Genomic DNA, 288,358 nt, shown 5'->3' on the forward strand with positions numbered 1-288,358 from the left:
GTGCCTGCCGCCTTGGCCGTCCTTGGGGCGTAGTTCAGTGGCCTCCAGAAATGTGTTAAATGCCCGCCCCTCAGGCTGAAGCTTTCAAGATAGGCAACAGGCCTCTTACACAGAAACACTGGGCACAGTTCAGTCCCGGCCTCGGTGCTGGGCCCTGGGGCGTTAGCCTGATGAGTCCTGGAGAGCCCTTGAAGGTCTGCTTCTCAGATGCTATAGCCTCGTGGGTCTCGGGGACGCAGGCGCACTGGCTTTCCAAGCTAGATGGTTTTTGGGGGTTCATCTCTCAGGTGTAGGTCTTAAAAGTTGGGGTGCCCGACGTGGAGGTCAAAGCCTCACTGAGGGAGAAGCTGGGAGCCGTCAGTCCCCAGCCCACCCCTGACCGTGGGTCGCTGTGCCAGGAGTGGGGTTTAAGGTGAGCGCGCGTCTCGGCCTCTCCTACCCGTTCTGATGTGGGTTTTGTTCACCAGATTCTAAGAGTCGCTTTGCTAGTTCCTGGATTTCTTTCAGAGGAAATTGTTCTGTGTGTAGCTGTAGATTCAGGGTGTCTACGGGATGCGGGTGAGCTCAGGGTCCTCCTGTGTCACCATCTTGAACCGGAACCCCTTGTAGCTCTTCTGTCTTTGATTCAAAACATTAACAGGTCATCCAAAAGAGTGAGAAGCAGATCACCAGGAATGAGCTCTGAAGGGCTGGAAAGAATTCCCCACTCCTCCCCTCCCCTCCCCCATCACCTATTATTGGGCTTGCACGTGTTTGGCAATCAGTGAACGTTGCTGAAAGGAAGAGTCAAGCTGAGATGTGCAGGTAAAGTGGGGACATTCAGGTTGACAGGCTTACACTGAGAGATGCTGCTCCTGAGTTCTTTTGGGAACAGACACCTAGAAGCAGGTGTGCCCTCGTCTTGAGAATCCTTCAAACACCGCAGATGCAAAGCAGAAAAAAAGAGTAATTCTGAGTTCCTGGAGTGCTGGTGGTTGAATTCACCCACCTTCTGCAGGGCCCACCAGAGGAGCTGAGGTGCTTCCCTCACTGAGCCTCTGTTCACTGACACTCCTGCCTCAGGTCTTTGCACGTGTACTGCCTGGAACACATCTGCTCCCATCTGCGCCTGTCAAATTTCTCTTCATCCATTAGACAGCGGCAACAATTTGACTTTCCTGGATGCTCCTGATTTAGACTGAATTCTTTGGTTGTACTCTCTCAGAGGACCCTCCACTCTTCCTTCACAGCACTTACCACGTTTTGTAACGACGCACGCTGTGTTACGGACAGCATGTTGCCCTGGCAGTGCAGGGAACAAACTGGACCTCAGTGCTCAGTGTGGCACCTGGTACAAGTAGGGGCTCAGTGCAGACCTGCTATTGGGGGTGGGGAGGGGGGAGGGACAGATAGTCTTTTCTTTTTAAAAATGAGTGGTTTGACCTTAGGACTTCTGTCTAAACTCCATTTAAAGGCAGTAAAGATTGAAATATACAAGTTCTCACAAAGACCACAATTAAGAAATGAAAGTTATCCTTTTCTAGTGACATAAATTTATAGGGGAGCTAAAGAGAGAAACTATATGGGTTACCAAAAACAGCCACCAATTTGAGATCTGGTCATAATACTTAAACTGCAATGAGAATAGGTCCTCAGTCTATTTTTATGAAATTTATCCCCACTCTGAAGTGGCAGTGTGTACAAAGGTAACAGAGCTTGTGATAGTTTACAGAAATATTTGTTACAACATGCATATTATGAAGTGCTTCAAACATATACATATTAAGTTTCATGCTGAATAAATAATCCCCCCAATTTTATTTTTACATAAAAATATAATATTGCACTCTTAACAAGACCAGTCATTTTGCATATTTTCTCTTTAGATAAATGATGAAATTCAGCCTTAAAAAGAAAAAAAGATTGAGTAGCAACCTTATTCTAATAAGGGACTAATGTAAAGTTCTCAGTAGAAAAATGAAAGACAATAGCTGCGATTTTTTTGTTTTAAACAAAGCAAATCACTTCAACGTGAATAGGAATAGTCTCATCTCTGCACCTATTTGGACCTCAGAATTAATAGGTGGTCTGTGCAAACCATGATCTCAGTGCAGCCGTGAAGTGTTCTTACCTATGTATGCAACTGAAGGTTACAAGCATACGTAGCCACTTGCTTCCTCTTGTATTTACCTTGACAGCAGAGACTTTGCAATTGTATTTTATACAGTTTTTAAGCGGAATGTTTTAGAAAGTCTGGAAGTTACAAAAGTAGTTCTGTAAACACCATATGAATTAAATGTCCATAACAAACACGCAAGTAATTCTTAGGCAGGAATACATCTTTTTATCTCATGGTAACATTACTGAGCTTATTTTACAGTGTTTTCAAAGCCAATAAAGCAGCACCCCAAGTAAAAATAGAGCCATAATATCATGATAGACTATTCCAGGATTTTTAGGAATTCTGTCTTTATCATGTGTAAGTTTGCTGTGGAGTACACAGATTTTTCTATTGTTCCTAGAATTCTCAAGTGGTATAGGTTAGTAGAAACAGTGGAAACTGCTTCCTAAAAGAATTATTCTGCCTCCTGTTTAAAACAAAGTAAGCTGTGTCCTTTTCTTTTGTAATTCTGTTTTGGGGAAGAAAACTCCTCCTGCATATTAGATTAAATGCCTTAACTGGACTGCATTATTAATATCTGTGCAAACTTTTTCTGAAATGGAGGCTTTCTATTGCAAATTGTTAAGTATTCAATGCTCTGTAAATGGCAGATATTAAAAGAATTATCATTGTGTTTAAATCTTAGTGGCTCAACTAAGGATATTCCATATCTAGTGTTATGGATTTTAAGTAGGATTTTTATGAAGAAACAGAATGTGTCTGAAAATAAAAGATACTTGTGTTGTTGTTTGTGACTGTCAAAAAGTCTGGTTCTACTTTGAGCTAAGAAGGCAACAGGCAAAAACTGCCTAACACTGAGATTCAAATATTCAGATATTCCAAAAAATGGTGCAGAGGCACCTACTGAATTTCATACTTCTCAAAGAAAGCAATGATTAAGTCCTGAATTCTTTATCCTTATCTTTCCTTTTTTGGGGGTAGTGGAGTGGGTGTGTTATCTTGGCAGAAAACTTTTAAAATATAATCTTCAGAGCATTTTATACAAACAGCTAACCAATTTAAATTCCACTGGCTTTTTTGGAGTAATAGAAAATAGAAAGTAATAGAAAACAGAAATAGAGAGATGCTCATCTTTTCTTTAGAATCCTCTATGGAAAAAAAACTTTAAGAATATGATTTTAATTTACTGTGCCAGACTTCAACCTTGTTGGTTAGTGCATACTGACACACCCTCCAGGTTATTACTAAACAAAACTTTCCTCTCAGGACCTTGTGAGGCTGCAGAATTTTGTGCAGATGAATAGACTTTATCATTACTTGGATGGTTTGTTTGGTCATCCATTTCTTCGGGTTTGACCTCCTGTAACTGGCGAAGTCAGCAAATCTAGCTTGGAGTTAAAGTGCCTTGCAGAATGCGAGGTTCTCCTCACTCATCCAGCTGCATAGCTGCTGAGGAAGGAATAGAACATTGGCTGTTTCAGGCGCGGCTGGTCCTTCCGACACCAGGCGATCACGGTCCCATCACTGTTTGCGGTGTACAAATGGTGGCCATCGCAGGAAAATGTAAGGCTGTGAAAAAAAAATCCCATTTGTATATTGTGTCTCTGAAAAGTGTATCAGCATATTGGTGATCATATGGAAATCAGTGTAAGGGGGTTAAGATATCTTTACTGGAGCACAGAGACAAACAAAATGACGGCCTACAACTCATTGGTTTTGACTGTAATTCTAATATAGTTTACTTGCTCTGCTGGCATGTTTGTCAAGCTCCTTCTAACCAAGTGATACAGACTAAACCAGGACCAAAAGGATCGGTACGTTCTGTTCCTTCTTTGCATATTTTCTTTTCCCTTCTTGTTTAGCCTGATTACTTAAACAACAAATACTTGGGTATAGGAAACTTTGAAAAATACAGCAGTACTACATTTTCTCTCTATAGAAATAAATGGTGATTATTTTATGGAGGGATTTTATTTCCCTGAAAGGGGAAAGGGTAAAAAATGTAACATTAATGCATAATTAATTTAGGTTCATTAAACTTTACATTTAGTGGATTAAAAATAAGTTTATTTTAATAAAGTAGAATTTGAATCACTTCCTTCCAATTGAGTGTTTAAAGTCAAATTTGTTGACAGAGCACAGGGTAACTGGTTGTTTAGCAGTCCTGTCAAGCACACTCCTGTAGCCATCAATCACCATTATGGGATTTTCCATAAGGAAAGGGAAAAAATCCATCACTTCTGCAGTTCAAGAGGCCTTCCCTGGCGCGAGCCCAGCATGCCTGCCTGTGGGACTGTGAGCTCCTGACCCAGATTCTGAGCTCCATGAAGACAAGCACTTTGCCTCCTCTTGCCACCGGGCCCCGGACATCCTGGGCTTCGATAAATGGCCGGCTGTTTATAATGACTCTCATTACGCACTTCTGTACCTCTGTGTGCTTTACTGTCTCTCCAACAAAACAGCCTCAGAGTATGTTATGAAGAAAAGAAGAGGTGAGGGAGGTTTTACCTTACAATAGGCTTATTTGATTTAGGAAATGTAATTTCCCGCACAGGCTTTAGGTCCCAAGTACTCCATAACCTGGAGGAAGAAAAAAGTCATTATCTAATTATGCAAACTAACGTTCCCTTCCCTAAAAATTGAACCTACGTGTTTACTTGTTAAAAATCATCTGGAAGGAAACACAATAAACGATTAACAGTAGTTACTTCTGGCAGTTTGCCCAGGTGGGTGGGGAGAAAGGAAACCTAACTGTATATTTTCATATTGTTACTCTTTCATAGTTGACAAATAATATAAAATTTCAAAAATGTACTAAAGCTATCTTTACTATTTATAAATAAAACAAAGAACTGAAGAACCGATATCCGAAGGTGATTTTAAATCTCTAAATATTAGATATTACTATGTTTAGGTAGTAAAAACTAATTTTTGAAACTTCTGTGCCCTCATAAACAAAAGTACACAAAGAAATAAAAAACTCCTCTTACCTTACAATTCCATTTTCTAATCCCCCAGCAATCACGTTGATAGATATCCCCTCAGGCTGGTTAGAGAAAGCCACGGAACAAATGATCTCTCTGCAGTGGACATGTCCAACGAGGTCCCCGTTCACTGTCCAGAGTCTGAGGTCACTGCCCCCGCCAGCTAAAACGCCACAGTCACCCGCAGGTCACCAGGCTGTGGGTGTCACAGAGCCCCCTACACTGGGCCCCAGAAGGGCACCCCTGAGGGCCTAGCTTGTTTGTTTTAGTGATGAAGTTTATAGGCAACTCACGACTGAGGACGGTATAAATGGAACTACTGCATTGTAAGTCACACAGAGTTGGCATATTTATCTAGAGATGATGACCAGTGAAGAAAATGAAAATAAAAAATTAAGCTACAAGGTAGAGCAACAATGTAAATTAACCATGAATCTTTCTGTAGTCATAATATTTCAGCATACAAACTGCCAAATCTGAATTTGAAAGTACCTAGAAAGCTAAACAATCTCCAAAAAGAGAAGAAAATATTCTGTGAAACTATCTATAAGAAGTGACTTCCGGAACTTCTGAAGAAAAAAAATGTTACAGTAAAAGCTGAGTTAAAAACTAATTCTTAAAAAAAAAAGAAAGCTAATTCTTCAGAATGTCTAAGATTGACTCTTACAAATCAATGTCTTATTAAACGAACTTTTTTTCCTTTCAAAGACCATGAGTAACCAAACTTTTTGTAGTTTTCCAGGGGGTGGAGGAGGCACTAATTGCTTTAATATCCTCTATAAACTCGGGCTGTGGTTTGGGGCCTCATGGTGATGTGTCCAGCCTTCTCTGGAGAAATATTCTCATACTGATAAGACAGAGGTTAAGAGGCATGATAAAGTTTGGATGACATAGTGTGTTACTACACTTAATTTTATCTCTCCATTAGAACTAACAGAAAAGCAGAGAATGTGTTTCTCTCTTTATTAAGGAAATGAAAAGATTTTATAGCAAAGAAATAAATATTGGAAATACTTCTTTACCTAAAGGTATGCGAAAGACCTTCAAATGTCACCAACCGAAATGCCTAGTGTGTTGCAGTATCATTCACAGTAGCCAAAAGGTGGGAACAACCCAAATGTGTATCAAGAGATGAATGGATAAACAAAAATGTGGTATATCTATACGATGGAATATTGTTTAGCCACAAAAAGTAATGAAGTTCTGATACAGGCACCAACACGGATAAACCTTGAAAGTGGTACGCTAAGTGAAATAACCCAGACACAAAAGGACAAATACTGTATGATTCCACTTATATAAAATATCTAGAATAGGCAAATTCACAGAGATAGAAAGTCGAATAGAGGTTACCAGGATCTGTTGGGGAGGGAGGAGTGGGAGTTACGGTTACAGAGTTTCTGTTCAGGGTGATGAAAAAGTTTTTGAAATGGACAGTGGTGATGGTTGCACAACATTGTGAACGTAATAATGCCACTGAATTGTATTCTTTAAAACGGTTTAAATGGCAGCTTGTATGTTAAATATATTTTACCACACACATAAACACACACACATACACACACAAAGATTAAAAAATGCCCAGTGGTCTACTTCCCATTGTAGAATATCGATTAGGAGAGATTATCCAAATAAAGCATCAAGATATAGGAGACTCTGGGACTTCCCTGGTGGCTCAGTGGTTAAGAATCCGCCTGCCAATGCAGGGGACACGGGTTCGATCCCTGGTCCGGGGAGATCCCACATGCCGCCGAGCAGCTAAGCCCGTGTGCCACAACTACTGAGCCTGCGCTCTAGAGCCTGCGAGCCACAACTACTGATCCCACGTGCCACAACTACTGAAGCCCGTGCGCCTAGAGCCCGTGTGCTGCGACAAGAGAAGCCACCGTAATGAGAAGCCCGCACACCGCAATGAAGAGTAGCCCCTGCTCACCCCAAGTAGAGAAAGCCCGCGTGCAGCAACAAAGATCCAACACAGCCAAAAATAAATAAATTAAAAAAAAAAAAGATATAGGAGACTCAATATGCTAAAGAAATACAATTGTTGATGATAAACTCATCTTTTACGTAAGTAGAGATTTCACTCTTTCTTTTGTATTTAATATCTAATAAAGATTTTAAAAAATATATAAAGTAACCAGATGTGTACTAGTAAGGTCAGAAGGCTTATTAAAGTCATTGGATACATATCCATAAAAGATATGGATGTAGGGGTTGGTAACTGTAAGACACAGCTACTGCATGGCTTAGTTCTTCAAAATAAAAAATCTAAATGTGGTCCTCAACTCTGAAGTATGGTATGGAACTTAATAGGCAAAGAGTTACCCTAGCAGATTGCCCAGAAACTTGGTCTACCACAAAACCAAGTAAACACTCATCTGCCTAAGATTATAAATATATATTAAAAAAAAAAATCGAGGCCCTTACCCAATACCGGATTGCTTTCATGTATAATTTAACATATCAACTAAAAGTCAGAAAGTTGGGCATTCCTGAAAAAATCTTTATTCTTCCTATACATCTTCATCAAAATTAAAAGACATTGGAGAACTACCCCCTACTCTGAATCTTAGAATATTATATTAACTTCAGAGTACCACTGGCAACACAGGAAAAGGCTATGAACCCTAGTTGAAATGCATATATTTTGATATAGTGGCAGAATGATTTAAAAAAATACAGAAACCATCTACTATAATATTTACATAGTTTAATAAATTTTACATCTTATCACTATAACAACCACATCCCATAATAAGCCCTGGGAAATTAGGATCAGGAGGAGTGAGTTTGCCAGTGTTATCTTCAGCCCCAATACAGAAATGTTTGAGATTATATATGTGTATACATACACATATACATATATTATATATACATATACATACACATGCATATATATTTATTTCTCTTAAATTTTGATTTTAAAGTTACTTGGATGGTTCTCATTGAAGTGTCAAGACTTTTGGTAGGCTACATCTGATAACTTTCTTCCCTTCCTGGACTATAAGAATAGGAGAATGAAATATATTCTGGATCACTAAACATAAATTTGTCCTCTCTTTTAAAAAATCATTATTCTTATTATGCTCTCTATATGCCACATGCTCTTTATGAGTACCCTTCTATATGCATTGAGAGGCCTCAAACAAGTTGAGAAGGCCTTTTTGTTCAAAGTGGAAAGAAAGTTCTAGCCATTACTCTATTCTACTGTGCGCACTACCTAGGGGCACCTGAACACCCTACTAGTGAGCTGGTAATTGTAAGCAAAAGTAATCTGGTTTCTTGTTCCCATATGACTAGCTAATATAATATCACAGATATAATAAATCACTACTGGCAGCAGGAAAGTATTAACTTTACAAAATTCAGTTCCCTCGGGATCAGTCCTAACTTCCAAATGTTGCCAAAACAAGAAAGTAGAGAACTCTATATAAATAATCATTATATGATTCCCCCAAATTCCCTCTTGATGTGACATACTAAAAGCCACTAATGTACAAATCAAGGAAGAACAATCAGCAAAGTCATCAATCATCTGCCCACACTTATATTACCAAAGTCAACTATTTAAGATCTTTCCCCTTAGTTATGCTGATTAGGAAATAAAAATGTTTTCATGACATTATTTTATGACTAGGGGTGAAGACTGGCAAATACTTCACATCTGAAATCTTGAAGCATGACTGAAGATGTTACTTTTCTTGAATACAAGCATGAATGAGTGTTTTGTAAAAACAAGAGCTTTATCGTGGTATAGTACAAAAATAAATATTCGGACTTTGTCCCAGGTCCCTGGCATAGAGCTCCTAAAACCCTTGTTAATTTACTGTCTTTTTTATGCTAATGAGATGACTCCTGGGGGGAGGCCCAGACAGCTTCAGGATGGGAACTGCTCACCCGAAAAACCAACCCCAAGTTAGAACTTACAGCACCTCCCACTTCCAGGGAAGGGAGAGGGGCTGGAGGTTGAGCTCAGTTCCTACTGGCCAATGATTGAATCTACCTTGCCTACAGAATGGAACCTTAGAAAAACTCCTAAACAACAGGGGGAGGAGAGTTTCCAAGTTGATGAGCACACTGACGTGCCAGGAGGGTGGACAGACCCTGTGACCTCACCCTACCTACCTTTTCTTCTGGCTGTTCACGTCTATCCTTTGTAATGAACCATAGTAGTAAGTACAGTGTTTTACTGAGTTTTGTGAGTCATTCGAGAGAATTATCAAACCTGGTGGGGGGTCTTGGGACTCCCAAATTTGCTAACTTCAACTAGTTAGTGTCAGAATTGAATTGCACTGTTGGACACCCAGTTGGTGTCACAGAATTGGAGAACTGTTTAGTGTCTGGAAAGACCACACATTTGGTGTCAGGAAAAAACAAACAATATGAAAAATGCAAGCAAAGGATAAAAGACCACCCATTGTAGATGTGTCAAAGATATCTGTACTGAGTGGACAAAAAGAAACAGTTTTTCAAAGGATCCTTTCAATTAATGGAAATGCAAACAGAAAATTTATGAGCTTTTCAACAGTTCTTTCCCACTGGATGCATCAAGTTTTTTAATATGTATACATGAAAAAACAAAAACTAAAAGCCAGACCTTTGATTAGGAGATATATCTTTGTCATGTAAATTTTGGGCAAATTATACTTCCATTATTATTTTATACTACCCTCTCACAGGAACTACAAGACACATGTAGGAAGTTGATCATCTGCTGATGCTTTTCATTTAGTCAGGAGGGAGGTAGCAAAGTCAGTAGTTAAAAAGCAGAAGCAAAAAAGGATGGAAAAACAAAACCAAAGGAAATTCAGATAATTATGTAACAGTAATTTGCTTAACTTACATGTGCTCAAATGCAATCTTACATATATCTGAAAAAAAGTTAAATTATGACAATACTAACTTTTGCATAAGTAGATGCCTAAACTGATGAACTCAATCTTCAACCTTACTGGTTTTTTTTTTGGCCTCGCTGTGCGGCATGGCGGATCTTAGTTCCCTGACTAGGGATCGAGCCCATGACCCCTGCATCGGGAGTGTGGAGTCTTAACACACATACATGCTATCCCCTAAGCATACAGATCTGGCAGGGGCCTGAGAGATGGAATGCAACCGTTGCACCTGTGATGTAACCAGCTGGCTGAATGCACTGCGACTGCAGCCACCCTGTGCTTTGGTTTTGGGGCCAGCTCACCTGAGTCACACACGGTGGCAATGTCACCTGTAGTCTCACTGGCAGAGACGGCTGTGACAGGGCTTTTGTGTCCCGCCAGACTTTGTACGTAGCACAACCTGAAACACCAAAGACATGAATTTGCATATGATCATTACATATAATTATATTCTCTTATTTGTATAATTCTTTTCCTCGGTGTATATGTATCTACTATTTATAAGGCATTCCTGACTATATTCCTAACTGATTGTTTAATTCAATAAGATTACAAAGGTAAAGTCTGTATTTCATGCTTAAAGCTATTATGATATAAAGATATTATTTTAGTGCATCTATTTCTCACAGTGAGAACTGAAACATTAAAAGTAGCTATTTTAGAGTTGGAGATTTCTGTACCTGTTTAAATCCCATATGATGCAGGTTCCATCTCTGCTCACACTTATCATTATACTGTATGGTTTGCAGACAAACAAGCTGGTTATCTCTTCTGTGTGCCCATAGAGATGTATCTGAGACTCCATTTCTATCTCTGAAGGCTAAAATTAAAAACATAAGTAAAGTATAAGACAAAAACCATGACGAAAGGTATCCTAGTGTCGTATCCCAAAAATAAAAACAACCCAAGTGATTCAAACATTCTTCTCAAACATCTCATTTTTCAATCTAGTTCAACTTTTTCTAAAGAGTAAAACTAATTAAACATTAAAAAATTTTTAATTGACCATAATTTCATCAACAAATAAGCTTTTCATTTTTGTCTCTTCTTTTCCAGTCTTTAGCCAAATACATATGTATTTTATAGCTGTGATTATTGCCATACAAATAACTCCCTGTTTTGTATACATTCTCCCATAAGCATTTTCCATTTTTGACAGTGTCTTCAAAATGATTTTTAAGTGTTATAATACTCTATACAGTTAGTATACCATAATTTACTTGAGCATCCTTTTTAAAAAAAAAAATTAATTAATTAATTTATTTATTTGGGCTGCGTTGGGTCTTTGTTGCCGCACGCGGGCTTTCTCTAGTTGCGGTGAGTGGGGGCTACTCTTCATTGCGGAGCACGGGCTCTAGGCGCACGGGCTTCAGTAGCTGTGGCACACAGGCTCAGTAGTTGTGGCTCGTGAGCTCTAGAGCGCAGGCTCAGTAGTTGTGGCGCACGGGCTTAGTTGCTCCGCGGCATGTGGGATCTTCCTGCACCAGGGCTCGAACCCGTGTCCCCTTCCTTGGCAGGTGGATTCTTAACTACTGCACCACCAGGGAAGCCCCCTTGAGCATCCTTTATGATAGGCATTTAAAATTGTTTCAAATTTTTTCAAAATTATAGATGTCATAATTAAATCCTTCATGTATATAAGTTTTGTTCCTCCTCTAAATCATTTCTTTAGAATTTCCAGGATCCTACTAGTGGATCAGTGAATATTAATAATTTTACAGTTCTTGAGTGTACTTTTCAAAGGCTTTGTACCAACTCATGATGCCACCAATGGCGATGTATTACTCATCAATTGTTGTGGACTGATTTTCTAAATCAAACATTGCAAACTGATGTTCCAAGTTCCACATGGCTCACAGACACCAGATGTCCACACAGGGTCTAACCTTTGTTTTCATTAGGGTAGCAGTTTATTGTCATAAAGTATTTCAATACAAAGAATATAGAAAAGTAGAAAGAAAGTATAATAAAAAGCTGTATACTGACCACTCAGTTAAACTAATCCTAACATTTTATAAGATCAGCTTATTTTTTAAATAAAGAAAACATTAAACATTACATAGTCTGTGTACTGTTTTACATCCTATTTCTTCTCTCTTGTCAGAAGTTACTATTATCCTGAATTTTGTATTTGTTTCCCATGTATGTAGAATTTATGTTCTACTATATGTTACTATAAGGATTGTATTGTTTTCCATGTTGCTAAGCTTTATATATATGGTATTAATTATTCTTTAGGTATCTGCTGCATCTTGCCTTTTTGATCACCACTGCTTTTGAAACATATCTGTGTTGAGTTATTAGCTGCAGCTCATCTATTTCAAGTGCTTTATTTTTCACATAAAAATACCTATTTTATTCTTAAAGACTCAGATGACCAGGCAATACCAGGCTTACAGTTCCCCTTGGAACCACGGGCTTGAGCTGTGTGGCAGTGGCTTCTGTTTAGCTAGGGCATGTGGCCTTCAGCTGCACACAACCACAGCAAACAGATGGCTCTGAACAAGGGCACGAGTTCTGCTTCTTCTCCGTGACCTTCCCCGCAGGGCCAGGAGCCTGCAGGGCCACAGGGATGTGCCAGCGCCCTTGCAGACCATTCTTCAGGGTCCCTGGGACCAAGGAATTCCTTGCCCCAAAAGGCCTGAGCTCCTTCCTTCTCTGCCTGAACTCTGCAGCATTTCAGTTTGTGACTCAATTCCCATTCTAAATCTTTGAAAATTTCCCGAGTTTTAAACAGCAATCAAGGTTGCTTTAACTTGAATTTCTCTTATTGTAACTAAGTTTAACTTTTTCACATATTCATTTTCTTATCTGTAAATTTGTGTGCTTGGTTTTGTGTATTTGTTACTACATTAGAAAAATTATGTGAAGGAATTCCTCTATTTGTGGAATAGAATGCAAGTACCTTTCTTGTTTCTTCTGCTGGATGACCTGGATCCTCATGCCAGGCTAGGGACGCCTTACCCAAACTCAAGTCTTGAGGATCCTGGACAACCCAGGGAATTCCAATCCAGGCTGTAATTCCAGGCAAGAGTTGGTCCTATCTGACTCATCCTTACTCTTAGGGACCAGCCTTTTGGACAAGGGCCTCCTTGGGACTCCCCAGCTTGCTCTGTCCCTTGTTGTTGTTTTCTATTCCTCTCACAAGAGGCTGTCCAAGGACAGGGTCAATATTCTAGGATTGACAAATGCCCTCAAGGCTAAAGCTCCCTCCTTGCTTATTAAAAAAAAAGAAAAAAATATATATATTTGTATATATATGTGTGTGTGTGTGTGTGTATTTTTTTTTTTTACTTCATGATCATGAATAATATTTATGGGGTAAACACAAGATAGGTACCCTGTAGTGGTTATTGAAATTTTATAGACTTTGCACTTTAAAATGATTACAAGAGTTAGTGTTACTAGATGATTCCCTGATGGATCAGAAAATAATTTCCATGGGTAGAACAGGAATCTTGTGCTGGCTTACTTCTTCATAAAATGTTCTTGAATGGTGTAATACTACCTCGGATAAACTGCATATATATTCTCCTACCACCATCAATTTAGAGAATAGAAATACAGGTGTTCACTTATATGAAGATGATGTGGCCACACTATTTAATTAGTGAAAAAATGACTCAAGACCAACTATTTTAAAATCAGTTATCACTTTTAGAAGACATTCTTCTCTAATACTGTATATAAATGGCTTATAGATAACAATTCCCTATAACCAACTAACGTATTCGTCATGACACATGTAGAATGCATTTTAGCAGACTATCTTCGGATAGTCAACAGAAACTCACAATGCTCAAAGTTATATATGCTTCACTAGCTCAGGAAAGTACTTCATAGGATTCCCTTGAAAATATTTTCAGACAACAATTATTTTGGTCATATCCTACATGGTGCTACATGGGAGGTGGTCTTTCGTATGTGTCAAGGCCAACACAAACGAGAGCATAAATACTTTTAGAATCATGGCATTCAATGGGTTGGGAGAACAGAAGCTAGTAAACATGAGGTGTTTCCTGCCAACCTCACAGGCATAGGGTCACATCTGCAGCTTTGGGGACCCCAAAATGATGAGACGGTCCCCAGTAAAAAGCAACAACAACATCTACAAAAACCCAAGTAACCTTCTCTCAGATCAAACAATGATAAAACCACACAGCTAAGATACAATTTTGGACATGGTTTAAATAGTAACTGTTAATCTCATGACTTGATTAACTAATACTATTAATACTTAGGAGAAAAAGAAAACCCTTACAAATAAATTGAAAAAATCCATTTTCAGACAAATACAGAACTGAGGAAAGGTAAGCAACCTAAGAATTCACAATAACTTCAAACTAAAAGAAGCATGTGTCTTGCTGTATTCAAATGATAATAGCTACATCTTTGATCTATTTCAAAGCTATGTTGTGCAAAATGACTCCTATACCGAGTACAGCTTAATCTTTTTTTTTTTTTTAACCAATACTGTATACTGTGCTAGCGTATAATTAAAATTTTAAATTATAGGAGGAATGGAAGTAAGGAAAACTAAGAGCAAGGCTGTTCATAGTGTTGGGAAAAGCAAGAGGAAATAAAAAACAAAAGATGAAGCTAGTTTTTAAATAGGTGTCTATGATGGTGCAAATGATCTGAGTGTACAAGCAGACAACTGCTCTAGCAGCAGAGATTAGAATATATTTGTAGAAAAAAGGAAACAGGGTGAGCTCAGAAGGTGAAAGGCAATGGCAGTGGTAAATATTAGAGACGTTATAAAATAACATCCGCTTTAGGCCTTGGGGAGTAAAAAGGAGAAAACAGAAGACATTCCAAAAGTGAAGGCGCCTCTCTGCTCAGACTCCTTAGCATTCTTATTGTGGCCTGTGTATAAGAAGACCCTCACCTCACTCTACTGTTCCTGCCCTGAATTTGGCACTCCTCCCAGCATGTTATACTCTAAACTACACATAAAATTATCTGCCATCCCCCAAACTACCATGCCTTTGTTTCCATGTGTTGGTTTACTTTGCTACAATACTCTTTCCTCTTTTCTCCACTTAGTAAAATGGTCCTTTAAGATCTAGCTCATGTGTAACTTTTCAGGCTTCCTGACATCTGGTTGGTCCCACTTCTGGCTCTTCTAAGCTGTGTGTGAATCTTTCTTAGAGCACAACCTCACTGTCCTGCAGTAACCTGTACATGCTGACCTCCTGACACAGAGCCCTCACCACGGCCGGCCTGTATCACTACAGCGCCTCTGAAATGGTACCCTCCCCTCCAGCCTCACACTCCTTTTAAGCGATTCTCCTTGTAGGCGCTACAGTGATGGCCTTAAAATGCTGACTGGATCATATCACTCCTGCTTCAAACATTTTAATGACTCCTTAGACTAAGAGACAGAAACAATATTATGATCACATTTATACCCCAAGGATCGTGGCAAAGAACCTTAACAAGGGCTTAAAAGGGAATAAACTTGGACAGAAAAGTAAGGAACTGAGCATCACCCTATGCTAGAAATACAGGTTTCACCCAGTAAAACATGTTTTATAAAATGATACAGAAAATTATAATTAAAAAAAAGCACAGGGGCTTCCCTGGTGGCGCAGTGGTTGAGAATCCGCCTGCCAATGCGGGAGACACGGGTTCGAGCCCTGGTCTGGGAAGATCCCACATGCCGCAGAGCAACTAGGCCCAGGAGCCACAACTACTGAGCCTGCGCGTCTGGAGCCTGTGCTCCGCAACAAGAGAGGCCGCGACAGTAAGAGGCCCGCACACCGCGATGAAGAGTGGCCCCCGCTTGCCGCAACTAGAGAAAGCCCTGGCACAGAAACGAAGACCCAACACAGCCAAAAATGAAAATAAATTTTTAAAAAAGCACAGAGCACATTTTAGACTAGAATGATAATCACTAAGTTATCACCCTAAATTTGCCACTAATGCTCAACAGCACCACAGACAGCTGATTCAAGAAAGGAATGACAGACCTACAGTGGAAATGCCTCTTAGGAATTGGTCCTTTAATTAACTACTAAAATACTGTAGGTTTAATCTCTTAATAAAGTAAGTACTGTTACTGCAAAAAAAAAAAAAAAGAAAGAAATTACAGTCGATTAAAAGAAGTATTGCATAATGTCTTCTTCACTAGAGTGTTTTAATAATTTAACTCTCAAATCCAAAGGATTCAGTGAATGAAAAAATTTCTTCTAGTAAGTGGTAGAAATCAAGACTGGCTACTTGGATTTTTCTGTCATTTAATTTACCCAGAGGGCATAGGAATGTTGAACATTAGGAGTTCTGTACTTCCAACTTTTATAGAATCTTGTGGGATACTTGTAAGCACTCAGGTTTATACCGAGAATGAAAGCAAGCAAGCAAGCATCAAAATGCCATGAAAAAGCCTAAACTCAAAACAGATCATAACTCAAAATACTGTCTGTCTCTGACCTTTACAGTTATTTTCAAAATTTTTGTGATCTTAATAAACCTAAAATTAAAGAGTTAGACACGTGACCTTTTACATTTTAACAGCTTATGTGAAGAGATTAAAGTACAAAAGATTAAAGTACAAAAAATTTAATCTTATACCAAATTTATACTTCATAAAGGGTTTCTTCCCCTCACTGACATGAAAATCCCACAAAACGCGCCCAGGACCTACCGTGCCGCTCATGAATCTGTTTGTGTAGGCTGTGATGACGCCACATTTGCTCCCAGTAAACAGTTGGCAACTGTCCGGTACCCAAGCACAACTAGTCACCTAGAGAAAGGACAAATCAAAGATTATCATGTTTAAAAAGCATAAGAAATGCTTCTATTTTTCTGACAATTTTAAAAAAAATATATGATCACAAAATTTAAGGTAAACATTTTACTTGAAATGATTAGAATGGTGTAAGATATAATAATATTCTGTAACTTTAAGCTATCTAAAAGCTGTTTCCAAGTTAAAATGTATTACAATGCATTGTCTATGATTTTACATTTTTCTGTGTACACACACACACACACACACACACAAATACACGTAGGGCCATTTGTTCCTCAGAAACTTAAACACAATGATTCAGGATTGACTAGATCCAAGGTTGAGAGGGTGTGTGTGTGTGTGTGTGTGTGTGTGTGTGTGTGTGTGTGTGTGACAGAGAGAGAGAGAGAGAGAGAGAGAGAGATGCATTTACCTGATTTTTACTTTTCTTTTTTTTTTTTTTCTTTTTCTGTCTTTGGTAGGGAAACAGAGTATATATAAATAGAGGTACTGCTTCTAACAGTTCTAAAGATTGCTAGATAGGAGAAGAAAGAAAGATAAACGTGGAGAAAAAAATCTGGGATTATTCCTTGGGGATTATAAACCCTTGAGTCCCAACCATGGAGACACTATTCAAGGTCGGCTCACCTCTTTGCTCGGCCTGACAGTCTTCCTCTGGCACTAGCTGACCCCCAGCACCACGCCCCCAGCAGCTGTCCCCAGCCGCTCTGCCCCCTCTCCAGTCCCACCTCTCCCGGTCGGTCGGCTGCTCAGCAATACCCACATACTTCACTTCACTTCCCTAAGAAGACGGCGATCATCAGCCACAGACCTCATCCCTTTCCCTCCTTCGGGCCTCAAAATGTCTCGGCGTCACCTCCTGATTTAGAGAAGCCCCTCTGTTTTTAAGGCCAGCCCCACCCCACCCCAGTGTTTCTCAAACAACTGTCAGAATTTCAAACTGTCATTTGCTGGCTTCTTCCCCTGGCCCTGCAAACGTGTTCAAGTGTCTGCTACCTTGAAAGGTGACTTGCTTTGAGCCTGACTCTTCTTAACTCTCAATATATCTTCAGAGTCCATTGGATCTAATTTTATTTTTTGAGTTTCTTTCTTGAATAGTTCTATTTGTAAAGATTGATATTTCATAATTTTTATTCTTTCTTAGAGGTCTTCCAAAGAGCAAAAAGAAAATGTACCTATTTCCTATATGTAGAATAAAACTCATGCTGTCTTGCAATTACCATATGGGTTGACTGAACTCTTTTATAAACCTAAGTTACATTTTTAGGATTTCAATAATCTCATTTTTTTCTCTATTTTGAAACACTTTGCTATTTCATCATTCTAGGAATTATTTCATCTCTACTCTTCAATTATTCCCAACTATGCTAAAACAAAACAAACAAAATAAGAAAATGGAAGAATAATGGATCTCCCAGAAGGATGATGTAAAATGTGAAATAAATTGTCATCTTTTTTTAATAAATTTATTTATTTACTTATTCATTTATTTATTTTTGGCTGCGTTGGGTCCTTGTTGCTGCACGCGGGCTTTCTCTAGCTGTGGTGAGCGGGGGCTACTCTTTGTTGCAGTGCGCGGGCTTCTCGTTGCGGTGGCTTCTCTTGTTGCGGAGCACGGGCTCTAGGCGCATGGGCTTCAGTAGTTATGGCACGCGGGCTCAGTAGTTGTGGCTCACGGGCTCTAGAGCGCAGGCTCAGTAGTTGTGGCGCATGGGCTTAGTTGCTCTGCAGCATGTGGGATCTTCCCGGACCAGGGCTTGAACCCGTGTCCCCTGCATTGGCAGGTGGATTCTTAACCACAGCCCCACCAGGGAAGTCCCTAAATTGTCATCTTTTGGTTTTCTTATTGCATTGTCAAAAGAATGTTGTCATCTTTTGAGAAAGTATAAAAGAAGACCAAAGACACCATTTCTGTAGTCTACTTTCAGCTGTCATCGAACACAGTTGGAAATTGAGAATTTTTCATTTTCCAGCAATAATGGAAAAGAGAAGAAAATTGACAGGAACATGTTTCACAATTATGAGATCAATCAGAAGATAAAGGCTAAGAGACAGCAGGACTCTAATCTGTAAGGATGATGATGAAATTGATCAGATAAGTGAAATCTCAGAGTGTGAGTCTTCATATGATAATACCCTGGACAAATTTTCTCAAACTAAACAACCAATGAGTGAACAGCATATTTCTAAGAACAAAATGAAATATGGTATTCTTATCTAGTTAGTTAGGCACTTGACCGGAAGTACTTTATCACACCGTGTTTGGTAGAAATCTGGATCATCCTGTTTTGCTAAAAGGACTTAATGAGAGTATTTTTTCATCTTTAATGATGTTTCTGTGCCCAACTTTACAAGATAGAAATAATTTTTCAGTGCTTAAATTCTTATTAAAATTTATAATAAGGTTGTTTTTCACTGTCCTTTATTCTTACTTTTGTTAGTTTACTGGTAAGCCAGATGACAAAAGGCAGTGACCTTTCTTTCCAGGCATATTGAAGGTTAAGCAAACAAACCATTGCTCTCCTTTCTTTCACTGCCAAAAATTCCCCAAAAGTAGCTTACTCCATCTTTAAAGTGCTCAGGGAATGGTGACGAATGTTAGGACTATATGAATAGGCACCAGGTGCTATGTAGGTAACGGAAGTCAGAAAACAGTAAAAGAACTTCCTATGGAAAGACAGTCAAAGAAAGAAGGTTTAACATACAATTTAGTACCGGAAAAAGTTATGGCAGTACTGTGTGTGTGTGTGTGTGTGTTTGTGTGTGTACATGATGTTTTATAGTTTACAAAGTACTTTCAGAAACACTGGAGACATTTTTAACAACAGCTTTATGAGAGAGTGGTGGGAGTATGACTAGCCCAGTTTTAGAGAAGAGGAAAGAAACTCAAGTTGGGTAAGGTTAAATTACTTGCCAAAGGCTACATAGTAAATAACAGAGCTGGACACTAACACAGATCACAGAGCTACAGTTAGCCCCAAGGCTCTTTCTACCATGTTGTGATGCCTAAATACCCAGTTCATTTAGAAAAAACCAGGTATAGAAGATGGCACTCTGGTTATTGAAAATGACATAGTAAAGGGACTTCCCTGGTGGTGCCGTGATTAAGAATCTGCCTGCCAACACAGGGGACACGGGTTCGAGCCCTGGTCCAGGAAGATCCCACATGCCGCGGAGCAGCTAAGCCGTGCGCCACAACTACCGAGCCTGTGCTCTAGAGCCCGTGAGCCACAACTACTGAGCCCGCGTGCCACGACTACTGAAGTCCATGCGGCTAGAGCCCGTGCTCCGCAACAAGAGAAGCCACCGCAATGAGAAGCCTGTGCAACGAAGAGTAGCCCCCGCTCACCGCAACTAGAGAAAGCCCGTGCGCAGCAACAAAGACCCAACGCAGCTGTAGAGAGAGAAAGAGAGAGAGAAAGAACGAGAAAGGAAGGAAGAAAGAAGAAAGAAAGAAAGAAAGAAAGAAAGAAAGAAAGGAAGAAAGAAAGAAAGAAAATGACACAGTAACAAAAGGTAAGTGGACACTGAGAAGAAAGCAATGCTGATTTTGTTCCAATACTGAGCCATGAGCTGATGCTGCCTCAACAAGAGACTGGGTAGAGGACAAACTCTGGGGACACAGAACAGCGGCAGTTAGGGAGTCTGTCAGCACTGTAAACAAGCATACATCCAGCATCACCAGCTCCTGGACTGACTGCAGGATATTAAAGACTGGCTGCCATCAGTCTGACTCCTTTTTAAAGCATTATATTTAATTATTATTGTAAAGCACTTCATAAAAATGTTTACCTGATACTGCTGTGAACTTTGTATAAAGTTAATTGGAGGCTCGCTTTGTTTACTCTTCAACCTTAAAATGTTATCAGCGTATCCCCAGCTCAGGATGGCGGACCACTGAATGTCAGTACTGTTCATGCTTCTCACACCTCAAGAAGGAGAAATAAAAGCATCAGTTGCCACTGCTCAGTTATTATTGGACAGCCGGCCACAGTGGCAGGTTAAAGGCTCAAGTTCACACAGCAGAACACGGTCATTCCAGTGCAAAATCATCTTTATATCCATAAGATGAACCGAATTGTGTTAGTTTTATTCCTTTAAGGCTAATGGGATTCTAAGGGTGGAACTGTATTCTTTTTCACCTGTGGTGTTTTGGTTTGGATTTATATGACTTAGTACTAAAATTTCTGTTAAGAAATTTTTATAAAAGACAATGATAATCAAGCTTCCTCTATTCATGTTCTGTGACACCTTACTTTTAACAATAAATATGAACGAGAAAATGTTTCAAAAAACTTAGATACCCTGTTGAAAAATCAATACGGACAACTAGTAATACCAGAAAGGGGCCATTGCTAGAGCAGAAGCAACCCTGAGAAGGGATAATTTAATCCTCTCAACCGCAAGGACTGCACGGGAGACCTTCGTTTAACAAGGTTCTGTTCTTTTCTCATTGGACCCGTAACATTGTATTATGTCCTTTTGGGATAAAGATCTGGACCTCCTGACATCAACGTTTCTCATAATCTACGCCTTGTTGGCACATTGACTAGGGCAAATGCGGCATAAATGCTATAGCTGGTGCTGCCCTGGAAACTTAGAAGCTTTGAGTTCCTTACGGAGACAGAATGTGAGTACCTAGCATAATACCCAGCATATAAAGCAATAAAACAAATAAATATTTGTTGAATGAATCAACAGCACACTGAAAATGTAATTCACAGATTTCTTTTTGTTTTGTTGAGTATAATCCCAAATGTGGACATCACTTTTGCAATAAAGAAATTGGGATATCCTTGTTAAATATAAACTCCTCTCTACGTAAGCTGCTGTGGAAAGGAACCACACTTCATGAGCCTCGGGACCTTGCAGATTCCACCATAAAGCCTGGCATGTAGTAGGAACTCAGTAACTGTTCCTGGTTTCTCATTCCAGCAACACAAGAGGCACCATATTTTTTAAAAAAGAAAAATAAACTTCTGCTTTATCTATTTGAACAGTGGATCTTAAACAGGAGTTTGCAAGAAAATGGCTTTTGTAGCATGCACAGGCCTAGACTCAAGCCCCAGAGATTCTGAAGCAGTATGTCTCCAATGGGACCCAACCAAGTTTCAATATATTTTGAAAAAAAGTACCTCAGGCAATTTTGAGGCATTGTCAGTTCTCAAGTAATTGGCCTATACTGGGCTAAAGATCATGAAAACCATGGCAGTTTCGTTGCTATATTGTATTATGCATATATAACTAAGCAAAATGACACAGTTATTTGATATAACAGTGCTTAACACACATGACCTTCCATCTGCCAGGTGCACTCCCAGTCATTCAAGGCCTCTCTGAAACGCCCCCGTGGACGGTCCCGCGCTGGGTACAGCAGTGAACACTCACACAGCCCCTGGCCCCAGGGTGCTAACTGTCCGATGGGCATGCATTTATTAAGCACTTAGAATGAGTCCCGCGCTGTGTTAATCGTTCCTTATATTATTTCATTTAATCCTTACAGTGAACTACCCTGTGAGATAAGTCCTTTCATTTACTCCCATTTTATAGATTAAAAGCCAGGATTCCAAAAGTGTAAGTCATTTTCTCAAGGTCACACAGGTATTAGGCAGCAGAACTGGGACACAAATTCAGGCACCGTGCCGCCCGAGGCCATGGCTATAACTTGTGTGATACCACTTCCCTGGACACACCTAGATTCTGATAAATCCTAAACACGTTCTATGAGGAAATAAAGTGTAATTTGAACGAACACAGCTATTAAGGGCCACTAAGGGCTTGTGACTGAAGTGGCACAAATAAGACAGGTTAGCAATTATACTGGACATATTTAAGTCCCATCATTAGCAGGATAATACCAGCCCTTTCTCTCTGCTCTAAAGAGAGAAACTTCAATCCACCCAAATTAATTTTTTAAAGATAAATTATTCACGCATTTTGGTACTTTAAGTATTATTAGTAGTAAATTACTCGTGACATACCTCATAGCTAATTGTAGCATACTAGTGAGAATAAACTACTGATATGACAGCGATGATCAAACAGATTTTACCTTCTCCTCCTAGTTCACTAAACTTAGATAAAATGGTACGCAGCCTCTTTTAGTACCGACAACTATAAAGGCAATCAATCATTCACTTCATGACAGAATGAAGAGTGAGTGTAAAAGAACTGCGGCCCAGCCAGCACACTGAATCCCTTTAGGTGGCCGATGTTTGGCATGGGTCCTGGCATCCCTGCACTGCGGTGCTCCATGGGGGGGAGGCCATGTGGACCACGTGGACCACAGAGCACAGTGCACAGAACGCAAGGTTCGACACTAGCCGCGCGCAATGCTAAGACGTGTCTGGCCCACAGGCGGGCTTCCGGGCAAATCTGCACACACCTGATACGAACAGATGGGTGCCCTCAGTCATTCATTTTAGTGCTTAAAGCCCATGCCTAGGACGCAGGAACAGTTCTTTCGCATTAAGTAAAACGGTTAATTTGGGAGGACGGAGGGATTACTTGAGCGGAAAATGTCACTAGTTTTCCAGGGTGTAGGTGACATTTAGAAATATGAAGAGGGCCTCTACTGACAGCACTTTTCCATGTGTTGCTTTCAGTGAGTCAGTGCACAGAGAGGTGAGAAAAACATTGCTTTCCAGACATACATATTTTTAAAACCTGTTTTCAAGGCTATCATGACTTCCTTGTTTTGTTTTAATCTCATGACTGTCTCTTCTGAGGTACTAGATTTGCTGGTCAAATAAGTCTGTCTATTCTGGAATTCAAGAGTCTCAAAGTGTACATTTATATAAAACTGTTAATGTTTTCATTTTGTGAGACATTTATTCTTGTCTCCTTCAACACTTCCTCTCATTTCAAATGACATTGCATTTAGTTCCCATTTTTTTCATGTACTGTTTTAATTCCTACGTTGCATTAAATGAACACAAATTTGAGTTTAGTTTTTCACCAAGGACTCAGAAAACCTAGAAATAAAACAAAATATCAGCACAGATGAGAGGAAACATTCAACTCTCACGAAAGATACACCTAGGATGATTTTCATGTTTGATTTTACCTTGTTCTTTGCTGTACGTCATCAGAAGACAGAAATTTCGGGACAAACCGCAGATTGCTCTAGTGGGCAGAGCCTGGAGAGAACCAAATCTTTCTCCGTGGGGCTGGCTGAAGCAGACCACAGGTACTGGGGCACTTGGGGAACCGACATACTCCCCCCATTTCAAGCCTTTTATCCATGACAAAGGACTCTACAACCGAGGAAAGTAAAAAGTACAATTTTAAAAAAGGTAGTAAATATAGAATCACTTCTAATTTAAACTCCAAACAGAGTAAGAGAAAGCAGCCTGATTATAAGCCCTTTGTGGGCAAGAATTATTTTATAATTTTTTACTTCCCCCGTGCTTAGCATATGGAAATATGTGTTCCTGGTTGCTAGACACGGTGATGAACAAGACAGATGAAGTCCCAGTGCCCGTGGAGCTGTCTGATAGCGGGGAAGCAGGGCAGACAACAACTAGACAAATACATACACAAGATGTCAGCTGGTGCAAGCGCTACGAAGAAAGTCAAAGAAGGGGAAGAAGACCGAGAGTGACAGAGCTGCCCGTTTAGATGCGGGGGTCGGGGAAGACTGCCTGCGGAGATCATGTCTGAGCAGACACCTGAGTGAAATGAGAGAGCAAACTGGGGTTCTATCTGGGGACAGGGCACGCCAGGCGGAGGGAACAGCCAGTGCGAAGGTCCTGGGGTGGGAAGGAGGCAGGTCGGTACGCGTTCCCACTGCAAACAGACATACTGCTCAGGTCCTTCATACTCACCAACTTGAATTAGTTAATGAGCAATAAGCATAGTGGCAAATTAAATGACATTTATTACTTTTCAGGGATGTACTGTTATTTTGACATGTTAAAGTAATAGATTCTAGTTAAAAATAATGACCCTGGTAATGACAATGACTAAAATGATTTGTAAGGCTTCAAAAGCATTTGAGTTTCGTTGACAAGTAAACACAAAACAAAAAATACAGCTTTCAACTATGAAACACAACACTGGTGATCTGGGTTCAGCAAAACTACACTGTCTCTCATATTGATGTTTTAAAATTTAAATTTCAATTTTACTAGTTGTATAAGTTTTGTTTGTATTTACCATGCAAATTTGATATATATGAGCTCTGAGCATAAAGAACTTACATTCAGTGTTCTATTTGTGTTCTACATTTAGTATATTTAAGAAACATCATTATAAGAAATGACTATCAAAGCAAGATCTGTAAAAAGCATTTTCTCTTAAAGTGGCTCACAGATGACTGCAGTTTGACATCTGTGCTTTACTTTATCTCCAAGTCCTTCACAACCTCTTTCCTTTGCCTTTTCATTTTCTGCGATTTCCTTCTGCAAACCTTTGTAACACTTTACAATTCACAATCTTCCATCTTTGCTGCTTTTACAATGAAGAATTTAGTTGAGGATTAGAATCCATTTTACTCTTAAGGCTTGCTTGCTTTATTTTTCTATTTCAGAGTAAAAATTATACCTACTTCCCATTTTAAGAGGCAATACTTCTTATCATTACAATCTGGAGGGGCCAAAAAAACATGTCCGATTTCCCCCTTAATTGTAAGCCCAAACATTCACACTTCTGGCCAGCACCTCTGGCGGAAAATGATAACCAGGACCACGCTAGGCATGTTTGCACTGGCACAGCCATGCTCAGACTCTTCTCGGGTCCTGGATGGTTCCTTTCCTCTCATTTGCAATGCCTGTTATGTCACTGCCTGGTGAGGCTCTCCCCAGTAATGACCCTCAGGGAGGTTACAATCTGACCTGAGCTCCCAAAGTACTCTCTTCATAGCACTAACGCAGCATTTCCCATACACAGAACGTAATGCAGGCATCCGTGTTCACTGGCTGGCACTCACCTTCAGGCCGGGACCATGCTACTCATTTCCCTGCCCCTAGAGCCTGGGAGGGGACCTGACGGCTCAGGAGTTGAGCCAGTTTTTGCTGAATTCTATTGAAATCCAAATGACATACCGGATAGGGAACTTCCTTGACCTGTTCTCTGGTTTCTCTGAAAGCAAACTGCACTAACAACCCCACGGCAGCAGGAAGCTCCCCTTCGATGTTGAGCTTGGAGCCAGGTCTGCTCGCATGGGCCCACTGGAACAGCTGACGAGGGGTCTGGCCGTAGGTTTTTATCATGGTTTCCAGTGCTCGTCTCTGAACTGCATCTTCAACTGCAGAGACATCCATTCCAAAATATGTCTGAAGAATAAAAGAAAACGAGAGGTATGTAAAAAGCAAGACTTGGCGATAACACTGAAGGGGAAAACAACAACTTGTTTTATTCTCTAGGCAATGGTTTACTCTTCTCTGTTTCAAACGAAAAGGATTTTAAAATGTTTTTGAACAGGTTAACAATCATTAATAATCTCAATGAGATCAGAATAGGAATGATCAATGCTTCTGAATGGATGAATGAAAATAATGTACCTTGATTGGTGCTAATTAGGTATGTTTATAAAATTAATTTTTAATTTAAGAGAATATCATATAAGACTTCATTTATCTGCACAGCAAAGGAATCCATCAACAAAATGAAAAGACAACCTACTGAATGAGAGAAATTGCTTGCAAATCATATATCTGATAAAGGGTTAATATCCAAAATCTATAAAGAACTTACACAACTCAGTAGCAAACAAACCCATCTAATTAAAAAGGGGCTGCACTGTTGGTGGGAATGTAAATTGATACAGCCACTATGGAGAACAGTATGGAGGCTCCTTAAAAACTAAAATAGAGCTACCATACGACCCAGCAATCCCACTCCTGGGCATATACCCTGAGAAAACCATAATTCAAAAAGAGTCATGTACCACAATGTTCCTTGCAGCACTATTTACAATAGCCAGGACATGGAAGCAACCTAAGTGTCCATCGACAGACAAATGGATAAAGAAGATGTGGCACATATATACCATGGAATATTACTCAGCCATAAAAAGAGACAAAACTGAGTTATTTTTAGCAAGGTGGATGGACCTAGAGACTGTCATACCGAGTGAAGTAAGTCAGAAAGAGAGAAACAAATACCATATGCTAACACATACATATGGAATCTAAAAAAAAAAAATGGTTCTGAAGCACCTAGGGGCAGGACAGGAATAAAGATGCAGCCGTAGAGAATGGACTTGAGGACACGGGGAGGGGGAAGGGTAAGCTGGGATGAAGTGAGAGAGTAGCATTGACATATATACACTACCAAATGTAAAACAGATAGCTAGTGGGAAGCAGCAGCATAGCACAGGGAGATCAGCTCGTGCTTTGTGACCACCTAGAGGGGTGGGATAGGGATGGGGAGGGTGGGAGAGAGACGCAAGAGGGAGGGGATATGGGGATATATGTATACATATAGCTGATTCACTTTGTTATACAGCAGCAACTAACACAACAATGTAAAGCAATTATACTCCAATAAAGATGTTAAAAAAATAATGGGAAAAATTACGGAACTTTTCTGCAAAGGAATATTATAAATAAATAAATAAAGGAATATAATAAATTAAAAAAAAATGGTGTGGGGGGCAGAGGACCTGAATAGACATTTTTCCAAAAAAGACATACAGACGGCCAACAGGTATATGAAAAGATGCTCAGCATCACTAATCATCAGGAAAATGCAAATAAAACCACAATGAAATATCAGCTCACACCTGTGAGAATGGCTAGTATCAAAAAGACAAGAGATAACAACCGTTGGCGAGGATGTAGAGAAAAGGAAGCCCCTCTGCACTGTTGGTGGGAATGTAAATTGGTGCAGCCACTGTGGAGAACAGTATGGAGGTGCCTCAGAAAACTAAAAATAGAGCTACCATATGATCCAGCATTTCCACTTCTGGGTATTTCGAAAACACTAATTTGAAAAGATACATGCACCCCTATGTTCATTACCGCCTTATTTATAATAGCCAGGACATGGAAGCACCCTAAGCATGCACCAATGGAATGGATGGAGACGATGTGGTAAATACATGCCATGGAATTATTACTCAGCCATAAGAAAGAATGAAATCTTGTCACAACACGGGTGGACCTTGAAGGTATGATGCTAAGTGAAACAAGTCAGACAGAGAGAGACAAATACCATACAAATAAGTGTGATCTCATGTATATGTGGAATCTAAACAAACAAAAGACCAAGCTCATAAGATTGGTGGTTGCCAAAGGTAGGGGGTGGGCAAACGGGTGAAGGGAGCCAAAGGTACAAACTTCCAGTTATAAAGCAAACAAGTCCTGGGATGTAACGTACAGCATGGTGACTGCAGTTAATAACATTGTACTGCAGATCTGCAAGTTCCTAAGGGAATAAATCTTAAAAGTCTTCATCCCAAGAAAAAAAATATTTGTAACTTCGTATGGGGTGGATGGTAACTAGACTTCCTGTGGTGATCATTTTGCAGATGATCGAAAATCAGTACGCTGTATACTGGAAACTAATATAATGTATGCCAATTATACCTCAAATTAAAAAAAAAAAAAGAAAAACTAAATGAGGTTTTTCTTTGGTCTTGTCTTTCAGTGAGAGTTGATGAAAAATGATCAGGTTTTTCAATTCAGTTGACCCAAAATAGCTTCTGCAAGCAGGTTAGTAGGTGGCTCTATTTTTTCTGTGGCTGCCTGTCAGATATTGGTCAGAAAACTAGAGTCAGGGAATTGGGCAAAATCATTTCAGGTGGTCAACAAAATCGAAAGAGACAAGAGAATGCAGCTACATGGCAACACGAAGACTGAAGAAAACTAGGGGAACCTGCCCCACCTCAATTTCTCAATTCCTAAAAATGAGAACTAGAAGTTCAAAACCATCTGTGTCTGCCTGAAATTACGTGATATCCAAATGCCCTTTTGTTCTTTGATGTGAATATGCTCAAAGAAAGAGTCTGATTCCTCTCAAGGCACAATGGCTGGTGTCACAGGATGACTTTGTGTCGCTACCCCATCTTGAAGATGTCTAAGAATATCAACTATTGAGATGGATTTTCTTACATACAGAGACATTAGTAAGGAACCTAGATTTTTGTAGGTCTATATCTCTTCTCCTGTCTGGGCTGAAGAATCAGGATTCTAAACACCAGCATCACTGAAACCCAAGCAAAGTCTTTGTGATTTCCATCCTGTGAGCTCAAGAGCCACTCATCCATGCTTTATTTATCCTTGGAGAGGATTAATTGAATTCTGATTCCCTCTCTCTGTGTTTGCTTTGCAGGTTTCCACATATATTGCTGAACCTGACTAGAACCTGGCAGTGAGAAGGCTGTAATGTGATGTATATCCTTCCAGCCTCCCTCAGCCAACCAGGCAAAGCTGTCAATGCAGGAAGCAGGACAGCTTCACCTCCCCGGCAAGGGGCAGAAGACTGGATGAGAAACAAAGTCAAGGTATTCCATCTTCAACCAAAACACTGCAGAGAGGTTGGCACACTTAATGTTCCACGCGACTGGTGTCCTCCATGCTGTCACCTTTCTTAGGACATGAAGCTAGAGAGAAAGGGGGTTAGGGCAATAATCAGTCTAGACACGGAGTAAAAATTCAGGATTCGTCACTGTTCTTTTCTTTCCCACCTAGTGTTCATACATATATATAAAAAGACTTCATGTGTAATACTAAATTATTGAAAAAGTCATGTGTCCAAAGTGATACATAGGAAAAGGTATATAAAAATGAAATTGCGATAGAATGTTGGTAGGTAGCTTAACAGACCATTATTTAGGTTCTAATGAGAACTGTAAGTGGATCTGAAAGAGCAGCGGTGAAAATTGCAAGCTTTTTAACGTGAAGGGTGTTGTTGCACTTTTCTTCTGAGTGTTAGAGTCAGATGGAGAGTGGTGTGCACTAACTTTATTATTTTTAAAGCTAGCAGTCAGTAGCTGGGTATAGATCTGTCATGCTTGTGCATCTCGCTTGTGTAATTTAGCTTTTAGCACTGAATCAGTCAGCAAATTTCATTTTTATATCTGCATAGAACATCTCTATAAATACCAAAAAAAAGTTTCAAAGATTCTTCAGAAGTTAATCTTCAGCATCCACTCCCCTCGCCACCACCCTCGCACGACCACAAGGGCTCAAACACCTGTTATAAACGCTTATCTAAGCAGGTCATTCCTAATGGTTGCTGGATTTAATATAGTCGAAAATTCAAATGAAGAATGGAATAATCCGATATCCAGGACTCTTAAAATTTACTTTAAATTAGTACTTCTTTACATTCTGTGGTATCAGTTTCTAGTGAACCCCATATACTGGTGAATGACGAATTAAGATCAAAAGGCATTTTTACATTCCTTTTAAAATATTTTTTCTATTTTTTTAAATTAATGAATGAATTAATTTATTTTTGGCTGCATTGGGTCTTCGTTGCTGTGCACAGGCTTTCTCTAGTTGTGGCGAGCGGGGGCTACTCTTTGTTGCAGTGTGCAGGCTTCTCATTGCGGTGGCTTCTCTTGTTGTGGAGCACGGGCTCTAGACACATGGGCTTCAGTAGTTGTGGCACGTGGGCTCAGTAGTTGTGGCCCACGGGCTCTAGAGCGCGGGCTCAGTAGTTGTGGCCCACGGGCTCTAGAGCGCAGGCTCAGTAGTTGTGGTGCACGGGCTTAGCTGCTCCACGGCATGTGGGATCTTCCCGGGCCAGGGCTCGAACCCGTGTCCCCTACAATGGCAGGCGGATTCTTAACCACTGCACCACCAGGGAAGCCCCTACATTCCTTTTTAAAAAGTTAACATTTATTTGCACTTAACTGGATGGCAGACATTACCCTGCATGCATTTTCTTAATTTATGAGGCTGGTATTATTGTTCACATTTTACAAATTTGTACATTAAGGTACAGAGAAGTTAAGGTCACACTGCAGGTCACACAGTAAGTGGCAGAGTCACAGAGTAAGGATTTGAACTCAATTGTGGATTTAGAGACTGTGTGCTTAATTGTGACACTTGGTTTTGTCCTATGAATTACTAAATTTCTAGAACAGGACTTCCCTGGTGGTCCAGTGGTTAAGACTCCACGCTTCTACTGCAGGGCGCACGGGTTAGACCCCTGGTCAGGGAACTAAGATCCCACATGCCGCGTGGCGCAGCAAAATAAATAAATAAATTGTATTTTAAATTTCTAGAACAATGGTATAAACTCTATCCTTTTTAAAGCTCTAAAGTCTCAAAGAATTAATGAAAAAAATTCTAGTAAGATGAGAATTAAATGGTATATTTCAGCATGCAGATACTTCTAATGTGAATTTTAAATGAGAACAATTGAAAATTTGTGCCAGTATTATAGGCACAGAGTATATTGAGGTTAATGTCCAAATTCTTAATTGCTTTTAAAGTTACATTTTACATCAAATATGAACAAAGTGTAAAAATTACACCTCAGTCTTTAAAACTTATAAAAATTTTATATACATTTTTATAGAGGTATATTTTACATACAATAAAACGATACAGATTTTTATAGTACCATCCCATGCAACCATCATGCAAATCAAGGTATAGAGCAATTCCATCACCCCAGAAAGTTCCCGGGTGCGCCTGTGGCAGTCACTACTCTACTCCCCAGAGGCAATTAGGTTGGAAAGTATCTTAAAGAAATAAAGAACCGTCTTTAAGATAAATTCCCCATGATTTCTACTACTAAGACATTAATTTTCCTTGCTCTTGAATATCATGTAAACGGAGTGGATCATACAGAGTGTACTCTTATGAAAGGCGTCTTTCATTCAGCATAAAATGTTTTGGAGATTCATCCATGCTATCCCATACATCTGAAATCCATTCCTCTTCACTGCTGAGTAGTATTCCACCTACCCAATACCTGGAATTGTTAGTCTTTTTACTTTCAGTCATTCTCAGGGATATAAAGTGGTAACTCATTGTGGCTTTAATTTGCGTTTCCCTGATGACTAAAGATGCCAGCACCTTTATCATTTGCTTACTGGCCATTCATATATGTTCCCTCCCTATGTGAATCTTATTCACCTTTGTATCCCCAGAGCCTAGCAAAATAAATGTTTCCTGAATAGATAGATATATTTTTTAAAAAGGTAGACTATCTAACAACATTAAAAAATATATGTTAAAGTGTAACTATTCTGCTTCTAGGAATTTATCTTGAAGAAGTAAAGAGGTACATAAAGAAATAATCTGAGGAATATTAATTTTAATAGCAAATGCATACTAACTAAATATCCAACAATAGGGGACTGGTTAAATAAATTATTGGATAGCCATACTTTGGGATAAGTAGTATTAATATTATATAAATGGAGTGATACATATGTATAGATAAAAGTCTAGAAGGTGGTTTGATATTTATCTTTGGATGATGATATCAAAGTTGATTTTTAAATTTCTTCCTTTTGCGGTCTGTATCTTATACATTTTTCTAACAAGGCACAAATATTGCTCGTGCAATAAGGAAAAATGAGGTCATTTAAAAAATAGAACATGTATTGATATACAGGACAGTATGCAGAAAAGAGTTACACGGCAGGCCTGAACTGCTCTCCTTGGGATGGCGTGCCTGCAAATGTGGTCCTTGGCTGGTGTCTGGGAACACGGATTTCAAGAGAGTTCCCACCTTCTCTACCTGGTAAGAGTGGCTCACTGCACCCAAACTATACAAACAGTGTGGTGTATACTGAATATCTGTTTCCTTCTGGACGCCTGGAATTTCAGGACTTGTGAGAAAGAGGGTGCCTACATGACCAGTCCTTAATAAAAACGCTGGCACTGCATCCCTCATGAGCTTCCCTGGTAGACAACATCACACATGCTGTCACAATTTGTTTCTGGAGGAAGTGAGTGAGTCCCTTTTGATTCACTGGGAGAAGTCTCTTGGAAGCTTGTGCCTGGTTTCCTCCAGCTTTGCCCGGTGCATCTTTTCCTTTTGCTGATTTTGCTTTGTACCCTTCACTGTAATAAACCTTAGCTGTAATTACAGCTATATGCTGAGTTGTTAAGTCCTCATCCAACCTGGGGATGGTCTTGGGGAACCCCTGATAGATAGTATCTTAGTTATTCTTAAAGAGGTGAAATATAAAACCTGAAAAATCTTGGGCAAGTTTAGTGTCTTTGTCAATTCTCTTTGATAACTTGGGTATTGTAAAGAAAGTCTAACCTTCTACCTTATATAAATGCAGAGTTTGAAAAGAGTCACTTACAGCAGGATGAAAAACATTGATGGCTTGGACAGAGGCCTTCCCTTTTTGCTTATACCCGAATACCAAGTCGATCCACTGACAGATGTTCTGGGACACGTAGTCAGACTCTAGAGCCTGTCTATGGATGAGGATAAAAAGACGAGGATCGTTACGTGCCCAAGGCGGGAGGTTGACGTGATTCACCCGTTCACCATTCTGGCGTACACCAAAATCGAAACCTAAAAGAGAAGATTAATGTCAATGTTTATCTCCCCCAGAGCATGCTTCCTTTGGCCCACTGAGCAGATTGTACGAGTTCACAGAAACAGCTACTGTGTGCTATAACCTGGAGAAGGAGCAGCGAGGGGATAGTAACACCGTTGCTCACCTGCTGACTTACCCCTCACAGAGCTACATGGATTAACGCTATCTATCCTAACTGAATCTGAGATCTTTCAACTTTACCCTTCCACCACTTTATATCATATTGAAAAACAAGCAGAAAATCATTGCCCACTAACTCCAATGTTCCAGTTATCAAATCTTCAAATGCACTGAGTGAGAAAATATCTGAATTGTAAACCTGATTAAAATAAAGTGAAGGCTTTTGTATAAGTGTTTCAGAATAATTGGTGTTAACATATAATAAATTCAAGACTACTTATATGTAGTAAGGATTAGCACTCTGTAGTTTAAAAACTCAACGAATACAAAGTATACACATTCCTAGAATGAACTGTCTTAGTCTATTAATTTTATGGTAAATCTATAGGTCTGTTCTGATTTCATTTCCATTAAGCATTCCTGTGGACAACAAAATTATACTAACACACTAAGAGGGTTCTTCTGCGATGTAAATAAGGTGTTATCTAATTGCCTCATTAGTCTGCTAGTGTAAACAAAAATCTCAGAAGTGTTTCTTTAAAAAATTGTCCTAAAGGAAATGTTACCTTTGAACAGAAATTTTTTTTGTGCTACCTTTATTTTTTTTATGGGCAGAAAATCCGAACACCGTAGCAGAATCCAAATTTAAAAAGACCTCTTAAAAGCTAATTATGTTCCATGTAAAATTAAGTTGCTGTCTGCCTACTTCTTGATCTTGTGAAAACAGTTAGAAGGATCTTCACTAATTTTGGAAGTACTCTGAAATGATATGATATAAAATATAAACTAAGGGCTTATATAAAATTAATACGGGGTGGGGGTGAGGGTCACCTCAAAAATCCCAGCAGTCATCCGACAGACAGCTGCAGGGTGACAGCGTTAGGATGTACTGGCTGAGCGCCTCCATACTCTATGTGGCGGCTTCAGGGGAAGCAGCAGAGATTTACTGGTTGAGCAATGGTGATGAGGCATCTCAGGGCTGAGCTAGGAGGGGTTGAGCCGCAGGGAGTCTCTGTGAACTCAAATCATTCCCAACTTTTTGGTGCTCTGGGGACACATCACAGAGGTAGACACTGTTCACCCAGAGCAGATGCCTGGAGGTACCATGAGAGGCCTATAGGAATGCTCATAGGAAATAGCAGGATGTATGCTATAGCAAGTTATCGTTTCCAAAAATGGCTAGCTGTAACAACACTTGCTGTTGTGCGTGCTTTTCTAGAACCTTGCTGCTCCCCTATCAAGTGGCAAAGCCTATGCTCCTTCCTTTTGAATGTGGGCAGGCACTTGTGACTACCTCACAAGCAGAATGCAGTGTAAGTGCCACCGTGTGACTTCCAAGGCTAGGCTGGGAAAGGCCATGCAGCTTCTGCTCATCTCTCTAGGGACACTTGCCTTTGGAACCCTGAGCTGCCAAGTAGGGTGTCCGAGGCCGCCATGCTGTGAGGAAGTCCACACTAGTCCACGTGGAGAAACCACATGGAAAACCATGGACACTACCTGAAGAGAGAGATGCCCACCAGCCCCGCGCTGCTCTGCTCCCCTGGATGTTCCAGCGCCAGCCAATCTGAATGCACAAGAGACCCTGAGCCAAAACCACAAAAACCACTTGGCTGAGCTGTCCCTGACTTTCTGACCTGCAAAAGCTGTGATGGATAATACATTGAATGTTGTTCTGAGTCACTAAGTATTGGGGTTATTCGTTATGCAGCCATAGGTAACAGGAACATACATATAAGAAACCACAGAGGAATGTGGTTTTTGGACAGAGAAATGAGTCCCTGATTGAAAGCCACAAGGCAGGTACCCCCAACTGCAGGTGCTGATATTTCACTGAGGCATTTCCCACTTGGGCAACACTATGAAGCTTGCTCCAGGTAATTAGCAGCACAGATTTATCTAAATAACGGATTCTCTAAATAACTCCAGAGAGGCCAGTTAATATAGGAAACAATTCTGAAGTAATTTGTCCAACATTAACCTCTCTAAAGATATAACTCTCAATTTCATGTACTTCCTAAAGGTCACATAAAAATATGAAATTAAGTAATGTAGGAAAATGACCCAAAGATACCCTGTAAAGGATTAACTGATCTTACATTAAGGAACAGGTAAGATTACCAAGATTGTTGGTCACTGGCATCACAGAAAATCTGATTTTATCTTCTAGAATTCCTTTTCATTATTAGATAACTCTAGTTAGAGTGTTTTATTTCTAACTTGGTCATTCCTCATAAAATCATTGAGATTTTGGTTAATTTACATTGTTCTTTATAAATTCATGACTCTTTTTCTATAATCAGCATATTATAACTTTTGTAATCAGAGAAAACAATAAAGCAAGTTCTGTAACAGAATTAAAATACACGTTTACAAATACTTTTTAATAGTTAAAAGTTACAGTTTTCCAGATATACCTAGTCCTACAAAATATTTAACATCCTCAAGCTCACTTGGAAATAACATTATATACTAATAAGTAAAGGTATTTCTCTTATTTGGGGACTCAAATTTTAGGACTTACAAAAGGTATTTTTATTTTTGGAAAATTATAAAGTAAGTACAAACACTCAGAAATTTAAATTAGAAACGATTAACTGTTATACCTTCACGGTTAACTAAGAATTCTGGAAGATAGAAAAACTCTGGAATAAGTTCTTTCACGTCAGTCATGGACTCAAAAGAGGAGAGACGCCAGGTTGTGTTTGTAGAATGAAAAGTTCTGTCTGGGATGTCAAAACTCTGATCTGAAAAGAAATACAAATAACACACTTAAGACACAAAGACTTGATTCCATTTGAAACTTGTTACAATTAATTCACTTTTACTACTTCAAAAAGATTAAAATGATGTTTACTTTGTCCACAGTTTAAAAGAGATCATTTGTGTTCTTGAAAATAAATATTTCTCTACACAATTTGCGACTGCATTATGTTATTTTTTTAAAGCAACTATTTAGGCTTTCCTTGGAATGAACCTGAGAAGTATTCTTTTTTTTTTTTTAAAATCTATATATAGAATTTCATAGTCACTTGAATCTACTGTTTTGTTTTGTTTTTTTTTTTTAATTTTATAGCTACTTTATTTATTTATTTATTTAGTTTTGGCTGTGTTGGGTCTTCGGTTCGTGCGAGGGCTTTCTCTAGTTGCGGCAAGCGGGGGCCACTCTTCATCGCGGTGCGGGGACCGCTCTTCATCGCGGTGCGCGGGCCTTTCACTATCGCGGCCCCTCCCGTTGCGGGGCGCAGGCTCAGTAGTTGTGGCTCACGGGCCCAGCTGCTCCGTGGCATGTGGGATCTTCCCAGACCAGGGCTCGTGTCCCCGTGTCCCCTGCATTAGCAGGCAGATTCTCAACCACTGCGCCACCAGGGAAGCCCCATTATGTTATTTTTAATCGGTATTATGCTTTCATAGTACATATAACTAGATAAATGTATATCACTTATTTGTTTAATTGATTACTGTCTGCCCAAGTAGAATGAAAGTTCCATAAAAGCAGAGACCTGGGATATCAACCATACCGAGCACATTCTAGGAATTGGATAATCATTAATTTATTGAATGAAAGAATAAGGAAGGAAAATTAAAGTTCAAATAGGCAAAATAAGTTTTTTCCCCCATCAAGAAGCAAGATTATTTCTTTATCTCTTTTCTTCTCTCTTTTCTTTTTTTTTTGGGGGGGGAGGGGCATTGCTTTTTAGATGTTCTAACTCTAACCTAAAAAATTTAGTAAAATTTCCTATGAATGAAAATAAAACTAAGAATACTTCCTCCTTTGTTAAGTTTGTCTGGCGAACACTACTAATAATCAAGAACTGAGCTTTGACCCTGTCTTTTCTGTCAACAGCTACCAGACTTTCCATCCTAGAATATGAAATGATACCTAAAGACCAGCCCGCGAAAACAGCAGCAGCGTGGATGCTTCTTCGGAACCATGCTGTACCATCCAAAACTCCTCTCAACTTGCTGAAATTTGAACACATCTTTCTATCTGGAGACTGTTACAGACGAATTTCAGCATCAAGCAAGGCACGATTTTTAAAAAATATGCTAAATCTTCCCCAAGCCTGACCTGCTTTGCCGAGCAACATTTTCTGTTACTACTTTCTCATCTGTTCTGTTGAGTCAGCATTGGCTGGGCACTAAATAAAATCTGGGGAGAAATTAGGTTTATAAATCTTTCTTTTTTTCTCAGAAAGTAGGGAGGGCCACTTAAAGAAATATTTACTAACTCACGCAGGAGAAAAAGTTATTAATCTAAGTGGAATCCAGAAAAATTAAAAGGCAGTTCTGTGAGGCTATGATGGAATCACAGCATCTACAGTAGAGACTACAGAACTGTGGAACAGGAGAAGCACACTGAGGTTTCTGTTTGGATTTCTAAATTCTCTGCAGTTTCTTAATAAAAAAAAAAGTGTACTACATTTCCTATAATTTAGAACATGTATGAACTCAACTGGTAGTTGTTAACCTAGCACTTTTGTCCCCCGGGGGACACTTGGCAATGCCTAGAGACATTTGTGGTTCTCACGGCTGGGTGGGAGGGGATGCCACTAGCATCTAGTAGGTAGGGGCCAGGGATACTGCTAAACGTCCTACAATGCACAGGACAGTCACCATAACAAAGAATTATGTAGCTCAAAATGACTACAGTGCCAAGGTGAGAAACCCTGGACTAAATGAGAAGTCTAGAAATAAATTAAAAAGCCATCACACATCATTTAAAATTAATCAGAAGAAACTGAATGGGGACTTAGGTTGTCCCTGTTGTCTTTTTTTTTTTTTAATCATTCTTAAATACACAATGAGGAAAACCTAGCATAATAGCTGATTGGGAGTTTTGTATTACTATATCCTTGGGCTACATGAAAAGAACCAGAGGGCAGTAACAGTTCTGTTATACACTGCAGTCATCCCAAACCACATCTGAAATATTCTTTTTTATTCTGACTGCCACCTTTTTAATAAGAGCATTCACAAATCAGAACATCTCCAGAAAGATGAGCAGAGCAGTGACAGGTTTGGAAACCAGAGCAAACACAGCTTAAATATGAGTTTTTAAACGCTTTACTAAGTACAGAACTGTCTTATTTTTGTATTCCTTGCAGCAGCTGGGATAAGGCCTTGCATATAGGAGGCTCTCAACTGGATGTCAAATTAACTAAGGATAATTAGCCTGGGAATAAACAAGAGTGAGAGGAGAAGGGGGGACAGGGCAGTAATGTTCAAATATTTGAACAGCTGTCATACAGAACATTTGTTTTGTGTACAGACAGAGGGACAAATATAAGAAAGCCCCTTTTATAGACCAAGTAGTCTACAGTCTATAAAATTCATTCCTCCAAGAGGCTGCATATGAGTATAAATATATACAGAAGTTCAAGAAGGGTTGAGTAAATGAACGGATAATGATTCCATAAATGATTCTGGGCACCAGGAGGAACAACTACAGGACTAGTACCACGGTTCTCACTGGAAACTGATACGTGAGTGTGTCCCTGTTTGCACGCAAAGCAGTAACTTCGTCTCTATCTAGGTCATCCTCAGGCCTGAGGGCTGCCACTGAAAATGCCGAGGTAGAAGATTAACTAGACAGTTACTATGGTGAAGGTGGCAGTGTGGCTCTCCTATAACCACTTACAACTCACTCAATTGTCAGAACAACTGACAATAACATATTCCCCTTTAGGGGCCAAAGATAACTTAGGTGATCTCAAATAATTATTAAGTTGAACATTTTAAAAAAGTGAATTGCATACACTTTAAAAGGGTAAAAAGGGTAAATTTTACACTATATGAATGACATTAATTTTTAAAAAGTGAATTGCACTTTTATAAACTTAGACATGTTCAATGTGAAGCTAAAATGTAAGACATTAGCAAGATCATGTGGCTTACTGCTGGTTTCTTTTTTTTTTTCTAACATCATTATTGGAGTATAATTGCTTTACAATGTTGTGTTAGTTTCTGCTGTATAACAAAGTGAGTCAGCTATATGTATACATATATCCCCATATCTCCTCCCTCCCACCCTCCCTATCCCACCCCTCTAGGTGGTCACAAAGCACTGAGCTGATCTCCCTGTGCTATGCGGCTGCTTCCCACTAGCTATCTATTTTACATTTGGTAGTGTATATATGTCCATGTCACTCTCTCACTTCATTCTGGCTTACCCTTCCCCCTCCCCGTGTCCTCAAGTCCATTCTCTACATCTGTGTCTTTATTCCTGTCCTGCCCCTTGGTTCTTCATAACCATTTTTCTTTTCTTTTTTTTTTTTAGATTCCATATATATGTGTTAGTATATGGTATTTGTTTTTCTCTTTCTGCTTTACTTCACTCTGTATGACAGACTCTAGGTCCATCCACCTCACTACGAATAACTCGATTTCGTTTCTTTTTATGGCTGAGTAATATTCCATTGTATATATGTGCCACATCTTCTTTATCCATTCACCTGTCAATGGACACTTAGGTTGCTTCCATGTCCTGGCTATTGTAAATAGTGCTGCAATGAACATGGTGGTACATGACTCTTTTTGAATTATGGTTTTCTCAGGGTATATGCCCAGTAGTGGGATTGCTGGGTCATATGGTAGTTCTATTTTTAGTTTCTTAAGGAACCTCTATACTGTTCTCCATAGTGGCTGTATCAATTTACATTCCCACCAACAGAGCAAGAGGGTTCCCTTTTCTCCACACCCTCTCCAGCATTTATTGTTTGCAGATTTTTTGATGATGGCCATTCTGACTGGTGTGAGGTGATACCTCATTGTGGTTTTGATTTGCATTTCTCTAATGATTAGTGATGTTGAGCATCCTCTCATGTGTTTGTTGGCAATCTGTATATCTTCTTTGGAGAAATGTCTGTTTAGGTCTTCCGTCCATTTTTGGATTGGGTTGTTTGTTTTTTTGATATTGAGCTGCATGAGCTGCTTGTAAATTTTGGAGATTAATCCTTTGTCAGTTGCTTCATTTGCAAATATTTTCTCCCATTCTGAGGGTTGTCTTTTCATCTTGTTTATGGTTTCCTTTGCTGTGCAAAAGCTTTTAAGTTTCATTAGGTCCCATTTGTTTATTTTTGTTTTTACTTCTATTTCTCTAGGAGGTGGGTCGAAAAGGATCTTGCTGTGATTTATGTCATAGAGTGTTCTGCCTATGTTTTCCTCTAAGAGTTTTATAGTGTCTGGCCTTACATTTAGGTCTTTAATCCATTTTGAGTTTATTTTTGTGTATGGTGTTAGGGAGTGTTCTAATTTCATTCTTTTACATGTAGCTGTCCAGTTTTCCCAGCACCACTTATTGAAGAGGCTGTCTTTTCTCCATTGTATACTCTTGCCTCCTTTATCAAAGATAAGGTGACCATATCTGCGTGGGTTTATCTCTGGGCTTTCTATCCTGTTCCACTGATCTATATTTCTGTTTTTGTGCAGTACCATACTGTCTTGATTACTGTAGCTTTGTAGTATAGTCTGAAGTCCGGGAGCCTGATTCCTCCAGCTTCGTTTTTCTTTCTCAAGACTGCTTTGGCTGTTTGGGGTCTTTTGTGTCTCCTTACAAATTGTGCAGTTTTTTTGTTGTAGTTCTGTGAAAAATGCTATTGGTAGTTTAATAGGGATTGCACTGAATCTGTAGATTGCTTTGGGTAGTACAGTCATTTTCACAATGTTGATTCTTCCAATCCAAGAATTTCTCTGCATCTGTTTGTATCATCTTTAATTTCTTTCATCAGTGTTTTATAGTTTTCTTCATACAGGTCTTTTGCCTCCTTAGGTAGGTTTATTCCTCGGTATTTTATTCTTTTTGTTGCAATGGTAAATGGGAGTGTTTCCTTAATTCCTCTTTCAGACTTTTCATCATTAGTGAATAGGAATGCAAGAGATTTCTGTGCATCAATTTTGTATCCTGCTACTTTACTAAATTCATTGATTAGCTCTAGTAGTTTTCTGGTAGCATCTTTAGGATTCTCTATGTATAGTATCATGTCATCTGCAAACAGTGACAGTTTTACCTCTTCTTTTCCAATTTGGATTCCTTTTATTTCTTTTTCTTCTCTCATTGCTGTGGCTAAAACTTCCAAAACTATGTTGAATAATAGCGGTGAGAGAGGGCAACCTTTTCTTGTTCCTGATTTTAGAGGAAATGATTTCAGTCTTTCACCATTGAGAATGATGTTGGCTGTGGGTTTGTCATATATGACCTTTATTATGTTGAGGTAAGTTCCCTCTATGCCTACTTTCTGGAGAGTTATTATCATAAATGGGTGTTGAATTTTGTCAAAAGCTTTTTCTGCATCTATTGAGATGATGATATGGTTTTTATCCTTCAATTTGTTAATATGGTGTATCACATTGATTGATTTGCGTATACTGAAGAATCCTTGCATTCCTGGGATAAACCCCACTTGATCATGGTGTATGATCCTTTTAATGTGCTGTTGGATTCTGTTTGCTAGTATTTTGTTGAGGATTTTTGCATCTATGTTCATCAGTGATATTGGCCTGTAGTTTTCTTTCTTTGTGACATCTTTGTCTGGTTTTGGTATCAGGGTGATGGTGGCCTTGTAGAATGAGCTGGGGAGTGTTCCTCCCTCTGCTATATTTTGGAAGAGTTTGAGAATGACAGGTGTTAGCTTTTCTCTAAATGTTTGATAGAATTCGCCTGTGAAGCCATCTGGTCCTGGGCTTTTGTTTGTTGGAAGATGTTTAATCAGTTTCAATTTCAGTGCTTGTGATTGGTCTGTTTATATTTTCCATTTCTTCCTGGTTCAGTCTCGGAAGGTTGTCCTTTTCTAAGAATTTGTCCATTTCTTCCAGGTTGTCCATTTTATTGGCATAGAGTTGCTTGTAGTAATCTCTCATGATTCCTTTGTACTTCCGCAGTGTCAGTTGTTACTTCTCCTTTTTCATTTCTAATTTGGTTTGAGTCTTCTCCCTTTTTTTCTTGATGAGTCTGGCTAATGGTTATCAATTTTGTTTATCTTATCAAAGAACCAGCTTTTAGTTTTATTGAACTTTGCTATTGTTTCCTTCAGTTCTTTTTCATTTATTTCTGATCTGATCTTTGATTTCTTTCTTTCTGCTAACTTTGGGGTTTTTTTTGTTATTCTTTCTCTAATTGCCTTAGATGTAAGGTTAGGTTGTTTACTTGAGATTTTTCTGGTTTCTTGAGGTAGTATTGTATTACTATAACCTTCCCTCTTAGAACTGCTTTTACTGCATCCCAGAGGTTTTGGGTCGTCGTGTTTTCATTGTCATTTGCTTCTAGGTATTTTTTGATTTCTTCAGCGATCTCTTGGTTATTTAGTAGTGTATTGTTTAGTCTCCATGTGTTTGTATTTTTTACAGTTTTTTTCCTGTAATTGATATCTAGTCTCATAGCATTGTGGTAGGAAAAGATACTTGATATAATTTCAATTGTCTGAAATTTACCAAGGCTTGATTTGTGACCCAAGATATGGTCTATCCTGGAGAATGTCCCGTGAGCACTTGAGAAGAAAGTGTATTCTGTTGTTTTTGGATGGAATGTCCTATAAATATCAATTAAGTCATTCTTGTTTAATATGTCATTTAAAGCTTGTGTTTCCTTATTTATTTTCATTTTGGATGCTCTGTCCATTGGTGAAAGCAGGGTGTTAAAGTCCCCTACTATGATTGTGTTACTGTCGATTTCCCCTTTTATGGCTGTTAGCATTTGCCTTACGTATTGAGGTGCTCCTGTGGTAGGTTTCTTCCCAGGTATTTTACTCTTTTTGTTGCAGTGGTAAATGGGAGTGTTTCCTTAATTTCTCTTTCAGATTTTTCATCATTAGTGTATAGGAATGCAAGACATTTCTGTGCATTAATTTTGTATCCTGCTACTTTACTAAATTCATTGATTAGCTCTAGTAGTTTTCTGGAAGCATCTTTAGGATTTTCTATGTATAGTATCATGTCATCTGCAAACAGTGACAGTTTTACCTCTTCTTTTCCAATTTGGATTCCTTTTATTTCTTTTTCTTCTCTGATTGCTGTGGCTAAAACTTCCAAAACTATGTTGAATAATAGCATATGTCTTTTGGTTGGAGCATTTAATCCATTTACATTTAAGGTAGTTATTGATATGTATGCTCCATTTTCTTAATCGTTTTGGGTTTGTTTTTGTAGGTCTTTTCCTTCTCTTGTGTTTCCTGCCTAGATAAGTCCCTTTAGCATTTGTTGTAAAGCTGGTTTGGTGGTGCTGAATTCTCTTAACTTTTGTTGTCTGTAAAGGTTTTAATTTCTCCATCGAATCTGAATGAGATCCTTGCCAGGTAGACTAATCTTGGTTGTAGGTTTTTCCCTTTCATAACTTTAACTATGTCCTGCCACTCCCTTCTGGCTTGCAGAGTTTCTGCTGAAAGATCAGCTGTTAACCTTATGGGGATTCCCTTGTTTGTATGTTATTTGTTGCTTTTCCCTTGCTGCTTTTAATATTTTTTCTTTGTATTTAATTTTTGATAGTTTGATTAATATATGTCTCGGTGTGTTTCTCTTTGGGTTTATCCTGTACGGTACTCTCTGTGCTTCCTGGACTTGACTGACTATTTCCTTTCCCATGTTAGGGAAGTTTTTGACTATAATCTCTTCAAATATTTTCTCAGACCCTTTCTTTTTCTCTTCTTCTTCTGGGACCCCTATAATTTGAATGTTGGTGCGTTTAATGTTGTCCCAGAGGTCTCTGAGACTGTCCTCAATTCTTTCCATTCTTTTTTCTTTATTCTGCTCCCTGGCAGTTATTTCCACCATTTTATCTTCCAGCTCACTTATCTGTTCTTCTGCCTCAGTTATTCTGCTATTGATTCCTTGTAGAGTTATTTTTAATTTCAGTAATTGTGTTGTTCATCACCATTTGTTTGCCCTTTAGTTCTTCTACATCCTTGTTAAATGTTTCTTGTATTTTCTCTATTCTGTTTCTGAGATTTTGGATCATCTTTACTACCATTACTCTGAATTCTTTTTCAGGTAGGTTGCCTATTTTGTCCTCATTTATTTGGTCTTGTAGGTTTTTACCTTGCTCCTTTGTCTGTAACATATTTTTTTGTCGTTTATTTCTTTTTCTTTTTCTTTTTTTTTTTTGATGGGTGGTGCTGTATTCCTGTCTTACTGGTTGTTTGGCCTGAGACGTCCAGCACTGGAGTTTGCAGGCCGTTGGATAGAGCTGTGTCTTGGTGATGAGATGAGGACTTCTGGGAGGCCTCACTCTGATTAATATTCCCTGGGGTCTGAGGTTCTCTGTTAGTCCTGTGGCTACCACAGGAGCTCGGGCCTGACCTCCGGCCTGGGAACCAAGATCCCGCAAGCTTTGTGGCACAGTGAAAAAAAAAAAAAAAGAAAGAAAGAAAGAAAAAAAAGAGCAGTACAATATCAAAGAATAAAATACAAAATAAAAGTAGAAAGATAAAAAATATATCAGGAAAAATAAAACTATAATTGAATCAACTGCAACAAGGCAAAATAAAACCACAACAAGAAAAAGAAAAAAAAAGGGGGGGGGGTGGGAATAAGCTAAAAGGAGAGAATGATAACAAAGTATAAAGAATAAAATAAAATTAGAAAAATAAAAGATTTAGGAAAAATAAAAATATAAAAGAATCAACAACAATGAATCAACAAAACAGAACCCCAATCTAAAAGAGGAAAAAAAAAACAAAACTGTTGGCTATAGGGGTGGGGTTTAGGAGAGGGGTGGAACTTAGGCAAAGGCGGGGTTCAGCGTGGCACAGGACCTAGGCGGGTGACGTTTCATCGTGGGGCGGGGCCTAGGTGGGGCGACATTCAAGTGTGGGGCGGGGCCTCTGCTTAGGACCTGCACAAGGGGAGAGGCAGCGCGTGGAAAGAAGGGTCTCTGGAGTGTGGAGTTCCGGGGTTTGGAGGTAAGGCCCTGCCTGAGGGTGTGTGGGTGGGGTTTAGGCCCAGCACGTTGGAGGGGGTCTCCGAGTGCAGAGGTGGGGCCCCGGGTGGGGGGCAGGGGCGGTGCTTGGGCTCTGCCCGGCAGGAGGGAGGCTCTGAGGGCAGAGGATTAGGCCCTGGAGCCCAACAGGCTCCCCTGGTGCCTGAGTGGACAGGGAAAGCGCTGGCCCCGTTCCCCTCCGTTCCTTCGTGCCCCTCCCCCACCATGTGCCCCAGGGCCTCCCCCGTCACCTCCGGACCCCTCACCGTGTGTGGGTCCCGCTGGGTGTAGGCACTCCTCCCCTCCCCCAGCCGCCCCTCAGGGGTGCCGGTCCCGGAGATCCAGCCTTTACTTTTGCTCCCCCTTCCCTCCCTCCCACTCCCTCAGGACCCGCGCGGCTGGAGGGGGCCTCACTGGGCAGAGGATCAAGCCTGAGATCTCAGTAGGTTCCTGGGGGTCCAAGTGGGCAGGGGAAACCTGGCCATGCTCCCTTTTGATCCTCTGCCCTCCCAGTGGTTCCCCAATTTCCCCCTTCGGGTCTGGGATCCCTTCCCCTCAGGGGCACCAGTCCCGTCCCGCCTCCACTTCTCCTCCCCCTTCACTCCCCCTGCACCCCACGTCCTACCCGGTCGCTGGGGGTTCCTCCCGTCCCCTTAGGTGTCCGCAGTCCCCCACTGGGGCCTGGTAGGTGCCCTAGTTGTGCGGAGACACGAATTCCACGTCCTCCTAGTACCACTGCTGGTTTCTTGAAGAGAATTTTGTTGCGGGAATATATACAATTCTTTTTCCTATGGTTTGATTAGTTTCAGTATGTTCTCAGGACGTCAGTCAAGTGTTTTATCCCCGATGACCAATCTGACCTTTGAGGTAGTTATGAAACAACCCTTACCTTGATAGGCTAAAAACATCTTTGTGAACGGAGGCATCCTGACCAGGAAGTGGAGCACGGTGCCGCTGTTGGAGTAGTGGGAACCGTAGTGGTAGGGCTGCACCGGCGGCATCGGGTCGTCTTCCCGGGCTCCTTTGTGGTACTCCTCCTCCAGGTACTGAAGGACACAGGGACCAGAACTCGTGACAGTGAGCTCCAGGCAGAGCTGGAGCCGCCTCACTTGTCTTCTTTCCCATCCTTCTCTGCTGCCCGTTAGATGCCATTCTCCATGGCTTGCCCTCGGCCCTCCTGAGTGTCCGGGGGTCTGGTGCCCCACTAAGGCCTGACCACGCACCGTGTGCACGTTCACCCTCTCATTTGCTCATAGAGAACCCACCTGTTCTGTACCCCACCTCCCAGCCCCCTGGCTCCCAACTAATACGTAAATCTAAACTGATAATAATATCAGTTTAGATAATATATATCTAATATATCTCAACTGATCAAGGGCTCAATAAATAAGAGCTGCCACTCTCACTAGAGATGTCTGTGTCTTAAGAGGGTTTCAAGCTGTAATGCTACATTCTTTAGAGAAATGCTTCTCTAGCAGAGGAACTGCAATAGAAATGTAAAACCTGTATCATATTATTGGAATTCTTTAATATAACATGTTATAGCTGTTTTGCAGTGGAGTTACACAGAAATAACGAAGACTGTGGTGATTTTTCAACTACTCCTGTCTTCCCATCATAAAGTAAGAAGCTCAACCAAATTTTTAATATCTGTCACTATTTTCATCTCCTGTAGCTTCTGTCTCTAATAACAAAGTCAGGTGACAGTGAATTTTCTGGAGTCACTTCTCTTGGATTCCCATAGCACTGCTGCATTTTTAGCTGCAGAAGAATCAAGCATTGACAGTTATAAAATGCTTGGATGGACCTTTCTGGAACTTTGACATAAGATAACGTGGTGAATATGAGAAAACTGCTTCAGCTGCTCCTACCTTGATACTGTTGTGAAGAATGTAACATATGACTAATGGGTTTTTAAAAATCTCCAGCAGGATTCCATTAATATTAATTTCACAGAAATGGGTAATTAATTTCTATTTTTAAACTTTACAATCCAGTATTTTTTGTTCATAAACCTGTGCACAATTTGCTGAGATGAATAATAAGGGATTATGGTACAGTATAAATATATTGATATTATTATATATAACACTAGGGGATACAAATAGCAGGTCCCTGGAAATCTTTGTGATTTTTATAAGGAATATAATTATTTATATATTTGAACATTGCAACGGATTATGAGCTTCCAATTTATGTAACAGTAAGTGTATTTCTTTTTCTGGGCAAAGTGCTTTCAGAGAATTAAGACAGAGAATAATATTTAAAATCACATGATGATTTCCAGTTGTCTGTCAATCAAAGCACAAGGAAGTGGGAAACAGAAAAATCAATACTATACGTTTAAAATTAGGTAAAACAGTCTGTAAAACAAAAATCCAGTTTTTACTTATCAAAATACATGAGGAAAAACTAAACCTACCTTGTATGTGTCCACGTAACGATCTTCTTTTTCTTTGTACTGCACAGCTATGGGCTTGGAGAGATTTCTACAAAGGAAGAGATGATGGAAAACATCGAAGTATGCTGATACTGTCAGGATTAAGCTGCCTTAGATGTTTACAAGTAAGTAAGTGGTCAACAAAATACTCAGCCCTTGGTTTAGCGCTTACACATGTTGCTTTGCAATTAAGTCACAATTATGATTTCATAACCTATGAAGATAGAATTTTTCTAAACAGATGCGTACCATTATTAGGAATTCCTGACTTATGAGTAACCTACACAAGAAGAGCTGCTGTTCTCCCTCCCTTCTCTGGTTCCTCTACTTCCTCCAAATCATAACTGATGCTGCCCATGGCAGCTGATTCCTACCAAGCCCTGGAAGTTCCTGCCCCCATTTCCAGATTCTATACCCAGCTCGGCAAGGAAGAGTGAAGGGCAGTTTGGACAGGAGATATGATCATGAGGAGATGTTATGTAATTACTAGGTTAGTGAAAACTGAAGAAACAACACATGCTTAAAATGACCACCCTGAGATCTGGAGTGCGAGTACTGACAGAAACATTTTGTTAGCTAATTCGCGGAGAGTGACTGACACCATGTGCACAGTGTAGCAAACGTGTGCACGCGTGTGCATGTCTGTGCTGGTGTTCACACTGTATCAGGGAGGGAAGAGAACTCAAGGATGAATCTCCACTTTCACAAGCTACAGAGTCAAGCAGCATCTCTGTGAGGCCCAGGAAAGAGCAAGAGAACAAGATCCAACGAGGAAGGGCAGGCTTCTCCGGCGGAGGTGCCATCTGGTCTGGCACCGGGATGGGACCACCTGGAGTTTCAACATCTGGCACCACAACGAGATCAACATCAAGATTTGCTCAAGTTTCAGTTAAGTCAAACCAGGTCTGCTTAGCCAGATGCTGATATATCTATTTTTTGGGAAAATTATTTCCTAGGGATATTAAAATTAGTGATAGCAAACACATTAATTTCATTTTTGAGACTTTGATAATCCTAAAAACTTTGTTAAAAAGTAAAGACAGTTTTATAGCATAGATACAAATTCACCTCAATATAGGAGAAATCATATTCAAGATCCTGGCATGCAATTTTTTTCTAAACAGTGTAAGTAGTTTTTTGGAACACAGGTAATACTGTTGTGGTTGGAAAATCAGAAGTTACTGATGAGCGAATAGAATAAACCAAAAATCAACCACAGTACTACTACTCACAATATATCTGGAAGGGTACATACCTTTCCAGATGCTCTCTCCTTATTTGTGTATGTATAATTACTTTTTAAATAAAAATCTCCCCCTCCCCCATAATATACATTTCTACAATATCATTCTTTTTTTTAAAAATATAAATTTATTTATTTATTTATTTTTGGCTGTTTTGGGTCTTTGTTACTGCGCGTGGGCTTTCTCTAGTTACGTTGAGCGGGGGCTACTCTTTGTTACGGTGTGCGGGCTTCTCATTGCGGTGGCTTCTCTTATTGCGGAGCACGGGCTCTAGACATGCGGGCTTCAGTAGTTGTGCCTTGCGGGCTCTAGAGCGCAGGCTCAGTAGTTGTGGCGCATGGGCTCAGTAGTTGTGGTGCACGGGCTTAGTTGCTCCACAGCATGTGGGATCTTCCCGGACCACGGCTTGAACCCGTGTCCCCTGCATTGGCAGGCGGATTCTTAACCACTGCGCTACCAGGGAAGCCCTCAGTAGTGTAAAAATTTTAATGTACATTAGCAGTGTATAAAAATGTCTAAAAGCTAAATAATGTGCCATTTGCTCATTTTTAAATTGACAAATACATTAAATTGAATCTGATTTCTTGAAAACTGTCTGAACTAGGCCTAGTTCAGACTAGGCCTAACTATTCAGCAGTTATAATTAAAATATTCTAATACACTAAGTAGTATATTGGCAGTCAATTTTTCTTTAAACTACATAGATAATTTTTTAATTGAAGTGTAACGGACATATAACACTATATTAGTTTCAGGTGTCCAACATAACGATTCGATATTTATATGTTCAATATTACAAAATGATCACCACAGTAAGTCTAGGTACCAGCCATCACCACACGTAGTTACAGGACTTTTCTTGTTGTGCTGAGAACTTTTAAGATTTACTCTCTCAGCAACTTTCAATCATGTAATGCAGTGTTATTAGCTAAGGTCATCGCGCTGTGCGTTGCATCCCAGGGCTCATTTCATAACTGGCAGTCTGTACCTTTTGACTCCCTTCACCTATTTTGCCACAATCCCACCCCCCCAATGCTTCTGGCAACCACCGATCTGTTCTCTGTATCAATGAGGTTTTCTGTTTGTTCCGTTTTTGTTTTGTTTTTATTTTTAGATTCCACATACAAGTGAGATCATACTTATTTGTATGGTATTTGTCTTTGACTGACTTGTTTCACTTAGCATAATGCCCTCAAGGTCCATCCATGCTGTCACAAGATTTCATTCTCTTTTATGGATAAATAGTATCCCATCGTGTGTGTGTGACATTTTATGTATCCATTCATCCACAGATGGACACTTAGGTTGTTTCTGTATCTTGGCTACTATAAATAATGCTGCAGTGAACATGGGGGTGCAGATATCTTTTCAAGTTAGTGTTTTCATTTCCTCTGGATAAATACCCAGAAGTAGAATGGCTGGATCATATGACAGATCTATTTTTAGTTTTTTAAGGAACCTCCATATTGTTCTCCACAGTGGCTGCACCAATTTACATTCCCACCAACAGTACACAGGGTCTCTTTTCTCTATATCCTCGCCAACAGTTGTTATTTCTTGACTTTTTGATCCTAGCCAGATAATGTTATTTAAAACTAAAGAAACAGAATATTTCCTCATCAACTAGGGCTATTTGGTTACTCTAAAAGGCAACTCATTCAGGAACGGCAGGATAAAAGCTTAATTCTTTTCCTTAGTTGTCAAATTTCAAAAGCAAGGAATTGGTGCCCTACCCAACAGTGACCAGTGAGTTTAGTTTTGCTTTGTTTTGGGGGCCTTTAAAAAGTGCCATTGTTAACTTAAGTATTATTTAAATTCAAATGTGTTCAATCAACTGTAGTCATTATTCTTTCTGATGCTCAGATTGTCCTATCTTTGGCAGTGAGAGCCACTTCAAGTTGGCTCCTAAGTCTTTTATTTTTTGTAACTGTGGTAAAAAAAAACGCACATCACAAAACTTACCATCCTAACCATCCTCAAGTACCTAGTTCAGTGGTGTTAACAATATCCACATTGTTGTGCAATAGGTCTCTAAAACTCTTTCATTTTGTAAAGTTGAAACTCTACACCTGCTGAGCAACAACCCCCTATATCCACCCCCTCTCCTCCTGTCGCCCACACCCACCATTCCACTCTGTCTCTCTGAGTTGACTGCCCTAGACAACTCATGAAGAGGAATCACACAGTATTTGTCTTCTGTGGCTGGCTCATTCCATTTAGCACAACGTCCCCAGGGCTCATCCATGTGACAGGACTTCCCTCCTTCTTAAGGTTGAATAATATTCCTCTGTATGTATGCACCTCATTTTCCCCATCCATTGATCCACAGACAGACACCTGGGCTGCCTCCACCTCCTGGCCACTGCGAATAAAGCTGCAATGAACATGGTGTGCAAATATGGCTCCCGAGTCCTTCTGACAAGACTATAGTAATTTCCTTGCTCTCTGACACAACAAAATATCGTGGGCTCATCTTGTGTGTTTTCTTCTAATAAATGCAGAAGAAATGAGAGAATAGGAAATCACCATTCTGTAACCCCTAGTGAAATAATAGACTTGAACAATAATCATCAGTGAAAGAAACAAGTTCAACGGGAGGCTGAACCCACGGACCAGCCTGAGCATCCTTAGAGTGGGATATCACAGGCCTCCTGATATGGGGCAATATAAAGTCCACACCATCTCCTCTAGAGGATTCTTGCCAAAAAAAGTTGAATCTGAATCTAAGCAAGCCTTTAGAAGTAATTTGCAGTCTCTAGGAAGTACAGAGGCTAGAGGAAAAAGCTAAATGCTAATATGGAATGGGGGACATCCTACAAGATAAATGACTTATTTTTGTTTTAAAAACAAGTCAATGTTAGGAAGAAAGAAAGAGAAAAATACATACAGAAAAATAAGGGCTGTTCTAGATGTTATGTCTTTAGACACAAAGCAACCAAAGGTGACAGTGGGCCTGACTCAAACAAATCAACTATAGAAAGACACCTCTGATGTAATCAGGGGACATTTGAAAACAGACTGGATATTAGATGATACCATGAAATTACTGTTGATTTTCTTAGATATGATAACGGCACTGAGGTTATGAAAGAAAATGTTCCACTTTTTTCTTAAGAGATGTGTACTAAAGATCATACGAATGACATAAAAGATTTGTGTGGTTCATCTTAAGAAGAAAAAAAAAAGATGACGTAAGTTTGGCAAAAATCTTGATAATTGTTGAGCTGGGGTCATGGTCATATGGGGCTCATTATACATTCATTCTATTTTTGTGCATGTTTGAAAATTCTCACAATAAGAACTTCAGTAAAATAAATACAGCATATTGACAAAGCCAAAAAGTGATGATGTCTTTAGTTACCTGTACACTGATGGATCGCTGAGGTCAAGGGTCTCACTAACGTAGTCAGCTAGGATAAACGGGAACACTGGATACTGCATGAGATCATTAAAGGATCGGCCGGCATGTTTGTTTAAGTGAGTCAAATATTCAAAATTGGTAATTTGTCCAGTATACCATAAATTTGTCAGAGCAGTGATATTGCCATATTCCAGAAGATTAGGGAGGTTATTTGTTAGTATACTGTGGTACACATCGTCACGAACCTATAAGGGAAGGAGAGAAAAAAACCCAGATTTTATTTTTAGGTTTGACATTTTCCTCCAAAGAATCCATGACATTATAGGCATGTTACTAATCTCAAGTCCTCCAAGAAAATACTTTTTGCCCAATAACATTGACTGGTCGGGAACTGAGATTCAAATCCACGTCTTCCTCCAAAGGTTGGGCTATTTATTTATTTATTGAAGTGTAGTTGATTAACAATATTATATTAGTTTTAGGTGTACAACATAGTGCTTCAATTTTTTTATAAATTATTCTCCATTTAAAGTTGTTATAAAATGTTGGCTTCATTCCTTGTGCTGTACCATATACCCTTGTAACTTATTTATTTTGTACAAAATAGTTTGTACCTCTTAATCCTCTTCCCTTATCTTGCTCCTCCCCCTTCTCTCTCCCCACTGGTACCACTAGTTTGTTCTCCATATCTATGAGTCTATTTCTTTTTTTTTTATATTCATTCACTTGTGGCTCTTAACCACTATGTTTTGCAGCTGGAGAAATCAGTAAGAAACTAAGAAGTCTGTATAGAGAAGTCACTTATATACAGACCCTAAGAAAAAAAATCAATAAAGGAAAATGAAGAGTCTTCATCTAAATAAATGCAACATGATGTAGTAGAAAGAGCATAGTTTTCTGACAGACAGAACTGGTCTTTTTTCTTGCTTAAACTCTTTGTGTTACAGTTATCATACCTGTAGTATGAGGGTAATAATATTTATTTCCTGAGAATGAAATAAACTATCCTATGTAAAACAGAATACTTGATTTTCACTACTGATTGAAAACTAGTATATAAACTCTTTTTTCAGAGAGGCACAAAAGTTCTGTCACAGAAAAAAGGTATTCTGATTTCTTCTAAAGCAATTAAATGATAATTGATAATAAATGGAAAAAAACAGACGAGCCAGGCCTTTGCTAAAAACAAATTTGAATTACCCCTCTTAAATGTGTATATGCTTTAGGCATAGGAAGGTGAGCCATGGATGTGGATAATCAAAGATGAGACTAAAAGTGAATGAGAAGAATGATCTTGGTTATGGAATAAGCAAGATTACAGGGTGTTTAAGAACCTAAACCTGAAGATCAGTTTCACAACAATGTGAATACACTTAACACAACTGAACTGTACGCTTAAAAATGGTTAAGATGGCAACTTTTATGTTATGTATTTTTTATGATAATTAAAAAAAAAAGAATCGGTTCAAGGCAAAAACAAAAACTAAACTTATATTCTAAATCTGGAGGTTACAATATGGAGGTTCCTTAAAAAACTAAAAATAGAACTACCATGTGACCCAGCAATCCCACTACTGGACATATACCCAGAGAAAACCATAATTCAAAAAGACACATGCACCCCAATGTTCACTGCAGCACTATTTACAATAGCCAGGACATGAAAGCAACCTACATGTCCATCAAGAGAAGAATGGATAAAGAAGATGTGGTACATATATACAATGGAATACTACTCAGCCATAAAAAGGAATGAAATTGGGTCATTTGTAGAGACATGGATGGACCTAGAGACTGTCATACAGAGTGAAGTAAGTCAGAAAGAGAAAAACAAATATCATATATTAATGCATATATGTGGAATCTGAAAAAACTGGTATAGACGATCTTATTTACAAAGCAGAGATAGAGACACAGACGTAGAGAACAAACGTACGGATACCAAGGGGGAAGGGTGGGGGTGGGATGAATTGGGAGATTGGGATTGACATATAAACACAATTGATACTATGTATAAAATAGATAACTAATGAGAACCTACAGTATAGCACAGGGAACTCTACTCAGTGCTCTGTGGTGACCTAAATGGAAGGAAATCCAAAAAAGAGGGGATATAGGTATACATATAGCTGATTCACTTTGCTGTACAGTAGAAACTAACACAACATTGTAAAGCAACTATACGCCAATAAAAATTTTAAAAAAATAAATCTGAAGGTTGCCTACTGCTGAAGCTAAGGTTGGTGGAAGAGAATTTATGACAGTTTGCAGACTAACCTCTGCAAGAAAAAGGAAACATTTATTCATTCTACAAATATTTATTGAGCACCTATATACCAGCATGTTTAAGGTGCTAAAGCTGAAGCACTTAACAAAACAAAGTCCTTATAGTCTATTGGGGAGACACTGTTGGATGCTTTTAAGTGCTGTGAGAAAAACAGAGCAAAGCAAAGGAGGTAAGGGATGCTTGGGGGTAGCAGTGAGGCAGGGGTTGCCGTTTTATTTAGCGTAATGAGGGACGTCTCTCTGATGAGGAGACATTTGATCAGGGAACCTGACAACAGTGAGGGGTGAGTAATGTGGTTCCAAGAGGAAAAGCGCTCCAGGCAGCATGCTAGGGAGCAGTAGTGCCAAGGCCCTGAGGCATCAGTGTGTCTGCTAGAGTCAAGGTAAACAAGGTCTCCACAGATGGATTAGAGAGAGTGAAGGATAGAATGTTAGAAGGTAAGGTCAGAGAGATAAGGAAGTGCCAGATTATTCAACACTGTAAGGTCTTTGCCTTTAATGGAGTGACACAGAAAGTGGTCGGAGGGTTTTGAGCAGAGGAATGGCACGATCTGACACACTTCAGCTGCTGTGTTGAGAACAGTCTGAAAGAAGAGGGAGTATGGAAGCAGGGAGGCCAGTTAGGAGGCTAGTGTAATGATTTATGCAAGAGGTGGCAGTGGCTTGGACCAGGATGGTAGCAGTGGAAGCAGTCAGATTCTGGATGTATTCTGAGGGGTGAGCCAACAGAACTTACTGATAGAGTAGATGTAGTAGATGAAAGAATAAGAGGAGTTGAGGATAATCCCCAGGTTTTTGACCTGGCCAATCAGAAACACTGGAGTTGCCATTTACTGAGATGGGGAAAACTGCAAAGAGATTTTGCGGGGGAGATTAGAAGTTCAGTTTTGTCCGTGTAAAATTTGAGATGCCAATTAGACTCCCAAGTGGAGATGCCAAGTAGAAACTTAAATATTTGAGTGGGCATCCAGGGAAGAGGTTTGGTGGTGATATAAATCTGTAAATTGTTATAACACAGATAGTGTTTAAAGTCACAAGATGGGATGAGAAGAGAAGAGGTCTGGAGGGTGAGCCCTGGGAATTCCTTAGCGTTCCAGTGGTTAGGACTCGGCGCTTTCACTGCCATGGCCTGGGTTCAATTCCTGGATGTTCAATCCCTGGTCCGGGAACTAAGATCCTGAGAACCGTGCACTGCGACCAAAAAATTTAAAAAATAAAAAATAAAATGAAGAGTGAGCACCGAGATGCCCAGAGGAAGCATCTGCAAACAAGACTGAGGAGGAATGGCTGGTGAGCTGAAAGGAGAACTAAGAAAGTGATAACTCAGAAGCCCAGTGAGGAAGGTTTTTTATTTTTCCTTTCTTTAAAGAAAGAGAGAATAATCAGCTGTGTCAAATGCTGCTGAGGAGTCAAGTAAGATGAAGACTAAGAAATATGACCATAGGGTTTAGCAACACGGAGGTCACTGGTGATGCTAGCCAGAGAAGTTACAGGCGGAGTGGTGAGAAGAAGATCTGCCTGGAGCATTTCCAAAGAGAACCGGAGGGGAGGAATTGGAAGCAGCAAGCATTCACAGTTTCTTCCAAGAGGTTTTCTATAAAGGCTAGCAGACACATAGTAGCTGAAAGGATGTGGCGGTCAAAAAAGGGTTTGCCAAAAATGGAATCTACTATCAAGGTTAAACTACTTTCAGGTTGGTTATACATTCGTTCATTTGCTTTTTACAGATACTGTCACTCTGGAGAATGATAATTTAGTACAGTTTTGGAGGACAAAAATAATCCTAATATAACTAAGTATTTACTTTAATCAGTACTAAGAAATAAGGCAATTTTTATTTGATTTCAGAAACAAAGTTTAAATAAGTTAAAACTTCATTTAATCAGTATGAGTGTAGTTACACTGATCCATGATCGCTTTGAAAAAGTATATGTATTAATAAAGGCAAATTTACCTTGGTGTTATCAAATGCCAACAGGAGTGTTCTGCCATTTGTTAAAAAGATTTCTACTGCATTATCTCTCAATTGCCACCAACGCTTGTGAACTTCTTTAATTTCTTCATATGTCCAGGAAAATGATGCTGGTTCCAATTCTCCCTGAAGGCTCTAAAGACAAAGGAAATAACATGAAAGTATTTGCTCTACATGAAACAGAAATAATTGTTTTAATTTTAGATGGTTAAAAACTATCAAAATGCAATAGAAAGTCTTCCTTTTGCGGCAAAATGGCAGATAAGATTCTCTGAAAATCCTCCCACTACTAAACACTGCAAAATGCTGGATTAAAAAATCTAAGAAAAAAATTTAAATATACTTCTTTTAAACTTTTTTAGTAGGCTGTATTTTTTTAGAGCAGTTTTAGGTTTATAAAATTGAGCAGATAGCATGGCGTTCCAATGTATAGCTTCTCCGCACTCAGTTTCCCTACTGTGAACATCTTGTTCTCACGCGGTGCATGTGCTACAACTGATGAGCCACTATTGAATAGGTTATTCTTAACTAAAGTCCATAGTTTAATCTTGGTGTTGTATAGTTCAATGGGTTTTGACAAATGTTTAATGACATGTATCCACCATTATAGTATCATGCAGACTAGTCTCACTGCCCTAAAATTCCCTTCTGTTCCATCTGGCAGCCACTGATCTTTTTATTGTCTCCACTGTTTTCCTTTTTCCAGAATGTCATATGGTTGGAATCATACAGTATGTAGACTTTTCAGACCGATTTCTTTTACTAAGCAAATATTCTTTTAAATGTATAGTTGAGCTTGCAAGAAAGTAAGGGAAATGAAATCTCCAGGAGTCAAAAATAAAGAGAAATTTGAAAAACAGCTGTAAGGAGGAAGTGACACTTTGGCCTGCTCTATGTGTGCTTTACTATTGTACTGGGTCCCAACTCATTTCTAGAAGTAGAGACAAGAAATATATTACAAAGTAAATAAAATATTTTAATGAAAACATAATATTCTCATTCTTAAAACCAAAATCCTCCCTGTTTAGCTTCGACATTCAACATGAATTCAAGTTAATAAACATTAATTAAGCATCTACAGGCAAGGTGCTCTGCTAAGTGGTCTGCATAAAATAAATCTATGTATGATAAAAAGGGGGAACAAGATATTTGCACCCACTTTTAAAAGGCAAGATAGAAAATGTCATACAGGAAGTAAGAAAAAATGCTACAAAAGGACAGAGAAAAGAAGAAGCCTTCAATCTATTAAAAAGCAAGGGTCTTTTTAGAGTTTTACAGGTGGAATATGTAACCTTTTGGATCCAGAAAAAAAGCTGGTTCATGTATCAACTATTAAAATTCTTTGGTTGCTGAAAAGATACATCTTGAAAAATAACATAACTATATTTTTACTAGCTGGGATAAATACTGTAGTAATTGCTATATGAATCATGAAATAATGCCTACTCAATTTTCGGGGGCTATATTAAATTAATTATTTTTTAACATGATTTGCTTTACAACCAAATTTTATGTTTTCACTCATTAATTTCTTTGAATCAAATATGTATTCACCATTAAACCATACATAATCTTATTTACTTACATCCTTAGCAGTTTGTAGCTTTAGAAGTTCTGAAACAAAAAGCCTTACTTCTCCTGTTACAGGGCTCTCAAAACAATATTTTAACGGCATGTAAATGAATTCAAATGGATAAAATGCTTTTCTATACAAAAATGTGAATTGAGTCTTTTTTGTTATTTTCTGATTGATATCAGTATTTCCAGAAGAATAAAAATCATGACTACTGAGCTATGTGAATATCAGGATTACTTAAGTTATTCAGTTAGACAACATTTTTCTTTCTTTTTGAAGGCAAATGTACATGATAGTAAACGGGGAGTGGCAGGGAGTTTGTTGCTACTGAGGACAGTAGTGAGAAATCGAGTGGACATACACAGAAATAACAGGAGCACTTTAGAATATGACTCATAATACTCACGGCTCTGTGAATCAGACCATGAGCCAGAGGGGATGGCATGGTCTTCTTTTTAAAATTATCTTTAAAAAAAAATTGGAATTCAGACAAATTTACACAGAGTGCAACAATTAATGAACTCTAACAGTTCTACAAGCTCTCTGGTTGTATTAAATTTATACATTTTGGGAATTTGTCTAGATTCATACAAATGTAAACTTAAGCCTCTACTCACGGAACTTTCAACTGTGTCAGAAGCGTTATCTTCCACAAAATACATTCCACATTTACCTGCAGAAAATAATTGGTATGAGTTTAAAAACGTATATGCACTATTACCTTATATGGTTAAAGCCATGCCTCTGGAGTCAGTTGGACTGAATTTGAATCCCAGAACCCAGAACGAGTTCCTAATACTCAATAAATACTTTTGAAGAGCATCCATGAGATCTTAGGCAAGTTGCTTAACCTCTTTGTACTTTAGCCTCATTATAAAGAGAAGAGGGAGGACTCTATTTCACAGGGTTACTGTGGGAATTAAATTAGAATACATGTAAAATGTTTATTAACAGTGTCTGCCACTTCGTGTTAAAAGGTTTAGGCTATTAATTATTACCAGTATTCTTCTTAGGTTACTAGCATATTACTTTGCTTTATTTTGTCATACATTAACTGAAGTCAAGTTATCAACTAAATTTTCTAGCAAAAGAGGAACCCTTAATTATTTTGCTGACTTAAACACTCAATAGGGCAGAAAAGGCCTTACAAGATACTTCCCCAATTTTTCCTGCTTGATAGGCTGTTGTTAATGCATGTCCCTACGTCATCGTCATGTATCCACACAGTAGAAACTTCCCTGGGGCTCTGCAGTGGGTGCTGGTCACCTTGAGCACTGGCACGGCTGGCTCGGAGAAAGGCACCATCTCCACCCTCGTGACCATGGGGCTCAGCCCTGGCAAGCTCGAAACTCTGCCTGTCAGGCCTTCGGGGCTATAGCTTTAGCCAACTGCAGTGACTCTCAAATTTGAGGGTGCATCAGAATCTCTGCAGGGTTCATAAAAATGCAGATCGCTGGGCCCCACCCACAGAGTTTCAGATTCAGCAGGTCTGGGCTGGGGCCTGAGAATGCGTATTTCTTAGAAGTTCCTATGTGATGCCGATGCTCCTGATTTGGGGACCGCGCTTGGAGAACAACCGGCCCACAGTGTACAAACTGGTTCTTTAAGGGAATAGAGACTAGAGTGATAAAACCGTATTCCTTCACGTCTCGAGGAAAAAATTTCTCGCCAAATGTTAACTATCCATGGATCGACAGCCTTGGCCTTTCTCTCAGAAGTACAATAGAGAATATAAATTATGAACATTCTCAAGGTGGATATATTTCATATGCATAGGGGTATCTGTTAAAACAGTAGGCTTGTAAGTATACCAATAATTCTTTACTTTAAAAATAAAAATTGATATATAATAAAAGGAATGATTAAATATAAAAATGTATACTCATGAAGAAAGTCAATTTTATAAAAAAATGCTGTTCATGTGCTTTTCAGAGAATAAGATTGTCATTTTTCACATTCATGAGTCATACACATTATATACAGTGTTAAGGCAAAATAACCTGTAAGAAAGAGGTTATCTGTTATAGAAAGTTCATCTCATTTAATGGTAGTGTGTCAAAACAATGCTTCAAATTATCTAAGAATAAAATAGGCAGGGTGAATATGTGTAAATACCTGCAAAATGTGACTTACCTAACAACAATTCACCAGCTGTCTCTCTAGATGGTGCGACGCTGATACATCTTCGATTCACTCTGTCAAAACACATTTAAAATTACTATGATTAAATGTTTTGACCGATTTCAGAGAGTAAAAGCTTTATTTTATCATAGAAGATTTCAGCAAAGCAGACTAGAGTTTCAAAAGCATAAAACATCTTGTTAAAATCCACATGAAAATATCTCATTTTTTGACATTATAATAGAGGAGAAAATAGCTGAAACTTTTAGAAAAGGTGAATAATCCCAACACTCTTATGCAGAATACAGGGATTCCGTTATTTAAAAGAGACTTCAATGTTTTATATTTTCCAGTAAATAAGCAAACATTGGTTCATGGCTCTGATATTTCAAACACAGAAAAGAAGCTTAGCATTCTAGGAAAAAGGGGGGCTTCAGAGTCAGAAAAGTTCCTCTATTCTTTAGTCAAGTCAATTATCTTTGAGTCTCGCAGTTTTTTATCTATACAATGGGCATCATAACAACCTCGACCACAACAATAATGATAAGACTATCAATAGTTACCATACTGACCCACTGAATAGTGCTATGACTTATCTTCCTCATGTAACAGATGAGGAAACTGAGACAGAGAGAGGCTAAGATCAGATGGCTAGTAAGAGGAGGAACTAGGATTTGAACCTTTAATCAATACACTAGATTGCCTCTTGCGATGCCACCAGCAGCGCTATCTATTTCACAGAGCTGTTAGAAAAATCAACTACAAAAATATATGCATGCAACCAAGGGCCAGAGCATGATGGCTGAAGTCCAATGAATCCTCCCTAACAAAAATGTCTGTTCCTTTTGGATTCTGGCCATTCAGCTTTGTCTTCTCTTTGAGCCATGTTTGGGATCTTTCCCCAAACCACGGCATTATCTAAATAAATATTATCTAAAATAAATATTACATAAGCGCAACAATAGACTATTAAAGTCTTTAACACTTTCAACAAAACAGAAAATGTCTTATGGATTCAAATTTACCTTATAGACTCACTTGCAGCTTTGTCCTTTACAGTAGAAGAGAAAGAAGAATGAGTTTTGTCTTCAAATAGGTAAGAGAGTGGTGGTTTGACCACATCTGCTGAGGAAAAAAGGACATTATTATCTTTGTGTAATGCCCATAGTTAATCTGCTATATTTACATGTTGAGTCAAGAAGCCACTATCACCTTCTGATTTTTGTCTATCCCTAAGGAGATACTTATTTGGAATAGTTAAGTAACATCTCTGTAAGCGCCTTCTCTCTCGATTTGGCCCTTCTGTTGGATCCAACTGCCATGAAGTTGGATAGTAGATGGGGTCATACCAGACTGCTCTGCAAGTGAAAAGAAAAGATTTTAAGTGGTAACCTGAAGTATTTGCAGTTTGAAAAAAAAAATTATAGAAACTGAATAAATAAATCAAAATTTATCTATGCAATTGAAAAATCCCAACCAGTTATATAATTAGACTAGGCTATGCATACACATTGTACAAAAGAGTAACATTAAAAAAAAAAGTATCCCTCTGCTCTGGAGTCCCTGTGTCCCTGCCTCGAGGCAAGCGCTGCTACCAATTTCTTGTATCTATTAAATTTTAAAAAAGATATAGCATGACTACTATGTATGCTTTAGCAATATATTAGACTTAGTATGGTTAACTAAAGAAAAAAATCAATTTTCCAAATTAATTTTCTTCATTTCCCATTTTGCCTATTATCTAATATAACAAATAAAATGAGTTCACTTTTGTAGTAATCACATTTCTTAAAATGTTTTAAAGTAAATTAATATTTTAAATGAAAGGAAATAGTAGAACCATATTAAATACATTTTTAGAAATAGATAAGAGAAAAAAAAATTACCCTTAATCCCACTACCCCAAACATACCAAAATACTGGTAGTGATTACTTTCTTTCAGTTTTTAAAATTGCAGTTAAAATTATGTATACACATTTCTATATCCTGCCTTTTTTCACTGAACACAGTATAGTCTTTATTATTACCATTGTAAATGGCTAATGTTATACTGAGTGGATGCATAATAATGTATTTAACTCTATTACTATTATTATATATTTAAGTTGTTTCCAATTCACTCATTAACAAATAATGCAGAGATGAAAACCTTTATGCTTATTGCTTTTCCGTATTTTGAATATTTTCCTTAGGACAGAATCACTAAAACAGGATAACTGGAACTGGAAATAAAATGTTTGTAGGGATCCTGACACATGTCAAAGTGTTCAATGCCACCAAACCTCTGACCAAGGGCTAAGATACATTTCTTCCTGCTGTGGAGATTAGCACCTAAAAAAACTTTTTTTTGTAACATAAAAGGTAAAATATGGTAACTAAAGGTTTTAAATCAGCTTCTAGCAATAGTCAATATTTTCCCATCTGTTTATTAATTCTATTTGTCTTATGTGAAGAGTATATTCATGTCTTTTGCTTATTCAAACTTTTGGGACCTTGATATTTTATTTTCAAATCTTTATGCATTTTTAAAACCATATCTACTACCCAAAGCAATCTACAGATTCAATGCAATCCCTATCAAACTACCACTGGCATTTTTCACAGAACTAGAACAAAAAATTTCACAATTTGTATGGAGACACAAAAGACCCCGAATAGCCAAAGCAATCTTGAGAACGAAAAATGGAGCTGGAGGAATCAGGCTCCCTGACTTCAGACTATATTACAAAGCTACAGTAATCAAGACAGTTTGGTACTGGCACAAAAACAGAAATATAGATCAATGGAACAGGATAGAAAGCCCAGAGATAAACCCACGCACCTACGGTCACCTTATCTTTGATAAAGGAGGCAAGCATATACAGTGGAGAAAAGACAGCCTCTTCAATAAGTGGTGCTGGGAAAATTGGACAGGTACATGCAAAAGTATGAAATAAGAACACTCCCTAACACCATACACAAAAATAAACTCAAAATGGATTAAAGACCTAAGTGTAAAGCCAGACACTATCAAACTCTTAGAGGAAAACATAGGCAGAACAGTCTATGACATAAATCACAGCAAGATCCTTTTTGACCCAGCTCCTACAGAAATGGAAATAAAAACACAAATAAACAAATGGGACCTAATGAAACTTAAAAGCTTTTGCACAGCAAAGGAAACCATAAACAAGACCAAAAGACAACCCTCAGAATGGGAGAAAATATTTGCAAATGAAGCAACTGACAAAGGATTAATCTCCAAGATTTACAAGCAGCTCATGCAGCTCAATAACAAAACAACAAACAACCCAATCCAAAAATGGGCAGAAGACCTAAATAGACATTTCTCCAAAGAAGATATACAGATGGCCAACAGACACATGAAAGAATGCTCAACATCATTAATCATTAGAGAAATGCAAATCAAAACTACAATGAGGTATCATCTCACACCGGTCAGAATGGCCATCATCAAAAAATCTACAAACAATAAATGCTGGAGAGGGTGTGGAGAAAAGGGAACACTCTTGCACTGTTGGTGGGAATGTAAATTGATACAGCCACTATGGAGAACAGTATGGAGGTTCCTTAAAAAACTACAAATAGAACTACCATACAACCCAGCAATCCCACTACTGGGCATATATCCTGAGAAAACCATAGTTCAAAAAGAGTCATGTACCAAAATGTTCACTGCAGCTCTACTTACAATAGCCAGGACATGGAAGCAACCTAAGTGTCCATCATCGGATGAATGGATAAATAAGATGTGGCACATATATACAATGGAATATTACTCAGCCATAAAAAGAAATGAAATGGAGGTATTTGTAATGAGGTGGATGGAGTTAGAGTCTGTCATACAGAGTGAAGTAAGTCAGAAAGAGAAAAACAAATACAGTATGCTAACACATATATATGGAATCTAAGGAAAAAAAAAAAGGTCATGAAGAACCTAGTGGCAAGATGGGAATAAAGACACAGACCTACTAAAGAATGGACTTGAGGATATGGGGAGGGGGAGGGGTGAGATGTGACAGGGTGAGAGAGTGTCACGGACATATATACACTACCAAATGTAAAATAGATAGCTAGTGGGAAGCAGCCACATAGCACAGGGAGATCAGCTCGGTGCTTTGTGACCGCCTGGGGGGGTGGGATGGGGAGGGTGGGAGGGAGGGAGATGCGGGAGGGAGGAGATATGGGAACATGTGTATATGTGTAGCTGATTCACTTTGTTATAAAGCAGAAACTAACACACCATTGTGAAGCAATTATACTTCAATAAAGATGTTTAAAAAATAAAAAAATAAAAAAAAATAAAACCATAAACATGTTAACTCTGTGAAATACTTGCTAAAAATAAACCTTGATGTTTTGTTGTGGTTATGCTTGTTAAATACACTGGAAAATGTGAAGGTCAAAGCCATTCATTTCTTCTTTGTAGTTTCTTCAATTGTGTTTGATCTTAAGAAAGTTATCTGTCCATCACCATTGATAAATATCCTATTTTCTTCTACTTTGTAAACTTTTTGAGTTTTGTTCATTCATTCACCTGGAATTTGCTTTAGTGTATAATGATTAGTGTATAATGTTTAGTGCCTCGAAGTCATACTAATCATTTATCTTAATGAAATTCAGAGAATAATACTTTAATTTCCCTCTTTTCCTTATTTGTGATGCATCTTTTTAACTGTGTTATTAAAGTCTTAACTAGAAAAAGGTCTATTTCCCAACTATCCTGTTTCAGTGATTTCTCTATTCTTTTGCAAAGATCATATTTTAAAATGAAAGCCGATATATAGATTTTTCTCTCTGGAAGAGCTAATGCCTCTCCCTCTCATTATTTTTTCTCTCCCTAAAAATTAAAAAAAAATATTCTCATAGGATTATTCTTCAAGATGAAATAAATCACAAATGAGTAAACAAAACATATTTAAACTAATGAGATAATGTAATGAATCTTTACTCTGGAGTGAAAATAACACCAATATATAAAAATTCATGCTTACCTGTCATGCGTCAGTTGTTGAATAAGCTCCTGCCAATGTCTGCTGGCACTCAGGTCCACTTTATACATTCCTCTGATGTGCTGGATCACCTTTTTTCTCTCAATTCCTTGGGAAAGAGACACTGCCTGGGTGATATCCGCAGCTATTTTAGATATATCCTTTGATTTTGAATCAAGACGCTGAAAGAGACTAAACAAACAAGATGCCCATAAGTTAAGCATACGTGGAACATTAAATGTATATCAAAACATGATACTTTAAAACTAACAGTATATGTGAAATCTAATGGGTTCCTAAAAAGACACAGCTTTTAGAACACATAAAATCCTACCTTTGCTGATTATTATTAACTGTTTTCTGCCAGTTGGCTTTATTCACATGTTCTTCAGTTTCATATTTCTTTTGTTCCTAAAAGATATGGATAATAATATATTATATAAAACTTATTATTTATCATTTAACACTGGCACAGAGCCCAACAAACTAAATTTAAAACAAAGTTAACAAAGGAAAAAAATATTGTCCCCACGAGACCAAGATATTAAGATACATTAACCACTTAAATAATGCTATAACTCCCCTTTGTTTCCACACAATCTGGGTCAGAGACATTAGGGTGGAATAGTTAACTAGGGTTGCCAAACCCGATGGGTGTGCGTAGTTGCTTGCTTCCTTATTTTGCCTTTTCATTAAAGAACCCAGAACTTAAGGTTGATGATTCAACTTGCTTGTCACTACTAAAATCTTTCCTTCCCTGAAAGCTAGTGATAATGGATGAGCATGACCACAGAGAATAAAAGGCTCCTTAAAACAGGCCTATTTGTTCTCTCATAGTAAAAAAGCAATATAAAGTAAAAAAAAGAAAAAAAATCAAATTCATTATCAATGGTACTCTATAATAAAAAAAACACTTTCAATCATTCTTTAGTTATATTCAATGGGATATCCTAAGAAAATTGTTTCTTATGCTTTCACTGACTCACCTCTTTAATCACTTTAATAAGGTCTGATTTTGTCGATGCACTGGGGGGGATGCACTTATGACCACATAACTTTAAAGCACTCATAAGCAGCTCTGCTGTGTCTCGTTCTTCCGCAGTCAATTCATCTTCATGATTATGTATCAACTCTGACAAATACAAAACTAACTTGGCTCCATGCTTTAAAAAAAAAAGTAACAATTTTTTTTAATTAAAAAAATTTTTAAAGTCATAAAGAATTTTTATTTCTTACATTTAAATTATTTAACAGTAAGTTAAATTACATTGCTAGATTTATTTGGTTGGATCTGGTTTAAATAAATCAGCTAAAAAAGACATTTTGGAAACAACTGAAGAAATTGTCAAACGATTATGTGTTGGGTAATATGATGACATTAGGGTACATGTTAATTTTGTTAGGTATAATAATGTTGTTATGGTTACATAAAAAATGTCTTTTGAAAAATGTCATGATTACCATAATTTACTTTAAAATACTTCAGAAAAAGAAATGATGTTAATATGATAAAAATTATTAACAATTGTTAGATCTATGTGATGGTCATATAGTATTCATACGGTATTCATACAGTATTCACTAGTCTCCATTTTTCTTAGTATGCTTGAAAATTTTCATTGTAAAAGGTAAAAAAAAAAAAGAGAGGAAAAGAAAGGAAGAAAAGAAGGAAAGGAAGGAAGGAAGGAGGGGGAGGGAGGAAGAAAAGAGGAAGGAAAGAAAAGAAGGAAAGAAGGAAAAAAGCAAGCACACAACCTTTTGGGGAAAGAATTTTGGAGAGGATTTGCTAAAGGAATACAGAAAATAAGCCTGGGATAAAGAAAAATAATTCTTAGTTCTTCTCATAGAACTGAACTGGAAGGAAAACTTTCCTTTAAACCTTAAGGTAAGAGGATTATGCATGATTATTCTTTCTCCTTTAATTTCTGCCTGGGAGAATAAACGTTGGAGAAAATTCCAGAACAAAAATGTATCTTTGGATCTGTTTGTAAGCATTCACTATTCCCTAGGGAGAACAAAAGGTGAAAAACTCTAAACCAATAAGATGTCATCACACAGTTCTGTGCATGTCCAGAGAAGGGTTGGTTTAGGCCAATCTTCTATGAACAGACCCTATAAACAAAATTAGAGTGTTATTTAAGGTAATGACAATGGTCCTTCCCAGTGTAAACCTAAACCAAACTTTGATTCATGATTTTTTAAGTGGCCCTTTCATGCCATAGATATTACACCTGATGGTTATGTGTACACTATGTATATTTAGACATTAATTTTGCCAACAAGTGAAACATACATAATTTTACTTTTTAAAAAATTTACATTGATACAAATATCACTGCATTTGGCTTTATGATATTTTAAACTGTGAATAGTCAACAAATGGATTTGGAAACTATTACATTTTGGGTGATATTTAAATTAACACGCTGAATCACATCATGTCATTTCGCAAAAGCATAAGATGAACATATGCAATGATGAAAATAGCAAAGCTCATTTTAATGCAACATTTTAAATTAGTCAGGAGACAGCTGCTACCTGACCAAAAGAGAAAAATGAACAGATGCTCTGCAAGTAAAAGGCCTGAAAGTTGGCAAATAAAGAGAAATGGTAACTGACTAGAATATTTTCATATGTGTATCTTAAAGGCAATGTTCTTGATAGAACTCTAAAAATATTTCAGTTAGTATTCAGTGACATTTTAAAATCATCTTGAAAAACTAGCAGAAATGTTTTTATTCATTCTGAATATCCAAAGAAACACGTGATTTTTCTAGACACTGAAGTTGTTTCTAATATCTCATTTTAACATCCTCTGATCAATCATTTATTGGCTGTAGTTCCTGGAACTAGAAAAGGTGTTATTGGAGACACACACACACAGAGTCTTGTTTTCAGCTCTCAGAAAACTGATTTAAGGAATCGAATCTATTAAACACAAATCCTAAGAAAATAATAAAATGTTAAAATGTGTAAAAATAAAATTTTCAATGAAGTTTCAAGAAGGAAGAGTTCTGAGTTGACTAAAGAAAGGAAGGAAGGCTTTGAAGGTGGTACCACGTGATGTGGGTACGTGCCTAAACGGACAGAACGGGCATACAGACAGACAAAGGGGAGGAGAGACGGAGTTGTGTGCTGAGTGGACACCATGAATAAAGCAGCTTGTCAGTAGGACTACAGGGATGTGAAGAGGTTATAAGAGAAAAGATGGGACTATCTTGAAAAAAGGAAGAGTCATAGACTAGAGAATTAACCAGACTCAAGTTGTAACAGTAGAAGAGAAGCTTAGGGCTTTAAAAACCATGCAGAATTAAAAAAAAAAAAAAAAAATCAGGCAGATTACAAACAGAACACAGCTTGTAGGCAGCTGTAAAAAGGCATGAGATGCAGCTCAATAACAAAAAAACGAACAACCCAATCCAAAAATGGGCAGAAGACCTAAATAGACATTTCTCCAAAGAAGATATACAGATTGCCAACAGACACATGAAAGAATGCTCAACATCATTAATCATTAGAGAAATGCAAATCAAAACTACAATGAGATATCATCTCACACCGGTCAGAATGGCCATCATCAAAAAATCTACAAACAATAAATGCTGGAGAGGGTGTGGAGGAAAGGGAACACTCTTGCACTGTTGGTGGGAATGTAAATTGATACAGCCACTATGGAGAACAGTATGGAGGTTCCTTAAAAAACTACAAATAGAACTACCATACGACCCAGCAATCCCACTACTGGGCATATACCCTGAGAAAACCATAGTTCAAAAAGAGTCATGTACCAAAATGTTCATTGCAGCTCTATTTACAATAGCCAGGACATGGAAGCAACCTAAATGTCCATCGACAGATGAATGGATAAAGAAGATGTGGCACATATATACAATGGAATATTACTCAGCCATAAAAAGAAATGAAATGGAGGTATTTGTAATGAGGTGGATGGAGTTAGAGTCTGTCATACAGAGTGAAGTAAGTCAGAAAGAGAAAAACAAATACAGTATGCTAACACATATATACGGAATCTAAGGAAAAAAAAAAAAAAAAAAGGCCATGAAGAACCTAGTGGCAAGACAGGAATAAAGACACAGACCTACTAGAGAATGGACTTGAGGATATGGTGAGGGGGTGGGGTGAGATGTGACAGGGTGAGAGAGTGTCATGGACATATATACACTACCAAATGTAAAATAGATAGCTAGTGGGAAGCAGCCGCATAGCACAGGGAGATCAGCTCGGTGCTTTGTAACCACCTAGAGGGGTGGGATGGGGAGGGTGGGAGGGAGGGAGATGCAAGAGGGAAGAGATATGGGAACATATTGTATATGTATAACTGATTAACTTTGTTATAAAGCAGAAGCTAACACACCATTGTAAGGCAATTATACTTCAATAAAGATGTTTAAAAAAAAAAAAAGGCATGAGAAGAGCTCTCTATGCTGCTGCGGAACGATCGCTAGGATACACTGTTACTTGAAGAAAGTAGGGTGAGAAGGATATGTATGGTTCACTATCTTTCTTTGTATTAAGAAGTGAGGGAGATAATATACACGTGTGTGTGTGTCACAGATTTGCTTATATGCCCAAAAGAAATTAAAAAACCAAGTAAGGATGGTTACCTACAGGGAAAGGGAAAGAATGAGGGAAGGGTATAGAGATAAAAGCTAGAACCTCTTCGAATGTGCTATGTTTCACAATTTTGATTTTGGAACCAGGCAGACATTTTATGTAATTAAAAACAAAATTAAACAAATAAATACCCAGTGGAATCTCTAAAAACAGAAAGCAAATTGAAGGAAAAAAAAAAAGAACCTAACTAGTTACTTGATGCCAAGTTGGTGGCATAACCAAATAGAGATAATTATTTTAAATGCTTTTACAATACACTATTTTCGTGGTACACCCATAATGGTATCCTAAGGACAGAAGAACCACCAAGAAATCTTAAACTGCATTCAGTAGGTTTGTTATAAGTGATAATGTTGTCATCTTATTTTGAAAATGTTTTATAGATAGATAAAGCAAATAAGTAATTATGGTAATGTCATCAGGAATTAAGCTTATCAACATTAATAAAAAGAAATATAAACTCCAAGAAAATCATGAATTCATGATCTATTTTTCTTCCTAAAAAAATACACAATTCTTAGCTTTGTTCACTAAAAAGGCTGAGAAGAAATGACAACCCAATAGAAATAAACGTACCTAGTCCCTAGCTTTATAGTCTCTAAATACTATTATCTCATTAAAAGGAAATAGGGGCTTCTTGGGGGAAGAGTTTGGTTCCAGGCCCAGGGAAGGAAATGTACAAGATGAGCCCGGGACATTCTTCTGCTCCAGAATGGAAGGAAGTTAATCATATTAACTTGTTAAAAATTAAAAAGGCCATGTTAAAAGGATAAAACAACTTGAATCTACAGAGGTGTTAATCTGAACATCAAACAGAAAAATAACTGCAAAGGTGTGAAACTACTTATTAAATTTATAAAAAAAATACCTGAGTTCATGACAAGACCTCAAAAATAAAAACAAATACAAAAATTAAAGGTTGCCAGGGCACCAACTTATTATTCTAAAAACAAACAGAGGAAAGAAGCAAGCATTTACCTTGCCTTTCCTATACACACTATATTTCAGGGTAGCCAAATAGCTGATAAGGGAATATTCTTCCCAATAGAAGAATCAGAGCTAATAGATGCTGGTGGAATGAGAAACGTAGAGAAATCACTATTTTGCAACTCCTAATCAAAAAATGGATCCTGGCAGCTGTATCATCGATGGCTGCTAAAACTATTAGGTTAAAGACTGAGGATGAACTTCATAACGGATGAATCATGCCGCTACCATCTCAAAGAGCAGAGCAACCAGACATTCTCTGCCTCCTGCCATGATGTAACGGAAAACGGAAAGCACTCCTACTAAAGTATTCTTTTAAAAAACCAAGCACAAAGGCAAATATGAAATCAAGAACTGAAATCTAGTCAAGCCTCTAGATCTAGAGCCACAAGGATGCAATCAGCCAAATCCAGAATGTGGGAAATTCTACAGAACAAATGACCCAGTGTCACTAACAAATACATGACATTAAAAAAAAAAAGCGTTGGGGAGGATAATTGCCAGGATTAAAAAGATGTAGCACACAACAAACAAATGCAGTATAAGGGCCCTGTTTGGGTCCAGAATCAAGAGAACTATTTAAAAAAATATAAGAAAATTAGGAAAATTTAAACACTGGGTATTAGATGATAATAAGGAATTATTGTTACAATCACAGAGAGTGATAAGTTAAAACAAAGTCCTATCAGTCAGAGATACATACTGAAGTATTTACATACAGGTAAAATGATTTGATATCTGACATTTGTTTCAAAATACTACAAAGAAAAATTAAAGCTGCGTAATGTCATGTGGGGTTCTTTTTCTGATTTCTCCCAACTTTTAGGTATGCTTGAATGTTGCCATAATAAACCTTAAAAAAATTACCAGATACAGTTTTTTGGTCTTGAGGTGGAGAGGAGGTTATTCTAGTGATTCAAGCATAAGGGGTGAAAGTGTAAACTAGGATGGGTGGGCAGACTATAGAGAAAGGCAGGACTAGACAAATAACTGGCCTTGGTAATAAAATGGATTCAAAAGAGAGAAGAAAGTCAACCGTAGTTCCAATGTTTCAACCCGAAAGCAGTAAGGAAACCACCAACAGAAATGGAGCAGTAGAGAAGGGAGGCTGGTGGGAGAGGAGTGGGAACATCAGGGCTGGATTCAGAGGGACAGCAGCTTTGCTAAGTATAAAGCAATGAAAGAACATCTCTTTGAATTATCCACAGAAGGAAACTATGGGCTAGTTATGCTTCTGCCTTGGGAAAGGAAAGACAATGCCCTTAGTGCACCTGAGAGAGTCTTAATACTGGAAAGAGCACCTAAAAGTATCACTTCAAATCTATAACCTTCTGGTTCTTAGTATGATAAATCTGAGTTTCCCAGGGATATAAAAGGGATACCTGTCCTTTCTGAAATATCATCTAATACTTTATTTATAGGGGTATAATTTGCATTCAATAAAGCATATAGACATTAAATGTTCATTTCTACGAGTTCTGACAACTGCATACGCCCATGTAACCACTACCCAAACTAAGATGCAGCACATTTTTATCACCACAGGCAGTTTCCTTATGCCCCTTTCCAATCAACTCCCCTTCTCACTGCCCCTCTCCTCACAGAGACAACTACTGCTTGAATTCTATGACCATATCTTAATTTTGCCTGTTCTTGGGCTTCATATGAATAGAATCACAGAATGTCTACTCTTTTGTGCTTGGCTGTCCCTTTCACCGACACAATGATTTTGAACTTCAACCATATTGGTGGGTGTATCAGTAGTCTGTTCCTTTTTATTGCTTGTATAGTAGTCTACTGTATAAATATATCACAACTTAGTTACACATTCTCCCAGTGACAGACACTTGGGTTATTTCCGGTTTCTGGCTATTAGTAAAAAGGCTGCCATGGATACTCTTCTACTAGTCTTTTTATGGACATATGTTGTAATTTCTCTTAGGTAAATACCTAAAAATGGAATTTTAGGGTCACAGGTTAAGGGTATGTTTAATTTTATAAGAAACTGCTGAACAGCTGTCTAGAATGGTTGTACCATTTAAATTCTCCATCTATCACTAGTTAACTGATAGAATTTATAGATTTTAAAATTCTTTAAGTATTTTGATTTTATCATTCCAGATGATCAACAAATATTTTTTATTTTAACTTACTGTAAATATTTTTGAAATATGTTATATGTACTGTTGTTCGAGCTATTCACTATAGATGTTTCATGGATAATATAATACTTAAAAAAGTCTCCAAACAGTTCTTAAAGAAAACACTTCAAGATTTAGTAACAAACTACAAAGGGTCTTATAAGAACTCAGATACAGAACTTTTTAAACCCTGGAAAAAAAATGGGGAATAAACAGAGAGGTCAAATTGACTCTGGTAAAGAGCATCTGAAGAAAGACCTCAGAAAATATTTATTTGGTAAGAAAACTAATTTATGCTGTTTGGCATGAAAATACAGTTTAATTTCAGTTCTTGTTTTGTACAGTTTTATATTTGACCAATAGTTTTTACTTACGAAGTACTGGGGTACTTACTTGCAGGGATGGGCTAAGACAGTCTCGTAGTATTTCCTGGTGATTTGGTTCACGAACTAGTTCAAAAATTTGCTTTCTCTCTTGTGAAGGGTGGGCTGGTGACAAAATATGCACAAGCAGTCTCCCAAGCTGCATTCGGAAGGTTTCCTTACAAGACCATAAGATTTTAGCCCACTGCTGTCTGGAGCCACTGGCTTTACTTGAACCCTTAAATCAAAACAGGAAAGAATTAGGATCAAACTTCTTAAGCAATAATATCCTAACCTCAACACAGTCCTAAAAATCACAGAACATGTTTTACTCTAGAATTTTTAAACAGTTGAAATTAGAAAGACATATACATCCATACAAATGGGGTTTAAAAGAGATGGATGTACACCAGTGTTTACAGCAGCATTGTTCAAAATAGCCAAAAGGCAGAAACAATCCAAATACCCACTGACGGATGAATGGATAAACAAAACGTGGTATATACACAGAATGGAATACTGTTCAGCCTTAAAAAGGGAGTTCTGATACATGCTTCAGTATGAATGAACTTAAAAACATTTTACTAAAATGAATCATGAAATAAGCCACATACAAAAAGGACAAATATTATATTAAATATTGTATGATAACTTATATGAGGTATCTAGAAAGTCAAAGTCATAGAGACAAAGTAGAACAGCGGTTTATCGGGGCTGGGGGAGAGGCTAATGGGGAGTTACTATTTCATGGGTACAGAGTTTCAGTTTGGGACAATGGAGAAAGTTCTGGGGATGGACAGTGGTAATGGTTGCACAACAGTGTGAATGGACTTAAGGTCACTGATATGTACACTTAAATAGCAAAATTTATGTTATGTATATTTTACCACAATTTTAAAAAGGAGAGACAAAGAAGCTAAAGTTCTAAGCCGCTTAAAAAAATTACCTAGGGCTTGGAAATCTTAAAAGGAAAAAAAAAAGAACCATCAAAGAACAGTGGTAGATAAGCCTACATTGATTTTGCAATATAAAAGAGAAAGGATTCATAATAAAGATTTGAATTAGTACTAAAACATTGAGTATAATTGTCACAAATTAAGAACTGCATGTAAATTGACCATCAATATCCCCTAACAAATAACCAAATAAGTTGTTTCGATTGTGGTCCCACTAAGGCTAACCCAATACTGATCAAATATCCTGCATCTGGTTTAAAAACTGGAATCAGTACATTTTAGAGTTTATTCTGAGTTTTGGAAAAGGCTCTCCAATTACTCCTAGTCCTAAGGGCTCTGTGTGAATGATTCAGTTCTAAGTGGAACCTGCAGACAACAAAATCTAGTTTAGATTTAGAGACTGGCAGAATCATGATTTATGAGTTCTGCTAGAATTAGATTAGCCTTTGGTATCTACGGAGTGTACTGACCAATTTGTTCCCTATGGTCAATTGTAAGTGGCCCACAGAACCCTAAGTGAGTTGATGATAAATGGAGCCTGACGCTTGTCAGTATTCTCTGTGTCACTTTGAAGCTGTTGGATATGCTTAAGGCAACATCTACATACACTTCGTAATTATTCATAATAATAATAATTCTAGAGTAGGTAGCTATAAATAAAGTCTGCTAAAAACAGGTTATTAGTTTAAACCTCATAGTAATCATCAAATTCCCACTCTTTTCTGATGCTGTGCTTATTTACAAAATTACAACATTAGAACATGGTTGTTGGGTTACAGGCTTAAAAACCAATGCTGCATGAAGTGAGTCCTTTTCGAAAGGGTAAATTAGCAATACATTTTACTCTGTTATTAACATTCAAGTTGTCTGAGTTTCAGAAAACGCTGTGAAAGTGTAGGAATATGATTTTGAAAACATATAATACAGACACACAAAACCCCTGCTCCTTTTCTGTGAATGAACATTTCCCATGTAATTAATTTACTTACAGTGGATACTTTGAAGCCTTCCACCAGATATGTGAACATTTCTTTCTGAAATGGATTGAATGCAGAAGGCTGTTCATGATAAATATTTTCTTCAGAAATTTCAGTCTGGGAAACTGAGGTCTTGCTTTGAGGTGCATTTTCTGGAGTACTCAAAATGTCAATAATGTCTGGATTAAACTCTTTGCATTAAAAGAAGAATAAAAAATTAGTCAAATCAAGTCAAAAAATTAGTCAAATCACTAGCCATTACAAATGGTAATGATGCTGGCAAAAATATTCTATGTAATTTCTTTTTTTTTTTTTAAACATCTTTATTGAAGTATAATTGCCTTACAATGGTGTGTTAGCTTCTGCTTTATAACAAAGTGAATCAGTTATACACATACAATATGTTCCCATATCTCTTCCCTCTTGCATCTCCCTCCCTCCCACCCTCCCCATCCCACCCCCCTAGGTGGTCACAAAGCACCGAGCTGATCTCCCTGTGCTATGTGGCTGCTTCCCACTAGCTATCTATTTTACTCTATGTAATTTCTGATTCAGTTGTCACAATATAAATGTGTAGTAGGTGTATTAGCTGTAGAAAATACAATATACTAGAGAAAATGAATTCACCTAAAACAATGTAGAAGTTTAAACATACATAAGTCACGCAGTTCTGAATTAAAGGTTTATTTTACTAATGAAGATGAATTAAACTGCAAAATTATTAAAGTCATAAAGGTTCTTGTACAAATTAAACATAAAGACCATGCGATATTTACATTAGACAGATGTGCAGACCTGTTTCACTGGACATGCTATCCCATCAAATGCCATGCATGTGATAAAAATGGTTCAATTTCACAGTTTACCCTGGAGGCTGGTTGCCCCAAATATAAATTAGAAAAGTTAAAAAAAAAAAACACCTTGTGTGTCACTTGAACGTTTTTTAGAATTTTGACTTATCTATAGTGTTTTTGAGTATATTTCTTTGCATAGCTTTTTAGTGGTTGCTGTAGGTATTAAAGTTTATATATAAATATATAAATCATTTAGCCCCTGTAGAAACGCACATTGAAACCACAAGGCTATACCCCTATATTACCTATCAGAATGGCTGAAATTAAAAACAGTGAAACTCCTAATGCTGGTAAAGACATGAAGAAAACTGGATCACTCACACATTGCTGGTAGGAATATAAAATTATACTGCCACTCTAGAAAAGTCTGGCAGTTTCTTAACAAGAACAAAACACACAACTACTGTACAACCTAGAAACTGCACTCTTGGACATTTATCCCAGAAAAGGAAAGCCCCATGTTCACACAAAAATTTTACATAAATGTTTATAGCAGCTAGCTTTATTTGTAATAACCCCAAACTGAAAAACACCCAGATCAACTTTCAACAGCTAAATGACTAAACTGTGACATCTATGCTATGGACTATTACTCACCAAAAACAAAAAAGGAACAAACTATTGATACGTGCAACAACCAGGAAGACTCTACAGAGAATTATGCTGAGTGAAAAAAGCCAATCCTACACAAGGCTGCGTACTGTATGATTCCATTTATTTAGCATTCTTGAAATGATGAAAATACATAAATGGACAACAGACTGATAGTTGCCAGGGATTGAGGAAGGGATGGGGGTGGGAGGAGGATGGGTGTGGTGCTAAAAGGCAACATATAGATTCTTGTGGTGATGGAAATGTTCTTTTTCTTGACTGTATCCATGTCAATATCCTGGTACTGATACTGGACTATAGTTTTGCAAGATCCATCGGGGGGAAACTGGGTAAAGGGTACACAGGATCTCTGTAATATTTCCTAACAACTGTATGTGAACCTATGATTATCAGAAAGAAAAGTTTAAAAAATATATTGGAGGTGCTGTACTATTTTAAACTTCAATGGTCAGTCTAGGCCAGCATTTAACATATTAAAAGTGGAATTTTATTCAAGGCTATTAGTTCCAAATGAGAGATTCTTTTACCAGTGTGGATGCTAACAATGAAAATATAATGCTGTGAAAAAATGTGAAACCTAGTCAGTTCTCTCTTATTTTCCTTTTAGTTCAATATCTGAGTAAGAACATATTTATTCTCTAGTCCTACCTTGATAAATAATCCTGTTAACTGCTAAAATGGTGAGCCGCTGCAGTCTCTGTGCAAGCTCTGTTTCGGTGGCCTGGACAGGATTCTCCTGGCTCATTCTCCGTTGGATCATCATATGAAGTTCATCACTTGCTACTGAACGCATTTTCATCAGAAGAGAGTCAGTTTGAGCAAGGGGAAATTTTCGAGGACCTTCAAGTATATAAATTAAAACGTCAAATGCCAGAGTTAACAAGGACCAAAGAAACTATTTCTGCTGTAACTTTTTGATTATCAGACCATGAAAAGAACTTTATTTAATTCAAAGGTAATTTATACAAAGGAAAGAGTGATTAAGAGAAAGTATGTTTTCCCTCTTTGAAGAAGTGCAACAGTACCTCTGATGTCAAAGTCCTTAACAAGAATGTTGAAGCTTGTGACACAGCTTAGTAGGGTGGATATCATTTGGCAAAATTTTAGTCCTCTGAAAAACTCGAACTGTTAGAAGGGTGTGTGTGTGTGTGTGTGTGTGTCTGTGTGTGTGTATATATATACACACATACAGTTCAGAATGTTTTGACAAAATATTTTCAAATACTGTTTCACTTCCTTGTATTCCAAAATAATCAACAGATTTTTAAAGCACATCACATTTTAGCATGAACATTACTATCTCTGGGTAATTAACATTGCTAAATTTTATAAATTAGTTTTGAAAAGCGTATATAGTGACATAGTAGAAATCAGCCAAATAAAGTGAAGAGCTCAGATATTAAAGTGATTTGGAACATATGCATCACGTGGGATTCAATCCTAAAAAGCGTTTCCCGAGAAATGTTTCCTCGGGTTAAAGAGGCAGGAATGGGGTTCCTGCATCGTTACTGCACCTGCTCTGACAGGCACCACACAGGGAGCGGATCCAGGAGAAAAGGAGGGGACTGAGTCTTCATTTAATGGACTGAAGGAGAAGGGCATCGGAAGTTGACCACAGGAACCAAAATGACGTCTTGGTAGGTGAGGAATAATGAAATCCTTCATTGGAATTGAACCTTTTTTAAATTATGAAAGCATATATATCAAAGTCCACAAATAGCCTCTATACACATTACTTACAATAGGTTTTAATGACTCGTCCTGCAAGATATGTAAATATTTTAATGGCATTTTAGATTGTCCAGTATTTTAGGTAATCAGTATTTTTTATCAGTTAATACATTTTGGTAGGTGGAGTCACCTTTGAGACAAAAATGAAGCAAATAAAAAGAAGAAAAATTCATATCTGGGATATGTTCAAGAATAATATTATCAGATGATGTCCTTAGTTTAAGCAGATTCTTCCAAATGTCTACATCTCTGACAGCTTTCATGCTGTATAAGCAGCTGATAATCACAATTCAGAGACACAGCAATACACCAAATAAGGAAATGTTAAGTCTTCTTCAGTTCTATGTACTTGAAAAAGTGGGAGGGTATCCCAGCAGTCAGGCTGTGAAGCTGCACTGAGCTGGTGTGGCCTCACATACTCTGCTTTCTAAGCCTCAGGTTCCTTATACGTAAGATGTGGATTACAAAGTAAAATAGAGCCTACCTCACAGGTAGATATTTGTCACTATCTGACACTATACTAAATATATTTGTTTACAGGCTTACTGATCATTTTCTCCAGTAAAATATAAGTTCCATGAGACCAGATGAAATAATAACTGATACATGGTTGATGCTCAATAAATATCTGATGGCTGAACGAATGGATAAAGAGGTTTGTTCTGTGGATTAAATAAAATAATGTACGTGAAACACAATGTCTGTCTCATACAAAGAATTAAAAGTTAATAGTTGGTATTGTTATTAATGGTTGAAATAGAAAGGAAATTCATTGGTAGGTGAATTATATCAATAACACGATATATATATATACACACACACACACACACACATATATATGATTATTTATGACAGTTTAAATGTATGTGTAGCTCTTTAAATAATACCCTAACACTTACTTCTTCCTTTGTGTATTAAGGTGATGTGTAAAGTTTTTTATATTGATAAGCAGACAAGGGAAAAAATACATACGTAAGAATGTACATTGCTATCCTGTTATAATAGCAAAAACAAACAAGTAAAAAAAAAACCTTTGTTTATTGATAATGGTTGGGGAAGAAGATCATGGCAAATCTAACAGATTATTAGGCATTCATTAAATATAAGAATATTTATATTATATGGAAAAGTACACTATATTGAGTAGAAATATAAATCAGTTTACAAACAGAAGGCTGAGTGGTACTAAATAGTGATGATACTATTCAAGCAGAATTCTCTCTCTCTCTTATACATATCTATGTATATAAAAAAAAAAGACACAGACACTAAGGAATCGGCGCTTTGTTCACTGGGTGGTAGGGAACCATCGGAGCTGTTGAGCAGAATGGTACACGAGTCAGGCTGCAAGAAGGTTAAGCTGGCAATAAAATACTACCTAACGCCTCCAAGAGCAGGAGACCTCACAGTCTAGACGCGGCGGCCGTGCTGCTGAAGAAACGCTGGTCCCAGGCCATGGGTATCTTGGGGTTCACAGCCTGAGCGAACCTGGCTGCCATCACACACTGTGGTGTGCGGCCACAGGAGGAGCTGCCCCCACGAGGCCCGCGGGAGGTGCAGGGGTGGCGGCTGTGGGGCTGGAGACGCCCGCCGTCTCAGCAGTTTTCAGTAAACGCTAAACAAGTCTATCCAGGAAAAAAACATCCCTCCAAACATCTGTCACTAATGAGAACAGCGTGTATGAAATCTTTGAAGGAACAGTTCATTATCTAAATGATGGAAATATAAATCCCTCTTAGTCACTTCAGTATCATGAACAAATGGACTTCAGTGAGTTTTCAATAACCACACTGCTCAGAAGCAGAGGAGCTTCAGCACTGTGTACGTTTTGCACCGACAGTGTACAAGGCCAACACACTTTTGACAATAATTTTTGACTAATACTGAACAAATAAAACACAGGCTTTGCCAAATACATGCGTAAAACAACATGGAAGGAAATACAAAGCAACAGTTTAACACATGTAAAGTGGAGTTTTATAAACTGGATTCACAATGACAGAATTTAAATAAGGTAGTATTTAAAACAGGAAGAATTCTTGGGACAGACCTGAGAGAGACATAAAGATACAACAGACCTGGGAGGAGTGGGTGTTGGGTAGGACACAAAGAGACGGGCGCAGGGGCCTCGCTCCAGCAGCCTCTAAGTCTAGGCCTCGGTGCATCTCCAACAGGAGCAAGCTGGACTGGATGACTTTCAAGGTCTTTTATCAAGTTCAAAATTTTTAGGATTCTATAAGCCTCATGTGGCCTTACAGTAACTGCATTTACTTAGATAGTGTGAAAAATATAAGCCCCAGCAGAAGAGGCTAGAGGAGTCAGGAACAAAAAGGAGAATGGTTTAGAGAAAGGACTAGAAGTCTATTATCCACTTTAAAATGACTCACACAAAGAAAAAATAAATAATACAAACGTGGAGCTCTGCGGGGCTCTTAGGCTTAGGGTGATAAAAGCGCTAGTACATAAAGAGAGAGATGACAGACTGTTAGAGAAATCACAGACCAAACAGAAAATAGCAAAAGGGCTGCTGTGTTAGCCCAGGCACCAGCTGATCATAAACTAAACCAGGGAACTAGGTAGAAGAGGGAAGAAACAGATATGAGAAAGAGAAACGTCAAGAAGGAAGAAATAGCAGGCATTTGTTCAGGTAGTAAAGGTATACTTTCCTCTGTCAAAGAGGGTGAATTCCATCTAAGCAGTCTCTGACTAAGAAATCCTGCAAAGGGAAAATGGTCCAAAAGTCACCTTCTGGCATGCAGGCAGTTGAGCACTACTGCCAGACTTGGTAAAAGATGGAATTCTACCCGGGACAAAAGAGGCACAACTGGGAGGGAAGCTCATGAGGACAGATTATATTCAGATAGTACATCAAGGAAGGATAAAGAAGATGTGGCACATATTTACAATGGAGTATTACTCAGCCATAAAAGGAAACGAAATGGAGGTATTTGTAGTGAGGTGGATAGACCTACAGTCTGTCATACAGAGTGAAGTCAGTCAGAAAGAGAAAAACAAATACTGTATGCTAACACATATACACGGAATCTAAAAAAAAAAAAAAAAAAAAAAGTTCTGATGAACCTAGGGGCAGGACAGGAATAAAGACACAGATGTAGAGAATGGACTTGAGGACACGGGGAGGGGGAAGGGTAAGCTGGGACGAAGTGAGAGAGTGGTATAGACATATATACACTACCAAATGTAAAACAGATAGCTAGTGGGAAGCAGCCGCATAGCACAGGGAGATCAGCTAGGTGCTCTGTGACCACCTAGAGGGGTGGGATAGGGAGGGTGGGAGGGAGACACAAGAGGGAAGAGATATGGGGATATATGTATATGTATAGCTGATTCACTTTGTTATACAGCAGAAACTAACACACCATTGTAAAGCAATTATACTCCAATAAACATGTTAAAAATAATTAATTAATTAATTAAAGAAGGATGTATAGGGAGATAAGTTTAGTTATGTGGATGCTTTACAAGTTTTATTTACATAAGCTTTCATTTAGCATAATGTAAACATACTCCTGCGAAACAATGTATATTTGATAGCTTTTCTCTACAGATGAGTGTTTCACATGGTTTTAAACTTCGGCATAGCACTGACCACAATGAAGTAGTTTAACCAGGTAGAAGAAAGACTTGGATTTAAAAGCTCTCAAGACTGTATGGGTGATTAAACTTCAAACAATTTACCAAGTCCTCAGTTTGGAGAAATCTGTGTGTGTGTGTGTGTGTGTGTTTGTGCGCGCGCCTGTACCTATGTCCAGTATATACAGACGTATATATATGTCTGTGTGTGCGTGTGTGTACGCATGTACCTATGTCCAGTATATACAGACGTATATATATATATGTGTGTGTGTGTGCGCGCGCATGTACCTATGTCCAGTATATACAGACGTGTATATATATATGTGTGTGTGTGTGTGTGTGCATGTACCTATGTCCAGTACATACAGACGTATATATATGTGTGTGTTTGTGTGTGTGTGTGTGTGTGCGCGTGTACCTATGTTCAGTATATATAGACGTATATATATATATATATGTGTGTGTGTGTGTGCGCGCACATGTACCTATGTCCAGTATATACAGACGTATATATATATGTGTGTGTGTGTGTGTGTGTGTGTGTGTGCATATATAGAGCCAATGTGTATGTGTGGGGGGTGTTCACGCTATCTTTCAGAATTAATGTGTATATAGGGCAGAGCAGATTTTGTGGGAAAAATAAGTCTAACAATATTAAAAATTAGAATTTCATGACATGTCCTCATTTAGAGCAAGCCCTATAGTCACGTGTATAACATAACCATATCCGAGCCACCATCACCTCCTGCCCTGACTATTGCAATAGCCTCCTCCTTGCACTTCCCACTACCTTTCCTACTTTCCTCTAATCCACTCTGCACAGAAACCAGAATGGTCTTTACAAAATGAAAATCTGGTTATGTCATGCCAGCTACTTAAAAACCTCTGACAACTTCCCATTAGGATAAAATCTAATAAACTCCTTAACATGGCCCATATGATGACACATGATCTGGTTCATGCCGTCCTGTATAGCCTCATCTGGCAGCACTATCTCATCAAGGGCTATATTTCAGCTACATGGCTTTCTTTCAGTTCTCTGAACAACCTTAGCTTTTTCCTGCCCCAGGACCTGCACGTCAGCTGTTCATTCTGCCTGTAATACTCTTCCTCTGGCTCCTGCTAACTCCTTTCTCATCCCTTATATTGAAATCCCACTTCCTCAGAGACTTTCCTAACTCTGGATGTAAATCAGGCTGCCCTGTTACGGTCTCTATTCCTACCTTCTACATTTCTCTACTACTTTATGGTAGAAGGGAAGAATCTGCGTCTTTTTTTTTTTCATCACTGTATCGTCAACATTTAACACAGTGCTTGGCACATGGCAGGTGCTCAAGAGATAACTGAATGAGAAGAGCACTGAAAAGAAAGCAGTAGGAAAGTAGCAGTTTTCCTCCTCTGGGAGGAAAACCTTCTTAAACTTTATAGTTTAGCTTCTGAAACAAAGAAATGTTTTAAAATGTGAATGCCATCAGAATACACACAGGAGAGTCAAGCTACCTTCCATTTATAATTATTAAAATATTATTTCAGCACTCACCAGCAATGCTCTTTCGCTTTTGAAATATTGCATGATGGGGAGCAGACGGCGACTGAGATGAATCTGTAAGGCTTTCAGAGTCATGATTTGCGGTGGTCCTTATAAATTCCATAGCAGCCTGGAGAACTCTATACTGTAGTGCAACAGCCATATCTAAAAACAGAAGATGCTAGAATGTTTTCAAGCTATGTGGTTGTTAATTTTTTTTTTAATTGAATTGATTCTTACATTCATGCAATATCAAAACTGCCAATAATGTTTTATTAGAGATAAATTTAAAATGTTTGATCAACGTGGGTTCTCAATGGTAGTAAACATTTCTTAACTGTCTTTAAAAGCAATTTTAAAGCAAATTTCCAAATGATTACTATAAAAAAATTCAATAGGAAAATACTAGCTCACAAATTTATTTTATTTTATATAATTGTTTTAAAGAACAGCCTTTTTAATATATAAGGCAAAAGTTTAACCAGAAATTCTCACAGTTTTCTGCCCCATATTCACTATAATATTTGCCACTAAAGAAAACTAATGTTTTCTGTTACTATTCAGCATAAGCCTTTTCATTCTACTTGGTAAGAAAAATCAGCAGGTTTTTTTGTTTTTTAAAAAATATTTATTTATTTATTTATTTATTTGGTTGCACCAGGTCTTAGTTGCGGCATGCGAACTCTTAGTTGAGGCATGCATGTGGGATCTATTCCGCGACCAGGGATTGAACCCAGGCCCCCTGCATTGGGAGCGTGGAGTCTTAACCACTGCACCACCAGGGAAGTCCCAGCAGCTTCTTTTAGTGATGTGTTGGCAGCTACTAATTACGTCAGGGCATCACTTTTAAATTTTTGCCACTTAAAAAGGCTTCTTTTTAAAGCCAGTAAACAAAGTTAAGGATGAACCTTTAGTAAAACAGTTTCTCTCCTCTATCCCACTCTCTCTACAGAAGCCAGAGAAAGAGATTAGGTTCTACTAACATTTTTGGCTATTATACAACTGCCCCCCACAAATCCATGAAAATTAAATCTTACTTTGGGTCCTCTTGCTTTTGCTATTTTGAAGATATCCAAGCAGTACAATAAGATCTTCAATAACTCTAAAATATTGTGAGCCTGAGGAACTGCAAGCATGAATTGTAACTGCTATGAAAAGTTGCTGCAGATCACAAGCAAGCAATCTGTATTCATTCAAAGGAACGCTAAAGAAAAAGAACAAACAATTTAAGGCAAAAAGAACTGGTTTAAATTCCTGTTCTGCCAGTATTCATTCATTCATTCATTCATGCAGTCATTCGATATTTATCCATGCTTAGTCTATGGCAGGTTACATAAACTACATGCTAGGAACAGAAATAAGAAGACACGCTTTGACTCCTGTGAAAGTTCAGCTTGCAAAGGACCAGACAAGTGAACAGATAAATATAACCAGTAAGTGGTGGTAAATGTAACAACAGAGACTAACACAAGATACTGTGGGAAGGCACTGGCAGGTTCCCAACACACTAAAGGTGAAGATTCTGTGGGTATCAAGAGGGATGTTCTGAGAAGGCTTCACAGAGATGGTGAATTTGAATACATTAATTGACCTCTCTGAATCTCACTTACACAAAGTATGTTTATTTTAAGGATTAAAAGAGATACAGTTTTGAATATATGTATTAATCACTTACAACTACCTAATAAATATGAATTAGTATCTTCTATCCCTCAATTTTTAACCTTGATAATCTACCTCAGTGTGTGATATTAAGCCTCTCCACTTACTTTTTCAAAATCGAGCAAGAGTTAGAAATGGTAAATTTGGGCGGGGGCGCAATCAATAGAGTAGCATATAGGGACATTCCGTAAGTACAGTTTCTTTAAAACAACAACAGCAACAAACTGCTCTTAGCAGGAGCCTGCTGGTACTCTTCCCAAGTTCCACCAATTTCATGCACTGTATTATAATCAAGACTAAATGTTTTGAGGAATATAATACTTTGTATTTCTCATATGCCCAGCACACAGATCCTAAATAAAACAGGTGCCCAATAAAAACCGAACTGAGCTGACTACAAGGAGTCCTCTCTAGCACCCAGAGAGCCTCCTGGGCCTCGAGAATCACCGAGGATATGCTCTGCCTTCTCTGCAAAAATATATTTAATATTTAATGTTTTAACGTGCAGTAAGATGATGCTTCTGGAGATTTGTATCTTAATATTATGCTAATAAAAATGTTATACTGTACATCATAAATGCAGACACCGAAGGCACAAAATCCAAATAAAAATATAATTGCCTAACATTTTTTAAAGCTGTTAATCAACTTGGTGGGCAGCCATTTGCCAATGTACTTTTTGCTACTAGAAATTCATTTACGGTAGTAGACAGCGGTACAGCATGCTAAAAGTGGGAGAGCATGGTGACTGTAAAGCACAGGCTTCTGAAGTGAGAAGATTCAGCCTCAAGTTCTCTGTTTACTAGCTGTGTGATCTGCAACAAGTTACTACATCTCTCTAATCCTCAATTTCCTATTCCTGAGGGGGATAATAGTTTTTATAAGACTATAGTGGAAGCTTGGTAAATATATTTGAGGACAGTTAAATTTATTCACATTGTCTTCAGGTTCTAAATACCTAAAAGTATTTCATATAAATACCTTATTTTTTTTAAACCAAACTTTATTGAAAATGATGGAAAAATATGCCCTCCAAATTTAATTTAATTTAATTTAATTTAATCAGTTTTGGAGGAAAGAAATTCTTTGAAAGTATTATGAAATATCAGATGCTTTGATGTAACCTGCTAGTAAAGTTTTTCCCTTTCCAAAGTTTTTATCAGATGTAGTTTTAAATAATGATTTAAAACTTACTTCTTTTCTAATCCATTCAGAGCTGCTACTGTATTACATAACACGTAGAGTAGACCATTATCCAACAACATATCTGCTACCTTAGAACAAGAATTTAATACTTGGAGAAGAAGTAAGAGAGCGTTATGCAAGAGCACGTTGTCATATAAGGAGGTCTCTATTAGTCCCAGAATAGGAATGACAGACCACTTCTGAAAAAGTCCCATGTTTTTCACATCTTCCAGATCAAATCTATAATAAATAATACAGTTAAGAGCACATCAGAAGCAATTAACCATGAAATAAGGAAAAATGATTGCAATACGGGCCATTTTGTTGACTTGATTTTGAAGCTATAAAGCATAAATTAGGGAAGCAAGGATTCTTAACCTTTTTTTAGATCATAAATCCCTCCAATAAAAAGATAAAAGGTGTTGCTAGAAGTCTGTTCCCAGGCAAATACACAAATATTCAAGGGAAACATTTATACAATTTCATGGTTTTAATTGACTCACTTTAATTTGTCCATGAACCACTAAGTTGTCCAAAGATCCCCTGCTCTAGGGATCTATATAACAAGTGTGCAGGGAAAAAAAAAATGACTATTATTTTACACAGTATTTCAGGGAACTAGTAAAAAGAGGTCTAGTGAAAGGAATGGATCTCGAGTTCTTGTTCCAATACTCTTTGTCTCTGGGATGGAGGGAAATTATTTACATGTTTTATACCTCATTTTCTTTATCTGTCAAATATGTGTGGTGATATTTGCTCTACTTTCTTCTCAAGACTGTTGTGAGAATCAAATGAGATGATGCAGAATTGCTTTGAAAGAGCCAAAAGCTGTATGCGAACGGAAAGTACTATTGTCATTGCTGCAACTAATAAGTAAATTCTTCAACGTCTGAATTGGTCTACTTACAAATAAGTAGGAGACACTTAATAATAATACAAAGACACACATTTCTCTCTACTTTATCATACACAGAAATCACAGCTTAACTTTTCTGCCAAACTTTTGGCTTGGGAGAAAAATATTCTTTAATTTTTGTATTTATTTGCTAATCCTTCAGCATTATACCAGGGACAAAGCTCAGTAATCAGTGTGCTGGAATTCCAGGTGGGGGATTTATTCTTCACCCAGATAACCTGGGTCTCTGAGGGAGTGAGGAGCTTGTCTATGCAGTCCTCCTTTAATCTGCTGCTGGGACCACAGAAGCCACCATCTTCTCAGTTAACCTCAGGTTAACACTGTAAAACCAATCTTAACTATCACTTTCTTTCATCTGATGCAGCATTTCTTTCTTTCTTTCTTACTAGTTCCTAGCTAATGAATGACATAAAAAGGAAGAAATTATATTAGAAAGAATATAATATGGAAAATAATAAATTGATTCACCTGGAAAATGACTTTTAGCAGATTTTTTCTAAGAGTGACCAAGTAATTTTGTTAAGAGTCAGTTTGACAAATTTTACATTTAAGACAAAAGATCCCCAATTCTGGTGGAGGGAAGAACCCACTTACTCTTCATCAAGGCCAGCATGTCGGCCAAAGAACATTTCAATGAAGCATTCTAACAATTCCTGGGTTCCCCGATGAAGATACAACTGGTTGGCTAGCAAGGAAAAGCCACGATTCTTCAGAAATTTATCTTTTTGTTCCTTAGATGCTCTATTAAAATATGCATCTAATAGCTAAGGAAAAAAATTAAGTTAGACAATATATTAAAATTTTATATAATGTATACAAGTCAGACAGTGTATTATATTTGTAGTTGTAAGTTATTGTTTAATTTCATCTGTATAGAACAGAGAAAGCTCAAAAAAAATGCCACCTCCATAGCAAAACAAAAATGAACTTTGTCTCTGATTATTATGGAATGCTAATGATGACCCTGTCTTGGAGATCTTAATATTTTTGTGATGGGAAACTAGCTTTTTAGCTGAGCATGGACACCTAGCAGATTGGCAGCCTTAGCTGAGTATAAGTAGAATATTTGTGCCTAATTCTAATTCTGAAAAAAGAAAAATGAGTCAACACTGTATGATGCTTTCTCTGAAAAAAAAAAAAAAAAAAAAAATATATATATATATCCCAGACCTCTATTTTTCTAGACTTCTTAACATTTTATTTATCTTGAGCATAGGCCTAAACTTCCATCCTTTCCCAGCATCTTAAATGCAACATGTGTACAATCTAAGTAATTATTTTTCCTTCCAAACTCACTTCTTCCATGGTTCTGATCTTAGAGCACAGTAGCACCATCCTATGAGACTTCAAGGCTAATCTCACTTTTGGCTCTTCTTGTCCTGATTTCCTACATGTAATTATGAAGGTCTCTCACCTCCATTCCAGTGAATGTCTCTCAAATCTGTCTGTCCTTTGACTTTCCACTTCCCCAGATCAGGGACTCATCATCTCTCCCCTGGACCACTGTGATATCCTACGAACACAATGCTTCCACCTCTCTCTCCCCTGCAATCACTCCCTCACAGTGGTGACAGACTATTCTTCCCAAAACACACACCTCTTTACCGCCCTACTTAAAAAGCTTTCTAAGTTTACAGCATAATACAAAATACACCTTTTGCATGAATCCTTCCCTGGTTCCCGCATCAGAATTATTTGCTTCTCCTGTGCTCCCGTTCTTCTTTATTAATACTACCACTGAAGCACTGATCACACAAGTCCTTACATTTTACTTAGTTGGGTATATGTCTCTCTTCCCCACTGGCCTATAAACTCCTAAATACAGAGGCTTATTCCCCTTTATATCCCACATAGCAGCTAGCCCAGTGTTTTACACATGAAATGGAAGCTAAGTAAATAGTGGGTTGCAACTGATTTAACAATATCCCACATCAAACTAAGAAAATGAGAATCTTTAAAGACCATTTCAATATTGGGTTGTCTCCTAATGGGAACCATTCATATCAAATATTTATTCTTTCAACCATGTACTTAGGACCTTTTATATATTAGACACAACATGCTTACCCTCACAGGACTTATATTTCAGTATGGGAGGTTAAAAAAAAATGAATACACAAACAAATTAAAAAGATAATTACAAGACACACCTAGGATGCTATTATAGAACAAGTGAGGAACAGGGCTAGACAGAAACTGGTTTGAAAGGTGAACAGGGAAGGCCTCTTTGAGAAGGTGACATCTGAGCTGAAACCTGAAGTAAGTGTCTAAGATTTAACGATACTACACTGCAGGAGAGACTTCCAATGACCTGTGTGTTCCTTGTAAGTAGTAGACTTTAAAAAACATACTGATATGAATCAATATATGGAGGAGGGCTTAAAGCTGGATGACAAGACATAGAAAAATAGGGGTAAGAAGTAACAAACTGCATCAGCTCATTATGCCTAAGAATAAAAGAAAGCTTCAGGTCTATTTGAATATGTACATTCAAATTTTAAATTACGCATATGTTTATCGTTCCAAATGAAGACAACGTATTTCGCATTTGCCCTTACTTTAATAACTCCTTGTTGCACAGCAGGTGATGGGTGGTTAACGAGGACCAACAGCGTATCTGCTTGAATGAGCCTGTCCATCACGTCTTCCAGCATAACATCAGGCAGGATGAGAAGAACTCCGCTTAAGAGTTCATACAATCCACAGCATACAGGTACCAAACAGTCTTCAGTTACACTAAAACAGAGACCCAGAAAGTCTTACCAAAACAAGATCAGGGAGGAAAGTAGTGCCTCATGATTACCTTAAGAGCTGTGATGAGTAGTAATAATTTTCACAGATGAAACAAAAGTGCATAAGGTTTAAAAAATGTTCCCTGATTTAACTGTGATTAACAAATTTGCCATCACTTTTTATCACCGGTATTTTTTAGGTATATCGTCTATTAAACACTAGTCTATTCTACATCTGTGATTTCCATTAGCCACTTGTGCTATTTAAACTATTTAAAATTAAATTAAAAATCCAGTTGCTCAGCTGCACTGGCCACATTTCAAGTGCGTTATGTGTCTCCTGCAGTGGACAGCACAGGTGAACGTTTCCATCATCGTGCAGAAAGTTTCACTGACGGTGCTAATTGAGATGCTTTTGGGAACGATAATAAATCGTATAATTTCCCTAAACTGAAGAGTTTTTCTCTAATAACCATATGGAATTAAATAAACCATAAGATAATTTTTTCTTCAGGAACAATTTATGGTTTATCCTTTGGTTAAATATGGAATTCAATATCACCTAGTATTAAAATAAGGAGAAAGGTACCTTTGTTTGTTATTAATATATATGTTATAAGAGATCCCATAATAAAGACTTTTCTACAAGTACAGAAATTTTTCAAAGAACAGTAAAAAAAAAAAAAAGCGGGGAGGGGTTTGGCATACAAAAACATGTGAGTACCTGTGAGCACTTCTAGTTCGGTTGTGGTTTGGCTCATAACGGAGAGAAAAGGCAAAGTTTTCCCAGTCTTCGGTGTTCCTGTCAACAAGACTTGGCCACCGGCCGACAGCTGCAGAGCCATTCTGTGAGGGAAAAGCTAGACCAAGGCTTGCAATAGTGCTGTGGCTTTGCTGGAACGAGGCCAGTCCCTTCAGGTAATCAGGTCGGCGTGGGCAGAACTCATCCCCAAGACTGTCATCGTCTGATCTGGGTTCTGTTCCCACCTCTTTCTGATCTACTTTGACCACTGGAAGTTCCGATGTTCCTTTTGGGACACCACTGACAGAGGCATGGGCTGAAAGGACAGCTTCCGTTTCACAAACCGTTTTTGCAGACTCACAGCTACTGACAAAAGCATCTTCTTTGCCTTTCTTCAGCGTCTCGGAACTCCCCTGAGGGCTGCATTTCTCTGGTTGGGAAGCAACATCATTACCTACAACGCTTTGTAACTTGTCAATACTACAACCCAAACTTCCAGTCAATTTCCGTGGTTGTATTTGAGGTGAAGAAGTAGGAAATGCTGGTAGGCTTCTAGAACGCAGCATGCTGGCAGTCATCTGCGGTGGAACAGCACTGGAGGAATTGTTTCCTGGTGAGAGTAGACACAAAAACAGTATTGAAAAATCTTATGAGCGGGCCCACTTCTTTTCTGCACTATCGGTCCCAACCAGAGCAATAACCCATTTATCTAGTGATATTAAAGAACCCATACAGGCTAATGATCACAGTAACTAATGCTTAAAAATTCTTAAGGTTAAAACTATTTTTCTTTTAACTACTTTTTATTAAAATTTTCCCAAAATACATATCTTTACCTGTCTCCTTAACAAAATACAATATTGCCTGAGTGATTCAAAGTTATTAGGATTAATAGTGCTATGGAAGTGAAATTAAGTGAATTAAGTGAAACTCAATGTACCTCAGGCTAGCAGTCATTAGGATGCAGTTTGATACAGTGGAAAGAGTGTGGGCTTTGCAACGAGATATAACAGGATTCAAGCGATAGTTCAGCTAGTTAGGTGGCTTAGGTGAATCATTTAATTAGATGAGTGTTCATTTCTGCAACGTAAAATGAGGGTTCAGAACATCTACTTTGCAAGGCTGCTTTAAGGATTAAGTGAGATCATATCCATGATGCACCTAGCATAGTGCCTGCCATATAATAGGTGCTCAATAAATGTTAGTGATAGTTGTACTTGGTGTTGTTATGACTAGGCTAAATGTCCCTAGACTGTTCTCTCACTCCTCCCTTTCTGTAGTCACTTTTTGCTGCTATTACTGAGAAGAAACAGTTTTTTCTCTTCTTGCTATAGCTCTCGAATTTTCTGCTTCTTATATTCTATGTAGGAGGAGACCAGAAAAATCACTCTCATCCTTAGCGCATGGGATATAAGTGAATGCTACTCAAGGTATGGCCTGTGGGCCAGGAGCATGGGATCAGCACCTCTGTGTGACTGTTCGAAATGCACATTCTCAGGCTCCACCCCGGATCTACTGAATCAGAACGTGTGAGGCAGGGGCCCAGGGATCTATGTTTTAACCAGCTCTCCAGGTGATTTTTCAGCAAGCTAAAACTTGAGAAGCACTGATATAAAGTAAACAAGCACTGAATGAACTGCTCAGAGCTCAGGCTTTGTGGCAATAAAACAGCTCCATAGCTCAGAAGTTTTTCCTAGTTATTTCTGGGTTTTGGCTGGAGGAATAAGGTTGCCAAAAGAGACTGTTCAAACGACCTGGAAAAAATGGTGGCATGATTGTACTAGAAAATGTTTCAGAGTGATGCACAATGATTTAAAAAATGACACTTCCTATGAAATTCCAAATAAACTCATTAAAACACAGCCTTAAAATATTATCATAGGGGGCTTTCCTGGTGGCACAGTGGTTGAGAATCTGCCTGCCAATGCAGGGGACACGGGTTCGAGCCCTGGTCTGGGAAGATCCCACATGCCGCGGAGCAACTGGGCCCGTGAGCCACAATTACTGAGCCTGCGCATCTGGAGCCTGTGCTCTGCAACGAGAGGCCGCGATAGTGAGAGGCACGCGCACCGCGATGAAGAGTGGCCCCCGCTTGCCACAACTAGAGAAAGCCCTCGCACAGAAACGAAGACCCAACACAGCCATAAATAAATAAATTTTAAAAAATATATTATAATAAAAGGCCATAAAATGTGCTAGAGAATAACTGAAACACTTCGGGAGAGAAGGAAAACTGGAGGTTAATACCCAGATACTGTGTCCTATCTATCCATGTCTCTATCTTACCGGCCTATTTAATGGTTTGTATTGGAGCTGGAGACAAGAGTAGGTGGGACTAACAGTCTGGGAGAAAGAATGTCTCAGTATGGGAGAGGATGGCAGTCAGGAAAGGAAAAGACATACAGTCAGTTCACGACCAGGAGACATGTACCTAATTTTTCTCTATAAAAATAGAGATGAGGTTGTCTGTTAAGAACAAGCTAGGAAGAGAGAAAAGTACTGTTAGCTTAAAGACTTGAATATACTTGCTACGGAGGTAGAAGAGGCAACTGATTCTGAATATACAGAAAAATTATAGGGCAGCATTAAAAGGCCAACTATGCCACAGACCCTTTTAATGGCAGGAATTCTAAGCAGCGTGAGGATGGTTAGATTGAGGAAAGGTTTGACTTTTTCAGGTCAAGCGTGCTAAAAGGCCAAGAGGACAAGGAAAATGAAGAAATAAAATTATTGGCTGCTGGGATCTAGGCTGGAAGGGGAAAACAGGCAGAGGGAACTTGGGAGGATGACAAAGAAACCAGAAGGATAGGAAGTTGTCATAAAGAGTGGGAGACTAGAGTTTTAGGGGTGGGAAGCGTTCTTTGATGGTGTCTAAGACAGATGCAAGCAGACTGGTAGATAAAGTAGAGGGGACGGTCCCCAGGGTCAAGGCTGGAGTATGGATGGCCACTCACATGGCAAGTGAAGTTGTCTAGAATGAGCTCAGGTGGAAAGGAGCAGTAAGCCAAACAAAGCTTTTGAAGAAAATGGGAAAATAAATCAGAAGCTTAATGAAAGACAAATGCCTATGATAGAAGGGGAGAGAGAATTCCAGAGCAAGACAGCAGGAGCCTCATCCACTCCCTAAGTCCTCCTGAGAGTCACTTGTTATCCTGAGTGTGAGTTACTGATATCAGAAAGTAGTGAAATGGATTCCTTAAACATATTCTATTATTTTTAAGTTCAGCCTTCCATTTATTTATTCTGAATATCAGGTTGTATTATGCTGCTAAAACATGTACAATTTACTTATCTATTAAATATTCAGAACTAAATACAGAAGGGTTATACTTTCATCATTGTCTTTGTTTGTCTGTTTACCTTCAGGTGGTGAAGCAGTGAAACCAGATGGGCTTATTACCATAAATCCAGGGCTAGTAACAGACTTTCCTCCACTGCTAGAATGCCTCAGGTACATGATTGACTGTACTTTCTCCTGAAAGATCTTGCCATCTAGGATCAAAAAAAGTTTTCAGACAATTTTAAAGAAGGATAAAACAAAACTATAACTTTAAAAGCAAATCGTTAAATACAAATGTTTACAAAAAGATGTTCAAAGCAAAAAGAAAAAACAGCATCCTTTATAATAATGCACATTTGATACGTGAGGACACTCTACAACTTCTTACTCTAGATTCTTTTGTTGACTATTACTAGCCACATTAACTTCTATTTTCTTTGAATTCTAACTGTATTTATAGTTATTCCTATAGTTGAGCAGCTAACTGTTCACTTTTTATATGCTAATATGATCTCTCCAAGGAGACTGTTCATCAATTCATTCCTTGATGGAAAGGCTGTGTCTTCTCTATTTTCACACAGCCCCAATATGACTCCAAAGTTGATACCTCCAGTTTAATCTTCCTTTTTGAGCTTCATATTTCTAAATTCAACTGCTTGATTTTTTAAATGCACCACAAATGCAACAAATCTAAATGTGAGTCATCCTTCTACCCTAAATTCACTCCTGTGTTGCTCTCTGGTTCCTTTGGTAGAAGTACCCATTTCCCATGCAGGATCCAGGAGCCACCCTTGACCACAACCTTTCCTTTACCCATTGTCAAGTCAGTCTCCAGGTTCCATTGACTTTATTTCTGTTTCTGGAACTCTTCTCATCCTTAGCATAGCGCTATAAGGCAGGCTCTTATCCCCCTCACCTGGATTATTACCTCAGACTTCTAAATGGTATCCGTGATGGACCTCTGGTCACCCTCAAATCCTCATAGCTACCAGCCTTCTCTCTATCAAATGTCAATCTCTGCTTAAAACCTTCCAGTGGCTTTCTGCTGCCTCCTTACCGCTACAAGAATCTCCATGACCTGTCTCCACACCCTTCTACCAGCCTTTTTGCTTGTATTATACTTCAGCAAAACCAAGCTGTTCGCTTTGCCTGAAAGGCCCCTCCCTTCCACTCCTACTCAGCCTTTAGACTCAGAGCAGGTGTCACCACCTCCAGGAAATATCCCCTCGCCATGCTCTATGCTACCCAAAATGAAATATTGACATCGCTGTGCTTTCCACATGGTATACTTACCTGTTTATGTCTCTCTCCCCTCTACTAGACTGTAAACTCCTTAAGGGAGGCGACCACATTTTACCCATCGTTGCAACAACCCTGTGCTACCAGAATCTTGGCATTGCTTTATTCACTAAATGTTAGCTGAACCTAACACAAAGTCATGCTGTATAATTTCACTTGGATTTTTACTGCGGCGGAATCATTTTATTCACTTATTATATTGCTTAAAATGGCTGTTGCACAACCAGCTTCCCTCTCTAAATTTACTATCTAGCTTTCTCACAGGTATACTCTTGCTTGCTTTCTTACCACATCACCTTTTCCTAGTTCTTTTAAAACTCTGATTCTTCCATCTTTCTTTTACACTGAGATTACTCTTTCTTGTTCCACCCTCTGAATAGTATTATCACCAACAGTTCCATCCTTAGCTTCCTTTTTCCTTCTCTCTCTCTCCACACTTTTCTTCAGTGGTCTCATCTGTTCCCAGAGCTTCAACTCACTTCTATGCAGGTGGTTTCTCTATACTGAATTTTACTGTAATAATTTACTTACATTGTATTCCTTGGCTCAAAACAAACACAACAAAACAAAATCCTTCAATTACCCACAACTAGAATACAAGTTCAAATTATCTGACCTTACATTCAAGGACTCGTTTAATATGAGCTTGGGTGGGGTAGAATAAATGATGGTCCCAAACTATATTTATGGTATTATTTCTCACTACTCCTTTATAAATCCCCTATATTAGGTAAAATTCATTATTCTTTATTTTCTCTTTCTATTTTTCCTCCCTTTAAGTCATTCTCTTCACCTGGAATGCTAATTCTCCAATCTACCTATTAAATTTTACTTAAATTCTGCAATGCCCATGGCAGATATTAATCTATTAAATCTCTCTCCATACCTGTCTGATGAAACCCTAACTCTTCTGAAATCTAATTAGTTCTTCTTTTGCATCTCTTACGTACTTACCAGATATTGTTTCTTATTATAATTATTTCAGCATATATATCTCCCCTTGCCTCTTGGCATTTAAGCCCTCTGAAGGCAGAGACTATGTCTGGTTCATTTTATGGCACTCTGCCCTGTCCCAATCCCAGTGTGTAATTAGTTTCTAGCACAGAGGCCATTCAATATATATCAAACAAACACAAATCAAGCGGGAAGGAAGAAACAAAAGTGGAAACAGCCAAGACCTAACAAAAATGATCATACCTACCTATGTGCAAAGAAAAGTAGAAGCCTGCAGGGTTATGGCAAACGTAAGTATTGGTAGGAGGGTGAGCTGCTAAAAGGAAACTGAAGACGGCTGCCAATAATTCCAGATCTGGAGGAGACCCAAGGACTTCTGCTATAATTTTCACAAATGATCTACAAACCTCTCGGGGCATGGATGTAAGCTGCCCCTCTTTGTGTTCCTGAAAAAAATAAACACTCTCTTTAGATTTAAAGAGAACTGTCAACTTAACTAACATTTCTCACTGAAGCAAGATAATTCTGTTTAAGATAGAACTGTGTTGGTTTACTACTCCAGACTGACCATATTTACCATACGATTGAGTTGTTATTTCTCAATTCAAGCAACCCTGCTATTAAAATTCATTAAAACCAATGTCCCCATATAAATGTTAGCTACTATTAGTACTCTTTTTTTTTTTTTTTAAAGATTGATTGATTGATTGATTGCTATGTTGGGTCTTCGTTTCTGTGCTAGGGCTTTCTCCAGTTGTGGCAAGCGGGGGCCAATCTTCATCGCGGTGCGCGGGCCTCTCACTATCGTGGCCTCTCTTGTTGCGGAGCACAGGCTCCAGACGCGCAGGCTCAGTAGCTGTGGCTCACGGGCCTAGTTGCTCCGCGACATGTGGGATCTTCCCAGACCAGGGCGCGAACCCGTGTCCCCTGCATTAGCAGGCAGACTCTCAACCACGGCACCACCAGGGAAGCCCCCTATTAGTACTCTTATCACTACTACTACTACTACTTCTGCTACTACTATGGGTTCAGAAGGGAAATTTTTTGACAGGCAAAACTGATTACATGAATACACTATGTTCCAGTCTACAAAGTTATTTCTCACAACAGCTCTGAGAGGTTTTATCCATCATTTCTAGAATACGGAGGCCCAAAGTGGTTATATGACTAACTTAAACCACATAGAAAACATGTCAGAGTAGTGCAGCCATTAACTCAAACTCAGACATCTGATCTCTTTCTACTGCAACATCTACTGCCTGGAATAATGAGACTTGGCAGAATGCCAAGTAATTACCAAAAATAAAGCCGGATATAAATAAACTATTTATATTCTCCAACCCCAACCTCCCCAACAGGCAGCAGCTGGCCTCTAGATCAAGGCTACCAGAGGTAAACCTCCTCACGTTTCCTGTCTGTCCAAATATACAATATATCTCTACATCCACTCTTCTTCATCTGCTCTTGTGTACTGGTCAATCAGAAAACGTAAAATCTAGATGTTAACTTTGACACAGTTTAGTCTTACTACCTCAGATTTAAGAAGAGAACACCGAGTCTACAAAAGTAAGCACAAAACCCCTTTGTCAAGATCTCACAATGGCCAAGTGGCCAAGCCAAGACAAGAATACAGGTGTCCCAACGTGCAATTCAGCGTTATTTCTCCCACAGCCATTTGTCTTTTTTCTAAATCGCACCCCTTGTGACTTCCCAACCTCAATTATTCATTCCTAAGTTCATCCCAGCTTATGTTTCTTCAATCTTGCCCTCTCCACTGACTTCTTACAAATAGTCACTGGTAACCTATCTCATTAAAAAAAAAAAAATCCCTTAACTTGACCTGTTGGGAAGCTTTTGTTAACATTCTGTTTCTCTTTTCTTTTGCTGCTGGACTTTTTAATAAAAACACTTTTAAATTCTCACTGCTTCCAATGATCCACCACACATGCTGCCTAAAGTCCCCAGAAATCTGGTTCTTGCTGTCTTCACTCCGCTGAAATCTTATAAGCCATTAAGAATTTCCAAGTTGATGGCCTTTTGTCTGTCCACATTTTCTTGGAACTTTCTACCTTATTTGGTTCTAGAGACCACCTCTGTCTGGGCAGGTTCTCTTCCCTCTGCCCACCCTTGGCTTTCACTTTGCTGGGCTTCCTGGTACTTCTTTATCTTTTCAACTACTTTTTTTTTTTTTGGACTATTCTTTCTATATCACTCTCAACAGCTCCTTTTTCCTGTTTCATGCCCTGAAAATGGATATTTTCTGAGATGCAAACCTCAACTCCCTATGATCCTTTCACTACATTTGTGTATCTTGTAGTGCTTGTCTATCCCCATGGCTTCACGAACACATCAATGCAAACAAGTTCTACTCTCTCCCCAGCTCCAATCTTGCACATCCAAGTGCCTGGCGGTCAGTGTCGCTGAGCATCCCACCGTAATCTCACGTGCAGAATGCTCAAGTCTTGCTCAATTCATGTTCAATACTGCTTTCTTTGATGATACAATCATTCTTCTGGTCTCCCAGCTTGAAATTTTACATTATATATTTGACTTCTTTTGCAGCTTCTATTTAAACAGAATCAAGCCCTATTAATTGCCGTTACATCTCCTCCATTATTTGCTCCTTACTTTTGTTTGTTGAATTGTATTTTTAATACAGCAGGTTCTTATTAGTTCTCTATTTTATACATATTAGTGTACATATGTCAATCCCAATCTCCCAATTCATCCCACCCCCCCGCACTTCCCCCACTTGGTGTCCATACGTTTGTTCTCTACATCTGTGTCTCTATTTCTGCCTTGCAAACCAGTTCATCTGTACCATTTTTCTAGATTCCACATATGCGTTAATATACGATATTTGTTTTTCTCTTTCTGACTTACTTCACTCTGTATGACAGTCTCTAGGTCCATCCACGTCTCTACAAATGACCCAATTTCGTTCCTTTTTATAGCTGAGTAATATTCCATTGTACATATGTGCCACATCTTCTTCATCCATTCATCTGTCAATAGGCATTTTGGTTGCTTCCATGACCTGGCTATTATAAATAGTGTTGCAATGAACATTGGGGTGCATGTGTCTTTTTAAATTATGGTTTGCTCTGGGTATGTGCCCTGTAGTGGGATTGCTGGGTCATATGGTAGTTCTGTTTTTGTTTTTTAAGGAAACTCCATACTGTTCTCCATAGTGGCTGTATCAATTTACACTCCCACCAACAGTGCAATAGCGTTCCCTTTTCTCCACACCCTCTTCAGCATTTGTTGTTTGCAGATTTTCTGATGATGCCCATTCTGACTGGTGTGAGGTGATACCTCATTGTAGTTTTGATTTGCATTTCTCTAATAATTAGTGATGTTGAGCAGCTTTTCATGTGCTTCTTGGCCATCTGTATGTCTTCTTTGGAGAACTGTCTATTTAGGTCTTCTGCCCATTTTTTGATTGGGTTGTTTGTTTTTTTAATATTGAGTTGCATGAGCTGTTTTATATATTTTGGAGATTAATCTTTTGTCCGTTGATTCATTTGCAAATATTTTCTCCCATTCTGAGGGTTGTCTTTTCATCTTGCTTATAGTTTCCTTTGCTGTGCAAAAGCTTTTAAGTTTCATTACGTCCCATTTGTTTATTTTTGCTTTTATTTCCATTACTCTAGGAGGTGGGTCAAAAAAGATCTTGCTGTGATTTCTGTCAAAGAGTGTTCTTCCTATGTTTTCCTCTAAGAGTTTTATAGTGTCCGGTGTCTTACATTTAGGTCTTTAATCCATATTGAGTTTATTTTTGTGTATGGTGTTAGGAAGTGTTCTAATTTCATTCTTTTACATGTAGCTGTCCAGTTTTCCCAGCACCGCTTATTGAAGAGGCTGTCTTTTCTCCATTGTATATCCTTGCCTCCTTTGTCATAGATTAGTTGACCAAGGTGCGTGGGTTTATCTCTGGGCTTTCTATCCTGTTCCATTGATCTATATTTCTGTTTTTGTTCCGGTACTATATTGTCTTGATTACTGTAGCTTCGTAGTATAGTTTGAAGTCAGGGGGTCTAATTCCTCCAGCTCCGTTGTTTTTCCCTCAAGACTGCTTTGGCTGCTCCTTACTGTTACACTCCCATTTTAAATCTCCTACAGGTTCTTTACACTGTACTCATGGACTAATGAGACTACCTCACAACCAATATACTGCCAATTTATTAATCTTCCTTAACTACACTCAAATACCTTAAAGGCAAAGACTAAGTTCCATTCTTTATATACTTCTCACAATACCTAACATAAAGCTATCGTTAATAAATAACTGTTAACTTGACAAACAGGCTCTCTGAATAAAGAAGGGTGAAGAAATATACTTTCATTAAAAGAAATTGGTACCTGAATTTTTCTAGCATTTTTATAAATAAAATGGAAGTCAGAATACTTATTGAAATCTCCAAGTTGATAAGTGTCACTTTTCTGACATGGAAAGACTGAATAAGAACTTCACACTGTCATATGAACTCACTTAAAACTGGCCAACGAGTTTCAAAATGGATAGACAAAGAAAGTGAGTTAGAGGAAAACTGACCCATAGGTGATACATAAAACATTCAGTAAACAAGGGGTCTGAGAGATCACTGTATTGTATTCCTGAAGATAACAGTCTCATTTACCACAGGGGCCAAGAAAGGCATTAAATGTTTTTGTTTTGCTTTTTTCACAATTCATTCATTCAAAAATTATTTATTGTGTGCTTATGTGTTTCAGGTACTGGGATTACAGTGTGATCAACAAACTGTAACAACCTTATCCCTGCCCTCAGGAAGTTTGCTGAGAGAAATAAACCATAATGTCCTAAATGACATAAAACTAACAAATCGTATATGGGCAGAGTGAGAGTAAGTGCAGGAAGGAGAAAGGGTTAATTTAGACAGAAAGGGCAGGGAAGGCTTCTCTCAGGAAGGTGATTTTAAGTTGAGGCACAAAGGATAAGCAGGAGTTGGCCAGATGAAAAGAATGGGATGGATAACTTTTCAGTCGGAAAGAACATCACATACCCTGCGGTGGGAAAGAGGCTCACTTGCTTAAGGAAGGGAAACAAGGCTGGGGGTGGGGTGGGCCTGCAGCGGTATAAGATGCTGCTGGAGCGGTGGCTAGATCCTACAAGCCTTCTTACAGAAGTTGTCACAGATTTTGGATTTTATCCCAAGTACAATAAGAAGCCAGTAGTGCAACTGAAACAAAGGCATTTAAAACAAAGAAACGATTACTGATCCCATGGAACATCTGTCCTTATCTGACTTGATAGAGTTCTAATATATGCCTCAGACCCTGAAAAATCAAACTAACTTGAAAAATAGTTCAATACACCAACCAAGCTAAAACCAGACACCTGTGAAGGCAGAGAAAGTAACTGAACTAGAAGCCAGGCCGCAGCACAGGCCCTACAACATGACTGGTGAAGTTAGTGCCACTTTTTGATATAATTTTTTTTTTTAACAAATTTATTTATTTTATTTATTTATTTTTGGTGCATTGGGTCTTCGTTGCTGCTCGCGGGCCTTCTCCAGTTACGACGAGCAGGGGCCACTCTTCGTTGCGGTGCACGGGCCTCTCACTGCGGTGGCCTCTCTCGTTGCGGAGCACGGGCTCTAGGCACGCAGGCTTCAGTAACTGTGGCACGCAGGCTCGGCAGTTGCGGCTCACGGGCTCCAGAGCGCAGGCTCAGCAGCTGTGGCGCAGGGGCCCAGCTGCTCCGCAGCGTGTGGGATCTTCCCGGACCAGGGCTCGAACCCACATCCCCTGCATTGGCAGGTGGGCTCTCAACCACTGCGCCACCAGGGAAGCCCTGATATAACATTTTTGATATATTTTCAGTATACTAATTCTAGTACATATAACAGATCTTCAACAAATACGCACTTATTAAAACAACACATACTGGTACTTGTTATTGAAGGAATATGGAACAAGTTAAAATATCACTACTGTTGATGTCCAAGAGACTACAAAATTATTATTTTACCCCAACATAAGGAAATATCTCCGGAATTTAGAAGTTTTTCTTTTGTAACTGAGTTAGGAAAGGTCAAGCTACAAGAGGCAGGGGTTAAAAAACTCCGATACTATCAGCTGAAAGAAGGGATCCTGGAAAGCAGGGCAGACAGAAAATAACCTCGCTGAAAGTCCCTCAAAAATCTGAGTCCATAGCGTTGAGTTATTAAACAGAAATCATCGCAGAAAATATCTCCAGAAGTAAAGTTACATGAAAAGTACCTGCAAAACCTGGCAAGTCAGTAGAAAGTGATGCACCACTCGAGCTTTCAGTAACTGCTTAATATTAAACATCTGCTGCTGGTGATCTGCTCTGAGGAGGACTTCTAGGGCTGCCAGCAGAGTTCCCCAAACACCTTGCTGAGAAAAGAAACACATACCAATTAGCACAGAGTTACTTAAAAACATGCTGCATGCTTTTTAGAAGACATGCAATACATCAGTTTAACACTGTGTATATACTCAGGGTCAAAGATTAAATTTGTCTGAAAAAGTAAATCTTAAAATTTATTCCCAGACTATTATTTTTTTTAACAATAGGTCATTTCTAAATACTTATACTGAATGCAATATTGCGTTAGGTGCTTTACTATATTAACTTTTCCGTGGCATTAAATGATATACAGTATTTTCAAAAGATGAATTATCTTGGGGGATTTATTTATTATAAAGAAACACATGAGGGGGCTTCCCTGGTGGCGCAGTGGTTGAGAATTCTCCTGCCAATTCAGGGGACACCGATTCAATCCCTGGTCTGGGAAGATCACACATGCCGTGGAGCAACTAAACCTGTGCACCACAACGAGTGAGCCTGTACTCTAGAGCCCATGAGCCACAACTACTGAGCCCGTGTGCCACAACTACTGAAGCCTGTGCGCCAAGAGCCCATGCTCCACAACAAGAGAAGCCACCGCAATGAGAAGGATGCACACCGCAAGGAAGAGTAGCCCCCGCTCACCGCAACTAGAGAAAGCCCACACACAGCAACGAAGACCCAACACAGCCAAAAATAAATAAATTTATAAAAAGAAAAAGAAACACATGAAACACATTATCAATATTAACTATTTACAAATAATTTATTTTCAAAGAGTATTATTAAAAATGTACAGATTTCAATGCTAATTTCTGTATGCAGCATTTAATCAAATAATTTTAGAACAAGATGTACTAAATTGAAAAATAAGTTAGACAATGTAGAAATTCTGCATTTTGGATTAATTTACTTTCAAGTCCAAATAATAGAATTCTCTGCACAATTACTAAGTGTGCGGTTTCAAACAGCAGTTAGCATCCTTTTGAGGTGCTTTAAAATGCTTCTCCCATACTGAATCCATCTTAAATTATCCACAGTAATAGAGAAAAAGGAATCTTACATAGATAACTACTGAAAGATAATCTTCACCTCATTTTATTAGCCCAAATAACCTTTCAACAAAGTCATTAACAAAAAGCAAAATTAACTGCCTTGGGTTGCAGGTCTTGCTGTTTTTCTTGCCATTATCAATGGAAATGAATAATGAAAAGGCCAAGGAATTGATAGACTTAATCATACTATTCTAACGAGGCCTCTCTCTTTATAAGACAGGGCCAAGGTGCCCTGAGAGAAAAAGACATGAAAACTGGAAGACGAGGCAGGCCAAGTGTGAAAACTTGATTCAGGCCTGAAAAATAGTACTAAAATAGAGCAGTGCCAAAGCAAACAGACAACCAGCAACAAAAACAAAACAACTCAGCTAAAAAAATAATTAGGAAAGAAAATCTTATTTCAAACCCATAGAAGTATTTGTGTATATCACTTTTGAATTCAACAAAAATTTTTTTGTTTTTTAATCACACTGTTTTTTAATGCTCAAATTAGCATCCTCTTTTGAAACACTAAAATAGCTGTCCAATTTTTAGTTAAGATTTGTTCTTCCAATCTACAACTGAGCTATTTCTTTATTACATGTTTATATTTATACTGCCTTTGATCCAACTTGTTTGTATTTACTATCACTATGTTTATTTGCTTTCTCTCCCTGAAACATTAAGTGTATTTTTATACATATATATATGTGTGTGTGTGTATACATATATATATATATATATATATATATATATATATATATATATATATATATGGATTTTTTAAATTCTGAAAGTATTTATTCAGAATGAGAAATCACAACAAAATAGAAAGTTTTAGAAACTGACAATACCATAAAACCCAGAAAAAGCAATAGTTAGCTGCCTGACACAGCTCTGTAATACTTTCCCCCTGTGTTTTGCAGGAGCATATTCTTTGACTGCTTCTTCATATAACAATAATTTTGTAATATAATTTTATATAGGAAGAACAAAAAAATAATTGTCTTTCCTCTAGCATGTTTGGTCAAAATTTGTTTTTGTTAATGACAGATTAGAACTGTTTCCTGGGGCTTCCCTGGTGGCGCAGTGGTTGAGAATCTGCCTGCCAATGCAGGGAACACGGGTTCGAGCCCTGGTCTGGGAAGATTCCACATGCCGCGGAGCAACTAGGCTCGTGAGCCACAATTACTGAGCCTGCGCGTCTGGAGCCTGTGCTCCGCAACAAGAGAGGCCGCGATAATGAGAGGCCCGCGCATCCGCGATGAAGAGTGGCCCCCATTTGCCGCAACTAGAGAAAGCCCTCGCACAGAAACGAAGACCCAACACAGCCATAAATAAATAAATTAAATAAATAAATAAACCCCAAAAAAAAGTTAAAAAAAAAAAAAAAGAACTGTTTCCTTCAGCTTCCTAACTCATTATTGATAGTGAGTAAATCTTGGGGGGCTGTTGCCAAATTTGGAAGTAACCAAATTTTTAAAAATTCTAAAGGTACACACTTTGAATTGGTCTTTAATTACATTTGATGATACTGTTGTTATACGCTAAATAACTCTGGACAATCTACAGTCTAAACTAGAACTAAGGAGGCTCTATGAGCCACACCATGAAGACTATGCTTATAACTAGGGCAGAAAGCAAACAGCCCTATATTCATTCCCTGGCTGGGTCCTTGTGAAGACTACCTGATCCATCCAGCTGTTGAGATGCTTTGCCTAGACCTAAGATCAAAGCATGCTCCTTAGCTTATGCCTATCATGAAGCCAAGACTTCATAGCCTTGCCCTGTATACTGATACAGCTCTATGACTTCTGGGTAACATGGCGCTCTTACTCAGAAGTGTGTCTATTTCCCTCTCCTTGACTCGACTCTCCACACTCTTAGCAGGACCCCTTTCAGAGTTTATGGTAAATGCAAGTCTCCAATTGATTCAAATGTTCTCCAGCCGAGTACTGCTCTAGCTACTACCAGCAGCCCAAGCTCTGATCCTGACCCTCCAGATCAGCATTATCCATGGCTGTCTAAAACCTTGCACAGAAATTAATCTCCAGATTTCCATCTACAATTAACATTACATTGAAGCGGTAAATTTGTTCTGTTCTCCAAAAGAATGATTGGATGAATATTTAAAAGTAAATGCCTTTTTGTGCACCAAAGGAAACAATCAACAGAGTGAAAAGGCAACCTACAGAACGGGAGAAAATACTTGCAAACCATAAATGAGATAAGGATTAATATGCATAATATATAAAGAACTCCTATAACTCATTAACAAAAAATCAAATAACCCAGTTAAAAAATGGTCAAAGGACTTGAATGGACATCTCTTCAAAGAAGATATGCAAAGGGCCAATAAGTATATGAAAAGATGCTCATCATCACTAATCATCAGGGAAATAAATGCAAATCAAAACCACAACAAACTATTACCTCATACCCTATAGAATAGGCACTATCAAAAAATAACAATTGTTTGGTGAGAATGTAAAAAATTTGGATCACTTGCACATTGTTGGTAGGATTGTAAAATGGTGCTTCTCTTATGGAAAATAGTATGGAGGTTCCTCAAAGAGTTAAAAATAGAACTACTATATGATTCAGCAATCTTATCTGCATACATATCTAAAATAATTGAAAACAGGATCTCAGAGAGACCTCTGCACATCCATGTTCACTGCAACATAATTCACAATGGCCAACATGTGGAAGCAAGCTAAGTGTGTGTGACAGATGAACAGATAAGAAAATGTGGGATACACATACAATGGGATATTATTCCGTCTTAAAAAAGAAAAAAATCTTGTCATATGCTACAACACAGATGAACCTTGAGGACATAATGCAAAGTCAAATAAGCCAATGACAAAAAGACAAACACTGAATGATTCCACTTGTATTAAGTATCTAATGTAATCAAACTCATAGAAACAGAATGTAGAATGGTGGTTGCCAGGGACTGGGGGCAGGGGAAATGGGGAGCTGTTGTCCAATGGGTAGAGTTTCAGTCCAACAAGATGAAAAAGTTCTAGAGAAGAGCCATACAACAAAGTGTATACAGTTAATACTGTACTGTACACATAAAAATTGTTGAGGGTAAATTCACAAGTGTTTTTTTACCACAAAAATAGTACATGCCTCTGCTTTATTCCATATCCTCCAGTCTAGCAATAGCTCCTCTAGCAGTTTAACATCCTGGATTATAGCATTAGACTCGGCATCCAACTTAAATTCTCCATTCTCACTGATATGAATAATATCTTCACCACAGCAACCTTCAAGAAGGGTCTATGGAAAAATAACATTAATACAAGATGCATCAACAATCAGTTAATCCAAAAATTCAACAGAAATACTAAGCTTTCAACCTCAGCAGTCATAACATTAAATTCAAAGGAAAACTAGTGAATAACTCAGCATTTCACCAAGTATCTTTAACTTGTTTGGTAAAACAATTCAAGTAATGTGAAAATCCCCAAATTTCAAATATTTATAAATGACCATTCAGTTTCAAATACGGGGTAAAAGAAACCACATCCTATTTTTTAAATTCAATGATTCTGTTGGGTTTTAAATTTTTTCCAAGAAGCATTCATGCCACAAATGTATGGATCTTGACAGTTTCAAGAGTTGGGGTTTGGGGGCATGGGAAGAGGCATGGTCTTTTGCCTTAGTACTAGTACCCTCAGAGAGAAATACTTTCACAATGTTACCAAATGCTTTTAGTTAGAAAGGTACTTAAATATATGATGACAGCAGGATCACAGTAAAAGCTAATAAGGCTTTAAGATGCTAACTCTGTAGCAGCACTGCCTAACGGGAACGGCACAGCACTAGGTGTCTGCAGACTAGGTTCTCTTCCATAACTGTGGGAGCTGAAGCAAACAGCGGTCTCTCTGTGGGTTTCACTTTCACTAGTCTACAGAATGAGGGGTCGGCCAAGGAGACATCGCTGGCTAATCAAGATCTAAAAATCTTAATTTTTTTCTTTTTCTCTTCTAAAATGTTTTAAAGGCAATTAAAATGTAATTATTTAAATGATGAAAAACCCAGAAAAGCCTTACTTTGATTAAATATATACTATTGAGTTTCCTTCATTTTCTTCAGGAATAACTGAAACACAAAACTCTATTATTGGAAGACTTTAATGAAGAGGTATCACTGCATATGAAACTCTGAGAATAAGTTTTATGAGAACCTACCTTCAAAATGTGAAAGCCCACAATGCATTTTTGTTTGATCAACACCTGATGAATCATGGAAAGTCCATTACAATTTTCTAATTCATGTATTCTCTGTTGGTTGTATTTAATTAATGAGAGTATAATTCTCAGTGCTAATGCTTGAGTTTCTTCACAGATACTGAGTTCCACAACCTAAAAAAAAGTAGATATATTTTTTCTAATTTGTTGAGATTAAAAATTTAACATGTGTGGTTATCTTCCATTATGTAATATCAACCCATTAGTTTCATTTGAAAGCTTATTTTTTTTATTGCTGACACTGTTTGTAATTACTTAAGAATTGTAAAGAAACAAAACTAAAAAACATAAATTCTCCCCTCACACCAGTCAGACTGGCCATCATCAAAAAATCTACAAACAATAAATGCTGGAGAGGATGTGGAGAAAAGGGAACCCTCTTGCACTGTTAGTGGGAATGTAAATTGATAAACTGATACAGCCACTATGGAGAACAGTATGGAGGTTCCTTAAAAAACTAAAAATAGAAGTACCATATGACCCAGCAATCCCACTACTGGGCATATACCCTGAGGGAACCATAATTCAAAAAGAGTCATGTACCACAGTGTTCATTGCAGCTCTATTTACAATAGCCAAGACATGGAAGCAACTTAAGTGTCCATCGACAGGTGAATGGATAAAGAAGATGTGGCACATATATACAGTGGAATATTACTCAGCCATAAAAAGAAACGAAATTTGAGTTATTTGTAGTGAGGTGGATGGACCCAGAGTCTGTCATACAGAGTGAAGTAAGTCAGAAAGAGAAAAACAAATATCGTATGCTAACACATATAGATGGAACCTAAAAAAAAAAAAAAAAAAAATGGTTCAGAAGAACCTAGGGGCAGGACAGGAATAAAGACACAGACAGAGAGAATGGACTTGAGGACATGGGGAGGGGGAAGGGTAAACTGGGACGAAGTGAGAGAATGGCATGGACATATATACACTACCAAATGTAAAATAGAAAGCTAGTGGGAAGCAGCTGCATAGCACAGGGAGATCAGCTCGGTGCTTTGTGACCACCTAGAGGGGTGCGATAGGGAGGGTGGGAGGGAGATGCAAGAGGCAAGAGATATGGGGATATATGTACATGTATAGCTGATTCACTTTGTTATATAGCAGAGACTAACACAACATTGTAAAGCAATTATACTCCAATAATGATGTTAAAAAAAAATAATGAATACACAGTGCAAAAAACCCCCCATAAATTCCATGTTCATTTGTCTCTTAAATATTCTATAAATTGACTAAAATAACACTGATAACCTTAGAAGTCAGCAGCATTTTATTAGTGATCTGAAATGTCAGCAAAATGCCTCAAATTTTTGATGATTAGTCACTCAACAAACGGGATCTGTGTTCTGTGCTGTGGGAGATGAAGAAGTAATAGGCGTGCTACCTGCCTCCAATGGGGGTCAAATGATAAGATGTACGTATAGAAACTACGGATTGTGAATTGTACTTCGATTCCCCCAGTGCTTTCTGGAAACTACTATATAGAAGAAACACACACCTTATTATGATGATAAAAGGCAAAGAAGAGTGAGACACACTGTGAATGCACGAGAGCATAGAAACTACTTCTGACTGCACTCTGCTTGGGACAGGCAAGCCTACATGGAGAAGATGGCCTGGAGAGAGAGCAAAACCCTGGGAAGCAGGGATAAATGGGTGGCCAAGGGTGGGCCACAGTCAGGAGAGAGGTGAAGACTGGAAGTTCACGGTACATCTAGGAGGATGCAGATTGCCTGTTTGGTTGGATGGTGGACATTAGGCTCAAAAGGCAGGCTATACGTGTAAGGATTTTTTTTTAAATTTATTTTTGGCTGCGTTGGGTCTTCGTTGCTGCGCGCAGGCTTTCTCTAGTTGCAGTGAGCAGGGGCTACTCTTTGTTGTGGTACACGGGTTTCTCATTGCGGTGGCTTCTCTTGTTGTGGAGCATGGGCTCTAGGCACGTGGGCTTCAGTAGTTGTGGCGCGTGGGCTCAGTAGTTGTGGCTCGCGGGCTCAGTAGTTGTGGCTCGCGGGCTCTAGAGCGCAGGCTCAGTAGTTGTGGCGCACGGGCTTAGTTGCTCTGCGGCATGTGAGATCTTCCCGGACCAGGGATCAAACCCCTGTCCCCTGCACTGGCAGGCAGATTCTTAACCACTGCGCCACCAGGGAAGTCTCACGTGTAAGGATTTTAAGGAGACTGAATTTTATTTTTGTAGGAACGGATGGATACTGAACAAAGTTTCTAAGTTTTAAGTGTAAAAACATACTTTAAAAGTCTTATTGGCAAGATCCTATATGTATGCAAGATAAAAAATTAACCATTTTCTCTAGGATCTAGTCACTGTGTAACATTAAACATAACAAAATTATATTCAGTAACTTGATGAAAGAGGAAAAACCGTTTTGAAATTATACAAAGCTGTAAAAGTAGATCACAAAATGCTGATAAGTTAAATGAAAAGCTTTTAATTTTAAAACACTAGGTACTAGATGCAAAAAAAAAGTCTGAAAAAGGAAAAGGAGGAAAGACAGACAGCTTAGAGTATGGCGGGTCAAATGCTAATCAAATATTTATAAGAACAGTAACAATAACAACAAACACTGATATGTCTCTTATTGCAAAATTAATCAAAAGGTTAAAAGAAAGAAGGCCGGTTAGGGAGACAGTATGATAATGTTGCAGAAGTTATACTTAAGGAGAAAATTTTGAGGATGAAAAAAGATCAGGGCTGCTTTAATTAAACAAGGATACAGACCACAAGGAAGTAGAAATGATTTGTACAGAAGAGAGACCATTTGTACCCCTATTTGGATTTTACCAATCCCTGAAACAGTCACATATACTATTGACTGCCTACTCTGCATCAGGAAAGATATCATGCTGGCCCTCAGATGACTAAATAGCACAGATAATTCAACATGTTTCTCTAAAACAGTACCTATGGCATGAGTCAAAATTTTTGTATTTCTCCTTCGCTTTAAATAAACTTCAAACCTGAACAAATTATTTTTGTACTTATTTGACCTTTTTTTTCCCCATGCATCTGGAAGCTTCAAGGGGAAAAACAAGTTTCACAAACATTATTTTAAGGAATACATTTCTTCCATATTTTTACTATGGTATGCTTTTCTTTTTTCTCATTGGCAATTTTAAATCTTGTACATTTAACACTTAATTATTCTAATTGCATTTCTGGATAATAGGAAACTTCTAAAATCTTCATAAATTAAAAAGAAATTTTAAGCAAAAATTACCTGTGGCAGAAACTTTGATGACATTTTAAACAATATGTGCTTTTTTAATCTTAAAAGTTTAATATAGTTGATATATAGCTTTATTTGTATTCGAAAAGAAATCCTAAAATGTATCAATAATAAAGAGGTAGTTTCTCTTTAAATAAAATTATAAGCAGTGATTCTTACCCTAGCAAAGAGAAAGACAAATATACCAGTTCCACCAATCTCGTGCAGAATGCCTTGAAGGGTTTTACATTCAGTGGGTTGGAGATTCTTTAGATGATAAGGTTCTAATAAGATGCTGTGAACTTCTTTTGAGCTGAAGGGTCTTTGAGAGAGTTGGGTTCTCATTTGGCCTTTAAGTCTAATAACTGGCTCGTAGATGGTGTACTGAGCAGGGCAGTAAGTGGTATACACAACTGAAAGATTTTCCTGAAACACAAATATTGTCCTTCAGTAACTAAACAAAGTTTAAAAAGTAAGTTATTAACTAGCAAATGAATATTTCAAAGTGAAAAGACAACCAACAAATCTTTTTCTTTGTTTTAAAAAAGAGAGACACTACACTAAACAAAGATGGACATGAGAAGCAAGACAGCTCCCCACAAAGGAAAAGATCAGTTTCATTTAGCAGTGATCAATATGTGTAAACCACATCAAGGCTGAGAAAAGTTCCACCTTTGATCTTTTGAGAATAAACATGAAATTATACCTATTATCACCGATAACAACAAGCCCATACCACACTCATTGCATGTCAGGCACTGTTCTATGCATTTATAAATATTAACCAATCTTTACAACCCTATGAGTTGGAGACTCTGGGTCAATGTATTCATTGTATGAAGACCAATGTATTCAAGACCAATGTATCTTGGTCTTGAATTTGCTCATGGGCTGCCTACTCATTTAAACATGACTCTAAACTAGATCATTCTTTCTACTACAATAAAATTCCAGACTATCAGCATACCTAACTGAAATTGAATGGAACTTTCAATATTTCTCCCATGCAGAGGGTAGTTTTGATCAGATTCTGGCTGTCTGTCAAATATTCTATTAACTACTTTTAAAATGATGGTAAATTTTAAATGCAAAATATACTCTGAGGCACTCTCCGTGGAGGCAGCTGCAGGAGCTCAAGCTTAGGGAAATCAGGTAGATTCAAGATCTTCTCACAGAAGCCGGGGCGGGCGGGGGTGCCTTGGGCTTCGATCATTTTCAACTCGTGGTGATTTAAGCATAGTTTCATCAGGCATCACCTAGCATATATGCATACCAACTAAACTGACTACACAGTCTACTGTATATGATTATGCTGGGTAAAACAAAATTGTATATCTGTAGTAGTTTTCATTAGAAACCTGATAAAATACTCAGTTACCTGAAACAAGTCCCACCTGACACCAATGCCTTGCCAGGAGGGCACCATCTCTGCCTGACTGCTCACTCATACCTCGTAACCCCAAAATAATGAAGTCAGGCTTAAAAAATCTGCTTTCTAAAAAAAGACTTTTCACATAAAACCTGTATAATTTTTATCTGTGATAATTTCTGTTGAATTTTATGACTTACAACCTATATTCTTTTTGGGCAAAATAAAAGGATTAAGAATATGTAAATTTTTGTAAAAACAAATGGACTAACCAAGAACTAGAGAGTTAAAGTTATGTTTTGAACAGACATTTGCTGTACGAGCGCCTTCGTCTTCCTAAAGCAGAGATGCTCAATGTGTGGTCCCCAACCAGGAGCATCAGCACCACCCGGGATTTGTTAAAAATGCAAACTCCTGGACCACACTTCAGATCTGCTGCATCCGAAACTCTGGCCCAGCAATCTAGGTTTTAACAAGTCCTCTGGGTGATTCTGCTTGGAGAATCATTTCACTAAAGCATGTTTGGTCAACGGTGGGACATTTGGGGTGGGATTAATTCTTAGGTGTATGACACCGCCCATGCACTGTAGAATATTTAAAATCCCTGGCCCCCACTCAATAATAGTGGACAGCCAAAACGCCCCCAACCCCCATCTTAAAATACTCCTTAGGGAGAAAATGATTGTGTGCCTAATACCAGATCTTTAGTTAAAGTCCACAGGTATCTACTCTATATTTTACCACAGATGTATATTTAACACCACTTAAGACTTACATATGTTTTACAAAATATCTGAACTAGAACTTCTCCTTTACTTTAGTCAAATGTTACAGCTTTAAAATATATTTTGATTGTAAAATATACACCTCATTAACACAACAATAACAACAAAATATATCCCAAAGTAGTAGTCTCCAAGTAAGAAATATCTCTGACCTATAATTGTACCTCTCATAAGAAAGCAAGAGAAGGAGGAACACAGTTTCGTGGCTAGGCCTACCAGCTTTTACCAGATCTTCTAAGACCATGAAGGATCAGTTTCCAAGCTGCTATAATGAAAAATATCCATCACAAGCTCCTAATCTATATTTAGTATAACAAAATATTAGAATAATGTATAAAATGCAATCAAGAGTCTCATATAAGCAGAGTTAGCAAAAATTTGAAAGCAAAATTCCTAGTTGTTATTGATATTAAAGAAAGAAACATTCTAAAATCTGAATATGTGTAATTAAAATTAATATAAATAAAAGTTAGTATTTATTTATAAGTATGGGAAAGAAAGGTAATAAGCAATTTTTTAAGGCTAACACGTGTTATATTTTCATTATATCATAAATATTTTTCTCAAATGATTAATAGGTATAACCTAAACTAAACTGATACTTAGTATAGAAATATAGTTCCAAGGAAAAGCAGATGAAAATTTGAAACCTGAAAACGAATTCTGAGGTGGTCAAAGCATTTCAATTAAAAAGAAAAACACTTCTAAGTAAAGAAAATATTGAGAAACAAAAAAGAAAAACTCTAAAAATCTAATTCCCAGCTAATGACACATTCAATAAACATACATAACAGTTACTATAAAGTTAAAACTTATAAAATGAAAACTTACAATTAGAAGACCAATGTCGACATCTTTGCTGGTCATAAAAAGTTCTCTGATTTGTTCACACTGCAAAATTTCTTTATTAATATATTTGGAGTAGTCATTCACAGGCTTGCCATATTTACATGGCATTATTGACGTATGATTGGGTCCACAAGCATATAAATAAAATGCCTCCTGTGAGCCAATCTTAGCTCCTGAATAGCAAAAAAATTAAGTTATTTACTTAAAATACTCCAACCAAAATTTTTCGTAAAAAACAAGAAACCAAGAGGTTTTTTTTGCTAGATTAAGTCTTACAGTTGTTCACTGTATCTTACAAAATTGATAAAGCCTCAATTTCCAAATTGGTGTAATGAGCAAATAATTTACAGCAAGATTATCTGCTGGATGTAAGATGAATTAATATAGATACATATATAAAGTTAACTGAAAGCTCTTGGTATAATGAAGTCATAAAATTTCTAGTTGCTCTTTAGGCTAAAAGCAGGTTTTGTTTTGCCTCTTTTTTTTTTTTTTTTTGTAAATGGAAACTATACCTCAGTAAACTCCTTTTAAAAATAACATGTGGATCTTTATTCCTTCGTCCATCCATCTATTCAATAAACACTGTCTGAATGCTATTACGTGCCAGGTTTAGTGATATATTTTTTAAAATCACATATTTCTTTTTCCCTTAAAATGTGGTATTTTTTAATATAATATACTAAAATTATAAATAAAAGAGACAACCAGTCTAAGGGTACCTGTCATAACAGTGCATTTTCCAGGATTATAAAGATGATTTAATATAAGCTTCTCTTTTGGGGAGGGTATGGGGGTAGGATGTACACCTCTACATTAAATGAATGTATCAATTATAAGAAACACCTAGATTATAAAAATCTTAAAATATTTTAAAAGTACATCTTGGAACCTAGGAAATACAGTACTTACTAAGTACAAGTGAAGGAACAGGGATTAATACTTTATCCAGGATAATTAACTTAGTCTAATATTTGTTAACTGAAAGAAAAATTTGGAAATGCTTTGAAGGGGAAAAATATACCACTGAAGAGAAGTAAATTTCCCAGGTCCCATTTGCCAGCCAACTGCAGAAATTCTTCTTGGGATGATAAACAATGGCCGACCATGCAAAATGTTTTATTGCTGTCAGATGACAAACTTGTTTTTCTGGGAAGCGTAAAATCCAAAGTAACATCAGGCTTCCTACGTTAAAAACAAAGTTAAATCAGTTACTTCAGTGAGTACTAGGGATTTTTAAAGTATGAATGTTTAAAAACAGGAAATTCTTGAACAAGTTTCTTGGTTCGGTATCAGAGAGCTGGTGATGGGAGAGAGAGGAGGACTGATTCTCTTGTGTCTTGGTCCAAGGTGCTGCTGGTCCACAAGCCCCAGAGGACGGGAGTAGAATAGAGATGCCTGATGGTCCTACACCAGGCCATGGGAAGTATGACCGGACATTTGCTGCAAGCTTTCTTTGCCACTTGACTTCTGCACATTCACCTTCCTGGTTTAAGATATAAATCTACCACCTCCCCCTGATTTTACCAGAAAGTCTCCCACCTCAGTAAACAATTCCTAAAATCTCATGTCCTCTATGAGGGCTTCAAAAACTAATCAGAAAAAGAATATCACTTCTTCAGGTTTTGCTCTGACAAGGCACTAAAACGCCAATGCTTTTTGGCATTTTCTGTTTTTTCAGTGCTAAATCATTACCGAGCTTTTGATTAGTCTCTTGCTTTTCTTCATATAAAGGTTACAGGAATCCTTACAAAAGGCAGAGTAGGAAGAGGTAAACTAACGGTTTCTCCTAGACAGACATCCATGATGGGAGAACTTCATCCTCTAGTTGAAACGGCAGAGTGCCAAGCTCTACCCCCATTTTAGAAATGTTTTAACCTCCATATTAAGATAATGAAGGTAGCTTATAAAGACAAAGTTTGTGAATAAGACAAAGGACTTAGAATAAGCTAATAATGAGATATTCTATTTTGGTATGTATGTATTTAAAAACTTTCCCCTAAGGCTTTCTGTTTCATACTTAGCATATAAATTTAACTATTTTAATAGGAATATTTTTAACAAAGGAAAGATGTGAGCTTTTTTTACTGAGGTATAATTGACATACAACATTAGAGTGAGATAACTTCTATTACTGTACAGGCATCTTTCTTGAACCAACTAAATGGCTGTGACTGAAACAGTACTGCCACCTAGTGGCATTATGACAATACAGTTTTTATGGGTAAAGAAAACTTACTGTAAGATCAATGCAAGATGAGTTCAACAAACACTAAAATAATTCATACTATCTACTATGTGCCATATATTCCTACCATATTTGTGTGCTGTTCATCAAATAAAAAGTAATAGAAAATATTAATAGGTTTTTTCAGTGTCATTACATCTTGAAATGTATTATTTGTAGAAATTATTCTATTAGTTCAGAGAGTGATGAAGATAGTGCCGAATTTAAATCAACAGAATAATATATTCATCCTTGGTCACTTGCTCATTGCTCTATTAATAGATAAAATCATTAACTTGTACCAAAGGGGAAAAAATTCCCTCAAAGTAATGAAGAAATAAGTGGGTGGGTAAAAATTAGTGCTATGTGAATCAAGTGACTATACTCATAACTTCAGAACTGGCCACAGAGAACAGCTAGACTCTCACTCTGAACATGTCTAATGATTAGTTTATGATTCCTGTACCTGTCAGCTGGCCTGATTCACCAAAACGCTGTCAGGTTAGTAAAGCACAGGGTTTTAAAGCAGGCTCTATCCAGACTCAAGAGTCCAGTTTGAGTTTCAGCCGCCCTCCTCACTGCTGGTAGGGCTTTGGGTCAGTTACCTTGCCCTACCCTGGGTCTCAGCTGCCTCACATGTAAAGTACACCTCTTTCATCATGCTGTTGGGAGGACTAATTGAGGTCATCCACGTCAAGTGCTTACTACACTGCCTGGTGTGTGCTGAGAGCTCAAGAAATGAGGAGGAGAGAGTCCAGGAGACTCTCTCCCAGCCCCATCCCCAGTCCCAAGCAATCTAACTCAAGGCTCTGGAAACAAACAGTGATTGGCTACGGCTGTCATTCAGGCTTAGGCAGCTGTGAAGACAGAACTTCTCAGAAAATATTTTATTTGGACTATGGAAATTGAGCTTCAATGACGTATTTTCATGTATTTTTTTTAAATGAATAAACTGTTTCCTGTGACAGATACTGTGGACTGGCTACCCTAGAGCCGTTCACAAGCCCCTTCCCCTACCTTCTTGAGGCTGGACGGCTGTAAGCAATCAACTCCCACAGCCACTGCAGTGCTGACCGGTACACAGCCTTCCCTTGGTTCCCACAGGCCCTTTCCTCTGCCTGGCCCACTCACTCTTCCTCCCTCCTGCTCATGGAAAGCTCCATCTCCTTCAGGTCTCAGCTTAAATAAACTGTTCCTAGATAGGTCTTCCCTGGTGTGCCTCTCTTAAGTAGCAAACCTGGTATTTTCTGTCTCAGGACACATTTGTTATCCCCACAGTCCTTGTCATGCTTTGTACACACTCATTTAATCGTGTATGCTTGCTGTCTGCTTCCTCACGGGACTGCGAGCCCCAAAAGGCAGGCAACGTGTCTGTCTTGTTCACCAAGCCCCCAAGCCTGATATAGCATGTGCGCAGCACATAATAATTCCTCAGTAAGTATTGGATGAACAAATGAATGAAAAAAGAGGTTAATTTGTGCTAAGGGTATATGTTATCTCTATGATCTAATCTACTTCGAGGGACTTTTGAGAGAACTGGAAGGTCATGTATAAAACGCACCTGGCAAAAGGTCTGCAACATAATAGGTATGCAATATTTTAGACCATTCGATTAAATCTAGACTCCTCATCCTGGATTCAAAGCTGCTGTCACATAGTATCACCATGCCCACTCATTCTTCTTGCTCATTATTCAACTTAGACTGTTCCTTCCAGCCAGCTTGGGCCTTTCCCATGTTACACTAGTTTCCAATTCTGTATCCCCTTTCATGCTATTTCATTCAATAAAATACTTCCCAATGCTTACAATTTCCAAGATACCTTATAGTTCTCTTAGTGTTACAGTTTACATTAAGATACTCTACAAAACATTTCTTATTAATTTGACTCACAATTCTCCTGGTTTGTAAAAGTCATATAGTACTATAACCGAATCTATCACCTGGCATATTTCTAGGACCCTATCTTAATCTATCACCTGATACATTGGCTTATATTTTTCTCTAGTCATTCTAATTTCTTTTGCAACTCTGATTTAATTTAGGTATTAGCTTTATTAGCCACTTAATTTAAATAATTCCTTATGGATTCATTTTATAACATATGGGCTTGATGGACTAAATTATAGGTTCAGTTGCTTGATGTAAATATACGTTCTACATGAGTGCCTAAATGTTCAGATTTCGGCATGCTCCACAAATCCAAACATTAATCTTCAACAATTATTTCTAAGGGGAATTAATTTTGTATGAAAGTGATAAATAGGAAAAAATATCTAACTTGACAGACTCTTATGTTAATATATAGTAAAATTTCATCTATAGTTTTCTGTAATCTGTTTCAGAAGCTGTAACAGAATAATTAAAATTATAACTGACATTAATAAGTATTTACTAAAAATGTTTCATACCTCTGTCCAGAGACCCATATGGAGATCTTCCCATGGATATTCTTTTTCCCTTGGGGCTGCTGCAAGTAGGTGAGTACTAAATGTTGCCATTTGCTTGGAAGGAAAATATTCTCCTGTGATTCAACCTGTGCTAGTAAAACAGCTTTCGTATCGTCATTTGAATCCATGCACACACTGCACAAAAAAGAGAAAAGGTATAGGCTAAAAACATGAAATTTCTGATCTCAGTTTTTAACATGTATATCAACTACAATTCTAGATATTTAAGTGAAATTAAAAATCAGTTCTATTATTAAACTAACTTGAAAAGTCAGTAGGTCTTTCGTTTTACACCGTAATCTGCTTAGTTATTTTATTATACTATTACCTCAATTCATGAACTAAAATAGATTTGGCTCATTTGCTAGTGTTAACAATTTGGGCAATAATCTTCAGAATTCAATTTGCAAAAAAAATTTTTATTAGTACTATCTACACAGTCATTGCCTTTTTAGAAATTACAGTGTAATATTTGGTTCATACAAAAATTAATACATATTATACATAAATATCTAAATGCCAGGATGTATTGTTGGTCTAACCTACTTCGAGGGATTACTAAGAGAATTAAGATATAATTTATATAATGTACCAAGTAACCTTTATTACGTTTACAGAGCATAGATCCCTAAGCAACATGTTTCATTTAAAGTTTTATAAAGATAGTATCATACTAGTCATACTCACTCAATACAAATAAAAGACTTGTATCTATACTAGTTAACAAAGGAGGTAGGAAAAAAAGGACAAGACAGCAAGGAGAACCTAAGCTTATTGGATAGTGGCTCTTAAATATATAATCTGCATGAAAAACAGCTGTCTGGTAACAGCATCATAAGATCACTGCAATCTGATGGAATACTTTCATAGATAAGACTTCAGTAAGTATTTGGTCTAAGATACCACTGAGAATTAACATAACGTACTTCAGAGTTTAATTATAGACTTTTAGATAGAATAATATATTGTTACAAAGGCTGTATTAATAACTGTTAGAATGTATCTTCTTTTTTTAAAGAATTTTCTATTTTGCTGTAATGATCTTTATTAGCAGATTTCACATTAATGTCTCTTACATAAATTATTTAAATACATGAGCTATTCATGATGGGTTGAGGATAATCGTTACCGAAAGATAAAAGTGCCACTGCGGGGATCAGCCCACACTTGGATCATCAGCGCTTTGGATCCCAGTGAGATCATATGAATACAGCCTTCCTCTATGAGCCTTTCACCGGGACTCACGTACTCTGCGCCTTCCGGTCTGTTGTGCTCTATGAGAAAAAGATGTTAGAATGATCAGTTAAGCAACTGATAAAAAATGAGTGGAAAAGTGAATCTAAAAGATTACAAAGCATGGTTGTTCATTTGTAGTAAATTATTTACCTGGAATGTCTGAACACTTCAGGTAAACAAACAACATTTATTTCCAAACAACATTTCCAAAGTTTAGATGTTAACTCCAAAAAAAAGCATGAAGAGTGAAAACAGTAATTGAGCGCAATAGAAGTTGTTAAATGTTTTAAAATACATGATAACCAAGGGCTAATTACAGGAGTGAAGCGACCACTGTGATGTCACTGTGCCATGATTCTTTTATCGACTGGACTGGGTCACGGTGACATCGGGGCCCCAGCCCAGGGAGAACACACCATTGTCACATGTCTTGCACCACCAAAAATCTCTATAATAATAATAATAATAATAGCATGCTGTTTTTTTAAAAAATTGATATTAAAATTCCTTTTAGAAAAATTGTGGTGTTTGAATATATTCCTTGTTTAGAGTCCCTGGTGCGTGATCTCTGAATGTAAGTGCTGAGTGATTCTGAAACTCTAACATGTCTCTCCAAGACAAGCGAAGGTAAATGCTAGAGGCTTTGAGCCATCGGGTTATCTTGACTTCTCTTTCTCACCACTTAAAACCTAGCACTGCCTGAGTATGTACGATGAGCTCAATCCTCAGCCATGCGACCTATTACCATGATTCATGACTTCATGTAAAGCTCCATTAAGATGTACCAAAATATAAAATGCATGCCCAAAGGCTCAGACTTTTAGAGAAGATAAACACTGCCAGCTATCAGATTGCATATATATTGGTTGTCAATTTTCTACGGGTATAACCACCACCAGGGACTTTCCTGGCAGTCCAGTGGTTACGACTTTGCCTTCCAATGCACGGGGTGCGGGTTGGATCCCTGGTTGAGGAGCTAAGACCCCACGTACCTCCAGCCAAAAAACCAAAACATAAAACAGAAGCAACATTGTAACAAATTCAATAAGGACTTTAAAAAAATGGTCCATATCAAAAAAAAAACTTATTAAAAAAACAACAACCACCACCAATTTTTAAGAATACTCCCCCTAGCAATGATAATAGTCTTAAAAAAGTCTTAAAAAAGTTAAATTCATTGATTATCTTGAGGACTACTGCCCAAGATATAAGATATATAGAGAACTCATATCTGAAGTGATATTGAAAAAAATGTTTCCATATCAAATCTGAACTTGTACAATTAAGAGACCAGAAGAGAAACCAGTGTGTATTCAGGAATTCAGAGTAGTTATATTATAAATATTTCTTAATTTAGTGCTCATGACAATCTTGTGAGATAAGTATTATTATCCCCATTTTGAGGGTGACAGAACTGAGGTGCTGAGAGGTTAAATAACTTGCTCAATGGCACACAGTGGTTTAGTGGCAAAGGATGTGTTATCACTGTAATATTTTCTTCACCTTTCTTCAATTTTTTTGTATGTATACTATTTTTAAATGTTAATTTTAAATGTTTATGCAAGATTATCTTTCTAAAACACACGTTTTCTAATACATCTACAATAAGAAATTTTAAAAATGTTCCCAATACTTAGTTTTCTCAGGTCATTGTGTATATTTATTCATTTTATTAGAGACTGTTTACATTGTGATTGCTCCCACTTAATATGTAAGAAAGAGATCTGCAGTTTATAGTGTAGTGGTGACATTTAAGCTCTGGAATTAAATTTAGGAGGGTTTAAATCCATTTCCAGCACTTACCAGCCACATAAATTGGTCATGCTGCTTAACTTCATCTACAAATACGGATAGTATGAGCACTCACCTTACTGAAATGTTGTGAAGATTAAAAATGCATATAGCAAGAGCAGAGCAAAGTGACACAATCCAGAAAGCTCTCCATGTACATGAGACAGCACCATCATCAATGACATCACATGTATATCGTTCAGAGCTATCCATTCTTAGGTGGCAAAATGCCATTCACAAAAGAAAACACTATAACTACCTGAAACATTAAATTATCTGCTAAGATTTCTTAAAAGTTCAGCTTCCTAGGCTAACCCATAAAAGTACCTAAGTGTGTTCTGCTAATAACTTGGAAATAACGTCTGTGGAAAAGTAGATTCAGAGCTCCAACTGTGGATATCAGGTGACATTTCCCACCCTTCAATCTCGACAGTGTCGTTAAGGTTTTCCGTTCCATCTACAGGTTAGCGGTAGAAGACCTCCCTGGAAACCAGATACTGGTGAAGGCCTAGTGTCCTGAAGCAGAGGCTCTGTGGGCGTGTGTAAACCTTGTGGAATGAGCAGCTATGGAGGCCAGCACCTCCTTATAATCATAACCCCCTAAACACCTGTCTCATTCAGTCATTTCATTCATTCATGGACCCTAAGAATTAGCCTACCTGCTTTACTTACCACCACCATAAACTGCTTTCTAACGAACAGCTTCTTTCTACCTAGCAGTTTCCTAGTAGCATAATCACAATTCGAGCAGTTATAGAAAGAACTGGAATGAAACTTATTCTCACTCTGGAGGTTGGTTGACGCATTTAAACTTTCTGTGATGGGAACGAGGAGAGAGGCACTGAGGTAAGATACAGCATAAGAAAGAGAGCTTGAACTACGAGAGAGAAAGGAGATGAAATGGAGGCGGACTAATAGGAGGTGGGAAACCGGTAGCAGAAGGATGGAAAAGTGGCTACAGGGTTTTATCCTTTCCTTTTCAAACACCAGGAGCCACCCTATCCCAGTGACGGGACCAGGAAAGAGGCAAGCAATGGGGCCGGTGAGCCCCGCAGCAGCAGTTGCAGATGTGGCCCACCTGCCTCCCCCACCCCGCTCCCATACACACTAGGCAAAAGAGCAGAAGAAAATGGAGTTTTCAGGGCTAGCTGACCACTCAGGCTGCGGTAAGTCAGAGCCTGCCGCTGCTGAGGCATTCCACGTGAAGAACACGTTGAGAGTAAGTCAGAGCTTCGCTGTATTCTCAGTGCTCAACTACTATAAAACCGCCGTCGGAAAAATCTTAGTGCAACAGATAACGCTGTTGTCATACCTGTTCCACCAAAACTACTATCCAGTAGAATTAACGATTTGTTTCTTTTCTTTGTCTTCTTTCCTTTTTCTGTGGTACTCTCAGCTTCGTGAATGCGCTCCACATTAAACCACAGTGAAACGCTGAAACCTTCCGACAGGTGTGGCCAGCAGTTTTGTCCTAGCAATGGCAAGTGGACGGGGGCTACGTGCCAAGAGGAAAGCAGCTGCTGGGGAAAACTGTCACTGTCACCCTCCTTCTTGCTCCGCGAAACTCGTGCTCTTCTTAATAACCCCATGGCCTTACTGTTTAGAATCCCGGGACACTTTTGTGAAAAAGATGAAACACCATTGCTTAAATTTGGAGTATGCAGCAAAGGGAAGGTTAGATACTGTGAAGGACTCATAGTAATGTCACTTTCAACAATTTTCAGAATACCCAGAAGAAGAATTTCCTAGAGGAGAAGAAAACCACACAAAACTTTACAATCATGTTACAAGGTACATAATAATCTTGAAAGTCAGGTTATAAATGAAAATGCAAACATGTACATATGCATATCAGCATTCCTATTTAAACACCTTCCTATCTACTATATCATTAAAATTTTCATTTTTTGTGTGTAGTTAAGATAAAATATGAAACAGAGATTTCAGTCTTAAAATATGTAATCTCTTGTGGTTAATTTGTTTTAGATTTAGATGCTCTTAAGGTACAAACCTAAAAAGTTATGAGTTGGTTTTAAGTACTAGCAATTAAATACAATTATTATATCAGGAATCATTTCTAGCAAAGATGTTTATTCCCAAGTACACTATAGTTGCTTCTATCAATTATTTTTAAATGAGGGATAGAATAAGAGACCTTACAAATTCTTCAGATTTCTGAATGGCATTTACAGCATGACTGACTTCACAAAATTGAGTGCTCCGTTACTTTCCACCTTATTTTACATGCCTTTTCCCTAATCAAATAAAATTTCTTTCATCTCTGTTTGGTAAACTAAAATAAGGTTTTTAGGTTTATTTATAATTACAAGTTTTTGGTTAAACTCAAACACAGAATGTACAGAAGAGATGACAGGAAACAAGTATTTAATTAAAGGGAAAAGCAACGACTAAGGAGACAAGTAAAAAAATAGAAAAGATTAACCCAGTACAATGCCCTACCCATGCATAAAATAACAACTAATGTTGATTATTACAATGATAAATGAACTCAGAAAAATAGAATAGAAACATTCCATAAATATATAGTCAGTTCTCAATTGTCTACACGAGTGGTTTTTTTTTTTTTAACATCTTTATTGGAGTATAATTGCTTTACAATGGTGTGTTAGTTTCTGCTTTATAACAAAGTGAATCAGCTATACATATACATATATCTCCATATCTCTTCCCTCTTGCGTCTGCCTCCCACCCTCCCTATCCCACCCCTCTCGGTGGTCACAGAGCACCGAGCTGATCTCCCTGTGCTATGCGGCTGCTTCCCACTAGCTATCAGTTTTACATTTGGTAGTGTATATATGTCCATGCCACTCTCTCACTTTGTCCCAGCTTACCCTTCCCCCTCCGCGTGTCCTCAGGTCCATTCTCTAGTAGGTCTGAGTCTTTATTCCCATCCTGCCCCTAGGTTCTTCAGAAGCATTTTTTTTTTTTTTAGATTCCATATATATGTGTTAGCATACAGTATTTGTTTCTCTCTTTCTGACTTACTTCATTCTGTATGACAGACTCTAGGTCCATCCACCTCACTACAAATAACTCAATTTCATTTCTTTTTATGGCTGAGTAATATTCCATTGTATATATGTGCCACACCTTCTTTATCCATTCACCTGTTGATGGACACTTAGGTTGCTTCCATGTCCTGGCTATTGTAAATAGTGCTGCAATGAACATTGTGGTACATGGCTCTTTTTGAATTATGGTTTTCTCAGGGTATATGCCCAGTAGTGGGATTGCTGGGTCATATGGTAGTTCTATTTTTAGTTTTTTAAGGAACCTCCATACTGTTCTCCATTACACTAGTGGTTTTTGACCTCGTGTTCCACAGAGCTCCCTCGGGGTCTACAAGGCTCAAGTGGGATGGTGAAATGGGCAGGGCTCAGGAACATCCTCCAACCTTGCTTCAAAGAAAGTAGCTCCAAAGTTTTCTGTTTTATTTGCTTATGCTTCTAGTCAAGATTTCATTATAAAAATGTGTTTCTCAGCAAAGAACGGTCTAAAAATCACTAAGCTGCACCAATGGACAAGTGATAGAAGATCAATGAAGAGTGAATAATAATTTTCTTTAAAAAAAGGGTAACTCTCAAAATGGTTATAATTACTTATAATAATCTTTAGTAATTAAAATTATTTAGCATTTCTTAAGCACAAAGACTTGGGGTGGAATGGGGTAAAGGGACTCTGTTCCCAACGATATGTCTAGCTAGCCGAAATTGAAGCAAAATGGTTAAAATTGTGTAAATAACAAAATAATCGAGAATTTCACACGCAATAACATGGAGCTGACTATATAATAATTACCACATCAAAAGAGGGAGCTTAGTGATTTCTAAATAATAAAAAAATATTCTATTAGGTATCAGTGAAAAAATGGCAAATTATAGCATATTTACTGTACAAGGAGATTTCTCCAGAAATATTCTCAAAAGAAGGGTTAGCTCTTCCGAACATGTTCTTGAACTCATCAAAGATACCAAAAGATCCACCAGTACTCTCTGGCATGCTAAATTAAAGAAAGAGAGAGGGGGAAAATTAAAGCCGATATACAATAATTAAAAGAACGGAATAAACAATTTCACTGAAAGGGATCAAACACTATTGTCACATCTTGAACGGATTATAAATACTCTAATAATCCAAAAATCTGCTGAAGAAATAACAATATAATTAAATGCAAACCAACTAACCAACTGACAAACAACAACAAAACCACTTTTCTTAAAGACTGGTTAGCTCAAAGTAAAATAAAGGTATTATTTAAAGAAGCATAAATTAATACAGTATTTCTTAAATAAGCTGTTAGGTACCATAAAACAGTCTGCTACCTTCTCATGTTGAAAATGTTTAATTTATGACTACAACTTTCTAATTAGAAAATTAGATGACATAAGTAAAAGTGGAAGTATTAAAAATTACGAAAACACTAAAATATGACAAATGATTAGTTTGAACACTTTATTCTATCATGGGGTTTAGTATGAAATATAATTGGTAATACACACATTCATATAACTTTCTAGAGTAAAATAAATATTTGTAGCATATATTACAGCAATCGAACTATATTTGCATGCATTATCTCAGCCGATCCTAACCAAAAATAAGTCCTACAAAATAAATATTATCTCCCTTTTGGACATGACAAAATAATTCTCATATAAAACCTGAGAAGAGAAGTCATGTTTCAGCAACATGTTTTGTAGAAGCAGTGAACTGATACAGTAGCGTAATGGTAGACATATCTAGAAAGAAATTGAGCAACAAGACTATAAAATAGCATGGACTTTATCCTGTAAGTTACATCAATCAGTTAAAGGTTTTAGAGTAGGAAAATAACATGATCGATGTAAAGTGTATGTGCTTAGATTTTATTTTCCAGTTCAAAACTAACAGGTTCCAGTTCAAAATGGGGGAATAGAGATATGCACACACATATACATATGCCTTTGTCTACCACTGAAAAGTCACTGAACTGAAAGTTCAGAATAACAAAAAGGAAGAAACCCATAACAGGAAAAAAGTGGGGAGGCAGTGGGCATTGGGAGCAGGTCAAGTGAGAGATTTAAAAATATTTCTTGAAGATGGAAGGAGAGATAGATAAAAGAGAAAGCTGCAGCCTAGAATCTCTTTGAATTACAAAGGGGCTCAGAGGAATGAAGAGCCGATCTGTCCCAAATCTGGGGAGGAAGTAAGACAGGGCTGCAAGCACAGGGATTAATAAAAGGTCTGTCTGTGACATCCGCCTCTCTCCTTGATTCCGAGTACACAGCAAAGATAAGTCACCTATCACCTTTATGCCCCAAACCTGTAAACTCTTCTCAAAAGAAACTGAATGGCTTCTGCCAAGAAAAAGCTGAGATGCATGGTGGGATGTTAGCATCAGGGCTACCAGGTATAACTGTAAAAGTCTGCAGACTGGCCGAGTTGCCTAACCAAGGGGGAAAATAGGAACTGAAGAGTATACAGAGTACATAGAGAACTCTTAATACTCAACGACAAAAAGAGAAACACCCTGATTTTGAAAAAGGGTGAAGGATTTGAATAGACATGTCTCCAAAGAAGATATACAAATGGCTAACAAGTACATGAAAAGATGATCAATGTCACTAATCATTACGGAAATGCAAATCAAAACCACAGTGAGAAACCACAGTGAGGAAAACATCAGACAAATTCAGCAAGGGGACATTCTACAGTATGATCAGTCCTCCTCAAAACTCTCAAGGTCATTAAACAGGGAAAGTCTAAGAAATTGTCACAGCCAAGAGGGAACCTAAGGAGGTATGACAACTAAATGCAATGTGAATCCTGGCTAAGATCTTTAAACAGAAGAACATTAGGTACACACTAAGGCAATTTGAATAAACTATGGACATAAGTTAATAATAATGTAACAATATAGGTTCATTAATTATAGCAAATATACTAAGGTTAATCTGGGTACTCTCTGTGCTATCTGCTCAATCTCTCTATAAAGGTAAAGCTGTTGTAAAAAATAAAGCTTATTAATAAAAAAATTAAAAAGCAATCTACATTAAATCAAAATAAAATTAAAAAATGAGTTTTAAAAACCTGAAGTACTGATGTATGCTACAACATGGATGAAAATATTATGCTAAGCGAAAGAAGCCAGTCACAAAGAACCACATATTCCATTTACATGAAATATCTAGAATAGGTAAATCTATAAGACAGGAAATAGATTAGTGATTGCCAGGGGCTGGGGCACGTGCGTGGGGGAGGGTGAAGGGGAAAGAGGGAGTGACTGCTACAGGGTATGGGGTTTCTCTTGGGGCTATGAAAATGTTTTAACATGGACAGCTCTGAACCTACTAAAAAACACTAAATTGTACACTTCAAACGGGTGAATGGTATAGTATATTAATATATCTCAATTATATCACAAATATATCTCATGTATATGAATTATATCTCAGTAAAGCTGTTATGAAAAGATAATGGAATAGAATTTCTCAGAGCTGAGCTGGAAATAAGTCTTCAGATCAAAAAAGTCCACTAAGTGCCCAGCACAATAAATAAAAATATACCCATACACTAAGTAGATGGGGAAGAAGGGAAGGCTTTTCCTTACAGTGTAATCCCAATTAACAAATGAAGATGGAATGAGGGAAACAGAAAATTACTATTTGGCAAACCACCATATTAACTGTTTCAGTCAAGAATCATCAATGGATGCTAAAGCGAGTGGGTTAAAGTATGATGAAAAAAGGATATTTACATAGCCTTAAGTTATCTCCCCATAAGAAACTTCCTAATTATAAAGAGAAAATACTAACTTAACAATGGAAACACCTGGCAAAACACCACCTTAACCAAGTGATCAAAGTCAACATCACCAGTAATAAGATACAGATATCATGAACCCCTAGATATGACGCACTGTGAAAAGGCATAGCATCACTTGTGAGGTATGCATGCCCAAAACGCATAACTTGAATTTGATCGTGAGAAAATACGCAACAAACCCAAATTAACATTTTGTGTATGTCAGCCTTAATTCTCCAATTACAATTTAGGTTTCTCCAACTAAAATCTAGGTTTCTATCTAGTGTATAAAATATAATCATATTACGTATTCATTATGAATTTCTCAAATGTCTGTGAAAGTACAGAGTAGAGAGCGGGCACTCAAGCGATACCTGGTAAAGCAGCAACACAGTGTTTAGACTGGGTTACAGCCCTTGCAATGCCACTTCCATGTATACGACCCTGAACAAGTAATTCGATCCCTTGGAATCTAGATTTTCCTCTCTATAAACTCAAGATACTTACACTATGTCTACCGCATTGGATGGTTCTGAGAAACAAAAGAGATGATGCATATAAAGCTACTTTTGAAACCACACAGCCCTATGCCAATGGAAGCCATTATTGTCAACTCTTCATTTCATATGGCAACAAAATTATTTCAAAGCTATGGTTTAAAACAGTTTCAACGCACCTTGAAAATCAGAATCAGTCTGTGTTAAAATACTCAAGAACCCTCCTAAAAGATTTTTCACAGTTCCCTGAAGATTAAAAAACAAAACATAAGAAATTAAATTTCTTACCTCATGAAAGCATGAAGCAACTGTAATATCATAATAAACTACTTGATAGTCTACTGTATACACATTTCTAGGTATTTTAAAATAAGTGGAGAGAATGCTATGTGTAGGATTATACATAATTTTCATTTTGTTTTTCATGCTGTTTTGTTTTCTGAGTTTTCAAAACAATGACTATATATTAAAATTAAATGCAATTTTTCAAATATTATCCATTCTCAGAAGCATACTAGGATTCTTATTAGTTAGCCAATGACAACATTAATTTTTATGCTACTTTGGAGAACTATGGAAATAGAAGATTTTTAGAATATCACTTGTACTAAAAACATACATTAAGGTATTATAACAGGTAAGTAATCATCTCAATTTTCAGACAAGTTGGGTTATATATAAACTAAGAGGTGAGTAATTGGGGCATGCGTGTGGTAAATATTGATCACATTTAACTAAATACATCTTTTACCTGTTGCATGAGTAGAAAAATATTCTTTTCTTTCTGTCTGATGATTTTCAAAAAACTCTCAAATACATGGGCAAGCACATCAAGTTTGGCTTTACCAGTAGAAAGCAAATTTAATTCCAGCATACAAATCTCAGGATAAATTATTTCCCCTTGAGTGAGGTTTTCAAGTAAGTCATTTGGACTGCTTGATGCACTGAAACTTTCTACTTCAGGCTTTAAGTCTACCCCTAACAGGGGGAAAAGAAAAGATTATTTTTATTCCCTAAACATTGAAAAAATATTTCAAATCTCGTTCATCATTTAGGAGATCTAGTGACAAAAGTGCTATTTATAAGATGCTCACAAAACCTTTTCCTACTGCTTGACTTTTGATTACAATACGAATCCTGAAAAATCAAGTCATATGGATATTTTGAAGATAAATGAGTAGCCTTAAGAGTAATTTTGATCTTCACTAGAACCACGAATATTATCAACTGTAATTTTTACAGACCTGTGACACAGATTTAACACACTCCTTTGACACAACTGGAAAAAAATACTATCCCAAACTTTCTGACGCCAAAATACCTAAATCACAGGGTAGTTCATTTGTTTGCCCATATCTCTCTGAAAACAGTAGGTCTGGCTATTGGTTGGATGAATTTTATACTTTGTCTTCTTCATAAGTGAGAAACAGACAAGACTTTCAATGAATTTCAATTTCAAGTAATTTCAATGAATATTACATTTTGGAAATTTTAACTGTTATGCTCTTTAAAGAAACTGCTGTACTCTTTTAAAAAGTTCATATAGGTAAGAAATGGATAAATTTCTACCTAGACCAAAATTCTTTAAATTAAGATCTATTTAGCAAACTTACAAAAAGGAGGAAATCTATCATTATAAAATCATGTCTGTACTCTGATAAAACTAACACTGTTGGGACTTCCCTGGCAGTCCAGCGGTTAAGACTTCGTGCTTCCACTGCATGGAGCGCAGGTTAGATCCCTGGTCAGGGAACTAAGATCGCGCATGCCGCATAGTGCGGCCAAAAAAACAAACAAACAAAAAAAACTAACACTATTAAACCAATATTTTTTCCAAAGCACCTGCTCAGGAGGTGGGGGGGAGGGAGAAGTGGAAGAAGGTGGTTAAAAGGTACAAACTTCCAGTTATAAGATAAATAAGTACTAGGGATATAATGTACAACATGATGACTATAGTCACCATTGCTGTATGATATACAGGAAAGTTAAGAGAGTAGATTCTAAGAGTCCTCATCACAAGGAGAAATGTTTATTTCTTTTCTTTTTATTGTATCTATATGAGATGATGAATGCTAACTAAACCTATTGTGGTCATCATTTCACAGTATATGTCAATCCAACCACCTTAAACTTATACAGTGATGTATGTCAATTATTTCTCAATAAAACTGGAAAAAACATATTAAAGTAGTTTGTTTAATGAATCAAGTAAGCTACATGAACATATATGTGTGTGGCTTTCAATTCGTGGCTGTTCCTTTGTTCTTTTCACTCTCTTTATGGTAAAAAAACAAAAAACAAAGAAACAAAAAATACCTGCTATGGGCCCATCAAGCCCTTTCAGTAGGACATCAGTGATTATTCCCATTCACTCAGTGGGAAAGAGAAAATAGACTTTGAGGAAGATAAACTACTGCAAACTTAGTGAAGACTAACAGTACTGGCACAGTCACAAGATCAGCAGATTAAAAGATGGAGCCTTCCCAGAAATCTCTTGGCTCTGGCCAATCCATATTTTCCACTTTACCCAAGTTTTAGGCCTGGAAACAAAGGATCATATGCCATGTCGTTCCATCCTAAACAAGTTGGGCTGTGGTGAACTAAGAAGAAATCTATGCTGCAGCATCCTTGGAGGCCACAAAGAGATGTCTGCATTCCCTATATTATTTACTCTTTATAACAAACTGCCTGCAATGCTCTTCCTGTCAATGTTCGCTGGATAGATCTTTTGTATTTAGGCCTCAACGTAAACATATCTTCAGAGAGGCCTTCTCCGACCACCCAATCACTATCACATCACCCTGTTTTATTTCTTCATACTGCTTATTTCTGATACTTATTGTTTGTCTTTTCCACTAGAATATATATGAAAGCAGGGACTTCCTCTACCCTGTATTCTTAGGCACTCGATCAATGCTTGTGATAACAAAATATATCTCATTGTTTTAAACTGCTTACAAGAATGCCAGAATTTGTTGTCAAGATCAAATGAAATGAATGGTTGAACAATGCACTTTTTAAATGTAAGGCAATACAAAATTCTAAAGTGATATTATTATGAACCATTTGCTAATTAATAATCTGACTTCAAATCCAATCACAAGTACTTCAGTGATATTTTACCATCATCCCAGGTTTCACTGTCCTCAGGATTGCTCTCAGTATCTGCTTCATAACCTTCTTCTTCAACCAAAAGTTTAATACTGCAACACTGAGGATCCTCAGCTTCTTCTGAAAAATCACTAGGTTGGGATGACAATTCTTCTTCAGACTGATGACTCTACAAGATCAGTGTAATTAAAAGGTAAAAGCTGTAATGTTTGTTCCTTTTTTATAAATAAGGTATTTACTACTCAAAAGTCATTTTAAGGACAGCTTCAGTATTTTAAGAAAAAAAATCTTAGGCATCGATATTAACCATTACACATTATGAAATTCATGCAGAATAATTTTCTTGATTAACACCTCAAAAAATAGCTGTCCTAAAAGATTAAGCTATAGGTCATTTCAGTTTTACTGAAAAATAAGTCTCAGAAATTTCATTCTAGTTATATGATAAGAAATGACTAAAAACCACAATGAGGTAGAATTAAGTTGTACTTCCTACAACTTCATGTGAATAAATATGTATTAGTTTTACATATTTGTTCATGGAAAAGATTTTTTCATAGGATTTTTATAAATAAAGTGTTTCATAAATTAGATACCCAGAGAAGAGATGAAAAATTTTCAAGGAAATTAATTTTAAGATTTCAGAATGCAGTTGTCTATATACAAGCATCTCAGAAATCAAGAGTTCCAGCATTAACTCCCTGTGCAATATCTTGTGGCATGAAATTTTCCTTCTCTTATAAAAATGTTACTAATATCTTCATTTTAGAAAACACACTTGAAGAAGCTCAGAGTATTTTATCATTGCAACAGTAATAAAAGGTAGAGTAAACTTTTTTTTTAATAAGTAGGTAGGTATTTTAACCTACCTAGGTATTTTGACATTTTAGGTAGGTATTTTAACATTTTCCAGTTAACCAACTGATTCAGTAATATGATGAAGGCATTAGTAGTTATTTCAGTAAGTTTTTAAGTTATGACAAACAGTAACATAAAATATTATGGCAGAAGATTATAAAATGCCAATGTATGTCCAGACCAAGAAATTTAAAAAGAAGTTACATACGGATAAAGGAGCGGTGACAATTAACTAACGGTAAAGAAACATGAAAGGAGAGGGAAATTAACTAAATATGTATCCGAGTTTCAGGAAAAGAAATTAAAATAGTTCTTTTAGAAAACAATGTTAACAGAACAACTAAAAAACTATGACTGCTATTTTCTATGCAAGTACTAGTCATTTTTCATGCTGAGTGATTTAAAATTAAAGTGAGAAGAGAGTTCTGGAAATATTAGCTGCACCAATATAGGATCAAATAAGACCCATCCCTGAATTGTTATTTAATAAACTATCAGTTTATATGTAAGACTTACCAAATGATACCTTTCCACCTAACTAGAAGTAATTCTCAGAAAATCTCCAGATTAGATGAAGAGAAGCATGTCATCCTGCTCTCCCGTTTTTTATGATACGGGACTGACTAAATACAATCCACCCCACGTGACGGCGACACGGCCCATCGAACTCACATGACCAAATCCTGGCCCACATGTCCTAACCACATTCATTGGTGCCTTACTCCCATCCCACACAGAGGCTTCTGCCTCTGCCAGTCACACCCAAACAACACAACTCAGTTATTCATACCTTCTCAGTCACAGCATCATCGTGTTCAAAATCTGCTGAATGATTCCCCAGTGCAACTCGAAGCAGCGCATCAAATAAAGGCTTTGCTAATTCTGTTTCAATCACCTTTGACTTGGAAAGATGGCTCCTCATTTCAAGCAGTATATTTTCCACAGACAAGTTCTAAGGTAAAAAAAAAAAAAAAAAAAAGAGACTGAGAATATTAACATGCTTTAAGAAAAAATAAAACAGTGACAAAGCAAATGATAAGTTAATAGTTACTTAAGCAAATGCTAGTCCATTTATTTGCAGTTGATATGAAATTAAAATGACTATAAATACCTAGCACTTATACAAACATCCTACTGTTACAATTAATAACAACATTTTAATTTATCAAATGCTTTACTCATCTTATTTGGTTTTGAATTTCAATGTACCATAAATTAATTGTATCGTGCAAAAAATGTTTAGTTAAAACTTCAGGGGTTTGATTAACCATCTCTAGATTTTACAAATTCCTTCTTCTTGGAGATTCCTTAAGACTCTAAGAAGCACTTATGTTCTAATCCTTTTCTCTTCCTCCCTTCTTTACTCCTTCCCATCTGTGCTTGAGGGGAACTCTCACTGCTTGCCTACGTTCTTCTACTAGGGGATGAGGCCATAAGGATGGATAGGAAACTGACTTCTTCCCTAAGGAATTATCTCCGTCCAATGTGAGACACAGATACATACAAACAAGATATGATGGTGACCATACAAGAGCTATAAATAAACTTCTCTGAGTACAGAAAAGAGAGGATGTGCCTGAGAGACCTGTCAAAGTGTCCAGAGGAAGGACTGTATGAGATGAACAATGAAGAACAAGTTGGAGACAGCAGGCATAGAAGCAGAGAGAGAGAATACGCCAGGCAGAAGAACAGGTACAAAAGTACAGAAGTGATGACAAAGAATGGCATCTCGAGAAGCTGTCAGCTCAGTATGGCTGATTGCAGCACGGTGAAGGATGGCAGGAAATCAGGCTAAACAAGGAAGTGAAAGCAAGACTGTGATGGGCTCTGCGTGCTATACTAAGGAGTGTCTATTTTAATTGTGAGCAACGTGGAGGCATCAAGATGTTTTAGACAGGAGGCATTATGGAGGCTGGGACTGCAGTCGGGAGAGCCTGCTGGCTGACAGAACGGTTAGGGGTGAGTCAGTAAGGAGAGAAGGGATCTGCCATATTCGAAGTGTCCTTAGAAGCAAGGTCCGAAACTGAGGACTCCTTTTTCTCTGAGACATGCTCTCAGCAGAAATTTGTAAAGGTGTGAGGGAGGCAGAATATGTCGGGGGAAGAAGCCAGGCAAAGGTGTGGTTCCAGAATAAATGTGTAGCCCCAGCCTAATTCCATGGGAAGCTCTGTGGCCCGAGCTGCACCGCAGAAACTGCCCCCCTCCAACAGAGCCATTGCCATCAACCATGGGCTCTGAGCACCCTTCCCCAGTCGGCCAAGGGCACTCCTTGGGAGATGGGTGCAGATGTGAGTCCTCAGCAGCCAACATCTGCAGCAGACGGTGGACGGGGGGATCAGCTTGGTAGGGGATCTGGGCAGGGCACCAAACAGAATCACACCAAGACTGAAGAGTCTGAACTTTGAAATACAATACTCATTATTACTCATCTGACATTCAGTGAGTAACTAATGCCTTTCAGAGTTGGTAAATTTGTCACATGTGGGTTCTGAATTCCAAACTAAAACATAAGCTTCTTGAGGGCAAGAACAGGGTCATGTACTCCTCTGTGTCCGCCACGGTACCTGGTACTGTGCTAAGCATGCAGGAGCATCTCAAAACTTAGAATCTTTGGAAAAACAAAATGACAATAGTATTACATTAGAACTTTTATATATATATATATATATATATATATGTATATGTATATATATGTATATATGTATATGTAAAACACAATAGCTAGATGAAGGACAAGTTACTACCTGATTAGGTAACTCCAATTCCATCTTTTGCTGACTAGCTCTGGTGCCATGAAGACAAATAGCCAAAAGGGCTTCCAAAAGTCGTATGCCCTGAAGTGAGGTCTCGCTTTCTCGATTCGTAAATACTTTTGCTTCCTCAGGAGCAGCTTCCGTGGCTGGAATTTGTTCCACGTTCATGGAAGAAATAGGCTGTGACTCCAATTTACCTAAACTGTCAGCACTCTTTTTCAGACTACCCAGTTGTGATGGTGTGGGGTCACTTTTCACAGTCAAAGACAATAAATCTTCCTTCACAGTGATCTCAGATTGAGAAGGTCTGTGTAAATCTTGGTTTTCATCTACATTTATATCTCCCTCCTTTTTCCCTTGCTCCTCTTCAGGACTTCTGAATAGTTCCTGTATTATCATAAATATTAATTTATGGCATACTCGGAAACCACCAAGCCTATAAAACTGTTTCTGGAAAACTGGACTCAACATGTAGATCCAATGACACATTGACCAAATGTCTGCTGCTTGGTGCATGTGTTTGGGAGAGGGCAGGACGAGGCTCTCGAGACAGAAACATGGCAGCATGTGTTGCAAAGGCTCGCTCGCTGTACTGTCGTAGCCGGAAGTATCTTCTGAATCATTGGCTGACTCTCTATCAGATTCTGCTTCTTTACTTACGCACAAGAACGCCACACAGAGGAAGAGGTTTATCGTGTTGATATGAACATCCTGGGTGACAGACTTCCGTTTCTTTGGATAAGCATCTTTGAGGCGGGCATAAAATTTGCTAAGACTCTGAGAATCTGAATAAGCTTGCTGGTTGTACAAAGTACTGACATTTAAAGACGACAGCTCCTTCTGTTCAAGGTCTGTCCCATCAATACCTGGAATTGAAGAATCTTTCTGTTGTTGCCCTAGGCTGATTATCAGAGTTTCAAATGCTTTTAGCGAGTGATTTCGAATACCATCTAAGTAATTTAATTCAATTATTTGGTTCACTCCATTACAACTTAAAAACAAATCTCTTATTACCCTGTGAGAGAAAAAAAAAATACAAGAGCTTTTACATATAGCAACATCATTTATAAGTAGGTACATATACTATTTAAATATGTCATTGCTGCAAATACTAAACACTACCTATTTCAACTCATCAGTTATCTGGCTGAAGTCCTCAGATATGACTAGGATCTCAAGTGGCTTTCTAGTTACTTTTACATCCTTCTTCAAACACTCCAGCAGCATTTGAAAAGAACAGATTACAACGTATCTCAAGTTAAAGGAAGCAACGCATCTCAAGTTAAAGGAAGCAACGCATCTCAAGTTAAACGAAGCAACGCGTCTCAAGTTAAGTTAAACAAAGCGCATTTTTCTCCAAATGGCAAATTTCTCTATAAATTCTCAGTGCCACAGCCACCATCACATTTGAGATGGACACTCCGGAAGCCCGGAGGCATTTGTGTGTCCATTTGTTTGTCTGCCTGATGGTTCACCCAGGACTTCTGTTGGTTTTAAATCTGTATGTCACACAGGGAAAGAACCAAACTGCAGATGTGAAGTTTTTCAGCTCTGTCTCAGGTAAGACTCACGGATCTGGATCCCTGTCCAGAAATAGGCTAAGGAGTTACAAGCTTTCAAAGCAAAGTCAGTTCTATTTAAACAATGTCAGAATGTCAGGAATTTTTAAAAAAGAGATTGTAAAGATAATGATCACAGATGAGTTGTATTTTATTACGTTTTTTTAAATGGTACATGCATTAATTTGAAAGGCCAAACTACCCATCAGAAGCAAGCTTTATTTATAAAACTATTTTTTAAGTATCAGAGTTGAAAATCACAAAATCTGCAAAACTGGGCTTCCCTGGTGGCGCAGTGGTTGAGAATCTGCCTGCTAATGCAGGGGACACGGGTTCAAGCCCTGGTCTGGGAAGATCCCACATGCCGCGGAGCAACTAAGCCTGTGAGCCACAACTACTGAGCCTGCGCGTCTGGAGCCTGTGCTCCGCAATGGGAGAGGCCACGACAGTGAGAGGCCCGCGCACCGCGATGAAGAGTGGCCCCCGCTTGCCGCAACTACAGAAAGCCCTCGCACAGAAACGAAGACCCAACACAGCCAAAAAAAAAATAATAATAATTAATTAATTAAAAAAAAATCTGCAAAACTCATTGATGGGATTCTAAGTAATTTTAATTTTCTTCATTTTGTTTATCTGTATTTTCCACATATATTGCTTAGGCAATAAATGTAGATATGGTATTTAAAAAATAATAATTCCCTTAATTTCACTACCTCCATAAATAATTATCATTTTATGTATATGCATATTTTACCTAGTTGTAAATAAGCGGATGATATTTTTATTTTTTTATTTTATTGATAAAATATTATAAGCATTTTTTCATGTCCCAACATGATCCTTTTAAACATTATTTTTTAATGGCTAATAATATTACATCAAGAAAATATAAAATAATTAATTTAACCTTGCCCGTGCTGTTGGATATTTGTGTTGTGTCCTTTTTTTTCTCAGAAATACATTTAAAACTTTACTTTTTTTCAGAGAAATTAAAATCAATGGCTCTATCCTCTTCTCTATGACCACCCCAGTAAAAACAAACAAATGAACAAATACATAAATGTTTAAAAAAAAATCTGACATGGGATGGGAATTTTTTGGTAGTTGTTAAACTAAAAATTAAATCCTAGGAAAAAATAAATAATAAAGATATTCAAAAGCGTACAATGAGAAAAAAATATCTACACACACACACACACACACACACACGAACCTTGATTTAAGCAGGGTAGGCAGAGTTTTTAAATAAATCTGAACCACTTCCTGGGGCAAACACTGGTTCTGATGGCTACATACATGAGTCTGAGCTGAAGTAATGCCGAGCTGTTGACAATGATGTGCTAATTCAACTCCTCTTTGGAGCACAGGATTAAATATGTAGTTATACAATTTCCACTGAACAACTATATTGCCTTTCTGCATTAAACTGGAAATGTGACTTGCAATCTGCACACTACATAATCTGTCTTCTTCAAAAACAAAATTCTGATAAGCCTCTAAGGCATCCCATTTCCACAACAAGTCTTCAGATCCACTGCTGGGCAGGATCCCCTGAAATCTGTAAGAAGGACTGGATAAACCTGAGGAAGGTTCAGCATCGCATGCGTTTCCCTGCAGGGTCTCTTCTAATTTGGCTAGCTGATCTGAGTCAACGGTACAAATATTGCAAGCTGCTTTCTTAGTTTTTTGTGGTATCTCGGCTCCTCCTAACTGATCCAAAATAAGTTTGTTGAGAATATTTAATATATGCTGCCGACAGTTTTTCAGTGCTGGCGATTTAAAAGCATAGAGCAAAGGAATGATCACAGATTTGGGATCCATACAACAGCATATGCCGATGTTCTGAACACCCGAGAGAATCTGGACGCACGTGCTGCTCAGGGAAGCCTGCTGCAGTAAGCGTAAACACTGGTGAGCACACACTGCAATGCAACAGCACCGCTCCGGGTAATACACGTCTCCATCTGCCGTCTCTTCAAACGGGCTTTTGGAAACTTGGTTTTTAAAAGCCGAAACCAGCAGACCTGAGAGATCTCTGTGGTGATGCATGAGGTGGGAATATTCACACCGTCTGTGCCTTTTTCTTGTACACATTGAATGATGAAGTTGCTCTGATTTCACTTTTTTGACAGTGCTCATTATTTTCATCACACTATTGATGAGGGCTTTCAAATGTTCTGAGGCCTCAGGAGGAACCCCATCTCTTACAACCAGCCACTCCATTTGAAGAACTGCTGTTTCAAGTAAATGAAATCCATGATGCTGAATGAATTCTTGAACCAGATCCATGGCTTGACTGAAGAAGAAAGGATTTGAAGCTGCACTTTGAAGACAACAGATCAGGATCTGTAAAACTCCCTCTAGGAGCTCAGGTAAAAGAAGAGCTCTATGGCGATACTTGGAAAACACAAAATCTTCCTGAACCTCTTGTAGTGTTTTCTTTTGTCTTGGTGCAAAAGGGTCGGGCTGCTTTTCTAGGCAAGTTCTAATTTTTAAAGCTGCTCTAAGCAATTCCGTTAAATTTTTTCTAAGACTTTCTGGCATCATCTCTGCCATACTAATATCTACTGACATAAGATGCAACACTGTTCGAAAAAGCATCCGTTGAATCAAAGCCACCGGTTCTTCAGTCCAACCTGTAGAAACCATCCGACTCTCCAAATTGTCGCTGAGATTACAGCAGTCCCCAAAACCCACTAGGAACTCAGTCAGCGTGGGCACTACACTGGCGGCTAGAGCAGAATTATGATTCAAGGTAATGTCAAACTTACAAACTTTCTCTAATAAAGATAACAATACGTGACATAAGTCAAATGGAGAATTGTGCATGTGACTGATGATAGACAAGGCCGCTGGCTCACTTAAAATGTCAGTGTTTGACTCCTGTCTTGGAATCTTCTCTCTGGAATTTTCCAAAGCCATGGTATCAGGAAGGGTCTGTTCTTTGGTTGATAAGTGGTCAAGCTTAGCTGTAAGGTGGTCTTCTTTAGGAGACTGTGTTACAAAATGCTTCAGCAGATGGGACCTTCTATGCTTAGTCATTACTATACTTTTGTCATCTGAATTGACTTCTGAATCTGAGGTGGAGAGCTGTGTCTTTCTTGCATCTCTTACAGAATAGCGATGGGTAGTTTTACGCTGCCGTCTGCTTTGTCGAAAAACATTTACTTCTGCAGAAACCTGACCGGCTGGGGCGCTTCCTTCTAAATATAATTTTTCCTGAGTAGATCTTTGAGAACTTGAGTTCTTTTCTTTGGTCAGGATTATATCAGCTGAGAACGGTAGATTAAAATCTAACAATATGAAGAAAGAAAATTTAGAATACCTTAATATGTTTTAAAACTCAGTTTGCATAGGTGATTACCCTCTTACTTATCATTCACTTTAGGAGTTTATCCTCAGTATATTTTTATTATGGGGCTGATTTCCTTTAGCCTTTTGTTATGTCTCTACTCCCCTTCCTCCCCTTATCACTTCACTTCCTTATCCCGCTCATGTTAAGTACCAGGTGGCACTGGTTCAAAGGATACAAATTGATTCTGAAAACAACATGGAGAACAGTGTTAGGAAAGTAGTGCTGGTATTTAGCGCTACTATTCCTACCACTTTACAAATCTCCTCCGATAATGCCATTAATTAAGACACGGGTATATTATATTCTCAAAACAGTATTTAGTTTATAGCCCTGATATAACTTAGAAACTTTAAGATTTTCTAAAATTATTTTTAAATCATACAGTAGATACCAAATGTTCTCCAAGACTGAGGTTAAAAGAGTTATTCATTCACAATATCTACGGCATGTGCTACGCACTGAACTAGGCACAGGTACAGGCATTCATTCCTGTTTCATCCTCAGTGCCTAGAACCTAGGGCTGCCGTGTGGTCACCACTCAATACCTATCTCTTAGGGAAATGAATAAATTTTCCATACTAATTAAAAAGATAATGAAATTGGTCTTTCCCTTTGCAACAACACGTAATAAGATCTATACGAAAGATATAGTTATAATTCAGAATGAATAAATTTAAAACTCTGTAAATAAAAGACTTGTGCTTTAATTAAGGGAGATTAAAAGGAGTCTGACAAATTCCATGTATGCAAAAGATGCAGGCAATGAAGACAACTTCCCCAAAAGGACACAAATTAGATTTCTTAAGTGATTAACAATTTGTGAATTCTATAAATTAAGAAGAAAACAAGAGCAGAATCAGTGAATCAACAAATAAGTAGGATAACAATATTACAAGAACTTAGGTAACTCCCTAAAAGAGAGCCCCATATCAGAAACACATTAAAAATGCATATATGGCATTAAAATACAATTCAGGAGATTTTTCTTTTTTTTTTTCAACCTGAGATATCCTTAAGCATCTCACAATTCGCATATTCCAGAAGTGGTCAAGGGGGAAAACTGTTAATCCCTCCACTGAAACATTTAAACTAAGTTTCATATACTTAATATGATATGTATACACATATTTTTATTTTTTCTGAATCAGAAATTAAAAGTATGTAGTGACCTTAAGTGTAATAATTCTACCAAGTCCTGAAACAAAATATTACTTCAAATTTATCCTTTAAAAGCAACAGTAGAAAAACTAAACTACAAAAGTCATTGACAGAGTACTGGTAATGGAAAGCAGCCTTTAAAATAAGCAAAGAATCTTTAATTTCTTTCTTCAAACTTTTCCCTCTCCATTTCTCAAATGTTAGGCTACATATCCAGATTTACTCCGTTTGCTAAGTGTTCTGCTTCTTCATCTATTTTCTAATCATCATTACATTCAAGGAATCCCCTAAGAAGGACCATGGTTTCTGTATTATTAGAAGAAATAAAAATGTATTTGCCTAAAGAATTTTTCATATTAAGTATCATACTAATATATACCATTCTGATTTTGAGCCGTATCAACCGTTACAGCAGAAGTAACTTTTCAATGGAACTTTTTTCCCCAGTGGAATTGTGATAACACAGGTGATATGATAAAGAAAAGAAACATACCTGTTGCCTTTTCTAGTTGAACAGGTATCTTCCATACCAGTGGAAGGAGTGACAGAAGAAGGGTAAGGAGTTCTTCTCTACATGTCAATGCCTGTATTAGAAATAAAAGAATCCTTCATGTTCCAAGGTCATGAAACACATTAATTCCTAATATTCTGTCTTAAATTGAACCAAAAAATCCTTTTTCTTGAGAAGGAAGAATCAAGTTAACCTATTTTAAATCCAATTAAAGCTGCGATACTTTGCAACTTATAAACCCTGCCAATGACAGAAGAATGTAAGAGTATTTGACGGTATTTAGCACATTCTTGCTGATTTTTCCAAAAATAGCTGTTATTACCACCATGCACATTGTAAGAATTCCTTACCTACAAAAAAAAAAATTTGCTAGGTGCAAATGAAAAGTTAAACCCTATTAATTAGCAAACCAATAACATAAGTTACTAGAAAACAAAGTCTTCATGCAGTTAAGTTTAAAACTCAGAGAACACAATTTTAAAAAGAGAATCTGACATTATTAATAAAATAATATACCTAAAGAGAGAAAGACGTATTAGTGAAGGTCATCCAATAAATATTTATAGACTGCACACTAGGTCCACAGCATTTAATGTCTTACCCTTTCTGGAGGATATGGTCCAAGCCCTGCAGAAGGTCCCCTCATTTGGTCCATAGAATACATATACACAAAACAGTTAAAGAACAGAAGGCATGTAGTATGTGTACATACCCAGGTGTGGTACAGGCATTCAGTTTAGGAGTTAAGAAAAAGGAGCAATCATTATCAGTTAGAGGTGTGGAAGTGCTAGACCTGGAAACGTTGGGACATGGGTGGTCAAGGAATTAATGACAAATCAAGTTTAAATTCCTCACATCAATCAGTGGGGAGGGGGTCAGGGTGATACAATCAGATTTGCCACTATATAGAGGATGGAATTGGCAGGGAGGGGAAGGGATTGATCAGTGTCAGAGGCAGGGAAACAATACAGATGAGAGATAATAATGATCTGAAGCCTCGGATAGTAAAATTGAAGAGGAGGAGACATATTTGAGAAACTGTGAGGGAGAACTGAAATGACTTGCAGTATATGACTGCATACCTGTCAGGTATGACTTGCATACCTGTCAGGTATGACACTGGGAGAAAAAAAAAAAAAAGATCAAAAAGAACTTGAAGGTTTCTGGTTTAGGCCACTAGGCAACTGATAATAGTCACCAAGGCAGGAAATTTAGCAGTGGTGTCAGGTTGGGGTAAAGATAATGGATTCACTTTTTAGACATACTGAGTTTGAGATGTCTGTAAGATATCCAAATGGAGAGAGCTTTTTAGTAAACAGCTGGATATACAGAATTGGAGCTTAAGAAAAAGATGTGAAGTAAATAAAAAGACTGGGGAGTCATCAGGGCAGAGGTTAAGGACATGGGTGAGATTTCCTAGGGAGAGTATGCAGGAGGACAAGAGAATTCTACCCAGAATGGAGCTCTGGAGAACAACATTGAAAGAACTGTGGACGGTGGACCTGAAGAGCAGCCTGCGAAGGAGACTGAGAAGTAGCTTCCCCCAAAGAGAAGCAGAACAAGAAATATCAAGGGAAGAGAGCAGTTCAGGGAAGAAAGGTCAACCAGGTCAAGAGTTGTTGTTCTTTAATTGTGTAAGATGATGGCAGGAAAGTATTTAGCAAGTAGAGGGTCACTGGTGACCTTAACAAACACAGTTTTAATGGAGTGATGAGGGTGCAGGTCAGATTACAATAGGCTGAAGAGTCGAAGGGAATGAGAAAGCAGAGACATAGATTCAGACTATCACTTTCTAGTGTCCTGGTTATGAAAAGCCTCAAAATTCTGCAAAAGTAAAATTTAAACTCCTTCTCAGGCTTGGAAGACCTTTCATGACACGATTCCTACTGACTTGTCCGGTTGTAGCTCCCATCACCACATCTGACCCCTCCCCACATGTCCAGCTATTAAGGGTTTCCTGAACACCACTGGTCTTTGCAAACGTCTTCCTCACATACACTGCTCTTGCAATTCTCTCACCATCCTCCCATCTGCCAAATGCCAACTCATTCCTCAGGTCTTAATTCCTCTGTGGGGAGACTTCTCTAATCCCCCCTAAGTCAAGTTGGGTTTCACGCCTCTAATTTAGTACAGCAACCAACTTGCTGAACGGTTAATGTCTGAATGCCTGTTTTCCTCTTTCATTCATTCAACAAATACTTATTGAGCCCCTACTATGTGCCAGACGCTTTGGATGTAGTGGTGAACAAGGAAGACGATACTCACATCCTTACAAAGCTGACACTCTAGCAGGGGAGACAGAAAATAATGGGCACAGATAAGAGAATTTCAGACAGAATGCTGTGCGATGGAGAAAATTAAACAGGAGAGGGATGACAGAGTGATGGAAAGGGGAACATTTAAACTGGCTGGTCAGGATGGGCCACTTGAGCAGCTACTTAACTGATGAGAAGGAAGAATCCATGCAAAGACAGGGAAGCAAAGGGCTCATAGGAAGTATATAAAGGGCTGGGAATGGATTTGACTTTTTCAAAGAAGAGCAGGCAGTCCAGTGTGGCTGAAGCATAGCATGGGGGAGGGCGCTAGGAGATAAGCCTGGAAGGTCAGCGAGGTGGACAGTGCCAGATCCAATGTGGCCTTGGGCGTCATGTGAAGGAGTTTGGATTTATCTCTAAATACGATGGGAAACTTTTCCAAACATACTTCCCAGGCCTCTCTCAGAGCATGAACTCCAGGGCTCAGGCTCTAGTCCTTAGCAATCACCTCCCTTTTCTGCCACTCAATGCCTAGTACGTAGTCAGATATCCATAAACATTACCTGCATGAATGACTTTGAATTCTGGATGTGAAGTAAAAATTATATCAAAGGGCCCCATTTTTATGTGCTTTACTTCAGAATTAATAAGACTAAAGATGTCTATATAACATTCACACGTATAGCTTGTACTCTGTATGTATCTCAACATTTTTTAAGATGCCAGCAAAAGATACATAGTCTTTAAAAGAAAATGTAAACCAATTTTGGGCAGGTCATTCCTGCAGAGTCCTCCTAAGCTGAGTCTTTATCTTTAGCAGATGAACTAATAACTTTCTAACAGAGCTTGGTGAAACCTCAAGGGTGTGTGAAGAAGTGCTATAGACACGCTGTCCTTATAATTCAGCCCTCGTTTCCCCACAGTACACTGGCAAATCACCACTGCTGTGTGAGCTGGCATCCCTGCCCCTGGCCTCTGCAACACGCGGCCTGGAACTTCTCTCGCTCCTTCCCACTTAGCTCAGGGCTCAATATGCCAAATTAGGCAATACGTGACACAAACAGATCCATTCCTTGGCTATTCCTAGACTGTCCAATCTACAGAAATCATACTACTCCTCATTTAATACTTACACTTTTATGTTTCCCCCGTGCAGGGAAAATGACTGTGTCATACATTTTTAAATTCCCCGTACCAATAATAAACAGTGAAATCACTCTCATCCAGGTAGTAAGAAGCATATTGTAAGTACCTACCAGGTGCCAGGCACCATCCCTTTCACAATTCTATTGTTTTGACTGGATTTTATATTAACTATGTATCCTAACCATCCAGAAGTAGTGGTGGCAGGATGGGAGAGAAAGGGCAAGTTTATTGGGGGGAAAGGTTGAGATCCCAAACCAGAGGTGATGTTTAGGAAGCTACAAAGGCAGGTGGGCACCAGACCAAGGACCTCAGGATGACATGCTAAGGAACGTGGAATGAAGTTATTTTAATTGGTATTAATGGTATTACTTTTAATTTTGACATGGTAATTAAATTTAATGTTCCTGACATAGCAGAAATATGTTATTTATTCATTCATTCATTCATTCATTCATTCATTCATTTTGGCCGTGCTGCACAGCATGCAGGATCTTAGTTCCCCAACCAGGAACTGAACCTGCACCCTCTGCAGAGGAAGCACAGAGGCTTAACCACTGGACCGCCAGGGAAGTCCCAAGTGCTATTTATTTAAGTCCTTTATTTCTTCTATCAGAATTTTATAATTATTTCTAAAATATGTGTATCTATACATACATATGTGAACATTTCTTCAATAGTACTGTAAACAGAATCTTTTTAAAATTTCCTAGCTATATAGCTTTAGCTAAAGGAAACAATATATTTGACTTATATTCCACAACTTTGCTGAACAGTTTTCGGGATGATCTTTCGGATTTTTCTGTACACATCACTTAAAAAATTTTTATTTCTCCATCTTTCTCACATTTAGCTGTCATTACTTTCATACTCCACTTTACTATCGAATGTTTTTAAAACGTGATGTCAAACAGAATAGTAATAAAAAGTTATTCTTATATTGGTTCTATTACAAAGCTTCTTATTAAAAATAATTTTGGTTTTTCTATACAAACAGCTCATACAACTCCACAACAAAAAAACAACCCAATCGAAAAATGGGCAGAAGACCTAAACAGACATTTCTCCAAAGAAGACATACAGATGGCCCACAGGCACATGAAAGATGCTCATCATCACTAATTATTAGAGAAATGCAAATCAAAACTACAATGAGGTACCACCTCACACCAGTCAGAATGGCCATCATCAGAAAATCCACAAACAACAAATGCTGGAGAGGGTGTGGAGAAAAGGGAACCCTCCTGCACTGTTGGTGGGAATGTAAATTGGTGCAGCCGCTATGGAGAACAGTATGGAGGTTCGTCAAGAAACTAAAAATAGATGTGCCATGTAATCCAGCAATCCTATTCCTGGGCATATATCCAGATAAAACTATAATTCAAAAAGATACACGCACCCCTATGTTCACAGCAGCACTATTCACAATAGTCAAGACATGGAAACAACCTAAATGCCTATGGACAGATGAATGGATAAAGAAGATGTCGTACATATATATACAATGGAATAGTACTAAGCCAAAAAGAATGAAATGTCATTTGCAGCAAGATGGATGGACCTAGAGATGATCATACTAAGTGAAGTAAGTCAGAAAGGGAAAGACAAATACCACAGGATATCACTTATATGTGGAATCTAAAATAGGACATAAATGAACTTATCTATGAAACAGAAACAGAGTCACAGACATAGAGAACAGCCTTGTGGTTGCCAAGGGGGAGAGGGGGTGGGGAAGGGATAGATTGGGAGTTCGGGGTTAGCAGATGCAAACGATTATACATAGAATGGATGAACAACAAGGTCCTACTGTATAGCCCAGGGAACTATATTCAATATCATATGATAAATCATAATGGAAAAGAATATGAAAAGGAATGTATATATGTATAACTGAATCACTTTGCTGTACAGCAGAAGTTAACACAACATTGTAAATCAACTATACTTCAATAAAATAAATTTTTAAATTTTTTTTGGTTTTTCTACCCTTTGTATATGAAACCCTCTATGAATTTATTTTTAGAGTTTTTGTCAAGAATAGATGAATTCTGTCAAATGTTATTCTGATGTCTCAGGTTAATTGTATGTACTGTTTCTCCTAATGATGTCAAACATCATGCTAATAGTTTTTCTTGCATTGGACCAGGAGTTGCAAACTCACTTTGTAAAGGGCCAGAATGTAAATATTTTAGGCTTTGTGAGTCATATATGGTCTGTGTTGCATATTCTTGTTTCTTTTAACAATGCTTTAAAAATGCCAAAACTCTTCTTAGCTTGTGTGCTGCTCACAAACAGATCACTGACAGCAGGATTTGGCCTGTAGGCCATAGCTCACCCAACCAGCTGCCGTTCCCTCTCCTCCTCCTCTCCCATCAAAAATGGTTGTTAAATGGCTGCAATACTCTTAGTTAAGACTCCAGGAAGACTTAAGGTGGTACCTAGCAGACCCTGTTAGCTAGACAAAAGTACTACTAAGAATCCTGAGGGCGTTGTTCCACACAAGCCTTACATGCCCAAGGTAGAGAGAGGTCTGTATCAAAAACAATTATAGATGTGGCTTTGGGGGCATGGAGTGAACTCCACTAAGGTTCAGAAGAAACTCACAATATTTTTCAAGAAGTTGTATTACTAAAAAATACTAACAGCTTGGACTAAAAGGGGCAGAGAGATTAAAATGATGAGACTTCTGGGCGCCCACTTTTTTACAGGCAGGAGGCAGGATGAGAAAGCTGAAATTATGGGCTATCTATTCTGGAAAAGAGAGGACATCTCAGAGGGTGGAGCCAAGAGTCCTGGAGAACCAGAGACTAGGGAACCACTCCTAAGGAATAGAAACATATTTCCTGCTTCCAGAGCAAGATGTGTGATAACGCACGCCTGGCTGCATTTCAGTGGATTAATGGCTGCCATGTGCCTCCTGTCACCTGCTTGTTGAATACAAGTATGTAGCGTGGTTAACTTGTTCCTATCTCATCATTGTGTGCAGGGTGTGCGGGGGGCAGATAACTTGTCTTTTTATTCACAAGCCTCTCAATCAAGAAGAGCTGCAACCAAAGTACTGCACCTGGAAGCCCCGAGTGCATCCGGAAGTGACGCACATCGTGAGCTCATGGACTTCGGGCCTGATGCCACTGTGGAGCATTACTTTGAGAGTTCTGGTAGGGAGGGGGTGTGGGAGGGACGCTAATAATCGTGGCCGGAGGGGAGACTATGGTAGATAAAACATGGCCACAAGTCATTTCCTCCCATCAAGTGCTGGACTCTATGTTCCCATCTCTTAAACCTGTGCCGGCCTTGTGACTTGCTTTGACCAACAGAATGCGGCAGAAGTGAGATTATGTACTTCCTGCAGCTTCCCCCTCAATCTCTTAGAATGCTTCCACCCATGGAAAGAAGCTCAGACTAGCCTCCTGAAAGATGAGAGGCTGCGTGGGTGAGAACTGAGGCAGCCTGGCCAACGGCCCCATCCGACAGCCCTCAGTCTTCTGCCAACCAACTGCACATTCGGATGTAAGCCCCGCCGACACCACAGGAGCAGAGCCTGTGATCCCAGCTGAGCCTGTCTGAACTGCTCCAGAATCATGAGCAAATAAGTCATTGTTTTATGCCACTAAGTTTTTGGAATGTGGTTTGTTACACAGCAATCAACTGATGTACCCATTGCTCCTATCTAGTAGCTTGGGTGCAAAGGGAGATAATGCAGTGGATTATCTACTGCTGTCCAGTGGCTAACACTTCCACTGCACTCATACTCCCACTCCTCCAACAAGTAGGAATGCCAGCATCCCCTACACTCCCCCTCATCCCTGCCAGACCAACCATACATAGATAAATCCTGGCATGTGTGTAAATCTGTAGAACTGTAGAACTGGATGTAGAATCTGTAGAACTAGACGTAGTAAGTTAAAGTTTATTTTATTATTATTACCTTTACTAAATTTAAAAGTTTGCATTATTCTCCAAGAGAAGCAATTCTTGCTAATAATATTATCAATGACTGACTCGTCCAATCTGAAGAATACTTTTCATTGCCTATTCTCTTACTTAAAAACCTCCCCAATATTGTGAGAATAAAATTAAGACTCCTTACTACGGTAGACAAGGCTTGCCATCACATGGTCTATGCCTGCCAGTCTCCCGACTAGCCAACCCCCCACATGCAGCCTTTGCTCTTACCCTACTAGCTGATCTTTCTCCAACCCTCAGTGTGTTTGCATTTGCAGTTCCCTTGGTCTAATGCCCCCTCCCCCTTTACACTGCCAATCCCTATTTAGACATGTCAATTTCTCTAAGAAGCATTTCCTGAGGACTCTCTCCTTTACATTCCCCAAATACTTTCACACTGATTTGTCACCATTAAAAAAATATATATCTGTCCATCCCTTCAAAAGCTATGAGCTCCCAGTAAAGACAGTCTCTGCTCTTGTATTTCTGCATCTAGCACAGGTGCGAGCACATAGTAGGTACTTAATGGTCTGCTGAGTAAACCAGTGAATGAACTGTGTAGCCACAGTTTTAAAAGTCTGATATTTTCCAATTATACTTATTTTATGTATTATTATGACAGGCCGTTTATATAGTACTATATATTAAAGTGACAATGCTACAGAAATGTAAGAAGAATAAAGTACTCTCTTACACATAAAATAGCTATTTTTTAAATTACATTTTGTCCACAAATGTACAGCCTCTTTCAGTAAAACTTCATATTTTACTCAGCAAAATAAGTAACAACTTTATAGAACATCCATAGAATGTGAATAGGTATGGAAATTATACATACTGGAAATTTTTAAAGTATATTTATAACACATGGTTGTGTACATTAGCTCTTTTTTGGTATATTGTATTGGTAATAAATCATGCAATTTTCTACCGATTACATTAGAATTGAGCTATATATACGTTCATAATTAGGGTACAGAAGAAATTAGAAACCATTATTATCAAATATTACATGGAAACAAATCATTTTTATGTTGGAAGAGATCTTTTAAGTCATCCAACTAGATGTATTTATGTTATTGATGAGGATACTGAGATCTGGAGCAATTAAGTCACTAAAGCCACCCATCTGGTTGATATTGGTACCAAGATTAAAAAATCAAGGATAATTGTTACTTTTTAGGCTGGGTAGTTTTCAAATTTACAAGTTTAAAACTTGTAAAGGTCTCAGTATAGGTCCACTCTATCTTTAACCATTAAAAAGGTTATGTTTTTTCTATTTAAGCAGAGCATTTTTTCCCTAAGAATAAGTAGATTAACATGTCTGTATATAATAAATTATGACCAAATGGGGTTATTCCCAGGAATGCAAAGTTGCTTCAACATTTAGAAACCATCAATGTAATTCACCTACATTAATAGGAAGATAATATGAGAGTCTGAATAGACACAGAAAAGGCACTTGACAAAATCCAACATCCATTCAGGATAGGAACTCTCAACAAACTGGAAGTAAAAGAGAACTTCCTCATTGTGATAAAAAGCATCTAGGAAAAATCTAGAGCTGACATCAGATTTAATGGTGAGATACTGAACATTTTTCCCTAAGGTCGACACAAGGCAGGATGTCCACTACCATCACTTCCATCCACCTTTGTACGAGAAGCCAGTGCAAAAGGCAAGAAAATGAAATAAAAGGAATAAAAATTTGAAAAGAAGTGAAATTATCATTATTTACAGATGACATGATTGTTTACACAGAAAATCCTAAGGAAACCACAGAAAAACTTTAAGATGGATAAATAAATTTAGCAAAAGCATAGGACACAAGGTCAACGTACAAAAATCAACTGTATTTCTATGAGCAGTATACAGAAAAATAAAAATTTTAAATGCCATTTATAATGTCATAAAAGAGAATAAACTATTTAGAATAAATTTACCCCCCAAAATATAAGACCGCTACACTAAAAACTGCAAAATACTGCAGAGAAATTTGAGAAGACTCAAACAGAGATTTATACCATGCTCATGGATTGAGAAACTCAGGATTGTTAAGACGTAAGATGTCAATTCTCTCCAAATTGATTTCTGGATTCAATGACATCACAAGTGAAATCACAGCAGGCACTCTGTAGAAATAATGTTGATTCTAAAATGTATATGGAAATGCAAAGGATCTAGAATGTTCTTCAAACATTCTTGAAAAAGAAGTACAAATTGGAGAACTTACACCATGTAATTTCTAGACTTACTATAAAGGCTATAGTAATCAAGACAGTATGGTATTAGTGAAAGAATAGATGACAGGTAAGGAGTAGAATAGAGAGTCTAGAAATAAACCATAAATATATGGTCAATGGATTTTTAACCAAGGTGGCAAGGTTTTTCAGTGGGGGAAAGAACAGACTTTTAAGAAGAAATGTTGCTGGAACAACTGGGTAACTATACAGGAGAGAGGGGCAGAAATGAACCGTAACTCCTACCTCACACCATACACAAATATTAATTCAAAATGGATCACAGACCTAAAAGTAAAAATAATAACAAAAAAGCCCCTAGGGGGAAAAAACATCAGAGAATATCTTTGCAGCTTTGGACTTGCAAGACCAAGATATCTTAGACAAGATACAAAAAGCACTATTCACACAGGAAAAAAATTTTGCTTTTCGAAAGACATTGTTAAGAAATGAAAAGGTGGGACTTCCCTGGCGGTCCAGTGGTTAAGACCGTGCTTCCACTGCAGGGGGCATGGGTTCCATTCCTAGTCAGGGAACTAAGATCCTGCATGCAGAAAGAAATGAAAAGGCAAGCCACAAAGAAAGTATTTGCAATTTAACAAAGATTTTTATCCAGAATACATAAAGAATTACAGCAACTGGATAATAAACGAATAACCTGACTTTAAAAATGGGCACAAAACTTGAACATTCACAAAAGACATTCACAAAAGAAGATATACAGATGGCCAATAAGCACATAAAAAATGCTCAACATCATTAGTTGTCAGAGAAATGCAAATTAAAACTGCAGTGAGATACTACTTCATATTCACTTAGAATGGCTAATACTAAAAAGATTGGCAGTGTCAAATATTAGAGAGGATGTAAAACAACTGGAATTCTCATACACTGCTGGTGAGAATCAAAAGTGGTACAACCACTTGGAAAAACAGTTTGGCAATTTCTTATAAAGTTAAATACCTACTCTTTGGCCCAGAAATCATATGCCTAGATATTTACCCAGGAGATGAAAATATATGCACACAAAGACATCTATAAGAATATTCACAGCAGTTTTATTCAAAATAGCCAAATGTAAACAACCCAAAAGGTCAAACAACAGGTGAATAGTTAAAGAAATTATGGTATATCCATACAACAAAATACTAACCAGAAGCAAAAAATAGTGAACTACTGATTCAAGCAACATGGATGAATCTCCGAGATACAAGAGTACATACTGCATGATTACATTTACGTGAAGTACTAGAACAAGCAACACTACACTTAGATGTTAAAAGCCAGAACAGTGGTTATCTTGCAGTGGGGGAAGGAGAGTGGCTGACTGAAAAGGAGTATGACAAAACTTTCTAGGGTGGTGGAAATGTTCTAACCACTGATCTGGGTAGTGGTTACAGAGGTGTATATATTTGTCAAAACTTATCCAACAATACACTTAACATCTGTGTATTTACTATATGTAAATTACATATCAATAAAAAGTCTGCTTAATTCTGTATATTAAATATCTGTTAATAAAGCAAAAGTATTGCATAGAAGGACAAGGGCTTAAATTGCCTCTTCTCTAGAGTATCCAAGAAGTGTTCCAACTCATGAGAAGCACAGATACAAAAGTTAAAGTTCCATGTGGAATCTAGAAAAATGGTACAGATGAACCAGTTTGCAAGGCAGAAATAGAGACACAGACGTAAGAGAACAAACGTATGGACACCAAGGCGGGGAAGTGGGGGTGGAATGAACTGGGAGATTGGGATTGACATATATACACTAATATGTATAAAACAGATAACTAATGAGAACCTGCTCTATAGCACAGGGAACTCTACTTCACTTTGCTGTACAGTAGAAACTAACACAACATTGTAAAACAACTACACCCCAATTTAAAAAAAAAAAGCTAAAGTTCCTCCTGTACAGCATCTAGTGTTTTGATTCCATTTTAAATGATTAAATCTTATGCAATTAAATTCCCCTTAAAGAACCAAAAGATCATTCTCCATTTTCTGGTTTAAACAATTAAATCTTGAGAAGTCTCATTTTTAAAATGGCTGTTTATTTTCACTCTACTTCTACTTCTACTGTCCCTACTACCATTGCTACAGATATTCCAAAAAGTGAGTGACTGGGGGAAAGAGGGCATTAAAAAATATTACCATAGGAAAAAATGTTGTTGCAATTATGACTTGAATGCGTTCAATCATTTAATAGTACATTAAAAGATATTTCACAACTTAAAAGAGAAAGACAGAAAGTAGATTAATGTTTGCTTAGGGCCAAGGGGGATGGGAGGGATAGGGTAGTGATGGCTAAAAGGCACCAGTTTCTATTTGAGAGGATGAAAATGTCCTAAAATTGACTGTGGTGACAGTTGCACATATGTGTGACTACATTAAAAACCACCAAATTGTACATATGAAATAGGTGAATTCTATGATATGTGAACTATATCTCAAAAAAGCTGTCATTTAAAAAAAGCCATTGAGATTCTGATTGGGATTGCATTGGCATCTATAGATCAATTTGGAGAAAACAGATATATTTACAATATTAATTTTTCCCAATACATGAAAATTATGTAGTTGTGCCCTTATTTGGGTCTTCTTTAGTTTCTCTCAACAATGTTTTATAGAATTTTATAGAGAAATTTGTACATAATTTATCAGATTTATTCCTGGGTAACTGATATTTCTGATGCTACTTACATAGTATCTTAAAAAAAAAAGAGAGAAAGCACTGAATTGTCCTAATGTGGGGTAAGAAGATGAATAGAGCATGATATGCATACCAAGTCATAAAAATTTTGAAATAAAAAATCACTACACGTGGTCTAACAAATAATTTTTTCTGATTTTAAAATTTATTTATGGAAAAGTCATACAAATATATAAAAATTAAATTACATTTAGTCACATTTGATAAACCACATTCAGAAAAAAGAATAAAATTATATAAACCTATATAATGTTATAAATCAATGCTACCTCAATAAAAATAAATAAAATTTAAAAATACATAAACCTGCAAATATTCTGGAAAAGTCCATGACAGGTAGACACCACAGTGAACAAATACATCCTGGTTTATATTTGTTAGGTTCCTTAGCTTACAGTGAAAACAGATACTGTTTAATTTTAGTATCTATATTTACCCAATATATGTATTTATTAGCAAAATGCTTTCATGGCAAAGAAATTTTATTTTAGAACGGTTAAGTTTACATCTAAAGCCAGTAACATTTAAAGTGTTTAAAGCTGTCCATCATATTGGTGCTACAGAGCCCTTATTATCCTTTAAATTCAAGTTAACTGAAATATTATTATCTAACTGCATTAATTAGTAGATAGTGAAAGCAGATGGTGGACTTTTCTTTCATAAAGTAAGTATTTGTTTTCTACTAAAATGAAATAGATATAAATCACACCTGGGCTTCAAGTTAACCTTGTTTGAGCTACTTAATGTTTCCAGATCTCAGTCTTTCACCTACCAAAGGAGGTTAGATGAAAACATGTCCATAGTCCCAACTAGCTTTAAAATTCTGTTAATTCTATAATAAGGAAACAGCAAAATACCATATGGTCTTACCATAGTTTAAGCAAACACAGTAGTGTATGAAAAACTAGATGTGTACAAAATGAAAGACTTAGTAATTATTAGTTTACACAAAGGATTCTCTACTTTTTTTACCCCAGAATTGGCAAGTTCCCTAAATATCATTTACACTAAACTTTTCAAAAACATACCTGATACTTACTGAAACTGCAAATGCATGATGTTTCTGAATCGTGATCTTATCTCTACTAATAATCATAGTTATCTCACACTGGAATTAGGATAAAAAGCATAGTATATATGAAACCATTTTAGAAGAAAGGCTATATATAACTGTAAGGTATTTTAGACATTTTGAAAAGTATCCAAATAAATAATATGTTCACAAATGGGGCTACTTTTCCTTGTCTGAGTGATGTGAGAGATAGAACTTTATCTCAAAGAGACTCTCAGAAATTATGTAACCCAGAAATTACATATCTATAATTAACTAAAATTTACTGATGAAAAAAATGATTTGATATGAAAATGTTACCTGATCAATAATAGAATTTAGCTTGGTAAGTAACAGAAATCCTCGGCCGTGGACGAGGTATTGTCCAAGGGTTGCCATGTGTGTCTCCTCCTCTTCTTCCTCCCTGGCCCCCACTCTCTGGACCACCGCATTGCAAAGCCGGTTGACATCGGTCAGAAATTCACGTGCCAGTGAGTTACTGTCAGTGCTCATGACCGAGCTGTAAAATAAGTAATACAAAAGAGATTAGAAAAACTAAAAATTATGTTTAAAAAACTATGTGTTTTTGTTGCTGTTTGTTTTTAACTGAAGACTGACTTTAAATTACTGGGCATTGGTATCTAACCTTATAATCTTTTCAGACATAGTTCCGACCTAGTCAGGGGCTCCTTAAATATTCCTACATGGCAGAAATTAGTCCTGGGTGTGAAATGGCTGGGTGGAACCACGCACGGGTACGTGAAAGCGCCGGGAGAGAAGACACTAGGGAGTGGTGGCAGTTAAGGTAGATGCTGACTTCCTCTCTTAAATGTCTCACTGTAGAATAAAAATAAACACATAACTTATAAAATATTCTTGCTGTACATGTTTTGAAAGATAAATGGGTCTTTTAAAAATATAAACTGTTTTTCACTTGATAGAAGCCACAATCACTAACCCACGTCCTCAAACACATGAGGGGTGGGTGGGGAAAAGATTTACCACCAGGTGAATAAAAATACAAGAATTCTAGCAGCTGAAGTTATGGCACTTCATTTCTTGCTACACATCTGAATCAAATAAAGGGCAGTGTGACATTTTAGGATTAAGGAAAACAGTATAGTAAAACAGACAAAAGAGACGCAAAACACAAATGTAAAGAAAAACATGTATAAATCTTCAGAAAAGGAAAAAGCATGAAGAACAAAATCCCCAAAGAATTTCAAAATAGTTTAATCTTAGGATTAAAGGTAATTTTGAGACATCCAGTTACCCTGAGACCCTTGTAACCTGACAGCTTAAATTAAATGAAATGTGTTTTGCAGTCTTCCTTCACCCTTTGGGGGAAAGACCTTCCATCGTCCCTGCTGAGAAGGCAGTGGGCCATGTGACTATGTCTACTGCCAAGAGGCACTGCCCGTCTCTGGGCCCGAATCAGCTGACAAACACCTGATTCAGGATCAGCCAACAAATACGATGGCTGCAAGATGTGACTCATATGGTGCAGCCTGCAAAGAGGCCTTGGCCAATCAAGTTTTCTTTCTCTCTCATAGGAATTTGGATTAGGAGCATAGTTGTGCTGGAAAGTCACAGAGAGATGACCTTGTGGTGGTCACTATGAGGTAGCTGAGGCTAACTGAGTGAAAATTAACCAAGAGGATGCAGAGAGAAACAGATAAACATGAAAGGGAGAGACCGAAGAAATTCCTAATACTACTTTGGTTCCTATTCATTCAAGAGTCTGATGGTTTAATTCCTGGATTCCCATCAGAATTCTAGGTATTGTTACAATAACAATCCCCTCTATAATATAACAAGTATCATTATTTTAAATATTGAACATTAGGAAAAGAAAAGTATAAAAAAAGGTACATCGCTCATTATCCCAAAATGCAGCAATAGCCGCTATTATTTATAATATTACTTCTTTATAAGCTTTTGTAAAGTAAAATTGTTCAATAAATCAAATAACCTGATTTATATTCAGTCCATATTCATCCAATTTTATTAATTTATTTCACTTAATCTGTCATTGATTTTAAGATACATAATTATTTAGTGTACCACTACAAAAGAAAAAACACTGCCAATTAAACTATAATACAATGCTTTCTTATCACTTAGAATTTTCCATACAATATCACCTTCTAGACCATCAGGACCATCCACCATGCAACATTTCTTAAGAGTGCTACCCTATTGTTCCGGGCATTTTCTTCCGAAGAGGCTGACATCATTCTGTAAGTTTTGATGCTGGTGGCTTTCTAAACCTTACCAGATGAGGTCGGTAGAAAATTTCAGAAAATAACCAGGAAACATTGAAAACTCATCAGATATAGTACAACAATTCATGTTACTCAACTGAAGCGCTGACAATGTGAACAGCTATGACCAAGGTCACCTCATGGGCACGCAAGAACAACTCTTCCACAAGTGCAGCCCTCTGACAGTGTTTCTAAGACACCATCATTTGCAAGGCACACTGCAACTTTAGGAACAATAAAAATGTGAAAAACTGAAAAACTGTGGCAATAATTAGGGCCTATCTTCAAGAAATTAAGATAATGAAAATTAACGTGAATTTTTAGACAATAAATGAGGAAATAATTTCAATCCCACTTCCCAAAAGCACAAGATGCCATGTCAGTAAAAAGTATTATAATATATGCAGAAACATTTTTCCTGATTTAAAAACGTGTATAAAATATGTACACAGTTACATATATCGGGTATTACATATAGATGATCTATTACCTGCTTGTTTCATTTAGATATTTCGGAAATCTTTTCCCATGAGCTCTCTTTTACTCTGTTTAATAGCTGCATGCTTACTCTTTTTAATACATTCCACTGCATGTATATATTACATATAGTTCATATATTTCATTATTAGATGTACTACCACTACGTAGCCAATCTGTCACTGTTGAACATTTAGGTTATTTCTAGTTTCTTATTATCATAAACAAAGCTGCAATAAACATCCTTCCAATATTTGCACATTTATCCTATTATTTCCTTGAAGTAGAAATTGCTGTTACTTCATATAATAGGCTTCACACATTTCTGTTAGGTTTATTCCTAGGTGTTTTATAGTTTTTGCCATTATTCTGAATGGGATTTTATTTTCCATTATATTGATACATTCTTACTCGGATAGAAAACTGGTATATAGGAGGCCTATAGGAAGTAGATTTATTTTGAGATATCCAAACTTTACTCATATGTCCAAACTTCTTACTGAACTCTCTTATTGATTTTCTCAGAATTTCCAGATATAAAACCCTATCATGTACAAATAACAAAAATTCTGAATTTTTCTATCCAATATTCACACACTTTCCACCCTTTCAACTGCATTAGTACTAGCAGAACAACACTGGTAGGGGTGATGGGGACACTTTTGCTTTGCACATTAAGAAATACTTATTTCTTCCTATGCATCTAATAGGAATGCTGAATTTACCTATTGCCTTTCAGCCATTCTGAATGTCAACTGAAAAGATGATTGCATGGTAATTTTTAAAGATTTTTTTGGAATATTTCAAATACCCAGAAAAGTGCAAAGAACATATAACATGAGGTTATAGCCAATGCTCAGACCTCAGATCTAGCAAGTATTAACATTATGCTATGTTCCGTTCAGTTCCCATGTGTGGGTGTGTCTGTGTGTGTGTGTATGCGTGTAAAGAAATCAAAACTTATAGTACAGGAAAGCCACACTCCACCCACACCTTTTCCATACATATTTTTATAATTTTGATATGTTATAGCCATAAAATATTCAGTATTGTTTTAGTTATTTTTAACACTTTATATAAACAGTATATTATAGGGGGGTGGGATGAATTGGGAGATTGAGATTGATACATATACTCTACTATATATAAAACAGATAACTAAGGAGAACCTACTGTAAAGCACAGGGAACCCTACTCAGTGCTCTGTGGTGACCTAGATGGGAAGGGAATCTCAAAAAGAATGGATATATGTGTATGTATAACTGATTACTTTGCTGTACAGCAGAAACTAACACAACGTTGTGAAGCAACTATACTCCAATAAAAATTAATAATAAATAGTATAATATATGCATCATTTCATAACTTTGCTTTTCCCTTTCGACATTAAGTTCATTCCTTTAAACCATCGTGCAATATGCCATGGTATGAATAAACCACAATTTACATATCTAGAAAGTTTAGCTGTTTTCACTTTGGGGTTTAAAAATTTAATGTCACATAACTATATAGTTTCAAAGTCTTGGACTGAACCAAGGATTTTGACTGCTAATATATGTTACATTAAATACTTACCAATCTTTCAACACTTCTGTAACATTTAGGGTCTTTATGATTTGAGCTCATGAACTAGACGAAACAAATAATCTTAGAACAAAGCTTGACCTACCAAAAAAAAAAAAAGGAGAAAGATATTAACAGCAATAGTAAAACAAATATTTTTAACAACTGAAGTTCTGACATAAAAACAAGAGGCCAGTCTTCATATCTGATGTATGAAACAGACAACGATTTTTTTGAATCTCAAGAACACACTAAAAAAATGCCTGTAGCTTCAAGAATGGTGTCTTGAGAGATGGAGTCTTGGAACATATTTGATCTGAAAAAGGCAACCTGACTGTAGCTCCCCATGGCTCTTCTCCCAACCCCCAACTTATAACCTCCAGGTAAATCACTACAAAGGAAGGAGAATCAGGCAACATCAGTCTTCTTAACAATGAAATCTAGGTTGAGGATATATGAGAATTCAGAAAATACTACAGCCAAACAATGAATAAACCACCACCAAATTTCCTATCCTTGTTGAATTTTTAAAAATGAATTAACTTTTGTGTATAACACAGTGAAGGCTATTTCTAGGATACCAAAGGATAAATTCCTACTTCTGGGGTAGCAAGAAGGTGCTTCTCTGTAGTTTTCTCCTTCTCTATAGTTTTTACCAGGCAGAGGCATGAGAAAAAATTTCCTTATTACAGTTATAAGGCAAACATAAAGGTTTATTTTGAACCACAAGTTTATAAAATCGAAACACCTTTAATTGCTTTAAAATGCTCACATCTAGAGAACTGTCTTGAATTCCTTTCAGCTTGACAAACAGTTCTTGTACCACACTATTCTAGGCCCTTGAGAATAAAGTAGGCAGGAAATAGGACAGAGTTGCTGTTAGACTACATAGGACTTTGTGTGAATTAGGGAAAAAACACTTCCTCCTAGGCTGAGGCAGCCCATGGCACACAGCTAACAAAGCACAGGCTAGACTTCAGTCCTACTCGCCGCTCCACTGGCCAAGCACCAGTGCATCAACTGCTCAACCAAACGAAAGAGCCCTGGAATGGATGGAGTCTCAAAACACCTTCCAGACCTGCTCCTACTGCATCATCCCTGCAGTTTTAACTCTAAAATTTGGGCGGGGAAATTATCAATCAAATCATGAGCATGAGGAGGGCTTGTACGAATTGAGCTGACTACTGGCGCCCTCTGGCTTGGACTGCTACAAGGTGGAGCCATTCAGCTCACGACACTGAAACGATTCCAGCTTACTCAGCCTGGCCATTAGAAATGAAAGCTGACAGACAACTGGATCCATCTGTTTCTCTCTCTTACCGAGGGACATTTCTAGGCCAAGCTGAGGGATTTTTCTAATGCTCTTAAACTGACATGGCTTCTTTATCTCCATATTTTACACAGCCCAGCTTGGCTATCCATGGAGTCTCACTCCATCCAAGACCGTAATCCTATCTGCCAGCACCATCAGCTGTGCCCTCCTTCACTCTGCCATGACGCTTTATTCACAGCTGTATTCTAACTTTTATCACCCTATATTATGCTGGGTGTCCATAAAGTCTGAAAATACAGGTTTTAAAAAAAAATAAATTGAAGATGTGCTTAGGACAATATATATTTTTGCCCCTGTTTCCAAACTACATGGACACCCTGTAGCTACTTATCTATATGACTGTCTTACCTCCTAGGTCATGAGTTCCTTAAGGCCAGGAACCCTGTCTTATTACTCTTTGCACTTTATAGCTATCATGCCAAATTTTAAATTCATCATCATTACAATTTTCACCTTCTAATACAACTATTGTTATAGTGACATAATAAATAAGACTTGCTCCCAACAATATTACTAGAATTTTTATATTCTTAAAATTTACCATAAATGAAAAGCATAATAACAAAATGCCTCTAATCATATAAATGACCTTCCCAGAAAAATAGTACGTTTCACTTTCTCTAATTCAGTGACTGGTACAGTGTAAAATATAAATGCCCAAAACAAAACAAAACCTGACAATGTATTAGCTATACCCCCTAGTTTTATGTCATCAGAAATTTCATCAATATGCCATTTAATTAAACAAATGTTTATTGAGCATTCATTATACGCCAGCTACTACTTTTGACACTGAGTATAGAGCAAAAGTAAAATCCCTACCCTCATGGATTCTAGTGGGGTAGAGACAGAAAAAATAAACCTGTTGTAATGTCAGGTAGTAGTACTAAGCGCTACGAAACAAAGTAAAACAGAATAAGGGTACAGAGTGACAGGAATGCGACTTCAGATAGGGCTGGCGAGGAATGTCTGAAGACGTGACATCCGAGCAAAACCCTGAATGACGTAAGAAAACAGCCCACGTGAGTATCCGGGGAAAGAGCATTCCAGGGCTCTGAGATTAGTGTACGTTTGATGCACTGGATACTGAGTAACGAGAAGAAAGAGAGAAGTTAAACATTACCACAAGAGAGAGAAAAGTCTCTCGCTCCTACTTCTCAGGGACTGAAGTAAGATGTAGAAAGAAGAAACAGGAGTGTTCCTCTGGAACTGTCTCTCGCGAGGAATGGAAGCCTCCTTGCTGCCCGCCCTCCTTTCCTTGCCTACCCCCCCCCCCAAAAAAAAGAGACAGAATAGCGCCGTTCACGGATAGGTAAGACTAGTTGGGAGGGAAAATAAAGTTCGCCTTTAGCTATGTCAAGTTTGACAGGTCTCTCAGGAAGCAAGTAAAGGATATCAAGCAGGCAGCTGGATATACCCAACTGGAGTTCAGGTGGGAGGCTGGGACTGGTGAGTCAGTTTGGGAGTTATCAGCATATAGATGGAGTTTAATGAGACCAGATGGATGGAACAACCCAGAGCAGTGTTGCCTGGCAGAACATCCTGCAATGATGGGGGCTGTGCCTAGTGGCTACAGTATTGAACAGCGGGGACCCAGAGAATGAGTGTAAGTGGGGCAGAGAAGAGGTTCTAGGACTGAGCTCTGGGGTTAACACCACTGACTCAGGGAGGTTCCAGCACAGGAGACCAGGAAGAAATAACATGTGAAGCGGGAAAAAAAAAAAAATCAAGAGAGTGGTCCTTCCCAGAAACCAGGGGAGGAAAACTTGAAACAGGAGAGACTGATCAACTGTGTCAAATATCGCTGAGAGGTTGAGTAAGATGGAAACTGGGAACTGACCGCTGGATTTAGCAACACTGAAGTTACAGACAGCCGTGTCAGAGAGTGGCCTCAGTGGAGTCGCAAAGAGTGGTGAAGAAATGGAGGCAAGGGGTTTAGAAAACTCCTTAGAGAAGCTCTGCCCAAAAGGGTAGCAAGGAAATGGGTGGTAGCTTGAAAATACATTGGATAGGGGAATTGTTGTTGGCTTTTTCTTTTTTTTTTAAGAAAAAAAGATATAACAGCACGTTTGTAAGCTGAGATATCACAGCATGTTTGTACAGCATGTTTCTCCAACAGAGAAAGGAAAACAGATGAAAAACCAGAATGAGAGGAGATAGTATCAGGGACAGTGAGGAGGCAAAATGAAGAGGATCCAAGTGCAAGTGGACGGGACGGTGACAGTTCATCCGGTGGAGTAAGAAGCACGACAGAGCTCATGAGTACAGATGCAGGAAGACTCGTGTATCTGGCAGTGGGAGGACCAAGATTTGGAGGCTTCTATCTTCTCGGTGAAATAAACCACAAGTTTACCAGCTGAGAGTCAGAAGTGGGAGGTGTTTTAAGCTGATGAGTGGAACAGGGTCAAAAGTGCAGCCCCTAAGAGATTTCCCACACGGCTGCCAGTTAGTAACTAAGATCAAGTTCCGCGGTTTAGTAACTGTACCCATACTACAGTTCCACTCTCCAGTGTGTCCCCAAGAACAGAATGATAGAACAGATGATGTCAAACACCTCGTGGAAATCTACGTATGTTACAGCTGCAGCGTTCTCCTGATGTGTATCTGTACATCCCCATCAAAAGTAGAAACTGGGTGATCGGCATGAATTCGTTTTAGAGAATCCCCTTAACCTTTACTGCCCATCTGGTCCTTCTGTAAACGTCTGCAAATCTTTTAAAATGATCGCTAGAATCTTTTGTGAAGGTAACTTCAAACTCACTAAAATCTATGGAATCTACATTCTTTTTTATAATTTTGGAACTTTATTCCTCCACAGTCTTCTGAAATTTTTCAAATTTACCATAATAACTCAAAGATTACCAGTTCAGCAATGACATTAACAAATTTTCTCAGAACCTGAACCTGAGATGTGAATTCATTTAGAGCAACCAGAGATTCTGATACAATCTCCTCCTCACTCTTGGGCTTAAATTTTCTATTATTCTTCTTACTTCTACCCTTATTAGTCTGTGTGTAGATTGTTCTTCGTGTCAGAGAAGACAGAAAGAAAACAGAAGTTGAGAAGTTTCACTTACTCTCTGTATCTGATTATAGGGTCAGTTTGTTTCAAAGAAGAATCTATTATTGGCCTGTTGTTTTCATCTTCTATATATAAAATGTAAAAAGGTCAGCCTTAACCTTTTTCAAAACCTCAGCTCATTATTTTCAGAGGTTTGTGTTCCTCTTTTATATATAAATAATTTTGTTTTTGTTATTTGTTTCATATCCTTCTTTCCTTCTTCTGCACATGTTATTTTAAAATCTGAGTTCATTTGGCCACTTTACCTCTACCTTTCTTCACATATTATTTCCAATTGTTCCATAAAGACCAGTCCATGGTCATCTTACAACCACTTTCCCTTCTAGAAACCATATCCATGGCACCTTACCTATCTTTTCTTTGAAATTTAGGAACTCTGTATTTCCAATTCTCTATATTCCAGCTTTGCTTCATATTCTTCTTCCTGTTTATTATTTATTCATTTAGCTATCATTTACTAAACACTCCCTTTGAAAGCAGTCCCAGTCTCTGCCCCTCAGGAAGATCACATTATGGTGGCAAAGGCAAACCAACACACAGGGTACTGCATACTGATAAGGAGCACTGAACCCAATTTGAGGAGTCGGGGAAGCTTCATAAAGGAGATAATCTTCAAGAAAAAGTAGAACAGGTAAAGGGAGAAAAGGAGAGAAGAAAGGCATTACAGACAGGAAGAGAGGCTCAAGTCAAGTCCTTGGAAGAATTACAATAAGTTTGGTATCAAAAAGCAAAATGAGAAGCAGGAAAACAAGGATGGAGAGAATAGTGACCAAGGATAAATAAAAGGATTTACTGATGTGCTGAAAACGTGAATTTCTGATGGTGTCAATTTCCTCAGCTATTTGAGATTCTCCAGCAGCATTCAGCTGCTTGGATCTAACAGGAGAGAATACAGATTGTATCACTGATCTTGATGAGGGTTTTGGTGGGTGGAGGCAGCAGAAGCATAAGTGGAAGGGAATCAGGGGTAGAGGTGAAAGAACAATCCATATGGTCAAAATGTGTACGGGCTGGGTAGGGAAGAGAAAGACGCCAGGCAAATGTTGACACACAGGTAATCAATCCCTATGAGAGAGAACAGAGAATGGGCTACGGAAGACACTGGAATTCGCAGATTTTTGAAGCAAGCAGTTCCAGATGATGACAACATCCAGCGTGTGACCCTGCAAGTCAGTGTCTGAGGTGAAGTGAAAGGTCACTGTAGCTAAGTAACCATGAAGCTAGTTTTCTGGACAACAGGTCACTGTAAGCTCTTGAAAGCTCCTTGATGACAGGGAATTTTTCTGTTGCATTTACTGCTAAATCTACAGCATCTAGAATAGTACGTGGCACAGAGAAGGCAATCATTTGTGGAATTTGTTGAATGAATGACATGACTTTTCTCTCAGGATTCCCATTATGTTCACTGTCTAACTAAGCCCTCACAGTGGGTCAAAATTAGGCTCAGAGTATCAGCTCCCCAATTATTTCCTTTACCTTCTGGAAATGAAATGGTCAACAACATAAGTTTTGCTTTATTGAGTGAGACTTCCCACGACATTTGGATAGCTGACTTTGATATTTTAGCTCTGATCTGCTTCTGTGATTAATTTCCACAACCTATTATCCAAAAGATCACAGAATTAAGCTCTCACCCTCAGTCTTGTGGATTTTCAAACATTTATTTTCTTGACATATAGAACGACTACACCTGCCCCTACACCAAGCCATTACTACATACATTCTTCACTTTTTGGCATTTGAAAAGACCTTGTCACTTCTGTGTTTTAATCAGTGCAACCAATGATATTACATTTACCATTGAAGACAAAATCTCAAGCTCAACAGGACTTCCCTGGTGGCGTAGTGGTTAAGAATCCGCCGGCCAGTGCAGGGGACACGGGTTCAATCCCTGGTCTGGGAAGATCCCACATGCTGCAGAGCAACTAAGCCCGTGCGCCACAACTACTGAGCCCGCGAGCCACAACTACTGAAGCCCACACACATAGAGCCAGTGCTCCTCAACAAGAGAAGCCACTGCAATGAGAAGCCCAGGCACCACGACGAAGAGTAGCCCCTGCTCGCCGCAACTAGAGAAAAGCCCGCGCGCAACGAAGACCCAACAAAGCCGTAAATAAATAAATTAAAAAAAAAAAAATCTCAAGCTCAACAATATGGCAAGAAGCACTCTAAAGGTCACCAAGTTTCCTTCTCAAGAACTGTCACATAACAAGTGGCCATGGTGATAAGAAGGGTGGAGTCCATTGTGCTACAGTTCACTTTTTCACTAATTCATTCATTCATTCATTCATTCAACCAATATTTATTACTTATTCAATAAATATTTACGAGTCTGATTACTCATTCTATTTTTGTTAGTTTCTGAATCTGTTCTGAATAGTCAGATTGTCAGCACTGTGACAGTGGTGAAAACAAAGGTGGCAGATTTGGAATCAAGCAATTACTAACCAGTCACACAGAGGTGTGTGAAGTTTGGCTTCCTTTTCCATAAAATGTCTATCCCATAGCGTTGCTATGTGGATCTTCGGAGATTATATAATATCAGTAAACATTCTTAGAATATGTTGTATGTAGTTCTATTTTAAATGCTTGGCACTAGCTGAACATGTTCCAACAGAGAGTGCCATCTGGAGGAAGAAAAGATCACTACAACCTTTCCTCACAGACCAGTTAGCATGGAAATGTTAATGTTCTGCTTTATGATGATGTAGTTTCCAAGGAAACACTGAAAATAAAAGCAGAGGGTACCTGCATTTTTTATCTTTTCCCTACCTTGTGACTTCTACAGAAAACAAGAAGTAAAAGGAAAAAGACAAGAAAAAAAGATTATAACAATGAAGTTTATTCTTATAGCCTGATTAAAAAGCATATTTTTTTTCTCATCAAACAGTGCCACCTGAAGGACTCAATTCCTAATCTTTCATCAAGTGCCAAAAATCCTGGTAAACTGTCTTTTAAAATAATACTATGTACTTGCCTAAATCTGTTAATTACAACAGTATTAGAGAAATTGCCATTAGAAAGAATATTTTTCAGAAATGAACTATATACCAAAAAGGAGGAGAGTACTACAAATCACAGGACTATTGTGAGGCTTAAACAAAATAATGCACAGAATAATTAGTACTCAATGAATTCTGTTGAATCAGAATCTGTTACGATTTGAAGCAGCCTTCATGAAAATAAGGGTTGGTTCATATGGACGCTTAACTATGCTAAATCCCATCTCTCCAGAGTTCAATATATATTGATTAGAGACTAATTAATGACATTCCCAAAGATCTCACACATTCTTTGCAATACATTACTAAAAATCAAAAAAACTTAGGAGGAGAAAAATGATAACGCTATTTGCACAATTTCGTAAATGACACGAATAAAGGAATAAACATGAATAAGTTAGAAGCGTACATTTGCACAATGGCAGAAACTTAAGACATCATATTCTCCAACCCCACATTCTACAGGTGACAAAAAGTGAAGCCAACAGGTTCAAGATCCCATGACAGTTGTCTTGGGAGTTAAACGATATTTTTGGAGCTAATTAACTAGAACTAAAATAACCCAAGTTTAGAAGACACAGCCTTTCTTCTGTCAGGTCAATTAAAAATTAGACAGTGGGCAAAGAAGTTTCCTTAACACCAAATGCTATCTCTAAATGTTACCCAGAACCTTTACTCAAGTCCACTAGTTTGCAATCTGTACACCAGGAAACAAGATTTAAAAATCTCTCTCTACACACTTTTGTAACCACAACACAGAGCCATATGTTTGAAATACAGGAAACTTGTGTGGGAGAGGGGAGAAGATACTACGAACTGAGCTTGTTCAGATCAACAGAATTCTCTTTAAGGAATAAGCTAGTTAAGGCATATCGGTTGCATTAAATTATACAACATTTAAGCAAGCACATGTCTGTTAATTTAGGTTTTACCCTGTAAATTTTTGGTCATACTACATATGTTAAGTAATAACCATCAGAATGATTCCCAACTACAGACTTAAGACAGAAAGTTTATTAGGATACTATTTACATACCAAAAATTTTTTTCTTCTTGCAAGTAGTTTGTTTTCTTTTTTTTTAATTGAAGTATAGTTGATTTACAACATTATATTAGTTTCAGGTGTACAGCATAGTGATTTAATATTTTTATAGACTATTCTCCATTTAAAGTTATTATAAAATAATGGCTATATTTTCCTGTGCTGTACAATATATCCTTGTTGCTTATCCATTTTATTATGTATATTTTTATTAATATAAGCATCTTTACAACCTATGTTATAGTAGATAATAAATATTCTCTTGAGAAAATTGAAGTAAAATTTGATAGTCATTGAATATGAAAAATTAAAATATATTTTGTGGGCTTATTTTTATAAAATTCTTGGAATTTAAAATGAGAGTTAGGGGGGACTTCCCTGGCAGTCCAGTGGTTAAGACTTCGCCTTCCAATGCAGGGGGTGCGGGTTCGATCCCTGGTTGGGGAGCTAAGATCCCACATGTCTCGGGGCCGAAAAAACCAAAACAAAACATAAAACAGAAGCAATACTGTAACCAATTCAATAAAGACTTTAAAAATGGTCCACATCAAAAAAATAAATAAAATAAAATGAGAGTTAGGAAAGGTTGTGACACTTTAACAAAGCTCTAAATTAAACAGCTGAATCAGAGATCTGTTAAAAACCACTTCAGCAATAAGATAAATCTTTTGCGCACAATCCCGTAATTACTGATAAGTCACGACACTTGAGGAGGATGCTCAACTTCCATTTAATCAATAACTTCAGCAGGAATTAGAACAGTTGTTTTAGACTAGAGCGGTTGTTTGAGCTCAGGCCCTTCTTGACAAATACTGAACTTGACTTTCTGAATTCTGCTTTAAAGAATATCTGATTGGAAGTCAGGATGTCACACACACATCCTTATGAAGTTTGGACTGTGGCCTCCAGCTCCTTAGATACTAATGTGGTCTCATGAAAAAAATGTCATTAAGCCATTGAACTCCGCCAGACCCTACAGAGTCTGAGTAACTCCCCCAGACCCCCTGGGGAACTGAACTGACAGTTCCAATTTGGACTGCTAACAACACAGCTGGCCGCACCGCATCCCCCCCCCAGTACCCTGTCAGGCAAGGGGAGAAGGTGTGCCTGCACCGCCAAGCCATCTGAGGTGCCTCTGATGGTCTGGGGAAAGGGCTCCGAAAGTAGGGTAGCAGCATGTGAGGCAAACAGTAGGCCAGCTAAGCTTGATGAGGTAATCGCAGCACCTCCCCAAACCTTCTTCCCGGGCTTCTCCCACAACGCCACTCTCAGGTATACTGTAGATTAAACAGCCTTATGGATATAAATACCTCATATAACGTTGTCTATAAGGGCAAATCGTTTACAGTCTGAATAACTATCTTAGACATGAACCTTTGGAACACAACCATTTATAAGAAGTAACTGCCATCCTTAAAGTTTTTTCAACTAACACTGAAGTAAGTAACAAGTTGACTGCCAGTAAAGGAAAACTGCCATGGAGTTTACATTTTATGAATTATTTGAGAATGAAAATCTATTAGAGAATCAACACACAGAGAGTTAAATGATCTTAGTACCTCCTCAGAATTTTATAGATAAGAACCCTAAGGCAGATGGAGGTTAAGAGATTTCCCAAAAGTCATAGGGCTTCACACCTGGGTCTTCAGATCCTGTCCAATGTTCTTCCTAATACTGCATGAAATTTTTGAGAGACTTCTCACAGCCCAACTATGTCTTTTAGAATGCTACCTGTCAGAGCATTTTAGTGATTAGGTCTGGCACTAAGTGCAACTGTAATTAGGCAGTAACCCTGCCTGTCTGTCTGTCCTCCAGGCAATATATCCTGCCACCCTAGTCTTCTACAGGTTCATGTTATCCTTTTCCATATGCTTCCCCATTTCTCATTTACATCAAGAAGTGACCTGAAAAAAAGAAAATTCTGCTCCTCCTAGAAACAAGTATTTACATTTTAACAAGAAGTAACACCTTCAGCTCTAGCCAGGATTGTAACATAAGAGGGGTAAAAGTTGGCTCTGACCCAGGTGTTCCATATTAAAAACATAGGACTATATATATATAGCGGCCATCAAGCAAGCCACCGAGGATAAGAAAATAACTACAGTGTGATGGGGTGCACTGTGGGAGGGGGGCAGGGGACTGGTCATTTTGGTTTGCTGGGTCATACTCCCTTCTTTGGTATGTTATTTGGTATATTCTAAGCTGACTGAGTTTTCTTCACACTGATGCTTGAGTGGAGAGAAGGTGTAAGGATTCTTTTCTCTTTAGGTTTGGTTTTTCATATAAACTCTAAAGGGACTTCGCAGTACAGAATGTTTGACGCAGTCAGTTCCAAAGGGTCTAGGGCGGGATGGGGAGAAAGGTTGTGTCCAACTGGACTCTGCCAGAAATGAATGCACGAATGACGAATGCCCAGGAATCTCTGGAAAGTAGATTGCTACCTAAGTTCTAGTCCTTTCCTAAAACCACTTAATAGGGTTCTATTACATAAACAGTAGGATTTTTATTCTCTTTACCTTGTCAGTTTACAATTCAATGAAATAAGTATATGTGCACTGCTTTCTGTCTCTGTTGCCAATGGCTTCTCAGCTGGCTGTAGCTTTCAAAAAATTTCCCTAATCAAAACAGGACTTCTTCAAGGCTTGGGGGGAAAAAGTTCTTTTATCTCAGTCCTTGGGAGAGTTTTGTATGCAGTAGCCTGGACCCAGGTGATAGGTTGGTTTGAAGCCTTTTTGTTTTTATTTCTGCTGTATCAAAGCCAAGAACCATCAAATGAATGATGAAAATGGAAGAATGAAAGGTGATTCAACCCTCTTCTTGACTTTGCTCCTCCATTCTCCAATAGAAAATGATAGTTAGAGAACTTTTAATCTCGCTTGAAATCACTGCCTGGTTGTGAATGATTCTTAACTGCTCATTTTCCTTGGGAGCTCCTAGGTCTTTCTCACCTTAGAAAGTAGCCCAGGCCTGCCAGCCGAGTGCAAGGAAGCTGGAACAGCCGGAACCTTCCTTCTCTGTGCACCCACCTGCTGAGGCTGTTTCCGAAGTGCTCTCGGCTGGTGTGGGAGCTCGCTGCTCCTGGCACACGTGCCTTCCCCACTGTCCCCACACCTCCAAGCGCTCTTGCTGCCTATGGCTGATATGTCATGGAAGAAGGCAATGCACCGAATGGGACACAACTTGAAAACACGTGGAAAGGAGAGCGGAAAGGACTTGGACCACGTGAGGTCACGCTTCATGCCCTGATGGTTCAGAATTTTACACCTGTTTGTAAAACTTAGCTCTTGGTGGGAAAAGCAGAAAATTTAAAAATGTTTCGAGAAGCTTAAAAATATATATATAGGACCATAATAATCCTTAACTAGTAAATATGGAAGAAAATGTTTATACTGTTCCTACTTTTATTCTGTATTATGCATTTAGGCTAAGTCAAAGTACAAAAATGTGTTGAATGAAATATTTTCAAATTATGTAGAATTGTGTAGGCTGTTCAAATAAAACTCAATAAAATGATCTGGCGGGGGAAGGATCGAAATCTAAGAAAGCAATGGCTCCAGAAAAGTGCACATACTATTTTTTTCACATTTCAGGGAGCCAACAAATACCACCGCCTGTTTCCCTCCCCTTCCCCAAACCGGTGAAGTCTTGATTCTTGCTTTCCTTCACAGCTGCTTTGAAACCAGTGATTGGCCCAAAGAGGAGAGGTCATCCTGGCTCCTTGTATGACAAAACTGGCCAGGAAATAAAGGAAACCCAGGAACAGTGTAGCAAGGCAGAATTTTAAAAGAAATTCTGAGGAAGTCACACCCAAACGTATTAAACTTAAGCCCTTCAACAAGCAGTTCACTTTCTCTAAACCAAACAAATTGGGCAACGAGATAACTCAGAAGAACCTGTGTTTGATCCTGAACACCATAAAAGCATGGAAATTCTGAGACACTGTGGTTATAGCAAGGCTGCACTAAAAGGAACTCTGAAGGCCCATCCAGGTAAAGCATCTCCCCTGGCTTTACATCCCTACTAGAAGGAATTGTGCTAGAAGTTTTATACTGAATAGTTCATCCATCTTCATAATAGATCTCTAGATTTTCACAGAATGATAATGATGATGATACACCTAACACCCACCAAGATCAACTACTACACAGCAGGTACTTCTGTAAGCACTCTCCTAGAGTGGCTGGTTTAATCCTCACAACCATCTCGTAAGTACAAATACTGATATATCCCTACTTGTCACGTGTTGGAAACTGAAGCACATGAGGTTAGGTAACTGCTCAAGGTCACAGAGATTCAAGTGTCAGAAGCAGGATTCAGACCCAGGCCATCTCTCTGTACTCTGTATACAAATGTCTATTCTCCAAAACAGTGACTCCTACCTCCATCAAACCAGCTCTTCCTTCCTCACTCCTATTTCAATTAATGGCCTCTACCCAGTCACTCCGGGAAAAAGAAAAAAACAAAAACAAAAACAGAATAGCACTTCGTCCGGGGCCTAGTCAATTTTTCCTCTTGACAGCTTGCTGGTTCACCTCTGCATCTGTTACTTGCTACCTCTATGACCCTGGGTACTTGACTTCCTCTAAATCTCAGTTTCTTATCTATAAAACTGAGTTCCTAAGGGCACCTCAAGTTGTTGTGAATATTAAAACTAAATGAGACAGCGCTGGGCCCGGCAGATTGTCGGAAGATCAATAATTAGTAGCTATTATGATCATCATCTTGAGTCTGGTCCTTCCCCTCTAAACTTACGCTTAAGCATTCTCCGGCCCTCATCTCTCTCACGTGCCATACCAGCAACCTCTTATTTGGTCACCGAGTCTGGTCTATTTTCCATTCACTTCAAATTCTACAACAGCTAAAAATGTCAGCCACATTCCTTAAAAATCATAAATGACACTCCAATTCCTAGGGAATAAGATTATCATGCTATGGGATTATCATGCTATGGGATTCCCTTCCCCATCTAACCTTTTTAATCTCTCAACACATCCCAAAACACACTGTACTACCCCATAATTCCTCCTAAGGGTACATACTTTCTCAACACCATTTCACTGTTGTTGCTGTTGTTTTTTTAAAAATCCTGTTGCTGCTGCTACAGAAATTCCCATTGATTCCCAATTACTTTTCTACATGCCTTAATCCTAGGACTCACCACATTGCATTACAGAATTATATTGTTTCTTTCAAAGCTTGATTATACTTTCCTTAAGAAGGGAAATCAGGTCTTATTTGTTTAAAAAAAAAATCATTTGTGCCTGACACACTGTCACAAATGGGAAGAGCTCAATAAATTAAAACCAATTCATTTAATACTAACTTTGATAGGAAACATTTTGTAATTCAAATTCCTTTAGGAAATCTTCCCACAGCTAAAGCATGGAGAAATCAACAGGCACGTTTACAAAAGTCTTTCTCCATTCCACAGCAAGAATTTGATGTATTAAGGAAGTGCTACAGAAACACCTAAAAACCTTACCAAAATTTTTTGATTATTAAAAACAAAAAACTTCAGCAATAAAATCTTGAATGTTTATTCTTCCTATGTTAAAGAGTATAATTCAGAGTTTACAGTTTCAAAGTTCTTTCAAATCAGTAGTAGACATGATGGTTTTCCATACCTCCCAAAGAAACACTAAAAAACATCTTGGAGCCTTATCCTAAAGGTGAAATGAAAAAATAAAAAATAATTTATAGAGCAACATCATAATGATCCACAGTTTTTAATATATACTTTGCATACGGTAAAAGAGTCTGCAAAATAAGTTTCAGAAATACTGAACGTAGATATTTACAAGCTTTAAAGACCCCTTGCAAATGTACATAGTACTAGTTTCCTCATTCCTCTGTAATTCTTACAGACACAATGAAAATTCGCTTCCCTTCTAAAGAAGAAGATTTAGCTGAGGCAATTATAGACAAATGTGTTTACTGTTAAAAAAACATTTCACACCAAGAAAAATAACAGTGAGACCAAACTGAGATCCAGTTGTTTCATCTATTGTTCTCTAACCATTCAAGAAGATAGACAGACAGCAGGAAAGAAAGGCACAGGGGTTGGGAGTGATAGAGAACAGAAATAAAACAGGAATATGTACTAAACACTTCCTGAGCGAATGCATTTCAAATTCAACCTACACTTAATATTTTTTTTCGACCACATTGGTATCATTACAATCTAGTTTCTATCACTGTGATCTATATGTAGACACGTGCAAAGAAAATGGTTAAAGTTAGAAATAAACTACACACTAGAAACCAAACCCTTCTGTTTTCCATGTTGTATAAGGCATCTTTTGGCTATGGGATTACTTTCTCAAAATGCATTAAAATGTTCAAGAAGTTGGTGGTATAGGAGAAAGAATACTAGACTGAAAGTCAAGAGACATTCGGTTTTCTGTTTTGCCTCAAACTCTTTAGCATCTCAGGCAAAGTGCTTAACCTTTCTGATCCCCATTCTTCTTATACATATTTAAACAAAAACAAAAGTAGATGATCTCTAAATATTTTTTAGGCTATGGACTTTTGTGACAGTACAACAGTCAGAAAATAGCAATATAGTAATAGTCATACAGTAATAGTAAACATCAAGATTAATTTAGGATTAAAATTACACATTCTAAATGTTTCCTTAAATTGTGCATAATCAGGTTTTGTCAAAACCACTGAGATTTTCTTTTGAGGTTTTATTTTAAAAAAAATAAGGTGTAGAAAAAAATAAATATATTTCAGTAGTGTGGAACGTATGACTGTAGAAATATTCTCCAAAATATTTAAATAAAGCTAACAGAAAAACAAGAACAGTTATCAGCATTACTGTCTTTGGAAGCATCATTAAGAGGAAATCCAGAAAATGGCAAAGGATTTTAATATTTAATAGACTAAAATAAAAATAAAGTCATAGTGCATTAAAGGTTCAGATAAGCAAATATCAATAAGCAGTATAAGAGTGAGCTGATGAATATAAACAGCTGTCCTACAATTCACAGCAGTAAAACCTCCTTTTACCATTGGTGAGGATACACTGAATTTTGTACTTCAATGAATGAATATCCAGAAGCAATAACAATGAATGCACTTTATGAACTGATAAACATGTTTTGCTGGCCTTTCAAATAAAGCACCTAGTTATAATAAAGGAGGAAATCATTCTCACCATTGTTTTAATTTTATACTCATTAAACTTTGTATAATAATTATCCTGTTGAAATAATATCTATGCAATTATGACTATTACTCTTCCATCTAAGGAACCAAGACAAGTGAACTACAAAACTTAAGAATTCCACTGCAGCAAATCACATTTTGATCAGAGTAATTTTAAAGAGGGAAGAGAAAGGAAAAAATTAATATACTATTATTGCCCTTTAAAAGTTCATAATATAAAACAAGCATATAGATTGGAATTCACTTTTGCTAAATAGAAATTACCAAGAGCAGTGAATTCAGCCAAGAATCAAATGCTACAACAACAGAAAATTTAAATATATTTAACCAGAATATATTTCCGATGTACAAAGACACAGTTAACTTTTAAAAAGAAGGAAGTATAAGGACAAATCCCTAGAAAATGCAAACCCATCCCAACAACAATCTTGGGGGTGGAACATGGTTAAACCATTCCAAAAAAACAGGCTTAAAAGTAGAGGAAAAGGGACTTCCCTGGTGGTCCAGTGGTCAAGACTCCACACTGCCAATGCAGGGGGCCCGGGTTCGATCCCTGGTCAGGGAACTAGATCCTACATGCCGCAACTAAAGATCCTGCATGCCATGACTAAAGATCCTGCATGCTACAACTAAAGATCCTGTGTGCCGCAACTAAAGGTCCCTCATGCCACAACTAAGACACGGCACAGCCAAATAAATAAATAAATACTAAATAAAAATAAAAGTCTTTAAAAAAAAAAAGTAGCGGAAAAAACAGAATCCTAGAGTTAGTCCACAACCTAGATGTCACTTTCCAATATTTCACCCAAATTAGGACTTTGATCCCTTCAATAAACACTCCCCACCCATTCCAGCTTCTGACAAATTATAGTCATTATGAAGTTTGTCTTTCTTGATCTAAAATGTTCCTTCCTCTTACTTTCACTCTTTTGATTACTACAAAATTACTGACTAGACAATATTAGGAGGCACAGCTTGGACTTCCATCTCCTTCTCAGTTTTTAACCCCTCATCTCCTTTGGCTTCTTCACTGCCTACATTTAAAAAGAAAAGAAGTCCTGGTGACACCTTCCTCTTTCAAGATTACTCAGGGTAATCTGCACTGGAAGTAGTCTTCTCACTTCCCCTCCACCTCTCTGTGCACTGCAGTGTGGCTTTTGCCCACACTGCTCTACCAGAACTACTCAGGTCAAGACCAATCCGACAGATATGTTCCAGTCCTTACCTCATTTGACCTCTGTGAGGAACATGAAGCATATGAGACTATTAATCATTCACTTCTTTTTTTCTTTAATATTTATTTATCTAGGCTGCGCTGGGTCTTAGTTGTGGCGCGCGGTCTTCTTAGTTGCGGCATGCGTGCGGGATCTAGTTCCCTGACCAGGGATCGAACCCAGGCCCCCTGCATTGCGAGCACAGAGTCTTACCCACTGGATCACCAGGGAAGTCCCAATCACTCACTTCTTAAATCTCTCTTCTCTGACTTGGAAGATGCCAAATCTCTTTTGGTTTTCCTCCTGCCCCTCTGACCACTCCTGTCTCCTTGGCGGGATGCTTCTTTGCCAGCTCCTTCATGTAGGTGAGCCTCTGCATTTTCCCCTCCACCTCACTTCCCTTTGTGTTCTGTGACAATATCATCCACTGCTAAGGTTTCAGGTACCATCTATATATTAATGTCCTCCAAATTTTCATCTAGAGATGAATTCATAACTTCTTTCAGACCCTTATAGAACAAGCCATGCCCAGAGCATTCTGGAGCAGTATTATGGGGCTAGAGAATAATCTTAGGCTAGTAAGCTCCATTCACATCCCTCAAATTTAAGGCTCAATTCATTCCTTCTGAACATCCACAACCCCTTTCCAGGGTGACAGGTCCTCTGGTTATCCATGACTGATATGATTAAACATCTCTATTTCCCCAGGACAGTCCTAGTTTATGCTTCTTGTCCCAGAGTAATTATTAATGACATTCTTTTCATTTTCGAAATAACACCTGTTTGGTCAATACATTATATAATCACCCTACCTGCCATCATCCTTTCTGATTTTTCATTCACAGCTAGATGAGTCCTCCCCCTCCCCCTGAATTCTTTACTCCCTTACCATTAGGACCCCTAGTTCTGTTGCTAAGAAACTTCCCTATATCCTCTACCTTCACACAGGAAGATCACTTCATCTCCTCCTCTTAATAAACCCCTATACACACACAGATCCCAGGCCAGAGGACAAGTCAGTACTATCCTGGTTTCCCAAGGTGATTTGCACATTATTATTATCCCATTTCATCTACTTTTAATGTTATATTATAACCATATTTAAAGTTAACACGACCGACCTTTGAGTCATTCATCTGCATTTACTGAGAATTTCGTGATACAACTCCTTTCTTCCTCTCCACACAAGATCTGTTATTCTGGGGGCTTCACTATCCATAAGAAAAATTAATGCCAACACACTGGGATTTAGAGCACTCCGACTTCCTTTCCTTCAGTGACCCCTACTTTGCAGAAGGCCAGCATGGTTTCAATAGCTGGGCATAAGGGCTATGGGGCTAGAAAGACTCAGGTACTTCCTGTGTGCCTTGGGGAAAATTACTTAACCTCACTGAGCCCCAGTTTCCTCATTTGTAAAATGGAGCTCCTACTATGTACCTCACAGGATGGTTGTGAAAAATAAGTATGATAACCTACGGGAAGCATTCAGTATAGTGACTAGTATACAGTACTCAATAAACAGTAGCTTTTATTAATATTACTATTGTTGTAATTAGCACTATTGATCTTAGCTACTCACCACCATCGGTCGTACTTTGGCCCTTATCATCACCTGCAATTGCTCCAACTCCAGAATCTTAAATTTAGGACTCTCACATCACATTTTTCTGTCTCTAGTTCTTCACTTCCATTAATCCTACAGCTTACTCACTGGGATGCTTCATCCTCTTCATTCTCCACATTCATCAGCCCTGTCTTGGCTTCGCTTTCTTCCTTAATCAAGCAGGATACCTAAGGTTCAGCCCTTCAATCAACCACCTCACTACCACCCGCAATCCCCTGACTTCACAGCACCCCGACCCAAGTTTTCCATCATACCTTCCCTTCCAATCCCCTTCCCGGTTCAGCCTATTTGCCTTTTGCTCTGTTATGGGGAGCTGCTGGAGAAAACTGCTTCAGCACTGACAACCGCTTCCTACATTTGTGATTGCAGGGGTGTTAAACAGTATCAGCAATTAGGTCACTGGTCCCTGGTCAAGGCCGTTTTCCAATCACAATGGTAAATTTTCTTTTCCCCTCAAAATTACCCCATCCACGCTCTTCCTTCTCAATCTCAGCAGATAACCTTGCTTCACAGAGACAACTGATGCTATCCTGGATACTTATCTATAAATCTGTATCTGTATCTACTCCCTATTTCCTTTTCTTTTTTTTTAAAGGAATATGCATCACTGCTTTTCTTCAGGATAACCCTTTCACCTGTGCTCTTGTTCCCAACCCTTCCACTTCCTCTGAGATTATGTCTAATTACCTTCCTTCTCTTGTGACTTCAATTTTCTCACCTCTTCAATGGCCCCCTTCCTTCAGTCCACTAAAGTATCCTTATCTCTTACATTTTTAAAGAAAAACAAACCTTCCCTGATCACACCTCCCCACTCAAGCTTCTACCCACTGTCCTCCCTTCTTTACCAAAAGTATTTGAAAGAATATATTTACTGAATGAAGACTTTTTTTATTTGGTTCAGACTTCTCTCCTGAGCTTCAGACCTACATATGTTAAAATTTTTAATTATATGTGACTCATTCCAGATTCAGTTCCAAGAAAGAAAACAGCTACTTCCACCAAACTGATGTGAACTGATGAATTTCACATCTCCCCATCTACTCCTCCACTTGTATTTTTATTTATTTATTTTTATAAATTTATTTATTTATTTATTTATTTTTGGCTGCGTTGGGTCTTTGTTGCTGCGCATGGACTTTCTCTAGTTGCGGCGAGCGGGGGCTACTCTTCGTTGTGGTGCACGGGCTTCTTACTGCAGTTGCTTCTCTTGTTGCAGAGCACGGGCTCTAGGCGTGCGGGCTTCAGTAGTTGTGACACACAGGCTCAGTAGTTGTGGCTCGCGGGCTCTAGGGCGCAGGCTCAGTAGTTGTGGCACACGGGCCTAGTTGCTCCGCGGCATGTGGGATCTTCCCAGACCAGGGCTCGAACCCGTGTCTTCTGCATTGGCAGGCGGATTCTTAACCACTGCGCCACCAGGGAAGCCTCATTTGTATTTTTAGAATTAAGATCAATTACCAGCATCACCATTCCCCCAGACAATCTAGAATCCTTAAAGCTCACTTTGATTCCTCCCTCAACTTTCCCCCATATCTAAGCAAATCCTTTCTAAAATCTCCCATATCTGTCCCTTTTGTGTCTCCCCAGGACTCTTACTGTTGAGGCCCTCCTCACCTAACAGTATTTCACAGGGGGGATGACGTGAGGGTTAAGTGAGATGATAAATGGGAATGCACTCTGTAAGATGTGAGGTGCTTACAAAGATTATTTAATATTATTATATCTTTGGCAAAGTGAGCATGAGGTTAGCATAATACAACGTGTTCTTTAAAAACCAACTCTGCATCTTAGTAATCAGTGCTTTTTTTTCTAATCACAAATCACAAAGCATCTGTTTGGCAATCTGGTCTACAGTTTTTCTAGGAATCAGTCAGTGTCAAGATGTTTAATGTATAGCTTCTGGGCTTCACCTCCCCACACATTTTTTAATTTAAAATATGCAATTCTTCAGGTTTCTGGCAAAAATCTTCTATTCTCTTTACTTTTTAAAGACAAGCAGCAGTAGTTGTAGAAGTATGTGTAGTACTCTACCTTATCATTCATCTATTTCTTCCACTCTTCTAAAGTGGCTAGAAGTTCTCTTATTTCCTGGTCTATCTTGAGTTTCAACTTCAAAGAATCATATTTGAATGGAATAGTGACTAGTCTTTTGGAAAATTGTTTGATTCCTTTCTTGGCTAATTAAGATGGTTACACTTTAAGCATTACTCTTTCGTATTATTGGATAAGATTTTTCTTTGTTTTTGTTTTTGTTTTCCTTTTCCCAGAAGTTAGATTTGGAGAGCATTCAAAACTTCCAAATATCTCAATTACTGTAAAACAAAGTCAGGAGAATTAAGAGGCACAGGACAAACACTGCTGAGAAGCAATAGCAAAAGAAAGTAGTATCAAAGAGGATACAGCATCCCTATCAACTCTAAGATCAGTTTATAGCCATTTATCGAACAGATTTTTACATACTTTCATGACACATTTAGGTTAAAAATCCATTTAAAAATATTAGCATATTACCTAGTTTCTTAAAATGTAAGGGGGGCGGCTTCCCTGGTGGCGCAGTGGTTGAGAATCTGCCTGCCAATGCAGGAGACACGGGTTCGAGCCCTGGTCTGGGAAGATCCCACATGCCGCGGAGCAACTAGGCCCGTGTGCCACAACTGCTGAGCCTGCACGTCTGGAGCCTGTGTCCCGCAACAAGAGAGGCCACGACAGTGAGAGGCCCGCGCACCGCGATGAAGAGGGGCCCCCACTTGCCACAACTAGAGAAAGCCCTCGCACAGAAATGAAGACCCAACACAGCCATAAATAAATAAATTTAAAAATAAAAAAAAAATTAAAAAATAATTAAAAAATAAAGGCAGAAAAACATTTAAAAAAAAAATGTAAGGGGCAGCCTTAAATTCTAAGAGCTTGATATATTTTTCATACAAGTTTTACAGGTCAAATTCTATTGCTCCAAATACTGCATAATTTGATGAAAAAGATCTCCATTTAACATGTGATGGCCCATTTATTTCAAGCCATCTTTAATGAAACAGAAGAATTAGGATAATCCCTGTATATTACTATTAGTAAAGTATTAAAAATATAGGTCATTACCATTCTCATTTTGCAAATGGCCAAGTGAAGCCACATTTGACAACAAGATTTCTGAGGCTTAAAAAAAAGTTCTTGAACTTAATCCAGGCATCTAAATATAATTCAGAAAAAGATTAATCAGATGAAGGTGTTCAAGTTAGATACAACACTCTGAAATTCTGGATTATATGGCTTTCTCTGCAAATGAAACTAACAAACAGATGCTCTAAGTGCAAGCAAATAAAAGCAAAGCTACATTTGGTGAAAAAAATGATTAGGCTGGTCCAAATGGCTAAAAAGAAAATGAGCGTGAAAAAACGTTGGGAGTTCATGGTTGAAAATATTAAACCCCTGTTATAGCCAGGATAACATAAAAAGTGTCTTCAATACGAAGTCACTAGTGTCTACTACTACTAATCTCCACTTGGAGTCTAATTTCATTATTTTCTAACCAACTCCTAACCTTCTCCCCACCAAATTGCTCCTCTCATAAACCTCATCTCGGTATATGTCTACTCCATCTTTCTAATTGCTCAGGACAAAAATTTTGGTGTCCTTTAAGTCTCCTGTTGACCCTACCCTCAATTTGTCCAGAAATCAACCACTCCACCAATTCCTCTCTGGTCCAAGATACATCCTCTCTGGCCTGGATTATGGCAAGCGTCCTGGAATTGATATCCCTGCTTCTGCCCAACCCCTCACCCTACCCCAGACAAAATCTATTCTCCATCCAGCCACCAGAGTGACCCTTTTAAAAGGCAAGTCTGATTATATCCCTTCTCTATTCAAAAGTGTGAGCCCCCTTCTCACTCAGAGTGGAAGCCCAAGTCCTTACACAATCTGATTCCCCATTCCCACTTACCGCTCTCCTTCATTTCTACTACTCTTACTTTGCTCACTCCACCACAGCCAAATCAGCCTCTCTGCTGCCCTCAAACGTACCCAGTCCACTCCTGCCTCTAAGCTTTTTGCAAGTGCCTTTCTTTCTGCTTGAACACTCTTCCCTTAGAGAGGTACACGGATTACCCTCTCACTTCCCTTTGGTCTTGGGCTCAAATGTCATCTTCCCTAGGAAGTTTTCCCTGGCTACCTCTAGTTAAAACTGCAAGTCTCACAGAGGACAGATTTGTGGTTGCCAAGGCGGAGGGGATGGAGTGGGAGTTTGGGATTAGCAGATGTAAGCTATTATATGGAATGGATAAACAAGGTCCTACTGTAGAGCACAGAGAAATATATTCAGTATCCTATGATTAACCACAATGGAAAAGAATATTTTAAAAAAAGAATGTGTGTATGTATATATATATACATATATATATATATAAATAACTGAATCACTTTGCTGTATAGCAGAAATTAATACAACATTGTAAATCAACTATCAAAATATACTTCAATAAAATAAAATAACATAAAACTGCAAGTCTCTCCCTCTTCCCTGCTTTTTCTCCATAGTCCTTAATACCATCTGACATAGCACATATTTTGTTTATCATCTGCGATTCCTCACTAATGTAAGTTCCATGTAGGAGGGGATATTTATCTGTTTAGGAAACTGTCTTGCACACAGTAGGTGCTCAAAAAATATTTACTATATTCATGTACAATTTTATAGTTTACAAATTGCTTTCATGTGAATTAAATTATATAGCAACTCATTTTCTCCTTATGCTCCCCCCCTTCTCCAAATTCTCCAACCTTTGCAGTAACAATGTGGATGACAACAAAGCTATCAGAAAAGTTGCTGGCTACTTGCAAAGCTCTTTAAAACAGATCCCCCATAGTAATTAACTACATTTATAAAATGAAAGCTCAGAGTCAACATCTTTATTAGCATAAGGTTCCTGGGTATGGAAGTTTAAAGTAACAGAGCAGAACAGCCAAGGATCATCAGGAAGACAAGCCCAATTCAGTTTGTCCTATCAGTCTGCTAAACAAACCCTAAGGAAAGTGCAAGCTGAATTCAATATTCGAGGAAACACTGGTCTGAATTCAACACCGACGTATTCAACACGAGATTCAACCCCTTTAAAATGTTCTATCTGCTTAAAGCAACCTCATCAACTACCAAGTGCTGTTACTAGGTGTGTATGGTCTGCTGAGCATATAGGGAATGTTTTGTTTTGTTTAACCTGGTAAGACTCAGAGCTAGGAAGCGTTTTTTAAAGCCTCTGAGCTTACCCACTCCGCCACTAAGCAGCCCGTTGGCCTCCACACTGTGGTGCCCGGGGTCTCCATGGGTTGTTTCCCATACAGTTTAATCCCACCAGAGGCCAACGGGCATCTCAGCCAAGGCTCCAATGATGCCCGGGACAGACGGCAGATGTCTCAGAGGATCCTCTGGAGAGTCTCTCGCCCGGGCAAGGGATGTTACAGGCAGGAGAAAAGCAGCGGACCAAGGCGCACGGGGGAGATGACAGGTGGGTGAGCAACCGCCGGGCAAGATCGTAAAGAGCGACCCGCAGAGTGGTGGCGCGGAAACTGTCAACTCCAGCCGTCAACCTGCCAGTGTGGGCCCGGCCGGGTGCAGGTTGTGCCGCGGCACAGGATAATAAATACAATCAAGATCGCAGCAAATCGCCCCCAGCCTGCTTGACCTCCGCCCTCCAAGCGCCAGGAAATAAAGTTAGTGGCTGGTGGCCGCGCGCCCACCGCAAAGGTCCGGAGAGGCCGGGCAGTGCTCCTGCCCTCGGCTCAGTTGCTGTCAGAGGCGGCCCGGGCACAGCAGGGAGACGTCCCGGAGCCGGACAGAAACCCCGGGCCGGCGCGTCGGGCCGAGTCCCCCGCGCCCTCAGCCCGGCCGCCGCGACCCCCATCCCGGGCTGACTGCTACCCGCCCCCCGCGCCAACCGCCTTCCCTCCAGGCCACCGATTGGGTCCGGGACCCCTAGCCCTCTGCCGGCATCGCCGGGCCCGGGGGCCGCCTTTACCTGCTCTCTGGCCGCCGTCGCCGCCGCGCGCTCCGTCTCACCGGGAAAATCCCGAGTCGTCGCAGCTGCCGCTGCCGCCACCGCCGCCGCGATCTCCCCACCCCCGCCCCCTCAGGTAACCCAGGAAACCGGGAACACCACCCCCTCCCTCCCCCCGTCCGGCCCCAGACCCGCTCGCCTGCGCCTGCGCACTTGCCCGCCGGACGCGTCCCGAGCCCCGCCCCTCGCCGGTAGGGCAGCGCCAGCGTCGCAGGCGTGATACGTAGAGCACGGGAGCCAATGAGGAAGGGAGGAGGGCGGGCCGAGCCCCTGGGCTGGGGCCGTGGGGTTCCTCCCCGCGCGGGGGAGGCTCGCCTAGTCCTCACTCTCCAAGGGGCTTGCGACGAGGATGCGTCGCCCCCTAGGGTGAGCCTGCTCAGTTTGAAAAGCACCAAGCACATGCGCAGCGTACTCTTTCTCTGTTCAACACAGACTGTCATCCCGTCCCCCTTGTGTGGCTCCGGAGGATGGGGGTAGAAGAAATATGGGAAGGGGTCGCGAGAGGGAGAAAGGGTTACGCACGAGGAACCCTGCCCTTCCTTTGGGGCTGGAAAAAAAACAGTTTACAAAGGTTACTGTAGGCTTCTTACAAAACCGGAAAGAGGTTTACGAAGCTACCCTAGAATTAATTCAGCGCAAAGGTGTATGTTTCAACTTAGCCCTTTTAAAACACAGTTGTAGGCAGCGTGCACTGTCAACGTTGTATGTCTTATAATAGCAGTGCCTCCAGAGGGCGGGAACCCTACGTTACATATAAGGATGTTTTAGCTGCATCATTGACTGTCAGGTCCAGCACAAGGCTGACAGACTACTGATGCCGGCAGTTTGGCATTTTAGAGGACACCCCTCGTTACCACCCAGTCACTGAGGCTGGCCTTGCGGTGCAATGTCAAAGGTATTGGGAAAGAGCTTGGGCTTTGAGGTCTGAGGGTCGGGGGTTCAAGTCCTACCTAATACAAAGTACAGCTGACCACTGAACAAGAGGGAAGTTGTTAGGGGCACTGACCCCCTGCTAGTTAAAAATCCTGCATATGGCTTTATAATCAGCCTTCCACCTGTGGATTCAACCAACCGCGGATGGTGTAGTACTGTAAAACAGATTAGTGAAAAATTTTGTTTGTAAGTGGACCCGTGCTGTTCACACCTGTTGTTCAAGGGTCAGCTGTATAAGCAATGGTTTACTAATTGACAGGAGCTGCTTTAGAATCAACAACTCCAGTAATTTTTGCATAGGAATCAAGAAATAGAAATAATTCAGGATATTATATTCTAAGGCTGTATACCAAATGCAACTTCCATCCGCCCCAACGACAAACCAAGTAAATACGTGCCCAGTGATGTGGTTTGAAGGGGCTCTCAGAGGAGATCCTGTACTTTAAAATATCTCCCCACTGACATCTGAAGTGCAACTATTAGCAATTCATACGTTTGTGCAGAGGTCGCACACTTCCTACAGCAATCTTGTAAAACTGGAATACTCCAGGGATGGGCAACACACGAAGTCCCCAGCAAGTTAGTGAAAGAGATGTTATTCACTTAACAAGTATGTAATGGGCACCTACTATGTGCTGGGTACTGTGTGCTAAGTGCCCAAGATGCTTTGGTGAATTTCCCTGAACTCAGAGGAAGCCAAACTTGACATATTTCACAGTTTTACCTATAACCAAACCTACTCTTGTTTATAGGTCAACTTTCACACACTAATCTCAAAAACACCTCTTTTTTTTCTTTAATGGAAAAAATAAGCCATAGAAGTGTTAAGTAACAAGCCGGTTTCTGTTTCTCTTGAATGGCAAATAATAGATGGTCATGATTTCGTTAAAGTCAAAGAGAACGAAACAGACTTTATATGACAATGGTACACAACCGGCCCTCAAAGTATTATTTTTTTGTAAAAGGCACAAAGTAATGTCTTTTGTGACTATTCTTTTCTCTTCATATCTGAGTTACAAAGTATTTTAACCAAGCTACCATCGTATTGACTCTGTGCAAGAGTATCTTAGAACGTAGATTTAAGTATACATATTAGATAAAACTTAGTTTAAAATATTTCAAATGAACACACAAAATAATGTGTAATCAAGTGCATGCAATAGAAGAAAGAATAAAGAAAAGTAATAAGAGATCTAGAAGGAAGCCCTACTTATGTATTTATCGCATACAGGAAAACTTTGTAAGTGGGCAATTCTCCAGATAATTTGACTCTAAAATTAGAATCTAAAAGGAGATTCTAAAATCAAGGTTTTAAAAGATGCGATTAATGTATATGTGCATCATTTCACACTGAATTCACCAAAATATGTTAAAATAATTATTTCGTGACTACATGCATATGTAAATCAGACCATGTCACACCTCTGCTCAAAACCCTGCAATGGCTCCCCATTTCACTCAGGTAAAACCAAAGTCCTTACAATAGCTTGCAGAACTCTGCACCATCCAGCTCCTCACAACTTCATCTCTTCCTACTCTGCCATCCCGCAGGCATACTGGCGTCTTTACTGTTTACCAAACATTCCAGATACATTCCTGTCCTAAGGCCTTTGCACTGGCTGTTCCCTTTGCTTGCAATGCTTTTTCTCCAGATAGCCACATAGAGAACCCCTTTACCTCCTTCCTGTCTTTGCTCAAATTTCATCTTCTCCATGAAGTTTACCTCAACACTGCCCTTAAACCTGAACAAGATGGGACTCTGCCCTAGGCCCCATACTTAAGTCTCCCTCATGTCACAAATGCCATCTGTTACGAGTGGAATTGATTCCCGCTCCCTTGACCACATTCATATGTTGAAGCGCTAACTCATACATGACTCTGGAGACAGAGCCTTAAAGGAGGTAATCAGCCTTTTAATTAAGGTTAAAAGAGGTCATAAGGGGGTGGGGGGCTCATCCAATAGGACTAGTGTCTTTATGAGAAGGGGAAGAGTCACCAGAGCTTTCCACACATGCACAGAGGAAAGGCCATGTGAGGACACAGTGAGACTGCGGCTGTGTGCAAACCAGGAAGAAAGGTCTCACCAGAAACCAGCCCCACTGGTACCTTGATCTGGGACTCCCAGCCACAGGAACAATGAGAAAATAAATTTCTGTTGTTTAAGCCACCTAGGCTGTAGTATTTTGTTATGGCAACCCTAGCAGACTAACATACCCCCCAAAATAATTTTATTAAAGAACATACAGGTTTTCTGTCAGCTTGGGATCTGGTGCCGAAGTCAACACTGTGTGATCCTAAACATCATCTTTCTCATTGAACCTATCAACTTCAAACATTCATATTTTAGCCATTTATTATGTTTATTTTTATTGTCTCCTGCATTTAGACTATAAGCTCCACGAAGGCAGCAACACTTGCTCTGTTTATGATGTATCCCATGTGCCAGAACAGTACCTGGCACATAGTAAGCACTCAGTAAATATTTTTTGAATGAATAGTTTAATTAAGAAGATTTTGTTCAAATTCAAGTAAATATCCAAAGAATGAGTTATTCATACTTTGAGATGAAGTTTGACAACTCTAATGCCTACTGCACTGCACTGGCATAGAAATGGATTTGTAAAGAAGTGGTAGAGGGGATGCAGGACTGTCATTTCAGGAAGAGTAACATGGTCAAAATTATTCAGATGGTCCACCTTTGCCTACAGACCAAGTAATTGCTACATTAAAAAATTATAGTTGTATAAATTTAGTTTTGGAGTGCTTTATTAGGATGTATATGGATCTTTAAAAAACATGCTTTTTAATAGGTACCTTGAAACGTTATTGAAGAAGTCAATTCATAATTAATGTCTCCATTAGGTTACTAGTAACGTCCACTCTTTTTTGCAAAGCTTATCAGAGTAGGTTTTAATAAGATTCTTTTATGTACTTTTCTAAACTAAATCACTGATAACATTTTAAATCCCCCAAAATATGTATACTTTACTTTAAAACTCTTATGACATTGCATTAAAAGACTGGTAAACAGCAAGAAAAAATTTGTGGGAAGATCTTTTCAACCAGCTAAAAGCGTTAAAACAACCCAAATATTCCCTTCTTTGCTGTGGAAACTTCATACTGAGTGTGTCTTAGTGTCCTACTTTCTCGCTTGCCATTTCTTATTTTTATAGTTGATATTTGTCTGTCTTAATTCCCAATATATTCCTGTGGTAAACAAGTTTCTGATTAACTTTGAGCTATGAGCTGCGTGAGCTGTTTATTTTGGAAGAGAACACTAAGTCTATCCTATACAACAGACAGGCTAAGAAGTGGAAGGAAATTAAGAAATGTTATCATAAGAAATGCATGTTTGCTATCCATTCCTGTTTAAAAGCCAAGAGCCCAGGGGATCAGAGCAGATTAAAAATTCATAAGAACCCTCTAAAGCTCATGGTAGCTCATTCAGCAGACCAGAAAAACAAAGAAACAGTTCAAGGTATCAGCAAGTTCACAGAACAGCATATTACTTGACCAGTTCAAAGCAAGAGTTGGAAAGGGCCAGTCAGGTTCAAAGTAAGGAAGAGGTAAAGATTTTATACATATATGTGTGTGTGTGTGTGTGTGTGTACGTGTGTGTGTGTGTGTTTCACTGCCTACTCAAAGAAACCTGTGCTACATAAGAATATTCTTAATGTACATTTTCTCTATAATTTCATACATGCCACTAGTTTGGACCACTTCAGAAAATGTCTCTGATTCTACCTAACACCACAAACAGAATCCACTAGTGAGACTGTAACACTGAAGCCTTATTTCAGGCCTTCATTCAATTACTGACTCTTTTCTGTGTACTTGCAATGTTTGAGGCTTTGGGATATAGAGGTAGATAAAAGACATTCTATTATGGAGAACAGTATGGAGGTTCCTTAAAAAACTAAAAATAGAGTTACCATATGATCCAGCAATCCCACTCCTGGACATATATCCAGTGAAAACTATAATTTGAAAAGATACATGCACCCCAGTGTTCATAGTAGCACTATTTACAATAGCCAAGACATGGAAGCAACCTAAATGTCCATCGACAGGTAAATGGATAAAGAAGATGTGGTATATATACATACAATGGAATAATAGCCATAAAAAAGAATGAAATAATGCCATCTGCAGCAACATAGACGGACCTAGAGATTATCATATTCAGTGAAGTAAGTCAGAGACAGACAAATATATAATATCAATTATATGTGGTATCTAAAAAAATGATACTTATTTACAAAACAGAAATGGACTCACAGACATAGAAAACAAACTTGTGGTTACCAAAGGGGTAGCAGGAGGGTGGGGGGAGAGATAAATTAGGAGTTTGGGATTAACAGATACACACTACTGTATATAAAATAGGTAAACAACAAGGACCTACTGTATAGCATGGGGAACTATGCTCAATATCTTGTAATAACCTATAATGGAAAAGAATCTGAAAAAGAATATACAAATATATGTATATGAGTCACTTTGCTGTACACTTGAAACTAACACAATATCGTAAATTAACTTTAATTTTTTTAAAAAGACATTCTAGGACTACTGGGAGCTCCAGACAAGTAAACAAGCAATTACAGTGGATGGTGATGAAGGTTATGACAGTGTCATGCACAGCGATCCCTGAGGCACTGTGGAGGGACGTCCAACCCCACCTTTGGGATCAGAAAAGACATCTTGGAAAAGCTGACTCTAGACTTCAGACTTAAAAGCCTCAGTAGGCTTCAGGCAGGCCAATTTTTCCTAACTGCTTTTAGTGCCCCCAATCTAGGACAAAATTTTAAAAATGAGATCAGTGTAGTGAGTCTTTCCGCAAAGCTGAGTTTATTCAATTCAAAAGACTGTCCTCTAGTATTCTGAAACTATGCCCTTCCGACTTTTTTGGAATTTAAATAACCTTTCTTTATGATACAGCAATCAGAGCCATGCACATGTTTAATGGCCTTTCTTGACCAATTAAGTGGCAATAAAAAGTTGGCGAGCTGATTGGTCCCTGAAAGAGTTTATTGTTTTGCTCTTAATTTTTTACTTTTTGGTAGCAGTCTATAAATTCCATGAGTCCAGAAACCAGGATGGGCCGGCAGGGAGTTCTAGGCCCATGCTCCTCCTCAGACCCGCAGCACCAGCATGTGAGAAATCCAGAATCTCAGGCCGCGCCCCAGACTCACTGAGTCACACTGGGCAGTCCAACAAGATGCTCAGGTGATTTCTATGCACATTAAAGTTTAAGAAGCACTCTTTCAGGAGGGGGAAGAGCATGTGTAAAAACCGGTGAGAGAGCAGACACAGAGAGCAGACTTGTGGCTGCCGAGCGGGGCGGGAGATGGAGTGGGAGTCTGGGGTTAGCAGATGCAAACTATTACATATAGACTGCAAAAACAACAAGGTCCTACTGTATAACACAGGGAACTATATTCAATATCCTGTGAAAAACCATAATGGAAAAGAATATGAAAAAGAATGTGTATATATATATATGTATAACTGAATCACTTTGCTGTACAGCAGAAATGAACACATTGTAAATCAACTATACTTCAATTGAAAAAAAAAACTGGTGAGAGAGACTGTGGTGGCTTGAAGATCCTTTTTAAAATAGAAAAAGTAAAGGCCACATTTCAGGGAGGTTGAGAGTGATGTTAGGAAGGCAGGCGGGCAGGTGGGTGAAGATAACTAATATTTCCCTCTGCTCCAACTGCAGCCAGATAGATAATTGCTCCCTATTTCATCCTGGTTGTTCTTAACTAAGCCATGTTCCATGCTGCTTAAGATGTCTAATCACTAGGGACTTCCCTGGTGGCACAGTGGTTAAGAATCCGCGCTCCCAATGCAGGGGGCCCGAGTCTGATCCCAGGTCAGGGAACTAGATCCCACATGCATGCCGTTAACAACTAAGAGTTTGCATGCCACAACTAAGGAGCCCACGTGCCGCAACTAAGGAGCTGGTGAGCTGCAACTAAGGAGCCCTGGAGACGCAACTAAGACCCCATGCAACCAAATAAATAAATATATATATTTTTTAAAACGTCTAATCGCTTGTTGAAGAACCACAAAACACAGGTTAAACTCTTGTGGGGCAAATATCTTATCTGGGGCCTATTGTGTGGCAATTAGTGGGATTCTGATCAAGCATATCCTAACTATAATCATAGGTTGGGCTGACTCTCCAGAGGGACTGGTGGAGAGTCTGTTTTAATAAGGACCGGACACCAAAGGATAGAGGTTTACCCTAAGCCAGGGTACTGCTACATCACAGAGATGGAAGGAGCCTGTCCCACCCAACTGCTGTGATGTCTCAATTAGTCTTTGTCCTGTGCCAGCACAAGGCTGTACTGAATGCACAAAAGGCACATCTTGCCCTCTTGGTATTTATAAGTTAAGATATAAAGTATGCATTATCTCTTTTATCTGCTAATAGGGAAAGAATATCCCAAGTGAGTGTGACAGACAAGCCAGAACACAATCGAATACAGTAGTCTTCCCTATGTTCCTTGACTCCCAGTACCTATCGTTATTTTTGTAATTTGTTTGTCTTCTCAAATATACTTTGAGTTCAATAAGTTGTGAGGACTGCATTTTAGCATTCTGTATTCCCAAGTGCCTGAGACAGTAGCTGCTCAGTAATTTTTTTTAATAAATGAGGAGGAGGAGGATACAGAAGAATACAGTAGCTGAAAGAATTCTCCATGACCTGTGGTCTCAATGGTCAATAGTTGTTAGAGGTTATATATCTTTTACACTTTGGGAGATTTTATTTAAATCCTGACTTTTGTGCCTGGAATATCAGAATATTTCATATCTATGTGCATTCTGATGTGGCATCCTGATAGTAAAGTGCTATTTTATGAATGGATAAAGAAGATGTGGTATATATATACAATGGAATATTACTCAGCCATAAAAAAAATAATGAAGTAATGTCATTTGCAGCAGCATGGATGGACCTAGAGATTATCATACTAAGTGAAGTAAGCCAGGCAGAGAAAGATGAATACCATACGATATGTGGAATCTAAAATATGACACAAATGAACTTATCTAGAAAACAGAAACAGAATCACAGACATAGAGAATAGACTTGTGGTTGCCAAGGGGCAAGGAGGGGAGGGGAGGGATGGATTGGGAGTTTGGGGTTAGCAGATGCAAACTATTATATATAGAATGGATAGGTCTTACTGTATAGACCAGGGAACTATATTCAATATTCTGTAAGAAACCGTAATGGAAAGGAATATGAAAAAGAATATATATATATATATATATATATATATATATATATATATATATATATATATATAACTGAATCACTTTGCTGTGCAGCAGAAATTAACACATTGTAAATCAATTATACTTCACTAAAATAAATTAAAAAAATAAAGTGCTATTTTATGCAACGAGAAATCAAACTTGTAAAAATTACATAATCATTTCCCCAGTTCACAATGTAAACTAATTTGAGGGGCATAGGCCTGTCATATATTTGGAATCAGAACTGAATATTAATGTAGTGTGACCCCATCTTCAGCCTAAGCTATACTTACCTGTCGAATTCAGATGGTGGGGGTTGTAGGGGTCCCGGTGGGGCTGTCCAGGAATAACCTACTTGAGCAAGTGAAGAGTATTCTGGGGAAGCTCTCGTTCTAAGTTTCTCTGGTACACAAGCTCATCTAATAATAAAACTTGGGCCGCAGAAGGGAAGGGATGAACGTATGTACAGCATGGTGTCTGGTGTCCAAATCTACTCCTCACCAGCACCTGAGATATTTCTAAGTCCTGAGCTTTCAAAGATATTTCAAAGGGATCTGAGATGAAAAACTGAAAGGCCTGTTTTCACCAAAATGTCTGTAGAATCCCTGGTCCCAGGCAGCTCTGCCTTTAAGATCCATGCAAGCAAGCAGTCACACCAGAGAAAAGAGAACAGCTCTACTGTGCCATGGGGAGGGGCCTGCAATGCGCCAGCCACAGCGGAGGGAGGGCACTCATTTCCTTAGCTGTTTGCCCGGAGCCTTGGCTTGAAGCAAAAACCCTTCTCCCTGCCCAGCTTGTGCTGACATTAGAGCAATGCAGGAAATGAAGGACTCCACGGGAACACAGAATTCACTTTGTAAACAGCTAGCTTGTGGCCAGCTTTTGCCTTTTTCAAGCAGCTACTCCGTGAGCAAAGTTCTGAGACAGTTGTACCACTTAGTAGTAGAGATGCAGCCCAGGCATGCTATCTTATTGAAAATAAAATATAGACTCTTGTTTGGAAGTATAACAATATCCAACCCGTAAAAAGTAATCTGAAACACACAATAATATTGGGAAAAATGCAGACATTATGTTGGAAAATCAATCACTGAACTATATAATGAAGAAGACAGGGTGGGGACTTCCCTGGCGGTCCAGGGGTCAGGACTCGGCACTTTCACTGCCGAGGGCCCAGGTTTGATCACTGGTCGGGGAACTAACATCCCGCAAGCCACGTGGCGCAGCAGAAAAAAAATTCTAAAAATCTGAGGAATACAAGCAAGACATTTTAAAGCACCTTTGTGAACTGTAAAGGACCTTAAATAAGCAAGGTATTTAAAAACATCTGGGTCTATTTAATAACATAATCTTCTGGATTTTCATCCATATTTTTTAAAAGATCATGTCACTTCACATGGGTCACTGTGGTAGAGTAGTTTAGTCAGCAAAGCCCCAAGGCAGTCACACCAAGCAGTCACACTCAGGAGCAAGTGAGCTCAGTCTTCAGCTGGATAAAGACTCCCGGCCAGGAGAGAAGTCTTGCCAAAATGCAGTGCCTCCCTGGGCAAGGGGAGAGCTGCTTTGTGGCAAGTGGCTCTGGCTCTCTGGGTGGTCTTTGTGGCCGGGGTACAAGCTGCCATTTGACTCAGATTCTCCTGAATTCGATGTGATTTCTCGAATATACTCCTCTATTCCATCCCACTCTCCCTCCCCCACCCAACATCCCTAAGAATCAGATACCAGCCACCTGAAAGAAAAAGAATGATTTTAGACTGCACGAGTTTCTTCTCCAGACCTTAAAAGCATCAACCAAGAATGTGAGGTCACCAAATCAAAGGAATAAATGGCCAGGAAATGTACTATAAAGCACTGTCACAGGACCACTCGCCCCTCAGGATAACCTCTCCTGACTTTTGTCCTGCCCAACCTATAGCACCATTTCTGGAACTCAGCTGCTGACTGATGATTAGGTCTAATAGAGAGCGAGAGTTTCCTGACGGGATGCAGACAACACTGTGTTTGCTGGCAGCTGTGCCTCTGCTAATTGTTGGAAACCTGGCTTTTGACCCTATGCTCGCTCTCCACCACCACGCCCAACTCAGGCAATTTAGCGAAGCCAGCTCTTCACACGATGAAGGCAGCTCTCAGGTAAGTATCCTACCCACCACTGTGGCTGATGCTTTTTTTTTTTTTTTCTCTTGGCTGTGCCAGATCTTAGTGGCAGCACGCGGGCTCCTCGTTGCTGCCTGCGGGATCTTCTTAGCGGCGTGTGGGATCTCTTTTAGTTGTCAGCATCTTTAGTTGCAGGGTGGGGGCTCTTTTAGTTGCGGCATGCGGGATCTAGTTCCCTGACCAGGGATCGAACCCGGGCCCCCTGCACTGGGAGCGCGGAGTCTTAACCACTGGACCACCAGGGACCACTGGACCTTGTGGCTGATTCTTAATAAAGAGACCTGGTTTTAGAACATTCATCCCCAGGGCGAATGCACTTGCAGGTATGTGGGAGTTTCCTGAAATAGGATAAATTCAAGTCAGACCTATAATAGATGTCTTCGAAAATAAGATAAATCCTTGGCCACTGGAGACCGGTTTACAAGCAGGAGCATTTGATGGAAAATGCCATCATCCCAAGTGCCACCTCTGTTTCTGGGTTCCCTAACCAGATGCCTGAGAATTAGTGTGAAAGACACCATTTAAAGGGAAAGAGAACAGGGAGAAAGATTTTCCTCCAAATAGTCTCTTGTTTGAACACCATGCATTACACTCATCTTTCCCCCTCTAATTAGAAATGTCATCTTTATTCCATACTAACGTTCTTTTTTCCAGGCTGTTTCTGAACTCTCTAAAATAGAGAAATATACACCTGTAAACTGATAGCCCTGAAAATGGATCTCAATCTTCAGAGGAATAACTGCTGTCTCATTTTTTCTTTGATTTCACTGCTATTACATATGTAGCACTGTGCCTTCTGTCTTGTATACACAAGTGATTGATTACATCATTTGAATTCTGTAATTGTTCCAAACCTGTATTCTATTTACTGGCCACTTCTTCAATTTCAGGGAGTGAAGAGGGAGAAATGCAGGAGGAAGAGTATATCCCATTCAATGGTAATTTACCAGTCTATGTGAAAAAAAGATCAGTAGTCTTGCCCTATCCTGCCTTCCCTTCTAAAGAATCAATAACACAGACATTCTGAAAACACAGAAGAGAAGAATGTAGGCTGTAAGATCTAAAAGTAAGTTCACTGGTCATTTCTTCTAAGGTAAGAAAGCTATGCCGATTTATGACTCAGGAAAAGTTTCATGGTTTGGCACCAACATCTTAACAGTGACTCTCCACAGTCTTTACCACATGTAATATGTACTATAGGCCAGAAATAACCATGTGAAGCAGGTTTGAGTTTTTTCTTCTATCTACAAGTTTTCATAAAAACGTAAAGACTGCCTGGATGAAATACACACCTAGTGTATAGGACTATTACCATCTATTTTTACCGAGAGTATTTTTTAGTAATCTTGGCTCAGGGCTTTCTTTCTCTGTGCCTATTTCTTATTTATAGAAAGCTGTCTCCTTAACTGCCCAGTGTTAAAATCCCTCCAGCAGCTTTCCTATCACTCTTCAAATGTCCCTGGAATTCCACTTCTTACTCAAAAGATTTTTCTTATCCAAATGGGAATGATGAAGTATGGCTGCACTTTCAATCCCACTCCTGGGCATATACCCGGAGAAAACCATAATTCGAAAAGATAATGCACCCCAATGTTCATTGTAGCACGATTTACAATAGCCAAGACGTGGAAACAACCTAAATGTCCATCAGCGGATGAATGGATGAAGAAGATGTGGTACGTACATACAATGGAATATTACTCAGCCATAAAAAAGAATGAAATTATGCCATTTGCAGCAACATGGAGGGACCCAGAGATTATCATACTAAGTGAAGTAAGTCAGACAGAGAGAGACAAATATCATATGATATCATTATATGTGGAATCTAAAAAAAAGGATGCAAATGAACTTATTCACAAAACAGAGACAGACTCACAAACTTAGAAAACAAACTTATAGTTACCGAAGGGGAAATGTGGGAGGGGGGAGGGATAAATTAGGAGTTTGGGATTAACAGATATACCCTACTATATATAAAATAGATAATCAACAAGGACCTACTGTATTGCACAGGGAACTTTACTCAGTATTCTGTAATAACCTATATGGAAAAAGAATCGGAAAAAGAATGGATATATGTATATGGATAACTGAAACACTTTGCTGTACACCTGAAACTAATGCAAATTGTAAATCAACTATACCCCAATATAAAATAAAAATTAAATTTAAAAAAAGTTCTATTCAAACCTCAAAAAAAAAAGTATGGCTGCACTTTATCCTTTAAAGAATTCCATTTAGCTTCCTTTGAGGAAGGACATGAGTTCAATGTACTATCACTCAGCTTGGCTAAATAGGCCCCAGTGTTGCACACGGGATACCAGTCACTGTGATAATTCAGACGATCCTTTTTTTTTTTTTTTTTTTTTTTTTTGAGGTTACCAGAATGCTTTCATTTGGATTGCTCTTCTCTCGTGAATGTACAGGGGCATTTGTTATTTTACTGATGGTAAAATTAGAGCCTAGAGAAATTAGGTAACTTAACTGTCAGTAACCGGCAGGGTGGGGCTGGAACTCAGGTTTCCTGATTCCAAATTCCTAAGCGGGTCATGACAGAGTAATAACTACAAAACTTACTAACCGGATTTCTTGAAAGGATTTTCTTAAAAGCATTTTGCCAGAGTCTAATTTTAGAGTTCAAGTGTTGACAGCATTGTCACGTTTCAACTGGTTTGTAACTTCTCTATGTGAAAAACATACTTTTACTTCAGGGAAGAGTTAAATATTCTTTCCAGGGTCTTTGCTGTGCTTTAATTATTGAGCATTACTCCAAGGGTATTTATATTATGATACTGAAGATGCACACTTACCATGCACAATTACTTTCAAGGGAGGGAAAAGAATGGGAGTTAGAATTACCATATGATCCAGCAATTCCACTTCTGGGTATATACCCTAAAGAACTGAAAGCAGTTCTTGGGACTTGAACAGATATTTGTAACTCTGATGTTCATAGCAGCGTCATTCACAACAATCAAAAGGTAGAAGCAACTCAAGTATCCATACATGGATGAATGGATAAACAAAATGTGGTCTATGCATACAATGGAATATAATTCAGCTTTAAAAAGGAAGGAAGTTCTAATATTTGCTACAACATGGAGGAAACTTGAGGATATTATGCTAAGTGAAACAAGCCAGTCATAAAGGAGAATATATGCTTCCACATATATGAGGCACTTAGAATAATTAAATTCATAGAGACAGAAAGTAGAATGATGGTTGTCAGGGGCTAGGGGGAGGAAATAATGGGGAGTGAGTGTTTAATGGGGACAGAGTACTACTTGGGGATGATGAAAAAGTTCTGGCGATGGATGGTGGTGAAGTTTGCACAACAGTGTGAATGTACTTAATGCCACAGAACTGTACACTTAAAATGGTTAAAATGATAAACGTTCTGTTTCATATAGTTTAACACACACACACACACAGACACACACACGAGACAGAACAGTTAGTTAACCCTAATCTGGAGGGAGGAATATAAGGAAGGCTTCTCAGAGGAGGCGGTTTCATCTTGAAAGATGAGAAGAGGTTTGGTAGGCAGGAGAGAAGGAAAAGTTCCTCTAGGCTGAGGGAATAACTTTGAGAAGTAGGAAGGCAAATTACAAGGTCGTATTCAAGGAATAGCAACTTATCCAGGTGACTGGACACTTGCAGGTGACTGCACACTTATGGGTAAGTTACAAGAGATGAAGCTGCAATGGCAAGGTGGGGGGAATCTTGAGGCCCCCTGCGTGCCATGTAAGAAGTTTGGGCTTTATTCTGTAGGCAATGGGAAGACTGGAGTCATTTAAGCTTGGGGACACGATCAAGCTTGCATTTTGGAAAGATAATGCTTGGCAGTTGAGTGAAGAATGGGTTGGAGGGGAAAGACTAGAGGCAGGGACACTGGTGGAGAGGGTCTGGCAATAGCCTGAGAGAGAGACAATGAGGGCCAAGTTGAGAGGACGTGGAATGGAGGGGGCTGTTTAGCAGGAGGTGGAAACCAGCAGGAGGTGGGGAGTGAGAAGGCTTGTGGGGTGGAGGATGGCCCAGGCTACTTGGCTTCTGAGTGCTGAGTTGTCTTTTCATCCACTTCCGTCTTTTCATCTTCATCCACGTCTCCAGCCCAGCTGACCCACCCACAAGTTCTCCAGGTCTCCTGTCTCAGAACAAGCGCTCAATACCCCTCCCAACCTTGACCCTACTTGGGCTTACTCTTCCCTCCCGATCCCTAAACCCCTGACTTCCATACTGTCCTCAGCCGCCTCTCCATCTGGCAGGCATTCTGGCTCTTGCTAGCTTTCCCTCCAATCTCACCCGGTCTTTCCCTTCCCCTCCAACTCCAGCCACAGAATTTCTTATTTATCCCTTCATAATTCCCCACTCTGATCCTTAGTTCTGTGCTGTCTCCCTCCTCCTCCTAGACCAGTCTCTAGCCTCTGAGATAGAGGGACTTGAGCTATCCTTAGCACAGATCAGGAATATGGTAGAGGCTGAAGGGTTAGCAATCTAGCAGTGGGGGTGAGAGTGAGAGAGAGAGAGAGACAGAGAGAGAGAAAGAAAATGCATTTTGGATACGTTGGGTTTGATGTACCTCGTCTAATAACATCTCACAGAAGTCCACCTGCACCCACTTACTGCTTGAGTCCTTGTACCTATGCCATGCCCAAGAGAGTCAACCTCAGTTTACTGGCATCCAAGAATCAGAGCTGGACTCTCTCCAATAAGGGTCACTGGCTCACCGCATTCTCCTTCCTTTCTGCGCAGTATCTCCGGGCAAGCAGTCTGTAGGAACCAGCTCCTGAAAGCACCAAGGCTGCCAGGAATTCAGCTGTTAATCACCTTCCTCGGTGGTTCTAAAGCTCTCAGCCTGTACCCAGCCTGCCCACCAAATCTGCGCAACTGCTTGGCTGGCACTGGGAGGTCTCAGAAACACTTTAACCTACCTGTACAGTGATTGTCCTTTTCAGGTGAGCAGGGAACTCTTCCCTTTGGTCGTCACTCTGTAGGCATCTTCACTGCAGGCTCATTAGCAACCACCTACGCTGTGTTGCTGCAGTGAAACTGGTCTCCTCCATACTGTTATGCAAGCCGGGTCTCTTGTTTGCAGTTCTCTTCTGGCTTCTGTTCAGCTGACTTAGGATAGAATCATTCTCCTGGCATTATGAGAACATGCCCAGTTGAGTCAAACAAACTGAAACCCCATTAAATGGCAAAGGCAAATCCTGCTGCACTCTCTGATGCCCCTGGGAGCAGAGGGCAGAGGAATAGCTTCGTGCACCACAAGAACCTCCCAACACCACTTCCCCATGGAAGAATGGATACTCGGCCAAAAGAGGCAATGCACCAAACACTCTGGCACTACAGCTGCTCTTTTCAAAGCCAGATCGTCATTGGAAAGGACTTCTTGTGAGCCCTCTGCTGCTTTTTCATTTGGTGATGGGGCTAGGCAATCTCTGTGTTGCCGGCAAGGCGAGTGGCCCTCTCTCCCTCTGGCTCTTTGGCAGATGGCCATGCTTGGATCACATGGGGAAGTTGGCAAATCGAGTCCGATTCCTTTGCAGTGTAGCTGCAGCAAGGATTTCCAGTTAGTGATTTTGTGATGGCTGCGGTGAGTCATAGCGCCCTGATTCTCCAGCAGAGGGTGAGGGCCTGAGTTTGACCCCATGAGGATCATCATTACTCTTGTTCTGAGAATTCTGCAGTCCTTGGAGGACCTAGAACCAAACTAAACGCCAGAATGTGGGTCCTGAGCCTGGTTGCTGCCACTCACCATCTGGTTGCAAACTTTCACCAAACTTGCAGTGTAGATTTTTTTGGCCCTTCTTTTGTGCTGAAATCTGCCCCTGTCCTTTTCTTTCTGCTATTATTCTTTTTTTTAAATTTTGATTTAAAAATACTCTCATCTTTTTAATCTCATGCCTGTTATGGATTTCTGGACTAATATTTTTATTAACAAATTCATGTGCATATATGTATATGAAACAATAAATTGTTACCTTTTATTCAGCATTTAAGCCAGGCCCTAGGTTAGCACCTTACAAACATTATTGTATTGAATTCTCACAACAATTCTGCCAAATAAGTATTTTTGTTCCCATTGTACGGATAAGAAATCTGAGACTTGCCCAATGTCACACTGCTTTCTTTCTTTCTTTATTTTTTATTCTCAAGTAGTTGCTTTATTCCTGTCAATTATCTGCTTTAATATTTACTTTATTTTTAAAAATTTATTGAAGTATAGTTGATTTACAATGTTGTGTTCATTTCAGGTATACAGCAAAGTGATTCACTAGTGTGTGTGTGTATATATATATATATATATATATATATATACACACACACACACACATACACACACACACACATATACACATACATATATTCTTTTTCAGATACTTTTCCATTATGGTTTATTACAAGATATTGCATATAGTTCCCTGTGCTATACAGTAGGACCTTGTTGTTTATCTATTTTATATACAGTAGTTTGTATATTCTAATCCCAAACTCCTAATTTATCCCTCCCCCACCCTTTCCCCTCTGGTAACCATAAGTTTGTCACACTGCTTTTAAATGGTAACACTAGTTAGTTTAACTTCCAGTTCCAAGCTCTTAACTACTTACTAGGCTGCTCTGTGTGTGTGGTGTGTGTGAGATACATAATACATGTAAGTATACATAGACTATAAAGAAGGTGTACAATAAATGTTTGTTGTTACTATTATATATTATATGTATTTGCTCCAAACTTTCAGTGTTATTACTGTACCTAGAAATTGATGCTAATTATGTTATATTCTGGACACAGATTACAGCTAAACAAATTCATATTATAACATCATGGTGGCACCTAGAACAGTGGCTATTAAAGTGGATGCTTATAATAGGTTTTATCACATTACTTATGGTTCTCAGTTTCCATGCCCAGCTGAACACCAAAGCACCTGGCATAGTTCCTAAACAAATAGCTGTAAATGTATTCAAATATATTATGTGCCATGTACATATTAGGCCCTTGATGAATATCTTTTCAATGAATAGTGATTGCAATCTCTGCTTGTAATGACTGTCACTGCTTGGGCCGTGTCTGGGACTCCGCCAGCCACTCTCAGTGAAATGAGTGTAGGTGGACTGTATTTACCATTCTTGTGTCAGCTCTCGTGTCTAGCTGACAACTCAGTGACACACACCCAACAGAGATGTCAGGGTCAAAGGGACTGAGAGAAAGTTCCTTATCTTTCCAACATGAAAATTGTCTGAATGCTATAGATAATAAAGTCACCATCAATGTATACTTCTAGGGGAAAAAATTCCTTCTTTACTTTGAAAGGTCTGTTACCTGTGTTTCACGTTGTAACACACAAAAAAGCCCTGAAGTATTTTGAATACCTCTGAAGACTTGCCTCTCCAAGAGTTCCTTGCGTTTATCATGATGCTTCCTGACTCATTTAATACTACTGCTGTATGATCACTTACTACTGCTCGATGTAATGAATTAATGTTTTCTTCCTGGAAGCTTGCTGGAAGAAAAACTGTCTTGGACTAATTAGGAACTTAGAGACCCTGTTAATGAACAGGATGCAAATGATTCATTTGGAAGACAGAGTACCTTTACAGGTTTCAACCATTTAGTTAAACACTCTTCTGAGGCACAGAATGATACCGAATAGCTTGAAAGTTGATGCAGATTCTAAAATGCCTGATTTATTGATATATTTTCAGTAGCAGTGATCCTTCCTTGGAGGTCTTAGAGGTCCTGATTTTGCCAGATGAACAGTCAGGGCAACACAAACAGTAAACTAGATTTTCTCTAAGATATTTCTAACTTGCAGAATCTGTGCAGCTCCATTACTATAATGCACTAAATGGGACTCAGGTAGTTTGAAAGAGTTACTTTCGTAAAGATGTGTTATTCTTTCATTTATTTAGAATTTATAATCCTGCCGAGTTCTGAAAGAGCACAAGATAGCTTTCCACACATAAACATAATAAAAAATAGGGTAATTTAAGATTGAAAATACAATAGGGACTCTGTAAATGGGTGAATATAACCAGTTACCTGAGATGAGCTGATTATTATAGTTGGGCTCTGAATTTGGCCTAGATTCCAGGTAACCAATGCACAAAAGGAAAGAAGATGGTTGCCATAGGTTACCATAGGTCAGACCCAAAAAAGGGAAAAAGTTTTAATCTTGTATCTGATAAAGATAAATGGCACTAAATCAGCATTAAATTAATTGGCATTAAATTCAAGGGGGGGGATAAACCATTTATCCCTAAAGAGTTATTGTACTCTTTAAAACATATCAACAGGAAACGATAAAAGTTATTACATATTTCCCCTGTTTATAGGTTGTCTACTAGTATTATTAGGGATGAGAGAATGGCATATTAAAAATATGTCAGGACTTCCCTGGCGGCCCAGTGGTTAAGACTCCGCGCTACCACTGCAGGGGGCGCAGGTTCAATGCCTGGTCAGGGAACTAAAATCCCACATGTGGCACGGCCAAAAAAAAAAAAAGTCAGAGTTACGGGGAGGAGTGGAGTGGAGAGAAAAGTTCAAGTTACTATCTTTCATAAGCCTTCAATACCTGTTCATGTGGTTTGGAAGGGTTGAGAGAGCAGTTGGGTAGGAAAGATGTAATGGTTACTCCCCTGCTGGGTGGCGTGTAGTGCGCTGCCCTACAGAGAGGACTGAAAACTCAGTTAACCTCCTTTCTAAGGAATCCTGCTTCTTGATTCTTGGAACTACCACCCCTCTTCCCCACCCTCCCATCCCCTAGAATCCTTTCAAAGTACAGTCATGAAGTTTATTGTAGGCCACTTACATCCAGGCAGGACCAGGAGGAAGATGATCCAGAGGCGTCCACAGTTGCACCCTGGGACACCCAAAGGGGTTCAAGGGAATTTAAAGGGGCCAAAGACAAAGATAGAATCTGATTACTAAGGGAAAAGCAGGTCCGCACCAATGAGAACTGGGGTTTTTTCTTCCCTTCCTCGAGGACCATTAACCACCTGCATCAGCAAAAGGCATTCTTCCAGTTTTCATATCAGATGAAGGCAAGGGTAAAAGTTGATAGGGAACTTATCTGGCTTGGGCGTATGGCTTGTGAGTTAGGCTAAAACTCAGTCACCCAGAAAAGGGAGGGGGTAGGACTGCGGGCCTAAGATGGAGCGGACAAAACAGAGTCAGTGTTGCTCAGTCACACAGAACTATTCACTTAAAAGGATAAATTAAAGAAGAAAGCCATCTGGCGGGGACTTGCTACTCAGTGTCCAAGGATGAAAGCTAACTGCGGACATGGTCCCAGCAGAGCTCCAGTGAGAATGCACTGGAGTTTTCAGTTCAGCCCTGGGGATGAAAAGTGCTTCCAGGCCTCTGCCCTGCTCATGCTCTTGCAAAGAACTGTGCAGAGAGCTCTTTCTTTGCATCTTCATCCACACGTCCAGGCACCCCTGCTCTACGCTGGGAGCCCTCCACGCTGTTACACCATCTTCCCGTCACTGCTACAGCCTTGCTCTGAAAAATGTGGCTCTCTCAATCCCAACCCATGCTGTGCTTCTGCTCTGGCCCGAGCCCCCCCATTAAAGCTGCTGGGAGAGCTGCGTACTCACTCAGCTTGCTTTCCCATTCCTTATTTTGTCCTTCCTCCAGACCGAAAACACTTTAATCCTGTGCATGCCATGATGGGCTAAGTGGGGTCCACTGTTGGAGACACAACAGAAGCAAATTATAATACAATGTGGTATGTTGTATAACACAGGTAGTGAATGTACAAAAAAGAGTGGGATTTCCTGTTAAAATGAGATCCAGAAAAGCTCAAAGGAGCTTTTTTTTTTTTTTTTAAACTCTGAATTCTTTTTTTTTTTAAATTTTATTTATTTATTTATTTATGGCTGTGTTGGGTCTTTGTTTCTGTGCGTGGGCTTTCTCTAGTTGCGGCAAGCGGGGGCCACTCTTCATCGCGGTGCGCGGGCCTCTCACTATCGCGGCCTCTCTTGTTGCGGAGCACGGGCTCCACACGCGCAGGCTCAGCAATTGTGGCTCACGGGCAAGGTTGCTCCGCGGCATGTGGGATCCTCCCAGACCAGGGCTCGAACCCGTGTCCCCTGCATTGGCAGGCAGATTCTCAACCACTGCGCCACCAGGGAAGCCCTATTTTTTTTTTAATGTATTATGATAGCCAAGACATGGAAACAACCTAAATGTCCCTCAACAGATGAATGGATAAAGAAGATGTGGTACACATATATGATGGAATACTACTCAGCCATAAAAAAGAATGAAATAATGCCATTTGCAGCAACATGGATGGAACTAGAGATTATCATACTAAGTGAAGTAAGTCAGAAAGAGAAAGACAAATACCATATGATATCACCTATATGTGGAATCTAAAATAGGACACAAATGAACTCATCTACGAAACAGACTCACAGACATAGAGAACAGACCTGTGTTTGCCAAGGGAGAGGGGGCACAGGGGAGGGATGCATTGGGAGTTTGGAGTTAGCCGATGCAAGCTCTTATATATAGAATGGATAGACAACCAGGTCCTACTGTATAGCACAGGGAACTATATCAGTATCCTGTGGTAAACCATAATGGAAAAGAATCTGAAAAAGAATGTATATATATATGTACAACTGAATCACTTTGCTGTACAGCAGAAATTAATGCAACATTGTAAATCACCTATACTTGAATGAAATAAATTTTTTAAAAATTTAAAATGTATTGTGAAATATTATATATGTAATTAATAATAATGGCTAACCTTTATTGAGTGCTATTCTAGTTGCTTTACAGGAATTAGTACATTTAAGCCTCAGAGTAATCCTAAGGGTGCTGTGGTTACCCCCATTTTTGAGATAGGAAATTTAGGCACAGAGAGATTAAGTAACCACCAAGTAACACAGCTGGACAGTGCTTGAGCCAGAATTTGAACCTGGGCAGTTTCTTTCCAGAGCCTCCCTGATAGCCACTACATTATACCTTCTTTCCTATATTAACCAGAAAGTAATATAATGAACTTTCTGTTCTTGCCAGAAAGTTTAATCAAATCTTAATATTTGCTGTAATTTCTTCAGACTCTTTAAAAATATAAAACAGTACGGCTGTGCTAAATGCAATGTAGTATCCTGGATTGAATCCTGGAACAGAATAAAAAATAGTGGAAAAACTGGTAAAATCTGAATAAAGTCTAATACTTAGTTGTACCAATGTTAATTTCTTAGTTTTGATCCATGTTATGATGGTTATGAAGATGTAAACATTAGGGGAAGCCTGGTGTAGGGTATATGGGAACTCTCTGTACTCTCTTTGCAATTTTTCTATAGATCCAAAATTATTCCAAAATAAAACATTTATTAAAAATAATAATAACCATATTATGGATATGAAACATCATTGATACCTTTCTCTTATGGCTCCTCCCCAGAGGTAATCATTATCCAGAATGTAATGCTAATCATTCAAAAAGCCTAACAACTATCCCTTCCCACCATTCTTACTCCCTGGTAACCATAAGTTCGTTCTCTAAGTTTGTGAATCTGTTTCTGTTTTGTCAATAAGTTGATTTGTATCATTTTTTTTTTAGATTCCACATGTAAGCAATATCATACAATATTTCTCTTTCTCTGTCTTACTTCACTCAGTATGACAATCTCTAGGTCCATCCATGTTGCTGCCACTGGCATTATTTCATTCTTTTAATGGCTGAGTAATACTCCATTGCATATATGTACCACATCAGGGAGTTTGGGATTGACATGTACACACTGCTATATTTTAAATGGATAATCAACAAGAACCTACTGTATAGCACAGGGAACTCTGCTCAGTATTATGTAACAACCTAAATGGGAAAAGAATTTGTAAAAGAATAGATTCATGTGTATGTATAACTGAATCAGTTTGCTGTTAATCAACTATACTCCAATATAAAATAAAAAGTTAAAAAAAAAATGCCTAACAGAACTAACTGCAAGTATACTGAACTGTTGGCCAAGAGCAGCAATTTTTAAAGATTTCTTTCTTTTCGATTTTTTTTTCAGATGAAGGTATTTATTTATTTATTTATTGAAGTGTAGTTGATTTACAATGTTGTGTCAATTTCTGCTGTACAGCAAAGTGATTCAGATATAGATATAGATCTATATATATATATATATATAGATATACATATACATTATTTTTGAAAATATTCTTTACCATTATGGTTTATCATAAGATATTGAATATAGTTCCCTGTGCTGTATAGTAGGATCTTATTGTTTATCACTTCTGTATATAATAACATACATCTGCTAATCCCTAAATCCTAGTTCATCCCTCCTCCAACCCACTCCCCTTTGGCAACCACAAGTCTCTTTTCTATGTCTGTGAGTCTGCTTCTCTTCATAGATAAGTCCATTTATGTTCTATTTTAGATTCCACATATGAGAGATATCATATGGTATTTGTCTTTGTCTAACTTACTTCACTTAGTATGATCATCTCTAGGTCCATCCACGTTGCAGCAAATGGCATTATCTTGTTCTTTTTCATGGCTGAGTAGTATCCCATCGTATATATGTGCCACTTCTTAAACAAGATTTCTTAAGGCCTTTGGACTTCAGTGAGAGGTCAGGAAGGAGGTTCCTCCTAGAGACCCTGCCCCTCCTTCAGGCAGCAGCACTGCTCTGAGACCCTCCCCTTCATCAATTCACTTTCATCCTGCCCAGCTGCTCAGCCCACAGCCTTGGTCCCACCACAGACCTCATCGAAGAGGCCACCTGTAGGCCACTGCCACTCCCCAACCCCCGCAGTCCCTTCCCCTCAACCTTTCCCTGACCAAATTTCTCTGAGCTTTAGGACACATGAGGACCTCTGAGAGTTGCCAGTCTCTATTACAATCCAGGCCAGTAGACAAGAGCCCCGAGGCTCAGCCCTTTTCTGTAGGAGAGACAAGAGTCATGCCATGTGGCGTGTTCTAAATGGGAGAACTCCCACTGAAAGCCCGGAAGGCTATTTCCTCAGCACTCAAACTGTGCGCCTGGACAACTACCCCCCCCTCCAGCCGCCCACACACACAGGGTCCTGCGCTGGGACGGGGGAGGGACAGGGCTCTGAGGGCCCATTTCCTTGCTTCTGAGGCCAAGGTATTTCCCTTATGTCTAAAGGTCAGTAGAAGGGCGATAGCTCTGAGACCTCATTCGTCTGTTTATTTAAAGATTCCATTAATTAAAAAAAAAAAAAAAAAGGCTTCCCTGGTGGCACAGTGGTTAAGAATCCACCTGCCAATGCAGGGGACACAGGTTCAAGCCCTGGTCCGGGAAGATCCCACATGCCGTGGAGCAACTAAGCCCGTGCGCCACAGCTACTGAGCCTGCGCTCTAGAGCCCGCGAGCCACAACTACTGAGCCCGCATGCCACAGCTACTGAAGACCACGCGCCTAGAGCCCGTGCTCCGCAACAAGAGAAGCCACCACAATGAGAAGCCCACGCACCGCAACGAAGAGTAGCCTCCACTCACCACAACTAGAGAAAGCCCAAACACAGCAGCAAAGACCCAATGCAGCCAAAAATAAATAAATAAAATAAATAAATTATAACAAATAAATAAATAAAGATTCCCCCAGAATATTACTAAGCAATAAAAAAGAACAAAATAATGCCATCTGCAACAACATGGAAGGACCTATAGATTGTCATACTGAGTGAAGTAAGTCAGACACAGAAAGGCAAATATCATATGATATCGCTTATACGTGGAATCTAAAAAAAAAGGAGGGGTACAAATGAACGTATTTACAAAACAGAAGTAGAGTCACAGATGTAGAAAACAAACTTATGTTTACCAGGGGGTAAGGGGGGTGTGGATAAATGATAACTTTATGATAACTTGCTGTATAGCACAGGGAACTCTACTCAATACTCTGTAATGGCCTATATGGGAAAAGAATCTTAAAAGAAAAAAAAAAAGAAAAGTGGATCTATCTATATGTATAACTGATTCCCTCTGCTGTACACCTGAAACTAATGCAACATTGTAAATCAACTAGACTCCAATAAAAAAAATTTTTTTTAATTATCAAAAATAAAAGCAAAAAAAAACCCAAAAAGATTCCCCCTTCATGTTGTTTATAAAAAAGTAACTGTGAAGCTACAGATTCACAGAGGCCCTCACAGAGGAGGCATAGACAGCCTGCCAAGTAGGACTGGTCAGGGCTGTGCCAGGCTGACCAGGAGAGTTAAGAAAGGGGAAGTGTCTGGCCAAAGTCTCTGGGAAAATAAATAGGCTTATCAGTTATCCTTTGACCTGCAGATACTGTTCTTTTGTCAGGAAAAACAGACCATGCAGTTTTTGGATTCCTGAAAGGTAACCCCGGGAAAGTGGGAGGAGTGGTGTCTCCTACGTTCTCCCACACGCGGGGCATCTAGTGCTAGGTTCAGAGGCAGAAGGACAGCAGACACGAATTACTTGTCTGTGCTTTTTCTAAAATTAACACAAAAAAGAGAATATCCACAGGAAGGGCAGTAGTAATGGGGAAGAAGGAGAAGGGGAGTTCAGACTAAGCCGCGTGTTTACCTCACTTCAGCTTTTAAGGGCTGACAACCCTACCAGTAAAACAAGGCTACTTGTGTCAGTACTGAAGTAAATGTCTGAGGTGATAGGTCTTTGTTTTCTCTACTAATTCACCTAATTTCTTTTGAAAAGTCTACAAAGCGTACTGGATTGTGAAATTTGTTTCACACTACAGACACCTAGAATCACAAGATTTTAAAGAAGGATCATTGTGGATTTTAGAGTGAAATGTGATGGTAAGATACATAAAGCTAAGTCATGAAGTTCTACGTTATAGAAAAAAAAAAAAACCACGTTCACAGGTTTCTTAACAATCAGGACCATCATTGTTTATGTTTCCAAGTAGAAATGGATTTTCTCACTTCAGGCACTGACATGTGGTCCTAAGACCCGTGAGCCAGAACGCCTGAGTTCTACCCCAGTCCTGCTGACACCAGATATTTGACCTGTACATGAGAAGTGAACCGCCTGTACATGATCGCTAAGAGGCTGCAATCAATGTTGTTCATAAAGCTGGAGAGCAAAGTGGACGCAGGCAAACACAAAATCCACATGGCAAGTATACAGAGATTACATACACAACGTAATGAGGAAGGCACTGTGATTAATAATGTGAAATGAGAAGTGTTGCTCTCACAGATTATTAGCAAAAGAAATTGTCTCCAGAGATGATGCATGTTGAAATTGGTTGAATATTGATGGGACCTTCAGCTTCTGAACTGGCAGGGTCTGTGTATTCTATTCTGAATGACTTTCAGAAAAGGAGTTTAAACAACTTTCCCACGTAATTGTCTCAATGTCTAAATGAGCCTAATGGTGAGAAAGCTATTCCTTTCATTTACTCCACTGCTACCTCTGTTCTTAATCCCATGAGGTGGGGCAAAAAGGGCATGTATTTAGATACGAGCCTGTCCTGGCTGTGCTACTTCTCGCTTTGTGCGTGAACCGGAGGGAGGGAAATGACCGTCTGCTCCCAGTTCCCTTGTCTATTAAGGCACCAGTGAGGGTAACAATAATACTTGGAGCTAGTGCCCATGAAAAGCACTCTATACAGAGACAAAAATGCTGACGATTATCATTCTAAGGTGCCATATTTAGAAAAGACAAGTATTAACATGATAAGATTTTAAGCAATTAATGTACTGCAATTCAGTTGCAACCACATGGAGGAACTGCACGAAACATAATGTGAAGTGGAGGAAGCCACACTCAATGCAGTAGGTTCTATGTGATTCTACAGAGGGGCTTCTGGGGGCTGGGAACATTCTCTCTTGATCTGTGTGTTGTTGACACGGGTGTGGTCAGTTTGCGATCACTCATCCCTTCTGAGAATAGGATGTGTGCCCTTTTCTGTACGTATGTCCTACTTCAGCAAAAACTGAAAATTTTTTATTTAGAAAAATTAGATACTGCGGATAAAAAACAACAGCAACAACGATAAAAATCTCCAGATTTCGCCATCTTCCAGAGACAGTGAAGGCGTTCCGAACAAGCCTGCCCAAAATGTGCCACTTTGGCACATGGATTATTTTGAGCAGGAGGCAATCAAGACACAGCAGACTCGAGGAAAACTTTTACCCCCCTCTTGACTACCTAAAATAATTTAGATCAGGGCCTGGCCCAGAAAGAGAGCTTGTACCGGAGGTAACTTTACATCTGAAAGACCTACTGTATGGCAGGGCGAACATCTAATGACCAGACCTCTGCTCTTCCTATTGTCCTGTGAATGGCCCTCCTCCCCTTTGAAGCCCCTATCCCATTGTAGTTCCTTAGCTCTGGATGGCGTAAGAGTCTCAACTGCCCAACTTGCCCTGAGTCTCACTGCCTTTGTAGGGCTCCTGTATGGTACGTACATAATTAAATTTGTTTTTCACCCATTAATCTGCCTTATGTCATTTTTATTGTTAGACCAGCCACAGAACCTAAGGGTTAGAAGGGAATTTTTTCCTCCCTGACAATAGCTACTCTAAATATTTGGATGTAGATCCTTCCAGAATGTTTTCTATGTAAACATATATTTTGTGAAAATGAAATCACATTCTACATCTTTTGGTAACCCAGTTTTATCACCAGGCAATATACTGTAGAGTTCATGCAGTAATACTGCATGTTATTAACTGCATAGTTCTGGAGTCTATTTTATCAATGCCCTATTATGTTACTACAAACACTGATAAATAAGACTTGCTCAGACATCTCTGCTCAGTATTTGGTTTATCTTTTTAAGATTCTGAAAATGGAATTGGTGACTCTAGGGCACACAACTTTAAGGCATTGGGTTTTCTTCTAGAAAGACTGCACTGATTTACATTCCCACCTACAGGGGTTGAAAGTTCACCTTCCCCCTGTTGCCTTGCAAAAATGGATATTATCATTCTTTTTAATCTTTGCCAGTCTGGAAATTTCATGTAACTGAGCACAAGGGTCACAGAAGAGGCAACAGGGCTTGAAGTTCCAACTCCGGGATAGAACAGACTTGGCTCCTCCTTCCAGCTCAGAACCTGTTTCCTCAGCTATAAAATGAGATAACTGAGGGACTTCCCTGGCAGTCCAGGGGTTCAGACTCCACGCTTCCACTGCAGGGGGCGTGGGTTCCATCCCTGGCTGGGGAACTAAGACCCCACATGCTGTGAGGCGTGGCCAAAGATTTTTTTTTTTAAATGAGATAAATGATATTTCCTAAAAAGAAGAGCTCGATAGCTCAACACTAGTCACGACCACCTCCGACTCTGAAACTCCTTTCCTCTCTTGTTTCCTCCCAGCATCCTGGATGTTCCCCTGTGAATGTAAATCGCGTCCCATCACTCCATCACACCCTTTCTTAAAACACTTCCTCGGCCACTGTACATGGAACAAAATCTAAACTCCTTAACCCGTCTGACCTCACTCCACTCGCCCTGCCTTTGCCCGCCTCCCCGGCAGGTGCTGGATGTTGACAGGCCTCGCTTTGCCTTGCCCGGCTTTTCGAGGCTGCACCGGCCCCTTTCAGTTCCCTGCTCAGTCCCTAGGCCCGTTTCCTGGACTGCTCCTCCTCCAGCTCCTTCCTGGCCTTGTCTACTTCAGCTTAAAAACCACGCCCTTAGAGAGACCGTCCCTGCCCTGCCTGCCGTTTTCTCACGGAGCATCCTGTTTCGTCCCTTCACAGTTCTTATCACTGTATGTAATTATATATTTCTTTGCTTGGGGATTTTCTGTCTCCCCACCGCCTGGTAAGCTCAATGACAACAGAGACAAGGCCTGTTTGGTTCACTGCTGTATCCCCACTGCCTGCCTCCTTAATAGATGCTCAATAAACGCTAGTTCAATGAGCGAATAGCCGTTTCACTTTTCCTCTGGTTTGGTGGCTTATAAACCCATAGCACTGTGATATGCAAGGTAGCTGTCAAATCTCTGTGACCTGTCCCTCTGGGCAGCTCTCTTTCTGATCTGAGCCTCCCCCAGGCCACTTCTGATCCCTCCCCTCTCCCCCGTCCCTGAGTTCCTGTTTTCTATTTCACCTTCTGCAGCTCTGAAATGAAATATCTGCTCTTTTGTATTGTTTGTTCAGTGTTTGAAGTCCCTCCCCTCACCTTAGGGAACCATTCATTACACTAATCTAGTTTCTTCAAATGACACTCCATCCCAGTGGGTACTGGGACGGGGGTTCAATAAATATTAATTCACTCAGCATTTACTTATGAAGTGCCAGGCAGTATATTAAGTACTCAGGATACAAAGATGCATAAGATACAGCATTTCCTAACTTCAAGGAACTCCCAGCCTAGCAACGGAAGCACATAATTATAATATTCTGTAGCAGGTGCAATGATTTGCTATATAAAAGACAAAGACAGTCTCACAGGGGAAGGAGATCTAATCCAGTTTGAGAGACAGAAAGATCCTTCTTCCTGGAGGACATGTCATCGGATCTGAGCCAGATAAAGGGGAGGAAGGCATTACAAGCACAGGGAACTGCATGAGCCCAGATATGGAACAGAAAAGCAACATTCTGTGGACAGGAAAACAGTCAGCCCTTTAGCATTGCTAGAAAATCAAGTGCAGTCAGAGAAATAAGTCAGAGCAATGAGCTGGGGCCTGATGAGGAGGCACTGGAGTCATGGTTAGAAGCTTGGACGTTTAAGTAGGAAGAGGTCCCTGAAAGTTTTAATGAGGGGTGGGTGGTGGGGCGGGAGGTGGTGGCTTTGAGGGGATGCATTTTGAGGCAGGAGACCCGGTAAATTTGATGAGGCTCTGACCTGGGGCAGAAGTCACAGAGAGAGAGTCAGAAACAGTTTCCAGAACCTTTAAGAAGTCAAACTGGTAGGACTTGGTTACTGATGAAGTGTGGGGCAGGTTGGCTGAAGGTTGCTGAGAAAGAGTCAAGAGCTTGGGGGATGCAGAGATGATGATGGGATTGCATCAACCAAGGGCACACTGTGGAAGCAGGCTTGGCGAGCCGGAGAGAGTGAGGTGACCCATCAGGTTTGGGATGTTTTGAATCTGAGATGCTTGTAGGAACCTGGGAGAAACAGGCCCAGAAAGGAGGGCTGGAACTCAAGGTTTGGGAGTCATCACTCTCCGGAGAGCATGTGAAATGCAACAAGCAGTGGCCCAAGGATGGTACCCAGGGAAACCCCAACATCTGTCCTCAGCTGGAATGAGAGAAAGATAGATGTAGTTAGCATCCTCTCTAGTTATCTGTTCTTCCATGCTTGTTAATCTTGTTCCCACTGCCTTCCAATTTCCCCTAGACTTGGGTAACCAATCGCTAATTGCTAATAATAGCTATCATTTATTGAGCATGTACTTTGTGCTACGTATATTCTAAGTGCTTTGCTTGCATTGATTTCTTTACTCGTTAAAAAAGCCGCAAGAGGTGTTCTCCCCATTTTGGGGGGATGATGGGACTGATGCACAGGTGAGCAACCTGCCGCAGCTCAGACTGTTGATAAGCAGGTGTAGCCACTGTTATGTGGAGACAATTCTCTCTCTCGGACGAGAGCTGCTCATCCTTCATAAATCAGATGCAAAGCTCTTTCTTTCATTTTCTGTCTTTCTCTTAGAGACAAAAAAGGCAGCTGTAGTGTTGCTTGTTAACATTTCTGGGCCCTAAAGAATGACTGAAGGGAGAAAGAACTTTTTAATGAGGTCTAGAGTCCAATTAGCCTTATCGTGAATTAATTTTCATTTTTCTCTTAAGTACTAGGGTTCAAAACTGAAAAAACGTTGCTGAGTATGGCAGGGTGCCATAATTCTGATGCACACACAATTCCTATAAATATCCTTTGTTTGGGAACGCACGTATTAGGAGAGGCACAGATCATGTGGATAACACGTGTTATAGCTACTCCACGGTTGAATGGGCCTTCCCCATACTCCCTTCGTGCTTTCTAAGGTTGAATAGTATATTGTGAAACACTTTGTGTATAAAAGAACTTTATTATGTAGTGTCATTATGTAGTTTTGGGGAATAATCCAAGACTGACTTTATCAGCTAGTCGTTTTATAGAGAGCTTTTTCTGTAAATTTTTGGTAATGTTATATTTTCTGACGTTATATCCAAAGCTGGATAATGATGATCTGATACAAAGCATTCAAAGAAAAAACATACAAAGCTAGGAACATGAACCTTTATCAGTGTGTCAGTGAAGGTCTGGAAATATTCTAGAACTCTTTTATATGCTTGTTGGTATGAGAGTGTTAATAAGAGTTCTGTTTTAAATTAGAAGTAAGACTTTATTTACAAAAATAGGTGGCCGCCCACAGGCCATAGTTTGTCAATTTGATTTTTTTTTAAATACTGCAATAAAGTATTATCTATCTGAAAGCTTTTCCTGTAAGACCAGAAACAAGACAAGGATGCCCACTCTTGCCCCTTTTATTCAACATAGTATTGGAAATCCTAGCCAGAAAAATTAAGCAGGAAAAAGAAATAAAAGGCATCCAAATCAGAAAGGAAGAAGTGAAAATGTCTCTTTTTGCAGATGACATATTATATATTAAAAATTCCTAAAGGCTCCACCAAAAAACTGTTAGAACTAACAAGCAAACTCAGTGAACTTGCAGGATACAAAATCAATATACAAAAATCAGCTGTATTTCTATACACTAACAACAACTATCAGAAAGAAAAATTAAGAAAACAGTCTCATTTACAATTGCATCAAAAAGAATAAAATATCTAGGACTAAATGTAATCAAGAAGGTGAAAGACCTGTACACTGAAAACTATAAGACATTGATGAAAGAAATTGATGATGACACGAATAAATGGAAAGGTATTCCATGCTCATGGATTGGAAGAATTAATATTATTAAAATGTCTATACTACTCAAGTAATCTACAGCTTCAATGCAATCCTTATCAAAATTCCAATGACATTTTTCACAGAAATAGAACAAACAATCCTAAAATTTGTACAGAACCACAAAAGACCATGAATAGCCAAAGCAATCTTGAGAAAGAAGAACAAAGCTGGAGGCATCACATTTCCTGATTTCAAACTATATTACAAAGCTATAGTAATCAAAACAGTATGATGTTGGCATAAAATTGGACACATAGGTCAGTGAAACAGAATAGAGAGCTCAGAAAGAAACCCACAAAATATGGCCAATAATACACAATGGGGAAAGGACAGTCTCTTCAATAAATGGTGATGGGAAAACTGGACAGCCACATGCAAAAGAATAAAACTTAACCATACCCCAAAATCAACTCAAAATGAATTAAAGACTGAACGTAAGCCCTAAAACCATAAAACTCCTGGAAGAAAACAGAGGTGGTAAGCTCCTTGACTGCGGTTTTGGCAAAGGTTTTTTTGGTTTTGACACGAAAAGCAAAAGCAACAAAAGCAAAGATAAACAAGGGGGATTACATCAAACTTCTGCACAGCAAAGGAAACCATCAACAAAATGAAAAGGCAACCTACTGAATGCAAGAAAATACATACAAGTCAGATATCTGATAAAGGATTAATATCCAAAATATACAAAGAACTCACACAACTTAAGAGCAAAAAACCAAATAGTCCAATTAAAAATGGGTAGAATAGAAATTTTTCCAAAGAAGAAACAGAAACAGAAACCAGACTCACAGACACAGAAAACAAAGTTGTGGTTACCAAAGGGGAAAAGGGATGGGGGAGGGATAAATTAGGAGTTTGGGATTAGCAGATATAAACTACTATATATAAAATAGATAAACAAAAAGGTCCTACTGTATAGCACAGGGAACTACAGTCAATACCCTGTAATAAACCCTAATGGAAAAGAATATGAAAAAGAATATGTGTATATATGTATAACAGAATCACTTTGCTGTACAGCAGAAACTAACACAACGTTGTAAATCAACTATACTTCAATAAAAAAAAAAACACAATGAGATATCACGTACCTGCTAAAATGGCTATTATCAAAAAGGCAAGAAATAACAGGTTTTGGCAAGGATGTGGAGAAAAGGGAATGCTTATGCACTGTTGGTGGGAATGTAAATTGATGCAGCCACTATGGAGAACAATTTGGAGGTTCCTCAAAAAATTAAAAATAGAACTACCATATGATCCAGCAATTTCACTTCTGGGCATTTATCTGAAGGAAACAAAAGTACTAAATTGAAAAGATCTATGCATCCCTATGTTCATTACAGCATTATTTTCAATAGCCAAGACATGGAAGCAATCTAAGTGTTCATTGATGGATGAACGGATAAAGAAAATGTAGTATACATATACAATGGAATGTTAGCCATAAAAAAAGAAGGAAATCCTGCCATTTGCAGCAACATGGATGGACCTTAAGGGTATTACATTGAGTGAAAAAAGTCAGACAGAGAAAGACACATACCATACGATCTCACTTATATGAGGAACCTTTAAAAAACAAAAACAAAAAACGTAAAAACAAAAAAACCTAAAACCAAAACCCAAAAAACTCATAGATACAGAGGTGGGGTATGGGAGTGGGCGAAATGGGTGAAGGGAGTCAAAAAGTGCAAACCTCCAGTTATAAAATAAATAAGTCCTGGGGATGTAATGTACGGCATGGTGACTATAGTTAATAATACTGTACTGTAAACTTGAAAGTTGCTAATAGATCTTCTTATTGCAAGAAAAAAAATTGTAACTATGTGTGGTGATGGATGTTGACTGGACTTAATGAGGTGATTATTTTACAATACATACAAATATTAAATCATTATATGGTACACCTGAAACTAATATAATGCTATATGTTAAGTATATCTCAAAAACAAAACTGCACAGAATTTCGAACTACTCTTTGGGCAGAAATGGAGAGCCATAGAACTTAGATACTATTTCCAAATAAGTTGCAAAGTAAGGGAAAAAAGGAGAAATCATCCATTTCACCTACCAGTAAAAAGCTAAAATACCAAAATCCATCTTAGAATGTTGTAGGACAAACACATGCTTTTATAGAGCTAGCGCATTCAGAGGTGTTAAAAATATATATGTATGTGTATATACACATACACACACACGTAAAATGTACCTTGATGACTGAATTGTGTTCCTTTAAAAGTTACACCAGAGCCTAGTGCCTCATTCACCTCACCCTAGTCCCAGCCCTGAAAATTAAAACCATCTTGAGGAACTTGTATATCATAGGGTTTAAGGCACTAAGGGAAAGCAGCCCCCACAGACTCTCTTCTATCAACACTCAAAATTCTCCAGCTCGAATTTATGACTTTCTGATGATTATTGTTCTTTTTCTCTCTCTGACACACACACATAAGCACTCATACAAACCCACATTCTTTCTCTATAGTCCTTTATTAAAATGTAAAAATGTAAACACAGTGTTGTAATAATAGCCCAAATCTACTAATAATAGCTAAATTTTTTGACTGTTTACTTTATGCATGACGTCATGTAATCCATGGAACACTCCTGTGTGGGAGGTGTTTTCAGCCCCGTTTTCTGATGAGGAAACTGAGGCTCAGAGAGGTTAAGAAGTAAATGCAGCCTCTGGTGACAGACTAGCTTCCACCTTTACCTCTATCACAGTTCCTACGACTTAATCCCCCTGAGACTCAGATTCCTTTCGAGAGTAAAATGTGAATGCTAATTGTCTATACTTCATAGATCTACATAAGGATTAAATAAGATAATATAGTTGAAGCACTCAGCTCAGTGCCTGGCACATAGCAAGCGTTCAATCGATGACGATGATGATGATGATGATGATGATGATGATGATGGTGATGGTGGTGATGTAATTGGCCAAAGGTCAATAGCTACTAGGAGGTGACATCATTCTGCTACAGAACTCCCAGAATCCCTTCCTCCAGAGGCAAGGCCTCAACCCTGGGTAGGTGGGAAGATAAGAGGTAAAGGGTATCTATTTACCTCCTTCAAATTAATGACATTTTGAACTATCACAGATACTATGTTCCAAATGTATCATAGCCTTGACCTTTCCCATCCGCTGAGCCAGTCAAAGACCCCGCAGCGGGACAGCTCCCTGAGTCATCAAGAAGCCCAGCCTGGGGAGTACTGGCTTCTGCGCCCCGTCTCAAAATTCCAGTTCTACCGTCCAGCCTAGTTTGGCAAACGTTGCTATTTACATCTCTTCCTTTGAATGGCTATTTCACAACTGCAACCTACACAATTCGCATATTTCCCCTGCTACACTTCCACCTCCCCTCTCCCCCACCAACACACACATTTTTTCCAGTGTGGACTCCACATTTAATCATTTAGTCATAAGGTTTTTTGTTTTGTTTTGAACATCTCCTTTGCTGAAATTCTGTGCAATTACTGAGAGCACAAGAAACGAAACTGAATTTCACATCAGCCTCTCTCCCCGTCCCTCTCAGCCTTTCTCCTTGTTACCCTGAATGAAGACCCTACCCCTTCTGAGAAGCCTCTAGTTCTCTCAAGGACTTTCCTCCCTCAATCATCCCTTCTCTCCAGCACCATAAGTTTCTCCTTATGTCTATCAGTCTATTATTTCCAGGGTCCTATCTTTATACCAAAAAACCTACACTTTCCTCCAGCTATGGCCCCATGGCTTTGCTGCCCCACCCAGGAAACCTGTCCACATCCTTTTCTCTCTTCCTCTCTTCAAGCTACTGCAGTTGGCTCTGGCCCCTCCCCTTCCACTAAGACTGTTCTCTCAAGGTCGTCAGAGACAACACACTGCCTTATAAAACTGCAGTCCTATCAGAGTCGTTTCCCTGTCCTCTTTTGACTTGACTTCTCAGCAGCATTTGTCACAAAGACCACTCTCCTGCTTAAACACGGTCTTTCCTTGGCTTCTGGGATATTACGTTCTCCTGGGATTTCCACCGGCCACTTCTTTGCTGGTTTCTCCTCACCCACCGGATCTCTGCATAGTTTTGGTGGATCCCAGTTGTATTAGTTTGCTAGGGGTGCTGTACCAAATTACCATCAACTGGGTGGCTTAAACAACAGAAATGTATTGTCTCACAGTGCTGGAGGCCACAAGTCCAAGATCAAGGTGTGGGCAGGCAAGGGGGAGGAGGGTGGGAGAGGGAAGGATTAGGAGTCTGGGGTTAGTAGATGCAAACTCTTATATATAGGATGGATAAACAACAAGGTCCTGCTGTATAGCACAGGGAACTATATTCAATATCCCGTGATAAACCATAATGGAAAAGAATATGAAAAAGAAGTATATGTATAACTGAGTCACTTTGCTGTACAGCAGAAATTAACATAACACTCTAAATCAACTGTGCTTCCCCTGCAAAAAAAGGTGTTGGCAGGGTTGCTTCCTTCCGAGGGCTGTGAGTGAGGATCTGTTCCAGGCCCCTCTCCTGGCTTCTGGAGGTTTACTGGCAATCTTTGGTGTTCCATGCCTTGTAGATCTCTGCCTTCGCCTTCACATGGCGTTCTCCCTGTGTGCGTGTCTCTGTGTCCAAATTTCTCCTTTTGATAGGGCACCAATCATACTGGATTAAGGGCCCACCCTACTCGAATGTGACCTCATCTTAACTAATTAAATCTGCAACCGTCCTATTTCCAAATAAGATCACATTCTGAGGTACTAGGGGTTAGGACTTCAGCATATGAAATTTTTTTTGCAGGGGGCGATACAGTTCAATCCATAACGTCAGTCTTGGGACTCTGCTCCATCTCAGATAATCTTGCATCATCCCATGGCTGAAATGTTGTCTATATGCCAAAGCTTCCCAATTCTAGGTCCAACCCCAGCCTAGAACTCTAGACCAGTTCTTCTCAAAGTGTGCTCCCCAACCAGGGGCATCAACGTCACCTGGGAACTTGTGAAAAATGCAGATCTGGGGACTTCCTTGGTGGTCCAGTGGTTAAGAATCCGCCTTCCAATGCAGGGGACGTGGGTTCGATCCCTGGTCAGGGAACTAAAATCCCACATGCCGTGGAGCAACTAAGCCCGTGTGCTGCAACTACTGAGCCATGCACTACATGGGGTCACAACTAGAGAGTAGTCCGCGCGTACCTGAAGATCCCCTGTGCCACACCTAAGACCCGACACAGCCAAACAAATAAAAATAAATAAACAAATTAAAAGTGCAGATTTTCAGGTCTTACCCCAGACCTATTGAATCAGAAACTCTGGGGGCGGGGCCCAGCAGTCTGCTTTAACAAGCCCTGCAGGGTAACCTGATACAGGCTGGTTTTAAGAACCACGACTCCAGAATCACATAGCCAAGTGTCTATCTTTACAACTCTACTTAGAAACCTAATAGGTTCCTCAGAAAGAACTCTTGATTTCCACATCCTCCCTTGCGCTGCCCTCCCCCTTCAGACCATTTCGCTCCATCCTCACCTTAGAAAATGGCACCATCATATCAAAGCGCAGGAATATTCCAGATGGAAAAAAAAAAGCAAACGAATAGAGAATGAGCTCGGTGTGTGCTCAGGGAACAGAAAGACGTGCAGTCTGGCTGCAATGCAGGATACAAAGGGCGGCGCAGAACAAGCCAGGTGTGAAGGGCAGGGAGGGAGGCAGAGGCTTTGGGTGATGTGCGGACATAACAGCAACAAACACGTTTTGTGGCATCCGCATCTCCCTCGGTTGAGCTCCCTTGCATTCTGGGAAATGGCCTTTCCTGACACAGCAGTGAGGACTCAACTCATCGGTGAGTTCATCCTTGTAGATGTAAGGACCGCCCCCCCGCCCCCGCCCCCCCCCACCCCGATCCCTTTTACCGACAGGGGCCTCTGTGCCCCAGCTTCTATGAGTGTTGGCTGATGACAACTCCCAGCCCCTTTCTCCTGGGAATGGGTCTCTAGCAAACAGGAATCATGGCTCCCGTGAGGCCATGCCCCACCCTCACCAGGCTGTGTATACTGAGGCACAAGAGCTTGGGGCCCTTGAATTAAGGGGGATTGACTACATGGTGTAATAGGGGTTTCCAGGGCTGACTGGAGGGATGAGCTTGAAGCTAGCCTCCAGCTGACAGCCCCACCTTGCTTGGGTTTTCCCCTGCCCTATCTTACTTCCCTCATTCCCCTTTTCCTAAGAATATTTCCCCAATGAATCACTTGCTCAAGAAGCCTCCTGCTTCTTGAGAACCCCACTTGCTTTGGAGGGGAAGGTTCAGGAGAACTTGAGTAATTGGGGGGTTGGTTGGCCACAGTTGCAGAAATCCACAGAAGTAAAGAGGGTCCTGAAAAGGAATACGATTCTTCTGGACAGAGGCTGGGGGTGGTGCTGATGATAGTAGAGTTGCCTTTATCCAGAGTGAAAGGTCACTTATGTTAGGATTATTGGTTTTGTTAAACACAGTTCTAAATCTCTGAATCCAAGGCATTCATCAAATGCCAGTAGTCCCAACCCGTTGACTATTAAGGTTCCTGAGGTATGGGACAAGTTCTTTTTCTAGAATATTCTGCAGTACCTTCCCTTCTCTGCTCCTCACATTTAAAAATAATGTGACTGAAGGCAGGTGCTCTTTGGTGGTTGAGACTGACCCCCTGGTACCCCCAGACTAGGCTGGCATCCTCCTTAGCTCTCTGGTATCCTTTGCTTCCCTAAACCAGCACTTACCACACTGCATTGTCCATATAATTGCCCATTTATTGCCTAATAAGGCCAAAAAGACGCAAGAACGCTGAGCGTAACTCAGGCTAACGTGGCCTGCTCCCTTGTTGTCTCATGGAAAATACTTAGAACATATTTGTGGAATGATAAAAATGAGAGAGTAAATGAATGAATGGTCAATATACCAAACTGCATAAGTTCCATGTAAAGGCAAATTTGTTTTCCCGTATGCAATGTCCCTCTGCTATATGTCTGTTTAATCTGTTTGCTCTCTTGCCTCCCATGGGTGGCAAAAACTGTCTCTAGTCCCCTCTGATCCTTGCAACAGACAACAGAACTAGTGTTTGATTTAGTGCTTAATTTTGAATACTTAATTAACCAGTTAACATTTATTTCAGCACAAATTATTTCAAAGATATTTTAAAGGTAGGGATTGAAAAAGAAATAAAATTAAGTGGTCTTCAAGAAGCTCATGGTGGCTGATTATACAATTCATTCTTCTCAAAAAGAGTGTCTTGCTGAATGCAAAACTAAGTTTGGTTTAATATTTGTTTCTTTGTTATACTTTCTGTGGAAATACATTCACATATCATTAAAAATTTCTTCTGCAGACCACATGGCCTAGTTTTGTCAGCAAACATGATAGGCATACCCATCAGGCTCTGGCTGTGGGTGCGATCAGTACATGTTACTGCTTGGCTAGAAAGGCAAGGTTGCTGGTTCAAGTCCTACTCTGTGTACCTGCAGGGGAATCAGCGTCCGGATAGCAGGACATGTTTGAATATGAATCCAAGTTGTAGGGTGGGCAGGGCCACTTTAAACAGCAGGCACCTTTAAAGTTCCGGCACTAGATCTCCTGCTCCAGGCTTTGAAATAAAATCAAAGCTTGCTTTGGCCTTGACTTGAGCTTTCATCTAATAATAGTCTGATAGGTATGTCTACAGCAGCTTTTTAAAATTTAAATATTACCCTTTAATGACAGGAACACAGAGTCTTTGAGTTTCTTGGCATCTGAGAGGTGAGTCATGCATTTTATAGGTACAGAATTGAAAGAGGAATGACTTGCATGAGGCCAGACGGCAACTCCAAGGATATAGTGGCTCCAGCGCCATGAGGCTGCCCAGAATTACTGGGCCAGCTGCCCATCTTTTGATCCCTCCACTGTACCAAGCATGAACATTAGTAGAGAAAAGCAATTCTGGCCACTGAGATGAGAAGAAACAGATGCCAAAGTTCACAGGTCTTGAAAAGGTAAAGACAGACCAGGTTGCATTTCTGCTCTGCCCCGTTGGGGTAAAGACATACAGGTGGCGGGTTTCTTTCTTCTCACCTGTTCCTGTCCCACTTGGCCTCTGAAAGTCAACCAGCACTCTTTCTTCAGCAAATGTGTGCTGGGTTCTGGGCAAAACAACATTATAATAAAAATAGAAAAGGTGAACCATGACATTGACTCTAATTACCCCAAAGGGTCTTTGTCCCTAACCTAGAAGCCATGCAATATTGCATTTTCCCATTAAGGATGGAGACATTTTACTTGTCACCCATAGAAATTTTCCCACTTTCTTGGGCATAATGGGTGTTAGCAAAAGTATCCTTCATCTACTGAACACCTACTTGAGGCAGGTACCACTGGGCATTTTGTATGGTCTCCACTTAATCCTTATGACAAATATATATTTATTGAGCAACTGCATGTGCTGGACACTGCTGGGGACCAGAGATACAAAAATAAACTGGGCACAGTCCCTGCTCTCCAGAGTTGTATAGTCTAGTGTAGAAAATATACTCATGATCAAGAAGTTACAATACAGTATAACACAATGAGATGTCACCTCACACCAGTCAGAATGGCCATCATCAAAAATCTACAAACAATAAATGCCGGAGAGGGTGTGGAGAAAAGGGAACCCTCCTACACTGTTGATGAGAATGTAAATTGGTACAGCCACTATGGAGAACAGTATGGAGGTTCCTTAAAAAACTAAAAATAGAGCTACCATGTGATCCAGCAATCCCAATCCTGGGCATATATCCAGAGAAAAACATGGTTCGAAAGGATACATGCATCCCAATGTTCACTGCAACACTGTTTACAATAGCCAAGACATGGAAGCAACCTAAATGCCTATCGACAGACGAATGGATAAAGAAGATGTGGTACATATGTACAATGGAATATTATTCAGCCATCAAAAAGAATGAAATAATGCCATCTGCAGCAACATGGAGATTATCATACTAAGTGAAGTAAGTCAGACAGAGAAAGACAAATATTATATGATACCACTTATATGCAGCATCTAAAAATGTTACAAATGAACTTATTTACAAAACAGAAACAGACTCACAGGCTTAGAGAATGAATTTATGGTTACCAGGGGGGAACGGTCGGGGGAGAGGGGTAGTTAGGGAGTTTGGGATTGACATGCACACACTGCTGTATTTAAAATAGACAACCAGGGCTTCCCTGGTGGCGCAGGGGTTGAGAATCTGCCTGCCAATGCAGGGGACACGGGTTCAATCCCTGGCCTAGGAAGATCCCACATGCCGCAGAGCAACTAAGCCTGTGCACCACAACTACTTAGCCTGCGTTCTAGAGCCCGCGAGCCACAACTATTGAGCCCGTGTGCCACAATTACTGAAGCCCATACGCCCAGAGCCCACACTTTGCAACAAGAGAAGCCACCGCAATGAGAAGCCCACGCAGCACAATGAAGAGTAGCCCCCGCTAACCGCAACTAGAGAAAACCGTGCACAGCAACAAAGACCCAACACAGCCAAAAATAAAAATAAATAAATAAATTTTAAAAAATAATAATAAAATAAAATAGATAACCAACAAGGACCTACTATAAAAAATAAATTAAATATATCTGTATTTATAAGAAAAGAAATTACAATACAGTGTAATAAGGGCAAAAAGGTGAGCCCAGATGGCTATGGGAGCACATAGGAGGAAACCCTAAGCCAGTTTTGGGGTGCCGATGAAGTCTTCTTGCGGGAAGTGATGTCTAAGCACTATTTGATGAAAATTATCATCTCCAGAGTTACCTCTGAGCCTCAGAGTTTGTGGAAGACAGAATACTGGCTCCCAAAGAGGCCCACATTCTAATCCCCAGAACCTATGAATACGTTACCTTATATGGCAAAAAAGACTCTGCTGATGTGATTAAGTTAAACATTTTGAGATGGGGAGATTATTTTGGGTTGTCTGGGTAGGCCCGATGTAAGCACATGTAACCCCTTATAACAGGGAAGCAAGAAGGTCAAAGTCAGTAGTGGGAGATGTAATGACAGAAGCAAGAAGTTGGAGTGATGAGAGGAAGGGGCCACAGGCCAAGGGATACGGGTGGCCTCTAGAAGCTGAAACAGGTAAGGAAACAGATTCTCCTTGAGAGCCTCCTAAAGGACACTGCCCTGCTGACACTTGGTTTTAATCAGTAAGACTCATTTTGGACTTGTTCTACAACTGTAATAGAATACACTGGTGTGGTTTTAAGCCATTAGGTTTGTAGTAATTTGTCACAGCAGCAATGGAAAACTAATATAAGGACTTCCCTGGTGGTGCAGTGGTTAAGATTCCATGTTCCCAATGCAGGTGGCCCGGGTTCAATCCCTGGTCAGGGAGCTAGATTCCACATGCACGCCGCAGCTGAGTTCGCATGCCACAACTAAGGAGCCTGCGAGCCACAACTAAAGACCCAGTGCAACCAAATAAATAAATAAATATTAACAACAAAAAAGAAAACTAATATAGATTTTAAGTCATAACTGGTGCAACGTCACAAATTAGATAGGATGAACCCCAGATTAAAACCAAGAGTGAATATTCCAAAGCCTGGGTGGGCTTTCCCTAAAGCTTATGTTACCTCTTAAGAAACTTCTTGGGTATCTGCTCAGTATGTTTTGAAGAGCTTGTCTGCCAGGCTCCTTCCATTCTCTCTTGCCTAAGGCACAAGTGTACTATGAAGATAGTGTGTGGTATTAGATGCTAACGTGCTAGGATGTTAGACAGAGGATATGCGTGGATCAGTGCATTGTTTTTTGAATAGCATAGTAGAAAGAGAACTAGATTAACTCTAAGAGACTTAGGGTCTCTAGTCCTAAAGCTGTAATCAGCGCGGGGACTTGAGCAAACCCCTTCACATTTCTGGGCTTCATTTTGCTCATCTGAACAATAAGGGCTTGAGTGAGATGGTTTTTGGTGCTGCTTTAGTTTTTTGGTTTTTTTTCCATGCGGGATCTTAGTTCCCCAACCAGGGATGGAACCCGTGCCCCCCGCAATGGAAGCATGGAGTCTTAACCACTGGACCGCCAGGGAAGTCCCAATGTGTTTTAGTTTTAATGTCCTACAATTTCTAAAGGCAGGATGTCCTATCCCTCCTCCCCAGCACGTACGCTTTGAAGCCAGTAAGCCCCCAATGCGAGTTCAGTTTTAGCAGCTTGGATGCCAGTTCATTTATTATTTAACCAAGGAAAAGGAAAGAAACCTCTCCTCTTCCAAAGAGGCCAGTGTTAGCAGAGATCGTCTGAAATTCCCTGAGTTTCAGAAACTGTGCAGATCAAGCTGAAAGATTAATTAGCAACTGGCAAAGTTGAAGAGAATGATCTTGGTTTGTAAGTTCTGTCACTGCACATAAAGTATTATGTGAATGGTTGTAAATGAACAGTAGTTCTAGCTAATTCTGGAAATGGCCATATTCCCATGTTATCTGGTGCTGGAGCCTGAAAGGCGAGCTTGAAATAAGATCTGGATCTTTGGCAAATGATCTTAGGGGCCCCAGTACCTGAGAGTCAAGGCTGTCTCAGATTGTGTGTTCAAACTAAATGCCAATTTGTCGACGCAGAGCGATTCTGAGGCTTTAGCTCTGCTGGAGAGATACCCTGTGGGTTTCAAGCAACCTTAATACTTGGCATGTCACAGCTTTGTATCTTTGATGCATGGAACCCACAGTACAAATTTGCCTCGACCTTTCTGTACTGGTCCTGGTACCATCCTATGGGTGCTGCTGATGCCGCCCTAATTGCTTCCTTGTCATTTCCCTGCTTTCTGCCTGGAGATGCCTGGGAAGACTTAGGCAAACACACAGACTATTAACCCGACCAATCAACAAATAATAAACAATCCCATGGCCTTAAAATATTCTTCCTTCTTGACCTCTCTATACAGCACTGATGCGACCATCACTCTCTTCCAAAACATGTTTCTACCTTCTTCGAAGATGCTTTACTCCATTCATTCCCCTTCTCTGCTGCTCCTGCTTCATCTCCACCTCTGTCTTCTCTTCTTCCCTTGGCTGCTCGTCTTAGTCTTCCATTTCCAACCTTGGTTCTCAACTCCTTCCCCTGCATGTTATCTCCCTTGATAACCTCATCCAATCAGCGTTCGATTAGCATGCTAAAGTGGACGGTCCTGAAATTGACAGAGAGCACGGAGCCTCCCTCGTGCCCCAGTTCCCACCATACTGAAGGTGCTGGGGTCACAGAGCTCAGGCTGGATCCCGTCTCTGCCACCCAGAAAAGCTGTGTGAATGTGGACCAGTGACAAGCCTCAGTCTCCTTATCTGTACAATGGAAAGAATCATAGAACGGACTTCCTGATGTTGTAGTAAGCATGAAAGAAGTGAATGCTGTAAAGTGATTGACACCTAGCAGTCATTTAACACATGCTACCTGTAATTCTTATTTGAATAATTAAGCTTTTTAACCTGCATACTTTGTTAGCAGATCCAATGCACACCTCTCCTCCCTGAAAAAGTGAAACACTTCACACAAGCCCTCCAATGTTTCCTGTTTCTTTGAGTGGTGTCACCTGCCTTTCCATTTTCTATTCTTTTTTTGAATTTTTTTTTTTTTTTTTTGGCTGCACCACACAGCATGTGGGATCTTAGTCCCCTGACCAGGGATCGAACCCACGCCCCCTGCAGTGGAAGCGCAGAGTCGTAACCACTGGACCACCAGGGAAGTCCCTGCCTTCCCGTTTTCTAGACCTACGAGTTTGAAGTCAACTTTGAGCCTTTCTCTTTTTTGTCTCTGTATCTGACGAATTGCCAAATCCTACATCTCAGTTCAAATCTGCCTCTTCCTCTCCATTCCTACCCCCAGTAACCCAATTTACATCGATTAGTGTCACCGTTCCCTAACCAACCTCCCTTAGTCTCATGTTTTTGTGCTGCCAATGCCTCCATCTTCATCTTAGCCCAGCGCTGTAATTTCACGCCCCCCTGATCTTAAACGCACTTCTACTGATTCACCCTTCTTGTTGAATGAAATCCAGTTCCTCAGGGTAACATTCAAGTTCCTACACAGCAGGGTTGAGACTTGGCTGAGAGTGTGTGAGGAGTGGGAAGAGGACCGCCCTCGGGTTGCTGGAGTAGGTGTCAACTTGGGGTGGGGGAAAAGAGGAGTCACTCGGTCGTTCTAAGTGGCAGAGAGTATATATACAAAGAGAATGGATAACTGCAGTTTACACAGTGACAAATATCAAAAATCCTATGGGCATGAATAACATTCAATCACAGATATTTATCAAGCATCTACTAAGTGCCAGACACAATGGCTGGGCGTTGGGAATGTAGCAGTGAAGGGCTTTGCTCTCAAAAATTTACAGTTGGAGCGGGAGCCAGAGAAATCCACAGGCAGTCGTAACACAGCAGGGAAAACGCTGAGCACTTCCATGGGAATATACAGGAGCAGCTCCCACACCTGCGGGGGTTGGTGGGGAGGGAGGAAAGCTTCTGGGAGGAAAGGACACCTTAGCGGAGACAGATGCACAAAGACTCACTCAGCCAGGTGAGGATGGAGGGGTAAGGACGCCAGGGGATGTTTCAAGATGAGGGGTCTCGTGGGCCCACCAAGAGACAGAGAAACCTTGGTGTGTTGGTGCCTGAGGGCTGAGGCTTAGCCAGGGGCAGAAGTCACGGGTGTTGAGAGAGAAGACTAACAGGTAAGCAGGGGACAGATTAGGAAGAACTTTCTTTACCATGATAAAAGGGTTGGCTTTTATCCTGGGGGGAAACCGGCAGCCACTGACAAGTTTTAAGCAGGGTAATGGGCTCATCAGATTTTCTTTATTATCAGAAACTGAGAAAAAGGCAAGGATTTTAGCTGAGGAGAGTCTAAATACACCAATCATTAGAACTCAGAAAATTTCAGTAATAGACACACCTCGGAGATATTGTGGGTTTAGTTCCAGCCCACTCCAATAAAGCAAGTCACACGAATTTTTTGGTTTCCCAGTGCATATAAAAGTTATGTTTACACTATGCTATAGTCTGTTAAGTGTGCAATAGCATTATGTCTAAAAAAAACAATGTACATATCTTAATTTAAAAATACTTTATTGCTGGGACTTCCCCGGTGGTCTGGTTAAGACGCCACGCCTCCACTGCACGGGGCATGAGTTCGATCCCTGGCTGGGGAACTAAGATTCCACATGCCGCGAGGCGTGGCCAAAAAAGAAATTTAAAAAAAAAACAAAAAACTTTTATTGCTAAAAAATGCTAACCACCAGCTGAGACTTTAGTGAGTTGTAGCAGTACCATCAAAGATTACTGATCACAGATCACCATAACAAATAGAATATCAATGAAACAAACAGTTTGAAATATTGTGAGAATTACCAATATGTGACACAGAAACACAAAGTGAGCAAATGCAGTTGGAAAAATGGCACCGATAGAGTTGCTCGACGCAGGGTTGCCCCAAACCTTCAATTTGTAAAAAACGCAGTATCTGCAGAGCACAATAAAGCAGAGTGCAATTAAATGAGGTCTGCCTGTAATTCTCTTTCCATATCTGGAACTTCAATTTTAAGACACTTAATTGTCCTTGGTTCTTTACCTCTGACCCTTGCAGGTTTATAAGTAACATGGGAAGTCATCAACTGATTTATGTGCTGTTGTCTAGATAAATATTTATTAGGATCATAATTTAGGATGTCAGAGTCAGAAAGGACTCCAGCTGCATTTGGCATAAAAATAAAGACACTGGTGCACTGAATGATGGGTCCTCGCTTTTTTCTGGTTTGCTGCCTTGATTTAGCACTGTCTGTGTTCTGTGGCCCCGAGTAACTATAAAATAACCCAAGGTGGAGCCATGTTGCCTGGATAGGCACTGAGGGGGCCTATAGACCTGGCCCAGCCCAACACCCCACTCTCAGGGAGACTATGTCATGGTAGGTGCCCCACAAGGAGCCTGAAGCAGATTCACCAGGGAAGAGAAGAGAATGAGCTGGCGGGGTCAGGCTTCCTAGAAGGAGGGGACTTGGGTCGCATTATGTTAATAGATCCTGGCCCTTTGAGCCCAGTTTTGAAAGACAGAGATATAATCTCCCCTCCAGGTCCAGACTCAAAGACTGGCTTAATAGAATTTGGTCCTATATAGCATATATCATCAGTAAAATGATGGCTTAGTCTTGATGGCTTAGTCATCATAGGGGTTACTGTAGCGTAACGGGACAGCCCTGGAAAAGGGAATTTGTCACAGAGTGGAGATGACTTATATTTGATTATTTCCCACAATGAAGGTTGAAGAAGTGGCTCCCCAAACCCCATGTATTTTTCAAGGTTTTTGAAAATCTCAGCGTCACCATTATCCTACAATAACTGGTGTCACCAATCTGGGGGACATCTCTAGAATTTGAGTTAATGCTGTAGAGTGTACTTACATTACAGAAAGCCGCTGCATTTTTGTTGCATCTGTATAACAGTGAGATTTCACATACAAGCAATATTGTACAGTGCAGGCTCTGTGAGATGCCTACCTGGGTGCGTCATCTGGAACCATTTATCTACCGTGTGACTTTAAGTTTCTTAACCTCTCTGTTAAGGAGCCTCTCGCTAAAATGGGGATAAAAATATCTAAATGGGGGTATCTAAAAGGGGGATTAAAGATATCTACATTATAGATTTATTGTGAGGATTAAAGGAGATAATTCATGGACGGTGCTTAGCACAGAAAACGCGTTTCAGAAAGTGACACTGGGTGATTAATGTCAACCTAATATTTTACTTCTTCTGGGGGAATTTGTGTTTCTTCTATGATTTACCTGCTCCTGTCATCTGTCCACTTTTCAATTAGGGGCAAGTCACATTTTCCTTATTAATCTCAATTGAAATCTACCTGCATGCATTCACATGACAACTGTGTCAAGGCTCTTAGACCTTGAGAAAACAAAGCAGCCCTGGCTTAGGTCTGCACTGAAACCTGGAAGATTTCACAGGCCCCTTTACAGTTTGCTCATCAGACTCTCACAGGCTTTCCTTCTATGGTATCAGTTCTTCCGCAAGAACACTTAACACTTCTTTTTCTTTCTTTTAATCCTTTTGACACTTCCTGTTCTCCCTAAATACTTAGGCTCCCTTCCCCCACTAAAGAGACACTGACCATGAGATTTTGTACATAAACCACTATGGATCCCAGAGGGAAAACTGAAATCAAAGGAAAAACAACATTCCAATTACTTGGGCGTCTTCCTCACATGGTTGTGAATTGTATTTATTTAGCCAATCATCTACCATTGACTCAGCGCTCACATGTGTCAGGCAAGGTGCTGGCACCTGTCCAAGATGGAAGGACATGGACCAAGGCTCAAGGATCTCAGACCAAATAGAAGACCCTGAAGGGTCTTCCAAGGCAATAGAAATAGAAACAAAAATAAACAAATGGGACCTAATCAAACTTACAAGCTTTTGCACAGCAAAGGAAACCATAAACAAAACGAAAAGACAACCTACAGAATGGGAGAAAATATTTGCAAATGATGTGACCAACAAGGGCTTAATTTCCAAAATATACAAAGAGCTCATACAACTCAATAACAACAAAAAAAAAACCCAATCGAAAAACGGGCAGAAGACCTAAATAGACATTTCTCCAAAGAAGAAATAGAGATGGTCAAGTAGGCACATGAAAAGATGCTCAACATCACTAATTATAAGAGAAATGCAAATCAAAACTACAATGAGGTATCACCTCTCACTGGTCAGAATGGACATCATTAAAAAGTCTACAAATAACAAATGCTGGAGAGGGTGTGGAGAAAAGGGAACCCTCCTACACTGTTGGTGGGAGTGTAAGTTGGTGCAGACACTATGGAGAACAGTATGGAGGTTCCTCAAAAAACTAAAAATAGAGAAACCATATGATCCAGCAATCCCATTCCTGGGCATATATCCAGACAAAACTATAATTCAAAAAATACTTGCACCCCTATATTCATAGCAGTACTATTCACAACAGCCAAGACATAGAAACAACCTGAATGTCCATCGACAGGTGAATGGATGAAGGTGTGGTACATATATACAATGGAATACTACTCAGCCATAAAAAGAATGAAATAATGTCATTTGCAGCAACATGGGTGCAACTAGAGATTATCATACTAAGTGAAGTAAGTCAGAAAGAGAAAGACAAATACCATATGACATCACCTATATGTGGAATCTAAAATAGGACACAAATGAACTTATCTATGAAACAGAAACAGACTCACAGTCATAGAGAACAGACTTGTGGTTGCCAAGGGAGAGGGGGTGAGGGATGGAGTGAGGTTAGCAGATGTAAGCTTTTATGTATAGATTAGACAAACAACAAGGTCCCACTGTATAGCACAAAGAAGTATATTCAATATCCTATGATAAACCATAGTGGAAAAGAATATTAAAAAAGAATGTGTATATGTATAACTGAATCACTTTGCTGTACAGCAGAAATTAACACAACATTGTAAATCAACTATACTTCAATTAAAAAAAAAAGACCCTGAAGGAAGATACCAGACTTGGTGAAGTGGCTGCTGTGAACCTATGAACGGGGGGCAAAGCAAGGACAAGGAGCTGCGTGTACTGCATGTGAAACATGTCTGTCCTGAGGGCATTTGTATTTTCATGTTCGTTTGCCATTTTCTCCTTAGTGAAGCCCTAGAAGACAGAGTCCTGGTCATCTTCTTTCTCGGGGGCTCCAGGGCTTTGCCCCACGAGCAGTCCTTCCCTTTGATCTGTACCATGAGCTGTGTGGGGTCAGAAAACCAGGACGCAGTCGAGCCCGCACAGATCACGTGCCAGTTGACTTCTTTTTCCTGGTGAGGTGGGTTCAAGCCCAGACTCTGCTCCATCCCGATAGAGCAACAGAAATCTACACATGACAAAGCAGTTGTTTTCTGAAATGCACTTACTGTGCGAAGCACTTACACAAATTATTTCTTTTCATTCTCATTACAAACCTATAAGGTAGGTATTATCATCTCCATTTTAGAGATGAGGAGCCAGAGGCACAGAGAGGTTAAATAACTTGCTTAAGGTCACACAGCTGATTAAGTGGTGCTTCCAGATTATGAACCCAGAAAGGTGTCTCACAAGATCCTACGCTATGCAATACTGCTTGCCCATGAAATCTCACTGTTATACAGGAGAAATTTAAAAAGAGAAATAGTTTATTCACTATTAGATTGGCAAAGACTAGGAAGCTGAGTGATGTCTAGGGTGGGGAGGGCCTGGGGAAAGGTGTGCTTTGCTACCGCTTGTAGATAAAGATGATGGACTTCTACTCTTCCTTTCCTAAGTCAGAATTTGTTCAGGTAGCCTCCTGTCTCCAGGTCCAGAATGGAACCCAAGCATTTTAAGCCAGTATTTTTCAAGCTATAAACATGAAGTTTGTTTGGTGGGTCCCAACCAGTGTCTTTCGAAAAACTGAAGTCGAGTAAAAATAGAGTGTATTGTCCCTTTCATCTGGAGTTCTGGTTTGTGTGAGAAAATAAATGTCTTTATTCTTTAAGCCAACTTGTATTGGGATTGTTGTTCCTTTGCAGCTGAAAGCATCCTGGATGATTCACTGAAGTGTGAACTGTGCAGTATTTCTGGAGGGCAATCTGACTATAGGTATCAAAAATTTCACTAAACAACCTCAGCAATACCACTTCTAGGAATATATCTCAAAGAAGGAAATGTTTGCATGGACAGTTTAAAAGGATGTTCATGGAATCAATATTTTTAATAGCAAAAAACCAGACCTAAATAACCATTAATAAAGATTATACAAAATACGTTGCACCCTAGGTCTGGATTCTATGCAAGGAAAAGCTACGCAACCAGTAACCGGTGAGATTTATAAGTTAGTGAATTGTTCACACTAACAGGAAATTGTGCATAAATGACACAAATAGGAAATTAGTCAAGCCACTGAGTTAAAAAGTTAAGACACCCGTGCTTTTTGCAACCTCTGATGTATACTAATTGATAGAGACAAAGATCATCACTAGATGCTAAAACCATTGGATAAAAGATTGCAGGAGCACGATGTGCACGTGATCTCAAAGGATCACCCCTAAGGTTATTTATTGATTACAAGGGAGTTGGGGGACTTTATACTGGAGAGATCTGGCAGATGCCACCTTAACCAAGTGATCAGACTTTGCAATCCCAACGAGACGCTGGGAACCTCCTGATGTGATGCCTTGTAAAGTACCGATACCACCTAGGTCATATCCTTGTCAGAAAGATTAAACCAGATCTAGTCAAAAGGAAACAAATTCAGATTGTAGGGCCTTTTACAAGACAATTGGCTTGGACTCTTCAAAAATGTCCACGTCACAAGAGAAAAAAAAGGCGAGAGAATATTCTAGAACAGTGCTGTCCAACAGAAATATAATGTGAGCTATACATGCAATTTAAACTTTTTAAATAGACACAGGTAAAACTAATTTTAATAATGTATTTTTAGCCCAATACATTCAATGTATTATCATTTCAATATGCAATCAATATACAGAATTACTGATGAGATAATTTACATTTTGTGTGTGTGTGTTAAGTCTTGAGTACACTCAATTTGGACCAGCCATATTTCAAGGGCTCAAGAATCACATAGGACTGGGGGCTTCTGTATTGAAAGGCACAGCTCTAGACTAAAGATGGCTAAACGGACATAACAACCAAATGAAATTAGGATCCTGTATTGGAAAAAAAAAAAAAGCTATAAAGAAAACTGTGGGAATAATTGGGGAAATTTAAGGGTAGAATGTATATTAGATAATATTATTGTATATATGGTAAAGTTCTTGGTAATAATAGTACTTATATAAAGAGAATTACATTATTCTTAGGAGATAAATGCTAAAGTACTTGGGTGTCAAGTATGATGTCTGCAACTTACTTTCAAATGGTTCAACAAATTATAAATAGGTGGTAAGTCAATAAATAGAGGTTGACATAGATATTGATATATAGAGGGAGGGAGCAAATGTTAATAATTGGTGAATCTAGGGAAAGGATATTCAGATGTTTATGGTACTGTTTTTCCCAACCTTTTCAAGCTTTGATAGGCCTAAGAGAAAAAATAGATTCCAATAATGATAATGACATTTCACATTCTTTACAGTTTATGGCGTATTTTCATATATATTGTGAATCTGATCCTTTCAAAAGTCCATGGAGGTAGATATATGGTGTGTTTTATCTTTATTTTATAGTCAACGAAAACATTTCTTCAGCACCTAACCACATGCCAGGCACGGCACATGCATTTTCTCTTTTAATTTCCCAAAGAACCCCCAGAGGCAGGTGGAGTCTCTCCCCTTCACAGCGGGTGACATCGGAGGCTTTGGGAGGTCAGGGGACTGCCAGGGCTGTGAACTGGGCAAGCCCCAGAGCTGGGCTTTAAATGCATCTCTGGGCCTGAGCTCCTTTCTCTCTTTGCATCCTGTTTGTAAGTCCTGTTTCACAGATGTAGAAGTGGAAGCCCAGAGAAGTTAACTAACTTGTTCAAAGTCACACAGCTACCAAGGGCAAAGGCAGAATTCAAGCCCATGCTTCATTCAGTCTCTGATTCCAGGGCTCTTTTTTCATAGCACACTCTGAAGTCGATTTGGGCTCTAACGGGGTGGCTCATGTGAGAAGAAATCTTGGAGAAAGGGCCCCCGGCACAGGAAATTAGTCGAGTTATTTATTGAAGTGGAGCCAAGGAAAGGCCCTTGAGCTCAGAGCAGCCCTGGCTGGGGAAAAGCTTTGTAAAAATAAAAGCATGACTGCACCGACTAAATCATCTGATGCTCTGATTAAGAAGCATGAGTTGCCACACCATGTGATGGGGCGGCCGTAAGCTCCGGCCCTGGAGACATGACCTGGCACAGTTTCCATCATTGGAGGGTGGTATTCAGGTAGGATTATGTTTGGGGGGATGGGAGGAGGGGGGGAGCAGTTCAGAACTCCAGTCTCACAACTGTGCTGCATTGTTGTAAATGTAAATACTCTTCTTCAGTTTTCACTTAATTTTCAATGAAGTTTAAATTTTTCAAATAAAAACTAAATTTTTCATTTAATTTTAATGATCTGGTTAAAAGATTGGGTGTTTTACTGAAAGTCTTAGCCCTGAGAACAATGAAGTCCTTTGCCAAAATACTCAAATAAGAAGAAACTAGCGGACCTCCCTCGTGGCGCAGTGGTTAAGAATCCGCCTGCCAATGCAGGGGACACGGGTTCGAGCCCTGGTCTGGGAAGATCCCACATGCTGCGGAGCAACTGAGCCTGTGCGCCACAACTACTGAGCCTGAGCTCTAGAGCCCACGAACCACAACTACTGAGCCCACGTGCCACAACTACCCCACACCTAGAGCCCGTGCTCCGCAATGAGAGAAGCCACCACAATGAGAAGCCCACACACCACAATGAAGAGTAGCCCCGCTCGCCGCAACTAGAGAAAGCCCGCATGCAGCAACAAAGACCAAACTGCCAAAAATAAATAAAAATAAATTAATGAATTAAAAAAAGAAGAAGAAGAAGAAACTAGCCATCATAACAGGAATCTAAGGGAATCGTGCGTTTTACATCAGAACAGGCTCAGGGCAGTGAGGACTTCTAAAGGGAGATCGTCCCTTCAGGGACCACCCCGTCCTCTCCCACTGAGTAGGGGACTCCAGCAGGGACCCACCAGGGGGCTGTGAAGCTGAGAAGGTCGCCACCTTGTCACCGAGCCCAAGCTCATACTGCTCACCGCACGACGGCAGGCCAATAAATCGGGAGATGAGGGGCTGGGGTAAGGCATAGCGACTTGATTTGGAAAGCCAGGAGGCCCAGAAGCCGGTGGACTCGTGTCCCAAAGAACCATCTTGCCTGGGTTAGAATCCAGGCTTCTTTTATATTAAAAGGGGAGGGAGTAAAGTCAAACATCTGCTTGTTCCCGTCAGCCTCCTGGGGGGGGAGGTGTTAATTCCTTCCTCCCTGCCGTCATTCCCAGGTGGGCCTGGTCAGGATGTTTCCTGTGAGCCAACCAAAGGTATCTTAGCTAAATGCTCATGACCTGGGGAGCAGGGTTAGGGTTAGGGTTAGGGCTCCCAGAGATGGGCCACTATGTATAATTTAAGCTTACAGGCAACATCCCTTTGGCGATTAACTTGTAACAGAATACAGAAGGTTCTTCCCTATTACATTCTGAGCATCGATCTGGAACCACAAAGCACTGCCTGAGCTGCTGGAGGGAGCTGGCTGGCTGTCCTGGAGACAGTGGAGCTCTGGGTCTGTCCAGGCTCAGCCTCCCGAGAGAGTGTGTGCCCTTTGAGAAGCCTGGGACGCACCCAGGACCCTCACCCTGACTGTGGCAAGGCCTAGGCTGGGAGTCACGATGGCCCCTTTTTTTTTTTTCAATGTTACGGAAGTGTAGTTGATTTACAAGGTTGTGTTCATCTCTGCTGTACAGCACAGTGACTCAGTTACACGTATACATATTCTTTTTCATATTCTTTCCCATTGTGGTTTATCACAGGGTATTGAATATAGTTCCCTGTGCTCTACAGCTGGACCCTGTTCTTCATCCATCCCATATATAATAGTTTGCCTCTGCTCATCCCAAACTCCCAATCCTTCCCTCCCCCAGCCCTCCGCCCCCTTGGCAACCACAAGTCTGTCCTCTGTGTCTGTGACTCTGTTTCTGTTTCGTAGATACGTTCATTTGCGTCGTAATTTAGATTCCACATATAACACAACGGGCTCTTTTCAAATGACTTCTCAGCTGGGATTCTGCACAGTTGGCAGTCCAGGCCCTGAATCCGGGAATGGTCAGAGTCAGAACTGAGTGCCCGTGAGCGGGACATAGGTGTAGTCCGAGGTCTGGGAAGCAGCCATTGGTTATGGGTGATGTTGGGGGCGGTGGCTGAAGCCCACCGGTGGACACCAGCCCCCAGCAGGGGGGTCCTGGAGGCGGCAGTCTAGGCCAGCGGCCAAGGTCAGTCATTCCGACAGCCTGCGTGGGTCTGACGGCTGAGTTAATGAATTGTGCAGAACTCCATTCTCATACTGAACGGGTTTTGTTACACGGTCAACCCTGCCTGAGAACTTCACCCGGGCTCGTCTGAGAGGGACCTGACATGGGGGCAGCAAAGGACTTGTGCTGAAATCCTTCCAAGTGGGACCTCTACACTGACCACCAGCACATCTTCTCTGTCATCCACCTCGAATCCCCAACGGGGTTTGTTGTTTGTTTTTTAATCCAAGTCTTTACCCTGCCAAGCACTAGGAAAAGTAGGATTTACCCAGTTAAGAGCTGACAAGAAGGAGCCCCTACATGTGGGCTTGTGACCCTGCAGCCCAGAAGGGCTCACACTCCCCTGGGTCCCCCACGTGCCCACTGAGTCCCGAGGTGGGAGACCAGACCCCAGGGCTGGAAGAACCTCGTTTGGCTCAGAGTCTGAGCAGAGTCCCCTGCGCTGGGGAAGACTTCACGCTGACCACCGCATCTTGTGACTCACAGTACCAGAGGCTGCTCTCAGAGAGAGGAAACGATGACGCTTCCAGCCCTCAGAGGAGATCTGCGGTCGCTGTAATCAGAGTAATACTCTGTTCTGTTTCAGTGACACAGGGTCACATTTTCCTTTACACTGAGAAAATTCACATCAGGCGTAATCATATCACCGCCCGCCCTCTCTTTCCCATTCTTCCTTCCTTCGCTCCCCGACACGCTCCTCTACCCTTTCCTCTGTTTCTACGGATGTGAAATTCACATAACACGCAACGAACCATTTTAAAGGGTATGACTCAGGGGCATTTCGTGCATTCACTGCTGTGTGACCACCATTCTTCTCTGGTTTCAAACCTTTTTCATCACCCCAGAGCGCCCCACAGGCAGTGAGGGGTCACTCCTGTTTCCCCTTCCCCCAGGCCCTGGCAGAAACCACTAATCTGCTTCCTGGACATTTCATATAAAAGGAAGCATACAATATGGGACCCTTTTTGTCTGGTATCTTTCACTTAACTTTCTATGTTCAAGGTTCATCCAAGTTGTCGAATATAACAGTACTTCATTCCTTTCTGTGACTGAGTAACATTCCATTGTGTGGATATGTCACAACTTGTTTATCTAGTCGTCTATTGATGGGCATCTGGGTGGTTTCCACCTTTTGCCTATTATGAATAATGCTGCTATAAACATTCATGCACAAGTGTCTGTGTAGACATGCTTTCCTTTCTCTGGGGGGTACACCTAGGAGTAGAATTGCGGGGTCATATAACGCCATGTTTAACATGTTAAGAAACTGCAAAACTGTTTTCCAAAGCGGCTGCACCAGTTTGCATTCCCACAAGCAGAGCAGGAGGGTAACTCTTTCTTTCATCTGATGAAACAAAACAAAATTAAAACAATTTGCTCATCGCAAAACACTGAGTCCGTTAAGGACATTTAAATAACCAACCACCTTTCGCAACGATTCACCAAGCGTGGAAAGGTAAGCCTGAAACAAACTCACCCAGCTGGTCCACAGCTTTCCCTGAAAGGCAGAACAAGATGCTCTAGAGGGAAAAGACTGCGCACAAGTTGTTCTCTCGTGTGCCGGCGCCCCGGTCAGCTGCTCTTCTCCACATTTTATTCTGGCCCATCAGCAGGTCAGCTTGGCTGGACGCCCACTGAGCAGAGAACACTCACCTTGCCAGCTGGTGGGAAGACACATGGGAAAAGATGCTGGAGGTATTCAAGGAGAATATGGTAATGTAGACAAGTCTGAACCGACAAGAGAAGGGATGGCATTTTAGAGCTGGCAAGGACTGTGAGATCTCAACTCAAAGTCAGGCACAAGGCTGGAGTTGAGGAGACTGAGCCCTGCCCCCCAACGCTCCCCAGGTTCATAGACTTACACCTGGCCAGTCAGCGGCAGGGTATGAGAAGCCAGGGCCTCCACAGGGAGAGCAGCCCCGGTTGACTTTGCCAGGGTTCCCGGGCTTGTCCCACGAGGCAAGATGAGGAGGTGGGAAAATGTAGATCCCTCAGTCCCGCCCAGACCAGCTGGACCTGGCTCTCTCAGAAGGAGATCTGTGCATTTAATGGTTCTGATCAGGAAGTTTGGGGAACACATCACCAACTGTAAACAAAAAGATAAGGCCGATTTAGCAGCACCAAAAGTGCCTAGTTTGTGATTTTCGTGTTGATATCGCCTTGCGTTTGAATGAAAATTGGAAGTTATTATGTTTATTTGATGTGTGGTTTCTGTTCGAGTCTGCCTTAGGCTCTGATGGTCTGACGGTTTAATCAGTCTACGGCATGCACGCACGGGCACACACACACGTGCACACACGTGGACACTCACACACACACACGCACAGAATGGATGGAGGGTTACCCCACCTCTTTTAACCCAGATTATAACAACTAACCTCACTGCTTGGTACCTTGCTTTGAAAATAAAACTTTAAGTCCCTCATCTAAATCTGATAATAATTACTGAGAAAAAGCCTGTGTAGTAGGTATTTTTTTAAATCCTGGTTTCACAGATGAAGAAACTGAGATTCTACAGGTCTCAGTTACTTGCTTAAAGTCATGAAACCAGTTATGGGTTCAACTGTGCCTCCGCACCCTGAAAGGCTATGTAGGCGTGCTAACACCCAGTAGCTCAGAAGGTTATCTTATTTGGAGACAGGGTCTTTACAGAAGTAAAGTTAAAATAAGGTCATTAGGGTCTTATAAAGTGGGGAAATTTAGACACAGATACCCACATAGGGAGAACACCACATGAAGATGAAGGCAGACATCAGGGTGATGTGTCTACAAGCCAAAGAACGCCAAAGACTGCCAGCAAACCACCAGAAGCTAAGGCACAGGCCTGGGACAGATTATTGCTCACAGCCTAGAAGGAGCTAACCCTGACAACACCTTGATCTTGGACTTCTACCCTCAGAAAGGTGAGACAATACGTTTCTATTGTTTTAAGCCACCCAGGCTGTGATCTTTTTGTTGTTGTTGTTATTTTTTTTTGTAATTTTATTTTATTTATTTTGGCTGCGTTGGGTCTTGGTTGCTGTGCGTGGGCTTTCTCTAGTTGCGGCGAGTGGGGGCTACTCTTCGTTGCGGTGCACGGGCTTCTTATTGCGGTGGCTTCTCTTGTTGCGGAGCTCGGGCTCTAGGCACGCGGGCTTCAGTTGTTGCAGCATGTGGGCTCAGTAGTTGTGGTGCAGGGGCTTAGTTGCTCCGTGGCATGTGGGATCTTCCCGGACCAGGGATTGAACCCGTGTCCCCTGCATCGGCAGGCGGATTCTTAACCACTGCGCCACCAGGGAAGCCCCAGCTGTGGTCTTTTGTATGGCAGCCCCAGCAAACTAATACTCCAAAGAGAGTCAAACCTGGGTCTGTCCGCATCTGACTAGAGTGTACATGACCAACTCAAGGAGCCCAGAGTGTAGTGGGGGACAGACGTGAGCAAAAACACCCGGCAGTTCTATTACAGGTGTGTGCAAAGACCATGGGAGCACAGCGTAGGCATGTGGGGATGCGAGGCAGGGGTTTTGGAGGCACCTTACAGCAGGTGGAGTCCAGACGTGGCCTGAGTCAGTTCCAGGGCTATGATCTAGAATGCCGTGCAACAAGCACACGCTGAGGGCTCGTGGATCTCACCATACACACACGGGTGAGCGGTCCCATGGACAGTGGAAAGAGAAGCCCCTAGGAGGCAAACACACAGTGTTCTAGCTCCATTCTGTCTTTGGACAAGCCACATAGTCTCCAGGGCCTTGGTTATTCCAGCTATAAAACTGAGAACATCACACCTTCCTACCCTAATGGACCAGATGCCCACTTAAGGTCCACTTACGAGGTTTATGTCTGGGAGAGGGAGGCCTGCTAGTAGGGCAGTGGTTCCCAAACTTGGTTCAGCCTGGGGAACTATCCAGATTCCAGGGTCCCGCTCCCAGAGCCTCTGATTCAGAGGTACTACCACAGAATATACACGAAACAAATGCTCTCCATGTGATCCCAGTGGGCTGCCAGCTGTGGGCACCACTGGGTTAGTGAACACGGCTGTGTAAAATGGGGCCAGCCAAGGGTTTGGGTTCAAATATGAGACGAGGCATTTGGAGATGCTGTCATCTAACCTGTAGAGTACTGAGCTAAAGTTGACATCGGAACACAAATGTCAAGTGTGTGGTGATGTCCAAGGCTAGTTCCTCATGAGGAAATGAACACTCTCGGTAGGAGTGAAATGATCCTTGTGTGTAAACTCAAACACGCACATGTGCACAAACACGTGTATATGTATATATATATATACATACACGTACACATGCATACATATCTTGTGCAGTCGAAGGGCCGTGCTACAAAGGAATCTGAGTTACCCTGAGCAGGTCTGGGGAGATGGTGAGAGCTCTGCCGGGGTGGGTGGGGAGGTGGGCAAGGGGAGAACTGTAACTGCAGGATCCACACCCAGAGCATGAGTTAAAATAAACATTGCCGTGCCAGAGCCAGGGAGAATTCAGGGCCTGGGGACGCTAGCAGTGTGAGGGCTACAAAAGCAGAATCCAGTGAAAGATGTTTAGGAAGACTTCTGTCACCATGAAATGACATGCCAGGCCTGGTGGCTACTTGGGAGGAGTCATGGGGTCAGAGAAGAGGGTCTGATAAGGAGCCCTGAGCAGGTGCGTCTGAATGGGGGCCGGGGAGACCTGAGGCAGGTAAATGGGGAGACTGGGTGATTGGGGATGGTGCAGTGGAGAGTGTTGACCTAGAAGTTGGGAGTCTGAGGCTGGGCTGCTTGTATAGGGATGTGTTAACACGGACTGGAAGAAACATTCTGAAGTTTTAATCAAGGGGAAGGAGTGTTTAATATTGTCAAAAGAAGCTTGTTCTGGGACTTCCCTGCTGGTCCAGTGGTTAAGACTCCGAGCTTCCATTGCAGGGGGCGCGATCCCAAGTTGGGGAACTAAGATCCCACATGCTGCGTGGCATGGCCAAAAAAGAAAGAAAACTAGGGCTTCCCTGGTGGCGCAGTGGTTGAGAATCTGCCTGCCAATGCAGGGGACACAGGTTCGAGCCCTGGTCTGGGAAGATCCCACATGCTGCGGAGCAACTGGGCCCATGTGCCACAACTACTGAGCCTGCGCGTCTGGAGCCTGTGCTCTGCAACAAGAGAGGCCGCAATAGTGAGAGGCCCGCGCACCGCGATTAAGAGTGACTCCCGCTCGCCGCAACTAGAGAAAGCCCTTGCACAGAAACGAAGACCCAACATAGCCAAAAATAAGAAAGGAAGGAAGGAAGGAAGGAAGGAAGGAAGGAAGGAAGGAAGAAAGAAAGAAAGAAAGAAAGAAAGAAAGAAAGAAAGAAAGAAAGAAAGAAAGAAAGAAAGAAAGAAAGAAAGGAAGGAAGGAAGGAAGGAAGGGAGAAAGGAAACTAAATAAGCTTGTTTGGGCATTAATTGACTTGCTAACTCGATCACTAGCAGTCTATCACATTTACCAAGTAACATGTAGGAGTTACAGGAAAGTAGATTTGGGGCTCAATATAAAGGATATTAAACTAAAATATACTCCAACATAACTCTTCATAAACAGAATCAGCTGACTGATCCCTTCTGGCTGGGGCCTGCCTAGGTTAGGGGTCTGGGGAGCAGAGCTGGGTTGGGCAGTGAATTTACTGTAAGTCATCCAAGTGAGAAAAACCAAGATGTGAACAGAGCCTGTAACCTCTGGGGCATTTAACCTTGAAATGTCAGGCGAGGGAAGCAAGGTTCAGACTTCAAGTCCTAGGGCTCAAGGCGGGTCAGGTCAAAGCAGCACTGGAACCAGGTGGGAAAGCCCAGAGTTGGAAGCCGATCTGAGCCTGGAGCAGAGCAGGATCCAAGGCAGAAGGTCCTAGGTAATCGCTGGGTGCAGACGTGCTGTGTGTGATTGGTGGGGAAAAGAAGCTTACGTGTCCTGCCAGGATGGCTACATAATTTGTGAGGCCCAGTGTGAAATGAAAATGCAGGGTCTCCTTGCTGAAAAACCAAGAATTTCAAGACAGCAAGAGCAGAGCATTAAACCAAGTGCAGGGCCCTTCTGAGTGCGGGTCCTGTGCAACTGTACAGGCCGCTCACCCATGAAGCTGGCCCTGGGTGTGGGTTAGGTGGGGAAGGAAGGCAGTGAGCCCCTGGCTGTGTGTGTTGCAGCAGAATCTGCTGAGCCCGCAGTGGCAATGCCTGTGCTGGATGAAGCAGCCCAGAGAATGCCCACTAAAGCCATTCCAATGCTAAGAGTCTTTCATTCTACCAGCTAAAAGCACCCTGGGAGTTTGTAGATGGTGTCATGTGGTCCAGACAAGTCAGCCAGAAAGACAAAGCCAAGGTCCCTCAAGGCCCATGTCTCCCAATCCAATTGCAGGCTCCTCCCCAGGTCATTTTCTGCAGCCTGTCCCAGTCAAAGACTACAACTCGGCTGTAACTGAAACAGGAGAGCAAGTACAGTAGCAACGGTTCAAATAGCCCTGGGCAGGTTGGGTTCAGCTGACCCGCAGTCATGACTTTCCTAAGGTTTCCAATAAATTCTTGGTGCCAGAGATCAAAGGCCTCTCATCTCTTTCGAAGGGTCTATTTCCTTTCTGTCACGCACAGTGATGCTGACAGGTGGGAAGAGAAAAAGTGACAGTGAGGTAATTGGATTCACGCTCTGATGTTAACACTCCTGCCTGAGCATAGATCATGGGGGAAAGTACATTCAATCTTCAATCACACGCGAGAATCTAAGCAAACTATTATCCCTTCTCCTCCTGGAGGAAAAAAGATCTGAAATGTTGAGGTTAGCAGCCCGCAGATGTAACTTACAGGTCACACTTAGAAGTCAGTGTTTTAGCCATATGTGTGTAGACACACACACACACACACACACACACACATATGTGTATATATATATGTGTGCATGTATGTGTTTATGCATATATATACATGTATATACGGGTATATGCTTGTATATATGTATATGCAAGTATATGTATATGCATGCATATATATTTATAAATATATACACGTAAACATATATTTATATTTCATATATGAAACAGTGATAAGAGGTATGGCTATGAAACAGCTTCAGTCAGTAATATGTATTTCAGGGAAAAATAATATATTAAAGATTCTGTAAACCCAGTTCTGAGAAAACTATCACTTATATGGGGAAAATTGATTTCTCCCATGTCTGCCAGCGGCTGGGGTTGAAATCACCTAAGTGCAGGTCTCAAGCTTACTCCTCGCCACCTGGATTTGCCAAGCCAGGTGGTTCATAAAGCATGTCTCTTTCTCATGCAAAGAACCAGGAACTCGGAGGTTAGGCAGAAGACCACCAACTGGTGAAAAACCACCTCAAAAGATTTTTGAGGCCAAGCTGTCTCGAAGCCCTGCACTGACGGAGTTACAACTTAGTTTTATATACACTCCAGGGGTATTTTGACTCCAGAATAAGGATCGGGTGTCTTCACCGTCCACTTTCTGCATAGGTCTGATGACGCGTGGTTTAGACAAATCAGATACAAAACAAAAAGCTGAAGAGCATGAAAGGGATCTTCCAGGGGTTTCCTTGTATTAAACAGAGGGTTGGGACTTCCCTGGTGGCGCAGTGGTTAAGAATCCTCCTGCCAATGCAGGGGACACAGGTTCGAGCCCTGGTCCGGGAAGATCCCACATGCCGCGGAGCAACTAAGCCTGTGCGCCACAACTACTGAGCCTGTGCTCTAGAGCCCGTGAGCCACAACTACTGAGTCCTCGTGCCTAGAGCCCATGCTCCGCAACAAGAGAAGCCACCCCAATGAGAAGCCTGCGCACACACAACGAAGAGTAGCTTCCGCTCACCGCAACTAGAGAAAGCCTGTGCGCAGCAATGAAGACCCAACGCAGCCAAAAATAAAAAAAAAAACAAGAGGGTTACTCTACAGATAGCAGTATTAATGGTTTGCATAGATATAGCAGCAGTATTTCAGTCCATTTATTATTTTACTTTAACAATTTGTCAAAGATGTCGATGTGTAAAGAGAAAGAGTGAGGAAACTGCACATGCATCTATTTTACTTCACGCCAACTGGACACCATTTGGTTTGGTCCATGTGGCGATAGGTTACAGGTGCCACTCTTTACCAAGAAAGAGGGACTGAAGTTACAGCTATTTTAGGAGAAAATAATTATTTTTCTAGATAGTCTTAAAAAGTAAAGCCTACAAAGTCATGGTATGCATAACTGCATGTTTAAAATGATGCTAGAATAAGAGAAAATCAAGACAGAAAAAAATATGAAGACACATTAAACTTAATTGTTGTTTTTCCTGAAAATCAGTCTAGCTGTTTTCATTTCACTCTTCGACTCTGAACTCAATGAAGAAGGCAGGGTTGTTTCCATGTTTGTAAAGTGTTGACTGTTGCTTGCAAAATGGGGCCTTGTTCTCTAAGAGCCTGTAATAGACGACCTCCAAAGGGATGGAAGAATTAATGATGGGGTGGTGAGTAAGTGCTGGAACAAGAGAATGCTGATAGTTGCACAACACTGTGAATGTACTTAATGCCACTGAATTGCACACCTTCAAGTGGTTACAGTGGTAATTTTTATCTTGTGTGTATTTTCTCATAATAAAAAAGTAATCAATGCACATCCATCAGACACTGATTCAGAAATGAAAATTCAGAAATGAAAAAAGAATCAAAAGCTCAAAGCTGCCCAAGTCCATTATCACATGAGTCTATACCGTAGTTCATAGATACACAAATGTTATGAGCAAAATCACATCTACTCAAGGAGAAAGAACCGCCACATACATCGTGGTGAGCCTGTCAGGCTGGCGTTACATCTGACATCAAATTAGAATAAAAAAATTGAAAACAATGACGAGACATTATCAAAAGGAAATCCCCTAGACTGGCAAAGGGATCTGTAGAGGTTGGCATACACGTGGCCCCCGGGCTGAATCCAGTCCCATTGCCTGTTTTTGTGTGGCCTGGGAGTTAAGAATGGTTTTCACATTTTCCAGTGGTTGAGAAAAAAAGCAAGGGAAGAGTACTGTTTCATGACACATGACCATGAAATGAAATACACATTTCAGTGCCCCTAAATAAACCTTTACTGGAACACAGGCCACACCCCCCATTCCTTTAGGTACTGTACATGGTGCTTTTGAGCCATAATGGCAGATTTCAGTAATGGCGACAGAGACCATATGGCCTGTAAAGCCAAAAATATTTTCTACATGACCCTTTGAGCCATTTGCCGGCCCTTGCTCTGGAGGGTGGACAGTACTTCTAGATGAAGGTGGGCCACCCCGGAGGGGACCCACCTCAGGGTCCAGACTGGGGGACCCCTTCTTAAAAAAGCCACCCTGCAGAGAAATGTTCATCAAAAGGGGGAATCCAGTTCAGCGCCCTAGAAGGGCCTGCTCCATGCGGCTGCAAGGCCAGAGGCACAGCTGACGCCCGGGAGGATGGGGCCACTGTGGTATCAACAGCCCCACCTGCCCGGTGCTCCAACACACCCTCACCTGCATTTCTTTTTTTTTTTTTTTTTTTGAAGTAGATTTACAATGTTGTGTTAATTTCTGCTGTACAAAGTGATTCAGTTATACACATATATAGTCTTTTTTTATATTCTTTTCCATTATGGTTTATCACAGGATATTGCATATAGTTCCTTATGCTATACAGTACGACCTTGTTGTTTATCCATCCTATATATAATAGTTTGCACCTGCTAACTCAAACTCCCAATCCATCCCTCTCCCTCTCCCCCTCCCTCTTGGCAACCACAAGTCTCTGCTCTATGTCTGTGAGTCCGTTTTTCTTCATAGATAGATTCATTTGTGCCATATATTAGATTCCACATATAAGTCATATCATATGGTATTTGTCTTTCTCTGCCTGGCTTACTTCACTTAGTATGATAATCTCTAGGTCCATCCATGTTGCTGCATGCACTTCTTTTTTTTTCTTTTCTTTTTTTGTTTTTTTTGGTGCACTGTGCAGCTTTCGGGATCTTAGTTCCCCGACCAGGGATTGAACCTGGGGCCGTGGCAATGAAAGCGCCGAGTCCTAACCACTGGACTGCCAGGGAATTCCCACATCCTCACCCACATTATCTGCTTCCTGCTTTCTTCCCTTTCAAAGCTTCTGTACATGTGTGATAGTCAACATCCCAGGTATAGCAGCCTTAGGAGGGGGAGGGATGGAAGCATAGCTGAGGACCTAGTTGGTGCCCAATATTTAAATATTAGCTCTTTGAATCTCCCCCACAGCTCTCCTAGAAAGTGGGCATTATTAGCCCCACTTTGTAAATAATATTAGCTACTATCCCCCCCCCTTTTTTTTCTGAGTGATTGCCATGGTCCCCGGCATTATTCTATGAGCTGTACATAAATTAAATCATTTCATCCTCAGAACAACTCTACATATAAGTACAAGTATTATACTCATTTTACAACTGAGATCACTGAGGTCAAGGTATATTAAGTAATTTGCCCAGAGTCGCTCAAAAAGAAAACACAGGGTCAGGATTTGGACCCAGGTACCTTGGCACGGAGCTAGGGCCTGAACCGTTCAGCTGGGCCGTCTGCCACTGCAGAAGTGCCAAGAGGTTCTGGATTTTGCTAAGGAAACACAGATGGTAACAGCAGAGCAGGTGGCATTTCAGTTCTTTCTACCGCTTCTTAAATGATCGTAACCCAAGACATGGGAACCCAGAAAACTGCCTTCGTTTGTCAAGAGACCACTACGTTTTACAATTCTAAATCTCCTCTTCCGATGCCTAGCAACGGGGACAGCTGTCGTGGTCCTCTTCTTAAAGCAGAACTTGACTGGTAATAAAGTGAAAACCTGTCCTTTTTCTGATCAGGTTGACCTTCCTGATCTGAACTGGAATACTGGCTTTTCAACCAGATCTTTTCAGAACCGAGATTGATTTGCTGAAGGAGAAAAAGAATATCAACTCTGTTGCTGTTGTACATAAGACAATGACTATAAGACCAACTTTCTCTGACAGATGAAGTTTATCCAGAGACAGAGAACTTCCTTGGCTCCAAACAGGCTAAGAAGGCTGAAGGAATCTTTGAGGAAAATTGTCTGTGTATGGGACGTCCCTGGTGGCGCAGTGGTTAAGAATCCACCTGCCAATGCAGGGGACACAGGTTCGAGCCCTGGTCCGGGAAGATCCCACATGCTGCAGAGCAACAAAGCCCGTGTGCCACAACTACTGAGCCTGCGCTCTAGACCCCACGAGCCACAACTACTGAACCCATGCGCCACAACTACTGAAGCCGGAGCGCCTAGAGCCTGTGCTCTGCAACAAGAGAAGCCACCCAATGAGAAGCCCGCTCACCGCAACGATTTATAAAAAAAAAGAAGTTCGCTGAGGACACCAGCTCAGCACAATGGGTTCCTGCAACTCGTGTCTGCCTAAAATGGATTGCAGCTTGTCAGCAGCTCCTTGGAAGAACCAGACGCCTTGGAATGATGGGGAAGACCAGATGCAAAATGCCAGCGCGCAGAAGGAAACTTTGTTTCTTGTTTCTGGAAGCGTCAGGGGGGTTGACTCGGCAGGTTAAGGGCAGGCTGGCCCCCCAGGTGTCTCCTCCCTCGCCAACAGCACCTCCTCCCCTCCCACCCTGTTCCCACCTGGAGCCTGCAGCGGAGACTGAGACGCCCCAGGGCCTTGCTTGGGACAGTGAAGCAGAGAATGAATGTCAGAGGCATTTTGCAGGTGCAGAAACGTTACCCAGATGCAAACAGGAATATACCGCTAAGGTGACAAGAATGTTGGTGTGAATAACATCCAGGAGGACCCTGCGGTTTGCATTTCTAAAGTGAAAAAAAAAGATCAGAAGCCAATAAGGTGGCAATGAGATCCTGTTATGTGCATAAGAGCTGGTATTCATTTCAGCCGGCTGCACTACAAAAAGATGTGAGAGCTACTTTTTGTTTTACGCTTCAATCATATTCCTTCCACCCTTGTTTCCATTTTGCCAACACTTACCGAACAGCTACTTTGAACCAAGTCCTGTGCCGGCTTCTGGGAGAACAGGATGAATTAGGCACAGTCCCTGACCACAAGGAGTTCAAATCCAGCATCTCCTGCAGACCTCTGAGGGGTCAACCCCGAGTGTTGTACTTGCTGACTTGTGCTTTTGAGGGGAGAAGCACAGCAGGCTGGGACTCACAGCTGCCACCCCACAGTCCCAGGGTCCCCCTCTGTCCTCTGTTCCCCACCACACAGAGGGTGGAACAGTTTGCACGGCTCTGTAATCTCAGCCACAAAGAGCAGCCCCACCCTTTGTCCCGGTGACACTCCAGGTTGACCTGTAACTATGGCCACACTGCAACCCGGTGCCATCTGATAAGGACAGAATTCAAAACAGTGCTCATGATTCCTGCCAGCCTCAGGCATGAACATTGGCCAACCTACTCGGTCTGGGCTGAGCATCAGGTGCAGCAGCCGTACAATGAAAAGCGGAGGTGAGAACTCAGCCACCACCTAGAACAAGATGACACGCACTCACACGCACACTGGCATCCACGCGCCCTCTCCCCGGTGCTTTGACCCAAGCACTTATGTGATTCCATCCCCAACTTCTAGAAAGAGGAAGCAGTGCTGAGCACAGGGCTTTGAAAACTAAACATGAGCAATTCAACAGCTTTGCAGAGAGGAGATGAACAGGGCAGTGCTGGCTTTCCTCTGGTTCTTGCACAGGAACACGCCCAGCTGGAGTCTGTACAAGAGTGATCTCCAGCCCCTGATCCTGGGAGCTGACTGGGAAGGTGTTTAGAAAGTGAAAGCTGCAGGCATCGTTTGGCAGAAATTACCGGAACCCGGCCCGTCTTATATCAGCTGTGTTCCAAACATGCAGAGAGATGTTCTGAAACTAAGCTAGTTTGGCAATCATTTTAGGGTAGCAAAAGAGAAGGAGGCTGGTAACTAAGAATTTCCCAGGATGCCTGGTGGTCCAGGCCTTGCCGTGAGGGCTTTCCGTGCATTGTCTCATGGAATCCCCACCACCGCCTTCTGAAGTGATTACTGTTACCATTTCCATTTCACAGAAGGGGAAGCCGAGCTTTAGCGAGATTAAGCCCTTTGCCTAAATGTCATGTATCCCTGCCTCACGCTTGCCCACCTCCTCCTGCCAGCAGGATTGCCCCTGCTGTTCCCCTGAAGTGGCAGAGGGTGAAGCAGAGACCGCCCAGAGGGTCCTAGACCCGCCCAGAGAGCCCTGGCTCCGGAATGCAAGGAGGAGGGCAAAGTGCATTCATGTCTTTGCACTTGGCAACAAAATCTCCCTTCCCCATTCTTCTCGGACATCGGGTGCATTCAGCTGAGATAACCCTACCCCTCAGTTCCTGGGGGCAAGTTTGAGAGGAACAGGATATTTATAGTTTCATAGTATCTCCCCACAGATTAAGTTTCATAGTATCTCCCCACAGATTAAGACTAACATCACAGATTAAGCCTCTTGGTGTGATGCACTAAGAAGATATGGTTATGAAGCATTTCTGCCAAAACACATCATCTGAACCTAATCATGAGGAACAAATGAGACAGGCCCAAATAAGGGGCACTCTACAAACTCTGCAGGAAATGACAGGAGAGACAGAGGCAGGCTGAGGGGCTGTCCCCCATTAAAGGAGACTAAGGTGACCCGGCCACCGTAAGCATCGTTGGATTCTGGAACAGGGAAGAGCAACTTCTCTAAAGGACGTTATTGGGTCAGTTGGTGAAATTTGAATATGGCGTGTACATTAGATCCTATATTGTATTAATGATAAATTTCCTGACTGTGACAACTGTATTGTGGTTATATAAGAGAATGGCCTTGTTTTCAGAGGCAAAGGGCAAACTAATAAGATTTAACTCTCAGATAATTTAGGAACAATAACAATAATGATAGCATGTATAGATACAGAGAAACAAAAAGATAAAGCAAATGTGGCAAAATATTAACAATCAGTGGATCTGTGCCATTTGCAACAAGATGGATGAAACTAGAGGGTATTATGCTTAAGTCAGACAAAGACAAATACTCTATGTTATCACATATATGGAAACTAAAAAAATAAAACAAATGAATAACTATAACAAAAACAGACTTACAGATGGAGAAAACTAACTAATGGTTACCAGTGGGGAGAGGGAAGCTGGGAGGGGCAAGATAGAGGTAGGGGATTAAGAGATATAAACTACTATGTATAAAATAGATAAGCAACAAGGGTATATTGTACAGTATAGGGAAATACAGCCATTATTTTGTAATAACTTAAAAAAAAGAAAAATACACCAAAACATTAAGAGTGAAATTGGCTTATGTTTTTGTCTTTTGCTCTTCCTATCAGGGCTAAAAAATAAAAAAGTAACAATAATAAAGAATAAAAAAGCTAATAATAGAGGGGAAAAAAATAGTATCTTGTAGAACCCATAAGGTGGTTGCTCTTAAATTCTTGTAGGTGGCTGAGAGCAATTAAACAGAAATGAATGACTACAGAAGAGAAAGCAGGTTTGGGGCAGGGAAGTCATAAAGTGCAAAACTCACACAGAGCGCGATGCACGTTCCCTAGGAAGACTAGAAACCATTACAGAACATTCTGGAGTTCTTCTAACCTCCTTCCATTTCTAGGCCCCTTCCTGGACTTCACAGTAAATATCCACAGCCAGAACCATCACCGACATGGAATCCCAAAGGGAGACAATTATCCAACAAGCAAAATAGACGGCTCATTCACTTTTGGGTCCTGTCTATACTGACAGAAGCCACTGGGTGAGAGGTAAGAGTGCTTGACTCTGCCTGCCTGTCTGTCTCTCTACACACACACACACACCATCACACCATCACACCATCACACCCTCCAGGGTTCTCAGTCTGAATCCCCGTAGGCGTGTATATAACAGCACGGTGCTCTGCCTGACACGCTAACCACCCGCTACTCTGAGAAGCTCTTCTGTTGGGCATGATACAGTTCCCACGAGTCCCTGTGACAACCACCCCAGAGGTGAGAACAGGAAATCTGCTGTTTCAAGGCAGATAGGCTCAAAGGGCTATCTTTGACCACAGTTGTTCCTTGAGGGATAGAAAAAGCTTAAATTGGAGGTTATTTATAGAGAGAGAATATCAGCAACCCCAAAGTGAATTAGCAATCTGGAAGTCAAAGCTTGGCGAAAGTGATGACCAATAGGTCGTGGCTGGGGAAATTAGATCAAGATATCCACATCCTTATAACTGATTCACTTTGTTATAAAGCAGAAGCTAACACACCATTGTAAGGCAATTATACTTCAATAAAGATGTTTAAAAAAAAAAAAAAAAAAGATATCCACATCTTGAAAGAGGAAGGAGTTGGAAAATCTGAAAACAGTTTCTTGTAGCCCATCAACCAAAACTAGTCCAAACGTGACGAGGAACAGGTCAAAGGAAATGAACTCAGGAATTTGGGCCTTTTGGAGGCAACCGACTTAGCTAACTGGAACTGGTTCCTGTTTCCCCTCGGAGCCTGGTTAGGCTGAAGGCGGTGAGTTTCCCACCCAGCCTGCTGGTGCAGCATAGGGGCCAAGCTGGATGGGCCTGGCTGGGGGGAGCAAAGGGGCTCATATATCCTGCAGAGACGACAAAACTTTGGAAGGGAGGCTTCAGGTAATGAACGTTTCGAAGCACATGAATGCAGGTTTAAATATTTCTGGTTTATTTATTTATGTATTTATTTATTTATTTATTTATCTATCTATCTATCTATCTATTTATTTATTTATTTATTTATTTATGGCTGTGTTGGGTCTTCATTTCTGTGCGAGGGCTTTCTCCAGTTGCGGCAAGTGGGGGCCATTCTTCATCGCGGTGCACAGGCCTCTCACTATCGCGGCCTCTCTTGTCACGGAGCACAGGCTCCAGACGCCGCAGGCTCAGTAGTTGTGGCTCACGGGCCTAGTTGCTCCGCAGCATGTGGGATCTTCCCAGACCAGGGCTCGAACCCATGTCCCCTGCGTTGGCAGGCAGATTCTCAACCACTGCGCCACCAGGGAAGCCCCTCTCTCTGTTTTTTTTATTGAAGTGTAGTTGATTTACAATGCTGTGTTAATTTCTGCTATACTGCATAGTGACTCAGTTACACACATATATTCTTTTTTATGTTCTTTTCCATTATGGTTTATCCCAGGAAATTGAATATAGTTCCCTGTGCTACACAGTAGGACCTTGTTGTTTATTCATTCTATATGTAATAGTTTGTATCTACTAACCCCAAACTCCCAGTCCATGGTTTAAATGCAGGTTTAAATTATTTTTAGGTGGCTGCCAGTGAAATGTTAAATGTCCTCTGGGACTTGATGTAATTCTCTTTAGTTTAGATCTCACATTATATCCTTGTTGTCCTTTGCCTCCACACCGCCCATTAACTGTGACCTCAACCCAGCCCAAGTTCTTAAGATCATTAAGGTGGACAGTCAAACTCATATAAACATCCCCACCAGAGTGAGTAACTGCAGGCCCAACTTCCTTCCTAAGGTGCGATTGTATATTTATATGAAACGTACAATAACAACCCTTGTGTGTTATTGACCTGCCTGTGTTGAAAGATAATGTTTTGTTGAGGGGGCTGAGTGCCCTGGAAGGAAGTTGCTCAATCTAAGTGAAAACCAAACCGTGGCTTTGGTTTCCTCGGGAAATTTTGCAGTAACTGCTTCTCTATAATTAGTGAGCATGGGCTTGACCAAAGCCGTCACCTAGACCCCGCCTAGCATGTGTAGACATGAGCGGTACACAGGCCGGGGCCATCACACCGGTCATCTTTGCCATCCTATAGCCATGGACGTGTTTGAGTCTTGGAAGGCACCACCCAGTCTGGGGGGTTTTCGAATTTTTTTCTAAGTCGGGGTAGGGGGGGATGGATTGGGAGTTTGGGGTTAGCAGATACAAACTATTATATATAGAATGGATAAAGAACAAGGTCCTACTGTATAGCACAGGGAACTATATTCAATATCCTGTGATAAACCATAATGGAAAAGAATATGAAAAAGAATATATATGTATAACTGAATCACTTTGCTGTACAGCAGAAATTAACAGAACATTGTAAATCAACTTTACTTCAATAAAAAAGAAGAAAGAAAAGAAAATCAAAATTTTTTCTAAGTCTACTATGGATGGAAGGGAAGGGAGGGGAGGAGAAGGAGGAGGGGGAGAGGAGGGGAGGGGGAAGAGGAGAAAGGTGAGAGTTTGGTTCATAGCAGGGTCACTTCTCTCTGTCTCAGGTTAACAGGTCCACATTCCAAAGGGGTTCCATTGTCGATAAAAGGTAATTAACAACCATGGGTTAGTCTTTGCCATTTCATGGATGAGGAAATGAAAGTCCAGGGCAGTTAAGTGGCTGGCCTCAGGTTGTGAGTTACAGGAAATGGCCAAGGCTTCTGACTTCACATCCAGGGCCCCTTCTCCCTACTGCACACCACCCAGTAACACCAAGGACAGACCAGTGACAGGGGCTGTGGATAAGTCTCCTGACGGGCAGATTGACAGGGGATCGACTGATCAATTCTCCATCAATTCCTACTACGCAGGCAGCATTGTGCCGGCTTCTGCGAGGCACAGAAAAGGGTTTAAGTCATACCTTCTTTCCCACAAGGAGCTTACTCTGTATTTGCAGAGAAGTGACAGATGTTCAAAACATGTAAATAACAGTGCAAATCCAGGATGGTGGAGCGCGGAAATCAACGCCGTGGGAATCAGAAGAGGGAGAGCGCTCTCCGAGGAAGCTCAGTGGGGAGGCTTCCTGGGGGAGGTGAGCCTGGCGCTGAGCCTTGGAGGAGGGCAGCCCTGGGGACCCCATGAGGACAGTGTCAGCTGCAGAAACGGAGGGGTCGTGAGGATATAAGGAGTATCCTGGCACTGGGATTTGTTCACACTAGGAAATACCGAGAGAGAAGGCAAAGAGGCAGAAGCCAGGGGGTTGATGCGCACCCAGAACTCGGTGCCGGCAGACAGAGGGAAGATGAGGAGAGACATTGCTCAGAGCTGCCTGGACCCATCAGCTTCTCCATCCTCTACCCTCCCACCCACTGATCTGCGAGTCACAGTAAGGCAGCATCCCGTCGACACCCACTGCTGGGTCCTTAGATCAGACTTTTATCACCCCACCTGCTCCTGGTCCTCTCACTGCTGTTCTGGCCCCTGATCTGCCTTCCTTACCCTTCTAATGGCCACCAGAATTCTCTTGCTAAAAAGCTAATGCTACCATGTCCTCACTCTGCTTTAAGACCCAAGGAACCCATTGTCTGTAGGATAAGGCCACACTCCTTTGCAGGGCAGACCAGTCCCTTCATAGTCTGACCACACCTACTTTATGGCCTCTTCCCTCTTGTACCCTTGGCCCCAGGCTGATGTTCTTATAGCCCCTTCCTGTAAACCACATGCATCACCCTGCACAACCCTCTGAATCCTCCATGCCTTTCTGGCATAGTACCTTATTTTGTAGCTAGTCTTTGACTGTCTTCTAACTTTTCTTTGAAACTCACCTCAAATGCATCACCTCCTCCAGGAAGCCTCCCTTCCTTGATGCTCAGGTTCCTGGCCCTGAGCTCCAATAGCACATCGTTGGGCCTATTCTGTCCCCATTTGTTTTTTGTTTGTTTGTTTGTTTTTTGTTTTTCCTTTTTTGGCTGTGCTGTGCGACATGCAGGATCTTAGTTCCCTGACCAGGGATCGAACCCATGCCCCCTGCAGTGGAAGCACAGAGTCTTAACCACTGGGCCACAAGGGAAGTCCCTGTCCCCATTTGTTTAAATATCTACCTCTACCAGGCAGAGCTGGGAACCCAGGGCTGATTCTCATTCTGTTCTGCCCAGGGCCTGATGTGGATCACGGTTCATAGAAAACTGCTTAATAAATGTCTGGTGAATGAATGAATAAGTGGAGGAGTATGAGAGAGGGGTAAAAAAACGAAGGCAGATTTTCAGATTATTGGGGTTAAATGAGTAGAAGACACCATGGACAGATGTGGCGCCACAAAAGGCTCGGGTGTGCCTTGCTGGGGCCACCCCCCCTGTTACTGACACCTCCATTCTCTAAGGCTGGGATTAGGGCTCCAGGAGGGGCATCTCCGGCCCCAAGCTAACTTCAGTGATCACAACAGTGGAGGTCTAACATACTTTAAGAAGCTATTTTGATGTGGAAAGCCCAAACATAACACAGTAAATCAGAAAGAAAAATTAAATTTAGCCATAATCCCATGACCTCAATACAATCACTCTTTTTAATTTTTTTTTAATTTATTTTTACTTATTTATTTTTGGCTGCATTGGATCTTTGTTGCGGTGGGCGGGCTTCTCACTGCGGTGGCTTCTCTTGTTGTGGAGCATGGGCTCTAGGCACGTGGGCTTCAGTAGTTGTGGCACGTGGGCTCAGTAGTTGTGGCTCGCGGGCTCTACAGCGCAGGCTCAGTAGTTGTGGCACGTGGGCTTAGTTGCTCCGCGGCATGTATTATCTTCCCGGACCAGGGCTCAAACCCGTGTCCCCTGCATTGGCAGGCGGATTCTTAACCACTGCGTCACCAGGGAAGCCCCAATCAATTACTCTTATTTTTCACTTTCCCTTCCAGTCTTTTCCCTTATGTCTTGTGATGGTTAGTTTTAGGCATCATCGTGACAGGGCCAAGGGATGAACTGGTGAAACATTACTCTGGGTGTGTCTGTGAGGGTGTTTCGAAGGAGATTAGCATTTAAATCAGTAGACTGAGTAAAGATCTTTCTCACCCTTGTTGGAGGGCATCATCCAATCCATTGAGGACCGACCTTGATAGAACAAGAAGGCACAGGAAGGGTGAATTCTCCCTCTCTCTCTCTCTCTCCTTGAGCTGGGACATCACCTTCTGCCCTTGGACATCAGGCCTTCAGACTCAGGCTGGGGCTTACACCGTTGATCCCCCCTGGTTCTCAGGCCTTCAGATTTGGACTGAACCACACCACCAGCCTTCCTGGGCCTCCAGCTTGCAGATGGCAGACTGTGGGACTTCTCAGCCTCCATAATCCCAGGAGCCAATCCCTCATAATAAATCTCTTCCTCAAATCAACACGTTGTACGCCTTAAATTTACACAACGTCATATGTGAGTTATATCTCAATAAAGCTGGAGGAAAATCTCTTTCCATATATCTATAGACATCCTATCAGTTCTTTTTCTCTGGAGACCTCTGACTAATACATGTCTATCATTGCAATTATCGTTTTTTTAAATATAATATTGGGTTGGCCCAAAAAAGTTCCTTTGGATTTTTCCATAACATCTTACAGAAAAACCCGAATGAACTTCTGTGGCCAACCCAATATATAAGCAAAGTCAGAATTCTTGAGAAGACGTCTTTGATTTGCTTCCCAGTGCTCTGCACACAATGGGTGCTTAATAAGTCATTGGAAGCAGACTGGCACGTATCTTGAGTAAAAGCTTTTCTCAGAGGCAGTGTCGCCCCGGCCGTGACTCTTCCAGAAGGAAGCTAGTGAGAACATCTCTCATCACTTCCAGCCTTCTCTTTCCTACCTCAAACCCACTTTTTCCCTTTAAATCTTTTTTTTTTCCCCCCAGCTTGTGGGATCTCAGTTCCCTCACCAGGGGTGGAACCCAGGCCCTCCGCAGTGAAAGCGCAGAGTCCTAACCACTGGACCGCCAGGGAATTCCCTCCCTTTGAGTCTTATTTTTATTCCTTCAATCATTCATTTAGTCAACAGACACGAGTGCCGACTGCAGAGCGGGCCCCCGGCTGGGCCCTGCGCTCAGTGCCCGGGGGTTGACTGTCTGCAGCCTGTACGTCCACCCCAACCGACACTCCTGCAGCCCCACTGCCCCCTCGAGACCCTGGATCAGTGGCTTGTTATTCAGGACTTATCCAGCTCCCAACTAGGAGTCCAGGTGCACCCAGGCCCCTTCTTTTGTGCGAGCTGCACACAGAAACAGAATTGTCCAGCTGCCCCGAGAAAACCCACAGTTGAGATTGTGTCAGCAAGCCTCTGTTCTGTTTCTATAAAGGAGAGCCTATTAGGTAACAATCCATCCCAAGTGGAAAACATGCCTTTTGTAAGGCCTGAAATGAACTCTTGCCTCATCCCCCTTCAAGCCCACAGTCCTCTCCCTCTGAAACAACGAGGTTGACCAACTACAGAGAGTTTCCAAAATGTCTTTTCTAGCTTTAAAGAAAACGGGGACTCTAGCCTCAGGGAGACAAAGATGACACTGCGTGAGGGGAGCTCCAGGGAGTGGGGTGAGCCAGAGGGGCCCTCGTCCTGGGTGGGAAACCACCTTTCCCAAACTTCTGCTGCAGGTAATGTCCGGGAGGGTAGGCTCGGGAAGGCCAAGTTGCCGCTGCACGGGGCTCAGAGGAAGGGATTGCTTGGGTGGAGGCGAAACGCTACACCAACTGGGGAGGAATTCATCTCCAATCCTGAGACCTAAAGAACCACGCTCCCCTGTGATGGGGTGGGGGGCATCTTGGCCTCCCCATAAACTCACGAACCTAGGATGAGGCAGGTAAGAAAGTCACACTTCTCACTCACCAGCACTCTTACAGGGAGGGTGGCTGAGCAGGGTGTCCTCCAGAACTGTGGGCTTTCTGTATGCATGTGCGCATGCACACGCACACACACATACACACACACGCACGCGCGCGCGCACACACATGCACACACGCACGCGCGCGCGCACACACACACACACTGTCACAGGCTGAGCTGAGTCCCCCTGATATTCATGTGTTTAAGTCCTCACCCCCAGAACCTCAGAATGTGACTGTATTTGGAGACAGGGCCTTTAAAGAGACGATTTAGGTAAAATGAGGTCATTAGGCTGGGCCCTAATCCCGTATGACTGGTGTCATTACACAGACAGTCAGAGGGAAATCGTGTGGACACAGAGGGAAGACGGCCGTCTACAAGCCAAGGAGAGAGGCCTCAGGAGAAGCCAACCCTGTTGACACCTTGATCTCGAACTTCCAGCCTCCAAATCTGTGAGACAATAGATGTTGGCTGTATAAGCTACTCAATCTGTGGTGCTTTGTTATGGCAGCCTGAGCAGACTACCACGCCCTTCCCACAAATTCACACACACACACACACACACACACACACACACACACTCTCATACAAAAATCACTCACACACGTGTACACAGGCTCACGCAGACCCGCACACTTACCCACCATCTGCACGGACACACTCACAAATCCTCATCTCCCAACCCCACACCATCTACACAACACCGCTCCCTTCACACACTCACACGCGCTGCCTGAGGCCAGAGACTCAGGCTGCGTGGCTCAGGCCCACACCGAGGCCGGTTCCCTCCCTCGAATAGTGGGCTTTGCTCTCCATCAAGCTCACTCCTCTCACTAGAACCTTGGGTCCATCCCGGGCCCTTTGGCTGGACTCTGACTTCCTGCATCCTGACCCTCCCTGGTGCCTGGCAACGTGCTCTCCTGTCCTGACCTTGGCCTGCACCAGGAGCTGGGAGGCCTAGACTCTGATGCGCACAGGCAAGGAGCAAACATTCGGAACCTCAGGATTCTCATCTCCAAAATCAGTGTTTACACTAGCACAGCAGTTCTCAAAGCATGGCCCCCAGACCAGCAACATCAGGACCACTGGGAACTTGCTAGGAACACACACTCGCAGGCCCCACCCGGACCTACTCATCAGAGCCTTCGGGTGGGTGGAGCCCAGAAGTCTGAGTTTTAACACGTCCTTTGGGCAGTTCTGGTGCAGGCTAAGGTTTGAGAACCACTGAACTGGGCGATCTCTAAAATTCCTGCTAGGAAATAAACCTCCCAGACTAAGCATTAAGTGTGGTCATTATGATGGGTAGTACTTATGAAACACCTTCAGTGTGCCCAGCCCTTTGCAAACATTAACTCTACAACAACCCTCTAAAATAGGTGTCATTAAACGTATTTTCCAGATGAGTGAAATGAAGGCCAGAGAGGTTAAGTAACTAACCAAGGGACACACAGCTGGAGGTGAGCCGGAGGAGGAGTTGCACCAGGGCTCCCTCACTGTGTGGTCCCCACTACTCCACCTGGGCTACCACAGTGACAAGTACCTGGCCTGCTGTCAGTTCTCAGCGCAGGTCACTCACTTTCTGGGGGTCCTATGACCTATGACCTGCTCGTCCCACCTTAACCAACTTTGCCAGCCTCCCTCACCGCCCTACCTGTTAACGGTACCTTGGAGCTCTCCCCCTCCTCCCATCCCCTGTCCAACACTGAGCCCTGCCTTCCTTCTCTTTCCACGGTAGTGGCTGGTGGGGCATCACAACCGTTCCACGGGTTGACACCATTGTTGGAACCAGCTTGGCTCCTGAAGGAAAGAGGCCAGGCCTAAGTTCAAGACCTGTGATGGCCTGAAAAAACACAGCCTCTCCCCTCACAACTTCCCCTAACAGAAAAACATCCTGCAGGCAATGTTGAGATTTCCAAGGCCTTGATCCTCACACAATGCAAAAGCCTGTGGGAGAAACAAGGTTTCCCTAGTGTTTCCATAGGTGAGGCCTGGGGCACGTGGGCACTGAGCAGACGCAGGGCACTCCACGGGACTGCTGTGAGCAGCGAAGCCCGTCCGCCCCGAGGCCGCCCTGCCTGGTCCCCTAGCACCATCACCCTGGGCGCCTCAGCAGTGCACGGCCGGGCTGGGCCCCATGAGGAGGATAGGGGTCTTGTCTGTCTGCACTGCTCTATCCTTAGTTTTTACATATAGGAAGTGCCGAGTCAATATTTGTTGACTGAATGAATGAATTATTGTTCTATCTACCAGAGTTTACATCAGCGGCAGCTTTGTATACATGCGTGTACACGCACACACATGTGCTCATGCTCCGGGGCTGGTGGAGACGCCAAGGGGAGGAGAGAGTCAGGAAGCAGGACAGGGCAGCTGGGCAGAGGGAGGCTGGTGTGGAGCAGGAGGAAAGCACAGAGGGACGGAGCGGGGTGAGAATGGACTGTCCCACAGTTGAGGCCTGTAAAAACAAAACCGAGGGACTTCCCTGGTGGAGCCGTGGTTAAGACTCTGCGCTCCCAATGCAGGGGGCCTGGATATGATCCGTTGTCAGGGAACGAGATCCCACATGCATGCTGCAACTGAGAGTTCACAGGCCACAACTAAGGAGTCTTCAAGCCACAACTAAGGAACCCACCTGCTGCAACTAAGACCCGGCTCAACCAAATAAATAAATATTAAAACAAAGCAAGGGGGAGACCTTCAAGATGACGGAGGAGTAAGACATGGAGATCAGCTTCCTCCCCACAGATACATCAAAAATACATCTACATGTGGAACAACTCCTACAGAACACCTACTGAACACTGGCAGAAGACCTCAGACCTCCCAAAAGGCAAGAAACTCCCCACGTACCTGGGTAGGGCAAAAGGAAAAAGAAAAAACAGAGACAAAAGAATAGGGACAGGACCTGCACCTCTGGGAGGGAGCTGTGAAGGAGGAAAGGTTTCCACACACTAGGAAGCCCCTTCGTGGGTGGAGACTGCGGGTGGCAGAGGGGGGAAGCTTCGGAGCCACAGAGGAGAGCGCAGCCACAGGGGTGCAGAGGGCAAAGTGGAGAGATTCCCACACAGAGGATCGGTGCCGACCAGCACTCACCAGCCCGAGAGGTTTGTCTGCTCAGCCGCCGGGGCGGGCGGGGGCTGGGAGCTGAGGCTCGGGCTTCGGTCGGATCGCAGGGAGAGGACTGGGCTTGGCGGCGTGAACACAGCCTGAAGGAGCTAGTGTGCCATGGCTAGCTGGGAGGGAGTCTGGGAAAAGTCTGGAGCTGCCAAACAGGCAAGAGACTTTGTCTTGCCTCTTTGTTTCCTGGTGCGTGAGGAGAGGGGATTCAGAGCGCCGCCTAAACGAGCTCCAGAGACGGGCGCAAGCCACGGTTATCAGCGCAGACCCCAGAGACGGTCATGGGACGCTAAGGCTGCTGCTGCCGCCACCAAGAAGCCTGTGCACAAGCACAGGTCACTATCCACACCGCCCCTCCCGGAGCCTGTGCAGCCCGCCACTGCCAGGGTCCCGTGATCCAGGGACAACTTCCCCGGGAGAACACACGGCGCGCCTCAGGCTGCTGCAACATCACGACACCTCTGCCACGCAGGCTCGCCCCGCCTCCTCCGTACCCCTCCCTCCCCGCGGCCTGCGTGAGCCAGAGCCCCCGAAGCAGCTGCGCCTTTAACCCCGTCCTGTCTGAGCAAAGAACAGACACCCTCAGGCGACCTACACGCAGAGGCGGGTCCAAATCCACAGCTGAACCCCGGGAGCTGTGCAAACAAAGAAGAGAAAGGGAAATCTCTCCCAGTAGCCTCAGGAGCAGCGGATTAAATCTCCACCATCAACCTGATGTGCCTGCATCTGTGGAATACCTGAATACACAACGAATCATGCCAAAACTGAGGTGGTGGACTTTGAGAGCAACTGTAGACTTGGGGTTTGCTTTCTGCATCTAATTTGTTTCTGGTTTTATGTTTATCTTAGTTTACTATTTAGAGCTTATTATCACTAGTAGATTGTTTACTGATTTGGTTGCTCTCTTCCTTTTTTTTAATATATAGATTTTTTTTTTCCTTTTTCTCTTTTTGTGAGTATGTATATGTATGCTTCTTTGTGTGATTTTGTCTATATAGTGTTGCTTTTACCATTTGTCCTAGGGTTCTGTCTGTCTGTTTGGGTTTTTTTTAATATAGTTTTTAGCTCTTGTTATCATTGGTGGATTTGTTTTTCGGTTTGGTTGCTCCTTTCTTTCTTTCTTTCTCTTTTCTTCCTTTTTAATATTTTTGTTTTTAATAATTAAAAAAAAATTTTTATAACTTTATTTCTTTTTATTATTTTTTCTATCTTCTTTCTTTCCTTCTTTTTTTCTCCCTTTTCTTCTCAGCCATGTGGCTGGCAGGGTCTTGGTGCTCCAGCCAGGTGTCAGGCCTGTGCCTCTGAGGTGGGAGAGCCGAGTTCAGGACATTGGTCCACCAGAGACCTCCCAGCTCCACGTAATGTCAAATGGCAAAAGCTCTCCCAGAGATCTCCATCTCAACACCAAGACCCAGCTCCACTCAACAACCAGCAAGCTACAGTGCTGGACACCCTATGCCAAACAACTAGCAAGACAGGAACACAACCCCACCCATTAGCAGAGAGGCTGCCTAAAATCATAATAAGGTCACAGACACCCCAAAACACACCACTGGATGTGGTCCTGCCCACCAGAAAGACAATATCCAGCCTCATCCACCAGAACACAGGCACCAGTCCCCTCCATCAGGAAGCCTACACAACCCACAGAACCAACCTTAGCCACTGGGGGCAGACACCAAAAACAACGGAAACTACGAAGCTGCAGCCAGTGAAAAGGAGACCCCAAACACAGTACGTTAAGCAAAATGAGAAGACAGAGGAACACGCAGCAGATGAAGGAGCAAGGTAAAAACCCACCAGATCAAACAAATGAAGAGGAAATAGGCAGTCTACCTGAAAAAGAATTCAGAATAATGATAGTAAAGATGATCCAAAATCTTGGAAGTAAAATGGAGAAAATACAAGAAACGTTTAACAAGGACCTAGAAGAACTAAAGAGCAAACAAACAATGATGAACAGCACAATAAATGAAACTAAAAATTTTCTAGAAGGAATCAATAGCGGAATAACTGAGGCAGAAGAATGGATAAGTGACCTGGAAGATAAAATAGTAGAAATAACTACTGCAGAGCAGAATAAAGAAAAAATAATGAAATGAATTGAGGACAGTCCCAAGCACCCCTGGGACAACATTAAACGCACCAACATTCGAATTATAGGGGTCCCAGAAGAAGAAGAGAAAAAGAAAGGGACCGAGAAAATATTTGAACAGATTAAAGTTGAAAACTTCCTTAATATGGGAAAGGAAATAGTCAATCAAGTCCAGGAAGCACAGGGAGTCCCATACAGGATAAATCCAAGGAGAAACACGCCAAGACACATATTAATCAAACTATCAAAAATTAAATACAAAGAAAAAATATTAACAGCAGCAAGGGAAAAACAACAAATAACATACAAGGGAATCCCCATAAGGTTAACAGCTGATCTTTCAGCAGAAACTCTGCAAGCCAGAAGGGAGTGGCAAGACATATTTAAAGTGATGAAAGGGAAAAACCTACCTCCAAGATTACTCTGCCCAGCAAGGACCTCATTCAGATTCGACAAAGAACTTAAAACCTTTACAGACAAGCAAAAGCTAAGAGAATTCAGCACCACCAAACCAGCTTTACAATAAATGCTAAAGGAACTTCTCTAGGCAGGAAACACAAGAGAAGGAAAACACCTATAATAACAAACCCAAAACAATTAAGAAAATGGTAATAGGAACATACATATTGATAATTACCTTAAATGTAAATGGATTAAATGCTCCCACCAAAAGACATAGACTGGCTGAATGGATACAAAAACAAAATCTGTATATATGCTGTCCACAAGAGACCCACTTCAGACCTAGGGACACATACAGACTGAAAGAGAGGGGATGGAAAAAGATATTCCATGCAAATGGAAATCAAAAGAAGGCTGGAGTAGCAATTCTCATATCAGACAAAATAGACTTTAAAATAAAGACTATTACAAGAGACAAAGAAGGACACTACATAATGATCAAGGGATCAATCCAAGAAGATATAACAGTTGTAAATATTTATGCACCCAACATAGGAGCACCTCAATACATAAGGCAAATACTAACAGCCATAAAAGGGGAAATCAACAGTAACACAATGATAGACGGGGACTTTAACACCCCACTTTCACCAATGGACAGATCATCCAAAATGAAAATAAATAAGGAAACACAAGCTTTAAATGATACATTAAACAAGATGGACTTAATTGATATTTATAGGACATTCCATCCAAAAACAACAAAATACACTTTCTTCTCAAGTGCTCATGGAACATTCTCCAGGACAGATCATATCTTGGGTCACAAATCAAGCCTTGGTAAATTTAAGAAAATTGAAATCATATCAAGTATCTTTTCCGACCACAATGCTATGATACTAGATATCAACTAGAGGGAAAAATCTGTAAAAAATACAAACACATGGAGGCTAGACAATATACTACTAAATAACCAAGAGATCACTGAGGAAATCAAAAATACATAGAAACAAATGACAATGAAAACACGATGACCCAAAACCTATGGGATTCAGAAAAAGCAGTTCTAAGAGGGAAGTTTATAGCAAGACAATCCTACCTCAAGAAACAAGAAACATCTCAAGTAAACAACCTAACCTTACACCTAAAGCAATTAGGGAAAGAAGAACAAAACACCCCCAAAGTTAGCCGAAGGAGAGAAATCATGAAGATCAGATCAGAAATAAATGAAAAACAAATGAAGGAAATGATAGCAAAGATCAATAAGACTAAAAGCTGGTTCTTTGAGAAGATAAACAAAATTGATAAACCATTAGCCAGACTCATCAAGAAAAAAAGGGAGAAGACTCAAACCAATAGAATTAGAAATGAAAAAGGAGAAGTAACCACTGACACTGCAGAAGTACAAAGGATCATGAGAGATTACTACAAGCAACTCTATGCCAATAAAATGGACAACCTGGAAGAAATGGACAAATTCTTAGAAATGCACAACCTTCTGAGACTGAACCAGGAAGAAATAGAAAATATAAACAGACCAATCACAAGTACTGAAATTGAGACTGTGATTAAAAATCTTCCAACAAACAAAAGCCCAGGACCAGATGGCTTCACTGGCGAATTCTATCAAACATTTAGAGAAGAGCTAACACCTATCCTTCTCAAACTCTTCCAAAATATTGCAGAGGGAGGAACACTCCCCAACTCACTGTACGAGGCCACCATCACCCTGATACCAAAACCAGACAAAGATGTCACAAAGAAAGAAAACTACAGGCCAATATCACTGATGAACATAGATGCAAAAATCCTCAACAAAATACTAGCAAACAGAATCCAACAGCACATTAAAAGGATTATACACCATGATCAAGTGGGGTTTATTCCAGGAATGCAAGGATTCTTCAATATATGCAAATCAATCAACGTGATACATCATATTAACAAACTGAAGGCGAAAAACCATATGATCATCTCAATAGATGCAGAGAAAGCTTTCGACAAAATTCAACACCCATTTATGATAAAAGCCCTGCAGAAAGTAGGCATAGAGGGAACTTTCCTCAACATAATAGAGGCCACATATGACAAACCCACAGCCAACATTGTCCTCAATGGTGAAAAACTGAAACCATTTCCACTAAGATCAGGAACAAGACAAGGTTGCCCACTCTCACCACTATTATTCAACATAGTTTTGGAAGTCCTAGCCACAGCAATCAGAGAAGACAAAGAAATAAAAGGAATCCAAATCGGAAAAGAAGAAGTAAAGCTGTCACTGTTTGCAGATGACATGATATTATACATAGAGAATCCTAAAACTGCCACCAGAAAACTACTAGAGCTAATCAATGAATTTGGTAAAGTAGCAGGATACAAAATTAATGCACAGAAATCTCTTGCATTCCTATATACTAATGACGAAAAATCTGAAAGTGAAATTAAGAAAGCACTCCCGTTTACCACTGCAACAAAAAGAATAAAATATCTAGGAATAAACCTACCTAAGGAGACAAAAGACCTGTATGCAGAAAATTATAGGACACTGATGAAAGAAATTAAAGATGATACAAATAGATGGAGGGATATACCATGTTCTTGGATTGGAAAAATCAACATTGTGAAAATGACTCTACTACCCAAAGCAATCTACAGATTCAATGCAATCCCTATCAAACTACCACTGGCATTTTTCACAGAACTGGAACAAAAAATTTCACAATTTGTATGGAGACACAAAAGACCCCGAATAGCCAAAGCAACCTTGAGAACGAAAAATGGAGCTGGAGGAAACAGGCTCCCTGACTTCAGACTATATTACAAAGCTACAGTAATCAAGACAGTTTGGTACCGGCACAAAAACAGAAATATAGATCAATGGAACAGGATAGAAAGCCCAGAGATAAACCCACGCACATATGGTCACCTTATCTTTGATAAAGGAGGCAAGCATATACAGTGGAGAAAAGACAGTCTCTTCAATAAGTGGTGCTCAGAAAATTGGACAGGTACATGTAAAATATGAAATTGGAACACTCCCTGACACCATACACAAAAATAAACTCAAAATGGATTAAAGACCTAAGTGTAAAGCCAGACACTATCAAACTCTTAGGGGAAAACGTAGGCAGAACACTCTATGACATAAATTGCAGCAAGATCCTTTTTGACCCAGCTCCTAGAGAAATGGAAATAAAAACACAAATAAACAAATGGGACCTAATGAAACTTAAAAGCTTTTGCACAGCAAAGGGAACCATAAACAAGACCAAAAGACAACCCTCAGAATGGGAGAAAATATTTGCAAATGAAGCAACTGACAAAGGATTAATCTCCAAGATTTAGAAGCAGCTCATGCAGCTCAATAACAAAAAAACAAACAACCCAATCCAAAAATGGGCAGAAGACCTAAATAGACATTTCTCCAAAGAAGATATACAGATGGCCAACAGACACATGAAAGAATGCTCAACATCCTTAATCATTAGAGAAATGCAAATCAAAACTACAATGAGGTATCATCTCACACCGGTCAGAATGGCCATCATCAAAAAATCTAGAAACAATAAATGCTGGAGAGGGTGTGGAGAAAAGGGAACACTCTTGCACTGTTGGTGGGAATGCAAATTGATACAACCACTATGGAGAACAGTATGGAGGTTCCTTAAAAAACTAAAAATAGAACTACCATATGACCCAGCAATCCCACTACTGGGCATATACCCTGAGAAAACCATAATTCCAAAAGAGACATGTACAAAAATGTTCATTGCAGCCCTATTTACAATAGCCAGGACGTGGAAGCAACCTAAGTGTCCATCATCGGATGAATGGATAAAGAAGATGCGGCACATATATACAATGGAATATTACTCAGCCATAAAAAGAAATGAAATGGAGGTATTTGTAATGAGGTGGATGGAGTTAGAGTCTGTCATACAGAGTGAAGTAAGTCAGAAAGAGAAAAACAAATATAGTATGCTAACACATATATATGGAATCTAAGGAAAAAAAAAAAAAGGTCATGAAAAACCTACGGGCAGGATGGGAATAAAGACTCAGACCTACTAGAGAATGGACTTGAGGACACGGGGAGGGGGAAGGGTAAGCTGGGACAAAGTGAGAGAGTGGCATGGACATATATACACTACCAAACGTAAAAGCGATAACTAGTGGGAAGCAGCCGCATAGCACAGGGAGATCAGCTCGGTGCTCTGTGACCACCTAGAGGGGTGGGATAGGGAGGGTGGGAGGGAGACACAAGAGGGAGGAGATATGGGGATGTATGTATATGTATAGCTGATTCACTTTGTTATACAGCAGAAACTAACACACCATTGTAAAGCAATTATATTCGAATAAAGATGTTAGAAAAAAACAAAAAAACAAAAGAACAGAAAAACTGAGCTGAGGCTAAAGGAAAAGAATCACAAATTGGAAATTGGGCCTGAGACCTGATCATGCTTGAGGTCTGCTTACAAAAATGATCATTTGTGTTGAGTACAGAAAGGTCACCGATGAGACCGGAGATGGTCCCACGCCTGTGAACTTTGCTGACAGTCTGGACCCAGACCCAGCCGTCGGGCTGCCTTGTGGGCAGGGCTAATCTGGCGGGATCTAGAGGTGCACCGAGAGGGGTGTTGTGGGCTGGACTTTCACCCTAAGTGACTCTAGGTTTGCTCTCACTTACCGTTTGTGGACGAAGCTTTTCATGCAGGGAAACATTCTGCATAATCTTACACCCGGGGTGTCTTGCACAAGATGTCCTTGCAACGTGACCAGGCTGGGGACCCCACGCCTTCTAAGCCCAGGTTAAGACCAAGTCCTGCTACCCCCAACTCCTTCTCTTCCCCTGGGCTCGGCGCCTCCGTCTGGATGAATCATCTGGTGAACCCGGGTAATTCCAGGACCCGAGGCCCGGCCCTCAGCTGAACGGGCCTGGCTCGTCTGTTTCCCTGCAGCCACTGTAGTCTGCTTGGACGGTCTAGAACTTGGGATGGGTGGGCCACTGCTGCCTTCTAGGACCTGGAAACGGCTACAGAGAGCACCTCCCAGACAGACGGGCACTGCTCACAAAGCCGAGCAGCTCCTTTGCAGCGCTAACCTCGTGTGTGAGGTCGACGAGCGGACACACCACGGGCCGTCATGCCGCCACGGGCAGGTCCCCCAGGGCCTGTCAGGGGGAGACTGAGGCTCGGAAAGGTGGAGCGACACAGCCACCAAGGGGGAAAGCCGGGGCCCCAGCCTGTGTCCTGTGGCTCCAGATCTGCGTTCCTTTTACCCTGCCATAAAGCCCCGGTTATAAATGACGAGCGTGGCTCCCGGACAAACTGCTTCACTGGAAGTCAGTCCTGGAGAAGACAAATGGCCCCTGCGATGGGTTTACTCGGTCCTGGAAGCTGCATGTCCTGTGTGATCCAGCCTGTGGGCAACTCTCCCGCTCGTGTTGTGTTCCTGGATTAGGGGTGATGGGTGCCAGCTGAGGTTCCCACTGAGGCTCGTGCATAGCAGTGAAATCACAGGTGTTGGGTTCCTCCCGCTTAGCACAGCCAGGCAGATTGCTTCTTACATCCTTGTAAAGCAAACAACACATTTTATTGTGACGGTACCTTTACTGTGAAGGGGTGAAGGGGGTCAAAAGGTACAAACTGCCAGTTATAAGATAAGTAAGTCCTGGCACTGTAACATACAGCATAGTGACTACAGTTAATAATACTGTATTGTGTATTTGAAAGTTGCCAAGTAGACCTTAAAAGCCCTCATCACAAGAGAAAACAAAATTTGTAACAACGTGTGGCGACAGATGTTAACTAGACTTATTGTGGTGATCATTTTGCAATATATGCAAATACTGAGTCATGTTGTACATCTGAAACCAATACAGTGTTATATGTCAATTATACCTCAATAAAATTTTTTTAAAATAGCTGTGAAGTTTTGTCAGTAATAATATACAAGCACTGGGTGGGTCTTTGAGCAGTAAATGAAGAAAATAATACGGCAAAGGGCGTCTAATCACTAATAAAACCCCTACTAAAATTCCTAAATCCCTTACATTTTCGAAGGACTTGTTATAATGAGCTGGTGATACATTGCCCCAGGGCAAGAGGTCAGTTTCATCTCTGCTGAAACTCCGGATGAGAAAGTAAATTCTTTAAAAACTAAATGAGTGACCAACAACCTCTAGCTTTTCAAAAGAGGAATTATTCCTCAGTTTAACACTGGAGTTTATCAGCAGCAGGCAGAGCTTAGGAAATCAAAATATTAAAGTACTAAGCTCAGAGCCGGGATGATCATAAAACCCAGGTGAAAACTGCTAATATACAGACTTAAACAGGAGGGCCAGCTTCTGGCTTTTGAAGGGGGCAAGCCGATGATCTGACCTTCCCTGCAGAGCCCTAGGGCTGCTGGTGAGAGAGGCCCAAGGTGGCCCCTTCCTCAGACACCCCAGAGTCCTCCCTGAGACAGTTTGCTTTGTTCAAGCCTATTTTGCTTCATTTTCCACTTTCCCTTTCAGGTCAGGGTCAAGGGAACCCAATATGAAAACTGTTACAAAGCCTTTCAGTGAATTCCAGAACGCAGAACTCACACCATACAAAATATCAATTTCCCTTAAGATAAGGGCAGCTGTCTCAAATTCTTTTTGGAATAAGGTGAGGTATAAAATATTTATATTCCCTAAATAGAATTATTTGTCCTAAAATAACATAAGTCGACTTACCTCTGGGCAGAAAGCCTCATGTGCAGACAGGCACGTCCACCTGTTTACACTTAGGGTCACACCGTGTCTGCCAAGAAAAATAACCCCCTCGGTGAACAAGCAGGAGTCACGCTGTTCCCTCACTAGGTCCAGTCACCGGAAGAAAATTCTTAACTCCCAAGGGTCTCCCCAGGCTTGCTTTTAGGTCTCCTGTTGCACTGACGCTCTGGCTCTGTTGGGTGAAGATTGGATGTGGTGCAGGAGGCTGCCGGCACCGCGGGGGATCAACCGCGCAAGTCGCATCCAGCCTAGACCTGTGGCCCATGTGTTTTCCATTTAGTGGCACCCACGCTACCGGCACAGCGGCCAATAGCGCCCACGGCAGTGGTCCAGCCTCCACCCTGCACCCGCAAACCAGCCCTTGGCGGGACTGGGCAGGCCGTTCCCTCCGCGTTTGCATCGTCACCCGCTGCAGAGGCAAGGACAGGGGTCTCCTCAGAGACCTGCTGCCGGCCCTACAAGGGCAAAGTGGCCTCTCTTACGACGCCCTTGGGTGGCAGGTGTGGGTCCAGAGAGTGACCCTTGCACCTATTCCGCTCATCTAAACAATTAAATCCGTGCATTCGTATGCTCCAACAAGTCCCACCCAGGTACAACTCAGTTAACTACTTCAAACAACTCACTGACTAGTGGTCACACCGATTACCGCACTCCCCAGAGCTGCCACCGGGAGAAGCTTCCGAGAGCTGTCAGGGACACGGCCACGCCAGCCGATCGTCCAGCCACCCGTCATGGCCTCGGTGCCCAGAGCTGCCGTATTTTGTTACACTTGACCCTCCTGCTTCGTTCCCGACCCCAGCCATTCTGATCAGAGCAGGGGTGGGGGACAGCTGGCCCAAGGGAATAAGACAGAAATGATGGGGAAAGCAACCAAGTGGGGGCCACAGCAGCAGCTGTAAGAGAGGAGAAGGGAGAGCCAAGTGGCAGGAGACAGAGCAAGCTCGGCGGAGCGCCAAGGGCTTTCTGAGCCCATCCGCTCTGGGCCCTGCTGACCTAGCTTCCCTGGAGCGCCTGCACTGGTAGCCATTTTCCCGAGGAGACTGACGCATCTCTGCGTCCTTTGCGTCTCCCAGGACACTGGGGACCTGGTAATTCATTACTGTAAGAATCTCCTCCGTAGCTATTGGATGCTCTGGTGTTAAGGGCTGAATTGTGTCCCCCTAAAATCGTCTGTTGAAGTCCTAACCCTCAGTACCTCAGAATGGGACCTTATTTGAAGGTATGGTCTTTATAGAGGCCATCAAGTCAAAATGAGGTCATTAGGGTGGATCCTAATCCAGTTTGACTCGTGTCCTTATAAAAAGGGGGAATGTGGACACACACACAGAAAGAATGCCATGTGAACGGGAAGACGGCCGTCTACAAGCCAGAGGGGGAGGCCTGGAATGGACTCTTCCCCACAGCCCTCAGAAGGGACCAGCCCTGCCCACACCCCTCCATCTCAGACTTCTAGACTCCAGAACCGCGAGACAATAAATATCTGTGGTTTAAACCAGCCATTCTGTGTGCTCCGCTCTGGCAGCTCCGGGACACTGACACAGCCGGTGGGGTCCTCTGCCTGGCCCAGGGGCCCTAAAACCAGCACAATCCCCCATCTGCAACCACTTCAATTCCAGCCCTTTAATCTCTGGTCCCAAAATGAAACCTTTGATTTCGTGTTTTATTTTATTTTGTTTTAAACATTTTGGGAGGACTGTATGTGCAGTCTTAAAAGTCAGCCCGTAAAAACAGTTTTCTATTAAAAGGCAGCGGCTCCTGGCCTCTTGCCTTCCCAGATCTGTTCCACTGCCCAGAGTCAAAGGGCTCTAATTGTTCCAGTATTTAGCTGTCGGGGGCCGGCACGTCTGAGCAGAGAGCTGACTTGTTCTCTGTTCCAGGAGTTCCGTCACTGAGACCATTCCTTGGAAGATGCCAGAGATGTCTTCGTGAAAGGAGATGTCTTCGTGTGGAAGCAGGACTGCTGTAAATAGCCTGCTGGCTTGCTAATGGGAGTCAGGTACTTCAGAGTGGGACACTCAATCCCCAGAGTTCCTGTGGCTCCTGTCACAGAGCAAGGACAGGACCCAGAGCAGACCCTGAGCTGGCCAGACTGGAGATCGTGACCATCTGTCCTACCAGCACCTCTGCACCCCTCCCCCAGCACAGTCCCTGGCTCAGAGAAGACCCTTGACTTGTAAATATCTGATGCTAATGGTTGTTGCAGGGAGAGGTTATCTGACGCTTCTATGTGTCTAATAATTAGTTGGCAGGGGTTGCTCTTGCTCTTTTTTTAAAATAAATTTATTTATTTTATTTTTGGCAGTGTTGGGTCTTCGTTGCTGCGCACGGGCTTTCTCTAGTTGTGGTGAGTGGGGGCTACTCTTCGTTGCGGTGCATGAGCTTCTCATTGCAGTGGCTTCTCTTGTTGCGGAGCACGGGCTCTAGGTGTGCGGGCTTCAGTAATTGTGGCACGCGGGCTTCAGTAGTTGTGGCTCGCCAGCTCTAGAGTGCAGGCTCAGTAGTTGTGGTGCACGGGCTTAGTTACTCCGCGGCATGTGGGATCTTCCCGGACCAGGGCTCGAACCCATGTCCCCTGCATTGGCAGGCGGATTCTTAACCACTGTGCCACCAGGGAAGCTCTCTTGCTCTTTTTTTTAAACAGACTTTATTTTTTTAGCTATTTTGCATTTACAGGAAAAACTGAGCAGAAAGTGCATAACTCCCATATACCCTTCACACACACACACACACACACACACACACACACACACACACACACTGTTTCCCCTGTTATTAACATCTTGCATTCGTAAGTGTGGTACACTTGTTACAATGGATGAGCCAATATTGACACATTGTTCTTAAATAAAGTCCATAATTTACGTTAATGTTCACTCTTGGTGCTGTACATTCTATGGGTTTTGTCCAGTGTATAAAGACATGTATTCACCAACACAATATCATACACAATAGTTTCATAGCTCTAAAACCCCTCTGCACTCTACCTATTTAGTCATCCTTCCCTCCCTCCCCACCCTGAAACCATTGATCTTTCTACTGCTCCATATTTTTTCCTTTTCCAGAATGTCATATAGTTGGAATCGTATAGTATGTAGCCTGTCACATGGGCTTCTTTTACTTAGTAACATGCATTTAAGTTTCCTTCGAGTCTTTTCCTGGCTTGATAGCTCATATCTTTTTAGCACTAATATTCCATTGTCTGGATATACCAAAGTTATTGATCCATTCACCCACTGAAGGACATCTTCGTCATTCCCAAGTTTTGTCAGTTATAAATAAAGCTGCTATAAACATTCATGTGCAGGTTTTTGGGTGGACATAAGTTTTCAACTTCTTTGGATAAATACCAAGGAGCATGATTGCTGGGGCGTATGGTAAGAGCACATTTAGTTGTGTAAGAAATGACCAAGCTGTCTTCCAAGGTCTCTGTTCCATTTTCGCATTCCCACAGCAACTAATAAGAGTTCCTCTTGCTCCACCTCTTTGCCACCATTTGGTGCTGTCCGTGTTCTGGGTTTTGGCCATTCTAACAGATATTTAGTGGTGTCTCATCTTTTTTTTAATTAATAATTCCCTAATTATATATATTGCTGAGCATCTTTTCACATGATGTTTGCCACCTGTATATCTTCTTTGGTGAGGTATCTGTTTAGATCATTCACTTTCCTACTGTTGAGTTTTAAGAGTTCTCTGTGTATTTCAGATACCGGTCCTTTACCAGATGTGTGTTTTGCAAATATCTTCTCCCAGTCTGTGACTTGTCTTCTCATTCTTGTGAGTCTGTTCTCTTTTCAGACGCTCAGGAGGGCCAGTGAGGACAGACACCCAGTATCTCCAGGGTGCGTTGTGTGTGCCCACACTCACTGGACAGCAGGCTGATGTATGGGGCCACATCTAGGCAGTGGGAGAGAGTTTGGGCTGGAGGAACATGTGTTTTGGGTGGGAGTATGTCAGATTCCACTGCACTAGCTCCGCCCATCCATCCGCCATCTGCCTGATATGTACGCTGTACCTGTTTTATACCCTGCATGACTCTAGGCATTAGGAAAGCAAAGATGAGTAAAACAGGGTCCTCGCCTTCAAAAACCACACAGGCTGGTCTGGAAAGTGGACAAAGAAATGGGTCACTTCAGTGCAGGATGAGAAGTGCCCCGTAGAGGGAAGGGTGGGTGCAGTGGAGGTGGAGAAGGCTGTTGGGGGATGGCAATGACAGAGGGAGAAGGAGAATCAGGGTGAAGGTCTCGCCTACTCTGCGGTCTCCAGGGACCCCCAGGGCAGCACGGGGGAGCATCCCCTGCCAGCTGAGCCTTTTGCAGGCGTGTCCAGGAGCTTTCCATCCCCAAAGGGCAAAGAGCAGGCCTCTCCACCCTGCACTCTCACTGTCACCGCCGCAGCTTCCTCTTTGTCCCTTTCACGTGGTCCCCAAACAGGAACTGCTGCAAAGCCCTGAGTAGCTGCGGGTCAAGCTGCCCTGGAGATGGGTAAGGGGCTTTCACACCCCAGGGGGGACAACCGACAGCTCAAGCTTTAGGGCAGCAGCTACGGCTACGCTCATGGTCGGTCGAGCAGAGGACCCTGGGGCAGGGAGGGACAGGTGTGTTCCCTCGGGTGGGTGCATCTTCTTCCCCCACCCCCTCCCCACAAGGTGACCCTCAGGAGGGTGAAATTACTGCACAGTTAGTACAGTTGTGAAGGGGAACCAAGGAACTTCCCATTTTCAAGGTTCTGCAATCAGCAATATGGGGGAAATCTTTCCCCATCTTTCTCTCAACTAGAAGTTCTTTTAGTTGTAAAGGTAATGCATGCTTCTGGTAAAACATTCAGTGACAGTAGAGCATAGTCTATGCTGAAAAGTTAAAACCATTCTCACTAACCCACCACATCACTCGCCCCAGAGAGGACCATGGTTATCAATTTCTTGTCTCCTTTCAGACCTTCCCTAAGTGCAAAACACAAGTCTCTAGTCGTAGGGAAATAGGCAGTCGGATACAGAGTGTTCTGTGACCTCCTTATTCACTTATCTATACATTTTGGACATTTTTCCACGTTACTACAGATAACCCGATTCACCTTTTGTTTTTATCAATCCCTTGTCTGTTTTTTAAGGCAACTGCTATGCCAATGAAAGGCCGTAAAGTAGAACTGGCTGGGGGCTGTCAGCCACTTGAGTAGCAAGAAGAGGCAACAGAGTGAAGTGGAAAGAGTATTAGACAGATCCAGCCGGGAATTCCAGCAGGCTTGCTGTGTCGCCTTTGTAGATTTCTTTACCTCTCTGGGCTCCCATGCCACAGCAATAAAATGCAGATTATGCTTGATTTAGGCTAAGGGTCAGAGTATAATAGTTGCTCAAGAATTGTAGCTCTTCTCAGGGCTTCCCTGGTGGCACAGTGGTTGAGAATCCACCTGCCAATGCAGGGGACATGGGCTCAAGCCCTGGTCCAGGAAGATCCCATATGCCGTGGAGCAACTAAGCCCGCGAGCCACAACTACTGAAGCCCATGTGCCCTAGGTAGGGACCGCGCGCGCCCTAGAGCCCATGCTCCGCAACAAGCCACCGCAACGAGGAACCCGCGCACCAAAACGAAGAGAACCCCCGCTCGCCGCAACTAGAGAAAGTCCACGCGCAGCATCGAAGACCCAACGCAGCCAAAAATAAATTAATTAATTAATTTAAAAAAAAAGAATTGTAGCTGTTCTTAACTACATGGAGAGACATCCCATGTTGATAGATTGGAAGCCTCAATGCTATTAAGAATTAAGCAATTCTCGGGAATTCCCTGGCGGTCCAGTGGTTGGGACTCCATGCTTTCAGTGCCGAGGGCCAGGGTTCAGTCCCTGGTCAGGGAACTAGTCTCCTGCAAGCTGCATGGAGGAACCAAAAAAAAAAAAAAAGAATTAAGCAATTCTCCCCAAATTGATCTACAGATGCAACTCCACCCCCATCAAAATCCCATTAGGGCTTTTTCTTGTTCCCCCAGAAAATTTGCAATGGTTCTCACCCTGCAAATTGGAATCACTGAGTTCTGAAAGAGCTGAGGGATGTGGAGGCTCCTACCTGGGGGCCCTGCGTATTCGCAGCTGGTGTTGGTGGCCTTTCTGGACCCCACGTGCCCTTTGGCTCCCAGGAACTCTCACACTGGTAGGAATTGAGGTGGACCATCTCACACATGTATTAGTTTCCTAGGGCTGCTGCAACAAAGTAAACGGGATTTATGGTCTCACAGTTCTGGAGGCCAGAAGTCCACGGTCAGGATGTCGACAGGGTTGGTTCCTTCTGAGGGCAGAGGAGGAATCTGCTTCTAGCTTCTGGTGCCTTGGTGGTCATCTTCAGTGTTTTCTTGAAGATGTATCACCTCAGTAGATACCTCACTCCAGTGTTGGCCTCCCTTTCACGTGGCGTTCTCCCTGTATGTGTGTCTATCTCTGTGTCCAAATTTCTCTTTTTAATAAAGACACCTGCTCATACTGGATTAAGGCCCACCCTAATGACCTTATCTGAACCTAATTACCTCTGTAAAGACCCTATCTCCAAATAAGATCACATTCTGAGGTCCTTGGGGCTAAGACTTCAACATTTCTTTTTGAGGGGACAGAATTCAACCCATAACAAGTGGTAAAGGAATTAAAATGGTGCTTTACATTTAAAAATGGATATCCTACTGAGTTTAATGCAAAACTCGTATGGATTTTTAAAGATCAGTCTTGAAGTGTCTCAAGGATATCTAGCTTTTGGTAAACACCCCCTTCCCCAGGCACCTTCCTACACCTCCTCACCAGTATCCCCTCCCCTGGGGGTGCAGCTCAGCCCTTTTGTCCTAAAGAGCATTTTGATGGGAAAGCTGGGTGCTCCTTTATGTCTGTTTCACAGGTGAGGATGCTGAGGCTGGAGAAGGGGCCAGATGGTGCCTACCCCATGGTGGGCCCTCAAAAGATATTTATTCTCCTTTATTTTGCTTGACCAAAGCCATGAACAGAATGTAACTTTAGGTTTCTAAGAGCCGATCTTGCTTAAAACCTCATTAAAATCCCTCCCCATTCCCTCCACACTCCATCAAGTATTAAGAAAACTTATTTATATTATATATATATTATAATATATATTACATATAATATATATTTATATAATTATATATTATGTTATTATATATATTATATTATAATATATATTATTTATATATTATATATTTTATATTATATATTTAATATATAATATATACTATATATTTTATATAATATGTTATATAGTATATAACATATTCTATTATATAGTATATAACATATATTATATAGTATATAATATATTATATTATATACTATATGATATATATTATATAGTATATAATATATATTATATAGTATATAATATATATTATATTAATCAGGTGACATCAAAGGCCTGTAACCCTTCTATCTTTTTGACCCTTGGCTCTTTGCCCTGTTTGGAAAAGCAAAGTTGTAGTTATCTGATGCTACCAAGTGTGTCTGGTGCTGCGTCCCCAAAGACTCCTGTGCAGTTGGGTCCTTTGAGTCCCTCAGTGACAGCTTTGTGGAGGGTCCAGTGGACACTGCTGCCCTGGTTAATCACACGGGGAAAAGCCCGATGATTTAGATGTAATTTCACTGCTAACAAACTGTTTCCCCTGCACAATTCTTGTTCACCGTCAAAGGTGAACACTGCAATCGTGTTCAACTGGGAAAAACTCACGGAGCTGGACCCTTCTGATCTGCACGTTTTTGGTACATATGTTATTCCTCGAGAGAACGTTTACTTAAAAAACAACTTTATAAAGACAGATAAACCATGATTACCATTGAAGACCAAAGGATGGTCATTATTCTAGAATACCGGGGTTAGTGGTAACTTTTTTCTTGTGTCTATTTTTCAAGTGTTCTGTAATATCATGAAATAACTTGTATTAAAAATTGGAATAACTTATCTTAGATGGAAATACCCATTTCCACCTCTGTCCACAGCTTGTCACAGATATGGCATGTATTTGAAAATCAGGGGAAAGGTCTTACTTTAAGATATTATCTAATGATACACAGACACACCTCTTTTATTGCCCTTCATTTTATCGCACTTCAAAGATACTGTCTTGCTTTGTTGTTTTACAAATTGAAGGTGTCGGGCAACCCTGCATCAAGCAAGTCTATCAGTGCCATTTTTCCAACAGCATTTGTTCTTTGAGTCTCTGTGTCACATTTTGGTAGTTCTCACAGTATTTCAAAATTTTTCATTATTATTATATTTGTTATGATCTGTGATTAGTGATCTTTGATGTTGCTATAACTCACTGAAGGCTCAGATGATGGGTAGCATTTTTCAGCAGTAAAGGTTTTGGGTTTTTTAAAATTTATTTATTTTGGGCTGCATTGGGTCTTCGTTGCTGTGCGCGGGCTTTCTCCAGCTGTGGTGAGCGGGGGCTACTCTTCGTTGAGGAGCATGGGCGTCTCATTGCGGTGGCTTCTCTTCCGGCAGCGCATGGGCTCTAGGACCGCAGGCTTCAGTAGTTGTGGCCCACAGGCTTAGCTGCTCCATGGCACGTGGGATCTTCCCGGACCAGGGATCAAACCCGTGTCCCCTGCATCGGCAGGCAGACTCTTAACAACTGCACCAGTTGGGTGCAGGGAAGCCCAGTAAAGTATTTTTTAATTAAGGTATGTACATTGTTTTTTAGACATAATATGACTGCACACTTGATAGACTACACCATAGTGTAAACACGACTTTATATGCAATGGGAAACCAAAAAATTCATGTGACTGCTTTAGTGCGATATTCGCTTTATTGGGGTGGTCTTGAACCGAACCTACAATATCTCTGAGGTATGCCTGTATAAATCTTTCTACTCCAACTGGCTGATATGATTTCATAGTCCAAGATTTACAATGACTTAAGAAAACGAATGTGTTTTATTTTACTTTCCACGAATCCTTGCTAGCATGTAGATTTCAGCTGATATCTATGGAAACAGGACTTAGAATTCTTTGTCTCTATTTTCAGTTTTCAAAAAGGCTGTGGCATCATTGATGGTAATGGGGGTGATGATACATTTCAGAACCTGCCTGTTACTTCAGTTTTGCTTTTGTTTTTTTTTTTCTCCTGGACCTTTGAGGCAGGAGCCAGACTACACACCTGGGCATGGGGACAAGGAAAGGAGGGTAGGAACTCAAGAAAGCCAAGAGAGGCTACTAGGTCCATGCTGAGAATGTCTCAGAGCTGTGCCCTCCAAGGGCAGGAGAGGGCAGGATGAGAGCCGTGAGTGGGTACCAGTCATTCTGGGAGGGAATCATGGGCCAGTCCTGCCCTTTAGCCTTCCTGCAGGGTAGGCAGGGGTACAATTCATAATTAATGCTCATTCAAGGCCTCAGGGATGGAGTTCTAGGAGTCCCACGCTTTCCTGTCCCCCTTAAAGAGTGGCCCATTGTTGACAACCCTGTCTGAGATTCCCGAGTCCCCTGACCCTTGCACATCCTCTTCTTGTTGTCTGGAATGCCCTCTCTTCCTTTATCTGCTTCGCAAACTCCTCTTTCCCTTCAAGACTCAGCTCAGGCCTGGCCCTCCCAATCCTCCTGTTTATCTCTGAATCCTGCTTCTATCCCCAACATCTGGCACAAAGTAGGTGCTCAAGGAATGCACAGGATGAATGAACTTTCACGCAAGATGGTTGGATTATGGAGACAGCATGGGTTCTGGCACTGGAGAGAGGTCCATTTGCATGTCATACCTGAAATGCACTAATGGTGAGACCTTAAACAAGAGACTTAACCTTCTTCCTGTGCCGCAGTGCAATCACACAGGAAGCAGGACAGAAGTATTTACACTGCGTTTCCCACAGCTTAGCAAAGGTGAAAGCATTACGTGGATTTTTAAAGTGCTTTGCCAAGGTCAGAAATAGCCAACACTTCCTGTGTTCTTGCTGCACACCAGGCGCTCTCACCTCCCATCCCAGGCAGCCCCACAGTGACGAGGAGATGGATATTCATACCCTAATTTCAGACAGGTGCAGGGACTTGTCCCAACAAGTGGAGGACCGAGGCTTCACCCAGACCCCTCCCACTCCTGGAACGCACGTCTGCTTGATGTACTGCAGGAAGGGGCACATCCACAAACAAGGACCCCAAAGAGCTCATCTCCAAATGGCTGTAGCCGAAGGGCCAGCAAACCATCCCTCACGTATGAATTATTCAAGCCCAAACCCGAAACCCCAGTGAACCTCTAAACACACCAAACGCTGCTGTTTATCTCAAACTTCATGATCAGTTTATTGTTTTCCCCTCCCAAAGGATCCCACTTGCATCTCAACGGCACAGAGGTGTTTCCTACTCAAATCCGGTTATTTCCCGGTTGGACCAAGTGAACCAGGACACAAAGCAGTTTCAAATCTGATCATCTGCTAAGATGTATTCCATGACCGGCAGAGACGAGGCAGCCGCTCTTCCTCTTCTTGTTTTTCCCTTTGAGTGGAAGGAACCAGTTGTCTCGAGAGAGAGGAGAGCCTGCCTGCTGCTTACAGGTTGTGCTGAAGAGCCACTCTGTGCGTCAGCCATTCACGGCAGGGTCAATCAAGGGTTCAAGTTCTGCGGCTGTGATGTGCTGCCCAGAGAGCGGGATCCTGCTTGCTTTGTGACAATTCACACTTTCCAAATAACAAAACTGGGTAAGGGCCAGGGCAGTGCATGGTTTCAGGGCTTTTACTGTCAGTCATCCCCAGCAAATGCCAGTTATCCATTGCTCTGTAATGAGTTCTCCCCAACACTGGGCTGAAAACAATAATCATTTTATTATTATCTCTCATGGTCATGGGTGTGGACTGGGGTCACCTGGGCTGTGCTCGTGGGATTGCTGTCAGCCAGTGGCTTGGGCTGCACTCGTCTGGGGGGTCTTCTTACCTGCATGTCTGGTAGCTGATGCCTGCTGTCGACTGGGATCTCAGGATGGGTTGCCGGCCCAGACACGTGGCCGCCCCGTGTGGCCTGGGCTTCCTCGCATCATGGAGGCTGGGTTCCTAGAGAGAGAATCCAAGAGGACCAGATGGAAGCTGTCCCACCTTGCAGGCCTGGCCTCAGAAATCACACCGTAGCCCCTCTGTAGTCACAGACGCCCCCCGCCCCCCAGTTCAGAGAGGGAACGTGGTCCTGCTTCTCAAAGGGAGGAATGTCAACATCACATCAACACAACGTCACATCAACACAACTCTTTAAGAACATGTGGGATGGGAGACGGTGCTGAGGCCGTCTCGGAAAATATTATCTACAGGGTAGAACCTGGACACACTTGGCCTCATGACTTCTAGGCCAGTGCTTTAACTCTAGTTCACGCTGCTTTGGGAAGATGTGGGGTAGTAAAATTGACTACCTATAGATTAAACCCTTCTATATGGTAAAGAAACCACAAAAACAAAAACCGAAAATCCCTGGGATATATTATTTGCAATATCTATGACAAAAGGCTAATTAACTTTAAAATGTATAGGGCCCTTATAAATCAGTAAGATTGTCCCAATTTTTTAAAAAACTAAGGACTTGAAGACTCAATTTACAAAAGAAATTAAAATAGGAGTATACATTTAAAAAGTTCAACTCAACTAAAAGAATTAGGTTTTAATAAACAACACCCCCGTGGGTATCTTCTAATTGTCAAAGATTAAAAAAAAAAAAAAGAAGAAGAAAAATAAAGAATCACCCAAAGGCAAAAATATAGGGAATGGGCCCTTCCAAACACTCCTGCTGGTGGGTGTAAGTTGGTACAAACTTTCTGAGGGGCAGCTGGGCAGTATTTATTAAAAGCCATAAAATTTCAAATAATAGTGAGTTGGAATTTATCCTAGAGAAATGAATAAGGACACTTTGGTACACCTGAAACTAATACAACATTGTAAATCAACTATACTTCAATTAAAAAAAAGGTTAAAAAAGAAGTGCTGGGGCTTCCCTGGTGGCGCAGTGGTTGAGAATCCGCCGGCCAATGCAGGGGACACGGGTTCGAGCCCTGGTCTGGGAGGATCCCACATGCCGTGGAGCAACTAGGCCCGTGAGCCACAACTACTGAGCCTGCGCGTCTGGAGCCTGTGCTCCGCAACAAGAGAGGCCGTGACAGTGAGAGGCCCGCGCACCGCGATGAAGAGTGGCCCCCGCTTGCCGCAACTAGAGAAAGCCCTCGCACAGAAACCAAGACCCAACACAGCCAAAAATAAATAATTTTTTTTTAAAAAAAGTGCTGTTCACGTGCACATTTAAGTGGAAAACAAAAATACCTAAAAGTATATTTAGCAGGATCCCACTTTTCTTATGTAATTTTTACAAAATATATATAACAATTTTTAGAACATTTCTGGGATAAGATACCAATGTATGAATGAGATGATTGCTGAATAATGAGATTTCTGGTGATTTCTTTTTCTTGTACCTTACGTTTATTTTCCAGTTTTCTAAATGAGAATGTGTTAAATACAAAGAAATAATAAAGTAAGATAAAGTAAAAATAAATTTCTACTTAAAATATTTTGTAAGGGAAAGGTGGGAAGGATGTGAAAGCACGGCCTTTAGAGCAAACCAGATCTGGAGTTGGACTCTGCTCTGATACAAAGTGCATGATCTTTGCCACGTTTACTTCACTTTGGGCCTCAGTTTCCTGAGCTGACCAATGGGCACAGTAAATTCTACTTCACAAGGTTCTAATGAGGAGGGACCCCATTTCCCATTGCATTCAGCAAAGGAAATCTCACTCCGGGATCCCTGCTGAGCCCTCTCCCTTATTTCATCTCTTAAAGGCCTGAATGTTGGAACTCAGCACCACTTGGTACCCATGTTGACTAAGCAACGAGACACACTTGTGGGTGAGGACAACGTCTTGTTTGCAAGGGGCCTGCATTGTCTGGAATTAGCCTTGTATTCTGTGTCATTCTCCACTGAGGTACACCGGGAACCTGGTCCCTGAAGAGAAGGGTACACTCACGTGTACACAGAGGCACACTTAGGAATACTTCTGTGTGTTCCTCATGTCACTGTGTGTTCCTCATGTCATGTATAGATGTCTATAAATGCTTACTGAATAGAGATGACAGACTCACAGACATCGAGAACAGACTTGTGGTTGCCAAGGGGGGGTGGGGAGGGAGAGGGACGGACTGGAGGTTGGGATTAGTAGATGCAAACTATTATCTATAGGATGGATAGATAACAAGGTCCTACTGTAGAGCATAAGGAACAATATCCTATCTCCTGTGATAAACCATAATGGAAAAGAATACAAAAAAAGGATGTCTATATGTATATAACTGAGTCACTCTGCTGTACAGCAGAAATTAGCACAACATTGTAAATCAACTCTACTTCAATTAAAAAAAAAAAAAGACTCTGGGAGGAAATGCTGGGCTGTTTGGGGGAAATCTGCAATAAAATGTAGAGGCTTGAACACATTTGGGACACTAACATTTAGACTTCCTTTGGTAGCAGGTTAGGCAACTGACTTTTAAGAAAGTTCGTTAGCAGGACGGTGGGAAAGCTTGAACCCCTCTTCTTTCGGGTAAGTTACGTGGGCGGCCAGGCCTGGGAGCCTCAACACCCCGCCCCCGATGCCCAGCAGGCATTGAGAGGTGTATCCTGCCCTCTAGTGGTCTCCTCTGGAATTGCCTCCAAGGAGAAACCTTGACGCAATGGGGCTGGAGAGCTCTCACGCTGTCGTCTGGGCCCGTCTACCTTCGCCTGCCCTTCAAGCAACCAGGGCGTCAGTCTCAGAGCCTGTTTTTCAAGGCTTTTTGGCCCTTCCATCTCTTAATTGTGTCTTGTTTTAACAAGGGCCCCTTGTAAGGGTTCTTCTCCAAAGTAAGGGACTCTGCTTTAGGCATCCTGGCTCAAGAGGGGAGGGAGCAGGCAGTGCCGGACCTCAGAGCCATAGCTGGGCAGTGACCGTTCCGCCAGGGGGGCTGGGGCCCTGCCTCCACCTCCTTCCAGCCCTCCTCAACCTGCTTGCTCCAGGATCTGTGAAAAGAATTCTGCAAAACCATGTTTCCTCTTAACATTTTTATTCGGAACATTTTTCATCATAGGTTCGCTCAGTTGTGAAGAGATGTAACTTCAGGTGTATTGTCCATGTTGGCATTAAAAAAAATAAAACTGTTACAATCACTCCACACATGTATCCAGTGAACCCCAATACAAGAGCATTTCCGATCTACCACCAGCTGTTGAAAAGAGCTGTGAATAAGCCCTTTAGGACGTCCTTTCTCGCTTTGCACTTGTATTCCCATTCCCCATAAAATGTTATTGTAACGTGATGTGTTTTTGTCCTGCAAAGTCTTTCATTGACTACCTTGAACTGAATAACCCAGACTCGAGGGAAAGGAAAGGATGCCGGAGTGAGGCACCCCACGGGGACGGGCAGGGCAGCCTGTCAGGTGGTGCGGACCCGCACAGCAGGGGGCAGACGGGGCTCAGGGCCCAGGAGCAAGGCTGAGAGATGTGCAGGGCTGCATCCTCCTCGGACTATTTCCTGTTGTCCTCAGTTCCCTTGCTTGCTTCCGGAGGGTCTGCCACCCTCAGCGCAGTAGCTGGGGCGGTACTGTGGAAGGAGCTGAGGGGCATGGGGAGGCGGGGTCTGCTCCGTGCTCTGCCCTCTCCTCGGAGGCCTTTGAGGAGGAAGACGGCAGTAATGGGCCTGGGAGGCTGCAGGGGGCACATGGGCATCAGCGCCAAGGACACCAGAGGCCCCCATGGAGCAGAGAGGAACACAGACCCACAGGCTCAGCAGCCAGAGGGCAAAAGACATAAGACAGCTGGAAATGCCAGAGGCAGGAGGTATAGGTCCTGATTGCAGCCCCTTCCCAGTACTATCCCTGGCCCCAGAGAGCTCGGTTCCTGAGGGAATGTGCCTGAAAGCCCCTCACCTACTTCTGTTACGAGACCATTCATTTCATGCCTTCTGTAGTGTCAGAAATTCTAAATGTTGGGACTTCCCTTGCTGGTCCAGTGGTTAGGACTCTGACCTTCCAGTGCAGGGGGCACGAGTTCGATCCCTGGTTGGGGAACTAAGGTTCCATATGCCCCAAGCCGCGGCCAGAAAAAGAAAAAAAAGAAAAAAGAAAGAAAGAAATTCTAAATGTTAACATTTATATTATCTGAGGCCCAACACCATATGTGCAGCTAACAGATACTCAATGTGTGGTGGTAGTTTTTAAACTAAATCCATGAGTGGATAAATGAAATAGTGGAAGCCCTCCTGGGCTTAGTAATCAGACCCCCAACATTTATTCCTCAGGTAAGAAAAGTTAGCTGCTATAAGTATTAAAATGAAATGGCTTAATAGAGAAGGAGATTCAATTGGCTTTGAGGATTGCAGATCAAAGCAACTATATTTGCACAGTGTGTCTGTCTTTTAAGACTCAACATCTTATTCCCTCTGAAAAGCCTTTCTGGATCAGTTTTACCCTTATTATTTCTTTTTTTTTTTTTTTTTTCTGGCCGCACCGTGCTGCATGTGGGATCTCAGTTCCCCGACCAGGAATTGAACCCGTGCCCCCCTGCAGTGGAAGCACAGTCTTAACCACTGGACCGCCAGGGAAGTCCCATTTTTATTGGTCTCTTAAACTGTGTGTGTGTGTGTGCACACGCG

General features: G+C 40.3%; 1 protein-coding gene and 1 non-coding gene across 7 annotated transcripts; one reads left to right on the forward strand and one right to left on the reverse strand.

Annotated features, from left to right (window-relative positions):
* Window positions 1–1,528: 1,528 nt before the first annotated feature.
* LYST (lysosomal trafficking regulator) lies at window positions 1,529–203,921 on the reverse strand. Of its 6 annotated transcripts, none has more exons than XM_059899076.1 (54): window positions 203,878–203,921; window positions 160,201–160,290; window positions 156,206–156,404; window positions 142,515–142,605; window positions 138,722–140,801; window positions 135,941–136,964; window positions 133,987–134,148; window positions 132,351–132,507; window positions 129,979–130,205; window positions 129,407–129,473; window positions 125,838–125,947; window positions 123,239–123,671; window positions 120,029–120,173; window positions 118,861–119,034; window positions 115,248–115,408; window positions 114,206–114,396; window positions 111,401–111,646; window positions 107,934–108,107; window positions 106,870–107,019; window positions 102,607–102,744; window positions 96,611–96,809; window positions 94,191–94,322; window positions 90,813–91,440; window positions 89,915–90,092; window positions 87,951–88,120; window positions 86,450–86,680; window positions 84,631–84,797; window positions 83,606–83,758; window positions 78,252–78,413; window positions 77,386–77,577; window positions 75,284–75,462; window positions 73,370–73,576; window positions 66,200–66,376; window positions 65,548–65,624; window positions 65,217–65,405; window positions 61,434–61,579; window positions 61,247–61,346; window positions 60,234–60,295; window positions 58,718–58,773; window positions 56,507–56,659; window positions 52,267–52,511; window positions 47,644–47,710; window positions 46,111–46,267; window positions 35,920–36,060; window positions 32,954–33,171; window positions 25,776–26,006; window positions 23,798–23,987; window positions 20,524–20,660; window positions 16,624–16,722; window positions 10,658–10,797; window positions 10,280–10,377; window positions 5,092–5,248; window positions 4,610–4,681; window positions 1,529–3,670 (listed from the first exon to the last, which is right to left on the reverse strand). In XM_059899076.1, exons 3-54 carry the CDS (start codon window positions 156,395–156,397, stop codon window positions 3,532–3,534), a joined length of 11,571 nt encoding a protein of 3,856 aa, XP_059755059.1. In that variant the 5' UTR covers window positions 156,398–156,404; window positions 160,201–160,290; window positions 203,878–203,921; the 3' UTR covers window positions 1,529–3,531. The 6 variants fall into 6 exon arrangements, with proteins under 6 accessions (XP_059755059.1, XP_059755060.1, XP_059755058.1 ...); XM_059899077.1 differs by lacking the exon at window positions 203,878–203,921 and adding an exon at window positions 184,658–184,749 and having other exon boundaries at window positions 61,247–61,343; XM_059899075.1 differs by lacking the exon at window positions 203,878–203,921 and adding an exon at window positions 184,658–184,749.
* Window positions 176,310–176,382, forward strand: TRNAG-GCC (transfer RNA glycine (anticodon GCC)). The gene has a single exon. It is a non-coding gene; the product is annotated as a tRNA-Gly (tRNA).
* Window positions 203,922–288,358: the final 84,437 nt, after the last annotated feature.

The sequence above is a fragment of the Balaenoptera ricei genome, chromosome 16 (assembly GCF_028023285.1).
Source record: "Balaenoptera ricei isolate mBalRic1 chromosome 16, mBalRic1.hap2, whole genome shotgun sequence".
NCBI classification, from domain to species: Eukaryota; Metazoa; Chordata; class Mammalia; order Artiodactyla; family Balaenopteridae; genus Balaenoptera; species Balaenoptera ricei.

Bases quoted from the DNA above. Each gene is read 5' to 3' on its own strand.
- LYST (XM_059899076.1), bottom strand. From the start codon at position 156,397: ATGAGCACTGACAGTAACTCACTGGCACGTGAATTTCTGACCGATGTC. The intron at 115,409-118,860 runs GTATGAAACATT...TTTTTAACGTAG, and splicing joins ATATGGGTCTCTGGACAGAG to GAAGCCTGATGTTACTTTGG. The intron at 107,020-107,933 runs GTAGGTTCTCAT...ATTTTTCCATAG, and splicing joins TGGGCTTTCACATTTTGAAG to ACCCTTCTTGAAGGTTGCTG.